The 288,358-nt window shown below is 39.5% G+C and overlaps 3 long non-coding RNA genes across 9 annotated transcripts; 2 read left to right on the forward strand and 1 right to left on the reverse strand.

Annotated features, from left to right (window-relative positions):
- Positions 1 to 63,334: 63,334 nt before the first annotated feature.
- LOC147343602 (uncharacterized) lies at positions 63,335 to 65,685 on the reverse strand. 2 transcript variants are annotated; one of them, XR_015156157.1, is made up of 3 exons: positions 65,549 to 65,685; positions 64,361 to 64,741; positions 63,335 to 64,234 (listed from the first exon to the last, which is right to left on the reverse strand). It is a non-coding gene; the product is annotated as an uncharacterized LOC147343602 (long non-coding RNA). The 2 variants fall into 2 exon arrangements; XR_015156158.1 differs by having other exon boundaries at positions 64,361 to 64,738; positions 65,549 to 65,564.
- LOC147343603 (uncharacterized) lies at positions 65,633 to 196,758 on the forward strand. Of its 6 annotated transcripts, none has more exons than XR_015156161.1 (4): positions 65,633 to 65,771; positions 125,922 to 126,140; positions 171,659 to 171,787; positions 195,997 to 196,758. It is a non-coding gene; the product is annotated as an uncharacterized LOC147343603 (long non-coding RNA). The 6 variants fall into 6 exon arrangements; XR_015156163.1 differs by lacking the exon at positions 195,997 to 196,758 and adding an exon at positions 176,141 to 176,256; XR_015156160.1 differs by lacking the exons at positions 171,659 to 171,787; positions 195,997 to 196,758 and adding exons at positions 126,867 to 127,118; positions 136,310 to 138,164.
- Positions 196,759 to 234,336: 37,578 nt separating this feature from the next.
- Positions 234,337 to 260,148, forward strand: LOC147343604 (uncharacterized). Its single transcript, XR_015156165.1, has 3 exons — positions 234,337 to 234,392; positions 247,544 to 247,648; positions 259,729 to 260,148. It is a non-coding gene; the product is annotated as an uncharacterized LOC147343604 (long non-coding RNA).
- The last annotated feature ends 28,210 nt before the right edge of the window (positions 260,149 to 288,358 follow it).

Raw genomic sequence — 288,358 nt, forward strand, 5'->3', positions numbered from 1 at the left:
AAATAAAATTGTAGGGACTTCCCGGTGGTCCAGTGGCTAAGAATCCACTTTCTAACAAGCGGGACATGGATTCCACCTCTGGTCAGGGAACTAAGACCCCATCTGCTACGGGCGGCTAAGCCTACACGCCGCAACTAGAGAAAGCCCACTGTGGCACAGAGCCTGTCTAATAAATAAGTAAATAAATAAGATTGTAGGTGGGAAATAGCTACTAAGGAAGGCTTCACTAAGGGAATCGCTCTGTCTTGAGAGAGCTTACTCTTACTCCTCATAGCTCTTCATAAACACGTTTTTTCCCTGGTTCTCGCTTGTCAACTACACTGGGCTCTTTCTGTCACCTTTTAGGACTCCTCTGCCCACATGTTATAGGCTGGTGCTGCTGGGGTTCTTTCACCCTCTACTGTTCTTCTCCTTTCAACACTCTCCCTAGGGACCCCATCCACGTTTGTGGTTCCAAATCCTCATCCCGCATCTTTCTCCTGGGCTTCACATTCATATCTAACTCCATTCTGACAGTCTTCATGCAGTGGACAAGATGTTTTCATCTCCCTCAAATTCAGATGCTGGAATCCTAATCCCCAGGGTGATACTAGGGGGTGGGGCCTTTGGGAGGTGGTTAGGGCCTAATCCTGGTGAGTAGAATTACTGCCTCTATAAAAGGTGCTGAGATCCCCTCCCTTCTGCCACGTGAGGTTACAGTGAACAGGCCTCGCCTGTGAATAGGAAATGGGTTCTCACCAGATGCTGGACCAGTCAGTATCTTTCCAGGCAATATTCTTGCCTGGAAAATCCCATGGATGGAGAAGCCTGGTAGGCTGCAGTCCATGGGGTCGCAAAGAGTCAGACACTACTGAGCGACTTTACTTACTTACATGGTCACATGAAAGAAAGAAAAAAAAAAAACAACACAACTGATTGAGAATTGGGTTTCAATTTGACTTTCAGATGAGCCAGGGCTCTTGGGCAAAGCCAGACATGGGAGGAGCACAGGGGGAGAACTCTTGGAGTTTTGGGTTTCTGGTTTCAGTTTCTGCTTCAAAGTTGTGGAGGATGATTCTCTGTCTGAGCAGCTCTCTAAAATGACTATAGAGACCTGCAGTGGTAGAAAGCAAGGGAGTTTCATGTTTGTGGTGTGGGAGGTATATCAGTTAAGAATAGCAGTTAGAAATGTACCTTTGTTCTGACTTTTCCAAGTCTCCCGTAAATGTGTTATCATACTTTCATAATTTAAAAAAGAAGAATAGTAGTTAGTTGCTAGTAAAGACATCTGAAATAACAATAGCTTAGACAAGAAAGAGGTTCACTTTCTCTCCAGGCAGAGCCAAATATATGTGACCCAGGGTTGGTATGGTGGTAACATGATGACTTTAATGCCCCAGGCTGTTCTATTTTTAATTCCTCCATCCTTAGCTTTTAGTGCTCATCCTCAAGGGCCACAGAAAAGGCTGCTGATGCTCAAGCCATTGGATCCACATTTCATTTAGGAAAGAAGGGAGAGGAACACAGGAAATTACCTACAACCTCATCCCATGCGTTTTCCTGGCATCTCGTTAGCTATCCCTACCAGGAAGGGAGGCTGCAGAAATTTTTTGCACTAACTGAAGGACAGGTTCTCTTAGTTAAGAAGACGGCTTAATAGCTAGTAAGTAGGAAACTAGCAGTCTCTGATATATGAGGAATTTTGAAAATACGCTTGAGCTTAAAGAAGTTTAAATGTTTGTTCCCTCTAGAATCATGTCACTGGGCAAAGCCCCTCCAGAGTTTTCCAGAAGTTTTCTTTGATTCTAATATCTCCTCGCCCACTGAACCTAATGCATATCCAAGATCTCTAAATTTTAATTCCATGAATATAACTTGGATCCATCTCCTTCTCCTCATTTCTGCCACCACTCCCCTAGTTCAGGCCCTTCCCAGCTGGATTATGGCAACCACCTCCTGATTCTGTACTCTTAGTCAAGGCAGAGTGATTAACAACAGCAGTTCTGCACCTGGAATCCTGGCTTTCCTGGGAAGATTAAATAAGATAATACACGTATAGCACTTGCGTAGTGCCTGGCCCATGGTAAATGTTCATTAAATTTTTGCAATTATTTCTCTCTCTCTTGTAAAAAATTGTGGTTTCCAAGTTGTACTGGAACAATTTGCCGAAATTGGTGACTTTTTTCACTCGTAGATGCCTAAGGGCAAGGACCAGGCTTATTTATCTCTTATTCTCCAGCACTTAACACAGTGGTGCTCTAGCACATGGTTGGGTCCAGGATGAATGAACGCAGTAGTACGTCTGGAGGACTGATGTACTGCAGGCAATGGGGCAGACAGACTCCATGGAGCGGCACGGATCACACGTACAGGGCACTGCCCATTATTTCTACTTGTTCGTCCGGCTGGCAGCCAACCAAGTGTCTTTATTTCACATATTATTTTTCTAATCTCAGTTTTTATTCCCATTTTAGTCTTGATTCTTCCCTTTTGAATTTTTTCCTGATCCTTGGGGAGTTTCTTTCTCTTTTTTATATATACTATATATATAAAGAAATGTTAATATATTATATAATTTTATGGTATTATATAAACTATACATTGTATAATTTATGTGTATTATATATTTTTAAGGAGTGGCATTTTGCCTAATATATGTAAATAATACCTATTTATATTTCTTAGTATATATTATAAATACATTGTATGTATATATTGTATGTATAATACGGGGCTTTTCTGGTGGCTCAGACAGTAAAGAATCCACCTGCAACACAAGAGATTTTTGATCCCTGGTTCGGAAAGATACCCTGGAGGAGGAAATGGCAACCCACTCTAGTATTCTTGCTTGGGAAATCCCATGGACAGAGGAGCCTAGCAGACTACAGTCCATAGGGTTGGAGAGTCAGACACGACTGAGCAATTGAGCGCGCGCACACACACACACACACACACACACACACACGTATAGTATATATTGTTATACAAAAATGCCACATCTGGAAAATAGTAGTAGTAATAATGATGATGAGTTAATATTTTATCACTTTTGTGGCGCTAGGGATTTCTCAAAAATGCTTTTTATAAATCAATGCATGTACCTCTTACAACTCTATGAGGTAGTCCAATTTTTAATCCCTGTTTTCTAGATAAGAAAATTGAGGGACAGCGAAATGAGATAATCATACCAAGGTCTTGGGCTCATAAGTGGGAGGGTCAGTGTCCACTGGATATTATTTGAATCTGTCTCCCTATTTTTCTTCTTCATGACTTTGATTTGTTCCCCCTGTATTTCTCAATATTTTAAACTGTCAATCATACATGATTTAATATATAAATCATTTCACATACCTGGTCTCATTTGATCTTCCTAACAACTTTCTGAGGTGGGTAAAGGTCAATTGTGTTACCTCTACTAGATGAATGAGAAAAATGATGTTCACAGGCTTAGTTATTTAGAGTCTTATTTCTGGAAGTGTATTAAAGAATTTCTTGCCCAACCTGGTCATTTTGAGGAAAAAGAAACATTTTTCCCTAGTTCCCACAGCTAGTTGTCTTACTAATAGTCTGTCTTCGCAGCTGGGTGCTATGAAGGTTATATTGACTTTGGAACCAATTATTCAATTTTTCTGAACTATAGTTTACTCACTTATAAAATGGGAATATCACTGTTTACCTCATAAGACTGTTGTGAAAGACAAAATTATTATGTAACAGGCCTACCACAATCCAGATACCTGTTACGTAGTCAATAGATATCAGGTATCTCCTTTGTCCTCCCTTCATCCTTTCTAAGGTTATTGCGAGCATATAATAAGATAGACTTTTTTTTTCCAAGTCTTGTGTTATTTTCCATACCATGGAGCTATGAAACGGAAAACCGCCATGACCTCCCTTCTGATTTTGTAGGAGACTGCCTTTCCCTCTAGCTCACACCACCTTTTCACTCCCCGTCATCCTCTTTGGCTGCAGGAAACGCTCCAGGCGCCATCAATCAGGTAGCTTCTACCTTTCCTGGGTTTCATTTCCAGCCTACACTGTGCCTCCATCACTTCAATCACTCTCTTGGCACTATTTTTTCTGAGTCTCTCGCCCTCTTGGCTCAGCAAAGCTCCGGACTCCACTCCACCCAAGCCCTTGATCTCTCTGCGCCTACTCGCCTCAGAGGAGTGGTGCGTCTCCAGTCGCCACACGTTCTCGGTCTCACCTCAGCTGGGCCCTCCCTTTCCCACAGCAGTTGTTTGCAGTGTTAGTCCCATTCCCTCAGCGACTCTTCACAGTTTTCATCTCATTCCTGAAACTCCCAGCCTCACCATCTCACCCATCTCTTTCAGCAAAAGACTGCTTTTTACTCTTCTGAGAAAATGTCATCAGTTGAGTGCTTACTATATGCCAGGCACCGTGCTAAGTCCTTGATTTGCATCACCTCAGCTAATCTTCACCAGCTCTTCATAAGCTGGCTACGGTTATTATTGCTCCATTTTAGAGCAGAAGCACCAGAGGTTAAGAGAGGTTGGGTAATCCACCCAAGAGGTCCCAGCTGGGAGATGACAGGCATGCTCCAAACCTCCATGCATTATCTCTAGAGTCAACATTTCAGCATCAGTAAATTCTTCAGGTTTCTTTCCTGTCAACAACAAACATCTTCATTTGTTTTTAAAAAATTAGCTTTAACATTTTTTTCAGAGTTATTCATGCACATAATTCAAAGAGACAAATAGGTTTGAAGAAACAGCAGTCCCTGACTTCGAATCCATTTGTCTTTTCCAGAACCAACCGTTTTAGCAGACTCTGGGTCCTTACAGTCATATTTCTAAATATGGTGTGTATGTTGCTATTTACTTATCTGTCCATTTTATCTACTTTCCGTTGACTTCCTACCATGCAGGGTGAGGATTAGCTAGGTTACGCAGCAAGACCTCCTCCTTCTCAATGCATGCACCACATTTTCTTTCCCCATTTCCTGCAGGTTACATTTATTTATTATAAAGTGTAGATGCTATTCACAGCCAAGCCATAGGTGTGTTATAATTACTTTTTCTTTTCTGGACACTATGTAGTAAGGCCTAAAATTAAGACCCAATATGATGTGCGTCCTTAATACCTGGAGAAACCAGGAGACCCTCATTAATCTACCTACCAAATTTCCTCTCCCGACTCCTCACATGGTTTACATCCCCCAGCCAAGTGGCCCTCCTTTCCAAGGGGACCTTGGACAGGCCTTCCTGCCTGTCTCTGAGTAATGAATTTCCGTCCCCTGCTAGCACGTGGCATTATGCACACAAGCCAGCCACATCCTTGCACAGGACGCAGGGGTCACCTCAACGCCTTGATGCTACAAAGCCTGCCTCCCCAAGGCCCTGCTGGTTCCCTCTGTTCCTGAGAGCAACCTCTGTGTGGTCCTGCCGTGGTGTCCTCCTCCCGAGGTTGTATTTGTTATTAATAAACTGCTGAGATCCCATCTGCCCAGTGTTAGGACTTGTGTGTTCAGCAAGCCCATAGCCCTAGGCTGGGAATTCCCCCCTCACCAAAGGCATGAAGAGGAGGCGGTTAAAACACACATTGTGTGTGTGTGTGTGTTTTGGATTAATAATAATCTGCTTGGTTTTCCCTTATCCTTTTCCCAGTTGTGTAAATCTCCTCTCGATCCCTGCAACCCTTAACGTTAATTTCCTCTTCTTGGAACCGGCTATCTTGGAGCCTCTGACCTGCTGTGGGCTGGCTTGTTGATGACCATGCCTGCCCTGCAGCTGTCCCTTTTTAGAGATCTCGCGTGTCTGAAAATGTTATTCTCTCACTTACTTGATTGCCTGGCCAGGTTTAGCATTCTTGGCTGCGAATGATTTTTCCTCAGAATTTTGAACCCATTTTCCACATCGTTTTGTTTCCAACACTGCTGTTGAGAAGTCCAAAATCATTTAAATCCCTAATCTTTCATATGCAACTTGTTTTTCCTTTGCTCTGTGGGGAAAGAAAAAAATAAAAATTGCTCCTCCCTCCCCTCCACCCCCCTCCCCTCCGCCACTTCTTTTAATTTACCAGCAAAATTTACTGGTGTGGTTCTGTTTCCATTCATTGAATTTGGCACTTGGTGGATTTTTCTGACCTGGAAACTCATATCCTTCAGCTCTGGGGAAATTCTCATGTCTTATTTGGTGATTTTTTAAAATCCGTTTTCCTTTCTTATTCTCTCATTCTGGAACTCTTAACTATATGGATGTTGGCTTGCTTGAATAGTCCTCTAATTTTCTTTCTTTCTTTTTTATTTTTATTCCCTATTTTCTCGATTTTCTAGATGTTTTTCTGATTTCTGGATTTCTTCACCTTAACTTGCAACTTTTCTATTGGGCTTTCATTTTTATTAATATATTTTAAATTTCAAGACTGTTTCACAGTAGTCTTTTCTGGGTAACTCTATGCTGTTGGTGGGATTTGATGATGAGCTTCATGGTAGAATAGAGTGGGTTGGCTGGCTATTTTCTTGCAGAATCTCCAATGTCAGTATCTTTGCTTTTTTTCCTGGTAGGGGGCACAGATTCCCCTGCGAAGGCCCTTCCTAACTCTTGCCTAGTGGGGTACCCCACACTGCCAGCATTCTGTGAGAGATGTCCCCCCATCCCCAAGTCTCCTGCAGATGGAGAGATGTGCATCGAGTTGCTCTTTAGCTTTTTTCCACTCCTAACTTTCTCAGATCTGCTAAATCAGCTACTACACATCCATCTGCTTTTCAGCTTTTGAAATTATATCACTGATGTTTTCATTACTTTTGGATTTTTGTACTTTCGTATATTAATAGCTTGACTGTTATCTGCATGAGATTCGGGAAAGAGTTGAGGCTAATGCATGTGTTTAATTTTTGTCTCTTTATTTCTCTACCCATAGTTTCCTCCTTTCCTCTTATTCCTTCACTTGACATTCAGATTCAATGGCCTCCTGTCTCTTTTGAGATGCTGCTGCAGTAGTCATCCCTTCCCTGCTTTGTACTTCTGCTTCTGTATTGGCTTTTTCCTGTTGCCTTGAAACACACTGAGATAATTCCAATTGTAGATGTTCCTTTGAACTAGTATCTTACTTGTGCTCAGTCACCTCTTTTCCAGGCTGCCGCTCATATTTCTGCTTCCTTTTGTAGTCAAACTTTTTGAAAGCATTGCCTGTGCTTGCTATCTCTACTTCCTCTGAGCCCGTTTACAACTCTATCCATGGAAAGGGACTTCCAGTAAAATTCCCAAATGATTTCCATATTGTCAAACCAGAAGACACTTTCCTCAGCATTTCCTCTATTGCTCGATGGTGCTCTAGGCCACATTGACATTTCTCTTTTTCTTACTAGTTTTTATTTTAGTATTAAAAGGAAGTTTATCCACAATAAAAGTAATGCATAGTCACTATGTAAATTTGAAAGATAAAATGTATGTCTATAGAAAGGAAACTCCATCTTTAAATCTATACCAGAGATAACTCTCATTAAATTTAGGATGTATTTTCTTCCCAACTTTTTTCTGAGTATGTAATCCATATTCATATGGAATTGCAAATTCTGATTTTCTGAAAAGCTCCACATCTCTATGTCCAATTGTCTTGAGACTATATGTACAGAAACCTCAAATCTAACATTTTAAAATAGATTTTTCAGAAAATTGGTTACTTTTAATTTCTTATCTCAATGAGTACCATCACTACTCAGCCATTGATAAAGCCAGACACCTGTGTGACATCCCCTTCTTGTCTCTCCTTCACCTCTTATACTTAATGAGTCATAGAATCGTTTGAATTCTACCTTTTCAGACATTTTCATTTAGCTGCTTTATTTCTACCCTAGCATCATCCCTTTGGGTTAGGATTTCACCTTTTTACCTGAATTATTGCATTAACCACCTAATTAAAATTCTTGCCTCTCTTTAAAACTATTATTCAGAATGCTGTCAGAACAGTTGCTATAAAATACTTGTCCAATCATGTCATTAACTCATTCAGGAATCCTTCCACATCTCTGCATAGCTTGATGAATAAAGTTCAGATTCCTTGCCTAGGACTTAAAGCTTTCGTGAGTCTTTCAGAAGTGTCTGGCTTCTTTCCCTAACTTTATTTGTTCTAGTTTTCCCGTGTCTATTTAGTATGGAAAAATGGCTCATGTTGTTTCTTTTCTTTAAAACCACCTTCATTCTTTTCTCTTTCGTGTCTAATTTCTACACATGCTTCAAAAGTAAGGGCATAACTTCTTCTGAGATGCTCTCCTTTGTGTGCTCATCTAATTTCTTTCTTTCTCACTTTATTAGTGATTTATTTCTTGGCTGCTCTGAGTCTCTGTTGCTGCCCTGGGCTTTCTCTAGTTGCAGAGAGCAGGGGCTACTCTCTGGTTGCGGTGTGGGGGCTTCTCGTTGCAGTGGTTCCTCTTGCTGCAGAGCACAGGTTCTCTGGCATGCTGGCTTCACTAGTTGTGGCTTCAGAGCTTAGTTGCTTGCAACATGTGGGATCTTCCTGAACTAGGGATCAAACCGGGGTCCTTGCATTGCTAGCCTAATTCTTAACCACTGGACCACCAGGGAAGCCCCGCATCTAATTTAGAAATGTCTCCTGAATGCTTCCATAGTACCCTCTGAAGACACTTATCCTGTGGCTGGAATCTTGCAGTTTCTTCTACTAAAACATATACATCTTCAGAGTCAAGACTATTTATTGCTTGACTTTGTATTCTTAATGCCTAGTCAAGTGCTTGACAAAAGACAGACTCTCAGTGTTTATTCAAGAAATAGTTCCCCGTTTGGCTTTTTAAATGCATGTTCTGTTTTCAAAGGGAGCCCTTTTTGACTTTACAGTTCCTTTATGAATATGTGAAGAGAGATGGCTGTGTGGGTGTGAGGGGGGAGAAAAAGGAATCTAGAAGTTCACATAGATCATCACAAAGCATTATTCCAAATTATCCTTTTGGGTGTGTCCTTCTTGTTTTTAGGATAGGGCTGGAACTGAACCTGAGTCCTGGAGCTAGTTAGTGACGGAGTCCGCCCAGGACTTCTCTCTTCTGCTCCTGGTAAAGCCCTTTTCCTGCTCCTTGTGCTTCTTTCCTGATCTGCTCTCAAAAACACGTCTTCCGCTCTGAAGACTCTGGAGGATTCCTTAGCCTGACACTTAAGACCAAGCAGCTCTAAAACCGCCCAACAGCATCATTCTGTTGAGAAAACTGTCCTGCGTCTCCTACCCTTACTCTATTTCCAAAAGGCTTCCAGGACACTGACCAACTGGTGAAAGCTTCAGAGAATTATTTCTCCAAGTGAGTGAGTGAGTGAAAGTTGCTCAGTTGTGTCCAACTCTTTGTGACCCTATGGACTGTAGCCCGCCAGGCTCCTCTGTCCATGGGATTCTCCAGGCAAGAATACTGGAGTGGGTTGCCACTGCCCTCCTGTAGGTGTTCTTCCCGACCCAGGGATTGAACCCAGTCTGCATTGGCAGGCGGATTCTTTTCTGAGCCACCAGGGAAGCCCAAATTTCTTCAAAGTAGAATAAATTATGAGAGCAGGGGCTAGAGAAGGATCTGAAATAATTCTTATTTTCCATTATACCTTTGAGTCTAGGGAGGCCTTCAAAGAAGGGGTAAATCCACCTTTAAAGGAATCTGCAGCTCCGTTTGTCCAAATGCAGTTTGAGAATTAGCTGAGTGGTCCTCCCTGCCAACTAAGTAACCTCTAGGCTGCAAATCACCGTTTGCCACCAGGTGACAGAAAATATAAACCATGATTCTGAGAGCTGACATAGCTCAGCATGGATGTAGCATTATTGTTCTGGAAGGCACACATTCCTTGTGGGAAAGAAAGGAGTACTTTGCATTATGGGCATAATTTACCCGCACTGTAGTCTCGCTCCCAGAGGAAGCATCTTGGGCTTGGATGTTCTTTTTGGCAAGGAGTAGGCCTAGAACTTTCCAAGTGTGCCAGCTGTACTTCTCTTTCCTCTTTCAAATGCTGTCGCAAGTAAGGAAAAATACTGAATCACAAATGTTCTGGCTAGAAGAGAAACATTAAACCAAACCCCAAACCTCATTCAAACATTTCTGAACCCAACGGTGGGAGTGGTAAATATGATTACGGATTATAGGCAGCCTCCATCTCTCTCTGGAAGCAGGAGGTACATAACTGAAGAAAAATATGCTGGGAAAAGCACACCCTTGTCAAAGGAGGAGGCAGAAGGGAAGTAGACACGGGAAAGCCAAGCGGTCAGACTGCATTCAGCCTGTGATAAAAAGCACTCAGGATTGGCTTGGTCAAATGCCACAAATAAAAGCTCGAGGGTGAATAGGGAGTGTGGGCTGGGCTAGGCTGAAAGACACAGCTGCATTTTATGTCATTACTGGAAAAAGCAGAAGGCATACTTCACACTGAACACTTCTCTCCACCCCCAGTACACACACACCCACATGTGCGTGTGCACATGTAGATACACAATATAAAAAGTCTTTATTTACCATGCGTGTGTGTGTGCTCAGTCATCTCTGACTCTTTGCGACTCCATGGACTAAAGCCCACCAGTCTCCTCTGTCCATGAAATTTTCCAGACAAGAATACTGGAGTGGGTTGCTGTTTCCTCTTCCAGGGGATCTTCCCAGGGATCAAACTTGTGTCTCAGGCACCTCCTGCATTGTGGGTGAATTCTTGGACAACTGTGCCAACCAAGAAGGCAAAATGTCTTTACTTTGGGCTAAATAGATGGGGAAACAGTGGCTGACTTTATTTTTTTGGCTCCAAAATCACTGCAGATGGTGACTGCAGCCATGAAATTAAAAGACACTTACTCCTTGGAAGAAAAGTTATGACCAACCTAGATAGCATATTCAAAAGCAGAGACATTACTTTGCCAACAAAGGTCCGTCTAGTCAAGGCTATGGTTTTTCCAGTGGTCATGTATGGATGTGAGAGTTGGACTGTGAAGAAAGCTGAGCGCCGAAGAATTGATGCTTTTAAACTGTGGTGTTGGAGAAGACTGTTGAGAGTCCCTTGGACTGCAAGGAGATCCAACCAGTCCATTCTAAAGGAGATCAGCCCTGGGTGTTCTTTGGAAGGAATGATGCTAAAGCTGAAACTCCAGTACTTTGGCCACCTCATGCGAAGAGTTGACTCATTGGAAAAGACTCTGATGCTGGGAGGGATTGGGGGCAGGAGGAAAAGGGGACGACAGAGGATGAGATGGCTGGATGGCATCGCTGACTCTATGGACGTGAGTTTGAGTGAACTCCGGGAGATGGTGATGGACAGGGAGGCCTGGCGTGCTGCCGTTCATGGGGTCGCAAAGAGTCGGACACGACTGAGCAACTGAACTGAACTGAACTGAAAGAGTAACAAACCAACATGTGATTTCAGAGCAGGGAAGTTCTAGATTTTGCTCTAGCGATCTAGGAAAACAACAGATGGTGGAAAGTTTGCTTATCCTGCTTACCAACCACAGCAAAGGTGGCAAAGCTGTCATTTGATTTTAGGAGTTTGGTTTTGAACAACTTGGATTGAATTCAAATGGTATTTCAAGTTGTGTGATGCATTTGAGGGTGTATTACTGGCCTTTCCCTCATTATTTCAGTATCACGATAGGCAGCTCTTCAGTTCCTTGGAATGATTATGTCTGAAATTATGAAGCAGTCAAGACTGTGAAGTGACATCTGTTGACCTTACCTGCTGTCCCTCTTCCCCACCTTTCAGGTTTGATAAAAGCCCCTTGGCTCTCCTCGTGCTGACTCTCAAAATTTCTCCCTCACCATCACCATGCCAGAATATCATTTCCAAATTTGCTGCACAGAAAGAAGAATGACTTGGGTTCAGCATTTTCCCCTCCAAATTTAACATCCACATCATCTGAGCTTTCTAGAGAGCAAGGCTTTTCTGTACTTGCTGCTGCTGCTGCTAAGTTGCTTCAGTCGTGTCCGACTCTGTGCGAGCCCATAGACGGCAGCCCACGAGGCTCCCCCGTCCCTGGGATTCTCCAGGCAAAAGCACTGGAGTGGGTTGCCATTTCCTTCTCCAATGCATGAAAGTGAAAAGTGAAAGTGAAGTCGCTCAGTCGTATCTGACTCTTCGAAACCCCATGGACTGCAGCCTACCAGGCTCCTCTGCCAATGGGATTTTCCAGGCTAGAGTACTGGAGTGGGGTGCCATTGCCTTCTCCATTTCTGTACTTAACAGCCTTCAATGACTCTTCGTAATTTGGAAAATAAAATCAAAGTCTGATCCAGCCTCTGATAGTCCCATTACCTATCACCTCCTTGTCCTGGTATCGTCAGAGCTCATCTCAACACACTCTCTTGGCTGGGTCTTTCTTTGCTTCTTCTACTTCTGATTTAGAAAACTCACTTTCCCATTTTGTTTGGAAGTCCTGCCCACACAATAGACTTTTGCCACTCTAGTGTCTTCCCAGAGGACTTCCCTTATCTCTCAATATGTAATGAGCCTCTCTCTTCCCTGTTCTCCTATTTAACATGTTAATAACTTCACTACAGCACTTTCTGTGTTATACTTTTTTGTACATATCTCTGTTACTCCCTCTGTACTGTGAGCTCTTTGAAAAGGTCAGAGAGAGAAGGATATTATCAGAGGATAAATGGGAATATGAGTGGATCAAGAGTGGGAGTGGGCAAGATTACAGTAAAACAAAGAGATCTCTCACATACCACTACTTTGGTATCTAGTGGTGGTTACAACTTGTTTTACCTAGGTAAGTAAGTGTTAATCACTCAGTCGTGTCCAACTCTTTGTGACCCCATGGACTGTAGCCCACTAGGCTTCCCTGTCCATGGAATTCTCCAGGCAAGAATACTGGAGTGGGTTGCCATTGCCTTCTCCAGGGAATCTTCCTGACCCAAGGATCAAACCCGGGTCTACTGCATTGTAGGCAGATTCTTTACTGTCTAAGCCACCAGGGAAGCCCATTTTACATATAAAATCCCACACTTATAAAACTTAAATGAGCTTACATCTGCAAGTGGTAGGGAGTCTGCCTGCCAGTATAGGAGATGCAGGTTTGATCCCTGGATTGGGAAGATTTCCTGGAGAAGGAAATGGCAAGCCCCTCCAATATTCTTGCTTGGGAAATCTCACAGACAGAGGAGCCTGGCAGGCTACAGTTCATGGGGTTGCAAAAGAGTCAGACAGGACTTAACAATTAAACAATAACAAACAGCATCTGCAAGCAAATGTTTCATGACGAGTGAAAATATGCAATGCTCGGCTATAAATAGAGCACGTCCATGAAATATCATCAGATATGATCCTAAATAGAGATATAAAAAGTTAGATTCATTAAAAATACCCAGGAAATCCTCCAAAGAATTCTATGCAATCGTAACTGCATGTTTAGAAAAAGAATGGGAGAACATAAAGTCAGGTCAAATTTAGTACCATGGACTTTAGCTTCCAGAGGTGCAGAATTACTTGTCACCTGCTTAAGTTCCTCTGTTCAAACACAAGAGAAATTTGTACTCACTACTTCTCAATATTTATTTATGCCGATGAAACATGAGTCACAAGGAAGTAGAGATGAATCCTGATTTATGACAACATCAAGAAAGCGGCTAAAAATAAGTGTGTCTCAGGATGATTCAAAGTGTAATAAGGGAATTTCCAGTGATTTGATAACAAATGTAGCAGCCCAACTCCATTTATTTTTTCCAGCAAATATTCCCAATGAGCATGAAAAATGACAGCTGCATAATCTGAACAGTTAATTTTTTCATGTTAGTTGATTCAACCTTTTGTATCAAAAAAAAGAGATTAAAGGAAAAACAAGAGAGGGTGGATGTAATAGATCAAAATTTGTACATAAACAACTTCAGAGATAAAATCTCCAAAATTCTACCAATAGCCAAATATTAATATTCTGGTCATTAAGCCTAATTGCAGAAGAGCAGAACCCTAGAGCTGAAAAGAATTCTGAGATATCAGTAAATGCAGCTTCCTACTTTGAGCAAGAATTGCCTACAAAATACTAATCTCAGAAACAGAACTTGACCTGTTAAACACTTATAACAATGGGAGGGGGGGGTTCACTGCCTCTGTCTAGTTTCCTAGAGCTAATAACAAATTATACAAATGCAATAAACTGTGGAAAATTCTGAAAGAGATGGGAATACCAGACCGCCTGACCTGCCTCTTGAGAAACCTATATGCAGGTCAGGAAGCAACAGTTAGAACTGGACATGGAACAAAGACTGTTTCCAAATAGGAAAAGGAGTACGTCAAGGCTGTATATTGTCACCCTGCTTATTTAACTTCTATGCAGAATGCATCACGAAAATGCTAAGCTAGATGAAGCACAAGCTGAAATCAAGATTGCTGGGAGAAATATCAATAACCTCAGATATGCAGGTGACACCACCCTTATGGCAGAAAGTGAAGAGGAACTAAAAAGTGATGATGAAAGTGAAAATGGAGAGTGAAAAAGTTGGCTTAAAGCTCAACATTCAGAAAACGAAGATCATGGCATCTGGTCCCATCACTTCATGGGAAATAGATGGGGAATCAGTGGAAACAGTGGCTGACTTTATTTTTTTGGTTCCAAAATCACTGCAGATGGTGATTGCAAACCACGAAACTAAAAGATGCTTACTCCTTGGAAGGAAAGTTATGACCAACCTAGACAGCATATTAAAAAGCAGAGACATTACTTTGCCGACAAAGGTCTGTCTAGTCAAGGCTATGGTTTTTCCAGTGGTCATGTATGAATGTGAGAGTTGGACTGTGAAGAAAGCTGAGTGCCGAAGAATTGATGCTTTTGAACTGTGGTGTTGGAGAAGACTCTTGAGTCCCTTGGACTGCAAGGAGATCCAACCAGTCCATCATAAAGGAGATCAGTCCTGAATATTCATTGGAAAGGACTGATGTTGAAGCTGAAACTCTGACCCTGATTCTGCGAAAGATTGAGGGCAGGAGGAGAAGGGGATGACAGAGGATGAGATGGCTGGATGGCATCACCGACTCAATGACATGAGTTTGGGTAGGCTCTGGGAGTTGGTGATGGACAGGGAGGCCTGGCGTGCTGCAGTTCATGGGGTCGCAAAGAGTCAGACATGACTGAGCGACTGAACTGAACTGAACTGAACTGAATACATTACTATTTGGAAGTAATTCCTCAACAGATGAGAAGTAAGACTTTGACTCCTACTCTTAAGATGAGATGGGATGTTTCTCTCTCGTTAAATCCTCTACAGCATGAACACATGACATAAGCTGAGCCAATTAGATACCATCACTGGGCCTGGGACTCTCGAAGGTCTATAGCCAAGTTCAAAGTCAGAGACTATTTGTGGCTGCTGTTTGCACATTTTCAGTATGGTCTTTGTCCAAGGCCAATGGCAGTGAATTCTGCCTATGACAGGGACTTTTTTCTGGGTCTTTTTTCCATTTCCCCACACAAGCTTGGCTCTCTGGTCTTCCCATGGATGCTGTAAGCTATCCCTTTAAATACATCACTTTTGCCACGTACATTACCAGAGTTATTTTGTGTTGTTTACAGTCAAGAACCCTAATATACTCACATGATGTGAAAATCTCTTTCTAGATTTTGGTCACCTAAATGTATGAATTATTTCATCAAAGTTGTACAGAATATACCTACATAATTTCACATGGAAAACCCATAAACAAATTCATATGATCCAGGGATGGAGTGGATCCTAAAAATTGTGTTCTTAAATGTGGCACTTTCTAGATGTTACACCATGCGTCAACATGGTCAAGTGAGTAGTCATGCAGACAGGTCAGAGCTGGCAGAATGAGTCTGGAATCTTAGTCTAGGGCACTTTCTCTTCACCATGCTTCCAACCCAAAAGGTACATCATACTCTCTCCCCTCCTCAAACTTTTGTTGTTCAGTTGCTCAGTTGTGTTCGACTCTTTGTGACACTATGGACTGCAGCATGCCAGGCTTCCCTGTCCTTCACAATCTCCCAGAATTTGCTCAAACTCATGTCCATTGAGTCTGTGATGCCATCCAACCATCTGATCCTCTGTTGTTGCCTTCTCCTCATGCTTTGCCTTTATACCTTTCTTTCAAGCCAAACATTTCTAAATCTGTCATCACTCCTATTATCACTGTTATATTTTCTTTGTAAAGCTTTATTTAATTATCATGAACAAGTTTCTGTAGGAATTATCAGTCATTTTCGAATCATGAAGCTACCCTCTGAAACCTACTGCAAGGAAGATCTTGTCTAGAAATATGTTTAAGACTCATTCCTGAAGGTCCACGTTCTGTGTTCCTGCCAACTATCTTCATCCATGACCCCTTCCTTCATGTGCACCATGGTGTCTCCCACTTCTAGGTGGCAACTCTTTTGAACCCCACCTTTAGAGCACCCTTCTCTCTTCTTTGGACCTGTAAGTCATGCATTATCATGTCACTTGCTGCTGCTGCTCTTGCTGCTGCTGCTAAGTGGCTTCAGTCGTGTCCAACTCTGTGCGACCCCATAGACGGCAGCCCACCAGGCTCCCCCGTCCCTGGGATTCTCCAGGCAAGAACACTGGAGTGGGTTGCCATTTCCTTCTCCAATGCATGAAACTGAAAAGTGAAAGTGAAGTCGCTCAGTTGTGTCCGACTCTTCATGACCCCGAGGACTGCAGCCTATGATGCTGCTCTGTCCATGGGATTTTCCAGGCAAGAGTACTGGAGTGGGTTGCCATTGCCTTCTCCATATCAGGTCGCTTACTGCTCCCCAAATATTGATCCTTCCTTTCAGACACTTGCAACCATCACTTTTTGCATTTTGACCATATGCACTTGATTGCAGTTAATTTAGAACTTAACAGTAGTCTGTCTCAGGTTTTCCCCCTGCTAAACTGATTTATTTTCAAGCTTTGTCTTCCCAAGAAAATTGTAGATTCCCAGAGGGTAGACGTATGGTCTTATTTCTTTGATATGTAATGGTTCAGAGCTCTTTAATGGGCACAACAGACACTTAGTTTTTCCTATTTATGAGCAGTGGGATAGGACATGACTTATAAACATTTGTAATTTTGCTGAAGCAGAACTTTAACAATTATAAAAATTTTATAAGTTCTTGAAAAATAAAAGTTCCCTGAACGATTCCATTTTTCAATCCCCCTTGACTTCACCTTTACCAAATTTAAGGGTTTCATATGTATTCTTCGAGGAATTTTCTTTCCAAATACAAGTATATTGCCTCCTTAAATAAACACATAAATTTATGTGCATTCAAAAGGTTTTGTTGTTGTTTGTTTTCCCTTATTAGTATTGACAAATTATCCCTTGAAAAGTTTGTGGGAGTTAAGAATTTGGATTTTTAAAGGCTGTAAGGTTGGTAGGCAGAGGTGAATTACTTAACTAAAGAAATGAAGCAACTCAGCTTCCATATCTCAGTTAGGCTTGTGATCCTCTGCATCTTTATAATCACACACCGTATCAGTCAGTTCAGTTCAGTTCAGTTCAGTCCCTCAGTCGTGTCTGACTCTTTGCGACCCCATGAATCACAGCATGCCAGGCCTCCCTGTCCATCACCAACTCCCAGAGTTTACCCAAACTCATGTCTGTTGAGTCGGTGATGCCATCCAGCCATCTCATCCTCTGTCGTCCCCTACTCCTCCCGCCTTCAATTTTTCCAAGCATCAGGGTTTTTTTTCAATCAGTCAGTTCTTCGCATCAGGTGGCCAAAGTATTGGAGTTTCAGCTTCAACATCAGTCCTTCCAATGAATATTCAGGACTGATTTCCTTTAGGATGGACTGGTTGGATCTCCTTGCAGTCCAAGGGACTCTCAAGAGTCTTCTCCAACACCACAGTTCAAAAGCACCATATAGGATACATTTATTTAACTCTTTGAGTAGACTTTTTAAAACAGTTATTGCTTACTTCATGATAATTGTTGTTAAAAATTAGACAACATTGAAATATGTAACAAATAAATGTAGAGTCCTCTGATTTCTCACCTGAGAAAATAATACTAACATCTTGGTGTTTCTGGATTTTGTGACATGCTTATAATCTCATAGAATATTTATCTATTTTTTAATCTAGAACTTTTTTGAAATTTTTTTTAAGTAGCAGAAGCTCACTTAGCTCTTCAATGTCCTGGAAATTTTTAGGGGACAGAAGGATGCAAAAGGGGGTCTGGAAGATGTAAAGACCAGGAACAGAGCCGAGAAGGAGGTGGGTTGAAGGTTGTTTTTTTCTGAAGCTTGTATAAAAAAGAAAAGATGGCATTGGGACTGAGGGTAAACTGAAAGCAACAGAAAAAAATACATTTTTTCCTCTTTTTTTGCTGACTTGGTTCATAGTGCTTTTTTTTTTTTGGTACTTTATTTTTTTTTCAATTAATTACTGTATTTTACTTTACAATATTGCATTGGTTTTGCCAGATTCCCACCGCAGGCTGTTCTCCCCACCCTGTGCTCCACTGTCTCTCCACCCCCACCCATCAGAACTCCTCCCCCCCCACCCCGTGCTGAAATACTTTAAACCTTCAGGCCTTCCCTTTGGGCTGTTCTCTTAGCCCAGCCGGTCCTTCTGCCTCTGTTGAACCTGAAGCTCAACTTTATTTTTTTAAATATAAATTTATTTATTTTAATTGGAGGCTAATTACTTTACAACATTGTATTGGTTTTGCCATACATCAACATAAATCCGTCACGGGTGTACACGTGTTCCCTATCCTGAACTCCCCTCCCACCTCCCTCCCCATACCATCCCTCTGGGTCATCCCAGTGCACCAGCCCCAAGCATTCTGTGTCATGCATTGAACTTGGGCTGGTGTTTCATTTCACATATGCAATTATACATGTTTCAATGACATTCTCCCAAATCATCCCACCTCGCCCTCTCCCACAGAGTCCAAAGACTGCTCTATACATCTGTGTCTCTTTTTGCTGTCTAGCATACAGGGTTATCGTTACCATCTTTCTAAATTCCATATATATGCGTTAGTATACTGAGCAACTGAACTGAACTGAACTGATACTGTATTGGTGTTTTTCTTTCTGGCTTACTTCACTCTGTATAATAGGCTCCAGTTTCATCCACCTCATTAGAACTGATTCAAATGTATTCTTTTTAATGGCTGAATAATACTCCATTGCTTATATGTACCACAGCTTTCTTATCCATTCATCTGCTGATGGACATCTAGGTTGCTTCCATGTCCTGGCTATTATAAACAGTGCTGCGATGAATATTGGGGTACACGTGTCTCTTTCCCTTCTGGTTTCCTCAGTGTGTATGCCCAGCAGTGGGATTGCTGGGTCATATGGCAGTTCTATTTCCAGTTTTTTAAGGAATCTCCACACTGTTCTCCATAGTGGCTGAACTAGTTTGCATTCCCACCAACAGTGTAAGAGGGTTCCCTTTTCTCCACATCCTCTCCAGCATTTATTGCTTGTAGACTTTTGGATAGCAGCCATTCTGACTGGCGTGAAATGGTACCTCATAGTGGTTTTGATTTGCATTTCTCTGATAATGAGTGATGTTGAGCATCTTTTCATGTGTTTGTTAGCCATCTGTATGTCTTCTTTGGAGAAATGTCTGTTTAGTTCTTTGGCCCACTTTTTGATTGGGTCCTTTTATTTTCTGGAATTGACTGATGCAGGATCAATCCCTAGTCAGGGGAACTAAGATTCCGCAAGTCAAGCAGTGATGTGGGAAAGGGGAGGGAAGACTGAGTCATTCAACGTTGTATTTTCCCAGGGGCAGATTTTACTCTTCTTCTTTGTTTTTTTTCTTTGAGGGTGCTGGTGGTGCTGGTGAGGGGAGGCTGTTAATAATGTGTGTGATTATGATGCGATTATAATGTGTTATAATGTGTGCAATTATAATGTGTCCAAGGACCCTTAATCCAGATGCCCGCAGTATGAGGATGCCACATCCTACAGATGAGAGGCTTGTGAGGGACTCGGAGACTTATTTTGTAAATTGTTCCATGTAGAAATTTGCCTGTCCTGGCATCATGCCCTGGATGGAAGCCAGAGAGAGGGTTTCAAAAAAGAGATTAAGGTGTCAGTTTTAGAGGCAGGAAGAAGACAGTGGGCAATGCATTTGCCTGATTATACCACATACCTGATTTCCACCCAGCTTGTGAATACCTCAGAAGAGGTAAAATGTCAATAGCTGTTCCAGTAACATGGACGAATTTTGAGTGATTCCTCTCCTGTGTTTTTCAAGTTTTATGTAATGTTATTGTTTTTAAAATAAATATTTTTGCATTTTTTCCTGTAAGACTTATGCAGGCACTGTTAGCATAAAATACTCAGTATAATGTTATATATAGAAACAGATGAGTATCCTTTGAGGTTAACTAGTAATACTGATATAAACAGTATTGCCATTCATTGTTAGAAGTTATTTTAACAATGTTGCTGTTCAGTTGCTCAGTCATGTTTGACTCTTTTGTGACCTCAGGGACTATAGCCTGCCAGGCTCCTCGGTCCATGGGATTTTCCAGGCAAGAATACTGGAGCCAGTTGCCATTTCCTCCTCCAGAGGATCTTCATGAACCAGGGATCGAACTCAAGTCTCCTGCTTTAGCAGGCTAATTCTTTACCACTGAGCTGCCAGGGACGCCCTATTTTAACAAGACAGACCTTTAAAATGTATCCATATCCATACATGTAGCTTATACAACAAATCTAAATAATACCTATAATACAATCAATTTTATTAGAAGACTGATTCAGTGTTAAGAAATAAAGTTTGTTTCTAATTCTCTACAGATTATGCAATGATTATGTAAAAAGGTATTAACAACAAAGAGTATTAAGTTTAAACAAACAATGAGTATTAATTTAAAAATTATTCTAACATAAGGTAAAGGTTTCCCAAGTTTATTTTGATGGGTATCTCATCTTATACTTGTTTCAGCAAAATAATTAAAGAACTAAAGTTTAAAAGTTTTCAGTGTTAGCTATTTTAACACTTAAGAAAAAAGTTTGAGTATTTCAAAGATTAAACTTTGTCTTTGCAAAGGTAATAAATATTATAAGAAAACCTTGATCAAATAAGGAAGAATAAATGAGAATACCAAGACATTCCAAGCCTATGTAGATTCCAAGGACTTCATGGAACTTATATAAATATGTAGTTGCCAGAAAACAAAGCAGTGAAATACAGACTCTGTTTTACTGCTTTGGTGGGAGGGTGCCTCCTCCCCCTACCCCCTCCCTCTTCCCCCACCCCCTCCCTCCTCCCCCAAACCCCCTCCCTCCTCTTTCCTTTCTATTCCTCCCTCCCTCCTTCCCTCCCTCTCCTCTTTTCTCCAACACTCTTCTCTGCCTAGCCCACCCATGAACCCTCCATTCTCTCACTGTTTAGCTGCTAGTCATCATTCAGGTTGTGGTTATAGGTTCGTATCTCTGGAAAGTGTTCCCTGGTACTTCATATCAGGCTTGCATGGCTTCCTGCCTGCTCCCTCCAAATGAGCGCTATTGCAGGATGCTGTAATTGCCTCTTTTCTCTTCTGTGTAGCCCACACATTTGTGTCTGTGTCTGCCTGTTTGTTCCACTCTTACATTTGTAGGGTCCAGCATTGCATTTATGACTGCTGCTGCTCCTTAGTGACTCAGTGGCATCCGACTCTGCGGCCTCATAGACCGTAGCCCTCCAGGCTCCTCCATCCCTGGGATTCTCCAGGCAAGAATACTGGAGTGGGTTGCCATTTCCTTCTCCAGTGGATCTTCCCGACCCAGAGATTGAACCCAGATCTTCTATGTTGTAGGCAGATTCTTGACTAATAGGAGCTGAACATTATTTTTCAAATGAATATCAAATAAATAATAAATAAAAAGCCAAAATAATTTTTTAACTTAGGAAAGCTACTCATTAAATGTTTATTAAGTGTGTGATTATTATCTAAATATTTCCATTAAGAATTAGGTAAGATAGTATTGAAGAGAAGGAAACTCTATACTTAGGAATATGATTATTTTTTCCTGTATTACAACTTAACTCACTTTGTTTTTTTATTGCTCAAGCCATGACTGTAAAATGCATAGAATATTTTACTGTTTTATTCATTTTATATTTTATGCTTTTTAAAAAATTTTATGACACAATATTTTAACTTGGCCACTGACAATGGGTAGTGGCTGATATTTCTAAAGAACTTTTGGCCTTATCTAAGCTGATTATATCCTCAGGTGAATGATTATAAAATGTATGTCCAGAGAGACATGACTCATATTGACATGGGTGGTAACTTGGGCTAATAAATGTGGGAGGTAGGCAGAAAGGAAAGCAATGCTGTAGGTATTTTCTTCTTGATGTGTGAGTACGAAAGTGTTTACTGCCAAGATCCTGATGATTAGTGAGTTTAAAGGGAAATGTACAAAGTTGTAAAAACACTGTGCTGAAAAAAATTCAGTGGTGTTTCTTTACTGTCTTTATTCAATTTCATGACAACTGATTTATTGTAGCTGGTAAAATAGCATTTTCACATTAGTAAGAGGTTTGTAGACAATAAATACATTCACTATAAGAATGAAAATGTTAAAGACTTTTCTCTTTAGCTAGTAAATAAAACCAGAAGTGTGGCCTCAATGGTCTATTTTGCCATTCAGATTTCTGCATAGTTTATTGCATAGTTAATGAGACTAAAAGCAATTTACAAGTGATTTTCTGTATAATACCCAAGCCTGAAAAAGGCACATGAAACTCTTTGAAATGAATTATTCAGTGCTTTTATCTTAAATGGTGTATGACTTTAGGAACAGATACCTAAGGAGAGTTAGAAATAGCAATGCTACAAAATGCCTGTGGAATCCTTATCTATGCAAGGCAATCAAGGACAAGATACAAGTTTATTTCACAAAATGATTTCATGTACTGCAGGACGTGGGGTGTTAAGTTTCTATCAGCTGGGTTTAACCAAACAAAACATCTCAATCAAAATATCACCAAATTGCTCATCTGATGTTTTCTTCTAAATTTAAGAAAAATAATGATAAAATTATTTGTGTTTAAAACCAATACAATATTGTCAAGTTTAAAAATAAAATAAAATTAAAAAAATTATTTGTGTTTATCTATGGAAAAAGGATGGGAGAACAAATATCTGCAATTCAGACCTCAAAACCAGTCTTTAGCTGAAATACTCACAAGGCAAAGTATTTTGTTTCAAAGAAAATCCTAGAACATGTCATCAGTTTTCAAGTTCGTGTGCTCTGCGTAAGACTTTATGCAAAGAACATCATATGAAAAGGAATGGTTTGGGTGTTTCATGTGAACTATATGTTATGGCCACAGAATGACCCTCACATGTCATATTGCTACTTTTTCACTGTTTATTCTTGATTACTGCTTTCATCGGGTGACATTGTCTGAACAACAGTCCTGTCTTACTGCATGTGCTTCCTAAGAAGTCCATTTTCATCTTTTGTGAAAATGCTGATAAATTGTTTCCTTCAAATATTTTTGTTATTTTTCTTCTAATTTGGACCCTAAATATGTTGGCAGTTGTTTTCATAAACTGGAGGCACTGCAGTGCTTTTCTTTTCCTGTGAACGAAGGCAAACACATGAGCACAGAAACATAAAGATAAAAGTAGGAGGTTCAGGACACAGGTTCTGAACATCAGGTTCAGATGTTGTAGTTTACATCTATGATGTATCAAACGCTAAGGAAGTGGCTGAAGGGTTGATTTGAAAGGTTTGAATTTAATGGGCACAAGATGGAACTGTGTTTATAAATTAAGAAGGTGTCTTTTCTCTAATGGATAGTATACCATGCATATGTCATAATAGTTAAGTCTCCACTAGTATCTGTAGTGGAAACTGATATGGTTGACTGAATCTCCCTAAGATTTAACGTCTGAATTTATCCATCCACAAACTGGGAGTAGTAACAGTAACTTCACAGTATCATGGCAAGAAATTAATGGGATACAAGACAGAAACACCTAATAAAGCAGGTGATAGTTTATACTTCCTAAATGACAGCTATTTTAAAAATAACAATTTCTAATTATTAAGCCCTCTAACTTACACTACATTGGCATTTCAGGCATATTTCCCTGACATTAGAAGTATCTGGAAGTTGTTGAGAAATGACACCTAATTTGGGGAGATGGAGAGAGTAGTACTTGGCAATGAGTTATATTCACGCTGTCAGTCTGAGACAGATCTGAGGTTCTCTTGCTGGGTGGGACATGTTTACTAGGATTGCAAATGCTCTTGCAAATGCTGAGCTTACCTGCCATAGTTATCCCTCTGCTGCCTTTTAATTCTGCTGGTAGAAACTGGCGTTTGATTTATCTTATTGACCACTCGAAGAGTCTTCGTGTTGGACCTTACCAGACAGGAATTACTCGGTGTGTTTCTGCTCTGTGCTCACATCTCTGGTCATCGTCAGTAAACGCCATTTGAACTTCATTGTTACATGACCTTTTGTTCCAGATGACTTTGATCTGTCTTGCTTGCTATATGCAGTCAGGAAAATCTGGCATTTTTTATTTAGTTCATGTAGTTATGGCAATGACCCTGTTGAGAACATCTGCCTCTTGATTTAAAGAGTGTCCAAGAGTGATTTAAGGAAATCTATAGGAACTGGAGAAACAGTGTCTACTGTTTTAATTCGGAGGTTCTTTACATGGGATTTTTGGATCTTTCTTAGAGGTATTCTTTGGGATCTGTGAGTTCTCCACAAGCATTTTTAAATTTTTTTTTTAATTTTTACAATAACATTAAAATCAATAAACTATAGCATGTTCTGCATAATCTTGATGATCTCATTATAACTGAATTTTATTTCCATGCTTGCTTATGGATTTGTTAGTTTATTAGGGCTGTTAAAACAAAGAACTGCAGCCTGGGTGGCTTAAACAACAGACTTCTGTCATCTTATGGTTCTAGAGGGTTAAAGTCCAAAATCAAGGTGTTGGCTTCTTCTCTGGACTATGAGGGAAGGATCTGCTCCAGATCTCTCTGGCTTGTAGACAAATGTCTTCTCCCTGAGTCTGTTCGAATCATCTTCCTTCTAGGAGTGTCTGTCTCCATGTCTGAACTTTCAGTTTTAATCAGGGCATCAGGCACATTGGACTAGGGCCTACCTGAGTAATTCTATCTCAACTTGATGAACTCTCTAGAGACCCTATCCCCAAATAAGGTCACATTCTGAGGCAGTAAGGGTTAGGACTCCAAAGTATGAATTTTGGAGGAACACAGTTAAATCCATAATAAGCAAGTCTATAGGAACTGGATTCAGTGTTTCTCAAAGGGGAATTTTTGGATCTTTTATGGATGTGTTATTTGAGATGGGTGAGTTCCCTATGAGCATTTTAAAATAGTGTTTTTGATTTTGATAATAATGTAAAAAAATTAACAGAAGTATAGTCTGCGTTATCCACATGGCCACTTTATAACTGAATCCAATCTCTACGTGTGCTTCTGGGCTTGTGTTTAGAACCAGATCTGGTACCTAAAGCAAAAGCATCTAACTTTTGTTTTGTGGGGCTGCATGTCAGCGGAACAAAATGACAATGACCATTGTGTTTATGGGGAATTCTTTTTTTAGTTGAAGAGGCAAAAGTAATTTCCCATTGGGGTTAAAATTGGCAACTGGAAGTACTTTAAACTAATACAATTATGTAAAGTTTAAAAATAAAATTAAAAAATTAAAAAAAACAAAAAAAAATTCTTTAATGGGCTAACAAGAAAATAGAAGTTGACCAAAATATAAAAGATGGTATTACATGAGGTTTTCCAAATTGAAGACAAAGCATAGGCAATGTTAAAAAACTTATCTTATGGTCAAATGATCTTGGTATTGAAATGGATGAATAATTCATAACATTTATTTGTTTCTATCACTGGTTTGGTGGTGAAGTTTATGTTGAAACTGGAATTTCTTTTCAATGTCTGTGAAAATTGAAAACTAATTTTCAGATTGTTTTTGTTTTAAATAAATTTGAACAATAATTGGATTGCCTTCACATTTCATGCAGATTTCAATAATTCCATGGTTTTCCTTATATTTATTAAAAGAAAGTATAAGTTAATCCTGAGAAAATTTTCCTTTAAAAATTTCCAGCACACTGCTGAAGTTTGAGGAGCCTTGCTCGTGTCAAGATAGGAATAAGCTAGTTGTTTAAGGGGATCCTTCTATCCCTTATCTAATTTTGTGATCTTAATATAGCTGGACCTTTGGAATTCTCTCTTGTATATGTCTATATGTCATATCTTTACTGCATCGAATCATCTCTGTGATATAAATTTACTTTCTTAAAATAAAGACTTCCATGATGATGAAAGCATGAGAAGGTAGTTCATATGCTTTGGGGGAGGGATTTAGAGGATTAACCTCAGACATTTGGGGATAAATTGAATATCTGACCTCAGAATAAGACCCATTTCCTAGCAACTGTGAGCTGGGAAGAAGCCTGTCCAGGATCTTCTCACCTCCTGAAATAGCCGATGATCAGAGATACCCACCTGTGGCTTTATATCATAATGTAATAACTGCTGATAGCAAAGCTAGAGTTAGCCTGCCTGCAATTTAATCATAGCTATCAGACTCTCTCATTACTAATACTGTAAGTTTTACTGTTATCTTGTATTTTAAGTTAACCCAGAAGTAATCTATGCCTAATAGCATAATTTTAATGTAATCAATTGCATGAGAATTTTCAAACATTGCTGAACAACTTATAGTTGTTTTAATGTGTGACACTTTTTATGCCCTTATATTTTACAGTAAATAAAATACTCAGATGTCTATGAAAACATATGTTCTATGTAAGAAAAGTGGTCTTTTACTTTGTGTTATGGTGGAATTCTTAAAAGCTTTGTTGATACAACAAATTTGAGAACCATGTTATAGTAGACACTCATGATTTGGTTGGAATATAGTTTTCTAAATTTTAACCTTAGACTCTTAATCTTGCCAATGATTAAGATTCTAAGTGATGGTGAAGAGTTGCTTGGGAAGAAGAAAGTAACTTTATGTCATAACAAGTTATGTTTGTTGATAAAGCGTAGTAGCGCTCAAAGGGAAGGCTTTTATGGAATTCTGGCTCTAGCACTTTTTGTCAAAATAAATCAGCTAACACAGAAAAGTTGCAAAGTTCCTCTGTGTAGTGTACTTTTCTGGATTGTTTACTTTGCTTTTCTTTTTTCAACTTTTCTATGGATTTTTGTTTTTTAGTCTGTAAGTGCTGTATTTTAGATACACTTATGAATAATTTAGCCTCTCTCTATAGAAGACAGAAGACTCTCATCCATTCAAAACATATTTATCTTATATCTCCTGTATGGGATCCACATATTAGAGGCTAGAGACATCAAGTAAAGGATCCAGACTTGATAGCCCCTGCCTTCAAGGAACTCAGTGTTTTGTGACAGAGATAGGAAGATCACTATATCAATCCATTACATAGGACATTTACATGGCAGCTCAGAGCTTTGGTTACAGTATTATAGAGGCACGAGGGTACTACTTCTCACTGTGCCTTGGGAAACGAGGGGAGGCTTGATAGTGGATACTGCATTTGACCTAGCTTTCTAGGATAAATAAGAATTTAGCAAACAGCAGCGATCATGGTGAATTCCCTCCAAGTAGAGGCCAAAGTATATGAAAAACCATGTGTGATTGAAAGTCTATGATATGACCATGGAACCGAAATGGCACAGTGTTGTTCTGTCCTTTTCTCTACGAGAAAGAGAGGAGACCAAGAGGAAAGACAAGAATAAGCATGGAGGCATAGAATGCATTCTTTGACTAATTCAGGGGGAAGAGGAGGAGATTAGAATGAGTGAGATATTTTATTTCAATCAACTATAAGTTTTGACCTATATTGATACCTAGAAAACAAAGGTGACTGATAAATACAGTAGAAACAAAAACCTTTTATTATCAAATAGTAGTAATGACTAAGATTTGTTGAATACTTGCTATGTGGTATTCTCGTTGCCTTTTAATAAGTACCACTCAGTTAAGAGGCATTATTATTCCTTTTTATGAAAAGACATTTGTGGAACAGGGAGATTAAGCAGCTTGCCCAAGTTTATGTATTTATGAAGAGGCAGATGCAGGATTTTAATTCAGTCTTTCTCATCTCAGAGTCCTGAAGCTTTAACCACAACACAAACTGCTTCTCCTACTCACATGTTTAACTAAGATGATCTTATAAGAGGCAGACTCAGAATTTCTGTAGCTACAGATGATATAGAGGGGCAAAGCTTGATATACTGAACAAATACACTACAAAACAAAGGAAATGAACAATATCAACAATAAGCCTTCCATAGCAGAGTTTGGCCATGATTGTTCAAATTGAGCTGGTTGAAGTAGTTATAAGGTGATAGAATGAAGTCCGGAGAAGGCAATGACACCCAACTCCAGTACTCTTGCCTGGAAAATCCCATGGATGGAGGGCCTGGTGGGCTGTAGTCCATGGGGTCGCTAAAAGTCGGACAGGACTGAGCAACTTCACTTTTACTTTTCACTTTCATGCATTGGAGAAGGAAATGGCAACCCACTCCAGTGTTCTTGCCTGGAGAATCCCAGGGACGGCGGAGCCTCGTGGGCTGCCGTCTATGGAGTCGCACAGAGTCAGACATGACTGAAGCGACTTAGCAGCAGAATGAAGTCAAAATAAAATAAGTTGTTCTACCCTTAAGGTTTTGGTCAGAGATGAAAAGGAGCATAAGAATTTTATCGTGATGGATGCTTAATAGAAAATTGTTCTATAGTTGATCGTGCTATTGAAAATGATTTATGATCAGAATTGGAGGAAATAAATGCAAATGTATGCACAGTCCACGCATTGTCACCTTTTGGGTGTTGCTAGTCTCTTTCTTAACGGCACCCCACTCCAGTACTCTTGCCTGAAAAATCCCATGGACGGAGGAGCCTGGTGGGCTGCAGTCCATGGGGTTGCTACGAGTCGGACATGACTGAGCGACTTCACTTTTTTCTTTTCATTTTCGTGCATTGGAGAAGGAAATGGCAACCCACTCCAGTGTTCTTGTCTGGAGAATCCCAGGGACAGAAGAGCCTGGTGGGCTGCCGTCTATGGGGTCGCACAGAGTCGGATACGACTGAAGCAACTTAGCAGCAGCAGCAGCAGCAGTCTCTTTCTTACCTTTTACCAATTTTATTCTAAAAACTGTTTATTCTTTCAGTCGTGCCTGGAGCTCTTTGTTTATTCTCTTTCAAGGCCATCTTTTGTTTATTTTTCCTTGGTAAGCAGTATGTACTAAGAACATATTGCTTCAGTCGCACTTCCAAGGTCTGCAGGGTTACAGAATGCTACGGGGAACTATATGTAGGGCAGTAATTATGTTACTATGTATGTACTCCTGGGTGATGAAGATGTCCAGGGAATTAATCAGAGGTGAGTGGCTTCTTCTCTACGAAAGAGGAGAACAGAGAGGTAGCCAGATGACTGGAAACCTTGGGAGGCTCTCTCTCCCTTGCCTTAGGAATTATAATGTGTTTCCTTAGTTCAAAAGATGTTTCCTGTCAGTTGAGGCAGAACATTACTTGCATTCTACATCAGTCAGGAAGCCCAATTCAAAATGCAGGTTTGGGATGTTGCATAGCCACAGGGCAGAGTGCACGGAAGTCCATCAGTCCTTGTGGGCACATGCTATGCAGTTTTAGAGATTCAGAATCCCCGTTTTGTCAGTGAGAGGATGTGACAGTGGGGACCGCTCTGCCTGGCTCCATCCCATTACTGCACTTGGTCCAGGGTGGTTTGATGCGAGGGAGGGACAGGCAGCCACGTGGATGTTGGTCATGAATCACAAATGAATACTCTCTCTCCAAAAAGATACCATCAACTTAAAAAATAGTCACAGTCTAAAAGTTGAGAGTTATGTTTTATTCAGCGGAAATTTTTCGCACTTAAGTCTGAGAGGCAGCATCTCAAGTAGCCCTGAGGGATGAGGAGACAGTGGGTAGGGGTCAGGTTATATAGACGTTTGCAACAAAAGGGCAGGTGGTCTGAACATCAGAAGGATTTTTGTGAATTAAAGAAAACCAGATATCTCAAGGTAAGGAATTTAGTGCTTTTCTATTATGGGAAGATGCAAGAGTAGGGACTCACTGAAATCATTCTTTTCCTATCTCAGCTCTCTGGGGCCAGTAACCTGTGTTTTTCACATCTTGAGTTCCTCAGAACTCACCGTAGGGAGTGGTTCAGCCTAATGGCGGCTAGATCAGAGGTATTTTTCTCTTTCCTGAATGCCCTTAGGGCTCAGGAATTCACATAACATCTTTGTTTACTGATACGGCAGGAAATACTCCATTTCTCAATACCATGCAGAGAAATCGTAAGTCTTTAGGCATGAAGATGTCGGAGAGGAAGAAGAGAGGGATTTGAAAATAGAAACGACAAAGTTCAGATCCCATGAAGAATGTAATACAGCAAGAGTACAGTCAAGCAGGGCATACGGTGTAATACTACATACAGATATGCCCACCATGGTAATCTTAAACATTGTTAAAGATGAACTATGATGCTCTCTCAGATTCCTGGTGGTCCAAACGAAAAGGTTAAACAGAACAAGTTACAGTTTTTACTATTTATAAGGAGGAAGCTCACCAGGACATCAAATGTCAGTCACTTTTCATCACAGTTCAAATGGAAACAAACCAGAGAAGGGATCAGAAATGGCTCAGAGAGGGACAGTTAGCCAGCATAGGACCTTAATGACACCCTTCTTTTACTGTTATTTCAGAAAGAAATCCTCAAAAGTTATTTTTCTCAGTCTTTAAAAACATAACTATATTCCCAAGAATTCTAATAGATTTACTTTAAAAAATACTCAGAAACGTTTAAAGTTTCCTAACAACCACATTCTGTATATACTGTCAACTAGACTCTGACATTTTGGTTACATTAAAGATTCACCCACAATAAAAATATACTGGGGATAACAGATTTATAACCATGTGCTTTCTATTTGTTAGTATTAGTGGGCTGAACAAGTGCAGAACAGATAAGGAAAATATACATTTGTCAGGGGAGAATTCCTTCCACACTACCTGTCACAATCTGAAATGGAATGTAGCTCATTTCTCTCTCAGTTTAGTAAGTTCGTCTTCTTAGAATCTATTCTCTGAGTTAATTTTAAGGAACTAGGTCTGATTAAGTATTGAAGGAGCTCAAAACAGAACCATGACTAAAATAATGAAAAATTATATCCTCAAAGGGGAAAAAAAAACACCTGAAAATTGAAAATAACAATAATAAAGTACTATGTATTACTGAGAAAATGTAGACTCATGACTGTTTAATAATTAAATGATCTAAGTGAAGGAAGAGTACCCAGAGGACATGCCCGGGCAAAGGGCTTTTCCTTTTACAATTCAAACAGAAAGAGCCATCATGAGATCCTATAAAGCAGCTCTGGTTTCATTTGGACCAAGATGTAGTGACTGCTAAAATTATATTGCTCTTCACAATGAGATGCAAAATAAAGGAAGGAAGGCATGATTTGTGGGTCTTTGAAAACAGATTTCAAATAGATGTTCATTGGAAGGTTTTAAAACCTTACAAAAAGATTTAAATACTTTTGAGATATATTAGAAAGCTGATGGTAAAATTAATCCAGATTTATGTTGATATAGTTCATCTCATCAAGCAGTCATAGGGATTATTTACATTTTGAATAGAAAATAATAGGATAGACAAAACAATATATCCCTTTTTATTGTTCTATATAACTCTCCTTCATAAAACTCAATTTGTTGAGATATCAATCAATCCAGCAATTGCTTTTTTGTCATGGGCTCCCATGTGGATCACTGGGGATTTCAGACTGTGAGCAATGAACAGGAAACAAGATGAGCTGTGTTACATAAGCCACTGAGTTTTTTTTGTGTGTGTGTGTGTCCCAGATGAATTCAGGTAAACTTACATAATTTAGATCACACAAATTGGTCTTAATCCATTTTTAGAAGGCTAATCGGCTTGGGTTTATTGGTTCAAAATATTCACCTATGTGCAACATGTGCAGAAATCAAACAGGTTAAGCCTTACTGCTGCTAGGAGTTTGATAAGACACCATCAAGCTTCTCAAGCCATGGCATTCCTGCAAATGGAAGAAATCATAAAATGCCAAGTTGTTGTAAACATGAAGATTAATCTATTAAGAAAGATTAATAATAAGTTTTCCTTTCTTTTATTATAAAATCAAGGAAAATGACACGCATCTTTAATATTTCCAGCAAGAGACACATTTGGGGCATAAATAGAATAAGTAACTTTCTTTCAAAAATAAATGTTGCTTTCATTTTGAACCTTTGATTGTTAAAAAATATTGGTGAAAGAGTATGTATATTTTGCTTCCAAGATGTATTTATAGGCACACAGACTAACCATTAATGTGAAAATTGTATCTTGCCAGATTTTTATACACTTGCAAACAAATTTATGGGCAAAGTTGTTTTTTCTGCTAGTACTTCTGAGAACAGAAAAGCAGTAGAAGATTCTGGGAGTTTCTGATCAATAGGAACTTTTCTTGTGTATTTGCTCACGCTTTAGTATCATAATGATTTCAAATCAGATTATTAATTTTTCTTTTTCACAAAATTATTTTCTGGATAATCTTTTAAAGACCCTAAGTCTTATTTTTACTATGATAGTTTTTTTCCCCCAAGGAATTTAATGTTCAAAAATACTTTGCAATTCAATTTGGACTAGGATAGAAGTTGCAAGCCATAAAGAAATGTCCAGTTCCTTTTACTGTCTTTCCTGTTGCCACATTTCACAGTTTTTACACAGCCCAGCAAGCATTACAAGTCTCCTGGCATAACTACCAGTTTCTATGAGCCCAGGACACAATCAATTTTCCTGTACTGAGGAGGGTATAACTCAGTCAAAATCATTCAACCACCGAGGAGCTTCAAGATGAAATGATATTCCATATGCCAAGTCTTAGGGTGAAATACAAAGCTGGAGATGAAAGGACAAATCAAAACGTCCATCCTTTCACATTGATTTTATTCTATTCCTCACTAATGTTAATCTCCACTCCCTGTTCCCAAGAGCAGGGGGCGGGAAACTATCCATGTCTTTTTGAAAGTGTTCTAAGGGAAAATTCCTTTCTGATTTCAAATGCTAGCAGCCCGTTAAATGCAGGAACATGATTCACCAGAAGCAAGCATATAATTCCATTTAAAGTCTGAAATCTCAAGTGTGTAATAAAGGAAGTCACATGTTTGAAAATGATGTCCTATTACTTCCTGCTAGGGAAATGCTGGACTTCAGAATGAAAAAACAGTTTTAAGAATCACTTGCTTAGTAATTTTTACCCTATATTGTATTTCTACACTTCATGACACTGTATAATAGACTCCAGGAATTTTTTATTTAATTTTGTTTTCCAAGGACAATACTTTCTTTGGAGGTAAGATACTGGTGTTATGAAGATGGGATTTTCAAGTTTGATATAATTACATCCTATAGGTTGTGCAATTTTTATCTGTTTTTTTAGGATTGCTTTAGCATATAATATATGGCAAAACAGCCAGCAGAGTGCCATGTAGTTTTGAATAATAATAGATTTAACTGTTTGTCCTCCATAGTCTGTTATAGTATACACCAACTCATGCATCCATGAATTACGTTGATTTCAAAACATAAAATAGGTCTCTGTTCTTTCTTATTGCTGTGGAGAGTCACCACACTAAGGTTTTAATTTTAGAGGAAGACCATGTCTGGCATAATAAAATTGGTTTTGAAGTTAGCTTAATTCTTTCCATATTAGGTGGTTAAAAGAAGAGGGGTTATTTAATAGCATTTTAGTACATTAAAGGCAATTGATTTCAGTCAGTGAACTCTTATTATGATTGAATTTCCTTCACAATTCTTCACAAGAAGTTATTTACTTATTAGAGGAAGGAATGAACAAAGTGGTGTTTAAGAGAAACTTACCAGGAATTGAGTAAGATTAACAAACAAAACAGAACAAAACCAAAAAACTTTTTAGTTAAAACAGTATTATCCAATTTTATGAAAATAAAGCTTGAATATTAAGAATAAAATCTAAAGACAATACAAAAGCTTCCCTTTTATTATGTATTTTAAAGTATTTTATCCCATTTCAAGTTTTATATTTTTCATAGTACTCTCTTCAGAGGTGTCAGAATTATTACTACTGTTGTTTTTCTTATTTTTCATGAGTTAGATTACATCTGGTAGAACTGGACATCTCCTAAATAGGATTACTTAGCTTTGATTCTACCTGAAGAAGTTGCCACAGTCTGAGGCTGTGCGGGTGTGTGTGTCCTGAGAGCCTGTGTGGACAGAGGGTTTCTTTGCTTAATTGTTGTACAGTTAGTGAGAAGAATCCTGGTTGAGAAGGGAAACCCAAGTTTAAAGCAGCTCCAAGGCTTGATGGAAAAGCTAGAGATAGAGAATTCATGAGGTCAAAGATTACAATGCTCTGAAACAGGAAAGAATCAATAGGTAGAATAAAATGAGTCAACAAGGTGGTTTAGAGCTAAAGTCAAGAATGTGTCAAAGACCAATGGTTATAGAGGCAGATACATAAGGCAAAGCTGTCTATAAGTTTGGAAGGTAGTCTTGTCCCTGAATAGTGTCCCTGCCAGGGTGACCAGCTGCCCAAAAGTGAGAGAATGGCACAGCTTCCAGGCATCCCATCTCATACCAGACATGAGTCCCCCTTTTAAAACAAGAGAATGAAATTTAAAGTTGTCAAAAACCCAGTTATTGTTTTCAGTTTTTTCAGAGTTAATTAGAATCTATGCTATTATTATTAGTGTGGTTAATATAAATAACCAATTTTTTTCCAGTTATCACTGTGAATGGAATACCTGGAGAAGGGACAGTTGACTTTGGCTAGAAGGCTTTGAATTTCTTTGTGCAGTAAATGGAAGTGGTTTGGGGCCTTTGAGATAGAGATAAAAAAAAAAATAATAATAGCAGCATTCGAAGAGAGGGATAGAACATCCTAGTCAAAGGGTTGGAGGTGGAAGCATGCTCTTATACCTGCACTCTGAGAAAGGAGGAAAAGGACATAGAATTAACCTGGGGGAGGAGGGAAGGACCCTGGCTTGTCTGACCCACACCCAATTTCCAAGCTCCCTAGCTGGACTTGGTCTCTTGGTGAGGGTGAAAGAGGAGAGTGAAAAAGCTGGCTTAAAACTTGTATACCTGTGATGGATTCATTTTGATATTTGGCAAAACTAATACAATTATATAAAGTTTAAAAATAAAATAAAATTAAAAAAAAATTAAGATCATGGTATCTGATCCCATTACTTCAGAGCAAATAGATGGGGAAAAAGTGGAAACAGTGGCAGATATTTTCTTGGGCTCCAAAATCACTGCAGATGATGACTGTAGCCACAAAATCAAAAGACACTTGCTCCTTGGAAGGAAAGTTATGACCAACCTAGGTAGCTTACTAAAAAACAGAGACATTACTTTGCCAACAAAGATCCGTTGAGTCAAAGCTATGGTTTTTCCAGTAGTCATGTATGGATGTGAGAGTTGGGCTGTGAAGAAAGCTCAGCACTGAAGAATTGATGCTTTTGAACTGTGGTGCTGGAGAAGACTTGAGAATCCCTTGGACTGCAAGGAGAGCCAACCAGTCAATCCTAAAGAAAATCAGTCCTGTATATTCATTGGAAGGACTGATGCTGAAGCTCCAGTTCTTTGGCCACCTCATGTGAAGAGCCAACTCATTGGGAAAGACCCTGATGCTGGGAAAGACTGAGGGCAGTAGGACAAGGGGGCCACAGAGGATGAGATGGCTGGATGATATCACTGACTCAATGAACATGTGTTTGAGCAAACTCCCGAGAGATGGTGAAGGACAGGCAAGCCTGGTGTGCTGCAGTCCATGGGCTCACAAAGACCCGGACATGACTTAGAGACTAAACAACAAGCTAGACTTGGAGGTTTAGCCCAACTCAGGTTCTGGCCTCATTTTGGTTCACAGAACTGAGGACATTCAATTAGCATTTGACCAAAAGAAATCATTGCAAGGCTGTTTTGCTGCTGGCTCTGGTATTTCCTTGCTCTGTCTCATGGAGTTTCCCATATGTGACTTCTCTGGGATAGCTGTGTCTGTGTTATTTCTCAGTCTGTCCTATGTAAACCCTACCTGGTTTTTTGGAGCTGTGGGCTGAGCCTCAGTATCTCCTGTTTGGGTTTTAGATAGCTGTTTTATAGGCACAAGTGATAACCATAGGATGTTAGCTGAACACTGAGGGTACTTTGACCCAGATACAAAAAACTTGTGGAATAGTTGAGTCATCTCTTCCTGTTGCTGCTCCTGCTGCTAAGTCACTTCAGTCGTGTCCAACTCTGTGCAACCCCATAGACGGCAGCCCACCAGGCTCCCCCGTCCCTGGGATTCTCCAGGCAAGAACACTGGAGTGGGTTCCCATTTCCTTCTCCAATGCATGAAAGTGAAAAGTGAAAGTGAAGTCGCTCAGTTGTGTCTGACTCTTCATGACCCCGAGGACTGCAGCCTACGAGGCTGCTCTGTCCATGGGATTTTCCAGGCAAGAGTACTGGAGTGGGTTGCCATTGCCTTCTCCACATCTCTTCCTAGAATGGTTCAAAAGTTGCAGCAGTCCTGGGTAATGAAGACAAGTCTTTAAAAAAGTGATTTTCCTGTTAAGATTCTTCTTAACAAACAACACTCTAGACATAAAATTGTAAACATTAAAGCTTGAAAAAATATCTCCCAGCATCCCATTTTCTTAATAAATCAACTTTATTTACTTTTCCTTTCTCCTTTTTAGGTTTTACTTAAACGAACATATCGTTGTTGTAAGCATAGTAGAGATCCAGATTACTAGGCCAGATCTACTCTAAAGAGAACATGTAAAGGTTTATATTTTACTCCCTTCTCTGAAGAGTTGTCTCATTGGAAAAGACTCTGATGCTGGGAGGGATTGGGGGCAGGAGGAGAAGGGGACGACAGAGGATGAGATGGCTAGATGGCACCACCGACTCGATGGACGTGAGTCTGAGTGAACTCCGAGAGTTGGTGATGGACAGGGAGGCCTGATGTGCTGCGATTCATGGGGTCACAAAGAGTCGGACACGACTGAGAGACTGAACTGAACTGAACTGATCTGAATGTTAGTGAGCACCCCAAATTCACGTGTTGAAATCTGAACCCCCACTGTGATGGTTTTAGGAGGTGAAATCTTGGGAAGGGACCCCCATGAATGGGATTAGTGCCCTTTTAAGAGGTGCAGAGAGGTCCTTAACCCCTTCCGCCCTGTGAGTGTGAGAAATATGTGACCTAGAGGAGAACACTCACCTGACCACAGTGTCATCCTGATCTCAGACTTCCCAACCACCAAAATGGTGAGTGATGAATCTCTGTGGTTCATAAACTATAGTCAATGGCATTTTGTTATAGCTTCTTAGACGTAAGAGATGCTGCTTCAATCCCTGGGTCAGGAAGATCCCCTGGAGAAGGAAATGGCAACCTACTCTAATATTCTTGCCTGAAGAATCCCATGGACAGAGGAGCCTGGCAGGCTATAATCCATGGGGTTGCAAGAGTCGGACACGACTTGGCAATTAAATCACCAAAGACACTGCCCAACACATTGAAACAAAAGTGGTTTAGCAAAGTTATACTAACACCTACTGGGATAGCAAGTGGGTATTCATATAATTTTTTAGTTTTGTAAGCAGAACTGGACTTTGTGAGAAAAAGATCATTTGACCATCACTCATTGAAAAAAATCTTGAGAAGCGTTGCTCTATGCATTGCAAACATATTTTACCTGCTGTATTTGTTGCAAACATTCTTAAAGTTTGTATTTTTTTTTTTTTAGCATCCAAAATCTTTTTAATAACAAGGTAGGATCTGGGATTAAAACTTGTCTTAATATTAACTCCCTGAGGTTTTATTTGCTAGTCTTCTCCCCTTCCAGTCAGCATTTTGAGAGATAAGAAAAAACAGTTTTTCAGTGAAGAAAACACAGCAACGAAACACAGTCTGGGCTGTTAGGGAAGGGTTATTTAACACTGGAGAGAGGCACTGCTGTGGTTGTCAGTTTTCAGGGTATTTCTCGCTGAAGTTACATTATTTGAATTTGATGATCAGGTAACACAACTTTGAAAGATGCCCCAAAATCATTCTAAACTATGGAAGAAAAATATTTTGGTGGTAGAGGTCACAGTCTGTAGGGTAGGAAGTGGGGCTTGTTTAGACAAATTGGTAAATTTGGTGAAACTTGTCTTTGAATCACCTTGCCCACTTTTTTCCTTCTGCTGTTTCTCCTTTTTCCTCATACTTGCTGATATCATGTATTCCAAAACTTATACAGAGATCTTCTTGATGGGTTAATTAACACAGAGGCCTTAGTGGCTTAATTACTACCTGTCTAGAAGGATATAAATTTTGTAAGGAGAACCTCAGGGAGTAATATTTAACTTAAGACTGTGGTTCTTCAATAGCAGAATTGCAAGAGCTGCATTCTTGGAAGGGGAGGTATTTGCTGGACTAAATGCTTCTTGACCGGTAATTATATCATATTAGAACATAACTACTTACTATGTGTAAAGATGCCCCCAAAAATGTTCAGGATATTTGGAAAGGAAATTGGGTAGATAATCTCAAGATTTAGAGAAGCATGGGGAACAGAAAATTTCGAATCCTTTTTCTTGAAAGGATGGACAGTTGTTGCGTGGTGCTTGCCCTATGCCTATAGTCAGTGATTATTAGCATGCCTCAGGGTTTATAATTAAGTGAAGCCACTTCTTTGAACACTTCTGAAATATTAGGGCTTATTTGTCCTCTGGAGAAGGCAATGGCACCCCACTCCAGTACTCTTGCCTGGAAAATCCATGGATGGAGGAGCCTGGTAGGTAGGCTGCAGTCCATGGGGTCGCTAAGAGTTGGACACGACTGAGTGACTTCACTTTCACTTTTCTCTTTTATGCATTGGAGAAAGAAACGGCAACCCACTCCAGTATTCTTGCCTGGAGAATCCCAGGGACGGCGGAGCCTGGTGGGCTGCCGTCTATGGGGTTGCACAGAGTCGGACACGACTGAAGCGACTTAGCTTAGCTTATTTGTCCTCTTAACATCATTTTATTTTTCAGTGCTTGTTTCAGCAGCTCTCTTAAAATTCTGCTTAATAACATCCAAAATCCTGTTCTGGTAACTAATACTAAGTTAGGTTGAAATCATTGGCACCATCCCTCAGAAGTTGTAAACTTTTCTGGGGTATTTCTGTACCCTAGGATGGCCATGTCATTCCTTTGTCCTCTGGGGTCTTTGGGTCATGGGACATGGTTAAGGACTTGGTGATTTGGGACGTATAAAGAAACAAACAAAAAAAATCTGCAGTTGTTTCTATGATTGCTTGATATTTCCTAACATAGTTCATGTCTACTAGAATCAAATTTGAAGATATGCTAGATAAAAAGTAATGTTTATTTACTTTAAGTGCATTTATTGATCTGTATTAATTGGAATTACATGTAAATGTCACTAGACTCCACAAGCCAATACTTAAAGTTCTTATTCATTCCTTTTCTATGAAGTACGTTGACATAAATAAAACCATTTTGAAAAGTTACTTATATATTCAATTAATTAGGACCTTTTTCTCTCACTAATTTTGTTTTAAGAAGGAAGCTAATTTATGTTACTATAGCAGTTTAAGTCACAGCAAATTAAAATAAGAAATGTCTACTTGCAGAAGTTTTTCTTTTATGATCTGAAACTGCCATCATTATAGGGGATCCATCTAGTGCATTATTACTTAAAAATTCATACTATTATATTTGGCCAAATAAAAAAAAATTAACTTAGGTTATATTGAGAGCTAATGGTCAAACTTATCCATTGACATCTAACGCTGCATTGTTAAACATGTGTGGTCTTGTTTTTATTTGCCCTCAAAAGTAAAATGCTTTGTTCTTTAAGACTTTCAGACACAGAATAAATCAGGGATTAGCTGTCACTCAGTTAAATTCATGGCAAACCTGATGAGGAGTAATTCTTGACCAGAATTTGCAGTTGTTCAAGACCGGTTCAAATGATTTTTCTTTCTTTCTATATTCTGCAGTTATGTTCTTATCCAAAGACCCTAACCCTTGGGAAATAATCATTAGTTTATTTTCAAGGGTGAGAAACCCATAAAATTATGATTAAAGATGTGGAAATCAAACATGTGCAACAGGTAATGCTGCCTTTTGGTGACACTCCATGGCTGAAGAGTGTTTGTTTTTATTTTCTCTATTCAAACCGTAAAGTCAGCTTAATGCATCAGTGTGGTGACTTGATGACAATTGCGTGACCTGAGTGAGAGGTCTGGTTAGAAATTCTCTTTGTTCTTTGTGGCTCTGTCTGTAACATTCTGCTGTTTCCTTTCAAGTGGAGGTTGGCATAATGGACTGTAGAGAGGATGACCTGATGTAACCTGACCTACAGAAATGCAGGTCTTTATTCCATTGGAACCTTTGACATACCTTTTATGCTAATATTATATTGGAATGGAAGAATTTGATCACTTTGGGAATCAATGGCTACCCTAGACTTTTTGGAAACATGTTAAGCAAATGAACTTGCTACTTTTCCCTCCCTGGTTTTTTAAGACACATGACTCTATTAAGGGAAATTTAATCCGTATGTTTCTGATTCCTTTACACTTAACTCATCAAAATGTTGTTTTGTAAGAGCCCTTTGAAGTCAAGGAAGCCTTTTAAGTCATTTTTTATGAGACTTTTTCAAGCCTCTTTTCTTAGGAACAGGAAGTGGCATTTAGCCAACAGTTAACAAACTCAAACGCCAAAAGGTTCAACTCGGATTTGAGTCTCTGAACCCACAAGTGTTTGAATGGATTCTTGACATGACCCATCTTTGCTGTGTATGCAGTGCCAATAGCCATCATAACAGTCCTAATTACCGAGATGACTCCAGGATCCTAACTGCCTGCCAACTCACAAGTGTTTCTCTAATCAATCTACTTCATGCTAAATTATGACTCATTTAACTTTAAAGGAACTACTTTATTACCCAATCGGCCTGGTGTTTTTGTGACTTTTGTGAGAGCTACTTAAATTGTCACTCTCACAAAGCTTGCTAGATAGAACTCTTAAATCCAGTCACCAGTAAAATCACCCAAGAGTTCAAGTTCACAGGACAAGTGAACATTGATGGACCACAAGGTCGTCTACCCACAAAGACAGAGCTTATTTCAACCACTCAGTTTCTGAGTAAAGAAGCTAACATGGACCCTGCCATCCTTTAGAAAAGAAAATACACGTTAGAATAACAAATGAAGCATCTGGCTTCAAAAGTTCTCCTTTGATTTATAGTCAACAGTTGTTGTAAGTATAAACTAGCTTCCCTTTCTCAAGAAATTTATAGCCCAAGTGAGCACAGTACTGCCACGGTAGTTCCTACTGCCTACTGCTTTTGGAGTGATACTGTCCACTAGGCTTTGGAATCATCCTGCTGAGCACTAATTCTGCAACTTGCAAATTATGCGACAGTGAACATGCCAGATAGCAACAGCTGATCTACATGGTGAATGCTTTAAAGTAATCTCAAAGGTAACCCAGAGAAGGGTAGAAAGAAAGAATTCTAGAAAAAGGAGAGTTTCAGTAATTAACATTGCTGTGAAGAGAGCTTGGAAAGAATGCCATATCTCTTCTTTAGAAGGTGTTGTAACTCAGTGCGCTGTAGACAGTGTTTATGATCCAAACTACAGAGCCCGGGGATATGGTGCAGACTACATCCTTACAGATATATTGGATAGCATAGTGGCTACGTGCCTCGGGGCTCTGGAATCAGACAGCCAAGTTCAAAACCTGACACCATCCATCACTGCATCTGTGATTCTGGGAAAGGGGGGATAATAGAGCCTATCTCATTGGGCTGTTGTGAGGATTAAAGATGACAAAGGTAAAGCATATGGTAGATGCTCCATAAACTGTGATGAGGTTATTGATGATAATGATGAAGAGGAGGAGGATGTTGTATAGAACCAAGGAAGAGGTATAAGGAGGAAGCAATAAAAAAAATTTTAAATAAAGAAAAAAGAGGAAGCAGTCGCTCAGGTATAAGTCACACACTGAGAGTACTGAGCTCCTCATTTGTTTTGTGTGTGCTGAGTCACTTCAATCATGTCTGACTCTGTCACTACAGTCATGGACTGTACAGTCTCCTCTTCTTGTGAGATTCTCCAGAAAAGAATATGGAGTGGGTTGCCATTTCCTCCTCCAGGGCATCTACCCGACCCAGGGATTGAACCTGCATCTCTTAATGTTTCCTGCATCGGCAGGTAGGTTCTTTACTGCTAGCACCACCTGGGAAGCCCTCATTTGCTTTAATCTTCCTAAAAATTTGCATCTATGTCATGGCTTTAAGTGACAGTGGTGTATTGCGGCTTCTAAAATCATTGTCCTTCCTCTTGGCCTCTTTCAGAACAAGGCTGTCATCAGCCTAATCTTCAGCTTCTCTTGCTGAACTTTGGGCCTTTTCTCCAACTTGCATGTTCTCTTCAGATGCTGCAACTGGACACGGTGCTCCCTCCAGCTTTAATGCCCTCACTTCTTACCTGTCTGGCAAATCGCTCGTCATCCTTCAGTGCTCAAGCATCATGTCCCATGTATAAGCTGAGGACTCCTTTATGCTGCTTTAGGTGTTTTTTTCCTGCTTTTGGCTGCACCTCACTCAGATTATTCCACTGTAGCACTCAGCCTGTTGTGCTGGGAATCACTTGTATGTTTCTCTCTACCCTCCCCATGAGCACGGTGGGGGTGGGGACCGCATCTTACATCTCTGGGTGCATACCTAACACAGCACCTTGAATATGGTGAGATTCAACAGAGACTGGGTGGGGGAATGAAATGCGTCTAGAGAAATAACAGAAAGGTAAGGTGGGTGGTCTTATCACTTCCATTTTTACCCTGGTAGACTCTAGACTCCATAGTTCAGTCCTCCTAGGAGTCACATCTAGCAAATTTGAGTGTCTGGGAAGTAGTTTACATGTACAGGTAAGTTTTATCTTTCTCTTTGAAAGATATTCAACAGTGATCAATAGGACAAAGAGTCCATGTTGTATTTCCCATGTTATACGTTGAATATCATAGACCAGATTTCAAAGCAACTTGACCAGGACAGAGGTTTTCCTTGTTTCATTGTATTTCCCATGTTATACGTTGAATATCATAGACCAGATTCCAAAGCAGCTTGACCAGGACAGAGGTTTTCCTTGTTTCCTCTTCTATGCAGGCACTAAGTCAATGAAATAAAAACCCCAAGTTCTTGGAGTCTATTTTGGTAATTGCTTCAGTTCCTTTGAGTGATTCTCCAGTCTTCAGAGTGACTCATGATGTTTAGTATCAACCCTATTAAATGCCAATGTCAGAGTCTTTCCTCTTCAACTTAATAATACCTTCACAACATCTTCATGACGGTGGGACTTGCTGAGAAACTTGTATACAACCCTCAAAACCCAACTGCATGTGTGCTAGGAAAATTGCAAGTCACTGTGAGTGATTGAGGCATATGTCTAAGACATGGCTTACAGCTCAGCCGATGCCTTACTGCAAAGAACTGTGTATTTTGCCTGACTTCAGAGCCATTATGTGAATTTTTATCCAGAAATCTTCAGTCTAGAGTCCAGTCAATGCCTGAGAGTAGCTTGAAACACTGCACCCTCAGAGATCCACTGCCTAAGGGAAGTGATCGCAGGTCTAAGTTTCTCTCCTTGACCATTTCACCACCCTCATGCTTAGCTTAGAATTTTTTTAAACTACAAGTCCTAACCCACTAATTGGTCATGAAATGAGTAGAACATACCAGTATATTTTGCATAGTAAGAGTAAATATTGTTCCATGAAACTTTTGTTTTCTTTATTAAATTTTACCTGTGTGTGTGTGTGGAGTGGTGTGATGTGTGTGTTAGGTCTTGATATAAAATTTCTTTCTTAACTCTGGGTTGCAGTAAAAACACTTTGAAGGCTACTGTCTTAGAAACTCTAAAGCAACGTGGGGTTTGGATGTTGATCAAGGAATCCCAACCACCTTGTAACACCAAGCAGCCAAACTAGAACATTGCTTGGCACAAACTCATGCATGTCATGTGGCTTTTTACCAGGGCCAGGTCTCAATTATTCATAGAAATGAAAGACAGGATATCTTAGGTAATTTACAAATTTTGGATTTCTTATGTCTAATTTTACTCATTTTCTCCCTTAATTTGAGAAACATCTACTGAGTATTATATGTCCAGAACTATTCTAGGTGCTAGGGGGACAACAATGTGAAAGTCATCCCTGACCTCATGGAACTTAAGATCTCGCCAAAGAAAATATCTTACAGTTCTCAGTTACAAAATTAATTGTTTTATTTTCTTCTTCTTTTGCTTTAGTGGTTGACTTTTTCTGATGAAAAGGCTAATAAATAGGAACTGGTCAAATAGGTAAACAGCCAGAATTAAAAATTAGGGGAAGATGAGCCTGAAAACCCCCATGATTAGCCCCCTTGGTACTCCGAGCAATGGGAGGAATGTTTGACGTCTGAAGTTGGCCAAGACCCAATAATCTTTGGTTGTTCCTATGAGTCTGGAATGTCTGAATTGTTGTCCTTGTGGTCACAGTTATCGGACATCCTGAAAGGACTGAGAAGGCCCCACCCTCTAATTCTGATGCAGACTTCGAATTCTTCTCTGGGAGCAAAGCTAGGTAGCAAGTTATTTTTCCTTTGTTGTTTATGTTTCTCTGTTTCTGGTTGCTCCGTGCTGCCTTGTAACACGTAGGGATCACTGAGTAAAATCCCTTCAGCGTAATCAGTCGTAAATACGTTTCTTCAACCATCAAAGTAAGGAAAACAACAGACTTGCCTTTTAAAGAGGAAAAACAAAGGCCGTGTACCATGGCCTCGAAAAGATTTTCCCATTTTTGTTTACATGGAATTTCAAAAGCTGACAGTGTCTTTCCTTCCTTCCTGCCTCTTGAAGTCATGAAAAGCTTCCCATGGAAGTTTGATCATTCTAGTTTAAAATATTTATACAGTCTCTCATGTACTCAAGTACTCGTCCACAGTAGAATTCTATAGCATAAGGGCTTGATATCTTCTAAAGTCCTATTTTGTTTTTTCCCTCAACAAACTTGTCTTAACTATCATATAATTTAACTTTAGGATCCATTCCACATTTCTGCAGGAAGTCTTCTTTTAAACATGATTATATACTTCAAGAATGGAGCTGCTAATTTTTTACTGTGCTGGATTTTTTACGGTTGCTCTCCTACTTCCTGGAAGCATATTTTGGATGATACATCCATAGCAACGGTAGTTTTATTTATAAGTAAACTGAAGAAGAAACATGGACTTTGGCCCGTCTGGGTGTGCAAAGCACATCCAAATTGTTATCGTAATTATGTCCACTGGTGGTGATATGGTCCAGGGTTTATCAAGATTTCCTAAGAAATCTGTTCTGTGGGAGGAAATCTACCAGCCATCACCACACAAACTGAGACAAACTGATGTGGGAATTTCTATTTTTTTGTTGAAACATATTTTAAATCTAGTCTTTAAAAATGAGTATAAGTTAGCAATATGGTTGAACTAATGAACAATCTGAGTCTACTCACTAAGAGGTTGAACAAACATATATCAAGTACTTATTATGTTAGACATTGTGGGGACTGCAGAGAGAAATAGAATGTCATCTTCAGCTTGAGGAAAGGATTCTTACAGAGTAGATTATGCGTGGATACCAAGATCTGAGGCAATGTGTTTTAAAGTCTGGAATAAGTTACATTAAGGTCAAATGAGCTCAAAGGAATGACAAGTGCCTGTCTCTAGACTAGGGTATTGAGGTGTGTATGCAAGAGAGGATGAGCCTTGAAGGAGAGGTAAGATTTAACCTAATCATTGGGCTATAGGGAAATGGAGAAAATTCCAGACTAGGTGAGCAGATGAGTAAATGTTGGTTTTCCATTTTGACTTGAGAATGTAGGGAGTGGGCCAAAAAAAGGCAAGTTGGGGCTGCAATTTGCATGCTCTTGAATGCTGCATGATAAGAGTTTATATACATTACCTTCTGTAGGAAGAAAATTTCACAATGATTTTAAACAAGAACGTGACATGCTTTTGTTATTTTGGTCTTATTTTTGACTGCTATTTGTTTTGTTTTCTTTCTAAAATTTTCGTTGTTTTGTTTTTTTGCCATTTTGATTTAATTTTTTGTTTGTGTGAGGATGATAAGCCGTAAGTAGTTAAGTTATTAGAAGAATTTGGGGAGAATGGCATTGAAACATGTCTAATATCATGTATGAAATGAGTTGCCAGTCCAGGTTCGATGCACGATACTGGATGCTTGGGGCTGGTGCACTGGGACGACCCAGAGGGAGGGTATGGGGAGGGAGGAGGGAGGAGGGTTTAGGATGGGGAACACAGGTATACCTGTGGCGGATTCATTTCGATATTTGGCAAAACTAATACAATATTGTAAAGTTTAAAAATAAAATAAAATTTAAAAAAAGAAGAAAGAAAAGTGCTAACTAACTGCTCTGTTGGCATGATGAGTTATACTGATACAACTTTATGACTTTGCAATATCTTTACATTACTGGGATAAACTCTTGGTATATTAGTTATTAAAAGTATATTGTAATTTGCAAAAAAAAAAAAAAAGAAAGAGAGGCTGGAGGGAGCGTGTCCAGTTTAGATGTGATCATAATAGTCTCCAGGAAGGGAAACTCAGTTTATAAGCAGGAAGGCAAAGCCAGAGCAGAAGGAGAGGTGCTGGCAGTCAAATGGACCAGATGGGTAACTGATGGACTTGTAGTGGAGGGCAGGTGAGGCAGAAGCACATGATGAGGATGATGCCAAAGACTTTGGCTTTTGTGATGCATTGATGGTAAAATCAAAATAGACAAATGAATGGCTCACTAGGAAAAAAAAAAAAGGGTGTTCTGCAGTACTTCTGGGGAAGAACAGGTAAAGTGATTGTTTTTGCTTTGGCCAAGGTAGATGGAAATACATATTTACAGCAGGGCTTCTCAGGTTTTCATGGACATACAGATGATGGGGGTGCTTGTTAAAATGCAGATACTGACTCAGTAGGTGAAGTCTAAAATTCCTATTTCCCCTACCCCAGCTTCCAGCAAATGTCAGTTCTGATGATGGGTTTATGCAGCAAAACCCTAGAGGCTGGGAGAGAAGTTAGAGTGATTTAGAGGCCATTTTAATAGAGGTCTTAATTAAAGTCATGGGACCAGCGGCACTGACATTACAGAGGATGGAATAAAAAGAGAAGTGGGAGGGGGACAGGAAATGTGCCCAAACAACAGTGTCAGGTGGGGAACACAAGCCAGCAAGAGGATTTGGAAGGAATAGCCAGAGATGTCTTAAGAAAACGTGGGGTACTTATAATCATGGAGGAGCTTGAAAAAATAAGGCAGTTCCTAGAGTCAAATGCAAAATCATTCCAAAAGAATGCAGATCGAGGTCAGGACTGGGGATTAAAAAATTTTAAGATGGTGCTTTCCGTAAAAAGATAAAAACATGGATAGGTTTTATCTGAGTGATAGACTTGAATAGAAGGTAAAGAGGAAACAAAACTGGGTGTATATTATAAATATAATTTTTGATAATTGTTATATGGAAGCATGCACATAGTTTCTCGAGAGTATTGCTGTTCAAAAAGGGGCTTTTTTTTGCAGGGGAAGGTGGGGGGTAAGACTGCAGAACATTATAAGCAAGTGAAGGAGCCAGTAGAGAAACATGGAGATAACTACTAAGGAAGACAGTGATCTCAACAGGACAGAAGAAGCAAGGCTCAGTAAAGAAGAGAGACGTTTATATCTATTTCAGTTATTCACTGCTGTGTTCACCAAACCACCTCGAAACTTCGTAGCATAAAGCAACCTCACTGTATTATTTCCCACCTGAGATGGTTCTTCTCCCCTCCATGTCATTTTAGCTGGGCCCACCTGAAGTTGCCACAGTTGGCACCAGAATGACTAAAATGTTAGGCTTGTTCCTCTCACTCCTTAGCCTGTTTGGCAGAAATGCTAAGGGCTCTCTTTTATCTTCTGGGCCCTCTCTTTCATTTTGTCTCTCCAGTAAGGTAACCTGGAGTTTTTTTTTTTTTTTTTTTTTAATATGATGACTCAGGGAAGAGAAAGCTGCAAGACCTCTAAAGGCCTAGGCACTGACATCCACCCAGCATCACTGCAGTCCTGTTCTTTAGGTCAAAGGAAAGTGCTCTGTAGGTCACAGAGCAGCTGAGAATCCAGGCGGGAGAGGATGGGACAAGGGCAAAAATACAGAGATGCGCGAGACCTGGGGACCGATTATAATAACTTACCACACTGCTTCTAAGACAAAAGAAAAAAGAGGATTAGCCAAGATAAAGAACAGTTTGAAGTGAGGAGGGAATTTGAAGTAGTTCAGGTTGAATGATTTCACTCAACATAGACTGAAACCAGCTCATCTCTTAAAGGAGAAGTAGTTGTGAAGGGGTTTCTGTGAATCAGGGTAATTCCTTTTTTCTTTTTATATAGGCTAAACCACTCTGGAATTCTGAAATACAGCTGATGTTAGGGGATACAGCGTGATACAGACTTCATTCAAATAGAAATTTCCATTTTTGTTTTAGTAAAGTATTTTTGAAATGCATATATCATTTGTGCCTTCATATATAATTTTTCATTATATGTGATTTTATTAAAAATGATATCAGGAACCGTGAAGGGTCTGAGGTTTACTGAGATTGCAAGCTAAAGAGTTAGCTTGTCACAGTTTCATGGATGCTGATGGAAGTCAGGAGACTCCAGTGTTACAGTAAAGGACTTTCTCATCCAGAATACCTGCATTTTCCTGGGCTGGTTAGCTCGGCCCTCAGCTCCAGTGAGAAGGCCATGTGACATCTGAGCACACAGTGGGTTGCATTAGAGGACAGAAGTCTGACCTTAGGGGACTTGACTCTTTTATAATGGGCAGTAGGCATGCTTATTCTTTTTAAGAGGGAAATATCATATTTATTATATAGTACAATGATTGTCCCATGTCATGGGAGGAAATATCATCTGTATTTTCCAAGGCTGTAAGCAAGCTTATCCTTTGCTCCAGTGAAAGATGCTATTTCTATCTTCCAGTACCATTTATTACACAAAGCATCTTTGAAAACATAGTCCAGAGCAAAGACAGCCAGTGCCTCTGTTTACAGGATTTGTAGAAATGCAGGAGTCCTGTGGGGAATTGTCTCCCAACTAATTCTGAAATATTACTTCATTGTGCAAGAAATGGTCAAAATAAAATCCAAATGAATTTCTACCACGAAAAAATATTTCATAGTAACCTTCAGCACACAGTTGTTTAAAAATATTTTTAAAAATTTAAATTTATGGTGTGTTTATTTATATGTCAGATTAAATATCAACACATTTTTCATGTAGGCAATGTAAGCACAAATAAGGCTCTCTTATTAGGATTCATACTGGAGTCTGGGTGATGTATTAGGATTTTTAAAATAAAAGTTTAAGCTGCAGTTAGAGGTACATCAGTTATCACCATGGTAGGATTTCCATAGAATGCATTAGTAGAAAATATGGGATAATTGGTAAACACATTTGAAGCTGTGCTGTATTGAAGAAGGAATAAATAAATTCACTGTATACAGTTAAGCAGGCGATAAGTATGAGAATGTTATAATAGAAGCTGTTATCTATTTAGAACACTGATTTCAGTATTTAGCAGCTTGAGTCTTCGGGGAAATCACAGTCACCAGGATATTGCTGGGCTTATCTTGCAGTGACCACCAATGACCTCCCTAGAATGGCCCTGTGCAGGTGGCCCTGGCTTTATTACCTGAACTCCAGCTCATCTTAATCCCAGTACTGCATATAGGGCAGCTAGAGTCAGTTAGGGACAGGGCATATCCAGGCTCCAAGGGATTTGTTCCAGCCCAGGGTATGGGGAGGGCACATCAGGACTTGATGTGAATTTACCTTTTGAATAAAGCATGGCATGATATGAGTCTGATGCAGTCCTGGGTGTAATAGAACCCAGGGACCAGTTCAAAGCAAGAGAGGAAATTTATCAGAGTGTCCATGGGATGCATGCAATTGTTGGTGAAGTTTGAGTATCATCTTTGTTAATCATCATGTAGGTTTTACATTTTTCTATTAATAATAACTTTAAAGACACCAAATATGTTTTAATCTATAAACAGATATATATATCCTACTGTATATTTAATTCAGTAGATCATGATGGGGGAAGATTATTAATTCTGAATCACAGGTAAATAAGTGTGTGAATGAAGATCAGACTCGTAGGAGTGAAGGCAGGACATGAAACAGAATTCAGAATGTTCACTTTCTTACTTCAGGCTCAGAACATAAATATTCATTAAGTTTCTTGTTGTTTTCTCTTAGATTTATATTTGCATTTCTTTTCATTGATTTACTTTAGTTCAAAATATACAATTTCATTTCAAGGAAGGGACACTAAATCAATTATTTATCTTCTTAATGTTCCAGTTGTGTCTGGTAACTTGATGAAATACACAAGTGGTTTGGAACGTAGCGTTAGTCAATATAGCCAAAGAGAATAAGGAAAGAAATAAATGGGACGAATACACATACCAATATCCACTTCTTTTCCAGCCTTCAACATGCTTTCTTGTTTCTCCTGTGATGTCTTAACTCCCTCCTAAATACTGGCTGTCTAGACATAGTACTATTTTCATGTCATTTTACTTTGGTAAACATTTACTTCCTTATTAGTGTCTGTTCCTTATTAACATTCATTTCCTTTGCTTTTCTATTTGCTGCTGTTGCTGCTGCGTCGCTTCAGTCATGTCCGACTCTGTGTGACCCCATAGACTGCAGCCCACCAGGCTTCTCGTTGCTGGGATTCTCCAGGCAAGAACACTGGAGTGGGTTGCCATTTCCTTCTCCAATGCATGAAAGTGAAAAATGAAAGTGAAGTCGCTCAGTCATGTCCGACTCTAGAGACCCCATGGACTGCAGCCTACCAGGCTCCTCCATCCATGGGATTTTCTAGGCAAAAGTACTGGAGTGGGGTGCCATTGCCTTCTCTGGCTTTTCTATCTACTGTCTCTCTCTTTTTACCCCTTCATATATATTTTTTGAATACCAATTTTTACCACTGGGCATTTAACCCCTTCCAGAGTCAGAGAATTGCTACTAGAATGACAATGAAATGGCTTTAGAGGAATTAATACAATGTTAGCTCTGTGGAAAAACTCATACTTAATGTTAGAAGATTTCGATTTCCAGATGGAGATCTTTATCATCTAGACCACTCTTAGGCTTTCCCTGGTGGCTCAGATGGTAAAAGAAAGTGCCTGCAATGCCGGAGACCCAGGTTTGATCCCCGGGACAGGAAGATCCCCTGGAGAAAGAAATGGAAACCCACTCCAGTATTCTAGCCTGGAGAATTCAATGGACAGAGGAGCCTGGTGGGCTACAGTCCATAGGGTGGCAAAGAGTCGGACATGACTTAGCAACTAACACTTTCACTTTCACATACTGTCCGGACTAACTCTATGGGGAGATCATCAGAAGGAGCGCTGGGGCCCAGATCCAGATCCCAGGTCCATAGTGGTACATATATTCTCCCCACTCAGTTCTTCCCTAATTCTCTTAGGCTACATTGACAACTGCTACATTCCAAACCATTGGAGTCTTTCATCAAGTTACCAGATACTATGAGAACATTAAGAAGATACATACTTGATTTAGCATCCCTTCCTTAAAATGAAATTGGACTTTGAACGAAACTAAATCAACGATCATGTTCTGAGCCTGGAGTACTGGACATCCCCAAGCAAATGGCGACAGTGACGTTAAAGTTAGAGGTAAGACCCTCCTTAATAAAACTGAAGGCTACTTGAACGGTGTTCCTGATCTCTTTTAAAAAGCGTAGCAATTGCTTGGAAAGAGCACCTGGCATTCAGACATGCTGACAAACATCAGAAAAGCTTTCTGCTGGGCTGACCACGCCAGGGTAAGGACTGGGGAGTATCAGCAGAGGGAGCTGAAATAGTAGAATTATAAGCAGAGGAAAAGCTTTAGGAAAGAACAAACCTAATTCAAATGTCATCACAGTACAGTGAATTGCAGGGAAAGGATGGATGGTAGGCTGCAGTCCATGGGGTCACTAAGAGTCAGGCATGACTGAGCGACTTCACTTTCACTTTTCACTTTCATGCATTGGAAAAGGAAACGGCAACCCACTCCAGTACTCTTGCCTGGAAAATCCCGTGGGTGGAGGAGCCTGGTAGGCTGCAGTCCATGGGGTCGCTAAGAATTGGGCATGACTGAGCGACTTCACTTTCATTTTTCACTTTCATGCATTGGAGAAGGAAATGGCAACCCACTCCAGTGTTCTTGCCTGGAGAATCCCAGGGACAGAGGAGCCTGGTGGGCTGCCGTCTATGGGGTCGCACAGAGTCGGACACAACTGAAGCGACTTAGCAGCAGCAGCAGCAGTAGCAGTTATTGTGAGAGACTATCCTGGGAGCGCAAAAATCACACGTGGCCTTTTGAACCAGGAGGACCCCTGACTGCTGGTGTCACGCTGTATCTATCTCAAGCAGTTATCACTGTTACCTTTTTCTTAGGTTGGAAGGACTTTGGGTCATACAATTATCTTTCCTTGAACACATGTGCCTGTTGGACACCTGGGCAGTGAAAAAATGCTCTATTATGATAGGAAGCCATAGCTAGGAGAGCAGGAAGAAGGTTCAGAACCTGAAGGTCTGGATACAATTGGCAAGAAATAACAAAACCGATACCATTTATTGATTGATTGCTACTGGCCAGGCTTCATGCCAGGATGTGGAGAATTTAGTCAAGGAGAATTTAGTCTCTGTCCTCAAGCTTATAAGTCTGATGAAAATTTGCCAGAAACCAGGGAATTCACAGACCCTGAAGGTAACCCTGTTGCTTCAAGATCCCAGACAAGATAGGACAAAATGCTGGAAAAGAAAGCAGCAGAAGTTTTACTATAGAGATCTTGAAAGAAAGATGCAGACATCAATCATGGGACATGTCAGGGCCTTGCATAAGTGAGCAAGGAGGACATAGAGGGACAAGGACAGCGGGCTGATCTGGCTAGAGTAGAGAGGGCAGGACCAATAGCAATGCTGGCCCAGAAATGCAGGTCATCATTCACTCACTAGTTGGCTTTTGACAGACAAGCCTTCCCTCCAAAGAGGGCACACTGTGGATGCAAGCCTGGTTAGGGCTTGCTCCTGAAAATAAGAGGGAAGAGTACAGCTTTACTACCCCTTCCCTTAAGCCTCTCCAGTTCTCTTCTCATCCCTTATTTCCCCCTAAAGGTTGAGGCTCATCGTATTTCAGGAACATGCTTGCCACCAAAACAATTACAAACCTGTACTTTACCATTAAGAAGGTCATTCTCTGTTAAGAAGAGAGATAGGAACCAAAGATGACAATTATTGTTATTCATTCACTCATGTCTGTTTGCAACCCCATGGACTATACCTCGGCAGGCTCCTCTGTCCTCCACTATCTCCCAGAGTTTGCTCAAATCCATGTCCTATAGAGTTGGTGATGCCATCTAACCATTTCATCTTCTGCCACCCTCTTCTCCTCCTGCCCTCAATCTTTCCCAGCATCAGGGTCTTTTCAATGGGTTGGCTCTTTGCATCATGTGGCCAAAGTATTGGAGCTTCAGCTGAAGATGACAATACAGGGCATTTTAGTGTTAATGGGAGGTATATTCAAGTTATGATGGGATCTGAAGATGAAATATCTAATTCCAAGGGAGAAATTTTAGGGAACATTCAAAGAGGAGGTGGCACTTATGCAGGATTTTGAAGGACAATGAATAGTTTCCCAATTGCATAGTTCCAGGGGTTTGCAGGTCAGTTTGGAGAAGGGAAAGATATACCAGGCAGATACGTACCACCAGGATGCAAAAAGGGGTGAAAATGTGTAAGAAATTTGGGACGTTACAGAAGTCTTGTGTAGGAAAGAAGAGCTAGAAGCAGGAGTGAGGCTTAATAGGCAGGCATAGGGCAGTAAGAAAAGGTTTTATGTGTTGAGTTTACTTACATCTGGGGAAACCTGTCCAGTTCATGCCTTTCTATGGGACCTGCTCATTATTCACAACCTTGCTGAAGGTGTGAGTCAAGGTAACCTGTTTGTCCCTGGCTGTCACTGGCCACAACACTTGAGTAAAAGGTGATTGCATGGGCCCAGAGGAGCTAAACCATAGAGTAGGCTGAGCCCATCAAATGACAACTGTTCAACTAGGGATCATATGGGTGTGTGGTGGCTACCTGAGCAGACATCACCAAAGGCTGGGCTTTGGCAGCCTTTCTCCACCATGTGCTTCCTGAAGTAGAGCTCACAGGTCTGCAGAGAGAAACAAGATGATAGAACACGTGCTCAGAGAGAAGCAGAGACATGATAGCACCTGGCTTGTGAGCAAGGTTCTTCAGGTGTGCTTCCTGCCTCTGTGTGCCATGTGTTACCACTTGGTAACTTTTAATAAATACTCTTTCTTTTTGGGGGGAGTCAACTTATGTTCTTTGCAAACAACACAAAGACGCATGCCACTCTAAAGAGTTTGGACTTTTATCGTCAGTATGGAGAAAACATGAGAAGTAGTAGCAAGGGATAAGACAATTAGATTCATTCAGTTTTCATAAAATAACTTGGCTGCAGTGTGGAGAATGGTTCAGAGAGGATCAGCAGGACAGAAGGACAAAAGATATCAGAAGGACAGGAAAAATGCTAGGGAGCCACGGAAATGATCTGGGCACTATCTGAGGAATCCCTGAACTAAGGAGAGCACACTGGGAAGAGAATATAGAGCTAAGAGATATTTCGAAAGCCCTGATAAAAGGACTCGGGGAATGACTCTTGTCAAGGATCAAGGATACAGAATGGGTGATGAATCAGCTCAGTTCAGTTCAGTCACTCAGTCGTGTCCGATTCTTTGCGACCCCATGGACTGCAGCATGTCAGGCATCCCTGTCCTTCACCAACTCCTGGAGTCTGCTCAAACTCATGTCTATCGAGTTGGTGATGCCATCCAACCATCTCATCTTCTGTCATCCCCTTATCCTCCTGCCCTCAATCTTTCCCAGCATCAGGGTCTTCTCAAATGAGTCAGTCTTTCACATCAGGTGGCCAAAGTATTGGAGTTTCAGCTTCAGCATCAGTCCTTCCAATGAATACTCAGGACTGACTTCCTTTAGGACTGACTGGTTGGATCTCCTTGCAGTCCAAGGGACTCTCCAGAGTCTTCTCCAACACCACAGTTCAAAAGCATCAATTCTTCATCCCTCAGCTTTCTTTAGAGTCCAACTCTCACATCCATACATGACTACTGGAAAAGCCGAAGCTTTGTCTATATGAACCTTTGTCTATATGATGAGTTAGCCTGTGTGAATAGCAAATTTGTAGTCATGGTAAGGACTTCAGGAGCAGCTAGATTTGTAAGTGAAAAAACAAAGAAAAAAGAGATTAGTTTCAGAGACATTGAGGAAAGTGTAAGACATTCCCATAGAATTGTAAGTTCCAAGGAACATTTCGGGCTTCCAGTTACAGAAAGTAGCTGAAACAGTGGTAGTGAAAGTGATTGGCAGTAGTGTCGATTGAATAAGGAGTATAAGAAATCTAAAGCTAAACTAAAAAAAGCAGCAGTATTCAAGGGACAGACTGAAAAGTAAACGGAGAAAAAGTTTGGGAATGAGTGACTTTTCATTCATTTCATAGGAATGAAAAGCCAGGAGAGCAGTGGTAAGAGAAAAAATTTGTACAGTTAAAAAAAAAAAAAAGTGTCAGATGATGCAGTGAAGTCACTGAACCTAAGACTTGAATATAGACATGTCAAGGGCCGTGGTGGACTCCATCACAGACCATGCTGAAATCCAAGGAACAGACTGATGGGCTGGCCCGTGACTGGTTTGAGGAGTCAGAGGGCAGAGGGGTATCTACAGGGGTGAGCAGGGATCCACAGGGCCAGGTCAGAAGCAGACTTGCTGTCCATGAAAGTCTGTTAAGGATCCATTGAACACTATACAACATTGCAAATCTGGGATTCTTTTCAAACCATAGGCTTCTTTAACTCTGAAGTTTAATGACTAAACTATCCAGGAGCATTTAAGAATTGCATTCTTCCCAGGCTTATGAAATGTAAAAGGGCAAACCTCCCACTTCGCTAATGAGAGAATCCAATTACTGTCTAACCAAAGTGATTTAATGGCTAAGTAAGATAATTTGAAGAATCTGGAAGAATCATACATGCAAATAAGTAATTTTCTAGAATGTTTATCTACCCCTCCCAGCTGAAGTCACTGCAGATCTAGCTCTAGTCAGTCCTGATGGACCCATGCCCCGATGACCTGCTAAGCGGAGTTTGCAGCCCTGGATCTGGGGTGCAATATGGCTGTGGGGTGAGTCTTGGCCACTCTGAATCTCAGCCTCCTGCAGGTGCTCCCCAGCTTCGTCTGACCCATATCCCTTAGAATCTAAATCCTCAGTGGATTTTCCTCTCTTCCTTTGTAGACTTGAAGATCATTTGCTGCCTGTCACCTAATAAGAACTTACTGGACCCTGACCTTGACCTGAACCAGGCCTGAAGTCAGCCTGAGTTTCCCCATCACTCTGGGTCTTCAGCAGGGAACCAGCTGCCACTGCCTCCCCGCTGGGCTGTATTCCCAAAGGCTCAGCCTGCTGATCCCCACTCATTAAAGTGCATGATTTTTAAATCACAGATAAATAGCTACTGTCACAGAAAAGCATTCAGTCTGCTTCTGTATTTTTCCAGAGGCAAAACTGAAGTTGAATTAAGGGAAAGGAGTATTATACTCAAGTCAGATCAGTGGATGCTTCTCTTGAAAACAGGACCCAAATGTCCATATTAGGTCAGTGATGGGGGAGAGCAAAGGAGAGGAGATTTTTTATTGGAAATGTGCTGCTTTGTAGTGAAGACAGTTTTGCGAGGATGTCTGTGAAAGTCTTGCTTTAGCAATAAGAGTCCAAATGAATGTTTCAGGAAGTGGCTAAGAAAAATTTCAGATGTGACTGATATCCTGTTGTAATTTGGTTGACAGATAATCTTGTCTTTACAGCATTTTCTTTTTCTAAAACAGAATTTGGCATTTTTCCTCTTGTAAAAACAGATACGTCAAATTAAAGAAAGACAAATTGTATTGTCTTGTAAAGTTTTTACATTTGAGATGAGAGAATCAGATGGAAGTATATTATGGTGAAAAAAAAAAGCTATACAAGTTTAAAATATATTGTTCTGCTGATACGTGTCATTGTAATACAGCTCCAGAACTGATTCTATCCTGGGTATAATTTTATCCTTCTCTACTTCCTCCATCCTTAAAAAAAAAACCCAAAACTAAATAAAGAATTGGTCCATAGTTTAATTGGCCTTGAGAACATGTTTGGCTTTAATACTTAAATTTTAGAGTTTTGATTATTTTAAAAATAATAATCATTGATCATTTTATTTTAAGATTTTTGTGACCATTAACTGATTTTAATATGCCTTAAAAAAAACCTGTTGCACTAATATTTTAGGGTGCCAGAAGTATTTTCTACTCTGATGAAATATTTAGGTGGTTTCTGGCCAGAGAAGATCAATAAAATAGGGCCGAACCCTTTGTCAATAATGTTGAGATTCTTTTTATTCCCAGATCACAAATGGACAGGAGAAGCTTTGCTCTTCAGAAGCAAGTATTTAACCACTAAAAATAGCTCATAGAATGTGAAGTCACTCAGAAGACCTCGTGAGCATGGGAAAATGAGAGCCCTTGGTTCACTTTCTGTGATAAGAAAATTTCAAAGTACACCAGGGACTGGGATGGGACATCAGGCTGGACTCTCATTCTTCCCCAGAGGCGCTTATTTCGGGAATGCTTACAGATGATGAAAGCGTGTTTGTACAGTAAACACCCAGAAAGAAATCCAGTGTGTCAGTGGCAGTACAGACAAAGTCAGGGCTGCATTAGTGGAGAAATCAGATTAGAAACTTCATTAGACTTTCAGATGCCTGGCGGTGGGGCCTGACTGCCTGAGGTTTGGGGAGGTGGGGGACAGTGAGAAAACCAACAGCTGCAGAAATGAGTGTTAATCAAGTGGTTGTGTCTGGTGGGAGATTCAAGCAGTTGGAAAGACTTCAGAATGTACTTTCTCCTTTTCCGATCTCCCATTAAGCCCTTGCCTATCCCAGAATGGGACGTGCCCACTTGGAAATTATTTTAAGGCTAATTGCTCTTAGGGGACATGTGGCTGTGGCCAAGTTTCTTTAGCCCTCCCCCTTCACACTGACATCACCCTTTCCTCTGGTGTCCATAAAGCACCCGCCCCCCACCCCCTGAGACAGAGATAGAGGTCAGGCCTGGAGCCGTGTGTGAGCAGACTTACAGCAGGGAGGGGCCGGCGCTCACCTCCCTGTCCTCCCATCTCAGACCACAGGTGGGCAGCGGAGCCCAGCACTAAGTGAGACAAGATGGGGTGGGCGAGGATCAGCGCTGATTTCTTCAGTCTCAGGTGTCTCCATCAGGATGCGCATTCACTTCCTTCCTCACACTCTTGACCTCAGCAGACAGGACCTGTAGTAGGCATTCAGACTGTCTCCGGCTCTTAGCACAGGGCCCTGAATGGGTCTAAAATATTACTGCTGCTGGTGTGGGGACAACAGAATCAGAGAGCCCATGAGCTCTAGCACTGGAAGACCTCTGCTCTGCTAACCAGAAAACCAAAAACTCCATTTGACGTAATTCTGGGGAGAGAGAGGGAGTGTACTGGGACTTCCCAGGTGACTCAGTGATAAAGAATCTGCCTGCAATGCAGGAGACACAGATAATGTACGTTTGATCCCTGGATTGCGAAGGTACCCTGGGGGAGGAAATGGCAACCCACTCCAGTACTCTTGCCTGGAAAATCGCATGGACAGAGGAGCCTGGCGGGCTACAGTCCATGGGGTCGCATGACTCAACAAACACAGTTCAGTTCAGTCGCCCAGTTGTGTCCGACTCTTTGTGACCCCACGGACTGCAGCACGCCAGGCCTTCCTGTCCTTCACCAACTCCTGGAGATTGCTCACACTCATGTCCATTGAGTCGGTGATGCCATCCAACCATCTCATCCTCTGTTGTCCCCTTCTCCTCCGACCTTCAATCTTTCCCAGCATCGGTCATTTCCAATCTATCAGCTCTTCGCATCAGGTGGCCAAAGTATTGGAGTTTCAGCTTCAATATCAGTTCTTCCAATGAATATTCAACACTGATTTCCTTTAGGATGGACTGGGTTGGATCTCCTTGCAGTCCAAGGAACTCTCAAGAGTTTTCTCCAACACCACGGTTCAAAAGTATCAATTCTTCAGAACTCAGCTTTCCTTATAGTCTAACTCTCACATCCATACATGACTACTGGGAAAACAATAACTTTGACTAGACACACCTTTGTCAGCAAAGTAATGTCTCTGCTTTTTAATACGCTGTCTATGTTGGTCATAGCTTTTCTTTCAAGGAGCAAGTGTCTTTTAATTTCATGGCTGCAGTCACCATCTGCAGTGATTTTGGAGCCCCCCCAAATAAAGTCTGTTCCTATTTCCATTGTTTCCCCTTCTATTTGCCATGAAGTGATGGGACTGGATGCCATAATCTTCGTTTTCTGAATATTGAGCTTTAAGCCACCTTTTTCACTCTCCTCTTTCACTTTCCTCTAGAGGCTCTTCAATTCTTCTTCACTTTCTGCCATAAGGGTGGTGTTATCTGCATGTCTGAGATTATTGATATTTCTCCCGGCAATCTTGATTCTAGCTTGTGCTTCATCCAGCCTGGCATTTTGCATGATGTACTCTACATATAAGTTAAATAAGCAGGGTGACAAAATACAGCCTTGATATACTCCTTTCCCAATTTGGAACCAGTCTGTTGTTCCATGTCCAGTTTTAACTGTTGCTTCTTGACCTGCATACAAATTTCTCAGGAGGCAGGCAAGGTGGTCTGGTGTTCCCATCTCTTTAAGAATTTTCCACAGTTTGTTGTGATTCACACAAATACTTTGGCATAGACAATAAAGCAGAAGTAAATATTTTTCTGGAGCTTTATTCTTGCTTTTTTGATGATCCAGCAGATGTTGGCAATTTGATCTCTGATTCCTCTACCTTTTTAAAATCCAGCTTGAACATCTGGAAGTTCTTGGTTTATATACTGTTGAAGCCTCACTTGGAGAATTTTGAGCATTACTTTGCTAGCGTGTGAGATGAGTGCAATTGTGTAGTAGTTTGAATATTTTTGGCATTGCCTTTCTTTGGGATTGGAATGAAAACTGACTTTTCCAGTCCTGTGGCCACTGCTGAGTTTTCCGAATTTGCTGGCATATTGACTTCAGCACTTTCACAGCATCATCTTTCAGGACTTGAAATAGCTCAGCTGGAATTGTATCACTTCCACTAGCTTTGTTCGTAGTGATGCTTCCTAAGGCCCACTTGACTTCACATTCCAGGATGTCTGGCTTTAGGTGAGTGATCACACCATTGCGATTATCTGGGTCATGAAGATCTTTTTTGTACAGTTCTTCTGTGTATTCTTGTCAGCTCTTCTTAGTATCTTGTGCTTCTGTTAGGTCCATACCATTTCTGTCCTTTACTGTGCTCATCTTTGCATGAAATGTTCCCTTGGTATCTCTAATTTTCTTGAAGAGAGCTCTAGTCTTTCCCATTCTATTTTTCTCTATTTCTTTCCACTGATCACTGAGGAAAGCTTTCTTATCTCTCCTTGCTATTCTTTGTAACTCTGCATTCAAATGGGCATATCTTTCCTTTTCTCCTTTTCCTTTAGCTTCCTTTCTTTTCTCAGCTATTTGTAAGGCCTTCTCAGACACCCATTTTCCCTTTTTGCATTTCTTTTTCTTGGGGATGATCTTGATCTGTGGGGAGCACACACAGGGAGTTATTAAATATGAGTTTCAATTTTCATGTAAACATCCGATTAGTTTTAGTCCCCTGTAGTTGTAGCCTACAGAAAATCAAGTGTGGCTTTATTCAATGATTATACTTCTAAAGAAGGACAGTTCTAGCAAGGAAATATTCCCTGCTGGCACCTCTTGTCCAGAATGTATTAATAGTGCTTTGGGCCCTTAGGACATACATAACTGTAGATATAACCTTGTTTCATTCCTCACAGCAACAATATGATCTGATGGCTTATACCTTTATAGAAAGAGTGGGTCAGCCCTGGTTTGAGATCCTGCCACTTCTACTTCTAAGATATTGGTCCTTGGACAGTCAACAGCTGTGAGCTTCATTGCCCCTCTCTGTAAGAAGAGGAGTAGTAACCCACTCAGAAATTTTACTGGAAATAATATAATGTGCATATTATATCTACCACCTTGATTAATAAGTGGTATGTATAATTAATTATTACTAATTAAAATTTCAGATACTCGTATTTTATGTACTCCTGGTCATCATTAAAGAGGCAGCTTGCATTGCCCTCGTTCCTGATCTTTTTATATCCTCCCTCAGGATACCTCATCAACCACTGAATTTATTTTTTTGTTTAAGATTTTTGGCTGCACTGCAGGGCATGGAGGATCTTAGTTCCCCAACTGGGGATTAAACCCATGCCCTCTGCGTTGGAAACGTGGACTCTTAACCACTGGATCGCCAGGGAAATCCCCCACAACTGAATTTGAATCTCTAAACTTGTGGTTCTTAATCTTTTACTACTGAGGAATCACCTGGAAAATTTGTTAAAATGCAGAGTGCTTTGCTCCAACTATAGAGGTGATAATTCTGTAGGTTTGCAATGAGGTCCACACGTGTATTGTTAAAGGCATCACAGGTGTTTTTGATCCAGGTAATCAGACTGACCACAGCTTGAAAACCAAGTCCTTGTGTATGAGATGCCCTGTAGCCATCTCAGTCTTTGGCCTCTCATGCTGCTGTTTGCCTATTGCTTCTCAAGTAGCTATGTGTTCAAAGCATTATGCTAGGAACTGTACACATGTTATTTTATCTTAATAGTAATGCTACAGTAATTAGCATCCTGGTTTTATATGGAGAAATCTGAAACTGGAATAGTCTAGATAGCCCGTTCACTCACATGTCTGGTCTCTGGGCTGAGATGACTGGAAAAGCTGCGGGCTAACTACTGCTCACTCTTTATTTTGTGTCAATCATTCTTTTGTATATATATACACACAGACACACAAAAATGCTCACACAAATAAATCTTTTGTATACACATACACAGATGTTGTTGTTGCTAAGTTGTGTGCGACTCTGTGACTCCATGGACTGCAACAGGCCAGGCTTCCCTGTCCTTCACTATCCCCTGGAATTTGCTCAAAATCATGTCCATTGAGTTGGTGATGCCATCCAACTGTCTCATTCTTTGTCATCCACTTCTCCTCCTTCCTTCAATCTTCCCGAGCATCAGAATCTTTTCCAATGAGTCAGTTCTTCGCATCAGGTGGCCAAAGTATTGAAGCTTCAGCATCAGTCCTTCCATTGAATATTCAGGGTTGATTTCCTTTAGGATGGACTGGTTTGCTGCCCTTACTGTCCAAAGGACTCTCCAGAGTCTTCTCCAGCACCACAGTTCGAAAGCATCAATTCTTTTGTGCTCAGCCTTCTTTATGGTCCAACTCTCACATCCATACATGACTATTGGAAAAACCATAGCTTTGACTATATGGACCTTTGTTGACAAAGTGATGTTTCTGCTTTTTAATACACAGTCTAGGTTTGTTGTAGCTTTTCTCCCAAGGAACAGGCATCTTTTCATTTCATGGCTGCAGTCACCATCTGCAGTGATTTTGGAGCCCAATAAAATAAAATCTTTAGCCCCACCTCAGACTTCCCAACCTGAGGGATCCAGCAAAGGGACTGGGAATACTCAGGGAAAGAAAAATATATGTATATTCATATCTGTATATATATGTGTGTGTCCTTAAGCAACATAGTATTATATTTGTAAGATAAGCTCTATCAGTATAGGTTCTATAGTGTACTTATTTATGCTGCTATGCAATACTCAATTAAATAAATATAACAGATGTTGAAGAACAATCCAGGATGAAGAAAAATGTACGTTGAGTCTGAATTTAATTTTTAGAGCAGCATTATTCTGGCATCAATTTAGTCTTTCTGAAGCTCATTCCAAACAACATAGGATTCTGAAAGGCATTTTTTGATTGAGTACAGCAGGGAATGCAGCAGCATCTCTTGGTATGGAGCATTATCGTGGCCTGATGGCTTTTGAGTGGGTGTAAAACCTGGTCCAGTTCTCTGCAAGATCTAGGATGAGTCATAGAAGGCTCAAGCAGGCCTTTGGGTCAGGCAGCGGTCAAATCTGTTGGCACAAGTACAGGACTGGACAGAGATTTCTTTGAAAACACGAAGAAAACACCATATACAGGGATTATCTTTTCCCTGTCAATGGCTGTTTGTGTTGTTTTCTGGGTTTTGCTGTTAAAAATAAAACTGCTGTGAACATTTTGGATGTGTGTCGTGGTGCACACGGGGGACTTTCTCAAAGAAATATACCCAGAAGTAGAAGGTTGGAGTCACAGAGTGTGTGCATCATCACTTTATTAGGTAATGGTAATTTTTTTTCCCCAAGGGCTTTGTATAGTTTATGCTCCCACAGCAGTGTGTAAGACCTGTGGCTGTAATTCCCATAACACTTGCTGCTTTTGGCATCTGATGAATGGACACATCTCTTGCTGGCCAATTTGGGAAATGATAGGAGAGTTGAATCAAAGCAACATTATGGGAGCTGTACAGAATCAGCATTAGAGGTCTTCAGGCAAAGAGTTTGGTTTATCTATTTTTAAAAAATTAATGGAAATGTCTTGCAGAGTGTTGGCACTTGGAGGTTTAGCATATTCATGTTCACTTGATTGTAAAATTCTAGCCCCTGAATTGCTTTTCTATCTGGCTTGCATATTTTAAAAATCATTTGAAAGCCTGTATGTGTTGTATCTGCTTGAAATAGGCATAATTCCTATCGTGTAGGATCTTTGTGTGGGTTTGTAATAATGGGTTTAATGGCTGAAAGCATACGTAATGTTCATACAAGCGATGAGGTTGATACATCAAAACAGAAGTGGAGGGATGCTTAGAGGCCAAGTTAACAAGAGAAGACATAAACACAAGAAATCTTTAAATGCTTTTAAGTACAGCAGAATTTCGGAGATGTAATTATTTAGGGTGAGACTGGACGCAGAGCAGCTGTGTCTTCCTAGTGTAGCAGGTGCTGGATCTTCAGCCAATCTCTGTAGTCGTTGCAGATTAAGTTCACTGGGAAAGGCAGCTCTTGCTGTTCCTGTCGCTTTCTAACCATCTGAAAAATGATGCAACATTTTTCAGCAGGAAGCCTAATAAACCTTCAACAAATCACAGAAGGGGCTGGAGAACCCTGGAAGACCAAGGGGCATTGGAACACTAGGAAGAAAATCTTGGAACTTACCCTCTTCGCTACTAAATTTCCAGAAAGAATCCTGCTCAGGTTGGTCGTGGCTCTGAGTGGATATCTCAGGGCCCGCTCAGTCTGTGAAATTATCTGGTGACTCAGCCCTGCCTGTGAGAGACAGGTGTCCACTCCAGAAAGCTACCAACCTACTCAGCAGCCCTCAGCATAATGGTAATCAGTGACTGAGTAGTCAGCATCTGAGTCAATTGCAGGAAGGCATCTCTGGGACACAGCCAACTTCCCTTTAGAAACAAAATTCAGTTCAACCCAAGAAATTCATACCGCATTCCTATTTGCGTTCATGACAGTGAACAGTACGTTGCAGAAAGAGAGACAAGGAGCTTGCTTCAAGGAGCTTGCAATCAGACATGTTCTCTGCTTAAAAAGGGAAGAGAGGCAAGAGGGAAAAGAAGTCACACCTGTTGTCAGAGCTAAAATAAGCCTTCACCCTAGCTAGCCTGCAAGTCTGTAATTTGCAAACTTAACATCAGTGATTTTTCAGGAAAAGTTAGGGAGCATACATAAAGGACCTGGTATTTTCTTAGGTATGTTTTCACTAGTGAAAAGAGACAAAAGGCGTAGAACAGAAATCCTCTGAAAATGGAGCTCTGGGGAGAGGTCAGGCCTCTCCCAGCAAAGAGATAACCATCTTTGGAAATGCGTCTGCTTCTGTGTGTTTGATACCGCTGCAGGGTGAACCAGACCAATGTCAGCCCAGAAAAATTGGAACGGCCTGAGCATATCTGGAAACAGATACTCCACAGATGGAGAGAGAAGTGGGAGGTTAACTCAGACCACTTGATTTTAATTAAATAGCCTTCTGCAGGGGGAAACAAGATGGCGGAGGAGTAGGTGGAAGTGGAGTACATCCCTCTCTACAGACACAGCACGAGTACATCTTCAGGGGCAGAGGGTCTTCCAGAGCCCCAGCTGAGAGCTTGCAGGAGTCTGACCACCCGAAAGGAAATACTTGGATGCACGCAAAACTCGAGTCTGGCCTGAGCCTCTGGGGTGGGAGTGCTAAGTCCAGGACGCTAGACCGCCAGAGAGCTCCAGACTTAAGGGAATATTAATCAGCAAGAACTCCCACCAAGGTCTCCAGCTATATCCTGGCACCACCCAACTGCCTGCAGCACCCAGCGCAGGATGCCTCACCCAAACAACAAGCAGGACAAGAATACAAACCCAGTCATCAGCAGACAGGCTTCTCATGGACACCCCGCAAAAAACTGCCTCACACGGCCCTGCCCGTCAGAGGGGAGAAACTCCTCTCCCCTCACCAGAATGCAGGCACAAGTCCCTCCCAGCATGAAGCCTACAGAAGCCACTGGATCAACCTCACCCAACCGGGGAGCAGAGACCAAAAGCAAGAGGAACTACGCCATAGGGAAAGGAGACCTCAAACACAGTAAGTTAATTAAACAGCTTTCCGTTTTGTGAACCTGGAAAAGAAAAGGCAAGCGGAGCTGGTAAAGTTCATATGACATCGACTGTCTTTATAACGCCCAGAGAGGAAGTCTCTGAGCCCTAACCCCAGGACTCGTCTCAGTTTCCCTTCCTAAGCGGGGTAGTGTTCTTACGACTGGGGTTAAGTGTGAAGTGTTTGAGAAGCACACAGTCACAGAAGGCGGCTTTAATCACCTTGGCGTGTATCCGAAGAAAGGGTGGATGTAGCTGTGACATTTGCTATTTAGGGATGTTTGACAGAACACCTTTGAGGGAGGGAACATGAATTCATGGTTAGCAGAACAGATGGACGGAAGGGCAGCCCAACCCTGCTTCCACAGTGGGCTCCAACGCTCTTGGTCACATTGAGGACGCAGCCATCCAGAAACATCGAGGCCAGATGCAGGAAACTTGCCAGGGTCCAGGTGTACACAAAGTTGGGGGTGAACTCGTTTTCTGCTTATAACTGAAGCTGACTCCGGTTCTCTTTCTGCTGCAGGATTTATAAGACCGTAGTGGAGAAAGGACAAGTGAAAGGAATCTATAGTTGCCTCTCTCACCTTCATTTTGCTCCAGATGTTATTAATGCCAAGCGTTTCCTCCCTCATCTCCTACATACTTTGCTTATTTACAATTAATTATCCAGAAAACATAGTAGCAGCCATTACTGATATTCTAATACTGAGCATACAATGCCTCGGTCAGTTGTCTTCAGCTGGGGGAGATGTCCTTGCAGGGTAATGGCTGGCAGTATCTGGAGCTGTTCTGGGTTGTTACAACTAGGGAGGAGATGCTAGTGGTATGTAGCAAGTAGGGGCAAGTGATGAAGCTAAAATATCCTACAGGGCACTGGATCCTAAATGTCAACACTGCTAAGGTTAAGAATCCCTGGTCTGTTAAGATCAGCTTTCTTGCAGAAAAAATCTTGGAAAGGTTCAGTGGGGTTGGATGAGCTGGTTTTTGGCTTTCCTTCATTGACCATTATGTATTATCAGGCAGTTTTCCTTTTTTAAAATTTTTATTTATTTATTTTTGGCTGTGCCGGATCTTCATTGCTGCACATGGGCTTTCTCTAATTGTCGCAAGTGGGGGCTGTTCTCCAGTTGCAGTCCTCGGGCTTCTCATTGCTGTGGCTTCTCTTGTGGAACATGGGATCTGGGATGCTGGGGCTCAGTAATCGCGGCACGTGGGCCCAGTAGTTGCAGCGCCTGGGTTCTAGAGCACAGGCTAGTAGTTGTGATGCATGGGTTTGTCCCATGGCATGTTGGATCTTCTGGATCAGGGATCAAACCCATGTCTCCTGCTTGGCAGGCAGATTCTTTACCACTGAGCCACCGGGGAAGTAGCAGGCCGTTTTTATGATGCCTTTGACATGAAGCTTCTTTGTATAAATTGGATCATCACTCTTGTTTTTGAGAAATGCTGTTGTTCAGTCACCCAGTCGTGTCTGACTCTTTGTGACCCCATGGATTGAAGCCCTCCAGGTCTCTCCCTCACCATTTCCCCAAATTTGCCCAAGTTCATGTCCACAATGCAGGGGACTTGAGGAATGTTGTAGGTCACAACGATTTGAATTTCATCTTTGCTCAGTTCATTGCTAACTTTGACGTAGAAGGGAGATTTCCTACTAAGCCCTCTAATCTATATTTTCTTATTGTGAGTAAGTGGGAAGATTCTCCTTGTCTACTGGTCTTTTTTTTTGCTCCTGAGGAAATTATATACTTATTGAGAATCAACAACATATTTTGGATGGTCATTGCTTGAATATTTATTCTCCCTTAATTTATTTAAATCCAATAACTTCTATTTATAGCTCCATTATTAATATCATTTGTTCAGGAGAGTGAATCAAGCAAAAGAGTGTACTGGAAACCTGCAGAAATGTCCTACACCTGGCTGTGTTTACACTTTCTTCATGATCTTTCAGAGTCATGGCTGCTTCTAGACGGTGTGGTGGTTCATTTTGCTGGGCTGAGCTCCACAACTTGGTATATGGCAGAGCTTTGGAGATCTAATGCAGATGCCCCAAAATTAGTTGCCCTTGAATAGAAAGCATTGTTAGAAGATTCTTAAATCTTTTCCCATTCTTGAACATATGAATATTTGGGGATATAGGTAAAATAATCAACTAAGTAACTAAAAGTATTTAAGTCTTCTGCATTGTGGACATGAACTTGGGCAAACTTCGGGAAATGGTGAGGGACAGAGAGGCCTGGAGTGCTTCTGTCCATGGGGTCGCAAACAGTTGGATGCAACTGGGCCACCGAACAACAACAATGACATTTCTTAAATTTGGTACTATCTACACATTTATTTATTTATTTATTTTAAATTTTATTTTTAAACTTTACAAAATTGTATTCGTTTTGCCAAATATCAAAATGAATCTACACATTTAAACTACCATTATTACACAGTAACTGAGCAAGATTCTTTCCACTGCTAATTTTTTTGTAAAACAATTTTGCTCAATTTGTCACATGTATCTTCAAACAGGTGGGTCTTCATCATCACCAGAGCAACTTGTTAGGCCCACTTGGATCTCATTTTCCCTGTCATATTCCATATATTTTTGAGAAGCACTACTTTTGAATTGGGCTTCTTAGGTGGCTCAGTGGTAGAGAATCCACCTGCAATGCAGGAGACGTGGGTTTGACCCCTGGGTAGGGAAGATCTCCTGGAGAAGGAAATAGTAACTCTCTCCAGTTTTCTTTCCTGGGAAATTCCATGGAGAGAGGAGTCTGGTGGCCTATAGTCCATGGGGTACAAAGAGTTGGATAGGACTTAGTGACTAAACACAACTTTTGAATTATATATGATGTTGCCATTAGAAATTTTTATCCTACACTGTAGGTGGTTGTTCATATAACATTGAATTATTCTTTTCATTCATCTTTTAAATGTATATTTACAATATTCACTTGTAACTGGTCGTATATCTGTAAGAATAATGATTATGTATGTTCAGAATATTTTACAGGTTCTGAAGATGGCTTCTGTAAGCATCCCAAACTAGCAGTGATAGGGGTCATTACAGTAGAACTTTTTGCCATAAACTATATTTTTTGTTCATAATAAAGTAATTGTAATGGCATCCTCTAAGGTGACTGATTCTTTAAGGTGACCCCCTCTTTTTAAGGTATAATTTATTGAAGTGGGGGAAAAAAATCTCTGACCTAAATATCTGACCATACAAAGCATGTAACTGTGAATTTTTCTGATTTGGATCATTCAGTGTTGTTATGAGACTTACACTTGGCTTTGCTTACCTGATAGCTCAGTTGGTAAAGAATCCATCTGCAATGCAGGTGACCCCGGTTCGATTCCTGGGTTGGGAAGATCCGCTGGAGAAGGGATAGGCTACCCACTCCAGTATTCTTGAGCTTCCCTGGTGGCTCAGCTGGTAAACAGTCTGCCTGCAATCCAGGAGACCTGGGTTCGATCCCTGGGTTGGGAAGATTCCCTGGAGAAGGGAAAGGCTACCCACTCCAGTATTCTAGCCTAGAGAATTCCATGGACTGTATAGTCTATGGGGTCACAAAGAGTCAGACATGACTGAGCAACTTTCACTTATACTTGATAATACAGAGAAGAATCTAATATAATATCTGGAAACTGGTTTAAGAAAAAATGCAATCTAAATTCAGTTAAATTTTGCTTAAATAATTCATTTAAAAGCTACTCCCTATAGGCTTTTCCTAGCCCCTGTTCCAAACCCTAAGCTGTAGAAAAGTCTCTTATTGCTTAAGGGGAGACTCTCTAAATAATGCCCACATGGGGGGGACTGCAGAGCCCAGGTGCTCCATTTGTATGACTTCATCCTGAAACTACCACATGTTTACCCCCAGAGAGGCCAGCAATATGTTTCTGAAATAATATGTAAATAAAAAAACTGTAAAGAAAGAAAATGAATAAAACATCAAACCAAAGTACATGGTTTCCAGGTGTACATCCAAGACAGCTTTTTGACAGATGTAAATATTTCCTGAGTAATTACCCTTATCTTCTGATGTGTAGCCTTAATGTCATTTAAACAACATAAATGCAAGTTAGGTAGTTAAAAACAGAATTCCACCTGGATTTCAACCTCGGTTCCAACATTTACTACCTGGGGACCAGTCACCACTTCTTTTCAACTTTCTTTAAGGATGCTTTTCAAGGTGACTACCAAAAACAGAGAAGATAATAAACTTGGAAATGCCTGGCACATAAAAAAACAGTTGAAAAGTGAAAAAACAAAAGTGTCAGTCACTCAGTAGTGTCTGACTCTCTGTGACCTCATGGACTATGGCCTGCCAGGCTCATCTGTCCATGGTATTTTTCAGGCAAGAACACTGAAGTGGGTTGCCATTCCCTTCTCCAGGGGATCTTCCTGACCCAGAGATTGAACCCGGGTCTCCTACATTGCAGGCAGATTCTTTACTGTCTGAACCACTAGGAAAGCCCCAAAAAACAGTTGAAACTGATTAATAAAAGTATAAAATGTTGCTGATAATTTAGTGGTTATTATGTCTTTCATCAACAATTATTTATTTCTACCATTTTGATTGTAAGAGTATAAGCTTATTTTGAGGAACTAACAATATTCTATATTTATATTTTTAGAAAAAATATAAATAATTTTGCTTTCAAAATCTGAAGTAACAGAAGCTAGGAATGGATAAGCCATTTTAGGCTTTTCTTTTTCTCCCCCCAAGTGAGGTTTTTCCCTGGTCCAGTTTTCAATAGAAATGGGATATAGAATTTTTCTGCCAAGTGTTCCTGGAAAGTTTTCACATGAAGGAATCACTTGTTCTTTGTTTATTTGGTCCTATGGCCATGTCTGAATCAGGTCAGAGTATAAACTTTGATCAAGAAACAGACCTGTGGACAAGACGGCAAACTAGCACAGGAGACCGGCCTGTGTAAGCTCAACCTGGAAACGCTACACCAGCAACACGGAGGGCGATAGCAACCGCAGTGAGCTCTAGTGATCACCAAGGGTGTCAGGGGCGTTCTCCGGGAGGTGAGCAGCTGTCCTGACCTGAAGAGAACCAGATGCTGCGAGCTAGGGGCTGCTGTGAGCAGGAGCTTTCTAACCTCGTCTCTTCAGCCAGCATCGCCCTGGCTGCATCATTGTGTTCTCCATTGCGCTGTAGTGAGGGGACGCCGCAGCCCCGTGCCAGCACCGGTGGAGGAGCCAGATAACAGTGAAAGGGTGGGGCGGGAACCCGGATCGTTACCATCTCAAGTGGGGAGGCTGGTACCCTTTCCTTGTTTAATGCACAAGATAATTACAACAGAGGGAACTGGACTCTAGGAACAGCAGTGTCTGGGCAAAAGAAATGGGAGTTCAGTGAAAGGCAGGATTGAGGCTTGGAGTAGATGTGCTGTTGTTATTTAGTCACTAAGTGGTGTCCAACTCTTGTGACCCCATGGACAGTAGCCCACCAGTCTCCTCTGTCCATGGGATTTCCCAGGCAAGTATACTGGAGTAGTTGCCATTTCCTTCTCCAGGGGATCCTCCTGACCCAGGGATTGAACAAGAGTCTTCTGCTTTGGCAGGTGGATTCTCTACCACTGAGCCACCAGGGAAGCTCTGGAGTAGACACAGAGGCTTCCAAATGTGCAATAATAGAGGTTCTTCTCTCTAAGTCATTTCCATAACCTCCCAAAGGTACCAGGAGAGGAATATGTGCTAGGTCTAAGTTTTACTCTCTGCTCCAATTAAGTGCTCCCAGATAAGGTAATCAGTAGTCCTAGCAGAATTTAAGTTCATAGGAAGAGGAAAGAAAAAAGGTTTTTAAAAAAATTAAAGGTAATTGAGGAGGTATACTAATTCTTTTTTTGAGGTGTATTACCTCTGAAAAGAAAAATAGATACTGAAGACTCTTATCAGAGCAAGCTGAATTAATGGCCCAGATAAAGCAAGGATTAAAAATCAATGGCTATCTTCAGCAAGAAGGGCAAAATACTACAAATATGGATCAGGGAAATCAGTGAAGAATCAAATAAAGATAGGAATAAACTACATAACAGAAGAATTGATGTAGCCAAAGGATGAATCAGTGAGATCAAGGACCTAGCTACAGAATTTTCCTAGAAGTTGCAATAAAGGGATAGAGAGATGGAAAATATCCAAGAATAAGTAAAATATAGAAAGAAGATAGAAAGGTCCACTTTGATCTATTAGATAAACTGAATGGAGCCCAGCATTCTTGTTGTTGGAATAATGGCTAAGAATTAAAGACAGAAGAACCAGATCAAAAGGGCCCATAGAGCAAGAGCCAACATCGATAAGGGAAACCCCAAATCTTGGCACAAGGCGTTTCATTTAAAACATCAAAGACAAATTCTAAAAGTGTCTAGAAAAAACTTCTTTCTATAAATTAATTAACATCAAAAATCTCAATGGCAACTGTAGAATGTTAAAGTAATATTTTTAAAATACTGAAGGAAAATAATCTCATTTAAACTTGCATATACAAGTAAATTATCATTTAAACATGAGATTGATTAAAAGCATTCTGAGATATACGTACAAGTCATATAAAACATTAACTCTATAGAAAACATTCTACAGAAAGTCCTATGCAGAGAAAACACATGGTTTCAAAAGAAAGAAATAATGGCAAAAAGTGTGTATAATTATTTGTATATATCTATAACAGAGCTATCCAGTAGACCTTTATTTTTGATGGAAATGTTCTATTTTTGCTGTCCAATCTGATAGTCCTTAGCCATATATAGCTATTATTATGTAAAGTGTGGCTAATGTGGCAAAAAACCCTGAGCTTTAAATTGTATTTAATTTTAAGGAATTTATATTTGAATCATCATCTGTGGTTTGTGGGTTACTACATTGTATGGTATAGTTTTATAATAATCTAAGTAAAAGTTGTAGATCATACTAATATATGGTGAGAAGTAAGGAACAAGGAGAGATAGGGAGATTTTGATGGAAAACCGAGGTCCTTTTGTTCAAGGGGAAGAAATAGATATTAATGGGCTCTAAGAAAGTAAAGTATAAAGTTTAATACATTAGCAACAAAAATATAGAGGTTGAATTTTAATTTTCAGGCCAGATAGAAAAAATTGATCTAGTCAAAGAAAGGCAGAAGGTGAGGAAAAAATTAAATAAGAATAAAGGATAATTACATGAAAAATTAAATAGAAGTAAATCATGACAGTAATTAAAGTAAATGTAAAGAAATTAAACATGCACACCCAATCAGTGAGACACTCAGTGGAAATAAGATGCCACAATACATTGTCTACAGGATAAATTTAAGATGAAAAGAAACAGAAAAATTGAAAATAAATAGTTAAAAATATGGAAAACTGATCAATTTAAGTAACAGATAAAATGCAATTTAAGCTGTTAAATAATATAAGTAAAAATATAAATGTTATTTATATTACAAAAATAAAGATTAAAATGTAAATGATGGAAAAATACTTGTATTATGAATGAATACTTGCATGAATACTTGTATTATGAAAAAAGACGTTATGAGTATAAAGTAGGTAGATCCACAACTGTAATTAGTGTTGTTAACAGATGTCTGAGAAGAAAAACTGATCAAGAAGACAAAAGTGAAAAAAGGAAGGATTTAGATTATTTGAGGGAAAAAACCTTAGGATTAGTAAACTAAATTGGTAGATGTAAACAGAATTTTATACTCTGAAGCATAGGATACACATTCTTTTTGCATGTACATGAATATTTATAAATGAAAACTCAAATTTTATAGAGGCAAAAGCATAAAATTAGAGATCAATAACAAAAAGATAGTTTTAAAAGACCTGCAGATAACCTCATATAATATAGAGATCAAAGTATTATGAGTTTATCATGAACAACAGAATGGCTAAAAATTTGAAAACTGAGATTAAATTAATGAACTTTTGGAGCTATATATAATACAAAATTGTTACAGAATTAGATAAAAAAAAACTTGGATATGATATTTATCAGGGAAGAAATTAAAATATAATCAAATACCAATTTGCCCCAAATAGCTCCAATACCAACTTGTTTTAAATATGCATTCTACTTAACTCAAGGAACAGGTAATTTCTATCTTACATAAAAAGCTTCAAAACTCAATTACCTCTAATAACATTTAAAACATACATAATAATTGAATATATTTTTTCCCAAAGAAAATTATATTTCAATACCAGATGTTCTATTAAAGTATATAACCTCCAGCAATAGTCATAACCATTGAAAAAGCTGTAGTTATATAACCTTTAAAAATGGAGAAAAGAAAAGTGATTTTTCCCAATTGCTACAAATGTTTGACATAATACTGAAAATCTTAGTTAATGCAAGAGAATAAGAAAAATAAATTGGGTGCATAAGAATCAAAGGGGAGCAACAAGTCTCATTTATTTACAGATGATGGGACCTTTAAAAACAAACAAACAAAATCAATGAAGAAACTTAGAATTTATAAAACTGAGCAAAGTTATTTAATACAGGTGTTGCTAGTGGTAAAGAAACTGTCAATACAGGAGACATAAGAGCTGTGGGCTTGATTCCTGGATCCAGAAGATGCCCTGGAGAAAGAAATGGCAACCTACTCCAGTATTCTTGTCTGGACAATCCCATGGACAGAGGAGCCTTGTGGGCTATAATCCCTAGAGTGATAAAGAGTCAGCCACCACAGGCGACTAAGTACCACAGCAGCACAGACATCTCAAATCAATAGCACTTTTTATTTTATTTTATTTAAATTTTATTTTATTTTTAAACTTTACAATATTGTATTAGTTTTGCCCAACATCGAAATACCAAACTTGAAAATATAAAATATAAGACATTATTGATAGTAATAACATTTCTAAATGAATTCACAAATTAACATAATAAAGAATCCAATCTTTTATGTAGTTTAGGAATTAGAAGAGGGTCTAAGGTGAATCTGGTTAGTAGCTTTCCAAAGAATTATTTAATCGAAATTTACGCTTAGAATTTAAGAAAATATTTTCCTTAAACTAGTTTCCAACTGTAATACCAAATTCTTCTCAGTGTTTCCAAGATATAATCAAGTTATATGAGTTACTCAGATTAGAGAACAAGTCTCATAATAACATCCAATCAGTTGCCTATTTACATAGACGATGTACGTAATGTTGGTAACCTCTAAACTGCCTCTTCAATGAATCCTGCCTCCTGGTTTCATGTGTGTGTGTGCTTAGTCACTCGGTCATCTCCAGCTCTCCTGGTGTCATGCCTTTGTGCAATTCTCTTACCTTGAATGTGGGTTGGATCTGGTGCCCATCTTCCAGTACACAGAATGTGGAAAAGGATATGAGATATCACAGCTGAGATGAGGTTGTGAAGAAGCTGTGGTTTCTGTCTTGCTCTCCTTTTCTTTCTACCTTCCTCTTAGAGAAGCTAGATACCTGCTGTCAGTGACACTTTAAGGAAAGGCCACGTGGCAGGGAACCAAAGGAGGTCTTTGCTGTAACCAGAGAGAAACTGATTTGATCAAAAATGCCGTGAATGAACTTAAAGCCAACTTCCCCCAGTTGATCCATTAGAGCAGGGGTCCCCAACCTCCAGTCCATGGATTGGTATCTGTGGTCAGATCAACGGCAGCATCAGATTAGAAATAAAGTGCACAATGAATGGAATGCACTTGAATCATCCTGAAACCACCCTTCCCACCTCTGGTCCGTGGAAAAATTGTCTTCCACAAAATTGGCCCCCGTGCCAAAAAGATTGGGGACCACCTTTGCTTTAGATGAGACTGCATCCCCTGCTGACAAACACTGACTGTGGCCTTTTGAGAGGCCTAGCACAAAAGATATCCTATGAAGCCACACCCAGATTCCCGACTCACAGAAACAGTGAGACAATATGTGTTAGCTGTTGTGAGCTGCTACCTTTTGCTGTAATGTGTTATTCAGCACTAGATAAGTAATGCAGACAGTTGCCCAAATAAAATAGACTATTAGCTAAAGAGAAATGTGAATGATGTGTACTTTAAAATCAGGACGAATCTCTACTTAATATACTTGTGGACTAAGTAATAACGCAAACCAAAGATTTCATCGTATTTCCATGAAGGCCTTAGAATCACTGAATCTGCTCAATCAAAACTAGGTCATGAGACATGGCTGATACTGTAAATTTGTGCTGATTCATTTAGTCCTCATTTGAACTACTTCATCCTTTACCTCCTTGTACCATGGAGCTAGAAAGCAACTATTGAACTTCCAAGTTTTCTAGATCAGGAGCATAGCTCTGTGCAATAATAGGAAGTCAGAAGTTCCTCAGGAGAGAGTTTGATTTTTTCAGATGAAAAAACTAATTTTTTCCTGGGAGAAGGATTTGCCTTAACCCCCGTGTGTTCTTTCTGCTTTGAACATAAAAGTGACATTTAGATGTCCAAGACATCTTGCAACAATGACCATCAGGAGGAAAAACCACCTGCTAGAAATGGAGGCGCAGAGAGTTGGAAGGTTTCTGAGTTGCTGATGGCATTGCTGAGAAGGGCTAGTCTAGACTCCTTGTTAATGTATCAAATACACTGTTTCTTAGTCAAACCTCATGATAGGATTTTCTGCTATTCACAGCTGAGTGTATTTCTAACTGCAATAGGACAATAATTTTAGTATTTTGTATCAAGATTTCCTAGCTTACGTAAAGTGAAGTGAAAGTGTTAGTCGCTCAGTTGTGTCCTGTTCTTTGCAACCCCATGTAGCCCTCCAGGCTCCTCTGTCCATGGGATTCTCCAGGCAAGAATACTGGAGTGGGTTGCCATTCCCTTCTCCAGGTGATTTTCCTGATCCTGGGATTGAACCCACATCTCCTGCATTACAGACAGATTCTTTACCATCTCAGTCACCAGGGAAGCCCCACGGTATGTAAAACTAATTTAAAATTGAATTCTTTGGTGGAGGAATAAATTCTCTCAGGTTATATTACTAAATAATAGATGAAATGAGGAAAATTAATCAGAGTACCAAAGACCTAAGTCTTCTTTTGGTATCAGCTTACTTATGGAAGAGCCAGTGAATTTGGACTGAACGGTTTCCAATTCCAGAAAAGTGTCTAATTCAACCCAGGTATATAATAGTTTGAAAGAAAGTGAAAGTGTTAGTCACTCAGTCGTGTCTGACGCTTTGTGACCCCATGAACTGTAGCCCACCAGGCTCCTCTGTCCGTGAGATTCTCCAGGCAAGGATCCTGGAGTAGGTAGCCTTTCCCTTCTCCAGGGGATCTTCCCAACCCAGGGGTCAAACCCAGGTCTCCTGCATTGCAGACAGATTCTTTACCATCTGAGCCACCAGGGAAGACCAATAGCTCAAAAAAATACCTCTTTCATTACTATTTTTTTAAACTTCAGGGTTATTAAGTGGAATTCCTATGATGACCTGAAGTCTGGTGTTAGAATGAGAGCCATCTATCCAGTATAATGAGTCCAATTCTATTTTACCAGTTTCTCTTGGTTCCTGAGAAATATGTGTAAGTTATAAATTTAGGGCACCATCCAGGAAATAGTACACTAATGTAATGGTCTCAGAGTCCAATAAATCTCCTTGCTTTATTCAGGGCACTTTGTGGCTAGAAATAGAAACCAACTCTGGCTGGTTTAAAGCAGAAAGAATTTTACTGAAAGGATGTTGGTTAATTCACAGAATTGTCAGAATAGCTGAAGAATCAGACTTGGGAAATAGGCAGGCACTAAGGGAGGTGACTCAGTGGACATGAATTTGAGCAAACTCCAGGAGATAGAGAAGGACAGGGAAGCCTGGCGTGCTACGAAGAGTCAGACACAACTTAGCGACTGAACAACAAGAAGGGAGGTGACTGATGACAACCTCGGCCTAAACTTCCGTGTAGGACAGCCTGGTGGGGAGATTGCTCTTGTTGTGAAGGGACAACAGAGGTCAGTGCTGGTTCTGCACCAGGTATCATCTCTAGTCACCATTTTTGGCTCTAGTATCTTGGAAAGAGAAAATGTTCCTTTCTTTTGGAACAGAATTCTCCTGTCTGTCTGAATTTAGCAATAAGATTAAATAAAAATGTAAAGAAATGAAATGTGGACAAAACTTAATACTTACTATGTTCCAAAATTATTTCTAGCTTACTTCCTTACCCCCTCCCAAAAATATTTTATTAAATAAGAGATGATATAAGAATGGGGAAAACAAAATGCTTAAGAAAAATATGAAAAATGATTGAGTGTCAGATAATTAAATGAAATAGCCGAAGAATGACAAAGATTTTATTGTATGCGTATAAGAAGAATCTAGGGAACTTCCCTGGTAGTTGAGTGGTTGAGACTTTGTGTTCCAATGCAAGGGATGCAGGTTTGATCCTTGGTAGGGGAGATAAGATCCCACATGCCTTGTGGCCCAAAATCCAAAGCATAAAACAGAAGTGATATTGTAACAAATTCAACAAAGACTTTAAAAATAGTATGCATCAAAAAAAAAAAAAATCTAAAATGAGACTCTGGTACACATGTTGGAATGATTTGGCTCCAAGTGTATTGCTGAGGTAGGGAAAGTAAATAAGTAACTTTCTTCTCCACTCTGCTTCAGGCAACTTCATCAGATGATTTTAAAATTCCCCTATTGATTGGATACCCAGACAGGCTTTTTTTTTTTTTCTTTTAGTACAATTAGGTTAAATAATTTAGAAACTGGTGCTCAACTTATAACCAATACCTTTGAACCATTATACAGTTTAGTGTCTTTGGCAAATTACTTGTTCTTTTAGTTTCATTTCCTCAAGACATTTTTCCTTCCTTTTTGTTAATTTCAATTTACTTCATGTAGTTTACATCACCTCATTTAACTGAGTTCACATGATGTTCTGAGTAATAACTTACTGTTGTAATTGTCATCCGGGAATAATCCTGTTTGTGATGAAGAGTTAGGAAAGTTCTTACCAGAGAAGATATAATACTTGACCGAGTCTGCATTATTCATGAGTAAAGCAAATTCGCAAATGTGAAGAGTTGGAAAGAGAGAAAACCAAGAATTTGGTCTAATGGTTTTTCTTTAGAACCGAGAAAGACAGATAGTCTGGAAGATTTTTGGTGTCAGATCTGAACTCTAATCAGTCAGGGAGATATTTGCAGGACTGGGTGGTCAAAATGGCATGCTAGGAATTCTCAGTCTTGCATTTTTGAACAGGAGAGCCTAAGAGACAGTTCAAAGCAATTCTCACCCTCAAGCATTTTTATGCAAAATAATGAAATTTAGAGGAAAATTGGAAACAGCCAGTTTCAGAGAATTATACACAATGAACTAACTGTGATGTGATCATTATTTGTGTTAATATTATTCAGTGTTTTGGAGAATTTGATTAGTTTGATTAAAACCAGGATTCTTTCTTTTCCCGAATGATTAGGTACTATTGATGTACATTCCCTCAATACTCCATTGTGCTAATCACATTTACAATTTCTCTCTTGTCTGCCTTCCCCATTAGTTTTTGAGCTTGAGTGGGCAGGAATTGGGTCTAATTTTTTCCTCTGTGTTTCTTTCACCTAGCAAATATATGCCTGACACACAGCAAATCCTTCATTATTTCTCAACTGATTGGCAAATGGAAGAAAATTGATTATATTTAGAAAATTTAATCCTGAAGATAGCCACTGATAGTAAAAAGGCAAAAGTTCTTGTTAGCTCAGCCTCATTTCTTGACTCCTTAAGTCTCTTGCTAGTTTTGACTCAGTTCCAAGATTCCATGTCTGGTTTGTGATTGTTCATTGCAAATCCTTGGAGAGGACTAATCCCGTGTTCAGCAGACTTTCCATAAATATTTATTGTTTGGACGTTGTTCATTGTTGACTGATCTGGGGGTCTTGGCTGCAAAATTTTAAGTAGAGCTTCGTATGAATCTAATTGACTGTGGAGTCTAGAGTTATCTTCAGCAGATGTTAAGCCTAGAATTGGTTCTAACATATGTGCGCATACATTTTAACACATTAGATATAGGTGGTTCTAATATATCTCTATTATATAATACATATACATCTAGTGTATAATATATATAATAGAGCAGACCCCTGTCCTATGGCTGCTGTGTTGTCACTCAGTCTCTCAGCTGTGTCCGACTCTTGGAGACCCCGTGGACTGTAGCCTGCCAGGCTCCCTGTCCATGGGATTCTCCAGGCAAGAATACTGGAGTAGGTTACCATTGGCTGCTCTAGGATAACCCAATCTTTAACAGCAGGAATATGAAGGTCTTCAATAATATATTTCTTGGGCAATAGGGATTATAACTTATATAATTCCTATAAAGTCCAACTGAGTGATAGTTATCACTGATAACAGTGAAATATTTTAAAGTATTATGTAACAATACTTATAATCCTTTGATAGTTTCCATTATCCTCATGCCAAAACCTGGTCTTCTTAATTTGGTTTATCATGACTCTGACTCTGCTTCGGATTACTCCTTGCACACTATACTTCCACTAGTCCAAGTTTCTGATTATGCCATTATTGGGGAACTATCTGTAGAATCCTTTTGAGAAAGACTCTAGAGGTTATTGTGCTTGTGGTTATGTGCTCAGTCGTGTCTGACTCTTGTGACCCATGGTCTGTAGCCTGCCAGGCTCCTCTGTCCATGGGATTCTCCCGGCAATGATACTGAAGGGGCTTGCCATTTCCTTATGCAGGGGAATCTTCCCGATCAACCACCTACAACCTTGTGGTAGTCCTTGTTGAATACATTTCAATGTGAGCCCTTTAGAGAATAGTTGAAGAAATGATCTGTTAGAATAAAGATTCAGTGCCACGAAGAGGAGAGACGAAGACCCAAATATCTAAAGATTCCTGTGAAGCAGTTTATATCTAATTAGAATAAGTGTCAAGTATAAAGAAAAAAATGAAACTGTGCTTAATATGTTTTTATGTATATATATATAATATGAGATGTTGCTCAGTATGCTAAATATATTTGAAGTGCTTTAAGTAGTTTCATTGTCAAATTATATGGTAGGGTAGGAAAAAAGACACCTAGACTTCATTTTCATTTACAGATTGAAAGGAAAAATGAGGAATAATTCTAAAGTTTCGAATTGTTTGGAAATGGATAACTACTTTAAGAAAAACTTTAAGTTGATTGAAAAGTGATATTATTCCCTCTACTTTTCCTGATGTATGTAAAAAGGCTGCTGCTACTAAGTCACTTCAGTCGTGTCGGACTCTGTGCGACCCCATAGACGGCAGCCTACCAGGCACCCCCGTCCCTGGGATTCTCCAGGCAAGAACACTGGAGTGGGTTGCCATTTCCTTCTCCAATGCATGAAAGTGAAGTCACTCAGTCGTGTCTGACCCTCAGCGACCGCATGGACTGAGCCTACCAGGCTACTCCATCCATGGGATTTTCCAGGCAAAAGTACTGGAGTGGGGTGCCATTGCCTTCTCCTGTAAAAAGGCTATAGGGTAAAAAAAAAAAAAAAAAATCTTGAAGTGACATGGAGAACTTTTTCTGATCTGTCAGTTAGATAAACATAAAGAATTCTGGGAATAAAAAAGTTGATTATATTTAATATAATTTATAAAGGAAGTTTTTCTCTAAAGTTCTTTGGTAAGTTGCTATTTATGTCACAAAAGTTGTTTAATATCAGAAAGCATAACCCTTAGCTTTCAAGACTTCTGCTTAAACTTAGATATGCAAAATATTCTTCCTTGCAGATATTATAATATTTTCTCTATATAATTAGGAAACAATTTGGAATATTATTTTTATAATTTAGTATTCATCAATTTAATTTTCCATAGAATTTACTTGTAGAATCATGAATGTTTCTCATCATTTGATTTCACAGTCATTCTCCTGTATACTTTACCTTTGAAACCGCTTTAAAATGTAATCCACATCACAAATGTTACAAATCCTGTTATAGCAGTTTGCTCAAGATTCTGCACACATTTTTTCCAGCGTGCAATGAAGCAAAGATAACTGAAATACTATACAGTGGGTGGATTTGGCATGAAAATCAACCCAAAGACCTGTTTGGGTATAGCCAGGCTTCAGACTGGGTCAAATAGACATTCACAATATTTCAACAGAGTAAAGAGAAATTCCATATAGACAGTTTTCCCCCCTCCACATATAGTAAATGTTTAATGTGAATCTCTGGAATGATGGTATTAGCAGTATATAGTATCAAATAGTCTAGTGGGGATTAATTGTTCCTAAATATGATATGAAGAAATTTCCTTAGAGCTTCTTCTGTTTTCTAAAGATAGCTATAATACATGCTGTGCTTGATTACAAGGATACAAAATGACTTTCCCATATTCAGCTTCTTAGGCACTCAAAATTTAACCATAATGGACTCCATTAACTAGAAAGTGATTGCGTATGAACTGGATACAATAAATGTTTCCACCTATTCTAATCAGAGATTAGTAGACTGTAAGGTGACCACCGAAGTAATTTGATTGACTTTTTTACTTAATAAAATATTTGAGATATTAAATAGCCTTGTACAGTAACTCCTAAGGGCAGCATCTCCATCACCTCTGTGTATTCCCTCTACATTCCCTGTTTCTCGTCCTCTCTTTCCCATCCAGTGCCTTGATTTGCACCATTTGAAACCGGTTCTCCATAAACACATCTGAGATGGAGAGGAAAACACAAAAAAGCAGGAGCTCCTTGAGATTTTGAAGGAGTTTTTTGGGTTATTTTGAGGGTCTGACTGAGATAAAACTGTTACTAAACTTGCATTTTCCTTGTGGTTGAGTTTCTTGTTGGAGTGTCCCTTACCTAGAAAGTCAATACGGAGACCACATTGAGGATCCTAGAAGAATGTGGCTGAAGGTTTGTTTATCTGTCTCAGTGGTTCTAAAATTGTGATCCTTTGAGGGTTGTTTGAGGGTAGCTTTCAGGGGATCTGTGAGTCAGAACAGTTTTCATGGTAATATTAAAACATTACTTGCCTTTTCCACTATTTATATTAGTACTAATTGCACAAAGACAATAGTAAAACTGCTGTCATCTTAGCAGTGATCAAGGTCATGGCACCAATATATGGTGGTATTTATTGTATTCTTCATTGCCATACACCCACATTAAACACACACACACACGTTTCACTTAATATTCTTGATGAAGCAGTAAAAACTAATTCTGTCAATCTCAATCTCTGAGCACATACCTTTTCAATATGTGAAGTCAAGTGTGCCTTAGGAAGCATCACTACGAACAAAGCTAGTGGAGGTGATGGAATCCCAGTTGAGCTATTTCAAATCCTAAAAGATGATGCTGTGAACATGATGCACTCAATATGGCAGCTAATTTGGAAAACTCAGCAGTGGCCACAGGACTGGAAAAGGTCAGTTTTCATCCCAAACCCAAAGAAAGGCAATGCCAAAGAATGCTCAAACTACCGCACAATTGCACTCATCTCACACACTAACAAGGTAATGCTCAAAATTCTCCCAGCCAGGCTTCAACAGTACATGAACTGTGAACTTCCAGATGTTCAAGCTGGATTTAGAAAAGGCAGAGGAACCAGAGATCAAATTCCCAACATTTGTTGGATCATAGAAAAAGCAAGAGAATTCCAGTAAAACATCTACTTTGCTTTATTGATTACGCCAAAGCCTTTGACTGTGTGGATCACAACAAACTGTGGAAAATTCTTAAATATTCTACTAGACCACCTTAACTGCTTCCTGAAAAATCTGTACGCAGGTCAAGAAGCAACAGTTAGAACTGGACATGGAACAACAGACTGGTTCCAAATTGGGAAAGGAGTATGTCAAGGCTGTGTATTGTCACACTGCTTATTTAACTTATATGCAGAGTACATCATGAGAAATGCTGGGCTGGATGAAGCACAAACTGGAATCAAGATTGCCGGGAGAAATATCAATAACCTCAGATATGCAGATAATACCACCCATATGGCAGAAAGTGAAGAGGATCTAAAGAGCCTCTTGATGAAAGTAAAAGAGGAGAGTGAAAAAGTGGCTTAAAATTCAACATTCAAAAAACAAAGGTCATGGCATCTGGTCCCATCACTTCATGGCAAATAGATGGGAAAACAAAGAAAACAGTGGGCTATTTTATTTTCTTGGGCTCCAAAATTACTGCAGATGGTGCAGCCATGAAATTAAAAGATGTTTGCTCCTTGGAAGAAAAGCTTTGATCAACCTAGGCAGAATATTAAAAAGCAGAGACATTACTTTGCCAACAAAGGTCCATCTAGTCAAAGCTATGGTTTTTCCAGTAGTCATGTATGGTGTGAGAGTTGGACTATAAGGAAAGCTGAGCCCCAAAGAATTGATGCTCTTGAACTGTGGTGTTGGAGAAGACTCTTGAGAGTCCCTTGGACTGCAAGGAACTCAAACCAGTCAATCCTAAAGGAAATCAGTCCTGAATATTCATTGGAAGGACTGATGCTGAAGTTGAAACTCCAATATTTCGCCCACCTGATGCAAAGACTGACTTATTGGAAAAGACCCTGATGCTGGGAAAGATTGAAGGTGGGAGAAGAAGGGGACAACAGAGGATGAGATGGTTGGATGGCATCACCGACACAATGGACATGAGTTTGAGCAAACTCCGGGAGTTGGTGATGGACAGGTGTGCTGAGGGTGCACAGCCTGGTGTGCTGAGTCCATGCGGTCGCAAAGAGTCAGACATGAATGACGACTGAATTGAATAGGAAGAAGTGGAAAATATACATAAAGCTTTTCTGCTGCTTACTGAATTATAACAGTTGTCCTGGGGAAGAGTCCTTGAGCACTTGTTTGAATTTCTGGATGAACTAGCCACTTTCTTCAGGAACACTGTTTATTTGAGAGCCTAACTGACAGATAAACTATGGCTATTCAAAGTTGAGTATTGGGTAGTTTTTTAATAAATGATTGAATTGTCATCTTGAGGAAAAGGACTAATCGTGTTTATTGCCAGTGAAAATTAGAATTGGGAAAAACTTACCTGCTCCCATGAACTTAGCTGCTTCCTAATACTCAAAGACTTTTCTGATAAGATCAGAAGTATTAAACATACTCAATAGAATTTTTAAAATATTGAATAGTGGAATGTGGTAATATTTGGCAAATCTCCAGTAAATCAGTATTTTCCACATGGCAATGCCTGATATTACAAAACCATACTTAGGCTAAAAAAATCTATTGAAGTTTAAGATAGTGCAAGAGATTTTAATATAGCAGAGCATACAGCTTTCATTGCTATGGTTTCAGATTCTATTTGGCATCTATTATTTAAAAACTACTAATTATCAAGTTTTGGACTACTAATAAAGAATACTATCCACAATTACCTGAAAAGATTATTAAAATACTCTTCCTTTTCCTCACACATATCTGTGTGAGAATGATTTTGCTGATATACTTTAACCAAAACAATTTTTTGGCTTTTCTATTAAGTCAGACACAAAAGAGATTTGCAAACTGCAAAACAATGTCACTCTTTCCACTCTGTTTTTAAAATATATATCTTAATATGTAATAAGTTGTTATGGTTAGATTTACATAACAAATATTTTAAATTTTCTCAGCATTAATTTCTAACACAGTAAACATAGGTATACCTAATCCATATAAACAAAAGCTTTCTTCTTTCTCAATACTTTTTAATAATTAAAGGAGAGGTCCTGAGACTACAAAGTTTAAGAACTATTGTTTTTTTCTAAGTACTTCTGGAAAAAATTCCAGAACTAAGTAGAGGGGAAAAAAAAACTCTCACTCTGATATTCCATAATGTTTTCAAATCTAAGGTAAGAGCAAAGTAATTCTGCAGCTTTTTCATTTTTTTCATAAAATTTTATAAGTAATTTGCCATACAATGAAAATAACATACCTTCCTGTTTAGTTCCAAAAGATTCTTATATTTATCTTTAAAAGATAATATATAACTGCATAGATTCTAATGAGAAAGATGTTATAACTGATGGACAAATCAAATTGTCCTTAAAATTTCTCACTGAATGTTCTAATGTCTGTCATTTTTCTTTTATAAATGTATGTATATTACCAGACAACAGTTTGCATTCCAGGATGTGGCTCTTTATTTCCAATCCCCATCTTTTTATTTAAGGTACAGCACTGGATAAAATGTCAAAAAGGCAATAGCTTTCATTTGCACAATTTTATGGGGCCATTCTCAGCACTGAGGACATTCACACCTTTTAGTAGAAAACCATTGTGCTATGGGTAGTTTAGGAAATAACTGCATTAGCTATCTTTCTATTCTGGTTTAAATAAAAATGAATACTTTGAAGTATTATGATACAGTTAATTTTCAAAGAAGAAAGCATTAAGAAAAATCAGTTAAATAATAAGCTTTTGCCTTTGACTTTGAATGGCTCATGCTGAGTGCTATGTGTTCATCATGAAAATCACGGACTTTTCATTTCTTATACATGTTTGTGGGAATCTTGGTTGCATCCATATATTTTTTTTTTTTCTTTAACTCATTCTGAAACAGTGATAGGTCTTACTGCCTGTTTTCTATTTGTCTAAAGGAATTTTCAGACTCTTTGAAAAGGAAGTAGTTCTTGTTGTTTTTTCTTTTTCTCTATCAAAAATCTTTTGTCTTCACTCTTTTCTATCCCCAAATCTGGGAGCAAAATTACCTTTTGATTTTCTGGTTCATGAATGTTTTTACACACGAACTATCCCTCTTTTATAGTGAAAGACAAATTGGCAATAGACCTTTTGATTTAGGTGTTTCTCTTTTGTTCTCTGTCTCTATTATCTCTCCTGGCCCAAGTTCAACCATCTCCTCTAGCATCTACTTCTGTGATTGTGTACTGTTGTTGCAAGTAAGAACTCTGGGTGTCTGGTCTTATGCCAAATAGTCTCACCAGATGTAGAACTGGCCCCATAAATTCCTTTGATTCTCTTCTTAAAGAAGTTCATCTTCAACTTCTCTGGTGTACTATGGATTGCATATTGTAAGGGTTTGGGGTAATGGATAAAGCATGGATATGTTCTAATATACTCACTGAGAACTGAATGGTGGTTGCATTTTTTTTTCCCGGTAGAAATGATGGGACATTTCTCAGTCATGTTTTTCAGTGAATTTGAAAAGTGAACTCAGTAAATACAAATGAAGTCATGGTCTATTTCGTTGCTTTGAAATGTCTTTTAAACACAGATTTGCAGCTTAAAATGTTGATGATGAAATATTTGCCCCCTTAATCTCTAAGTAGAATGTGTTTCATAGCACTTTTCTAGTTCACAATTCAGAAATGGTATAAAACTAGATTACAGACCATTGCATTTTCTGTATTAATTTAAGTGTACATCAATGATACAAGTCTTACCTATAATAGGTCAGGCTCCTACCTGTGGTTTGTATAGTAACGTGTAAATTATAGGTGTTGGCCAGGGTTAGAATGAAATTTCTGAGAAGAGAAACACTTTTGTAACTCAAACAGTATGTCTTTATGGGAATTGTTGTACATTATGCTGTATTAGAAATAATGCATGTTTCATATTGATGATTAGCTTAAGTTTTAGAAAGAGACTGCCTTTAGCATATTTTACATTATTTTGTCTTTCATAATCTTTCGTAAACAAACTCTACTATGTAAAGATTAGGTGATTTTAAAGTCGAGGCATGGCCATCTTTTTTAGTGAATGTTTTAAGAAAATCCGTGTTCTTCCAGTAGCCTGTGGGTATAGGTATTGTTTCTTTCAAAATTTCTTCCTGTTTCCCCTCCTGCTGAACCCCAGTTTGTTGTTGCTGCTCCTCCAAGAGTCAGAGACACATGATGGATGGTTGCTCGGCTTCTTATAAATGCAGCATGTTTCAGTGCCTTTTCATACTTGACTTTCATTGCTGGTGTTGATTGATGATATGTTACTTACCAGACATTGAAGAGCTACTAGTTATAATATTCAAGGTAAAACACTTGGAGCAATATGCAATGTGGAGAGTTCCTTCTACTTCATATGTTTTGCAGCCAAGATCTACTTGTGGGGTAATTTTCATACCCTTCTGATGAGTAAGTGAATGGATTTTCATCTTTTAATTGCCCTCAGTTTTTTTAGGAGGGGGATTTGGGCTGACGGGCTTTTAACAGTCTACTTGCTGAAACTACCCATAGAAAAACTTGTATTTAGGAACCAGATTACTCCTTTCCTATTTCTGTTTTGGCAGTATCATTGCACATCAATATCTACCTAGTGTTTGTATAGGGGCAAATATAAATTGGGGGTTTGCACTGCACAGATAGAGGTTGAATCTTATTTCATTTATGTTCCCCAGATTACTTAATATAATATTGGTTACACAGTGAGAACACAGCTTCCTTTGTGGCTCAGCTGGTAAAACAGTCTACCTGCAATGTGGCAGATCTGGGTTCGATACCTGGGTTGGGAAGATCCCCTGGAGAAGGGAAAGGCTACCCACTCCAGTATTCTGGCCGGGAGAATTCCAGGGACTGTGTAGTCTCTGGGGTTGCAAAGAGTTGGACACAACTGAGTGACTTTCACTTCACTTTAGTGAGAACACAACACCTACAACAAACTTTGTGGCTACGTTTGTGATAATGAGTGACCTAAGATCTAATTTATCCAACTCACTTATCTTTCTCTTTTGAGAAAATGAGAAAAGGCATTAAACATTGGGTTAAAAATATGACTTTCAGATGCTGGATTTAGCTTTATAAGTTGTCTGTCTTTGGTTATTCCTTGGTTATGCTGTAGATGACAGAGAAACGATTGTGAATCAAAATAGGGAAAAATAGAAAATACATGCATGTAGCTTGAAGTAATAGTCTATATTTTGATGGGATAAATGTTGCAAAAAATAGTTCCATTAAGCTCTAGTTTGCTAATCTAGCACTTTGAGTTTTTTTATAGTTTGTTTTCAGGTTATATTTTAATTTTATGTTTCTTACAATAACAAATCAGTTGAACATTTAAAATATAAAAACTTTTTGGATAATATAGAATTCTAAGCAGTAAAATGTTAGGCTTTTGAAAGCACAGTAGTGCAAATAAACTAGAATTTCCATAAGATTGACATAAATGAGTGAAATATTTAACTTCTGGGGAGAAGACCCTTTTCTGTGCAGGCTGGAAGGAGCATTTGCTGGTGTTTCTAAGTGGATAAAACTGAATGGAATGCATATTCAATGTGCTATTTAACAAGCTTGTAGAGATTTAGAAGTTGGAAAAATACTGAGACAATGTAAACATAAATTTATCATCAATTTCATGAAATAAAACTGAAGAAAGTAATTTTCATTCTGTTTTATGGAAATCCAATGATAACATAATGAACTATGCAGCATTAAATCAGCATTTTGGAAACAAATTGTCAGGTAGGTAGTTATAGGTTCAAAGAATGACTAAAGACTGTGGAACTTTCTTATGGTATGTAGGAATTTATTACAAGTTCTAACAGTGTTGTTAACTGATTAAAAATACCTAATAAGGTTGCAGGATTCATTAATGGGTACTTTTAAAGAAAAATTGGCAATAAAACAATAGCATTTGTTTAAACAGAAAAAAAATTCCCCTGCATTCCTTCTTTTGAAAGGAAACAGCCACATTATGGGTGTTCTCATAGTTTTTTGTTGAAACAAGGCACCTTTTCAAAAACTGTCAAGTTGAGTGTTTCAAAGACATGCTTAAGAACTAAGACAGTGGGTGTGTAAATAAATGTGCTGATTGCATCAAAACTATTCGTAGTTTTGCTTCGTGATTTCAGAACTTCTGAAAGGGTATTATTTTAAAGATTAAATATCTAAGTCAATAATTTTCCTTTAGTAATACTGTATGTAACAAATGACCTTAAAAATTTCCTTTGTCTAAGTAAGAATGCTGCTCAGTTCAGGACACTGTAATGTATCAATCCCTATTCTTTACTTTTCTGAACAGAAGTGCAAAAGCATTTCCAAGATTTTTCCATTGATGTAAAAGATTCTAATTTAAATTCAGGTGTTTTCAAAGTAGAAGAAACCAAGGTGGTTTTTAAAACATTAACTCTGTTTCCAGCATGACGTAAGTGAACTGCACAGAAGTAAAAGATACTTTTGCTTTCACTTAAATAGCTTGTACTTTAGTTGGTAAAATTAGATTAGTGTACAAAATCATTAGAGAAATGGTCTTGTTACCAATCGTAAGTTTTCAGCTTTTCATCACTGAATATGTATGAGATCATTTTCACAAATGCCCTTTATCAGGTTGAGGAAATTTCCTTCTATTCCCTGTTTTTGTGTTTTTGAATGTTGCTACTGCATCACTTTAGGCAATCGTGTGATTATTAGCCTTCCCGCCCCGTGTTGTATTAGTGTGATGCATTCCATTCATTTCTTTCTTTTTGTATATTGAACCACCCTTGCATTCACAGGATAAATTCCACCTAATCATGACTTATAATCTTATTGTTATTCTGCTGGGTTCTCTTTTAGACTCATCATTTTTCTGAGATGTCAAGGTAATATTATATATATGTAATATATACATATCTATATGAATATGTAAAAGTTGGTTATTCAGATATACAATTATCTAGATACTAATTAGATTTGAAAAGATTAAGCCATGATTTATATGTCACATGTAGATCTCCTAGATATCAATATTGACATCACGATCATCATAAATTTTAGTTCCAGAAAGTGTAGATCAGATAATGTATTCGGAAAGACACATGGAGTGTAATGTCTTTCAAGTTTTTGAGTAATGATGAATAGCGAAGAGAATAATAGAGTTGAATGTCAATTTGTTTTTGAGTGAGCAGAAATGAGATTAATGTTTAGGTGGTTCCCGTAAGCACTGAAGAGATGGATGCCCATAGACCAATCTCAAGAGGCAGGAAATTGATAATTTCACTACCTCTTGAAATAAATATACCTTACAAAAAGCGTTATTTGCCTGCTTGAAACTTCAGAAATGTAAACACTCTGAATTGGTATAATGTTCGGGTTATTGGTAGACTTCTCAGAGGGAAAAAATGTATAGCTAGATTCTGGGTGAATCATAACAGTTTTTCTCAAGATAAGAAGTGTGTATTACAAGGATTGACTCTTAAATGTTTTACATGGCTTTCTATTGTTAGAGCAGCTCTAGAAGTCTTCTGAACATTCATCTCAGGGTATACCTGGTAGTAACATATGTCAACCCCTGGACTTTAAGCTGCTTATAGGCTGAATTCACATATTATTTTGAATGCATGGCACATGTACAGCAGGAGTTCAAAGAATACTTACTGGATGTATAATCTTATAGAAAAGAAGCAGCATGAGCTGGGAAGAATGTAGTCTTCCAATTCTGAAAGTTTAGGGTCATGCTACAAACTATGACCATTTGATCTGCAATCTTAACTTTCCTAGGCTAAAGTTTTTTTTCAATTAAGGAGTTGGTCTAATGTGTCTCTGAAGTCACTTCTAGGTCTGAAATGTTATGGGTTCAAGACTAGATTTGTGGATAACATGATATAACAACTTAGATTAAATCTTCTAAGAAGTAAGCCATTGAGTGGTATTATTACAGCACATGAATTTTTTTCTTTACCTGAATTGCTATAAATGTAGTTGGAATTAATTAGCACCTACACACACACACACACACACACACACAGAGGCACTATCTATACTCAGATGTTTTCTAAGTATAACACATGCTCTGCACTCTCAAGGAGCATAAAATCTCATGTAGAAAAAAAGAAATATAAAATGATGAAACTAACACAAGGAAATATAGGATGAGATGGGCAGGAATTTTATAATTTCTTTGTGGTGAGTCTAGATTTAGTTGAAACTTTAAGTATATGTAACTATGAAGAAGGAAATAGAAGCTTTAGGGAAAAAAAACAACAACCTAAGTGAGGAAGAGTAAGGAGTCTTGCATTTTAAGGAGCATTGTTTGTTGTTTTCCAGTTGCTAAGTTGTGTCCAACTCTCTGCGATCCCATGGACGGCAGCATGCCAGGCTTTCCTGTGCTCCACCATCTCCCAGAGTTTGCTATGGGAGAGCATATCCACTACTCTCTTGAAGTTATGGCTCCAAAGAGCTAAATTGCTCTGAATTTTCTTGTTAAGGCTTTCTCTGCAGAACTTACTTCCTTTTGAGAACTGTTTGTTTTCAAACTCTAGATTTAGACTGCCATTGTATTTTCATTATTGCTTGTTCTTAGAAGTCTGTGTGGGGGTTCTCTCAGTAATGCTGTAAACCATTATTCCCTGGAGGTTGGAGCCAAGGAAGGGCTGTACATCCACGGAGTTACCTGGAGGTGGTCCAGGAGCTGTGCAGAGAGAGAAAGGGAAATGGTGCTATGGCTCTGTGCAGTCTTTGTAAGCTCTTCTGTGGGTTACTTGCCCCATGATTGTGGAAACTTCTGCAGGCCTCTTTATAAATAACAGCTCCTCATCTGTTGTGCTGTGGAAGATCAAAGCGAAAGAGCCAGATCAGAGTGGCAAGAGTCCATGTGAAAGCCATTCCCTCAGCAAAATGGCAGTGGGTGCATTTGAAGAACTGAATGTTTGTGTCTTCCCCAAATTTGTTTGTTGAAATCTCAACCCCCGTTTATATGGTATTAGGAAGTGAAGCTTTGGAGAGTTATTAAGATAATGAGGGTGGGCGCTCCTGAATAGGATTAGTATCTTTATAAGAAAAAACACTAGAGCACTGGCTTCCTATCTGTGCTCTCTGCCTTGTGAGGAACAATTCTTGGGCATATCATTATATACTTAACAGGTCCTAACTTGGTTTTACTTTGTATAATTTATCTATGAACACACTCTGAACTCTTTAAAACTTGTTAGAAGAGTCATCAGTCCCTGATCACCCTCGTTTTCATTTTTCTTTCCCTAGAAACAACTACATTTCAAGTCTTAACTGACACTTTTTTTTGTTATTTACAGATGTGTCTCTAATGAATAGCTGTATATTGCTAAATCTTGATATTCAACAGTATTTTTGCTACTTCTTGGGCACTTTTTGTCTGTTTTAGGTATTAACTACTGATTTCTCAAAATGGGAGCTGAGAATTTAGCTCTTTGTAATCTCTTCCCCATCTTTCTCTCCTAATTCCTGCCCTTTCAACCCAATGGAAAGTAATATTAGATGATTTTGGTTAGATCAATATCAATACTCAGACTAACAGGATTAGGATCATATAAACACACTTAAGATTTGAGCCGTGTAATATGCAAAATTAAAAAAAAAAATTCCTGCATATTTTTTAAGCCACTGAAACTAGTGATTGTCTGCTTTTCCCCCTGATTTATTTATTCCCACAATCGCCCACTATTCCTTTTCTTAGCATATTTTCTTGTTGCATGGATTCTACACTTTTTTCCATCCAGGTGAGCAAAACACTGAGGTAATCTGGCTAGACTCCTTCTCTGGAAACCCCTAACATCTTATTCTTAGATCTCTTTTCTAAGACTCCTCAGAAAAAGTCTCTTCCATTTCCTTGCCTGTAGTATATAAACCTCTCACATAAAAAGTTTTATATTATTTAAGATCAATTTGTTGATTTTTTCTATTGTTAAAAAAGTGGCAACTTTCAGTAAAAATAAAATTTAGAAACACAACAAATAGAAAGGTATGCAGATGTAAAATTTTAATTGCATCAGTAAGATAAAATAATTGTTTTTTTCCCAACTTGTTTTCTTTGTTTAGCATTGAACAAAGGTGGCACTAGAGTAGACACTCAAAATTTTTTGATAGAGCATAAATACAAAATTCAATGTTACATCAACATACATAAACAATGGCCAATATTTATGTGTATGAAATAAATAGTACATCTTAACCATGAATTTTTAAATAAATTGATGTGCACACTTAAATTTGTTTTGCAAAGTGACTGTTCCAATGGAAGGCAAAGCATGGGAAGGTAAATCCCGTGACAGATATATGTTCCACAGAAGTGATATGAAATAGAAATTTATCAGGGATGCTGAAGGTGGACCTAGTTAACTTTGGTTGGTGGTTGGAGAGGATTTATTAAGCACTACTGCAGATGTGAAACTTTTTAAGTAGCAGGGGAAATTCTTTCAGATAACCCTCCATCTGGAGGGTCTTTTCTTTCTTCCAAAGTCTAAGATACTGAAATATCCTACAGGTAGGGAAGATGTTTTGTGGACAGTATCAGAGAAAACTATCCCCTGTGCTTCCAGCAGTTGAAGGGATCTCGACATTGCTATTAGAAAGAAAAAGAGTCTTGAGCTATTGGCAAATCATTGGTTATGGAGTCTGAATATTTAGAATAAGTTTACCTGCTTTCAGTATTCACTAAAGCAATGCTTCAAAGCCCAGTGTAAGGAAGGGATTGGCTGGTACACAAAGCTGTTGGTCATTGAATTACCCTAGGGTGAGAGCAGGATGAAATACACGGAAGGGCAACGAACGCTGCCAAATTAAATAGAACAAAAAATGAAATGAATGCAAACCTGAGCAAAATCATTTTCCAGCCTGCTCCTAGCCAAGGGTTTAGAAGAAAGCTTTTTAAAAAACATTAAAAAAAAAATTAAGACCTTAAATGCTAATTGTTTCAGATTCTTCATAATTTGTAATATGTGAATATATTTGTGCATATGTATATCATATATGCTTCCCTGGTGGCTCAGATGGTAAAGAATCTGCTTGTAATGCAGAAGACCCAGATTCGATCCCTGGGTTGGGGAGATTCCCTGGAGGAGGAAATGGCAACCTACTCTAGTATTCTTGCCTGGAGAATTCCGTGGACAGAGGAGCCTGGGGGGTTGCAGCCCGTGGAGTCATAAGAGTCAACTCTCAGTAAATTATTCATTGGATAATAATAGTGGTTCAGCTGATTTTATCTCAGTATTTTTTTTCTGGTTTTCTTTTTTCCCCCAGCTTTACTGAGATAGAGTTAACACATGCATGCTCAGTTGCTTAGTCATGTCCAACTCTTCCATGGGCAGAAGAGCCTGGTGGGCTACAGTCCATGGGATCTCAAGAGTCAGACATGACTTAGCTACTGAACAACAACAACAACATATATATTATCCTGTTAACAACTGAGAGGTCTAGGCTGTTATGTGCAACCTGGGGACACATGTCAGACTCTTTTCTATTATGATGGAAAATGTGCAACATGGAAAGGAGGTTTACTTTGGAATGGACTTATCTTAATCTAAATTGCAGAGTTTTTGTGAAGGTTACTGAACTGATGTTTTCAAAATTCTTTGACATCTTCAGACAAAAGTATAAATGATTAGTTTCACTATATTGATGGTATTATATTAAACAAATTTGCTTAGGTATTTTTAAGTTTCAATCCCTACTGCCTCCAATTGAGCAGCTGTGGTTAAAATGACACATCTTTCTTTGGTTGTGAGGTTATGAGAATATTTTGAAATATTGAAGATTTTAAAATATCAATTATACATGCATATAACGCCTAGTTAAATTTTAAATGTACTTCATAATTTGGAAGGGAGGGTAGAGTAAATACTTAATTCTGCCACTTTCTCTGTGGTTCAACAAAGCATTTTCTTGGCCATTGTCCTAATTGAATCTGAGCTGGGATGTTCCATAACATTGAACTTATTATAATTCTGAAATGAGAATTCCAATAGAATGGAATTGTTCCATTCTATTGCCCTTCTAACCACTCCAAGGTTTCTTGATGTATCTGGCTCATGATAGTAAAGAGGGAAAAAGCTACTCAAAAAGCCAAAAGGCGACTTTAGACAATTATGTACATTTTATCGTTTAAAGTCTTTCAACCTTTGGAGTTGAGAAAAATTGTTTTTTTGTGTGTTTCAAGATTGTGTTAAATAGTCACCTTGACTCACTCAGTAGACCTGGAACACATTATGCTGAGATAAGTCAGACAGAAAAAGACAAGTACTTTGTGATAGCATTTATATGTGAAATCTAAAAAAGAAAACAGAAAGCCAAATGGTGGCTACTGCAGAATGGGGGATAGGGAGATAGGAAACGTGTTTGAAGGGACAAATTTGCAACAAGCAGTAAACAGGTCCTAGAGATTTAATGTGCAATAGACAATGATATTGTATTATAATTATCAAACTTGCTAAAAGACTAAAATTTAATGTTTCCCACCACTAGAAACAAAGGATCATTATGTAATGTGAAAGATGTGATCGCTACAGTGGTAATCATATTACAATATATAATGTATTGAATTAACATGTACACCTTAAATTTATGTTATATGTCAAATATATTTCAATAAGAACACAGAAAAAGCAAAAGTGAAGCAACTGAAAGAAAGCAAAACAAATCCCTCATGTAAGAGATACAGGAGAAACTTCAAAGAAAATTATGAATGTCTAGTACAACCAATGGCAACCCAGTCCAGTACTCTTGCCTGGAAAATCCCATGGACGGAGGAGCCTGGTAGGCTGCAGTCCATGGGGTCGCTAAGAGTCGGACATGACTGAGCGCCTTCATTTTCACTTTTCACTTTCATGCATTGGAGAAGGAAATGGCAACCCACTCCAGTGTTCTTGCCTGGAGAATCCCAGGGATGGCGGAGCCTGATGGGCTGCTGTCTATGGGGTCGCACAGAGTCGGACACAACTGAAGCGACTTAGCAGCAGCAGCAGTACAACCATATGCTAAAGTGAGAGGTAGGCTCTCTTGCAAACAGTGGACCAGAACTTTTTTTGCTGGCATTATCCCATGACCCAGCTCAAGATATAAAATAGTTTAGTTGGAAAAGAAATAGTCACTTCTTTTTGCTCTCAATTTTCATTGATATGGATGTACCTCCTAGAAGAATCTGGCATATTACCTACCCTGTGGGAGTTTATGATTTTGCTGTCAAGAAAATAGTTACATACATGAATATGTTACTAAATATTAAGACACCGTATCATATGAAATAGGCTATCTTTATAAAATATTATCCCGGCATTCTAACTCTAAATGGGACAAGATTTCAGAGAAAGATGTGTTCAAAAAGAGGTTTCTTAGAGATGATAGTATTGTTCATGCCACAGTTTTGAAACTGATACAGAAGCATTGGGAATAGATCATCCCGGATGTGATGTGAACTGATCTGAACTGAACCTGAACTGATGTGTCTGAAAATTTTAAACATTATTAATTTTATATTTTCATCTCAGCGGAAAGACTTGACTTTTTTAATGGAAAAAATACTGTTTTATAGAAAGTTTTTGAAGGTTATAAGCACTTTATAGAATCAGAGCCTGTGGCCAAATTATTAACACTGAAGATGCTGATTCAGTTGAGAGAGGTTTAATGAGGTCTTATTAGATACAGAGCAATGTGTTAGACTTTTGCAGTATATAAAAACACCTGCTTGTACAATCAGATAACCTAGAAGTTAATATAGGTTGCTAATGACACAACAAATTAAGCTTATGATCCGTGCAAATGAGGGATCATAGACATGGTAAGGAATTTGGCCGAGATATCTACCAAGATCCAGCCAACGTTCTGAGAGCTGCAGTACCTTGGGACCTGATTTGATTCTGAAAATCGACCACATTAACTGTCCTTGTGAACTTTAAAAGCTATGTTTATAAATGCACCTCGGGCCCTGGGAATAAAAACTCAGAACTTTGTTAGCTCCTCACAGTGACAGGAAACATGTAAGTCCTTAGGATAATGGGTTTTATTTCACACCACTACAGAATTGTTCATGATCTCAAGTCCTGTGGCAGGTAGACGAAAGACTCTTTTTTTTTTCGGATAAAAATAGTTGATTCCAGCTGGATTTCCCCTTTTAAGTAGCTTGTCCTGAGGGATACGTGCTTGTTGTGACGGGCACAATTTACTAATGCTGGGTAGTATCTGACTAGAGAAACTCATTCTAAAGACAAGTAATGGGGGCTTTGGTGCTTTGTGGGAGACACTGTGTTTTGAGACATACTGACACACAGCATCCACTCCCATTGCTTCCAGCTTCCATTGCCTCAGAGCCAAGAAGAGCCCCTGACTTTGAGATGTTCCTGCTGGGCAGACAAGGAAAGGAAAAGCAGCTGAAATTCACTGTTTGGGTGGGAAATATATATGTAACTGTCAAAGTAGTAAATGAGGATATCTTAACAATAGAACCCAATCCAGTAGAAAAAAATATTTTACAAATCAAGTTTGAAAAGCTTATTTTTGGCTAGTTTTTGCGGCTGTGGGATCTTAATGCCCTGACCAAGGGTGAAACCTGTGCTCCCTGCAGTGGAGGTGCAGAGTCCTAACCACTGGGACTACCAGGGAAGTCCCTAAAAGACTGGACTATAATGAAGAATAAATTAGAAACATCTCAACTTCTCTCGTACATAGACTGTACCTAAATAAGCTTGATTATTCACCAAACTTTCTGTGTATATATTAAGAATTTTTTTTTTTTTTGCTATATAGAGAAAAGGCATACACAACCTTTTGCAAATATCTAAAAGGTGATTTTAGAAGAAATATGATAATTAAATATAGAATGAAATACATAGCTAATTCTCAAAGCATCAATTCTGCTTAACATAATGCTTTTTGCATTCAGTCAGTCTAAGGGAGAAGGATAACTAGCCTGATACATTCTCAGTAAAGGTTTGACTGTAGATTGTATGAATCAATAAATCTTCTCTCTCTTTATGGTATATATACAAACACTTGATTGGCCAGTGATTGACAGATCCGAGACTTCAAAAGAGGAGCACATGGACGTATGTTACTCAAGAACCATATTTTCTTCTTATTGCCAAAATTACTCTTCAGATGTAATTGAGGCGCTTGGATATTTGCATCTTGTTCAGTCTGGTTACCATTTTCCACTCTACTAGAGCAATGCTTTCCAGCACTAAGAAGAAAAAAAAAATGTGTTTTTGAAAAGGATTAGCTTGTGATCAGATCAAAGCTTGGAAAGTTTGAGTTCAAAATCCATTGTTGTCATACTCAGACGCAAGAGGTGAAATGTCAGGCCCTTAGGTGTCGGTCTGTGGTGGTGTGGCTTATCTGCCTTTGCCCCCTAGATGCACTCTCCACCCTTCTCCACCCTACTCTCGGCTTTGTTGTTTAGTCGCTAAGTCATGTGTGACTCTTCTCGACCCCATGAACTATAGCCCACCAGGCTCTTCTTCCATAGAATTTCCCAGGCAAGAATACTAGAGTGGGTTGCCATTTCCTTCTCCAGGGGATCTTCCTGATTCAGGGATCGAACCCATGTCTCCTGCACTGGCAGTCATATTCGTTAACACCGAGTTATCAGGAAAGCCCAGAAAGAGACTGACTGAAGACTGAGCTTCAAACTGAGGGTAGGGTCAACACCACAGCTGACCAGAGTAGGTTGTATACTCCCAGCTTTAGAGTTGACCCACAGGCTTTACATAGTGAAACTCTTGTCCTCAGGGTTTGTGTTGGGTCCTCTCTATAGGCAGACTGGAAGGAATAGGCTAAGCTGGTTTTCTCTACAAAGCTCACCTCCTTCTCCATCATTCCTATCTCCAGAATACTGCTCTTACCCTCACAGTTTTCAATAATCCTGGCCTCCCTTTATAAATACTCCTTTTATTATACTTTTGGCAAATGTATTACCTCCCCACCAACTACCTGATACAGGCTTCAATCACAAAACACATACTGTTTGGCCGATGAGTTGATAACATTTGTTGGACATCCATTGACTTTGAGGCACTACTCATTTGCAAGATAATCAAAAAACTTATCCCTCCTGTGAGATAGAGGAAGGAAAACAGTTGTTCAAAAGAATGTAATTTGGGCATGGTTTTAAAAAATTCAATGTTTTCGACACAAACATAGGCTTATGGTCTTACTATTTGTTTCCAATTCTAAAAGCATCTTGAACATACCTATATTTCATGGTTCAGTTGAGTTCAGGAAAAGCAAATATTTATATGACAGAACAACCTGAATCAAAGAAGCAGATAGGTGGTTCTGGGGAAAGGGAAATTAATCTCTCTCTGAAACTATAAACTTTTTCCATCCATCTATTCTATAATTGTCATATGGAGACATTAAACTTATAGTCAAAGTAATTCTACATAAAGTGATTATCATTCTTCACTTTTACATTGATCTGGAAAAGATGATGAGAAATAGGGCTATACTTAAGCACACCAGATATATTTCTAGAGTTTTGGAGTTTGCTAAAAACCTAGAAAATATTATACAGTGAGTTGGTTTGACGTGATGTTCCATACAAAGTAGTTAGTTTTGTTATGTTTGAAATAAGACAAACTTTTGGACACTGCTCAACTGACAGTCTTGAATTTTTACTGAATGCTGATTAAATTATATAACACTGAACTATAGATTTTAAAAATATATGAGTATGACATACATAATGTATTTCTTCTTTAGAACCTAATGAATGGGAACATGGTCTTAGTCTAGTTTTCACTATATTTTTGTCATAGGAAAAAAATTGACACAGCTGTCTCTGTGTGTTCATAGTACTGTTGCTTTTCAGTCAGCAAATGAAAATTTAACTTCTCATGTCTTCCTTTATGGAGGAAATTCAGCTACATTTTCTTTTGAAAATGGAACTAGAATGGAAGCAAATCTTTTTCTTTTACCATATATCACAATGAGGACTGATATTGTCTAGAGCTAAAATAAGTAGTAATGATTTGCTCTAGGGTATGTAACTTTACACATTCTGAAGTTTTCTTTTATCAGTGGTATGGAAATAAAAGATATGTATGTCTTTTATTGCCAACATCTACTCTCTAGATGAAAACAGCTTTCGAAAGGGCTACATTTGAACCCACTACAGAACTGCCCTGTGCAAACATTCTTCCCTTGCCTGGACTCTCCCATTCTCTCATACCATTACACGACCAGCTCCAGCATCTCAGTCTGCCCTGTGCTGTGCTTAGCTGCTCAGTCGTGTCCAACTCTTTGCAACCCCGTGGACTGCAGCCCCCAGGCCTCTCTGTCTCTGGGGATTCTCCAGGGAAGAATACAAGAATGCTGGAGTGGGTCGCCATCCCCTCCTCCAAGGGATCTTCCCAACTTGGGGATCAAACCCAGGTCTCCCGCATTGCCAGCAAATTCTTTACTGACTGAGCCACCAGGGAAGCCGGAGGCAGACCTAACCTGATGCCCCTGCTGACAGAATTTGTCTTTTGCTGCTTTGCCTCTGTATGAGCCACCTATTTCTGTGGACATGTATCACTCTGCATATTATATGTTATTTCCAGACCACAGTGCAAATTCATTTTGGCCACCGAATCTTGTCTTTGATGATTAGCAGATCTTAAGAAACTCATTAGCAGGCAATCAGGCTGAACCTAGTCAATACTATTCTGCTACTCATTTATTTGCAGAGAAAATAGAATAAAATAACTTTTACTGGGTTTGTGAGAACCAGCAATTTAACTTGAGCATAGTTCTCAGATATTAACTAAAGGAAAGAAACTGTCTTGTTTGTGATTGTATCCCCAGACGACTGTATGTCCATTAAGATCAGTAAGTATTGGTTAATGAAATTAGGAAATAACAAATAAACACCAAACCTTTACTATATAGTTTGCTTCGTTCTGTAACAGCCATCAACTTATCCACTGTCCTCCCCCACCAGTTTTTAGCCATTTGCTGACTTGCTCTTTCATTCAAGCTTGTGTCCCTAAAGACAGGCCCATTTTTCTTTCAATATATTTCTTCTTTTGTATTGGAAAAAAGGAAAGCTCGGTGTGTGTGTGTGAGTGTGTGTGTACACATGTAGTTTATCAGAAAGGAAAAGCCTTCTTCTTTGATCAGACTGAGTTCACCGCACAGCCCTGACAGTGGCTTAATTTACATCTGTTTCATAGAAGAGAAAAGGTGAGCAGGGTTGTCCAGGTGCCTTCCAGCACATTCTCTCTGCTCTGCAGAGAAGAGACAGAATCCCTGGATTCCTGCTGCCCTTCCAGCAGGAGACCTGCCTTTCTGTCCAGTTGAAATATTTCCTTGGTGAAGGCCTCAGGGTTGAAAGATTGGGGAGTGGAGGAGAGAGTTTGTTCTTGAATTTATGAACTGTGTGTGAGAAACTTAAGCGGCACGGTTCTCCCATCGACATTACAGATATGAGCAAAATAATAATCCTTTTTATCATCCTACAGTCCATAAAACCAATGCCTTTTAATGGTGTGGGCATAATGAAAGGAAATATTAAGTTAATTGCACAGGCACCAGTGTAAGGTCTCAGTAGTAACTTCCATGCATTGCTTTAACTCTCTCAGCTCAACTCCCAAATATATTCTTGGCGAATGTGAGTTCATTCTTTCCTTTCTTTCCTTTTTAAAGTTCATCACCTCCGCGGGGCTTTAACAATCACATTATAAATGCTATTTTGTGTTTTCACATACTTTTTCCTTCACTGAAAAAAATGTTTGCTTTTCTTCTTCAAGGTTGCAACACTTGAAACCAGAACCAAGGACTATGGCTACTAAATTCCAAGTCTTGTTTTATGTACTTGCTTCAAAACAGACTTATATTTTTCTTAGTGTCTTTTACGAGTATATCAGTCACCAATAAAAGAGAAGAGGGTAATCCTGGCCAAATTAATAGCCATTTTTCATGGCACATCTGATAATACCCTTTATAGATAAAAGAGTAGTATGCACTTAAAATAATCTCTTAAAAATCTTCACAAACATTTTTTTGGGGTCAGGTCTTTCATTGTTTTTCCTCTCTAAGTGTCTAGAGTGTGTATAATAGAGAGCATCAATTCTCTTTCCAGTGACTGCTATATTCACGCCTCTGTATTTTATTCATTCTGTTTTATGGATTTTGCAAACTTGACTTTCAGTTAACCTTTTGCCCCCCAAGGCTAAACTTTTGATTTAAAATTATTTGAAGCTTTGGACTCTCAGAATTTTTTCTGGGTAGAGATCCATCTAAGGCTTTAGGCGACTCAGAGCCAGGAAGCACATCTTTCAGAGTTGTGCCAGGGACCATCTGTTGGTGCCAGAGAGCACAAAGGCTGTAGCACTAGATGGCTGGGAATGTGACAGTGTTCCCTGAAACTCAGTGATGCTGCCAGAGCATTCCTCTTTCAGGGTCAAGTGATGCTATCGACTCAGTTCTAGTAGCATGAAGCCCAAGTAGGCCCCTTGAGCATTTGGCTAAGCCATTCATCAGAGACCTCACCACTTAGCCCAGCCTCCCTGTGTTCACACTACCTTGTTCAGTCGCTCAGTCGTGTCCAGCTCTTTGCGACCCCATGGACTACAGCACGCCGGGCTTCCCATCCCCTTCATCATCTCCTGGAGTCTGCTCAAACTCATGTCCATTGAGTCGGTGAGGCCATTCAGCCATCCCGTCCTCTGTTGCCCTCTTCTCCTCCTGCCCTCTGTCTTTCCCAGCATTAGCATCTTCTAGTGAGTCGGTTCTTTGGATCAGCTAGCCAAAGTATTAGAACTTCATCTTCAGCATCAGTCCTTCCAATGAATATAAAGAGTTGATTTCCTTTAGGATTGCTACTTGGTGGGGTGTTAATGTGTCTGGGTGTCATGCCCTGCCTGCTCTTCACACTCTAACTGTTCTACAACCATGCTTCCCTCTTTCCATTTCCCTCAACCCACTGGGCTCCTTAGAGCTTCTCTCCCAGGCTTTGTTTCTTTAATCAGAATAGTTCTCACCAACACCATAGACTGCTTTTTTCTCTTAACTTTTCATCAATTGTTTTTTTGGGGGTGCTCACTAGTAATTGCTTTATTTGATAGATATAATTTAACATCACACAGCAGTTGTAGCATTTACATTAAAAACTTTTTTATTGAATGAAAGACTCTTTAAATTCTTTGGTCTTTCCAGTTTTCAAAAGTACATGATTCCATATAATCCCATAATAACCCTTTTCTTCGCAAAATAACTCTCTTCTTCCCCCTACCCCTCCAAGGCCTCTCCCGGCTTCCCTCTCCCCACTGGTGAGCCCTAGTTTACTGAGTCAGTTAAGTAATATCCCACTTCACCTCCCCATCAATCCTCTTTGTTGTTATACCAGGCTTGAGAACTTTCCAGAACTATGTGAATTGATTGGGCCCAGTAGCTCTGTCTCCCTCTCTAAGTAAGTAATGTGTTACCATACTTCACTGTAGAGACTAATAAGATCTCTGGAAACTCTGTTTTCCTAACTTGTCCTGAAATCTATATCTCTAGGTTTTAATTTTTTTCTGAGTTTTATCCCTGTTACTAAATAAATGATACTCTGCTGATGTTCTGCTATCAGTTTACACTCAGACTCAAGTGTAAATTATCTTCCCTTTTACCACGGTGTGTTTATAGCACAATACAGAGGTAGGAGGAGTCCATAATTTGAAGCCACAACACTTAAGTTTGTGCAGGCAGCTTCTTTCAAATTTATGTACGTCCTTGAAGTATGAATAGCATTACCAGTATTACATGTGTTACCTTAATACTTTTACAATGCATTTTTCTTCCTTTTTATTCTTCCTATGAGTGCCCTAGCTCATCTGCTCACAGAAATATCAGACATCTCTGTAAAATACTTAGTAAACTATTTGCCCAAAGTCAAACTCTTTGGTGTGATGCTTTAGAACTACCTTATACTTGTTCAAATATATGTTTTCTGATCTTCATTTTCCTAGAAATTCTCAGCTCTCACCAGCCTTGTTATCTCCTGAAGACAACAGAGCACTGTGTTAACTCCTCAGTCCCACCTCCGCTACCCTTCTCTTTGCCTTTTTTTTCCAACTTGTTCTTGAAGCCCCATCTCACCTTGATTTTCTGGGTATTAACCTATTAACTCCATTTAATACCTAAAGGAAACAACCACACTACCTAACATTTGCCTTGTTCATGGTCTACTGGCCTGACTTGTATTATTATGATGATGTTAATTACTCTGTAGACCCTGATTATTGCTTAACAATTCATACCTAAGAAAGTATTTTCTTGGCCTTGGTTTTCTGACAAAAGGAGGAACATTATATTTTCTCTTCATAGGTCTTTATGAGATTTTATAGGTTAATTAAAACATTATGAAAAGCTTCTTGAATTAAGATTAATAAAGTTATATATCTTTATGCCTGGCTGTCAGTTCTATTTTTCTGTATATTACTGCTATTGATAGCAAGCTATTTTTGAAAAATTTACTTTTTCTTAGCCTTTAAAAAACAGTTCTTAAAGTTCAAACTGTGACCAGTGGCTGTTGTTGTGTAGATGGATAAAACAAAGCAAGATATGCTGTGTAATTCCCTCCCACACAGGTATTTATGTGCACTTCTTAAATAGAGAAGAAAAAAAGAGGGAATAAAGAAAAAATAAAGAAAACAAGAAAAGGAAGGAAAGAAAACAGGAAATGTTGTACAGTAAATGACCGAAAATTTCCTAGCAAGTTTTTACGCAGTTCATTTACTCAAACTTTGATTTAAAGATGGAATATTTTGTAATGGAACCATATCTGAGTCAGAAATCTAATTGCATCCTTAATTTTGGAAGCAAGTGGATACAGTGTTATGTCTTTTTAAATGTGGTCTTGAGCGAAAGAGTAATTTGTAGCCAAGTAACAGCATCCAGTTTTTAAACCCTTGTTTTCTTCCCCTGGGATGAAGATTTTTTGTGTGTCTGCCAACCAGTTTTTTCTTTTTTAATCTGGTGACCAATGAAGAAACTTGACAGTTTTCATAAACTGAAAAGTTATGGGAAGATATAAACTTCCAATTAAAGGACTTGAAATGTGATTAGGTTTCTTTGAGTGAAAACAGCTTCCCTTTTCTGGGTTCCTCTATTCAAGCCCTTGCATTGATTTAACTAATGGATATCAAGTGTGATCTCTTTATCTTTGCGGTCTCTGGTTCCTTCTGGAGATAAAGTTCTGTGATTCTATGCAAAAATGATTCTCAGTTTGGTTGGGTGATCAATATTTGTAAAACTCTGATAGAAGCTATAAATTATCTCCCCAGTAAAAAGTACAGATTCCTGAAAGATATGTACAGTTTACCCTAGAACACTATGGGTTTGAACTGCATGGGTCCCTTTAGACACAGACTTTTTCCACTAAACAGGCACTGCAATACTACACAATTTGCACTTAGATACGGGAGGACTTCGAAAACAGAGAAACAACAGTAAATTTACAGATGAACGTTGGACTGCATGAGCGTTGCTGCCCCATGCCCCTAACTCCTGCATTGCTCAAGGGTTGACTGTATATGTACATAATTATATTTATATGGCTTCCTTGGTGGCACAGATGGTAAAGAATCTGCCTGCAATGCAGGAGACCCAGATTTGATCCCTGGGTTGGGAAGCTCCCCTGGAGAAGGGCATGGCAACCCACTCCAGTATTCTTGCCTGGAGAATCCCATGGACAGAGGAGCCTGGTGGGCTATAGTTGCAAATATATGGGGTTTGCATGGGGTTGCAAATAGTCAGATACGACTGAGTAGCTAACACTTTTTTCATGAAATACATGTATATACATATATATGTATGTGTTTATGTGTGTGTGTGTATATATATATATATATAGTTTTCTTTTTTCTTAAATTGCCCAGAGTTAGCTGTTAGGTATGCGGCCATTGTGCACGTTTTCATAACAACCAAGTCCCCCCAGTAGTATGGACCCCAGAATCTGCAGAGGCCCATTGCAGTCTCTGAGATGGCAGATAGAAGGCTGGCACATGGCCTGAGGTCTTGCCAATTGAATCATCCTGTCTACTCCTGGGTCTTTGAGTTTAGATCTAATGTTACAAAGAAACAGTGATCCCTGTGTATTTATTCTGGAGGCACAAGTGGGTTCAGTGCTCCAGACCAGCAAGAGCTGTGTTTCCAGCAGTGAAATACTATGTCTGCTAGCAGTGGGGTCCTAACCAGTCTCTTCTTGTGTGATTTTCACTATTATTGCCTAGCTTCCTTTGGTTTCGTAACTGATTTCTAGGTTCTACAGTATCTTTCAAGTAAATTTGTCAAACTAGCCAATATCCTTTCAGTGAATTCACTTTCCGTTTAAGGTCACCAGAATGGGTTTCTGTTGTTTGTAAACAAGAGCCCTAATACACGTAAGAGTAAGAAAACAGTTTCAGTATTTTATTATAATGAGTCCATAAGTCCATCCACGGATCAGTTCAGTTCAGTCGCTCAGTCGTGTTTGACTCTTTGTGACCCCATGAATTGCAGCACGCCAGGCCTCCCTGTCCATCACCAGCTCCCAGAGTCTACCCAAACTCATGTCCATCGAGTCAGTGATACCATCCAACCATCTCATCCTCTGTTGTCCCCTTCTCCTCCTGCCCCAATCCCTCCCAGCGTCAGGGTCTCTGCCTCTCAATCTGGTGGTTTGGTATTTTGGGGGAATTGGTGGTTGGTGCTGCTGGTTGTTGTGCAGTCGCTAAGTCATGTCTGACTCTTTGTGACCATGGACTGCAGCACGCCAGGCTTCCAAGTCCTTCACTATCTCCCGGAGTTTGCTCAAACTTATGTCCATTGAGTCAGTGAAGCCATCCAACCATCTCATCTTCTGTCACCCACTTCTCCTCTGGCCCTCAGTCTTTCCTAGCATCAGGGTCTTTTCCAAAGGGTTGCCTCTTCGCATCAGGTGGCCAAAGCACTGGAACTTCAGCGTCTGTCCTTCCAATGAATATTCAGGACTGATCTCCTTTAGGATTGACTGGTTTGATCTCCTTGGAGTCCAAGGGACTCTCAAGAGTCTTCTCCAGCACCACAATTCGAAAGCATCAATTCTTCAGTGTTCAGCTTTCTTTATGGTCCAACTCTCACATCTGTACTTGATGACTGGAAAAACCATAGCTTTGACTACATGGAACTTTGCCAGCAAAGTAATGTCTCTGCTTTTTAATATGCTGTCTAGGTTTGTCATAGCTTTTCTTCCAAGGAGCAAGCATGGTGGTGGTTAGGATGGGGAAGTAGCATAAAGGGATGGTTAAGGACATCTGCTGTAAAGAACATCAAGTTAATTGTTAAAAAAATATTACAGGTTTGAAAACCTCAACTTTCTCACAGTATTAGTATGAGGTAAAAAGTCATGAATTTATGCTTATCATTTCTAGAAAGTCAAGTTTATTTTAAAAGGGTACATTTATAATCTCAGTTATTTACTTTAGGTCTTGGTACCTCTTATTTTTAAGCTGAGGGGTAAGTTAGATCTCTATCCTCTGACCAAAGTAAATTAAATAAGGCTCCTCATAAATTCGTCTGCTGTAATGTGTGCCGAAGAGGCTTTTTTAGTGAAGGAAATAAAACAAAAGGGCTTATATCTGGGTTATAAGTGGGCTCACATTCATCTGACCCAGCAATTCTCTCACACTGAGTCTTTTCATAAAAAATTTCAGAGCAGAAATATAGGAGGCTGGTCTATGTAAGTTAGTCTACCTAGTATATTCTGCAAAGACAAATTTTAAAAATTAACCTCAGAATGTTTACAGAGTAACAGATGGCCTGCAATTGAATGTCTAAGTTAATATATAATGCGCCTACTACATGTTTAAATGGCCTGTATGTATAGATTTTGTTAAAGTATAAATGATTGACACCTAAGCTATGACGATTAAAGCTGTGAAGTGTGTGTACATGTGTGAAATCTCTTTTCCAAGGTAATCAAGTTCTCTTAGTAGAATTTATCACTTGTGAGGCAATTAATACTAAAATTTTAAATATAAGGAAACTAGAAAGTATGAGATCCAGAGAATAAGTGAGCTGAGCAGGTCACGTGACTTTAGAAAATGAAGAAAGCAAATCCGTTTTCTCCAATCCTTTGTGCTTTCTTTTGATTTGATTGTGATCCCCTTCTAGACTGTCAAAGAGAAGTTTAAAAGTAGGCTTTCCCTCTTTAGAGGTCAATTTCCTTTGAAACACAGAGACGAAATGTTTATTATATAGTTTATTAAAATCCATTGTTTTCCCTCTTCTTGTAGCTAAGTCAGGATTATCTTCGGTATTTATTGTAGTCGTTGCCTTCAGCCAGCAAATTAACATCAGCACAGGCAGCCAGAGAATGCTTCTTATGTGAAAATCAGCACTCTTCTTGGTAGACGAAATTTATCTTCAGTGCTTATACAAGTCTCCAAATAGCATCTTTTCCCCTGGTAGGCTTTACATACAGCAGAGCAGACCTATCCTACTCAGGCTGGAACTGAAGGATCATCTTCACAAGAAAACACTTCTTAAGAATTGAATCTCTGGTTTCTCAGCTACCACGGCAGTACTTTATGGTTATTACATATATTATATGTATAATCACACCATATATTAATATATATAGTAACACCTTATGTATAAGGACTTGTGGTTTAGTCGCTAAGTCGTGTCTGACTCTTTTGTGACCCTATGTCCAACTCTTTTGTGACCCCCATGGACTCTAGCCCCGCCAGGTTCCCCTGTCCATGGGATTTCTCAGGCAAGTGTACCGGAGTGGGTTTCCTTCTCCAGGGCATCTTCCCTACCCAAGGATTGAACCCTCATCTGCACTAGCAAGTGGATTCTTTATCGTCTGAGCCACCAGGGAAGCTTATTCAAATAAGGACACCTGTTTGCTAATAACTACACTGAGGGTACCAAAACACAGGGTATTAAAAAGCAAAAACAGCATGGGAATACAGTGCAGATCGCACATATACACAAATAAGTCCTTGTTCTTGGTAGCTTAACAGACCATAGCTTTTTCTAAGTGGCTAAATTGGCTTACAGATTTTCTAGCATTTATTGCATTTCATTTTAATAAGCAATTATTATAGTTAAATAACTAATTACTTTATAGCAGGTGAAACAAATATCATGAGGTGTCATCATTAAAATGCTTTATCGCTGGTTTTTCAGTGTCACAAAGTAATAATCAAAGGCAGAGCTTAAAAGAAGTAAAATGAGTTCCATTAGAGAAGCAAATTAAGATTTCATTTTCAGGGAGACTCCGTATGCTTGAATGCTATATGAGTAAATTAGCGTAGGCTAGAGACAATAGGTCTATTGAAATGATTTGTGTTGAATGAGTGACTAGACGGAATATCCTGAGTCCATTCGAGGGTGTATTCCTCCTGCAGGAGCCAGGTGATTAGGATCCTTTTGTCTTTTCTGGTTGACAGGCTGCATAGAGAAGGAGAAGGCATTTTTCAGTCTTAATTTGTGACTGTGCTACACAAGACGTGACTGAGAAGAGAAATTAAAAAAACAGGAAACTTCTCATTCTTCTATGGGTCTATATGGGGGTAATGTTTAAAATTGAAGACTAAGATCAAGATGTGAAGGTATTGATTTTTATAATGTCGGTAGCTAGGGATGTTGATTCATCTGTTTTTCAGATCAGGAAGTCAAACTGTAATAGGAGTTCACTAGTTCTCCAGGGATATCACTAAATGTACTGTTGATATAAAACATCAAAAGTTGAAGTAACTAAGCAATCAAAGGATTTACTCCCAAATTACAAATCCTCTCTTTGATTATATATATATGTAGTCATATATATTTGTATATAGAATCATATATATCTGAATGCATATGTATCTTTGAATATATATAATCTTAGAAGTGGTTGACAGAATCATGGAATATTTGAAATATTAGAATTAATAGAAGATTTAACTGTTATGTTGTTTATCCCTCTATTTTTGTAATAAAAACCTGAGGCCAGAGAGTTGAACTGACTTATTCAGTTTCCATAGTTAATGGTCAGAATAACACTTCCTTAAAGTAAAATAATATTTGCATATAAATAATGATCTTTTGATGCCTTTACTTTAAAATTTCAATGTAACTCACTGGGAGAAAAAAAGGATTTTGGTCTGGCCTGAAATTTCATCTTTTTATTTACCAGTACAGAGGATATCTGCATTATTATGTAGAGTAATCTGCATTGCTTTTGAAAGTCATTTGCTACTCAGTATAAATATCTTGAACTTCATTATCTTGCAAGTAAAAATGCGATCAGTTTAACATCCACACCCCAATCTAGTTAGCTCCAAATCCCGATCTGCCCAAGCAGGACCTCAGGGCTAGTCCCTTTCCAAGTGATCTCAGGATTTCTGAGGGAACATGACTCACTCAGTAGTACAGCTCTTAAAGTTTTCTTCCAGATTCAGATTCTTGATGGTCTGCTCTCCCTGGGTCCTAAGCCTCTGATTTAAGATGCTGCTGTTGTGCTTGGTGCAGAATCAGGGAGACGATTTGTGGCTACTTGGTATCCAGTGCGCTAGTAAAGAATCCGCCTTCAATGCAGGAGACCCTGGTTTGATACCTGGGTCAGTAAGATCCCAGGAATTGAACCCTGGAGAAGAGATAGGCTACCCACTCCAGTATTCATGGTCTTCCCTGAAGGCTCAGACAGTAAAGAATGTGGCTCAGACAGTAAAGCCTGCAATGTGGGAGACCTGGGTTGGGAAGATCCCCTGGAGGAGGGTATGGCCGCCCACTCCTGTATTCTTGCCTGGAGAATTCCATGGACAGAGTAGCCTGCTGGGCTACAGTCCACGGGATGGTGAAGAGTCAGACATGACTGAGCGACTGAGCACAGCACAGCTGTCCAGTGCAGAACTTCAGGGCCCCAGAACATATTCATACACTGCTACTGAATCCTTGAGCTTCAGTACTCAGGCATCATCCATTTTTCCACTTCTTCTCTATACTCTCCCCTAGCCTGCCAAAGTCTCTTCCTTTTCCAGAAAATATTAATAATATAAGGCAAAAGGAAACTTCCAGAGTGCTGTTCATGTCACTTTTGAAAAAAACATTTATGTTCATCTTCATCCAGCCAAGATAACATTTTAAGAAGATTTTGAGATACATTTTACTCTCTGAGAACTGGCACGAATGATGGGTCATCATTACTCTAATTAATCACTTCTTGTAAGGATGATGAAGATTTGTGTGGTTTGGCCAAAATACTGAGCCTCCATTAAGAAACAGTTTCTCAATTATTCAACTAAAAACCCATCTCTGGAACAACTTCACAAAGGATAACTTCATTTTAATCTGTACATCTAGTGCCTTACTTTCTATGAGGTCCAAATGGATCTCAAGTCTTTTTCTGGGCCATTGACATGGAAAATGATAGTTGGCAGTCAACGGTCATTAAAAAACATTCTTAGGTTGATGCTCTAGCATTGGGTAGCCATTACTGTCATGTTATGAGTGAAAAAGGTAGAATCATAGTATTTTAAAAATGGAAGGGAACTTAGAAATAATTTTTTTTCAACTTCCTTGTCTTATAGATAAAAGCTATCATATAACAATTTGTCATTTTATACCCAATTCAGAAGTTTTCAATATTCTTCTATAAAAAGAAGACATACAATCAAATAAGGTACTATTCCTTGCAGAGACAGTTTATTTGAGCATCTCGTTTCTATTCCATTTAACCATTGCACTGGTGTATCCGGTGGTAATTCTCTTCCTTGATTTATAACGATCCCAGGTGCATTTTATACTCCATCCATGAAATGACTGAAACACCTAAAAAATAATTCACATTTTAGTAAAGAATTCCACAGAAATTCTTTCTCAGATGGGAATATTTTGCAATAAAATGAAATTAGGTAGATAAAGCAATTTCTAAAGTAGTGGGATTCTTAGAGCACTGATAAAATTAGTTGAAGCCTGAATGAGTATCTTGAATGGCTGAGGAGGAGGGGCTCAAAGATAAGAAATTTAACTTTATGTTTTTTTGGATAAATGCAGTAACATTTAAGTTTCTGAAAACTCAATCAAAATGTTCAAATGTACTTCCTACTGATTGCCCTGTTTCTCTTGTATCATGTTAAACCAGCCTTGGATCTTCACGACTCCCCAGTGATTTCCAGTTCTTTGCCCTTCCTAAGAGCCGTCTGTCGTATTGCCGTTCCCACTAGATCTGACATAAACATTTATGTGTGAGTTCATCTCCAGCGGAGACTGTGCCTAGTAAATTCCTGGAACTCTGTACCTCTCAACACTTAGTTACTAAGTGTATTTTTTCTCAAGGTATCTTCCCTGAGAAAGGTTATATTGCGGAGCTAATTTTAACTGAAGCTAGCACACAAACTTTTTCTAATTAATTAAGACCTTGGTGATAAAGGTGTTGGTGGTCACTGAGCGCCAAGGATGGGAAGGGCTCTTTTCACAGGTGTTGAAAATCTTCATCTAAACAAACAAAATGGTCATAAGAATTGAAAATATTTATTCAATATTCTTCCCATGAGTCAAATTCAGATAATGGAGATCTACCAAAGGGATTGTATTGACATAGTTTGTTTAAGGGCCGTCAAGGTACCATTGACTAGAAGCAAATTGGTTATAATTCACTTGAGAATGTTGTGGTGCCTGTGTTCATCATCTTCTGAAGCTGACATAAAATCAAACCAGCGTCCTCCTGGACATATTTAATAATGCATTCAAGCAGGCATTTTGCCAAATCCCTTTGAGACAGTATTAAATTGAAAGATATTTTAAACATTCATTTTGATGAATGTCACGTAGGTAACGACCTTGTCCAATTCGCAGAGCCTAGTACACAATGAAGCATTGACTAACAGTTTATTAGAGGAAAATGGGATTAATTTTTCTACATTGGATATTTATTTCCCTCGGTGTGTTATTTCAATTTTATAGAGTTTTTTGTTTTGCTTAAGAAATTAATACATGTTCACTGTAGAAAGTTAGAAAAATGCAAAAGAAATGGGGAATAATTTAAAAAATTATCTTGATTCAGAAAAATGACCACTATTTCTATTTCAGTCTCAATCTTTCAAAATGAAATGTATAAATACATATTTATTTTTATATTTTTTCATTTTTTATAATTTTTAAATTTAATCTTATTTAAAATTTTGTATCATTATAAAATTAAACAGTACATATTGTTGCATAATTTAATATTTTTATACAATGCATTAAATGGAAATATAATGTATGAAGTATTAATTATATGTAAGCAATATAATTTATTTCTCTTTCTATAATTGGGCACTTGTGTAATTTCTCTTTGTTGCTATTATGAGTGATTCTTTGAACATTTGTGTTCTTAAATCCTGGTCTTTTTGTAATTATACAAAATTTAAGCATAACATTGTCTCTCATGCAAAATTCCTAGAAGCAGACATTTGGATAAAAGGAGGGGAGAGCTGTTAACTACTCTTGCCTTGCAGTGTCAAATTGCTCTCCACAAAATTTGGTACAATTCTTTCTTCACATTATCAATTTAGGAGAATCTGTTTCCTCCTCCTTAATTAATGTTATCAGTTTCTATAATATATTATCAGTTTATAAGCCATGTGTTTCTATGAGAGAAAAATATTTGCTCATGATATTATAATGTCTAAAACATTTTAATAAGCCTTTTACTTTCCTGAAGTAGTATTTGTATGTATAATTTATAGGAAACTGTGATAGTTCCTACTTTTCTTTCTCATCTCATATTGGAATAATTTAACATCAAATATTTACTGAATGGCTACTATGTATAATGCCTCACTAGAATAATAATGAAGAGAAATGCCAGATTCACGGAAAATTGGAAAAGGTGTGTATAATTAGGTATCAGGTTTGGCCCATCGTCGGGAAGGCAGACCTCTGGATATAGACTGGGGACAGTAGGTGGTCCTCCTGTTAGCAGAAGTGGTATTTTATGATACACCTAAGACAGCACAGGTGTGGACCAATCAGAAGGGACGAGATTTGTTAGATAGTCAACTGGGGGATTGGGCTTCCCTGGTGGCTCAGTGATAAAGGAATCCACCTGCCAATGCAGAAGACACGAATTCGACCCCTGGGAAGATCCCCTGGAGAAGGAAATGGCAATCCACTCTAATATTCTCGCCTAGGAAATCCCATGGACAGAGGAGCCTGGCAGGGCTACAGTCCAGGGGGTCACAAAGTGTCAGACATGACTGAGTGACTGAAGAACAACAACAAAGCTTGGGGATTGCAGGGCAGAGGCCTGAGGATGCTCAGTGAGCTACATCCTTGAGAAATCTCTGCATCCTTGAGAAACACCTACATCTTGCCTAGAGAAATAACAGCCCTATTTTTCAGGGTCAATGTTCAAATTCTCATTGTTATTAATTTTTCTTATTTTAGAAAATGCCATTGGATAGTCTGCTCACAAAAAACATTAAAGCACTATGTATGTATTAAATATAAATATCTTTAATACTACTTTAATACGGTTACTACTCTTCAGATCCCTTTTATACATAACAAAATAGCCAACTTTGGTATCCTTTATCTTAGCCACTTTGGCATTATAATCATCTTCATTGTTCTGAAGCTAATTTTATTTCTAGATGTTGGAATTTCTTTATATGATGAAGTACTAATAGTAACTTTACCATCATGGAAAGTATAGAGAATTCCTCTGGGGCTCCAAAAGAGTTTTTCTATTTTAACCTTTAACTTTATAGACACCTAAACTACTTTAAAGTACCAAAATATATAAAATTAACAATGCATTTATTTGTAAATAGGCAAGAGTGCATGGTGGGCCCTTCAAGATAACATCTTTATTTTCTGTAGCAATTCACAAATCACTTGGCATACAATATTTCACATAGTTATGGCAAAATAATTCACAATTTATATATAAGGAAACTGAGGCTCAGAGAAGTCAAACTATTTGTCATAAGTACACAGCCTATAAGTAGCATGAAAGTGAAAGTGAAGTCGCTCAGTCTGACTCTTTGGGACCCCATAGACTGTAGCCTACCAGGCTCCTCCATCCATGGGATTTTCCAGGCAAGAGTACTGGAGTGGGGTGCCATTGCCTTCTCCAGGGGATCTTCCCGACCCAGGGATCGAACTCTGGTCTCCTGCATTGTAGGCAGACGCTTTAACCTCTGTGCCACCAGGGGAGCCTATGTAAGTAGCATAATCACAGCCAAATACACACTGCTACGTATAAAATAGATGACTAATGAAAACCTACTGTATAGCAAGGAGAACTCTCCTCCTTGTTCGGTGGTGACCTAAGCAGGAAAGAAATCCAAAAAAGAGAGGCTTCCCTGGCAGCTCAGGTGATAAAAATCTGCCTGCAGTGCGGGAGACCCGGGTTCAGTCCCTGGAGTGGGAAGATCCTCTGGAGAAGGGAATGGCTACCCACTCCGGCATTCTTGCCTAGAGAATTCTGTGGACAGAGGAGCAAAGAGTCAGACACAACTGAGCGACTAACACCAACACAGGGAACTCTACTCATTGCTCTGTGGGGACCTAAATAGGAGAGAAATCCACAAAACTGGAGCTAGGTATACAAATAGTTGATTTACAGACACTAATACAGCACTGTAAAGCATCTGTAGTGAGAGTTGCTCAGTCTGGTCAGACTCCTTGAGACCCCATGGACTGTATCCTGCCAGGCTCCTCTGTCCATGGGATTATACAGGCCGGAATACTGGAGCAGAAACTCCAGTTTGAAAAAAAAAATCCTCTTTCTAGGTGTATGATTATAAGGTATTCAAAATATCAATATGTATATTAAATATATAATATAAATATTACATATTCATAAAAATAGATGTATAATTTATGAAATTTTATATTAGTATATTTGTATATCATATGATTATGATATCTAATACATATGTAATATATATCTAGAAAGAGCTTTAATATAAGGTATTAATGTATTTTGCCTGGAGAATCCCACAGACGGGGGAGCCTGGTGCGCTGCCGTCTATGGGGTCGCACAGAGTCGGACACGACTGGAGTGACTTAGCAGCAGCATTAATGTATTTTAAATGGTATTATGGATAAAATTATATCTATATCTATATTCTGTTGGTTATGTTTCTTAGAGAACCCTGTCTCGTATAACCATAAACATCCTTATTTTCTGGTTGTGCTGGATGGAATGATGATCCTTCCACCAATATTCACATTTTAATCCTAGAAGCCTGTCAGTGACCTTATCAGGAAGGAGACTTTGCCAGAATGATAAATTTATGTGTCTCTATATGGGGAGATTATCCTGGTAGTCCCTAAATGTAATCACAAGGTTCTATATAGGAGAGAGAGGGAGGGAGATTTGATTACAGGAGAAGATGATACTGTGATGACAGAAGCCAGACACCAGGCGCTGGTTTTGACGATGGAGGAGGGCCCCCCTGACAAGGAATGTAGCTGGCCTCTAGAAGAGGCGAAAGGCAAGGAAATGGATTTCCCCCTTGAGTCTCTAGAAGGAACCAGCCCTGCCTTCAGCCTGCCTTCAGTCCAGTGAGACTGATTTTGGACTTTTGACTTCCAGAACTGTAAGAGAATAAACTTGTTTTGTTTGAAGCTATTGAGTTTGTGGCAATTTGTTACAATAGTAATAGGGGAAAAAATTGTAGGAAAACAGGAAATAATAGGAAAGTAATTCCTATTACAATAGTAATAGGAAATAATAAGTGATGAAAACTATTCTGGATTTAGTTTTCTTCTCTCCTGATAAAATTCCTCTACTCTGTGTCTCTCAGGCACTTCACAAGATGCATTTGCTTCTGGACATCCCATCCCAATAATTTTGAGAGGTCATTCTTTACAGAGAGTCATGTGGATAGGGCCAGGTGTGAGTCCCGGGGCTTGACGAAAGTCTTACTCAAAGCTTCTGGAATGGTTCCAGGGAAAGGCAGTTAAGGATCTGTGGGTCTGGTTGGGCTCCAGACAAGTTTGCCTGTGCACACTTAACACAGTGTTCCTCTCACTACACAGTGGTCAGTGGTCAGTCCTTAGGAGGGAATGAGACAGCCTGAATCTTGGCACTTGGTCCCCTGCCCACTCACACATCTGTATACATAAGCTGATGATGGACAAACCACAAGAGCAAGCCATAGTCTCTGAAATATCCCTACAAAGTGCAGCAAATTTCCAGAATCATATGATCAAAAGAGAGACATCTAAAATGATGAAACCCAGAAATTGTCCAGGGAACAAATTTAGCATAATTTAAGTTCTTTGGTTCATTTTTAACAGACCAGAGGTTAAAAAAAAAAAGTCTAACACCTAAAGCTTCGGAATGTATGCTTTATTCCCCCTGGGTGGCATCCCTAGGCTTTTCTCAAGTCAGAACTGACAAGAGAATGCTGACCATGAGCCAGCTGCTCTTTCCCGGCAGGTGGGCTGGCCACAATGAGGCAGACATATCAGTGAGGAAATACCAACTCTCTCTTCTTTTTTGCTGGCTTAAGACTTGTTAGTTGCTTGATCAGCTAAAAAATCTAAATTGCAAAGCACAGAGTCTATACTTCTGGATAATAACCTGTTTACCTCTGGGAGCCCTGTCCTTTGCTTGACTCATATGCTGCTCTGCCTTGCCCTTCTTTGAGTCACAATCTACTTGAGATGACATAGCCTCTTTAAAAAATTTTTTTTAATTTATGTATTTATTATTTTTGGCTGTGCTGGGTCTTGGTTGCTGCGTGGGCTTTTCTCTAGTTGCAGTGAGTAGGGGCTACTCTCTCGTGGAGCATGGGCTTCTCATTGTGGTGGCTTCTCTTGTTGCAGAGCACAGGCTCTAGGGTGTGCAGGCTTCAGCAGTTGTGGCTCGTGGGCTCAGTAGTTGTGGCATATGGGCTTAGTTGCTCTATGGCATGTAGGATCTTCCTGGATCAGGGATCAAACCCATGTCTCCTGCATTGGCAGCCAGATTCTTTATCACTGAGCCGCCAGGGAAGCCTGACATAGCCTCTTGAAGTGACTTTTCTGTGTTGCTCTGACTTGCAGAGATTTCAGGATACAGAATTTTACCTTGGACTCACAGGTCTCCATTTTCCTTTGAACACAGACTAGGAGCAAACCTAATGATTACAGTAGTCAATGATTACTCATTTTGAATCTCCTAAGAATTGTGGTCAGTCAGCTTATAAGTTGTAGGATGAGTTCTTTCTTGGAAGTCTCCTTAGAACGAGATTGAAATAGGCCCAGAAAGGCAGTTCTGGGCATCTTCTATGGTTGAGATAAAGTATTTGAATCCTGCATAATTGGTTTATTTTCCCAGAAGATTATCTGCTGAATGGCTATAGACTTCTATTGGGCTCTGCTATTAGTTTATCAGGTTTGATCAGAAATAGACATGGAGGGGACATAGTCTATGCTCGGGCTAGATTCTGATGACATGTGGAAGAAGAGTAGGTCACAGAAAGGAACTGAGGCTGCAGTGTCTGCAGTGAGTACTGGGTTTCGCCTGTGACAGGGCAGCTGGAGAGCGTGAGGTCCTGTGGACACCTGGGAGGAGAGCTTTGAAGGAGGAGGTCAACACCTCTATTTGATCTGTACTGGCTTTTTACTCAGTGCCCTGATTTTTGGCTCTTTCTGCATCTCTGTCTCTTATCACTGTCTCTTGCTCCTTGGTATCAGAGGGGACAGGCAGGTGAGAGAAAGCACAGGAAAAAGGGGAATGAGAATGTGCAGATAAGGCTGACCTCTGGGAAATTTTCCTGTGACCAACTAATGTGTAGATAACTCAGGTTGTGCACACAGTGGTGAGGGCAACAACCCAAGTGGATTCCCAGACATTCCTATTCTCAGCTCCCTGAGACATTTGGAATTATTGCCAATGGTTATCAATTGATACGTGCCATGAACATTGCCATTGTTCATCAGTTCAGTTCAGTTGCTCAGTCGTGTCCCACTCTTTGCGACCCCATGAATTGCAGCACGCCAGGCCTCCCTGTCCATCACCAACTCTTGGTGTTCACCCAAACTCATGTCCATTGAGTCGGTGATGCCATCCAGTCATCTCACCCTCTGTCGTCCCCTTTTCTTCCTGCCCCCAATCCCTCCCAGCATCAGAATCTTTTCCAACAAGTCAACTCTTTGTGTGAGGTGCCCAAAGTATTGGAGTTTCAGCCTCAGCATCAGTCCTTCCAATGAACACCCAGGACTGGTCTCCTTCAGAATGGACTGGTTGGATCTCCTTGCGGTCCAAGGGACTCTCAAGAGTCTTCTCCAACACCACAGTTCAAAAGCATCAATTCTTCAGCACTCAGCTTTCTTCACAGTCCAACTCTTACGTCCATACATGACCAGTGGAAATACCATAGCCTTGACTAGACGGACCTTTGATGGCAAAGTAATATCTCTGCTTTTTAATATGCTATCTAGGTTGGTCATTGGAGAAGGAAATGGCAACCCACTCCAGTATTCTTGCCTGGAGAATCCCAGGGACAGAGGAGCCTAGTGGGTTGCTGTCTATGGGGTCGCACAGAGTTGGACACGACTGAAGCAACTTAGCAGCAGCAGGTTGGTCATAGACTGAATAAATAATGCTATTTACTGGTGTTATGTTTCAAATATAACAGAATATAAATTTACTTTTAAATGCTAGTAAGTTTACATGAACTATTTTTTATTCTTCATTTGTTCCCCAGTTTACCATAGTAAAATAATAGTACCATTATGTGGACATCTGGAAAACAAAAAAATTTTTTTCTTCAAATTTTATAAAAAATCAGTTCAGTTGCTCAGTCATGTCTGACTGTTTGTGACCCCATGGACTGCAGCGTGCCAGGCCTCCCTGTCCATCACCAACTCCCGGAGTTTACTCAAACTCATGTCCAATTGAGTTGGTGATGCCATCCAACCATCTCATCCTCTGTCATCCCCTTCTCCTCCTGCTTCAATCTTTCCCAGCATCAATGTCTTTTCAAATGAGTCAGCTCTTCACATCAGGTGGCCAAAATATTGGAGTTTCAGCTTCAACATCAGTCCTTCCAATAAACATTCAGGACTGATTTCCTTTAGGATGGACTGGTTGGATCTCCTTGTGGGCCAAAGGATTCTCAAGAGTCTTCTCCAACACTACAGTTCAAAAGCATCAATTCTTCAGTGCTCAGCTTTCTCTAGAGTCCAACTCTCACATCCATACATGACTACATGACTATTCCAAAGCCTTTGACTGTGTGGATCACAAGAAACTGTGGAAAATTCTGAAAGAGATGGGAATACCAGACCACCTGACCTGCCTCTTGAGAAACCTGTATGAAGGTCAGGAAGCAACCATTAGAAAGACTGGTTCCAAATAGGAAAAGGAGTATGTCAAGGCTGTATATTGTCACTGTGCTTATTTAACTTATATGCAGAGTACATCATGAGAAACGCTGGGGTGGATGAAGCACAAGCTGGAATCAAGATTGTGGGGAGAAATATCAATAACCTCACATATGCAGATGACACCACCCTTATGGCAGAAAGTGAAGAACTAAAGAGCCTCTTGATGAAAGTGAAAGAGGAGAGTGAAAAAGTTGGCTTAATGGTCAATATTCAGAAAACAAAGATCATGGCATCCAGTCCCATCACTTCATGGCATATAGATGGAGAAACAGTGGAAACAGTGACAGACTTTATTTTTGGGGGGCTCCAAAATCACTGCAGATGGTGACTGCAGCCATGAGTAGACAAATTCTGATACCTTCAAAGGACCAAGTGTTTTGTTGGATAAACAGAGCCATAACTTTCCCCAATACAGTAGATATTCTGTCCACATAATATCATTGTCATTGGAGATGTTGGGGAAGTGTGTAATTTCCTCAGTTCTGTCTTGCCACAGCAAAGATTTGAAATGATGGAACAGTGTTATAGTTGGGTTACAGCTCAGAGTTTTGTTTGGCAAGCAAAGGTTAGTACACCCTTGAGGCGTGAGGGCTGGCAACCCCAAAGGTGGGGCCTCAATCTGTTTTGGCTTCCTTATTTCGTTCATTTATCTCCTCCCCGCTGAGCCTGCCCTAAGCAAACTGGGCTAGGCAAGAAGGGGGTGTGTTTGTTTCACCTGAAGTTCTCACTCTGGTCTGCGGGTTTTCTTTTGTTCTGTTTTCCTGGGCTTTCCCTTTCTTTGTCTTTTAGGTACTGCCATTTTGGACTCCTTTTTCCTATTCTAACTACCTAACATTCCCCCCTTAGGAGTGGGAGGCCCAGTTCTTTGGGAGTAGGGTCGTTGAGGTCTCTCTGGCTACTTCCTGCTGAGCTGGGGTGGTGAGGGGCATTAGGCCTCCCCCTCTTGCTAGTCTCAAGCCTCAGAGTCCTTATAGCAGTGTCCATCTAAGGGTGAGTGGTATTTCCTGTGGTCAGGTGTAGTTTTATATATCCTTGTTGAACTGGCACTGCATGTTGTAGCTTGTTGACCTGGGAGGAGACAAAATGGGTTAGACAATTGATAATACATGGAGCGATCATAAGCAGCATCAATATAGTGATAATAGGGATTAGTAGGGGCATAAGCCAACTCCAATGGAGAAGGCGATGGCACCCCACTCCAGTGTTTTCCTTGCCTGGAAAATCCCATGGATGGAGGAGCCTGGTGGGCTGAAGTCCATGGGGTCATGAAGAGTCGGACACAACTGAACGACTTCACTTTCACTTCTCACTTTCATGCATTGGAGAAGGAAATGGCAACCCACTCCAGTGTTCTTGCCTGGAGAATCCCAGGGATGGTGGAGCCTAGTGAGCTGCCGTCTATGCGGTCGCAGAGTCGGACACGACTGAAGCGACTTAGCAGCAACATTAGCCAACTCCAAATTCCCCTTCGCTAAGAGAAGGATCCCCCGAAGAGAGATTGTAGCCACCCAGAGAACTCTCCAGCTCGTTCTTTGAGATCCTATAGGATCTGAATATTTTTTTTTTCCTATTCTAACTACCTAACAGATGTGTTTTGTTCTTTCATTAAAATGTGCATTTGAGAGTTCACCTATTAACTTTCAAATTCAGTGGTTTGTCATCAGGTAATTGTGTCATTTATAATTAAAATATAAACAAAATTTTTCTCTTTATAAAAAAAGCATAGACTGAAAAGGGGGAAATTCTTCACTATTCTGCCACTCAGGATATTTACTATTAATCTCTGGGTGTGTATCCTTCTATAACTTTTAAAATATCCGTGCTTATATATATTATTTTTTAAAAGAGATTTTTTTCCAGGTTCTATATATAGCTTTTTGTCTTTTTTTCCTTGATTTACCAATTTAGGATTAACGTCTTTCTATGAGAAGACATCTTGTTAAAATTTGGAATTCCCTATTAATTCATTTGCAAAAGAATCTGTGATTGAGGTAAATCCAAGTTTCTAGAGAGCAGAAAGAAATTCTTGTTTTCCTTTGAAAGCATGCCTGGAAGGTATGACAAGATGATGGTACAGATTTTTTTCTAACATGTCTTTCTTCCAACTAAATAATTATGATTTCTTTCTTGCCGCATGTTCTTTTATGCTTTTATTCTCAGTCTGTGATTAAAACCTCTTTAATTAGGAACTGGAGAAATCACTCTAATTTAGGATTCATTTAAAATTTACTGGCCTGCACTTAATTCTAATCTTTCACTGCTTGTGTCCATTTACTAGGGTGATTTTAGCATTACATATCTTCCTCTCCTAAAAATAAAAGTTTTTTTCCAAAGCCTGTTTAAAAGGCCCTCAGGATTGCATAGATATCAAACAGCACATTAGTATTTCACATTTTAGTTTAAATGAGATAGAAACTTGCAAAGCAAATTTCCTTTAAGAAAAACACAAGCTTGAAAATTACAGACTCTATAATTTAGGAAACTCTATTTCCCTGGCTATAACCTCAGGAAGGGCAAAATGCATCTTCATAGGATAAATGTTAGACTATAAGAATAATAAAATGAGTTCAGAGGAGAATAACAGAATAATTAAAGGCTTAGACAATAATATCTGTAGAGCAAATAACAGAATTATATTTATTGCCTTGGTAAAATGGCTGTTAGTGATTATAAACAGAGTTTACAATGGCAAATTGAATATTGACCACTGTTCACCAATGTGAAGGATGAAACAAGAACTAGAAGCCTTAAAGGTCTAAGTCATATCCCTCTAAAAGATTTTTTTTTAAGAACAAAAATGTCATTTATTAGAAAGATAGCAAATTTGATGAACAGTGTATTGGACCAGCAGTGAGGAGATATGAGTTCTGTCTGAGGACTGCCTCCGACTCATCAGGCAATCCTTCATACATCCTATTATCTCCCTGGATGAGCATTTACCATCTTTTAAGTAAAAAGATGGATCTAAGATATTGATAATATTCCATCAGCCCTGACCTGCTCCAATCAGGGTAATATCATTCTTGTCCAGTGTGGCAGAGACCATCAGTTACCTTTCCCACCATCTGTCTTCCCCTTCCACCTCAGAAACAAATCCTAATCATTTTAGCTGGCATAATTTTTCCTAGAATAAAAAGCTATATGTCTTCGTTTCCCGGTGGTGCCGTGTGGCTATGCAACTAAGGACTATAATAGTAAGTGCAGTAGAATCAGATGAGTTGCATGGGACCATGGGAAGGTAGATTTAAGGGAGTTAACCTGGCTTCAAGGGGTCTCTTTTTTTTTGGGCTTCTCCTTTAGACACAAGACTCAGATGAGCTGGCTTAAACTTCAGAAACCATCTCAGACCATTAGGTAATCTTGAGAATGGAAGCAATTGTCTAGCTAATGGAACAAAGATCACATCCTGGGTCTCCTTAATGACACCATGGAGTCACCGTACATGTCCTGGTCTCTGTTCTGTGCTTTTTTACATGCGACAGAAGTTTTATCTATCTTTGTTAGGCACTGCTAATTGTTTCCCTCTTAAAGCAGCTATATCAAATTCTAACTGATGCAGTCAATAAAATGTGATTATTGTTGATTTAAAATAGCTACAGCTAGCAATTATTTTGCACTTAGTAGATGCCAAGCATTGTGCTAAAGGTTTTATGGACATTGCCTGATTTGATCTGTTCAATACAAATACTTATGAGTTGGGTATTATTATCTATAATTTACAGCTAAGAAAATGGAAACTTAGAAAGATTAAATAGTAGCTACATGATCATCACGGAGCTCAAAAATGACCCAGCCTGGATTCTAAACCAGTTTGGGATGATTCCAAGGCTTGTTCTCTCAATCATTGGCATTAGATTCATGCAGCCATTCTTCTCTGTGAGTAAAAGATGTACAAGCAGCACCATGTTAGCTGATATTTTGAGAGAGCCTTATAGAATTATCTATATGTAGACGACATGACATTCAATCTATTTCCTGAACAAAAGTAGGAAACAAAGATCCATTATGCCTGCAGTAATACAGGTAATAACTATCCCCAAACCTTACTTAGACAAACATTTTACCTTTATCAGAGATTTTTATAAATGGAGATAACATTCCTTGATATCAAAGATTATGTTGGGGATTAAATACAATGAAATACATACAGTTCATAGCGGAACACCAGGTACACAATAGGTGCTCAATAAATGACACCTGACACCATTATTATTTACTGAGTCCACAGCGATGATGTGAAAATCTAAGGGAATCAGAAATATTAGGTGCAGATGTAACCTCTGCAACTTGGTAATTACATGAATGCAGTTTAGTCGTTTAACCTTGAGGCATTTAATTTTCTAAGGAATGGGTAACTTATTTTACAGAATTGTAATTAGAGGTAATGTTTTTCAAGTGCCCATTCCAATGCTTGACATGTCCTAGAATCCCAGCAAATGGAAGTATTCATATTAGCATGATTATGATTCTCAAAGGACTCTAATAAACTCATTTGCCAACAGTAATTTTCTCATAGGTTTATCAGCTCACATGGAAGAGTGTTTGCTCTGGGGTGTGGCTGAGCGACAGCAGCGTGTGTCTGTAGTTCAGAGGCTGCTGTGGGGAGGCTTCTATCAGAGCAGACAGTTGAACTGCGTGCCGCGGCAGACAGTGCACCAGGCCATCCCGCTGTCCCTGCCAAAGTGCTGTGGAATTCAAGTTTGTCTCCCCCGATTATTGTTTCTGTGCATGCCTTGATCTCTTTTCTGCCTTTGCCCTGTAGCCAAGGTCATCCCAATCTCAGTAGGCCAAAAGGAGACCGGTGCTTGCTGGAAACACAGGGCATAAGTATCATGGGAGGGATGCACCCCCCGAGCTAGATGAGACTTTACAGAGTGGGTGTTCTCCGTGAGAACATTTTCATGTATTTCTATTTATCATTCTTTTGGCAAATGCTCATTCTTTTGAAAAGTTTGTCTCATAAGAATCAAATAATAGAAGAGCATAGAATGCAAAAAAGGTTTTCTTATAAAAATATTACTTATTTAATTCTTTCCAACATTAACAGTGCATTTAGAACTCTATCGGAAGGTTGTCCCCAGCTATTTAGAGTGCATGACTCTCCAAGCCTCACACAAAGTCCTGAACTAGGAGAAATGTTTCTCCATCACTCCTGATTCCTTTCCCCTCCCTGTCAAGTTTTATCTGAGATTAAAATATTTACATACCTTTTCTTTTTTTCATTTAAAAATTTCCAAATTTTACCACATCCTGCATGGAAAAAAAATGTGACTCTAAACTCTCGCTTCTAGGCTGCCCGTGATGAAGAATCCACTGGAAGCTCTGGAGGACAGGTGCTTGTCGTCTAAAGTTACAGAGCTCTCCTCTCAACTTACCGCCCCAGGAAAGGAATTTTCGCCAGAGCGGGAGGGAGCTGAGGAAGTCTGCGCAATCCATGAAAAACCATCTGAAATCATTTTTGCAGGCAGCGGAATAAACACCTAGCCAGACGTTACGTGCTTTTCAGAGAGGTGAGTCCTTTCCTGCTTCCTAACTGCCATCTAGAAAACTCTAAACAAAAGTTAAGCTGTTGATATATGCATGAAACCTTTAAGCAAGAAATAGTTTTTTTTTTTTTTAAAGGAAGCCATTTTTGGGGGTGGGGGGAGTGGAGAGGGGGTACGTCTGAGTGAGTCATTAAATTGTTTTGAAAACAAGGTCAGTTTTCTTTGATGATAAAGTATGTATAAACCAGAAAGGCTGAGATTACTACAAAAGAAAAAAAAATGTGTAGAGGATTGAGTGGTTTAATTGTGCTTACGTTCTTTTTTATAACTGCATTCTTTGAAGGCAAATGTCAAGTTCTGTTTAGATTTTGTAGAGAAAACTTTCAGAAAACCTAGCTTACTTGAAGTATTTCTCTCCCTCTGCTTTTTCTGTTACTGTTACTCCTGCCACCCCTGCAAGGATGACATTAAAAACAGCAATGGTGTTAGCTTAAGGGCTGCTAGACTACAGGGCCCTGGGAGTGCAAACTATGCTTCCGGCATTCAGTTCAACACCTGCCATTATTTCCAAGGGTGTTATTGTCATGTCTCTGATTGCTTCTTCCTTTGGGCTCTCATAGCAATTTGTGTGTAATACTATTGTATGTAACACTATCAAATCACTATTTAACTAGCTGTTTATGTGTCTTCCGTACACATGATTTTTTTTTTATCAGACAGCACTATTTCAGCAGAATTTTTTGTTTCCAGGGACTGGACTAATGCTTGGTACATGTGTGTATACTAAGTCACGTCAGTCATGTTTGACTCTTTGCAACTCTATGGACTGAAGCCCACCAGGCTCCTCTGTCCATGGGATTCTCCAGGCAAGAATGCTGGAGTGGATTGCCATGCCCTCTAGGATCTTCCTGACCAAGGGATGGAACCCTTACATCTCCTGCTTTGGTGGATGAGTTCTTTACCTCTAGCGCCACCTGGGAAACCCAACTTGGTACATAGTAGGTGTGTATTAAATTTTTTATTGATTGAATGAAAACTCTCTAGGCCATGCTCTTCACTTGTAGACAGAGAACCTTAGGGTGTAATTGGATTTAACATTTGATCTTTGGAAAACACTTAGTGAAAGTGTTCCAACAACACTTTTTAATAGAATAAATTTAGCATGACATGTAAGAATGTATTTAACCCCGAAATTAGCTTCCTAATCCATGATGAGCTATCACAGCAGGTTGTGTCTGGATGTGCTATATTGGCTCACTCTGGGTGTGATATCAAACCATTTCCCTCCATTTCTCCCCTTCTCAGATGTTCAGGGCCAAAAGGAGGGCTGGGCACAGTGTTGCACTTCCACAGAGAATCTATATTTTGAGCAGAGACCGTAACCTTCATCAGGTCCACCAACCTATACCATTAAATCCTTGCTGGTGATTTTCTCTGTTTGCACTTCTGGCTTTTTAATAAATACAGCACTTCATGTGCAGCTCTGCTTCTTGGAGCTAGTGAGTCCGGGTGAGTTAGGGTTGCTCCTGCCACTGCCAGTAGGCTGACCTCCCAGAGGGAGTCTACTACTTGCTGGATTAGCCATGTCTGCTGAGTCAAGCTGGTGTCAGCCGATGCACTGAAGGCCTGCGTATGTGGCAGTTGAGTGCTGTGTACCCACGAAACTTCCCTGATATCTCAGTTGGTAAAGAATCTGCCTGCAATGCAGGAGACCCCAGTTCAATTCCTGGGTTGGGAAGATCTGCTGGAGAAGGGAAAGGCTATCCACTCCAATATTCTGGTCTGGAGAACTCCATGGGCTGTATAGTTCATGGGGTGGCAAAGAGTCAGACATGACTGAGTAACTTTCACTTTCTTGGGCTTCCCTGGTAGTTCAGATGGTAAAGCATCTGCCTACAACGTGGGAGACCTGGGTTCGATCTCTGGGTCGGGAAGATCCCCTGGAGAAGGAAATGGCAACCCACTCCAGTATTCATGCTTGGAAAATCCCATGGACCAAGGAGTCCGGTGGGCTACAGTCCATGGGGTCACAAAGAGTCAGACGCAACTGAGTGACTTCACTTCACTACACTACCCACGAACAGAAGCATTTATTCTACCAACTTCTGGGAATGTTGGCAACTGAAGGGTTTGCAAGCAGTTGTTAAAACTGCATCACAGTTGAACTCTTTCACCCACTCAATCCTACTTCCTTCAATTCTCCCTGGGGTATTGGTCCCATAAACTCTCTGAGTGCAAATCTCCATCTCAGATAGGTTTCCCAGAGAACCTCACCTAAGACAGGTAGAAACTCAAACCTACATACCTATTGAGACTTCACGGTGGATGCAGGGAATAAACGTGGGAGAAAGGGAATGAAGTCAGTACCTTATAGACACATGACAATTAGTTCTGCAGGCTCGTGTTCATCTGGGTCCTTGAATTCTCCCAGGCTCCAGTGGGAAAGCTCTGACATCAGCTATGATCAAAGTCCCAGCCTTTCATGGGCTGAGAGCCTGTAATCATTACCACAGGGGACGTCCCGAGCTGAGAGTCTTCAGGCATTCATAAAAATCCATCTTTGGAAATCACAATAGGGAAATAAAAAAGCAAAATTCTTAACCTCAAGTAAAACTTGAGCTCAAATCTTTACTCTTGTAATCCCGAGGTCAATAATTCTAGGTTATTTATTTCACCATTCTAAGTTTCAGGGTTTTGTTAGATGGTGGTGCTGATGATCATAATAAAAATGGGCTTCCCAGGTGGTACTAATGGTAAAGAATCTGCCTGCGAATGCATTAAGAGATGTAGGTTTGATCCCTGGTTCAGGAAGATTCCCTGGAGGAGGAAATGGCACTCCACTCCAGTATGCTTGCCTGAAGAATCCCATGGACAGAGGAGTCTGGCAGGTTACAGTCCATGGGGTGGCAAAGAGTTGGACATGACTGAGCATACTATTACTACTACTACTACTAAAGACCATTTGAAATAATTCTTGTGATGTTTAAAACAGAAAGCTCATGCAAAGCATACAATTCCTGACATATTGAAGGCACATGGGATTTTTAATTAAGATTTTCTAATTCTAGGCTTGAATGTACCATTTCAGTCAGTTCAGTCGCTCAGGCATGTCGACTGTACCGTTTATTCTCTGCCTGAATGTAGTATTTATTCTCTGTGTAAAGACTTTGTGGGAAGACTTCCCTGATGGTCCAATGGCTGAGACTCTGTGCTCCCAATGCAGGGAGCCTGGTTCGATCCCTGGTCGGGGAACTAGACCCAACGTGCTTCACCTGAGATCCTGCATGCCACAACTAAGAACTGACACAGCCAAATTAATTAATTAACTAAATATTTTTTAAAAGACTTTGTACGATGGGCTTAATAGTCATCATCTCAAGATAAAGTTTCACAACTTTTGTTGTAGAAATCTCTTCTTTACAACAGACCCAGAATCTTCTGCAGCAGTTTATCTTCCCTTCTGCTTATGGCTATCCATGTTTTATATCAATGTTCTAGCTTGTTGCATATTTTCCTTAACCTAAAGTTATGAAAATTTATTCAGATCCTCAGTGAGTTAACCAAACTTCAAAGAGAATATTTTCATCTCTGTTCAATAGGTTCTCTGTAAAGTAGTGGGCGGGGGGGTCGGGGTGGGGGGAGCCTTATCATGAAACCCATGAAAACTAATGTTTATCTCAGGCTTTCCTCAGCTTTGAATGTTGTGCTACTTCTAAGGCAATCAAAGGTTTCCAAGCAAGTTTATACCCACACTGGTTTAGAACTCTGAAATTTCCTGTGTGGCATCTTTAGACTGGCCTGAGTACATAGTTTTTGTGCCACGCAGAGGGCATATGGTTGGATGGCATCACCAACTCCATGGGCATGAGTCTGAGCAAGCTCCGGGAGTTGGTGATGGACAGAGAGGCCTGGCGTGCTGCAGTCTATGGGGTCACAAAGAGTCGGACATTACTGAGCCACTGAACTGAACTGAAAGGGCATATGAGCACCCAGATCCTCGATGGCACATGCTTCTCATTTCATGCGAACCTCCACCCAGTCCTGGGCAGATCCTCAGCTCCTGGCATTCCAAGCCAGCAGATGGCACCTGCTCTCTCTTTGCTCTTGGGCAGTAAGTGGTGTGGTCACTGCCTCCTCACTGGGGCCACCTTTTCCTGTCAGGACCCCATCCTCTGTTTTCCTCATTCCTTCTTAGAGGTGGGTTTATCTGGGTTTCTTCTTGATTTAAGCGTTACGAAGCAGAAGCCGTCGGCTTCGTCTCAAAGCTCTGGGCAGGCCCTTGCCAACCAGCTTAGCTCCACAGACCCACTGATGTCTGCCATTCCCAGCATACTCCTCCTCCTCTTAAAAACACCATATACATGACTTACCAGGAAGTAAAATGATTAATATGTATGGGAATATCTTTTGAGTGTGATGGCAAATATGAGCAAGATAAAGGTTAAATATTTAAAAATTCTAGACAGCACTCGACTTTGGAATTTTCATACTCTGATGTATAATGGGCAGGCGGAGGTGAGGGAAAGGAAGTGAGGGAGTGGTGATGAAGAGAGCAAAGCAGGAAACTCCTGCAGGTCTGGCTCCTGCAGGTGCTCGTGACCCAGAGCTGGGCAGAGCTGGGCAGCAACCTAGGTCTTCATTCAGACAGGCTGTATCGTGGTTGGTTCTCTGCTCTTGCCCTTCCATTAGGTATGCATGGAGTAAGCTTTTTCTCTGGTGCCCTGGGCATTTAGCAAGCTGGTTCAACCTCCACACCACCCCTCTGCCCTTCCCCCATTTGGTTGTTTGTCTTTTTTAAGCACGAACTGAAATGTAGAGAGATATTCCTTTTTTTTTGGAAGTGAGTTCTTTTCACAAGGTCAGTTTTTACCCATTACCCACTGAGAGGAGGACAATTTGAGCAAATGATCACCCTTAAGTAGGAAAAGAATGAAGCTCATAATGACAATGGGCAATTTGAGTAATTAAAATTATTTTAGCAAAACATTGATTTCTTTTAAATTAAAATGTGCCCAGAAGCTTATTTGTATTTTGTATATATTCAAATGACTTTTTGGTTATTCACTTTTTCTCATTTTAAACCACTTGTGAGCTGACTTTTCCATTTATGCTGGAGGATGTTCGATATCTCAGAATAATAATTGAGAATGACCCATAAATACTTTAAATTTATGAACCTATCTCTTACTAGCTAAACCACAATTTCTTCAGTATAATAGCTGGGGAAAAACATAGTAGAAATCTAGAGAAAACAGTTCTTGGCTTACATTCTTATGTTCAGCAGCCTTATTATTGTCGAGAGTCCCCAAAATTAAAATGCAAAACTAAGCTTCTTGGCTCGGCTCGCTTACTTAACCTTAACAAAATAGAAGGGTCTGTTTCATTAATCAGAAGAACACCAGACATAGTGCATGAATTTTATCTTCCACTTTGTCCTCTGTATTTCAGAATGATGATGATAATAATAAAAGTCCTTGCATTTTGCAGCCAGACAATCATATTCTTTTTGTTTCTATCATGTTCCTATGTAAAATGAATTTCTCAGACAGACTAAATGCCTAAGGGGCAAAAATTCCTATGATCCTCTCCCCAGGAAATCTTTAAAAATAGAATAAACTTTCATTTGTCTGGGTGTGGTTTTTTAAGCACACTGTGTCTTTGGCAGAGGGCTAGTTGAGCTGACCTATGGATGTTGCCTGGAGCTGCATGATCACTTAGGTGGAGAATTTTCCCTTAATCCTTGCCAGGTTTAATTTATCACAACAACGCATGTGCTTATAAATGCTGTAAAACAAAAATGGGGTGCAATCTTCTTTTCCATTGTAAAGTAATGAAACAGCTTATTTCTCAAATTTGGGAAAGTAAGAGTACATCAGGGAAAAGTATGATTTTTTTTTCCTCTTGAAACCTCTCCTGAAAGATAGTGAAATATGATAAATAGCATGCTACTTATGACAATGTGTTTTCAAACAACTGGACCAAATCAGCAAAATGGAACCATATGCTCCATCAAGACCACCTTCACGTTCCTCACTTGAATCTGACGCTGGGTGTCTGGACAGACAGAGGGGCCTGACCGTGTTCAGGTGTGCTGATGGGCGCTGACAGGGTGGGTACTGGGTGAGGGCCAGAGAAAGCGATTTCACAGATACGGTTACAACCTGTTATGCTTACATCATCTGTCCTCCTGCTGGCCTCCTAGACACGTTGCGGGCAGCCACAAGTTCCCTGCTGTCCAATCTCCCCTGCTGGGAGTGATTATGCTATGAAAGTTTTCACTTTAGCATAACTCCAAAAGAAAAGAATAATATTATCATTTCAGTATGTTGATCATTAACTCACATATACACGCATACACAGAAGATGACAGTTGGTCAATTTTTAAAAACTATATTTTGTCTACGGGCAAATTCCAAATCACATTTATTCTCATATTTACCAGTTCCCTTTTTTCCTCTCTTTCAAGAGGAAGTCCAAAGTTAGTCTGTTTTTTTTAACAGCCAAGCTTTTTTAAGGTATTAGTTACATTATGTGAAAGTGCAGGCATGCGTGCAAATTGATTTTTTTTTAGTGGATTTATAGAACAGTGTAATTATCACTACATCCCAGTTTAAAAATGTTTTAAAAATCACTCCAGTAAGTTCCCTGTGCCCATTTGCTGTCAATCTTATCTCCCACCTCTAGCCCAAGGCAAGCACTGATTACTTTCTGCCCCATAGATTCACTTACCCTCTTTTTTTTAAACTTATTTTTTATTGAAGGATAATTGCTTTACAAAATTTTGTTGTTTTCTGTCAAACCTCAACATGAATCAGCCATATGTATACATATATCCCCTCCCTTTTGAACCTCCTCCCTTCTCCCTTCCCACCCCATCCCTCTAGGTTGATACAGAGCCCCTGTTTGAGTTTCCTGAGCCATACAGCAAATTCCCGTTGGCTGTCTATTTTATATATGGTAATGTAAGTTTCCATGTTACTCTCTCCATGCATCTCACCCTCTCCTCCCCTCTCTCCATATCCATAAGTCTGTTCTCTGTGTCTTTTTCTCCACTGCTGCCCTGTAAATAAATTCTTCAGTACCATTTTTCTAGATTCTGTATATATGCATTAGAATAAGATATTTGTCTTTCTCTTTCTGACTGACTTCACTCTGTATAATAGGTTCTACGTTCATCCACCTCATTAGAACTTACTCAAATGTGTTCCTTTTTATGGCTGAGTAATACTCCATTGTGTATATGCACCACAACTTCTTTATCCATTCATCTGTTGATGAATATCTAGGTTGCTTCCATATTCTAGTTACTGTAAATAGTGCTTCAGTGAACAATGGGATACATGTGTCTTTTTCAATTTTGGTTTCTTCAGGGTATATGCCTAGGAGTGGGATTGCTGGGTCATGAGGTGGTTTTATTCCTAGTTTTTTAAGGAATCTCCATACTGTCTTCCATAGTGGCTGTATCAATTTGTATTCCCACCAACAGTGCAGCAGCATTCCCTTTTCTCCCAGCATTTATTGTTTGTAGACTTTTTGATGATGGCCATTCTGACTGGGAGGCCTGGCATGTTGCAGTCGCAACATGGGGTCGCAAAGAGTCAGACACAACTGAGCGACTGAACTGAACTGATTCTGACTGATGTGAGGTGATATCTCATTGTAGTTTTGATTTGCATTTCTCTAATAATGAGTGATGTTGAGCATCTTTTCTTGTGTTTGTCAGCCATCTGTATGTCTTCTTTGGAGAAATGTCTTAGGTCTTTGCCCCACTTTTTGTTTGTTTTTCTGGTATTGAGTTGTATGAGCTGCTTGTATATTTTGGAAATTAATCCTTTGTCAGTTGTTTCATTTGCTATTATTTTCTCCCATTCTGAGGGTTGTCTTTTCACCTTGCTTATAGTATCTTTTGCTGTGCAAAAGCTTTTAAGTTTAATCAGGTCCCACTTGTTTACTTTCATTTTTATTTCCGTTACTCTAGGAGGTGGATCATAGAGAATCTTGCTTTGATTTATGTCATTGAGTGTTCTGCCTATGATTTCCTTTAAGAGTTTTATGGTTTCCAGTCTTATATGGAGGCCTTTAATCCATTTTGAGTTTATCTTTGTGTATGGTGTTAGGAAGTGTTCTAAGTTCATTCTTTTACATGTGGCTGTCCAGTTTTCCCAGCACCATTTATTGAAGAGGCTGTCCTTGCCCCTTTGTATATTCTTGCCTCCTTTGTCAAAAATAAGGTACCCATAGGCCCATGGGTTTATTTCTGGGCTTTCTATCTTGTCCCATTGGTCTATATTTCTGTTTTTGTGCCAGTACTATACTGTTTCAATGATAATAGCTTTGTAGTATCATCTGAAGTCAGGAAAATTGATTCTTCCAGCTGCATTCTTCTTTCTCAAGCCTGCTTTGGCTATTCGGGGTCTTTTGTGTTTCTATATGAATTGTGAAATTTTTTGTTCTAGTTCTGTGAAAAATGTCATTGGCAATTTGATAGGGATCACATTGAATCTGTAGATTGTGTTTGGTAGTATAGTCATTTTCACAATATTGATTTTTCCCTCTCAGGAACGTGGAATATCTCTCCATCTATTTACGTTGTCTTTGATTTCTTTCATTCGTGTCTTATAATTTTCTGTGTACAGTTCTTTTGTCTCCTTAGGTAAGTTTATTCCTAGATATTTAATTCTTTCTGTTGCAATGGTGAAGGGGATTGATTTCTCTTTCTGATTTTTCATTGTTGGGATATAGAAATGCAAGTGATTTCTGTGTATTGATTTTGTATCCTGCAACTTTTCTAAATCCACTGATTAGCTCTAGTAATTTTATGATACTATCTTTAAGGTTTTCTATGTATGGTATCATGTCATCTGCAAACAGTGAGAGCTTTACTTTTTCTTTTCCAATCTGGATTCCTTTTATTTCTTTTTCTCTTCTGATTGCTGTAGCTAGGACTTCCAGAACTATGTTGATAGTGGTGAAAGTGGACACCTTTGTCTTGTTCCTGATTTTAGGGGGAATGCTTTCAGATTTTCACCATTGAGAATAATGTTTGCCATAGGTTTATCATATATGGCCTTTACTATGTTGAGGTAGGTTCCTTCTATGCCCATTTTTTGAAGAGTTTTAATCATAATTGAGTGCTGAGTTTTGTCAAAGGCTTTTTCTGCATCTATTGAGATGATCATATGGTTTTTATCTTTCAATTTGTTAATATGGTGTATCACATTGATTGATTTGCATATATTGAAGAATCCTTGCGTCCCTGGAATAAACCCGACTTGATCATGGTGTATGAACATTTTGATGTGTTGTTGAATTCTGTTTGCTAAAATTTTGTTGAGGATTTTTGCATCTATGTTCATTGGTGATATTGGCCTGTAGTTTTCTTTTTTGTGTTGTCTTTATCTGCTTTTGATATCAGGTTGATGGTGGCCTCATAGAATGAGTTTGGAAGTATTCCTTCCTCTGCAATTTTTTGAAAGAGTTTTAGAAGGATAGGCATTCTCTTCTCTAATGTTTGATAGAATTCTCCTGTGAAGCCATCTGGTCCTGGGTTTTTGTTTTTTGGGAGATTTTTCATTACAGCCTCAATTTCAGTGCTTGTGATTGGGTAGTTCATAATTTCTATTTCTTCCTGTTTCAGTCTTGGAAGATTGAACTTTTCTAAAAATCTGTCCATTCCTTCCAGGTTGTCTATTTTATTGCCATAGAGTTGTTCATAATAGTCTCTTATAATCCTTTGTATTTGTGCATTTTCTGTTGTAACCTCTCTATTTCATTTCTAATTTTGTTGATTTGATTCTTCTCTCCCTTTATTTTTTTGATGAGTCTGGCTAAAGGTTTGTCAATTCTGTTTATATTCTCAAAGAACCAGCTTTTAGTTTTATTAATTTTTACTATTGTTTCTTTCACTTCTTTTTCATTTATTTCTGCTCAAATCTTTATGATTTCTTTCCTTCTACTAATTTGGGGGGTTTTTGTTCTTCTTTATCCAGTTGTCTTAGGCGTAAAGTTAGCTCGTCTATTTGATGTTTTTCTTGTTTTTTGAGGTAGAATTGTATTGCTATAAACTTCCCTCTTACAACTGCTTTTGCTGCATCCCATAGGTTTTGAATTGTGTTTTCATTGTCATTTGTTTCTAGAAATTTTTTGATTTCCCTTTTGCTTTCTTTAGTAACCTCACTTTTCCTCTTGATAAGGGTGAAAGAGAAGAGTGAAAAAGCTGGCTTAAGACTCAGCATTAAAAAAACTAAGATCCTGTCATCTTGTCCCCTCACTTCATGGCAAATAGAAGGAGAAAAAGTGGAAACAGTGACAGATTTAATTTTCTTGGGCTCCAAAATCACTGCTGAAAATTAAAAAGACACTTGCTCGTTGGAAGAAAGGATATGACATCCTAGGCTGTATTAAAAAGCAGAGTCATCACTCTGTGGGTGGTATAGGTCTGTACAGTCAAAGCTATGGTTTTTCCAGTTGTCATATACAGATGTGAGAATTGGATCATAGAGAAGGCTAATTACAAAAGAAATGATGCTTTTGAATTGTGGTGCTAGAGAAGACTCCTTGAAGAGTCCCTTTGGCTGCAAGAGATCAAACCAGTCAGTCCTAAAGGAAATCAACCCTGAATATTCATTGGAAGGACTGATGATGAAGCTCCAATACTTTGGCCATCTGATGTGAAGAGTTGACTAATTGGAAAAGATCCTGATGATGGGAAAGATTGAAGGCAAAAGAAGAAAGGGGTGGCAGAGGTTGAGGTAGTTGGATGGCACCACTGACTCAATGGACATGAGTTTGAGCCAGCTCTGGGAGATGGTGAAGGACAGGAAAGCCTGGCATCTGCAATTCACGGGGCTGCAAAGAGTTGGACGTGACTGAGTGACCGAACAACAACAAAAAAGAAATGTATAGATAGCATATAAGAGAATACAATATGATTTTTGAAATGCTTCTTCTACTTAACACATTATTTTTGAGGTTTACCTGTAGTGTTGTACCAGTAGCTTGTGTTTTTTTAATTATTATTATTGGTGAATACTATTCCAGTGTATGGGTATACCACATTTTTTTTTCAATCAGTTTACCAGCTGATAGACATTCAGATTGCTCACAATTTGGGACTGTTGTGAATGTGCTGCTTGTATGAATGAATGTCAGTTTTTGTATGAATGTCAGTTTTTTGTATGAATCTTTGTATGAATGTCAGTTTTCATTTGGACGAATGGCCAATATTCATTGGGTGGATAAACAGTACAGGAATTTTTGTGTCATACGTTTGCATTTAACCTTTTTTAAGAAAGAAAAATAGTTTTCCAAAGTGATTGCATTATTTTTCATTTGCTTCAGCAATGGGCAGGGGGATCCATATTTTCATCAGTAGTACTTTTTATTGTCTGGATTTTGATTATGGCCATCCTAGGGTGTGTGAAGTGGTATCTGTGATTTTGATCTGCATTTATCTAATGATTTATGATGTTGAGCATCTTTTCAAATGCTTGTTGGTCATTTAGATTTATTTTTTGGACAAATGTCTATTTAGATCTTTTCCTTATTTTTCAACTGGAGGTTTTTGTTATTGAGCTGTAGAAGCTCTTTATAGATTCAGGATACAAGTCTTTCTGAGATATATGATTTGCATTATTTTCTGTCAATCTGTGACTTGTATTTAATTTTAAAATTTAGAAAACAAAAGTTTTGAAATTTTGATGAAGTCCAATTCATCAATTTTCCTTTTATATATAATAATTTTAATGTCATAGCTAATAAATCTTTGCCTAACCTATTTCAAATATGCTTTTCTCTCATGTTTTAATTAGAAATCTTAAAAATTTTTCTTTTACATCTAGGTCTATGATCCATTTTAAGTTGATTTTTGTTGGCATCTCATAAAGAGCTAAGATAATGATTACTATTGCTATTTTTTTTACATATGGTTATCCAATAATTTCAGCACCATTTGTTGAAAAAAAAAAAGTATCCTTTCCCCCTAAATTTCTTTGGCTCTTTGTCAAAAATCAGTTGACCATAAATAAAAGGATTTATTTCTGAACTTTCTATTCTGTTCCATTGATCTATGTGTCAGTCCTTACGCTAATCACACTGCCTTGATTATTGTAGCTTTATAGGAAGTTTTGAGATTGAATAAAGTCCTCCTACTTTGCTCTTTTTTTCTAAGTGGAGCGAAATCTTATCTTAGTAATACTCCTTCCACCATAGGAAATAGTTTCATTTCTAGTCCTAAAAGAATTATAAAAAATCATGAAAAAGTGCTTTCATGTAAATTGGTCTTTGCAACAAAACAAGCCATCTCAAAACTAGTGGCTTAAAAAACAATCATTTGTTTGGCTTACAATTCTGAGTCAGCAATCTGAGATGTGCTTAACAGAACAGTTTTTCCCCTGATCTCGGTCATGTGTCTGTGGTCAGCTGCCAGTCACCATGACTGTTCTGCTTCTGGAGGCTAACTGGGTGGCAGCTGGGGCAGTGTGGGTAACTGGGCCATGTGTTTCTCATCATACATCTGACTAGACTGAGCTTGTTCCCATGGCAGCAGGGTACCCACAACAGCGAGAGGAAAGACTTCTGAAATCTCTGTTCACATCACTTTTGCTAATGTCTGATTAGTTAAGCAAGTGACAAAGCCAAGACCAGCATCCTCTGTGAGGGATCTACCAAAGGAGAATAGAAGATTATATAGGAACTAGTTGAAGGCATTACTGGGGTCCATCCAGTTTTTAGCAACCTGGAGGAAAAAAAAATGCTTTGAATGTGAAGAGAATCATGTTTCTGGATATGCCAAACCAGTTATTTCAAAGCAACCATTTTTTGTCGTTGGAACTGACTCTAACACAGATTCCTAATCCATTGAGACCCACGTATCATCTGGTAGCTAATCCTAGAGAAGAATACAGAAAAATAAAATGATTCCTTATAATCTTCCTTCAGATCAAAAAGCTTTGAGAAAACCCAAAGAAACAAAAATATTTCCTCAATAAGAACAATTAGGAATTTCCAATTCCATTCTTTCTTAACTTAATATGATTTACTTTTAGAGCTATGTAGTTTCAAGAGATCCTGCTGCTGCTGCTGCTAAGTTGCTTCAGTTGTGTCTGACTCTGTGTGACCCCACCAGGCTCCCCCGTCCCTGGGATTCTCCAGGCAAAAACACTGGAGTGAGTTGTCATTTCCTTCTCCAATGCATGAAAGTGAAAAGTGAAAGTGAAGTCGCTCAGTCGTGTCCGACTCTTCGCAACCCCATGGACTGCAGCCTATCAGCTCCTCCGTCCATGGGATTGTCTAGGCGAGAGTACTGGAGTGGGCTGCCATTGCCTTCTCTGTCAAGAGATCCTAGTGGTCATTGCTGAGGCTTCCCTTGTGGCTCTGACAGTAAAGAATCTGCTGCAATGTGGGAGACCTGGATTTGATCCCTGGGTTGGCAAGATCCCCTGAAGGAGGATGTGGCAACCCACTCCAGTATTCTTGCCTGGAGAATTCCATGGACAGAGGAGCCTGGTGGGCTACAGTCCATGGGGCCACAAAGAGTCAAACATGACTGAGTGACTAGGCACAGCACAATGGTCATTGTTGTTCAGCTGCTAAGTCAGGTCTGACTCTTTGAGACCCCATGGACTGCAGCATGCCAAGCTCTCCTGTCCTTAACTACCTCCTGCAGTTTGCTCAGATTCATGTCCATTGAGTGGGTGATGTCATCCAACCATCCCATCCTCTGTCGTCCCCTTCTCCTCCTGCCTTCAATCTTTCCCAGCGTCAGGGTTTTTTCCAATGAGTCAGCTCTTTGCATCAGGGGGCCTAGTGGTCATATAGACCCAAATCCGAAGGTTGTACCTTACAGCTCCATCAACAAGATAGACATCCTGACATTAGGATCCACTACTTTTGCATAAATAACCAAGTCATACAATATTTTCCTGTACTTTTCTGGGAAACAATTACAAGCAGCTACCAGTATTTTGGTGGGAAGACAGAGCTTTATTTCCAAATTCACATTAGTCTAAATTAATTCATTATTGTTTCTTTCTTTATATGCTATGGATCGACCATTGGCTTTAGTATTTCTGCTGACACTGCTTTTATGAAAACACTTGAAATGTTTTAGCAAAGGGAGGCTTGAAAGTAGATGAGAAGAAGGAAACTGAGTAGTCTGGACATAGCCCGTCAAGTAGAGCTGTGTGGCTTCAATGAGTAGTTTTATTATGTTAGGAACAGTAGTTATGGATGAAATATACTCTTTGAGCCAACCAGGAAAACCAACTAGCAATGGCGTTTATATTGGAAAAAAATAATTGAGCAAATTATTTTACAAAACTGATCCATTTGTAAATTAAGGTCATCCTGAGGTGTGTTTATTTCAGAATATATAGATAACAGCTGGATTTATATGAGAAGTTGGATAGACTTTTTAGCTAATCTAACCAATTATTTCAATTCCACATGGGCAATTCAAACACAGCTCCTTGATTTCATTTTTATCTGACAAGTTTGTTGATTAAAATGATTACTTAAGTGTATTATGTTGGGATTGTGAATATGGAATTGGATCAAAACGTTTAAGCTATTATAAGGTTACATCACTCGAGGTACTTAGTGAGAGACTAGTTTCTTAGTGTTGATGGTCATGGCTATCATTATTTAAAGGAGTTTATGAAGAAATGTGGTCCAATGGAGAAGGGAATGGCAAACCACTTCAGTATTCTTGCCTTGAGAACCCCATGAACAGAATGAAAAGGCAAAAAGATAGGACACTGAAAGATGAACTCCCCAGGTCGATAGGTGCCCAATATGCTACTGGAGATCAGTGGAGGAATAACTCCAGAAAGAATGAAGGGATGGAGCTAAAGCGAAAACACCACCCAGTTGTGGATGGTACTGGTGATGGAAGGAAGGTCTGATGCTGTGAAGAGCAATATTGCATCGGAACCTGGAATGTCAGGTCCATGAATCAAGGCAAATTGGAAGTGGTCAAACAGGAGATGGCAAGAGTGAACGTCGACATTCTAGGAATCGGTGAACTAAAATGGACTGGAATGGGTGAATTTAACTCAGATGACCATTACACCTACTACTGTGGGCAGGAATCCCTTAGAAGAAATGGAGTGGCCATCATGGTCAACAGAAGAGTCCGAAATGCAGTTGGATGCAGTCTCAAAAATGACATAATGATCTCTGTTCGTTTCCAAGGCAAACCATTCAATATCACGGTAACCTAAGTCTATGCCCCAACCAGTAACGCTGAAGAAGCTGAAGTTGAGTGGTTCTATGAAGACCTACAAGACCTTTTAGAACTAACACCTAAAAAAGATGTCCTTTTTATAATAGGGGGCTGGAATGCAAAAGTAGGAAGTCAAGAAACACCTGGAGTAACAGGCAAATTTGGCCTTGGTGTACAGAATAAAGCAGGGCAAATGTTAACAGAGTTTTGCTAAGAGAAGGCACTGGTCATAGCAAACACCTTCTTCCAACAACACAAGAGAAGACTCTACACATGGACATCACCAGATGGCCAACATTGAAATCAAATTGATTATATTCTTTGCAGCCAAATATGGAGAAGCTCTATACAGTCAGCAAAAACAAGACCAGGAGCTGACTGTGGCTCAGATCATGAACTCCTTATTGCCAAATTCAGACATAAATTGAAGAAAGTGGGGTAAGCCATTAAACCATTCAGGTATGACCTAAATCAAATCCCTTATGATTATATAGTGGAAGTGGCAAATAGATTTAAGGGACTAGATCTGATAGAGTGCCTGATGAACTATGGACATTGTACAGGAGACAGGGATCAAGACCATCCCCAAGAAAAGGAAATGCAAAGGAGCAAAATGGCTGTCTGAGGAGGTCTTACAAATAGCTGTGAAAAGAAGAAAAGTGAAAAGGAAAGACATATCCATTTGAATGCAGAGTTCCAAAGAATAGCAAGGAGAGATAAAAAAGCCTCCCTCAGCCATCAGTGCAAAGAAATAGAGGAAAACAATAGAGTGGGAAAGACTAGATATCTCTTCAAGAAAATTAGAGATACCAAAGGAACATTTCATGCAAAGATGAGCTCAATAAAGGACAGAAATGGTATGGACCTGACAGAAACAGAAGATATTAAGAAGAGGTAGCAAGAATACACAGCAGAACTGTACAAAAAAGATCTTCACGACCCAGATAATCATGAAGGTATGATCATCGACCTAGAGCCAGACATCCTGGAATGTGAAGTCAAGTGGGCCTTATGAACAAAGCTATTGGAGGTGATGAAATCCCAGTTGAGCTATTTCAAATCCTAAAAGATGATGCTATGAAAGTGCTGCACTCAATATGCCAGCAAATTTGGAAAACTCAGCAGTGGCCACAGGACTGGAAAAAGTCAGTTTTTATTCCAATCCCAAAGAAAGGCAATGCCAAAGAATGCTCAAACTACTGCACAATTGGATCTCACACGCTAGCAAAGTAATGCTCAAAATTCTCCAAGCCAGGCTTCAGCAATACATGAACCGTGAACTTCCAGATGTTCAAGCTGGTTTTAGAAAAGGCAGAGGAACCAGAGATCAAATTGCCAACATCCACTGGATCATGGAAAAAGCAAGAGAGTTCCAGAAAAACATCTATTTCTGCTTTATTGCCTATGCCAAAGCCTTTGTATGGATCACAATAAATTGTGGAAAATTCTGAAAGAGATGGGAATATCTGACCACCTGACCTGCCTCTTGAGAAACCTGTATGCAGGTCAGGAAGCAATAGCTAGAACTGGACATTTAACAGCAGACTGGTTCCAAATAGGAAAAGGAGTATGTCAAGGCTGTATATTGTCACCCTGCTTATTTAACTTAAATGCAGAGTACATCAAATGGCACCCCATCTCAGTACTCTTGCCTGGAAAATCCCATGGATGGAGGACCCTGGTGGGCCACAGTCCGTGGGGTTGCTAAGAGTCGGACACGACTAAGCGACTTCACTTTCACTTTTCACTTTTCTGCACTGGAGAAAGAAATGGCAACCTACTTCAGTGTTCTTGCCTGGAGAATCCAAGGGACGGGGGAGCCTGGTGGGCGGCCGTCTATAGGGTTGCACAGAGTCGGACACGACTGAAGCGATGCAGCAGCAGCAGCAGAGTACGTCATGAGAAACACTGGGCTGGAAGAAGCACAAGCTGGAATCAAGATTGCTGGGAGAAATATCAATAACCTCAGATATGCAGATGACACCACCCTTATGGCAGAAAGTGAAGAGGAACTAAAGAGCCTCTTGATGAAAGTGAAAGAGGAGAGTGAAAAAGTTGGCTTAAGGCTCAACATTCAGAAAACGAAGTTCATGGCATCTGGTCCCATCACTTCATGGCAAATAGATGGTGAAACAGTGGAAACAGTGGCTGACTTTATTTTTTTTTTGGCTCCCAAATCACTGCAGATGGTGATTGCAGCCATGAAATTAAAAGACACTTACTCCTTGGAAGGAAAGTTATGACCAACCTAGATAGCATATTCAAAAGCAGAGACATTACTTTGCTGACAAAGGTCTGTCTAGTCAAGGCTATGGTTTTTCCAGTAGTCATATATGGATGTGAGAGTTGAACTATAAAGAAAGCTGAGTGCTGAAAAATTGATGCTTTTGAACTGTGGTGTTGGAGAAGACTCTTGAGAATCCCTTGGACTACAAGGAGATCCAACCAGTCCAACCTAAAGGAGCTCAGTCCTGGGTGTTCATTGGAAGGACTGATGTTCGAGCTGAAATTCCAATACTTTGGCCACCTGATGCGAAGAGCTGACTCATTTGAAAAGACCCTGATTCTGGGAAAGATTGAAGGTAGGAGAAGGGGACAACAGAGGATTAGATGGTCGGATGGCATCACCGACTCAATGGACATGAGTTTGTGCAGGCTCCGGGAGTTGGTGATGGACAGGGAGTTCTGGCATGCTGCAGTTTCATGGGGTTGCAAAGAGTCAGACACGAGTGAGTGACTGAACTGAAATGATGAAGAAATGGAGGCGTTCCCTTGGTCCGAGATAGGCGTTGTTGCTGCTGTCTACGGTGATGATCGATTAAATCACCTGCGGACTTCAGGCTCTGTTTAAATATGTGGATGAAGCAAGAAAGATGATGTCTGTCAATGATGAGTTCCTTCATTAATTAAATTAACAGCACATTTTACTAGCTCTAATTAGTAGAAAATAAGCCACAGAAATATAGTGATTAAAGCATACTAATCTGATTAGCATCACAATATTGTTATAGGATACTTGATAATAGAGAATCACCAGACTAAGACTGGAAAGATGCAGGATCTGTTTGAAAGTACAGTGTGTGTATTCAGTTGTTTCAGTCAAGTCCGACTCTTTGCAACTCTGTGGACTGTAGCCTGCCATGTTTCTCTGTCCACGGGATTCTCCAGGCAAGAATACTGGAGTGGGTTGCCATGCTCTTCTCCAGGGTATCTTACCAACCCATGTATCAAACCAGTGTCTCCTGAATTGCAGGCAGATTCTTTACTGCTGAGCCACCGAGGAGCACCCCTGAAAGAAGAGGGTAGTTGCAAATGATAACTAAACCTGGAGCTGCTGTTGGATTGCCAGAATGTTTGAAGGAATATGCCTGAAAAACAGCCTGAAAATCATGAGATATTGTTGAATTGATAAAAAGCCTTCTTTCTAGAAGGAGGGCTGTAAAATACAGGACCAACTGCAATAAAAGGAGCTAAATGTTAAGTTCAGCGCTTTCACTAGCTGAGCAAGATTTTAGCAAGTAGAGGCCAAGCCTCTCAAAATTTCAAATTTATGCAGTCTGTAGAGTAGAAGGGTTATGAGCTGCCTGTGCTTTGCTTTATCCAAACCTACACAATGAAGGCAGTGTCCATTTGAGACATTTAGAAAAAGGTATCCAAGTATATTGTGGTTTGGGAAAAATGCAGTTTTGTTCAATTCAGTGCAGTACAAATCATACCATTATATTATCATGTGTGTCCTCTCCAGTGTTCTGTTTCTTGGTCTCACTTTGTATAGAACTAACTTTAGTTTATGGATGTAGATAGATGGAAATTGTCCATTTTCTTTCCACCAGTTTCCAGCCCTCCCTCTCCCCCATTTTCTGGTTTGTAAAGATTCCAATCACCTCAAAAACTGAATTCTATACTAGGTCATCTGTCTCCAGTATTTTCTATATGTATATATGGTGCATTGTTTATGAGGCTTTCGTAATATTTAGATAACCATAAACCAGCAGAAACCATAACAAAGGTTCACTATTAAAACAAATCATAGTTGAAGTTTTTAGAAGGTATTCAATTATAAATTAAATAAAAAATGGTATAGTTTATATTGACTTAGTCTTCTAATATCTGGCATCGACTATTTTAAATTTTTATTTTCAGTATGGGCTTATTATAAGAATAGATTTTCCTTCAGTTTGGCAAATGCTGAGACATAAGAAAATCATTTTAAGGGGCCAGTATTATAACAGAAGGTTATGGCTATTTCAAATCAAATCATTTTTTAAAAAATAGACATTTTATTGTCAAGTCAATGTCTTAGATTTTAGCCACACTTGTGTCACCCTGCCTATTGAAATGATTTAGTTCAAAATAAAACAACATACTCAGTATAGATTTTTTATTAAAATTTTCTATAAAGAGAAAAGAATTGTTTTTGGTGCTCATGGCTAGAAAACAAAATGATGCAATGAACAATTTCTGGGATAGTCTCCAGTTAAATTTGTTAACCTACTTCCTTCTATGTATTTAATTCATTAATTGTTATTCACAATATATAATTTATAGCTCTCACAATCTATGATGTGAAATTCGATTTCAATTGAACTATTACGTATTTGGCAAAGGAAATATATGTGTTTTTAGCCAATGAATATTTGTTGAGAACCCCATAAGATGCATTATTCTGTGCTGTGCATTTGGTATCTTTTTCCAGGAATAAATATGATATGGTGAATAGATAGGATACTTGTCTTAGATTTTTAATGAAGATATGCTGATGTGTGTTCCTCACAGACACTTAATGACTCAAACAGTAATCAAGGAGAACACTGACTGTTTGAGTTCAAAGTCTGTTCTTCCTTATTTCTTTCCTTCTCTGTCCGGAAGCTTTTAGACAGGGCTGAGCGAGGCGTGCGCCTGTAAGGGGGGAGGGGCTGTAATGCAGTAAAGACGTTATTGCTTGAGCAAGTTGCACATGGTATCTGTGCCCTTGGAGGTGACGTTTTAAAACTCAGTTGGCTGAGTGGGTTTCTGCACAGGAAGTGGTAGGTGGGAGCTTGTGGGAAACCCAGTGAAGGGTGCCGGAGTTAGATCAAGTGAAGAAGGTCTCCTTGAAAGAAAACAGAGGTTTTGGCAGTGATGGGTGTAAAAGGCCAACTGAAGGAAAAGGAGAAAGTCCACGTGAGAAGTGTGGGGGAGCTAAAGTCCTATTTATCCATTTTTCTGTTATAGATCACAGCTTTAGTGTTCCATCTAAAAAAAAGTCTTTTGCCTAACCCAGTTTCAAAAATATTTTCTCTCATGTTTACATTAGAATATTTATAGTTTTCTATCTTACATTCAGGTCATGATCCATCTTGAGTTGGTTTTTTTGTGTTATAAAGAGCTAAAATGGTGATTACTATCGTGATTTTTTGCATGGATATCCATTTTTTCCAGCACCATTTGTTGAAAAGAATTATCCTCTCCCCACTAAATTTCTTTGGCTCTTTTTCAAAAGTAAATTGACTATATACATATCAATATAAAGGTTTATTTCTGAACTTTCTATTCTGTTCCATTGATCTATATGTCAGTCGTTATGCTTGTCACACTGCTTTGTTTACTGTGGCTTTATCGTAAGCTTTAAAATTGAGAGGTGAAAGTCCTCCTACTTTTGGGGGAGAGGTGGTGCTTCAGAGGGTCCAAAGGGCATGTGGATAGTATGACAATAAGCATCAGAGCCCAAAAGAGAGGAGGAGGTTGCCTCCGTGTGGGTGTTGACGATGAAACCCACCATGGGTCGTGAAGGCTGAGGTCAAGGTGCTGAGAGCATCCTGGTGGGAGATAGAGGTAATGACAGCAACATCCACGTATAAGTGTTGGAGCCCAAGCTGTGTGTGCGGGGCACCTGTGCACTCATTGTGGCTGGGGGCAGGGTGGGGAATAGGACATCGGCAGGAAGATTGGTGATAGGGCTGGTTTGATGAGGAATTGGTTACCTTCTGGGGGACTGAGTGAATAAATAAGTATAGTAAAGATAGAAACAGGTTTCTCATTGTAGGAAATAAGGAAAAAGAAAACACCAGAATAAGCTCTGTGGTGTTAGTTTGGAATTGAGGTATGGGTTTGAACTCATGGTTTTCAATGTATAGATAGATATGCATGTGTGTATGAAGCTGACACTCCAGTATTTTGGTCATCTGATGTGAACAGATGACTCATTGGAAAAGTCCCTGATGCTGGGAAAGATTGAGGGCAGAAGGAGAAGAGGGCATTAGGGGATGAGATGGCTGGACGGCATCACCAATGTAATGAACATGAACTTGGGCAAACTCGAGGAGATGGTGAGGGACAGGGAGGCCTGGCGTGCTGCAGTCCATGTGGTCACAAAGTCGGACATGACTGGGTGACTGAACAACAACATATAATATAATGTATAGTATGTGTATGCACATACATGCATATATTAACTAGCTTTGTCCAATGAGAGGACTTGAGAACAGGGACACACCAGTGCCATCCTGATGTTGCCATGTGAAATCCACCCGGTCAAAGAACCAGGACTCCCCAGAGAAATGGCTGATGTAGGGTGGGATTAGGGAAGTTTTAAAATAAATGTAAGGCATCTCATTATACTGGAAAATAAGAAAATACTGAAAGAACAATCAGGACATTTCAAAAGGACATAGAAGCCAGGCAGCCAAATAAGGGACAATTTTAGCATCAGAATAAAAAAAATGATAGTTGACCTTCTCCTAACAGTAGACTATTGACTGATTACTGTTTAAAAAAGAAGAGCGTCATTTGGCAGCCATCATAGTAACAATGCAGGCCAGAAACACTATTCATTAGTGGTAGAAACTTTGATGAGGAATGGATTATTGTCTTAAAGTACCTTCACAGAGGGACAAAGAGCGATTTTATAGTGAAGAAGCCTGGCGGACTACAACTTAGTCAAGGGGTTAAGGTGAACATTACCAAATGAGACAAAGCAAAATGATAAAGCACTGATAGACTGCACTGAGAACACAGCATCTCATTTGAAATTCCCACCAAAAATATATAGGGCTTTCTTGGTGGCTCAAATGGTAAAGAATCTGCCTATAATGTGGGAGACTTGGGTTCAATCCCTGGGTCAGGAAGATCCCCTGGAGGAGGGCATGGCAACCCACTCCAGTATTCTTGCCTAGAGAATTCCGTGGACAGAGGAGCCTGGGGGGCTACAGTCCATGGGGTTGCAAAGGGTCTGATAAATAATCCTGAGGAAGCATCAAACAGCCAGAGTGAAGAGCATCTTCTAAATAATTGGTCTGTAATCTTCCAATGTCTCAATGTCTGTCGTGATAGCCAGGGAAACCTTGAGAAACCGTTTGAGATTGAAGGACATTAAAAGACATGGTCACCAAATAGAGTTTTAGATTGGAACCTTTTGCTGAAACACAAATTCTGGCCAACTGGAGAAATTTGAACATGGATGAGATGGTTGAGGGCTTCCCCAGTAGCTCAGCTGGGAAAGAATCTGCCTGCAATGTGGGAGACCTGGGTTCAATCCCTGGGTTGGGAAAATCCCCTGGAGGAGGGCATGGCAACCCACTCCAGTATTCTTGCCTGGAGAATCCCCATGGACAGAGGAGCCTGGTGGGCTACAGTCCATGGGGTCGCAGAGTCAGACACGACTGAGCGACTAGGCACAGCACGTAGATGGCTGAAATATATTAACACTAAATTATCTGTTTTAATTACTGTATCAGAGATTTGTAGGAAAAGATATTACTTGTAGGAAACACATTCTACAGTAATTGAGGGTAACAGGGCATCAAGGCAGCAAAACTGTTGAAATTTGAAACCATTTAGAAAGGAAAAAAAAAAAAGAAAAAACATCAGGAATCTGAAACTATCTGTTTTCTGGAGCAGGCTGTACAGTGACCTGAGTCTTTGCAGGAGAACAAATCACTTCATCCCCTTATGTTTCCATTTCTTTATCTCTTAAATGAAGGAGTTGGACTTGCTTGTCTTAAATTCCCTATAGATCCAACGCTTAAGTTTCTGTAGTTCAAGAGCACTGCAGTTAGGGGTTAGATGTGACCGGGATAAGGAGTCAGAAGGTCTAGAAGAAGAAACACTGGCTGTGTTTGTGAGAGGTGAGCGTCTCTGTGAGGCCAGGCAGAGGGTGAGGACGTCGGAGAAAGAAGCCTGCAAACAGGATTTGAAGGAAGTTGCACAACTGGTAGAGACAAGCTTTTATTTTTCATTGGGAGGTTTCTTGATTCCTTTCTCTTCCTCTTCCCTCCCTCTCTTTCTTCTTCCCCCTCTTCCTTCTTTGCTTTCTTTCTCCAGCAAACATTTATTAAGCATTTCTCACATTCAAGGCGCTGAGTGAGACACTGTGCGGAGAACAGGCAAAAAAAGATAGTTTCTGTTCTCAGGTTGTTTACAGTCTAGTAGACGAGAAACTCAGACAACACACACACACACACACACACACACAGCCCTCTGCTGAAACTTCTTTGTGTTTCTCCCATTCTGATGGTCAGAGCTGAATTAGCCTCTTGATCTTGATGTCTTGAGGGATTCCTTCCTCTCTCCCCTCCCCCGAGACACTGCTTCCCCTTTATTTGATTTCTCTATAGACGAGGTGACATGGCCCTTTCTTTCATTGATGGCTGCAAATTTTATCAGAGAAAGAAAATATCTTAGTCAAGTGAGCAATATTCCAGAGACTTTATCCACCTAATGACTCCAGGGATAAAATGGAAGTTATCGCTTTGATTTTTAAATCTCAGAGAAACTTGACTTTCCCTTTCCTATCACAGAGAAAACTGCAATTTAACAATATATGTATAGAATGGATAACTTTATTAGGGTGAAACTGTGAAATACAACATGAATGAGGTTCCTCTTAAGGAGGTAAACCATGTTCTGAGCAGGTAAAATGATAGCACGTATCAAGACTCTTGAGAGTCCCTTGGACTGCAAGGAGATCCAACCAGTCCATTCTGAAGGAGATCAGTCCTGGGATTTCTTTGGAAGGAATGATGCTAAAGCTGAAACTCTAGTACTTTGGCCACCTCATGCGAAGGGTTGACTCATTGGAAAAGACTCTGATGCTGGGAGGGATTGGGGGCAGGAGGAGAAGGGGACAACAGAGGATGAGATGGCTGGATGGCATCACTGACTCGATGGACTTGAGTCTGAGTGAACTCTGGGAGTTGGTGATGGACAGGGAGGCCTGGTGTGCTGCGATTCATGGGGTCGCAAAGAGTTGGACATGACTGAGCGACTGATCTGATCTGATCTGATTGTTATATTATGATATTATACTATAATGTTGGAGAATTTTATATGTATGCCAGTGAAAATCAGTAAGAGAGTTCATCCTTAAAAATCCATATTATTTTCTTTATGTGTAGTTTTGGAAGAGATATGGAAAATGATATGGTTTGAATAAAATATGTTTTTAATGAATTTCCAAATAAATTTTCCCCTAATGTTCATCCTTGTTCATTAAGCCTACATAAAAGAGACTGAAGCAGGCATTAAGTAGTGGTTCAATGGCTCTCTGTTTAAAGTGTGTGCTACTGTTCCAACCAATAATGTGTCTATTGTCTTGGAAAATGCTAATTGCTAAATTGATTGTGATATTCATGTTCCAACACTCCAGTCCAACACTGAACAATGTCCCACATGATGATGGAAAATAGCTGTTGTTTGATGCACAGTGATAGCAGGTCCACATCTATCACAGTCGTGAAAGGTGGTTTCTGTACCCTGATTGCTTTTCTAAATGAGAATGGCTCAGATTAGAGAAGGGTAGTTCAAGATATTAAACTATGCTTATTCTTCTCATTGGTGAAGTTGCCCAAGATTAATAGATGCTGAGCAAGGAAACAACATTTTACATATCCATGCTTGATTCTGCGAGTGCCTGAGAAAGCTAGCATGGCATGACAGAGTGCATGACGCTCTAGAGAGTTCGAAACGCGACTCGAGTTCTGCTCTGACCCTCCCAGTTGCGTAATGTTAGTAAGTGACTCTTTGCGATCTCATCAAAGAAATAAGGGCTTGGATGAAATAACTTCTGAGTCCCACTTTCTAAACGAAAAATATCACTATCAAATTTTTGGCTTAGTACTTAATATGGGAAAAACTGACAAGTAGCTTCCAACAAGCCTTTCATAAAATAGTTACCAAGTCTCTTTATGTGGGAGAACTGTGCTTATGCCGAAAGTACAAAGATGAAAATAAATATTAAAATACAGTATGTGTCATCAAGAGTTTATAATCTAGCTTAATACTGGGAGACTAGTGATAAAATTAGTAAAGCAATGTAACAATAAATAAAATATCACCAAATGTAAAGCAAGGTCCTGGATTGGATAGCGAATCAGGAAAAAAGTTGCTGTAATGAGCATGGTTGGGAAAATGTATTGAATGAGTATCAAACTTATAGAATGTGGTAACTGTATTGTGGTTTTTAAGAATATTCTTATTCTTAGGAGATGTGTTAAAGTATTTCGGGTCATGAAATGTGCAGCTTAATCTCAAATGATTCAGCAAACACACACACATATACATACACACACCATGTATATATACATATATATGTGTGAGAGAGAGAATGTAGCAAAATGTTTACAGTTGGTGAAAGTGGTATATGGGTTATTTCTTTATGGCTTTTACAACTTAAAGTTTGCATTTTTTCAAATTAAAATAGAATAAATAATGTGTGATACAGTGCTACAGGAATGCAAGATAAGTACATTGAAAATAATTACAACAGCGAGTCCATTGAAACAGGATGTTGAATTATCTCATTTTGTGTCTGAGCCCCCAAAGATGACATACACGGGTGGAAAGTGTCCCGTGATTCTGAAGAGTAGCCCTAGGCACATACCTCCGTAGGTAAGAGATGGCCCACACCGAGCAAGGCCATCAGTCTCTCCCTGCTCATAGCAGAGAAGAGGCACAGTGTTTAAATAACTTGCTCAAGGTCACACAGTAGCGAGTCGAGTCGAGGAATCAAAGTTGCCCGTTTGCCCAGCACTTTCCCTGCCTTACCTCTCCTCTATACTGCTTCCGATAACAGCGTTGATCTCACTGTGGATGTTAGGCTGTTTGTATTTATTTATTTTTCTCTCTGCACTTTCATCTTTAGTTTGGAATGAAAACTTCCCAAAGAGCCCAAATTACAGTTGCATGATTATTACTGAATTAGTCAAATGAAACTTTGCTGATTTGATTCCTTCCACAGCCCTAATTAATGTGATTTGTCCTGTCTTAACGATTATATGTGATTATAAATGGTTTGTCCAGACATTGATTTTGAAGACTTTCAGAGTAATCAACTCCACTATGCTGCAACTTGGGTCTTTAAAAATATTATATGTTTTAATACATGTATCTAAAGGGAAGCACTTACTATCCAATTCTTGATTAGTAGGACTGAGCTTAAAATATGATGAAAGTGTTATTGAGCAAATTTTCTCAAGTTCTCATCCAAGGTGCTCTTAGGGGAATAATGTGGCACAAGAAAAACACTAGATCAACTTGAGAGTAGATGAGACATTTTGAATTTAGGGGAATAGAAGTATTTCAGAAGATATTCAGGACCACAATCATGAAAATGTTTAAATTTCAAAAAAAAAAAAAAAAAAAGGTACAGTGACCTGCTTAGACAAAGATATTTTGGAAAGACAATTATGAATAGTAACGCCTTTAGAATAATTCTCTAACTTGTTGTGAAGTCACTCAGTCGTGTCCGACTCTTTGTGACCCCATGGACTGTAGCCCACCAGGCGCTTCCATCCATGGAATTTTCTAGGCAAGAGTACTGGAGTGGATTGCCATTTCCTTCTCCAGGGAATTCTCTAAAACAGTAGAAAAAAACGGAGACAGCATAGGGGGAAAGAGGCTAGTCTTTTTACTGAAAGTAATAGTAATCATTGGATTCTGCAATTTGGGGTAAAGTAGTCTTACATTTTATACCTCTGAAGTTTGTTTCTTTTCACTGTGAAGATTCAACCTTCGAAGCAAAACCTAATGGGATGTGCTTTGTTAATCTAGCTTTCTGGGAAACTGTCTTCAGTTGAATAATAGCCACACGTCTGTGAGTTCATTCACATTTCAACCAAGTGGCAGCTGCAAACTTAAAAGAGCCATACTGAAGTGCTTCCCGTAAATAACCTCAACTCGAGTTTTGAATAATGTTACTTTTAGGTGTTTTTAAAAGCTTTAGTATGTTCATCATGAAGTCTAATGGAAGGTATTTTTGCACTTTGAGAGGAATTATAGTGTGAATATTTTCCAGAATCTAAATTGTTTAAATGGTAATTTAATATTTAAATGGTAATCCAAAGAAGTTCCATCTCAGAGGTAACATCATTTTACACATGCCATGGATGAGGAGTCATGGTGCATCATTGCAATCGGGAATGGTCCACAGTGCTAGTGTAGATAGAGAAGTTATGCAATTACTTACATGTAATTTGTTCCTTTTCCTGGTATCTGATATTATTTTTAATAGTATTTCTGTAAATTCTCTTGGAATAACAGTTTCCCTACATTAAGAAAATTTTTATATTATGTGCATAATTTATACCTCTTTTTTTTTACTTTTGCTCTCTTTATATTTTTACTTTTTTCAGTTTTGTTGTGATATAATTGACATACAGCACTGTAGAAGTTTGCATACAGCATAATGATTTATGTATCGTCTGAAATGATTACTGCAATAAGTTTAGTAGACATCTATCATCTTGTATAAAAACACAAAAATGTTTTTTCCCCCTTGTGATGAGAACTTTTAGGATTTACTGTCTTAACAACTTTCAAGTATAGCATACAACAGCGTTAACTATAGCCATCATGCTGCACATCTCAATACTTATTTATTTTATATCTAGAAGTATGCACCTTTTGACCACCTCTCCCCATTTCTACCACTTACTACCCCTTGCCTGTAGTAACCACCAATCTGATCTCTTTGTCTATGAATCTGGTTTTGTTTTTTTTAAATTCCACATGTAAATGTAATCATAGAGTATTTGCCTTTCTCTGTCTAACTTACTTCGCTTAACATAATACTCTGCAGGTCCCTCCATGTTGTCACAAATAGCAAGATTTCCTCCTTTTATGATGGAATAATAATCCATTATCCACTCATCCATTAATAGACTTTTGCCTAGAAAATCCCATGGATGGAGGACCCTGGTAGGCTGCAGTCCATGGGATCGCTAGAGTCGGACACGACTGGGCGACTTCACTTTCACTTTTCACTTTCATGCATTGGAGAAGGAAATGGCAACACACTCCGGTGTTCTTGCCTGGAGAATCCCAGGGACGGGGGAGCCTGGTGGGCTGCCATCTATGGGGTTGCACAGAGTCGGACATGACTGAAGCAACTTAGCAGCAGCAGCAGGTTGTTTTCATGTCCTGGCAATTGTGAATACTGATGAAATTAAATATGTTCCATTTGATGTTCTCCTTTGACATTTGAGGGCTGTACTGTATGAATAATAATAATAAACTGTGGAAAATTCTGAAAGAGATGGGCATACCAGACTACCTGATCTGCCTCTTGAGAAACCTGTATGCAGGTCAGGAAGCAACAGATAGAATTGGACATGGAACAACAGACTGGTTCCAAATAGGAAAAGGAAGGAGTACGTCAAGGCTGTATATTGTCACCCTGCTTATTTAACTTATATGCAGAGTACATCATGAGAAATGCTGGGCTGGAGAAAGCAAAAGCTGGAATCAAGATTGCTGGGAGAAATATCAATAACCCAGATATGCAGATGACACCACCCTTATGGCAGAAAGTAAAGAACTAAAAAGCCTCTTGATGAAAGTGAAAGAGGAGAGTGAAGAAGTTGGCTTAAAGCTCAACATTCAGGAAACGAAGATCATGGCATCTGGTCCCACCATTTCATGGCAGATAGATGGGGAAACAGTGGGAAAAGTGGCTGACTTTATTTTTCTGGGCTCCAAAATCACTGCAGATGGTGATTGTAGCCATGAAATTAAAAGATGCTTACTCCTGGGAAAGAAAGTTATGACCAACCTAGATAGCATATTAAAAAGCAGAGACATTACTTTGCCAACAAAGGTCTGTCTAGTCAAGGCTATGGTTTTTCCAGTGGTCATATGTGGATGTGAGAGTTGGACTATGAAGAAAGCTGAGAGCCGAAGAATTGATGCTTTTGAACTGTGGTGTTGGAGAAGACTCTTGAGAGTCCATTGGACTGCAAGGAGATCCAACCAGTCCATCCTAAAGGAGACCAGTCCTGGGTGTTCATTGGAAGGACTGATGTTGAAGCTGAAACTCCAATACTTTGGCCACCTGATGCAAATAGCTGACTCATTGGAAAAGACCCCGATGCTGGGAAAGATTGAGGGCAGGAGGAGAAAGGGACGACAGAGGATGAGATAGCTGGATGGCATCACCGAGTTGATGGACATGGGTTTGGGTGGACTCTGGGAGTTGGTGATGGACAGGGAGGCCTGGTGTGCTGTGGTTCATGCGGTCGCAAAGAGTCGGACATGACTGAGTGACTGAACTGAACTGTATGAATTCGTCTTCAATTGTATTTACTTGATCAAGTATCATAAAATCTTTGCTTTACATTCTGTTTCATTGTATTGTTTCTTTTCAGTTGTGAGACATGCAGGGACCTTCACAGAGATGGAGAGGAAAAATAAAATAGAATCAGGCTAGTGGGTACCCCTTGTAGGTACCCCATGTGGTACACGGGGAAGGCTGGTGTTATATTTAACAGTTTCTGAGGAACAGTGGTGACTCTGATGATAGGCAGCATTGGCTTTCTATTCCAGAGGTCCCCGATCTGTTGTCTAGGACAGTGAAGTAGGAAGTTACTAGACAGGGTTAAGGAGGCTGCGAGGGGAATGCTATCACCTAAGCTTTAGGGTGTTCTAGGTTTTTTTGGTCTTAAATCTATATTTTAAAAATTGAAGTATAGTTGATTTGCAAACTTATATAAGTTTCAGGTGCACAGCAAAGTGTTTCAGTCATGTGTACACACACAGACACACACACACACACACACATATATGTTCTTTTTCATATCCTTTTTCATTATGGTTTATTACAGGAGTGTTTTTCTAGCTTTAACTAAGGCCCCACCTGGCAATAATTATCAATCATTATCAAACAATGTATACCTCAAGTCATGAAAAGTTACCAACTTTTATCTCTATCATTTTCTTTTTAGATGATAGTATGCTAACTAACATACTCTGAAAACCCAAATTAATTTTATTTAAAATCATATTTTATATGATAACATAGCCAGTAATCAGCCATGTTTAAGCTTTTCTTTGAAAGAGATATTAAAATGGTCATAATTATCATTTGAGTTGAATTCAAGTTTATATCTTTAATTATGCCTCAGGGGCTTGTATGGCCTTAAGGTTTTATAATTTACTCTTATAAAGATAAGAAACAATTAGTTGAAAGTAAGTGATGGGATTTCCCTGGTGGTTCAGGGTTTAAGACTCCGTGCTCCCAGTGCAGGGGCACAGGTTCAATCCCTGGTGGGGGAACTAAGATCTCACATGCTGACCAGCACAGCCAAAAGAGAAAAAGTAATTGAACTTGTACGTATATGAAACAATATTTAGCTTATTAAATATTCATCATATATATAAAATAACATAAATATTACATATTTAATTGATCTAACTATCTGTATCAGTTAAGTTCAGTTCAGTCGCTCAGTTGTGTCCGACTCTCTGTGACCCCATGAATCACAGCACGCCAGGCCTCCCTGTCCATCACCAACTCCCGGAGTTCACTCAGACTCATGTCCATCGAGTCAGTGATGCCATCCAGCCATCTCGTCCTCCGTCGTCCCCTTCTCCTCCTGCCCCCAATCCCTCCCAGCATCAGAATCTTTTCCAATGAGTCAACTCTTCGCATGAGGTGGCCAAAGTACTGGAGTTTCAGCTTTAGCATCATTCCTTCCAAAGAAATCCCAGGGCTGATCTCCTTCAGAATGGACTGGTTGGATCTCCTTGCAGTCCAAGGGACTCTCAAGAGTCTTCTCCAACACCACAGTTCAAAAGCATCTATTCTTCGGCACTCAGCCTTCTTCCCAGTCCAACTCTCACATCCATACATGACCACAGGAATAACCATAGGCTTGACTAGACGGACCTTTGTTGGCAAATGTCTCTGCTTTTGAATATGCTATCTAGGTTGGTCATAACTTTTCTTCCAAGGAGTAAGCGTCTTTTAATTTCATGGCTGCAGTCACCATCTGCAGTGATTTTGGAGCCCCCAAAAATAAAGTCTGACACTGTTTCCACTGTTTCCCCATCTATTTGCCATGAAGTGATGGGACCGGATGCCATGAACTTCGTTTTCTGAATGTTGAGCTTTAAGCCAACTTTTTCACTCTCCACTTTCACCTTCACCAAGAGGCTTTTCAGTTCCTCTTCACTTTCTGCCATAAGGGTGGTGTCATCTGCATATCTGAGGTTATTGATATTTCTCCCAGCAATCTTGATTCCAGCTTGTGCTTCTTCCAGTCCAGCGTTTCTCATGATGTACTCTGCATATAAGTTAAATAAGCAGGGTGACAATATACAGCCTTCACGTACTCCTTCCTTTTCCTATTTGGAACCAGTCTGTTGTTCCATGTCCAGTTCTAACTGTTGCTTCCTGACCTGCATACTGATTTCTCAAGAGGCAGGTCAGGTGGTCTGGTATTCCCATCTCTTGAAGAATTTTCCGCACTTTATTGTGATCCACACAGTCAAAGGCTTTGGCGTAGTCAATAAAGCAGAAATAAATGTTTTTCTGGAACTCTATGCTTTTTCCATGATCCAGCGGATGTTGGCAATTTGATCTCTGGTTCCTCTGCCTTTTCTAAAACCAGCTTGAACATCAGGAAATTCACAGTTCACATATTGCTGAAGCCTGGCTTGGAGAATTTTGAGCATTACTTTACTAGCATGTGAGATGAGTGCAATTGTGTGGTAGTTTGAGCATTCTTTGGCATTGCCTTTCTTTGGGATTGGAATGAAAACTGACCTTTTCCAGTCCTGTGACCACTGCTGAGTTTTCCAAATTTGCTGGCATATTGAGTGCAGCACTTTCACAGCATCATCCTCATTTACATATACACACTCTTATTCATGTATTCAACACATTTAACAGGAACTTACCTGATTCCAGGCATGTTGTTAGGACAGGAAATATAACCTGAACAGGACAAGCATGAAGGTATCTGCCCTCATAGATCCTGCCTGGCACAGGGATGTCCCTATCTTCTACTCCTGCTCCCTTTGCAGGCATCACTAGTCAATAAAGACATTCTCACCCTAGAGCCTAGATCTCCTCTATTCAGTGCTCCATTACTGAATCAGAGCCGGCATGGGAGTTGAAATTGATTTGCCATCCCTGGCTCTATGTTAATGACCAGGCAGACTATTAAATTGGAAGATGAAAATGATTAAATAAAGTTCAAACTTTTTATTTGCTAACCAGTTACATGATTTTGAGTCTCTTTCCAGCGACTCTTCACCAAGATAAAATTTGAAAGGTTGAATAAGATTGGGGCAGGATTTTGTCAAGTAACGATTGGAAAAATTTCTGTGTTGAGAAGGCATCAGGAACCACACTCCCCTTAAGAAGTCACATTCCCTTCGTTCAAGGTTATTAAGGGATATTTTCAGGGACAACTTGATGAGTTGGTGGTTAAAAGGCCATAGCCCCACAATCATGCTCGAGAAAGTCAAAGAGGTTTGTGTGGAAAAGAAGAACTGTATCTGGGAAGAAAATGAATCCCCATCAGTGCAAGTCAACAGAGGTGTGGCTACTTGGCCAGAGGATGTCATGATGATGCCATTTCAAAACAAATCTTGCCCGAGGGCTTTTCCTACCAGGGACCCAAGTGGCTGAAAGGCGTACCCCATGGACAGAAGCTGATGTGTGATTTTCAAAGCTGAAGACTCAAGGAAAGACACTGCCCAAAAAAAAAAAAAAAAAAGACACTGCCCATGTCACAGGAGTGGCAAGTGAAGGGGCCCAGCAGAGGAATCATCAGAGAACACACACAAGCACTTGCACAAGGAAGTCAGCCTTAAAACATGTGCAAGGGCTGAAAAGCATGAGGCAGGCCTGTGACAGCAGCGGTCATGTAAAGAGCATGAGTATTCCTGTCACTTTTATATCCAACCTTCTCCAACCCGTCTGGTAAAAACAGGAAAGGAATTTCACTTCCACTGCTAGCTACAGGCTGCAGTTGAGGGAGGAACTGAAATTTAACTTGAATCAGCTCAGAATTTTTCAATATTACCTAGGAAAGGAAATTTACATTCCTTGAGATTGTACTCATTACTTAAAGTTTTCACGGGCCTTTCAATTATCTATATCACCATACGAGTTGTACAAATGTCCTTGTTCTGCCAAGGGCAGGGTGTGGACTGTAAGTACCAACTAGGTTTAATGGGACAGTTGGAAACAGAAGTAAAATTGCTTCTGGAGTTTATTCTTTCATTCACTCATCCCTCCATTCATCCAGAATGTACTGATATATTGTTGTTCAGTCGCTAAATTGTGTCTGACTCTTTGTGACCCCATGGACTGTAGCACACCAGGGTTCCCTGTCCTTCACCATCTCCTGGAGTTTGCTTAAACTCATTTCCATCGACTCAGTGATGCCATCCAACCATCTCATCCACTATTGACCCCTTTTCCTCTTGCCCTCAATCCCAGCATCAGGGTCTTTTCCAGTGAGTCAGCTCTTCACACCATGTGGGCAAAGTATTGGAGCTTCAGCATCAGTGCTTCTAATAAATATTCAGGGTTAATTTCCTTTAGGATTGACTGGTTTGATCTCCTTGCAGTCCAAGGGACTCTCAAGAGTCTTCTCCAGCACCACAGTTCAAATGCATTAATTCTTTGGCACTCAGCCTTCTTTATAGTGATATATTTTACCACTTCTACTTATGATAATTAACCTCTTACCCACTGGTTTAAGTTAGTTTAGCAAGAACATTATTGCTTTCATACTCTGCGCCAGACGTAGTCCCAGTTTCTATGTCAGATAAAATAGACTCGCTGTCTTTGAGGAGCTTATCATATCATCTAAAGAGCTGTGAAAAAAGAGACATGGAAATTTGTGATTTAAACTTTTATAATGCCTAGAATATGAATTTATAATTTCAGTGAAATACATCAAGAGCTCTGGTAAAGATACACATTATTGCCTCTTTCTTTTTAATTTCTAATTCCTGCATACTTTCTAATAATAACACAGCATTTGACATGAGACAACTTTTTAATTTGTTTATTTTTGTGTATGTTAGATCTTCTGGAGAAGGCAGTGGCACCCTACTCCAGTACTCTTGCCTGGAGAATCCCAGGGACGGGGGAGCCTGGTGGGCTCCCATCTATGGGGTCACACAGAGTCGGAATCGACTGAAGCGACTTAGCAGCAGCAGCAGGTTGGATCTTCACTGACGTGCGGGCCTTACTCTGCCTGTGGCGAGCGGGGGCTCCTCCCTAGTTGCAGTGCACTGGCTTCTCACTGTGGTGGCTTCTCGTTGTGGAAAATGAACTCCAGGGCGTGAGCGCTTCAGTAGTTGTGGGCACATGGGCTCAGTGGTTGCAACTCCTGGGTCTCGAGCACAGCCTTAATAGTGGCAGCACGTGGGCTGAGTTGCTCCAGGGCACGTGGGATCTTCCCGGATCAGGGATCGAACCCACGACTCCTGCACTGGCAGCTGGATTCTTTACCACTGAACCACAGGGGAAGCCTGAGACAAGAGCTTTTTAGTAAAGGTTACACATAATATTAACAGTGGGGTACCAGACAGATTGTAAATGCTGTTGTTGTATGCGTTAATTGCAAAATATGGACGTTAATCCTGAAGAAATATGTGTTAATAATGTATATTGAATATACTGATTAAAATTGTCTGATTAATCCAACAGTAAGTGCTCTGGAGGCATTTTATTGAGCTTTTAAAGAATTATTATCTACTAGAGTCTTTTTAATTTCTCAAATGCTCCTAATATATTATTTACCACTTGCTAATTTTTAAAATCATGAGACTAATGTCATTTGGATGCTGAAAAATATATAACTAAAGTGATAAAATAATAAATCTTTCTTCCTCCAATAATCTACCTTACCTTTCTAACCCTACTTTGTAGTTAGCTGTTATACACAAATAAATCCCTGGAGACATTGTAATACTACAAGGCTTGGTTTCAAAGTGTACATTCATACAGAATTTCCTTTGCTTAGCACTTAGAGTTGGAATTATGAGCATAATATATACATATTAAAACCTAATTCAGGAAAGGAGATTAGGTCAGCCCTCTATTGTAGAAGATAAATAGAATTCAAGTGCTCAAAGCTAGAGCATTCAAGGAAATAGACACTTATTTGTTATGGGGCAAGAAGAATTAGACCTCAGCAGGACATGAACCTAGAATTTCCAGATGTACAAGCTGAATTCAGAAAAAGCACAGGAAACAGAGATCAAATTGCCAACATCCACTGGACCATAAAGAAAGCAAGGAAATTTCAGAAAATGTCTACTTCTGCTTCACAGAGTATGCTAAAGCCTTTGATGGTGTGGATCACAACAAATTGGAAAATTCTTAAAGAGATGGAAATACAAGACCACCTTACTTGTCTCCTGAGAAACCTGTATGCAGATCAAGAAGCAACAGTTAGAACCTTACATGGAACAACTGACTGGTTCAAAATTGAGACAGGAGTACAGCAAGATTGCACATTATCACTCTTGTTTATTTAACTGCTATGTAGAGTACATCATGTGAAATCCTGGGCTGGATAAATCTCAAGCTGGAATCAAGATTGCTGGGAGAAATATTAATAACCTCAGATATGCAGATGATACCACTCCAATGGCAGAAAGCAAAGAGGAACTAAAGAGCTTCTTGGTGAGGCTGAAAGAAAGTGAAAAAGCTGGCTTGGAACTCAACATTCACAAAATTAATATCATGGCATCCAGTCCCATCACTTCATGGCAAATAGAAGAGGAAATAGTAGAAACTGACCAATTTTATTTTCTTGGGCTCCAAAATCACTGCAGATGGTGATGTAGCCATGAAATTAAAAGATGCTTGCTCCTTGGAAGAAAAGCTATGACCAACCCAGACAGTGTATTAAAAAGCAGAAAAATCACTTTGCTGACAAAGGTCCCTACAGTCAAAGCTATGGTTTTTCCAGTAGTCATGTACAGACATGAGAGTTGGACCATAAAGAAGGCTGAGTGCCAAAGAATTGATGCCTTTGAATTGTGGTGCTGGAGAAGACTCTTGAGAGTCCCCCTGGACAGCAAGGAAATCAAACCAGTCAATCCTAAAGGAATCAACCCTGAATATTTATTGGAAGGACTGATGCTGAAGTAGAAGCTCCAATGCTTTGGCCATCTGATGCAAAGAGCCAACTCATTGGGAAAAAACCCCTGATGCTGGGAAAGATTGAGGGCAAAAGAAGAAGGGGGTGGCAGAGGATGAAATGGTTGCATAGTATCACTGACTCAATGAACATGAGTTTGAGCAAACTCTGGGAGATAGTAAAGGATAGGGAAGCCTGGCATGCTGCGGTTTATGGGGTCACAAAGAGTGAGACCTGACCTAGTGACTGAACAACAGCAAGGAGAATTAAGAAGATAAGATATTCACAGAACTTGGCTTCCACTAAACAACAAGCATTTTATAGAATACAATAATGCATGTTATCAGTTTCATGTGTAAAATTAAGAGATTTTAGATAGAACGAGCCCACAGGAATTAAACATCACACACAGACTTTTGAAGACCAAGATGACTCTACTCACAGAGCATATGCAACAGGGGGTTTGCAGTTGCTGTGTATGAGATGCTGTGCGGCTGTGTTTCAGTGTCAATAACACTGGGTGGTGCATAGTACAATATATCTACTGCATATTGACATATCTTTGTCCTTTGTCACTTTCCATTTTTCATTCCTTTCATTCCCCCAAGGAAATAATCTAGAACCGGGGACTCTCAAAGATAATTGTATATCTCAGCTTGGCATGAGGAATACAGAGAAGGAAGTGAAGCATAAGAATGGACATTAGAGCAAGTAGGATCCTAGTGTAAACTATAGGAAAGCGGGATCATACTCTTTTTAAAATTTTTTATGTATTTTTGGCTGTGCTCGGTCTTCATTGCTGCGCATGGGCTTTCTCTAGTTGCGGCAAGCAGTGGCTTCTCTCTAGTTGCGATGTGCGGGCTTCTCACTGTGGTGGCTTCTCCCGTTGCAGAGCATGTTCTCTAGGCTGTGCACAGGCTTAAGTAGCTGCGGCTGTGGGCTTAGTTGCTCCGCAGTGTCTGGAATCTTCCCAGACCAGGTACTGACCCTGTGTCCCCTGCATTGGCAGGCGAATTCTTAACCACTGGGCCACCAGGGAAGTTCGAATCATAGTCTTTATAGACATGTTTCAGGGAAATTCTGAGGTTCTGTTTTTAGGAGCTCTTGTGGATTTCTCAGGTCTGACCAAACTTGGGTCCTCTGGACCAAGAGGCAACTCTTCCGAGGGATGGTCTTTGTATGGCTTTTGTGTGCGTGTGAACTTTCTTTCTTATGCAGAGATTTCTGAAAGCGCTGGTTTGTTGACAACCTGGATCTTACAGTCACTGTTGTCATTTTCCTAGCGATGGAGGAAAATATGACTTCACTTGACCCCTGTTATCCAGACCTTCATGCATCCTCTTTCTATGAGATATTTCCTAACACAGCTTATGAATTGAAAGCTGAACGAACATTAAGTGGCTCCTAAATGGTTTTTAGGTAAAGTGGATCATAAAAATTCAATTCCACTCTTCCTCACCTGACCCTAAAATACTTGGTTTTTGTTTATTTTTGTCAATAGTTTCTTATTCTATACAATATTTAAGCAAAGGACTTAAAAAGAAATGTAGAATTAGTTGTAGAGATAAAGACCATTGCTGTAGTATCTTAGTGGGTTGGGAATTTGGGTGTTAAGGGCTAATCCGATAGGTAGAATTTTGTTGTTGTTATTTAGTCACTAAGTCGTGTCTGACTCTTGGCGACCCCATGGATTGTAGCCCACCAGGCTCCTCTGTTCATGGGATTTCCTAGGCAAGAATATTCGAGTGGGTTGCCATGTCCTCTTAGAATTTTGTTAGATGGTATCAAATATATTACAAATATGAACCTATCCCTAGAAATGCCAGTTTTATATAGAAAAGTGGCTAATTTTTGTTGAGATTCAGTTCTGTCTCTAATTTTGGTGCATTTCAACAATGAATCTTTTGTTATATGTGCATACATAAACTTGTTATCTGAATAGCATTCCAATACTAAGGCTGTGGAAATATGCTTAGACGTATTTTTAGAGAAAGTGTTCATTCTCCCTATCTGTTTAAATCATTCATTTGAAAGCATTTTGTAGATTTTCTGAGTATGAAGGATGTTAGCTAGAAATCTAATTTCATACACCATCATCACTGCAAAAGAGGTAATTCTTGTTACCTCATTCATAACTCTGTCATATAAATTTTAAAGTTTCACGAATCGGACATGACGGCTAATATACTATTAACATGGCTACACATCTCTGCGGTTAGTTTACATGCTTAATTAACCACATTTCATTTTCTTTCTGGCTTTCATAGCAGCTTCTCTTAATTTTAAATCAAGATTTATAAAAGAGAATCTTTGCTGAAGACTCTCCAATTCTCCTATCTTTAAAGAGATTCCTTCTCACAGGACCCCAATTAGTCAACGTTGAAGCCAAGAGGAGGAAAAGCCGCCCCTGACGTAGAAGGTAAATGCTGATGGGGACTCAAACGCAAAACTTTTGAAGTATGCTTCTGTCACTGACCGTGTGGCCTGTGGGACTGTACTTCATCTTTCCTGCCTTCATTTCACTTGTCAGTTAAAAAGGGCATAATATTTATATCCACAGTGTCTTGCAAGTCATTCATTTTTCAATTTGCCTAATGAACACTTTGTTCATATTGAAGCGAGCCTGTACTGTGAACAAATGATAGGCCACAATGAAAAACTCCCTTCCTTCGTGAGAGCCCCAGGGACAGCTCCATTTCCTATTCAGCGTCACACCTTCGCAGATGGATGAGCCCTGCACTGCTGCCTAAAGGTCAGTGTGCAAAGTATTTGCTGACTCAGCTGAAAGGATAAAGACTGAAGTTTCAATCTACCTGTGTTAAATACCTACTCTCTAGTACTTGTGTGTGTGTGCTCAGTCATGTCCGACTCTTTGCCGCCCCATGGACTGTAGCCTGGCAGGCTCCTCTGCCCATGGAATTTTCCAGGCAAGAATACTAGCGTGGGGTGCCATTTCCTACTCCAGGGAATCTTCCCAACCCAGGGGTCAAACCTGTGTCTTTAGCATCTCTTGCATTGGCAGGTGGATTCTTTACCACTAGTGCTGCCTGGGAAGTCCCCTCTAGTACCTACTAGAATAAAATCTGGGAACACTTGGGGAAGAATAAAATCTTGTTTTTACTGAAAGCCAAAAGTTTTATGTTCCAGGACACTATTGTTCCATACCCATACCAGCTTGGGTGTAACTCACTTGGCTTTCAAATGTTCTTAGAACCACACGTGAACAGCCTTTGGCCAGGCCACATCTCTTGGGCTACACTCCTCTGAACAGACCTTGCCAAGCGAACGCATGCCAGAGCAGCACTTGGCTGAATGGTCCTCACCAGCAGAGGAGAGACCTGGTTACCAGAAGGGCTCCACTGTGGCTCCCAGTTAGTGAGGAGTGATGGGGCTGGAGGCACTGGCCTAGCCGCTGCTAGCTGGTTTTCAACATTTTCCTCATATTGTGCCATGTCAGCTAAACCTGTGAGGGTACATAACATAGCCTCAAGCATACCTGTTTCTTAATTTGGTTTTAGAAGGGAAACACGGTGCAGTGGTATTTCTCATTAGGAAATAGTGTAACACTTAGCAATTTGATTGAGAAAATGGGATTGTTTTATAGTCCAGTGGGCTCCAAATTCTCCTCAGATCTTTATTGCTTGGTCCTTATTAATTCAATAAGCAACCTGTATCATTAATATAGAAGACAAATAGGTTTCATAAGTGAAGTTCAAAAAAACTGAAGTGATAATATAACTGAGAACAGAATTTCATTTATTTTTTATCAGCGGCAGATTGTTTTTTTTTGGTAACTTCCATGCAAACAAACCAATATGGTCTTCTTCTGAAGGTGGTAATTGAGATGACAAAATTGTGGTATCTCCATTGACTGTGCTACCATGGAAACACATATGTGTGTGTGTGGGTGGGTGGGTGGGTGGGTGTTTAGTCACTAAGTCACGTCTGACTCTTTGTGACCTCATGGGCTGTAGCCCACCAGGCTTCTCTGTCCATGGGATTTCCCAGGCAAGCATACTGGAGTGGTTTGCCATTTCCTCCTCCAGGGAATCTTCCTGATGCACAGATCAAATTGAGGGCCAGAGTAGTTTAATTATACCAAGAGTTACTATTGGAGTAAGCAAGCACAGACACGAAGAACCTTCTGCAGTACTTCTCACCACACCCTTTGCCCCCAAACACTGCTTCCGCTTTGGGAAAAAAAAATCACTTTTCTACAATAGCAGTTAATTAAATAACATCTGTCCCATTAAACAACTGTACATTGAATAAAAACTACATTAACAGAAAAAAGCCTCTGAAGAATAACTCTTTGGCATCTTTTTCTTTGCCAAGGACTCTGGGAGCCATGCCAGGAAAATACAATAAAATTTCCTAGCCTTAAAGTTGTGTCCTTCCTTCCCTACTCTGTGTCTCCATTGTCTATGCCATTAAAAAAAAAAAACAACAAAACTTTATTATCTTACTAGAAATTTGAGGGCCTTTCTTTAGTTTCTTTGAAACTTGCCTTGTATTTTCAGTGTTGTGGTTCTGTTTCAGTGGGACGATATTATAACCTCTTCATAAGACCATCATCTCTCTTTGTAGCGGATTTCCCACATTTTCAGTGATCTGTGTTTTCCAGATACGGATGCAAAGGCTTCATCGCTGTACTTCACGGGGCTCTTAATACCAGCCTTGCTACACTTCGCATGGTCTCTTCCTTGCTCTGAATCTCAAAGCACAGGGAGGCAGGGCCATTTCTAAAATCAATTCCTGGCAGAAGAGAAAGGCCCTCCATGCATCAGGAAACCATTTCAAAGGTTAACAGCATATCCAAGGGCATTAATTAAACTTCTTTCTTAAGTGAAGGCTCAGTGCTGTCAAAAGGTGGAGCGCATGAGGAGATGAGTCCAAAGCTATAGCTTCCTTCAGAAAAAAGAAATGAAACTTTTCACAAAGCCTATTAAGCACGTTCACCTCCCGATTGTTAGATGTAACAAATAAGAGGGAGAGAGACTGCGGAACGGCCCTTAACTCAGGGAACAGAGGGAGCCTTCTATGTTCTCTGTCACACTATTGTCTTGTCTCTAATTCAAAAAGCCCTGAAGATGGTGATAATTAAGCAAATGATTGATACCAAACCAGAGATGAACTTTTAGGTGCATTTAACGTCAGTTTTCTTCAGGGAGAGTATCTGTTTATTCCGTTTAGCATTGATCCCCGCATAGGAGATTAAAAATGACATAGCCTTTGTTAAACAGTTTAAAAGAATTGGAGAATTTTCTTTCTGAGGCTTTGACTGATGAGATCCTTTGCCAACTTATGAACGGAGAAAAATGGGGAAAAATTACAGAATAACTATCACAGTCACTTTAGTTTGGGCATTTTCATATTTACATCTGCTATCAGCATTTGACAAAATGATGTCAAGGGCAAGGAAATAAACAGCCTGACTTTTGTTGTCACATGGGTACTAAGCCATATCAAGATGAAGTGCAGGCATTAGAAAATCATAAGGGAACTTTGGGCACACAGACAGCCAGAGAGGCTTATCCAGTTACCAGGCAGTACAGTATTTCATATTTCTTAGATGTGAGTGAGTGGCATGTCAGAGATTAGGTAGAAAGTACATGATGCAGAACGAAAAATCCGCTTAAAATATGTCAGAAAATTTCAAAAGATTGTTTCATTCAAAATTTTCCTTTTTGTATTAAAATGATTCAACCTACTTTTAAGTAGAGACATACCATGCTCAGATGCTCAGTCGTGTCCGACTTTTTTGCAGCCCCGTGGATCCTTCTCCAGGGGATCTTCCTGACTCAGGAATGGAACCCATGTCTCTGGCATTGGCAGGGTTCTTTACCACTGAGCTACCTGGGATGCCCAGTAGAGATATGATAGCTGCTAATGTTCCATGAGAAGACTGACATGAGAGGACAGTCGATCCCAAGTCTCAGGCTTTTATTTTCAGTGTCAGGAGAATACTTTTCAAGCACCCATTCCCAGTGCCTGTCCATTTCCCTTTTTTCCTCTGGACTCATCTTGTCTCTGTCTCAGTGGCTCACACCCCCTTACAAACACAAAAAGTTGGGGGGAAAAATAGAGGAAGAGAATGGAGTGGGCTATTTTCAAGGTTGAGGGTGTCAGGGGTGGCCAAACCTGGATGATAGCTAAGTAGATGAAGGCCAGAAGGAAGCACGGGAGGGTCTGAGCCTTGGCCAGGCGCAGGTGATAGCATCGTGGAGAATTCAAAGCTCCAGAGGCCAGGCTACCGTGTGAGGGGCAGACAAGTCGGGAGAAGATGGAAAGTAGCTCCCGAGACTCAGAGACTTGCTTGGTTCCATCCTGAGTGTGTTTTCTGACTGAGACGGGATTGGCTTAGAGCATATTCCTGAAGTAGTGGGAAGTGTCTGATCCAAAATGAATCAGGGAAATCCTAGCCCAAGGAGAAAGAGAGATGGAGGACCATGCAGGATACTGGTGTTCATAATCCAGAGGAGAGACTAGAATTGTGGAATATACTGTAGAAACACGAAAGTCAGATGAGGGATCCAAGAATCCAGAATTGGAATACATGAAAATAAAAATCCCACAAAGGAGATCAGGAGAAGGAAGAGACACATAAATAACACTATGAGTGAAAAGAGGTCCCTCCTCTAAAGATAAATTAAAAAGATAATAGCAACACTAGCAACAACTATATTCTTATGATTCTGAAATCTGAGTTGAAATGGCCAAATTCCTGAGAAAATGTGTAGAAGAGATCTAAAGAGAATTAAAAGCTTGAATAATTCTGTAAGTATTAAAATAATTAAATTAGTCTTCAAAAAACAGATAAGTAATAAAAATCTTCATTTAAAACTGCAGAATCAGGTGATTATATAGGTGATTTCTACCAAATGTTCAAAATGTAGAGTATCCTTAATTTTTAATTTAACAAACTCTTCTTAATTGTCAGAAAAAGAGGGAATATCCAACTCATTTTATATCAAAAACCAAAAAAGCCATGTAAAAGGAAAATGTGCAGATCAATTTTACTTTATAATATAGGTGTAAAAATTCTAAAAATAATTTATATTCAAACACTAGAAAATCAAATCCAACGTATATTAAAAAAAGAAAATGTACCCAGACGAGACTGGGTTTATTTACAGCCAGCAAAGAGGATTTATATTAAAAAAAATATAATTCCCATTAATAAACATTTAGATGGTAAATAAAATTAACATTGAGCTTTAACATATTAGAGGCTCAGAGAAATCTTTCCATAGAAAAAACCTATTTAAATTTGTTCAACTAGGATTTTTTTCAGATTTTCCTTGAACACTTAATTATCGTTCTCCTTGTTCATTCACTAAGTCGTGTCTGACTCTTAGCGACCCTATGAACTGCAGCATGCCACGCTTCCCTGTCCTTCATTATCTCCCTGTGTTTGCTTAAACTCATGTCCATTTTGAGTCAGTGATGCTCTCCAATCTTCTCATCCTCTGCCATCCCCTTCTCCTCTCGCCCTCAATCTTTCCCAGCATTAATTAGGGTCTTTTCCAATGAATCGGCTCTTTGCATCAGGTGGCCAAAGTATTGGAACTTCAGCTTCAGCATCAGTCCTTCCAATGAATATTCAGGACATGAATTACTTAAGCATTTGTTACTGAATATTTAAGCTGTAAATATAGAAAAAATGTTTGAGTCTCTCCAGATAGATTCTATATATGTAATTTTTCTTTTAGAACATCAGGGTGTGATGCATTAGAAGTCACTTGGGGCAAGAGGCATGAGGAAGGAAACTGTGACCCTTTCGTTACTAAATGAGCTAAGGACTCTTTGACTTGTTTGCATCCCATCTTTCTAAAATACAAAATTATAATCTTTATCATTTATTTCACCTCCCTAGAGTTTTGAGCTCTCTAGATTAGAAACATATATTTGTTTAACACTGAACAATTCATGCACATTTTGTATTTGTGGTACTTTAATAAAACTCACCAACTAAAATTTCTTCTATCACTTTTGATAAATTGTGTAGTACCCATTGTCTAATAAAAAAAAGTTTCAAGAATTGACGCCTCTAACTTCCATAATCAAGAGCCCACAAGGAACCACAAGGCCCTCCCTTCTGAGCGTGTGGCATTTTGATGTGGTCATTCCATCATGCTTGCCCTGACATGGGCATGTTCACTTGAGAATTATTCGGACACTGCATTTTTTGCATGGAGCACATGATATTTATGCAGATGTCATAATGAAAAATAGAAAACCACTAAACTTTTCACTACAAAGCATTATCAAATTTTGTGTGAAACCTACAGGCTCCTCCAATCTCTGATTCTCAACTAGAACCTAAGCTCCAACTTCTCCCTGAGTGATACTCTATCTTAGAGAATCAAAATGCCTTATGGCCGGAAGGGTACCTGAAAAATAGTGGGCACTGGTTGATGACTTTTAAAGGACTGAATGGATGATAACTAGAATTTTTACTTTCCATACTGACTCCCCACACCCACTCTGGAAGGCAGGACTTTTTTCTTCCTTTTTAAAAATGATGGTATGCCTACTTCTCAAAACAGATCTACATCTAATGGATGGATTAATAATTATTGCAGTTGTTAAAGTGAATGACTGAGGCTGTTCAGTCTAACACTGTAGACATTTATTGAAGACATATCACATGTTCATATGATATGTGTTTGCCTTTTAAGGAAGGTTATTAAGTATGCATAGTACAAAGAATAAAAATAATGAGGACTAAGGCAAAGGGGAAATCTGTATAAAAAAATAAAAATAATAGCCTCTGCATTGGCCCCCAAGGACCACACCTCTTCGTCTCCATGCTTTTGTGCAATTCCATCCCTTCGAATGTAAGCTGGACCTGGTGGCTTCCTTTTAATTGAATAGAATGTACCAGAAGTGATCACTTCTGAGATTAGGTTCCAAAAAGGCAGTAACTTACATCTTCTCTGTTGCTTTCTCAGTCTGCCATGTGAGCTGACCTGTGATCAAGGCACTTCAGCAAGGAACTGAGTGAGTCCTCTGACCAACGATGAGAAACTAAGGACTTCAGTCCAACATCCTGTGAAAAGTCACATCCTATCAGCAACCAGGTAAGTGATTCCAAGAAAGCAGATGCTCCTTTCCTTAAGCCCTTAGTCAAGAAGACAGCCCTGGCCAAAATTTGATCACAGACATGTATGAGACCTTGGAACCGAGACACTCAGCTAAGCTGCACCCACAGAAACTATCAGGTAATACATGTTTATTGCTTTCTAAGCCCTAAGGTTTTAGATAATTTATTATGCAGCAATAAGAAACTAATACATTTAGGAATAAAATTAACACATCAGTACATATATTGTATTGTGTAAGTTGATGGAGAGCCAAAGCAGAGAGGGACACCACTATTTACAAGAAATAATATCCAGACAATAAATACGACTCAATTGTTTATAAGAATCATTGCTTTCCTACATGTTGCAGTCAGAAGAAATATTTCCCATTAGTCCTTTTTAGGTGATCCCTGGTGATATCTTTAATATGATCACTACAATGAATAAATAGTGATCCATAGGTTTACTCTCAGTAGATAACATCTCTAAGTGTATGTCAATGGCAGAGTGCTGAAGCTTTGTTTGTGAGTATTTTTCTAAGAGGCAACAAAAATAGTGTAAAATACATATTATTTTGATGGTCAGGGTTGATCTTAGAAAACTTAGAATATGCAGATATATGTATGAATTCTAGCTCTTTCCTTAGTAAGAATTGGAGAGTGTAAGCTTTAAGGTTGTAATCAAAGCAAGAACCAAAAGTAAAGATATTTTGTCTTGCAATTTTAATGGTTTTTTAAAAATTTATTTTATTGAAGTATAGTTGATTGACAGTGTTGTGTTAGTTTCTGGTGTACGGCAAAGTGATTCAGCTTCATGTATATATTTTTTTTCTTTTTTTTCATTATGGTTTATTACAGGATATTGAGTATAGTTCCCTGTGCTAAACAGTAGGACCTTGTTGTTTATCTGTCCGATGTATAATAATTTGTATCTGCTAACTCCAAACTCCCAATCCCTCCCGCCCTCACCTGCCTGCCACCAGCCACCACAAGTCTCTATGCCTGTGATTCTGTTACTGTTTCATAGATAAGTTCTTTTGTGTCATATTTCAGCGACATCACATGGTATTTATCTTTCTCTTTATGACTTACTTCACTTAGTGTGATCATCACTAGATTCATCCATGTCGTGTTGCAATTTTAAAAGATCCAAAACATTTTTAAAAATCAATAGGGTAGAGGGTAGAATCAAGGTCCTTTTAATAAAATGAAGTACAATGGTTAAAACTTTTGTAGTAAAATGTAGTCAAGCTACATTAGAAAAAAGTTGTTGAAAGTGAGGGTAAGACAAGTTGTCTCCTCCTCCAGCAGCTGTTCAGGCCAAAGTCAACGACCAGTTACAAGGCATAAGCTTGTCTGTGAAACAGCCCATGATGGTGACCAGAGCCTTCTGGTCCTCAGAGTCTCAGTGTACGAAGTTCCTCTCTGTGCACCTGCTCACTTTATCCTGAGCTAGGATATAACTCTACAAGGTGTCAGAAATGAAGAGCATCTGTTTTCCTTTGCTCACTGGTAGCATGTATTCTCTCAGAAGGACAATCTATGCCGTTTCAAACAAACAGGATCCTGTATTCCACGTGTTATTAATGACTAGGTCATAATTTTTTTGATTAAGAAGTTTTATTGACTTGATTCTTTTTCCTTTTAATCCCCTTTAATTTTCTACAAATATTATTTCTGTCATATTTATATCCTTGATATAATTGTTCTCCTGCAGACCTTTAAAAACACACTTTCCACTTATGCAGCCTTCTAACCAAGCAAAAATCTCATTTTCTGCTCTGTCTTTCCCCCAATTTGATCAAAAGGAACACGAAATTATGGGGATGTATGCAGGGAGATTTGTCAGTCTTTTATTATTTACTTCAACTGTGAGGTATAAATTGAATTTGGGGCCCTCTCTTCAAGAATACACTATTTACTATCAAATAAGTTGATGTTAGTGGATCAGATATGGGTAAGGTTTTCAATGATAACCTTGTAAGGTGGGTTGGAGTGCTTCGGGGTTCTGGAATAATGGCTTGCTTTCTTTCATGTGTAAACTTGGCTTTTGTTTCTATCTCCTTTGAACACCCTTGGTCTGCTGGAGAGACAGTATACTTTTTATGTAAAACTGAATGATCTGAGGACAGCTGAATCACTTATTACTGCCATTTTAACAGACACAGCAGATGATCACATATTGGCTCAGTGATTGTGATCATTATTGATTGTGAAGATAGACTACAAGAAGCAGTTAATCCTGTTATGCCTGCTTCTTGGTTGAACTCACATGACTTTACTCATTGGTAATTGTGGCTTGCCCAAGTTTGAGGCGTGATTAAAACTTGGAAACTGAGATGATAATGAAAACCATTTTAAAATAGGAATGTGGCATATGTTAATGTAAATCAGCCATCCAAATTTCTTAATGAACTCATTCAGTACTTAGATAATTATTCAGATATGGAAATGGTGGAGCCATCCGATAATACCTCAAATGCATTAGAGCATCCATATATGTGGAATAGATTATTATCCAAAATAATTAAAATTCAGCTGCAATTATAGAATGAACATATTACCTCCTATATCTCAGCACTGTTACATTTCTTTTTTAAAGTGGGACTTATTTATTTAGTGATTACTCTGTGATATTCAATTATTTGCTGTGGGGCTCCTCATCATTGCTATGAATTAACGAAACGGCTCTGTTGTCCTTAGTAATCAGCTGAGTAGGAAGTGAGGAAAAGACAACGCATTCTGAGGGCTGTTCAGCACTACCTTTATCTGTCTTTAGTATTTGTTAGCTAAATATGGAATTTTAATTCCCTCCCTAATTATCAAGGACTCTTTTGCTTGATGGGCATGCCCCTCAGGCACCTTTGTTACTTGCACTCTATCTTTTCACCTTACTCTTTTGAGATGTGTTATTTATAAACTGGCACAATAGTCTGCAAGCATTTCTGTGGAAAAACAGAAAAAAAAAAAAAGCTTCACCAATATTAAATAGCATCTGAGAGTTTTGAGCCTTCTCCTGGGCATCTTCTGGGCTTCCCTGATTGCTCAGAGGGTAAAGAGTCTGCCTGCAATGCGGGAGACTTGGGTTCGATCCCTGGGTCAGGCAGATGCCCTGGAGAAGGAAATGGGCATCTTCAATGATATTGTCTCATTTGATCCTCCGGGAAGCACTTCAGAAATAGCTAGAAGGGAGTGTGCTTTTTAAGGAGGAAATAGACTCAGTGGAGCATCCTATGTGGAGGTGGGTAAACTGAGATCAAACTTAGGTCTGGTTGTAAAGCCCACAGTTGTGACAAAGCAGCACGTTCTTTCATTTATCCTGCATTGGCTTAGATTTGGACATCTCATCAGCATTTCTCTTCCGTTTTACTACTCGGTAAGTGACACTTAGAATTTTTCCGACCTTTACCTTGTCATGGAAGATCAGAGAAGTTCAAGTGTATGTGCCTCTATTTTCCCTAGACTTTGTGAATATTATGTAAGCTAATTCTGTGGTAAACAAAATTCTTATGTTAATATCAATGGGCATTTTCAACCCAAGTACAAACATTGGAAATTTGAGCTACAATTAACCCTGCTGTGCTTCCCTGGTGGCTTGGATGGTAAAAATATGCCTGCAGTGTGGGAAACCTGGATTCAGTCCCTGAGTTGGGAAGATCCCCTGGAAGAGGGAATGGCAACCCACTCCAGTATTCTTGCCTGGAGAATCCCATGGATAGAGGAGCCTGGCAGGCTATAATCCATGGGGTTGCAAAGAGTCAGACACTATTGAATGACTAAGCACAGCATGTGTCTACAATCCAAAATATACTACCAAGCTAGATAAAGACTTGTCATTTTGGTCAATTTCTCCATTGCCAATGTAATATTAATAATACCAACAGTGACTGCAATAATGCTTTACTGATTGTGAAATATAGTCTAGGCTTTCATCTACACAGAAACATTGCTAAGTAGGTTATGATTATCCAAGTTTTTCAAATGAGAGGCAATATACTATGTCATGGTTAAGAGATTCACCCAAAGTCTTACAGCTAGTAAGCGGCTGTGTTAAACTAATATTTTAAAACTTGCCCACCCCCGGTTAACATTATATATTTCCCTATTAGTTTTCTTCTAAAAACCTGCCCTTGGTATTACGTTTATTGCATTTGAGTTTTGTTTTACCAAGAGTTATCATGGTGACTACTGAAATGATTTTGAAATCAGTAGTAATTACTTATACAAAGAGGATTTTGAAAATACACAATTCTTCACCAAACATCTCATTGAGAAATTAAAGATCTCACTCCTGCTTTTCACATGAGGTGAGAACAGAGCCTTATGCATTATAATCTGCCTTTCCCTGTAGGTTCCCAACTGTGTACCTTGAGAGAGTTACCTGTGGATGCCAAGACAAGTATTGTTCAGAAAATGCTTTACAGGTAGGGCTGTGTCTTCCACAAATCCCACTGATTAGCAGATTGTGGTGCTACACACACGGATAAGTGAGAATGATGAATTCAGATTAAAACAAATGAAAATGCCATCTGCTGCGTGGTTAACATTATTAACCTCACTATGATCAATAATCAGATATGGGGATCTATCTATAGCTTTCAAAAAAGACCTTGGTTAAGCCCATGTATTAATTATGACAAGTCTGTAAATAGCCAAAACTTAAGCCAAACTGAAAATTACCATTCAAAAATCTTGAAAAGAGAACATTATAAGAGGTCTTATTTGACATGGGTAAAAATGGGAAAGATTGAAGGTGGGAGGAGAAGGGGACGACAGAGGATGAGATGGTTGGAAGGTATCACTAACTCAATGGAGATGAGTTTGGGTAAACTCTGGGAGTTGGTGATGGACAGGGAGGCCTGGTGTGCTGCAGTCCATGGGGTCACAAAGAGTCAGACATGACTGACCAACTGAACTGAACTGAAAAAATAGTATTTTAGGTACAGAAGATACTGTTATCTAGAGGTCTTCTAAAACTTCAATTGCCTAATGCCTATATATATATATATATATATTTACACATTACACATTTACATAATACATATTCGTTTCCCTGGTCGTTCAGACAGTAAAGCATCTGCCTGCAATACAGAAGACTTGGGTCTGATCCCCGGGTTGGGAAGATCCCCTGGAGAAGAGAATGACAACGTACTCCAGGATTCTTGCTGGAGAATTCCATGGACAGAAGAACCTGGTGGGCTCCAGTCCATGGAATCACAAAGAGTTGGACATGACTGAGCAACGAACACTTTCACTTTTCATGATGCATGCACAAAAGTAGAAAGTATGAGTTATAAGATAAAATATATTCCTTCTGCCCTTGTAATGGGTTGTAAAAACTGTAAAACTCCTGGAATTCTACATTGCATCATGGAGCCTAATCCAAACTTTCACCCCCATAAATCAGTTCATATAGTCAGCTATAATTTGGCCTACTCTTACCCTGTTAGGTAACCCACATGTTTTTCTAGCAAAGTTACAAACAGTAGATAAGTCTCTCATTTTATACATTCTCTAAACCATGATGTGAACGTTATTGGAGAAGAACATTCCTATTAATACCCTGTTTCACCCATACAACCCCTGTTGGCTGTGTATTTTGCCCTTCACAAAGAGATGATACAGTCACAAACTGGAAGAAAGAAAGGCATTTGAATAGTATTTCTTTGTCAATTCATATTCACCACTTCTAAATCACATCTTCTTATTTTTTGCTACGAGGATATAGACAGAGAGATACATGTAGGAAACAAGGAAACTCAAAAATGGAAAGGAAAGGGACAGAAGAGAGTGGGATGAAAACAGATCAGGCCATTTGTGAGGATGTTATCTACTCGGGTGGGGCACCTGCTGCTGCTGCTGCTAAGTCGCTTCAGTCGTGTCCGACTCTGTGCGACTCCATAGACGGCAGCCCACCAGGCTCCCCCGTCCCTGGGATTCTCCAGGCAAGAACACTGGAGTGGGTTGCCATTTCCTTCTCCAGTGCGTGAAAGAGAAAAGTGAAATTGAAGTTGCTCTCATGTCCGACTCTTTGCAACCCCATGGACTGCAGCCTACCAGACTCCTCCACCCATGGGATTTTCCAGGCAAGAGGACTGGAGTCGGGTGCCAATGCCTTCTCCGAGTGAAGCCACTTTTTGTCGCTATTCTGTCTCTTAATCGTGTCCAACTCTATGCAACCTCATGGACTGCAGCATGCCAGGCTTCACTGTCCTTCACCATCTCCCAGAGTTTGCTCAAACTCATGTCCATTGAGTCGGTGTTGCCATCCAACCATCTCATCCTCTGCCATCCCCTTCTCTTTTTACCTTCAATTTTTCCCAGCATCAGAGTCTTTTCTGATGAGCCAGCTCTTCTCATCAGGTGGCCAAAGTATTGGAGCTTCAGCATCAGTCCTTCCAATGAATATTCAGGATTGATTTCCTTTAGGATGGACTGGTTTGATCTCCTTGCAGTCCACAGGACTCTGGAGTCTTCTTCAGCACCACAATTCAAAAGCATCGATTCTTCGGTTCTCAGCCTTCTTTATAATGAGCTCTTGTGTCTGTACATGACTACTGGAAAAACCATAGCTTTGACTATACGGACCTTTGTCAGCAAAGCAGATGCCTCTGCTTTTTAATATGCTGTCTCAGTTTGTCATAGCTTTCCTTCCAATGAGCTAATGTCTTTTAACTTCATGACTGCAGTCACCATCCTCAGTGATTTTGGAGCCCAAGAAAATAAAGTCTGTCACTGTTTCCACCTTCTCGCCTTCTATTTGCCATGAAGTGATGGGACCAGATGCCAGCCAATTAGGTTACCTAAAGATCCACCTTCCCTTTAGCAACCCTCAAAGAGATGATGGCTTTTTTCCAGCTGAGTGGGGAAGCCGGTTGTGTAAATTGCCCAAAGTGCTATTGAAATCCATCTCCTGGAGGATTCTGGAACATGTCTCTATTTGAAGAGTCTCATAATTGTGACGATGACAAGTATCACCTGCAGGACATTGAGTGATGATAGAAAACCGAAATTCAGGGTTTTGTGATTCACATACTGCAGAATACATGCCTCCTGGTTTTTCTTTCCTTCCAAGAGGCTGCAAAATCGGAAAGTGTGGCTTGTCTTGTTTTTGTTTTGATTTGGTTTCCCTAAAGAGAAATGATCCATAGATTCTTGTGGGGATAGAAAGTTGTCAGGTGAAGTGTGGATGTTCCTGTAAATCATCAGGCCCTTAATATTATTGGCATGTCTGACACTTCAGTGATATGTAGATTCCAAGGAGGGTTTACTCTTTTGTTTGGTCCAAGCTTCAGAAGGACAAAAATTACCAGGAAGTGGTGATAATAAACTTCACTGTCTTTTTAAGATTCTTGTTTCTCTTAAAGACAAATAAAGCTCATGAAAATAATCCACATATTGATGTTCCTTACATCTTCATCATCTTCACTTAGCTATTTTGTGAGGCAGATTTATCTATGTATAATCATAGATATATTCCTCTTTGTTATTCTTAGTCCTTTTGTGTTATGTAGGATGAGAAGTTTTTAAATTAAATTTTATTTGTTTATGTATTTATATCTGGCTGTGCTTGTCTTTGTGCTTTGCGTAGGCTTTCTCTAGTTGCGAGTGTGGGTTACTCCCTAGCTGTGGTATGTAGGCTGCTCATTACGGTCGCTCCTCTTGGTGTGGAGCACAGGCTCTGGGGTGCGTGGGCTTCAGTAGTTGAGGCACATGGACTCAGCAGTTGCAGCTCCCAGGTTGTAGAGCACAAGCTCAGTTGTCGTGGCACACGGGCTTAGTTGCCCCGTAGTATGGATCAGGGATTGAACCCGCGTCTCCTGCACTGGCAGGCAGGTTCTTCACCACTGAACCACCACAGGAACCCTGTTAATCCTTTTGTTAATGATTGGAAAAAGGTCAACAAATAGGATTTTTGTTTTGTTTACTTAAATGCAGTTTTTAATGCAGCATAAATATATTTGACAAATACTACATTCATGTACGTGATTTTTTGCATGAATATCATCTTTAATAGCTGTTTTTAAATGTCCGTTGTTTCAATGAGATCTAAATGAGAAAATAAACCCCCCAAAATTGAGAATAGCGATGTTAAGACAAGTATTTACAGCCACTGAAATCATTATCTACGTGAGGAATTGGACAGAAAGGAGCAGAAGCCACTGAATGTGAAATAAGAGATTTCTGCAGTGGTTACATTTTATAATTTCCCTTTGACACCTGTCTAATTCCTAGAGCAAAGTAATTTTTGACTCATCACTGGCTAATTTGAATGTATTTTGTGGTCTACATGAAGTAAAGTCGCCTAGGAATTTATAATCCAGAAAGCATTCTTGGTACTTTGAAATCTCTTTGGAGTGATGTATGGTTATTTCATCCAAGATTACCCTCTTAACAGGAGAATGTTACCAAGTTAACTGTGCCAGAAAGAAAATGAGAGCTAATTCAGCCAAGTGATAAGAAACTTGGAATAAATAATTTTATTTTAATCTCAGGTCTTCTAAAATATTTTTAGAAAGACCTTGGAAAAAGTCATTTAGCATGCTTTCACCTACTCATGAAATAGACTGCAATCATGACTTCCCAGGTGGCACAGTGGTAAAAAATCCTCCTGCTTATGCAGGAGATGCAAGAGACCTGGGTTTGATCCCTGGGTCTGGAAGATCCCCTGTAGGAGGAAATGGCAAACCACTCCAGTAATCTTGCCCAGAAAATCCCATGGGCGTCTCAAAAGAGTCGGACACTTCTGAGTGACTAAACAACAATAATGCTTTATTTACGGCATAGAATTTTGGGAGATCCAGAAATATTGTTCATAGAAATCAGGATGAAAATAAAAACTGGTGCATGTCTTATACCTTACAAAGTTAGACTTTGTTGAAAACTAAGTAGGAAATTAATTTTAAGTTTCCCCCCTTTGTATTACATGTGGATTTGTGGTTATGAAACAGTCATAAACTTTTAGAGCTGGAAAGATCTTAGGAATAATCTGTTTTACACATGAGAGAATTAAGATCAAAACAAGTAAAATGGCACACCCAAATCCCCACATAGTTGAAACATATTCTAAGTAAGGTTGTTAACTTTCTGCTAATTCATTCTTTTTCCCACTTAAATAAGACTGAAAATGATGATCACACACTATCATGTCTTCTCTGAACATTTTCCTCTCCAGCCTTACGGTCTGGAGTTTAATGTGACAGAAGCTTTTGTGTTCTTATGTGACAATGCTTCCCCGATGGTAGTCAGTTGGTCTAGGGATGATGATGATGGTGATGCTAAAAATAGCCATCACTTGTTCATGGCTTGCCACAAGCCATACACTCTTTGAGGCCCTTAAAATGCATAATTTTTTTCAATCCCCATAACACTTTGGGATGGCTATCTTTTCCAGATTTTCTAAATGGAGAGACTGAAATAGAGGTTAAGTAGTTTATCAAAGATCACACATCTGGCAAGGGGCAGTGTGGTTCTGGAATCTGCACTAAATAGAAGGCGCTAAGGGTGGTCACCACATGAGATTGCATAGAGGGTGCACCTCAGAGCAGTATTGCAAAAATACATCTTTTGCTTTCATTTATTTAACCAGTATTCACAACCACCTCCTCTGTGCCAGGCTCTAGACTCTTAGGCTTACAGTGAAGTGAAAGGTGCTCAGTCGTATCCGACTCTTTGCGACCCCATGGACTGTACAGTCCAAGGAATTCTCCAGGCCAGAATACTGGAGTGGGTAGCCGTTCCCTTCTCCGGGGATCTTCCCAACCCAGGGATTGAACGCAGGTCTCCTGCATTGCAGGCGGATTCTTTACCAGCTGAGCCACAAGGGAAGATGTACTGAGGATTACAAGTAGGGAACAAAAAATTAAATATAGGTCCCATCCAGAGAGGATGTACATTCTTGTGGAGAGAAGCAGAAAGTAGAAAAACAAATAAGTATGATAGTCCTAAGTGCTCTGTGTTGTGGTGTGCAGTGCCACAGAGCTGGTCTTTGGGAGAAGATGTGGAGATTGAAGCTTGGATGGTGAGACAAACCAGCCACTTGAAGATTTAGGGCAGAGTGTTCTTGGCCTGTGGCCAAGGCAGAGGGCAGAAAGGCACTTGTTGCATTGGAGGGACAGAAAGCAGACCCCAGTAGCTGTGGATAAAGCAGACCCCACTAGCTGGAAGGAGAGTTGGGGGCAGTGAGCGTGGAGAGGGTTGGCTGGGCTAACAGATTTGGATTGCACTCCAGGTTCACGTGACCACCTGCTATTTGACATTGCCATCTCGATGTCTAAGAGCGAGCTCAAATCTAGCATGGGAAACTCACTGATTCTTTTATCCACAAGTTTATTTCTTCTCCTATCTTTTCATCCACACAGTTGCTCAAGACCAAAGCCTATAAATTATTCTTGGTATTTCTTTTGCCCTCAGTTTCCACACTCAATCCAGCACAGAGTTTTGTAAATTTTATCTCCACAATTATCTGGTATTGATCCACTTTTCACCTTTACTGAGATCTTTGTGTTTCTCATCACCATCATTACAGTATGGGATGCAAAGACCTTCTAATTGGTGTTCTGGTTTCTACTTTTGCCCCAATTAGTAATTTTTAACAAGTAAGACGGCATGATTTTTCAGTAACCAGCAAATCACATTTTATTCCTGATCAAAAATCTTTCAGTGACTTCTATTACCAATAGGTTCAAATGAATCAAATTAAAATCCTTCACCATAACCTGCAAGGCACCTGTTTTCTCCCCATCTTCATCTCTGTTTTGCTCCTTCTCATTCACTGCGTTCTAGCCAACAGGTACTGACTATCTTATGCCATTGTCTGATCACATTCTTGCCAAGGCCTCTTCATGACACCCAGTCTAAAGTAATTCATTCCTAGGCACTTTTTAAAGCATTATTACCTTGTCTTGTTTTCCTAGAAATCTTTGATCATACTTGAAATTATTTTGTTTACACAAGAGGGGGCACCTGTTTAGTTTCAGCACTGTATCCTAGCACCTAGAACTCTCAGCACAATGTAGAGACTCAGTAAATATTTGTTCAATATATGATCCCTTGCCTCTTCAATTCTTCAACCCTGTGTTTCTTATTATACTGTTAGCCTGACAATGAAGTCCCAGGAATTGGTCAGGCAAAGACTGATATGTCCTCTAAGGCAGAAGATAAGAATAGCCTATGATTATATTAATACTGTATGCCAGTAATTAATAATAAACCCTTTTTGAGTTTTCTGATGTGCTTTGGTGTATCATCCAATTTAACCTGCCAGCCACCTTGGAATGTGTATTATAATAATGTTTTTTATAATGTTGTTTGCCTGTCTGTCATCTCCTCCTTATGGGAGCAGCCTTTCCTTATTCTGCAGTTACTCCGCAGAAATCTTGTGATTGGGTGGAATTGATCTGCTCCCCAGGACCAAATGCTGGCTGAACCCATGGCCTGGATGATCATAATTACTTTTCTTCTTGAAACCACAATTGGTTCAGGGCTGGTCACATGGCCCAAGCATGACTAATTACGCTGCTCTGGGAAAGTTGCTATTTTTTTGTTTCTCTGTCAGTTCCAGAATTACATAAGTCCTCTCCACTCATGGTACAAAAAAAAAAGACAAAACAGAAAGAATGAGCCAGCAACTTTCCCACCACATATATAGGCACCAGCTCCTGGCTGGGAATGAAGCCAACGTAAGAAAACAGTCACTAGCGATGGAGAGAGAGAGAAAGAACCATTATTTGAGCTAATGGACACCGCTCAAGTAAGTTAGCACTTAGCATCTTAACACTCTGGGTAACCTGCCATAATAAATTCCTTTCTGCACTGAAACTAACTTGAATTGCATTTCTAAAGCTTGCATCCTATGAAATCTTAACTAAGTCAATTATTTTTCTCATTTTACAATGTGATATAGCTCAGAGAGAAATGAAGAAATTTGCCAGAAAGAAAAACTTTGAGGAAGCCTCTCTCACTTCAGGTCCTGTGCTCTTACTTATCAGTAGATCAGCACCCTCAGGAAATCTTCATGGATTATTCCATGAAGTTTCATCTTCATGAAATACTCCTTTCAAAATTTTACTCTAATGGCAAATAGAATAGGTCTGATATGGACTAACATGACAATTGTTTTGATGATTTTTTTTTCCTCCTGTAAATAAAATATTTCGGCATTTTCTTTCTTTGGTGTATATCCAAGTTTCCACATAGGGAAAAAACACATTACATTAGCATAATGCTTTGAATTTTATTTTTGTTCTGGTTTTCTAAAAACTTATTTTTTACTAACTGGAATGAAGCTCAGCTAAGTGATGGAATTGAAAGCAATTGAAAATTATGTAGAATTATATAGATGTCAAGGGAAAGGTTCATAACACTCGGAAATTGATACAATTAAAGTAAATGTGTAAAACTGATTACCAAGAGAGTGAACCATCTTTTATGAAAGTAAAACATAAAAAAATTATCCTCTCCTATATTGGTTGCATTTTGAATTACACAGAATGGACATGAAAGGCTAATGGACTAATGGGTAGAAAAAAAGAAAGATATGTTCTCATTTCACACTGTTGGTATTTCAGAATGCATAAATAGTCAAACTTCACGTTCGCAAATGCAGAAATGAGAAGGAACAAACTCAACTATTCTTTGACTTATAGGAAAGATTGACTGAATCCAAAGGTTATGAATGCTGAATTGCACATTAGCAGCCTCCTCATATATCATTTTGCTTTTTTATAGACGGTTACACTATTCCATTAATCAAATCAGAAAATTTAATCATCTTAGATTCTTTCCTCTTTTCAGTTCACTTTTCCTGTCATTACCATTTCAACTTACTTGTGTCTTATACATTGCTTTTATCAGCTTTATTGAGATATAACTGACAATATTTAAGGTATTTAAGTGTGCTATGTGATGATTTTATATACTTACACATTGTGAAAGGATTCCCCCCGTTAAGTTAACACAGTCATCACCTCACTTATTTGCTTACCCTCTTTCCCCATTTTTGCTGAGAACATTTCATCTCCACCTTTTTAGCAAATTTCAATTATGAAATAGAGTGTTACCAGCTGAAATCCTCATATTTTATATATTAGGTCCTTCAGTTCAGTTCAGTGGCTCAGTCGTGTCTGACTCTTAGATCTTTTTCATCTTATAAATGAAAGTTTGTAGCCTTTAACCAACAGGTCTGTATTTCCCTCATCCTCTAGTGGTTCTTAACTGGTCACTGCTCCTAGTTCAGTATCTCTTGCTCCATCACTGTCTCATCCTCTTATTAGGCTTAATAGGCTCTGTCTGTTACAATCCAGCCTCCATATAGCAAAGAGATTATTTAAAAGCACAGAATTGACTATGTCACAGTTAATTCCTATTAAGTATCCTGAATGCCTATTATTTAAAACATAAAGTTTAAAAATAAGGTTGCCCAAAAGTATCTGTTAGGCACCCTACTTGGAGATGGAATACAAAGTAGAATAAGATGGGAGCCTTCTCCTAAAGGAATATGAATATGGATATATGATTGGGGAGGTAGAAAGTCAGCCAAAAGCAGATCATTTCAATATAACATGGAATGTGTTATAGAGGGAACCCAGAGTGTCATGGGGCTCAATGGAGGAAGACTTAACATAGCCTAAGTTATCAGGGAAGTTTCCTGGTGGGATTATCCCTGAGTTGAGGCTTAATAGATCATGCAGGCTTAGAGGGAAGGGAAGCATAGGTGATTATCCAGACAGATATAGGAGCAGGAGAAAATGTATCGAAGGGTTTTTGTTGTTCAGTCACCAAGTTGCGTCTGATTCTTCACAACCCCATGGACTGTAGCATGCCAGGCTTCCTATCCCTCACCATCTCCTGGAGTTTATCCAAGTTCATGTCCACTGCATTGATGATGCCATCCAACCATCTCGTCCTCTGTTGCCCTTTTCTGCTTCTACATACCCTCTAATAGGGTGTGACATGGCACTTCTCAATAACTGTGAGGTAGGAAATAGAGGTTCAGAAGGCTGGAAAAGAAGATAAGAAAGAGGTGTCATGAGTATACAACTTACAACCATTCAAGAACATTGACTGAGTGCCTTTCTGACCACCAGGCACTCTGTGGATACAGAGTAAATCTGAGAAAAGCTGTCTCAGCTCTCTTGGGGCTCACATTGTACACATTAGGAGTCAAAAAAAAAAAAAAAATACGAAAGCAAGTGTAAGTTCTGATGGGTGCTCTGAAGGAAAACACAAATGGCTGACAGAAAAAAGTGAGAGAGCAGACATATTCAGACTTTCTGATCAGGTTCCACTTAAATATGAAAAGGAACTAACACTTACAAAGTTGGAGGAAAGAGTCTCATTGCAAAGGACCTGAAGTAGGAAAGAGCTTGGCTTCTTTGAAGAACTTAAAAGAAGACCAACATGGTTATAGCAAGCAAGGGTGGCCCGGTGGCTAACAATGAGATTGGCGAGATAGGGAGGGACCCCCTTGGCAAAGCCCTCTGTGTCTCGGTGAATTATATGATTTTTATTTTAAGTCTAATGGGAAACCTTTAGATGGTCTAAAACAAGCAAGAATATAGCATGAGTTGGAGTTTGGCTGCATTTCTTGAGTAATGGGTAACTGATAGTAGGTTCTAATTAGGAAAACTTATAGTTCTGTTAAAGGTGAGTCATTTTAGTGTTGGATAAAGAGTGGAATAAATGTGAAAAATGATGGAGGGAAAAGATCTTGACTGGAAGGATATTGTAGTCATGAAAGCCACAGATGATGAGGCTGGTATTTGTATACAGGAAAGAAAAACTTTAAGATATACATAGGAATAAAACCCCCAGACTATTGTAAGGGAGGGTATAATAGTGGAGATGAAGTAGTCTAGCATGATATGGTGACTATGAGCTGATACTGGAGAATACAAACAATAGGGAAGGTTTGGAGGAGGTCCTTCTATTATTTCTTGGATTTTTAGAGTCTGATATACTGTAGGATGGCCAAGTGAAAGTTGGCTAAATAAAGAAATCTAAAACAAAGGAAGACCAAGCCAGAGAGACCAATTTCAGAGTCTTTATCGGATGGATATTTATCATTTCAAACCATGCGTGAATGTGAAATTACTCATGAACAGTGTGAAGAATGAGAAGAAAATAGGATAAAGGCTGAATCCTGAAGAATATCAACATTAAATGGTAGAGAGAGAAATATCCTACGATAGAGAATGAATGGTTAAAAAAAAAGAACTCAGGTGATGCCAAGATACTAAAAAGCATAGAGTACATGTATGACATTAACAAATGCAGCAGAAGACCTCACTGAAGTAATTTTAAAATGTCCCCTAGAGTTGACAACAACAGGGTCAGCAATGATGTTTATCTTGACACAGGAGGTGTTCACTGGTGGAGCAGAATCCCAGTTACAGTGGTATTAGGAGTAATGCAATTATACGGATCAATCTTCAGAAGTAAAGAGTAGGAAAGAGAGCTTGGTGGCTGGTGAAGATCATTCAGATGTTTTATTTTTTTAGTTATGCAAAATACATGAGGCTGTTCAAACACTAAAGAGAAAATACAAGAAAAAGGAGAGATTGATGCCGAAGGAGTCAGTTCATTAAGCATGACCCAGGGAAGAGGTAAAGAACTGAGATGAATGTCTCTAGGTGGAACGGCAGAGGAGTCTGATCTGGAGGTAGAAGTTAATCAGAGAGCAGCATCAAGGGGATAGCCGTCCGAACTCCTCAACGTGGATCCAAGAACCTTTACAAGCTGTCCTGGGACTACCTTCAAGTATCACTTTTCACCACTCTGTCTTCTGAAAAATTTACCCCTTTCCTTATCTTCACAATCTGCTTTAACCACCAGAGAACTCAGACTCCAGAAAATATCATGCCTTCATTATGCTGTATTCTTCTCCTCGTTTCTACTAACTGCCCCGACCCCTATTTCTACTTGTCCTGTGTGCTGTGCTTAGTCTCTCAGTCATGTCTGACTCTTTGAGACCCCATGGACTGTATTCCAGGCTCCTCTATCCCATGGGGATTCTCCAGGCAAGAATACTGGAGTGAGTTGCCTGCCCTCCTCCAGGGGATCTTCCCAAACCAGGGATTGAACCCAGGTTTCCAGCGCTGCAGGTGGATTCTTTACCATCTGAGCCACGAAGGAAGCTCTACTTACCCTAGCTTTGCCTATTACCCATTTTTTCCCACCCAAAGTTCACATGAAGAAATATCCCAATCAAGCTTCAAATCTCATAAAAATACCCCCCAAATTGCTCACCTAGACACATATAGAAAATTGATACTTCCTTTCCCACATTCTCAAATATTTGTAGACTATGCTTTCTCATGCTGCATACCTGGGTAAAATGGAATTTCCATGAGACAGAGAGTTATTCCTTCTTTATCTCTGATCCCTTGATGTCTAATGGAATCCCCGGGACATAGTGCTCCTGACATTTTGTTGAATGGCTGGATGAATATCCGCAGCATCCATGTTAAGGATAGAAGCCTCCATATCTCCTCTTAAAATTATTCCTCTAATTATTTAGACATATTCTATAGCTTGAAACTTTAAGACAGTCTTACTAATATTCATGTCCCCTTGGAAGTCTTGATGATGCTCTTTTGTATCTTCTCATATTACTTCATGACTTGGAGCTGAATAACAACAGCCATGTATGTGTAATTAATAAAATATGCAAATAGTTTATATCATTATCTTTCAGCCTACAAACAAGAATGAATAATTGTTACATTTAATGTGTTTGGTTGCATATCTTTCTTCAAATGACTCTTTGCCTCCAAATTAATTATATATCTCATTACTCCATTCATTCATCAAACATTTTTAGCCAGACATACACATATCAGGAAGAACAGACCTTCCTTGTTAGGCATTAAATCCTCAGGCCTAAAAAATAAATAAATAAAATAAAATAAATCCTCAGGCCTTATTCATCTTATAGATGAAAGTTTCTACCCTTTTCTAACCTTCTCCTATTTTCCCTACACCCCCTTCCCATGACAATCAGTTTTCTATTGTCATGTTTTATGTTTGACATTTTTCCTTAGATTCTACATATAAGTGATCCCATGCAGTATTTGTCTTTCTCTATCTGGCTAATTTCACTTAGCGTAATGGCCTCAAGGCTCATCCATGTTGTCACAAATATCAGGATTTCCTTCTGTTCTCATGGCTGAATAATAGCCTGCTGTATGTATATACCACATGTTTTGTCTATTTATCTGTCCATGGACACATGGTGACGGTAGCTGATAACTCTGTATTGTATAATTGAAAAGAACATGCAGTCCAGTAGACAGCACTAGGGAAGAAGGTTGAAGTTGTTCTGCTTAGTAGAACGTTTGCTCACCGAGTAAAGGATTCCAACCTTAGATCATTGGCCTGAAATTTCTTTTTTGGGGCAGCTTCCCCAGATGATTGGGAGTTCTGCCTGGAGTTTCCTGATTCCCGGTTTAGTTGTTGTGGAGAAGGCCTGTGAAACTTGGGCTATGGCAGGATATCCTGGAGAGGAGTTGATATTTCTATGTGGTTTTGCAGAGTACAGCTAGCCCTCCGTATCTGAGGGTTCTACATTCAGCTAACTGTAGATCAAAAATGTTTGAAAAAAAATTCCAGAAAATTCCGAAGGGCGAAACTTGAATTTGCTACATGCTAGCAACTGTCTGTGGCTTCTCAGGTGGCTCAGTTGTAAAAAATCTGCACGTACTGCAAGAGACATGGGTTCAGTCCTTGGGTCAGAAAGATCCCCTGGAGGAGGAAATGGCAACCTACTCCAGTATTCTTGCCTGGCAAATCCCATGGACAGAGGAGCCTGGTGGGCTACAGCCCGTGGGGTCCCAAAAGAGTCAGACAGGACTTAGGGACTAAGCAACAATAACAGCAACTCTTTACATAGCATTTGCATTGTATTAGGTATTATAAGTAATCTACAGATGATTCAAAGAACGTGTATAGGTTATATGCAAATATATGTCATTTTATATAAGGGACTTGAGTAGCTCAGATTTTGGTATTCCCCAGAGTCCTGGAACCAATTCCTTGCAGATATTGAGAGAGGATTGTATCCTACTTACAGGGAAGAGAATAGGCCTGAATTCAACACTCTAAGTCCTGCAAGAGAGGAGTTAAGGTTCCTGCCCCTCTACCCATCACCCTTTTTTGTTCTTTGTCAAGTGGATTAAATACAAATCTGATTGGCCACATTTATTTATTATTTGCTTTGAAAAGTGAAAGTGTTAGTCACTCAGTTGTGTGCTATCTTTGTGACCCCGTGAACTGTAGCTGAACAGCCTTCTCTGTCCCTGGTTAATTCTCCAGGCAAGAATATTGGAGTGGGTTGCCATTTTCTACTGCAAGGGATCTTCCCGACCCAGGGATCGAACTCAGGTCTCCTGTGCTGCAGGCAGATTCTTTACTGTCTGAGCCACTAGGGAAGGCTGGTTTATTAGCTTCCTGTTTCTTAGAGTTGGCTGGATAAGAAAGCCAGCAGACATTAATATCTTTTCTCTTTTTTGAATGTTTTATTTTTATTTATTTATTTGACTGTGCCGGCTCTTAGTTGTGGCACACAAGGTCTTCGGTCTTTCTTGCAGCACATGGGGCCTTTAGCTGTGACATGTGAACTCCCAGTTGGGGCATATGGGATCCAGCCCCCCATCAGGGATGGAACCCCAGGCCCCCGCACGAGGAGCACAGAGTCTTAACCACTGGGTCATCAGGGAAGTCCGTCTCTCCTTTTCTTTGTATGTAAACACTGGTTGCTTTAGTTTTTTGTGGCCATCCGGTGGTGAGAGCCATTCTTGGGAGGCAAAGAGATTCCACTTGGGTCTAGTTTGAACCATCTGGTCAGTTCACTTTACCAAATAATAACTGGGTTTTCTAGTTTAGCCTAGTTAATAACTAAATAATCTTTTGACTTCCTTTTCATATCTGCCACTTAGATACCCCATTGGAGAAGGGCTGGTTGGGTCATGACAAGACTCAGGTGTCCTTTGAAACTCTGGACAAAATCGTATCTTATTGCCCTTAAAAGAATCTCTATAGCCGTATATGCTCCTCAATCAATAGGAAATAAGAAAATGATTCTCGGTTATAGATCTACGCACAATGATATAATTGCATAATCAGAACAACTAGACACATTCTACTTTTCATTTTTCAAATTGTTTCATGTTACTTGTGACTGATTTGATCATAATTTGCAATTTATATAGATTCTTCCCCTTTCTCTACTGCAGCAGGCTTATAGACACGATCCATTCGAACTGCATGGAGACCAGGCCATGGTCCCAGAGATCTCCTTGCTTGTCAGAAGATAGAAACATTCATCTGAAAGCCTTTTAAGGCTTTTAAAGAATGAAAATCAATTATTTCTCTTCAGGGAGGAACTGGTAAAATTGGAGCAACTATTTTATTATATATAACAAAAGCTCTTGAATAGAGCTATTGTCAGACTGTAGGAATAATTACCAGGGGAAATGCTAAGCTTCCTTCATTAAAGACGTGTAGGAATTATCTTGGTTAGACAGAGTTCTTTCTGAAATAAACAGCATTACTTATATGTAATGCTGTGTGTTGCCTTTCAAAATACTATGCCACGTTAATTCTTCTATGATTATATTTGATTACTACATTTACCATAAAAACGATAACTTTAAAAACCTGTTTTTCTCCAATACATACAGTGATGGGAGTTTGTAACCTATGTATTCCGTTCCTAGTAGAGTTAATGATGACACCATTACCCGAAATGCTCAATAAACCAACTGTTTCATTATACTCATTACTCGATCAACTAAACTCCTAGCTTCACAAAATGTAAAGGTTTGTACATAAATGGAAAGAGACTATGGTTTCTAGATGTTTTAGCCTCTTTACCTCAATTAAGAAAAATCCTCAGAGCCCCATACATTTCCTGAGAAAAAACTCTGTGTGCGTGTGTGTGTGTGTGTGTGTGTGTGTGTGTTTGAGGGAAGGGGGAGAAGAAGGGCACAAAAGGATGACAGTCACTAACTTCTACAAATAATTTTTACTGTTTCAAAAATAAGAGGTCAGTTTGTTTCTGTAATAAAAATATACAAAACACACACTTCTGTTTTATCTTTATTTTCTTGGAAAAGAATATGCCTACCTTAATTTTCCTTTCATCTTTGAAATCCCTTTTTTTTCAGATAGTTGATCACATGGTACGATTGTGTGGTGGCTTTGCAAATTTGCAGGTGGTTATTACAAATTGTGTACTTTATTTCAGTTCCAAACCTCAAATGATACATAATTTCTTGGGTTATTATTATTGGGCAACTTAGCATTTTCTAAAGAGTTGCTGCTTAACAACTATTTGGGTACATACTATGATAAAACATTTTCAGTAAGTTAGATAAGAATATAAATAACGTTAACACAACAAGTTGCTCTCTGAACCTCTGCTGATTTTATGAGGTCCTTTGGTGTTCATAAGTAAAACACTATAGTGCCTATCAAAGATTCACTTGACTTTTTCCAACTTTCTTTTGCAAAAACTAAAACACTATTCATTGAAAGTATACTTTTACTTAATGTAATATTTGCCCAAATATAAAGTTTTTAAGCTTCAAATGTTGTATTACAACTGATATGACTGATAAATAAATATAAGTAATTCATGTGTATGCATTTATATGTATACATATGATAAACTTACAAAACAATATTAAAAATATGAAGATTTTTGGTGCCCATCTGATGAGTAGGCATAGAGAGAAAAATGATTTCAGATAATATCTATGCTAACACACTAAAGATTCAAACATGTACCCAAATCAAAATCAAGTATTTAGAATGTTGGAAGGAAAAACAGTCATTTGTTTTCTTACACTTGTACTCTATCCAGTTCAAGATTGGAAGCAAAAATTATAAACTACGGGGAAATTGCTATGTTGGGTCATGGCGTCTAACCCCAAATTACAGACCATCTTTATCCTAATCATCATCTCTTATTTACTAACTAAATTACTTCCAGAAGTCAAATCATTCTTCAGTAGTAAAGGAGACACTTAGGAAGATGCATATAGTGTTTAGAACCCCGGAAAGAACCCCAGGCCCTGGGCGGGGGTGTTTTACTCTGCTTTGCTGCTCTCTGGGGCTTCACAGACATCTTGGATATGTCTACCCAACCGGAAGAGCTGCCATAGCCACGCTTCTGAATATACTCAGTGATGGGGTCTCTCCACTTTCTAGTTCCGCAGTGCTGGGAGAATCTTAGTAGTCTTGGGTATAGTCTCGACTTTGTGCTCTGTATCTTTACAGTAGTAGCAAGACTGTCTCTTATGACCACATAATGATGTTAAACCAGTTCTGCAGCCTGGGTCTCTAAAAGTAAACTATGAGATAACATATTTTCTGAAGAGGAAGCATGGTTTTTGTGCTGCAGAGATTTTCTCAAAATATACTTTTAGGTAACTGTACAAATGCCGTGTATTTGGATTGAAATAAGAAATATTCAATTGACAAATTCCAGGTGCTTATTTGCAGTCATGTCAATCTCTCCAAAAGTGAGGTTTTAATAAGAAAGACAGTTTTGAGGAATCATCTTCCTTTTTCTACCCTATATTTCTCTGTATAGTAAAGTTTCATGAGTTTTTAGATGGAGATATATGGAGAATTCTACAAAGATTTTGACTGTGATGTCATATGATAACATATTTTTACTTTCAAATATTATATTTTGATTGAAAAGTTACAGTCTAACATCCTTGTAGCTTGGCTTTTTCCTTTGTTTCTTTCTAATTCCCACCTTCCATCAACTTGAAACATACCCAAAGGAGAGAAAATTGACATTAAGGTTTTCATTTTGTTCCAAGAATACCTTTCCTCTTTTTTTCTTTCCTCCCTTTCCTCCTTCCCTGGCTCCTTCCTTCCCTTCCTCCCTCCTTTTCTCTTTTCCCCTTTATCTTCTGTTTATTTTAATGTTCACAGGAGTAGAAATCAAGCTCTCATGTCTGTATAAAGAATTCACATTTTCTGATGTTATGCTTGGGAAATAAATGAACTTCTAAGGGTTAGACAGAGCTAAGGCTGAGCCTTTAAAACATGTGAAAATGAGAGTGCTAATTAATTCCGTTCAGATGTGTGTGTGTGTAGAAAATGGCTTTATAGAGTTCAGCCTATTTGCTGGGCTTTCTGATTGAGGTTTTTTTTTTTTTCCTTGCACATCAGGATGATAGTTTCAAAAGTTCTTTTGCAGCAATCAGTAACAGGCCACCACAGTAAAATGAACCTTGGGTTTGCTTCACCTGACCGCCCCGTTAGCCTTCCCTCAGATGCCATCAACATGAAAACTGAAACACAGCCAACTCTGGGTCAAAACACACAGAATAATTCCTGTAACGAAAGGAAACATTCCCGTGCGCAGCTTGACTCTCTGACTTCTGATTTCTCTGGATCCACTCTAGCATTTTCTAGTGGTGAAAAGGCGGTTCTTGTTAGGTTCTTATCACCGGTGCCTGCGGAGTTAAGAGGCGAGGAAGAGGAATGCACTTTATGAGCCTCTCGAGTCCTGCAGTCGTGGAGGAAGGTTGCAGGTTGCCAAGAGGCTGAGTTCAACACCTTGCTTTACCCTTTTCAAAAAATGCTGTCTTTATGTAGCGTGACTGCCCAGCCCTCAGGGCAGTCAGCTGGTGCACCCTGGTTGAGCAAAGGTCATGAAGGGGTGAATGGAGGATAGGAAAACCTTTTAAAACATAGTTTATATACTTCAGATCACTAATCGGAGCTCTACAAATATATCAACGTGAATATCTACCCCTGGGGCTATAATTCTGTTACTGAGTTTTCTGGTAAAAGCGGGAATCAAAAAATTAAGACTTTTTTAAAAATATACACCTGACTGATAGAAAAATGCATACGTGTGGCACATTGGTTTTGTATTTTAAGCTAAACAAAGAAAAATAAACTTGGTTCCGTGTATGTCATCAAAAGAATAAATAAATTATCAAGAAAGTAAAAAAGCAACAGAGAAAAGAAATAGTCCAAGAAGGAAAGAAATGCTATATATACATACAACCTACCCTTAACTTTATATTTGTGGCACATGTGGCTTCTTATAACATTATTTTGAAACTGTTCAGGTTATGTCAAAGCTGTCGTATTTAAATAAAAGTTTTAAATTCCCTAATGTGACCACTTTTTAAAAAGCCCAAGGATATTCTGATGCTTCAGTAAAATTCCAATACTTTAATATGTCCCTCCATTTATGTAATTACTATATATTGTCTTGCTGGGGAATTCTTGTCAGTTTCCATTTTATATAAGAGAAAGTTACGTCTCACAGAGGTTTTAGCCTTTGGTCCTGGTTAATAGTCTTAGTAAAGAGTAGGCCCAGGGCTGAGGTAGTTATCTTCGTATCTCTGAAACTCCTTTGTATGTTTGGAATTTATTTTTTATTTTATTACAAACATTTTTTTCTTACAGTTTTATTGAGATTTAATAGCCATACATCACTGTATAAGTTTAAGGAATATAGCATAATGATATGACTTATCTACATCTTGAACAATGACCACAGTGAGTTTGGTGAACATCCCTCATCTCATATAGATACAAAAGAGAGGAAAAAGAAAAAAAAATTCCCTCCTGATGAGAACTCTTAGGGTTTACTCCTTTAACTTTTATATATAACCTACAGTATATATGTAACATATGAAAGTTATTCAATGGACATGAGTTTGAGCAAATTCCAGGAGATAGTGAAGGATAGGGAAGCCTGGTGAGCTGCAGTTCATGGGATCGCAGAGTTGGACATGACTTAGCAACTGGACAATAACATAACATACAGCAGTGTTGTTAAATAATACATTTAAAGATTTGAAATGATTTATATTTATCTTTATTAAAGATCGAGTATATTCATCATGTTGTACATTACATCCCTAGAGCTTATTTGTCTTATAACTGGAAGTTTGTACCTTTTGATGGCCTTCCTCCATTTCCCCATCCCTACCTCCGCCCACTTCTTTACCTTCTCTCCAACCCCCTGTCCCCCTCTGGCAACACTTGTTTGTTCTCTGACACTGTTTCCGTTTTGTTACTTTGTTCATTTGTTTTGTTTTGTTTAGATTTCCACATATAGTGAAATCATGAGCTCTTTGGCTTTGACATATTTTACTTAGTCCATGTTTAGAATTTGTTGATGAATACAACTGTCCTTTCTTTCTTTTCATTGTAACATTGCCACAGTGGCCACAAAAGAAGCAAATTGACTCAGAGCTCTTTAAGACTTTCTCCTTGACCACTGACCTGTGTGTCTCTGAGCTCCAGCAGAGACAGTCAGCTTCAGCAGCTCAACGAAATTGGAAGGATTATAAAGGGCTGTATCAGACATGGAGCAAGGAATCCACGGAGCATCAATTAGCTGCAACATGCCAATAAAGAGGGATCCAGTGCTTCTCTGACTCTGCCAGCATCTGCAGCCTCCCGTGCCCATGAGAGGTGTGTTAGACACATTGAACTTGGCTCAGCCTTTCTGCTCAGCTGGAAGCAAATTGTAACAGAGAGATACATACTGTGAGATGCATGACCTTCTACAGCAAGATGGTAAAGGTAAAAGGAGAGAAGTACTCTAGGCAGCTCATGCCTTTCAAATGAATGCAAACTTTCTTTCAAATGAGAAGATGCTTGTATGTAGTAGCATTAAAAAAAAAAAACAACAGGTGTGCACAGGTGTACAACAATACAGGGGAAAAAAACAAGCAAAACCAACGTAAACTTTGGTATTTAATTCAAATTCACCCACTGACTCTAGTAAAAAAAAAAATATAACTGAATTGGTAATGGAGCAGAAATTAAAACTCATGACTTATGTTTTGTGCATTTTGCCAAGTTCACCAAATATCAGTGACTCTTTGGATTGAACCATTTTGTCCCTTCTGCTGCAAATTCTTGCATTTTGATTCTATGTAGGCATACCAGAATAGAGGCAAAAATGAAAGAAAACAAAAATAATCACAAATTCAAAGGTACTAATATCGTCATCAAACGGAATTTCAAAACATAGAAGCAAAAGAGAAATTCCTCTTCATTGTGTTCATATCTGTGCATAATATTCTACTTGAAACAAATTAAAACTGACAAACTATTTTTAAGAAGAATGAGATGGAAACAACACGGTGAGTGGTTTAAAGAAAATGAGAAGACTTGTGCTCAAGTAAAACCATCCTTACTTGAGAGGTAAAGCTGTTATAATGCAGGCAGTCAACAAGATTTCCCATGCGTTGTAAATACTGCTGCAGTGAATATTGGGGTGCAGTGTGTTTTTGAATTATGGTTTTCGCTCAATATATGGCCGCCACACCAACTTACATTCCCACCAACAGGGTAGGAGGGTAGTGTTTTCTCCACACCCTCTCCAGCATTTATTGTCTGTAGGTTTTTTGATGATAACCATTCTGACCAGTGGGACATAATACCTCATTGTAGGTTTGATTTGCATTTCCAGTTATAAAAATAAAAGACTGTCTATGCCTTGGGATCTATAAACTTTGCCCTTTTCTAAGTGACGTGGGGGCAAAGTCGCTAAAATCTTTTTAAAATTAGTTTTTACTGCAGTATAGTTGTCTTACAATGTTGTGTTAGTTTCAACTGCCCAGCAAAGTGAATCAGCTCTATGTATACAAATAAACTTCTTTGAACCTTGTTTTCAATATAAATTAAAAAGGCGGGAAATATTACACGTGCGAGTACACAGACTGGGAGGCAGGTTACTGGTGTGTGGTTCTATTATTATTGTTTATCAATAGATATCTGCACTCCATATCCCAGTGACTAAAAAACCTAAAGACACTGAAGCACTGGCATCATGGTTATTAGTATTTTTAGACAACTAGCTATAGTATTCTTGCCCTCTAACATCGCAGTTTCTTGCTCTATTTCTGCAGCTCAGTGACAGAAGTTCAGAATTATTCCTGGCACCTTCTTGGAAGTAGTTCTGAGTATTAAAAAGCAGAGATATCACATTGCTGACAAAGGTCCATCTAATCAAAGCTATGGTTTTTCCAGTAGTTATGTACAGATATGAGAGCTGGACCATAAAGGCTCAGCACTGGAGAATTGATGCTTCTGAACTGTGGTTTTGGAGAAGACTCTTGAGAGTCCCTTGTACTGCAAGGAGATCCAACCAGTCTATCCTAAAGGAGATCAGTCCTGGGTGTTCATTGGAGGGAGTGATGTTGAAGCTGAAACTCCAATACTTTGGCCACCTGATGTGAAGAGCTTACTCATTTGAAAAGACCCTGATGCTGGGAAAGATTGAAAGCGGGAGGAGAAGGGGATGACAGAGGATGAGATGGTTGGATGGCATCACTGATTCAATGGACATGAGTTTGAGCAAACTTCAAGAGACAGTGAAGGATAGGGAAGCTTGGTGTGCTGCAGTCCATGGGATCGCAAGGAGTCAGACACAACCGAGCCACTGAACCACAGTGAGTGGAAAACGCTCTAAGAAACTGCCCATCCTCACCCCATAAGCCTTTTCTAGGGGAGCAGTAAGTGCCTACAGCTTTCTCATACTCACAATCTCCCAACCACACTTACTACCTCTGTGGCCCCTTGGGAAGGCTTTGCTTCCTGGACCATGGTAGATCCCTGCCCCATTATTCACTTCACTCTTCGGCATACTATGGGATTCTGATGTAGCTTTTTTCTACAATCCAGATTCCAGAAAATAGAGATTTCCCAAGGGCCATTTCTCTTAGCTCTTATTGCTGTGCATATTCCAAATAGCAAAATTATCTCTGTACAAATATCAGACATCTTTCTATGTGTGTATAGCATCTTAGAAATGCAAAAAGTGAATGGTCAGAGTTTTTAAAAGAGCAACTAAAATGAAAACAATTTATTAAGTCTGGTTGGAATTATGAAAGAGACCTGCAGAGGAAATTCTATTTCAAGGGGCTGCTGAGCCTCCATTCTTAGAGCCCTGGAAATGCACGTGTTTTCTGATTCCTCTGAATACATCTGCTCTGCCCCCTACCTGCACCCCACACTCTGAGCTGGATGGGCAGCTGCTGACTCAGTCCTCAACTGGCTGCACGTGGTGGGAGGAATGTTAATTATTGCCTGTAATCTACACATTATCCTGGAGAAAATAACAAGGTAACTACCTGTGTTTAAGAAATACATTTATGGAGGTGAGTGCTGCAGTCAAGGGAATGGGCGTTTTGCAGGCAAGTATTTAGGCAGGAATGTGAACCCTTTTCTCTCACCCCCTACACAGGCACCCGAGACAGAGATTCATCAAGCCAGATAGTGTCAAGGCCATGTTCTCATGCTGAAGGGATCTTAGCAAGTATCTGTTCCTTTCCCAGGTAAGGAATCTGAGGCTTGAAAAGACTTAAGTTTAGCAGCAATAGTAAAAGTTTAATGGAGGAGCAAAAGAAAAGAAAAAAAGCTCTGAAATTACTTTAAGGAGAGTTCTTCCTTAACATTATTAATTAGTTTTAATACTCCATTGACATTAACTTATATTTGTCTTTTTCTCCCGTTTCTTTGGGATGTGACACAGGAGAAGATTCCATTCCCTGTATCTCGTAGGTGCTGAAATACAGCTCCCTGTGCTCATTCTCCATTCTCAGGGATAGCTGATCCTATCCTTGTAGTCCTGAACTTTTTAGCTTTCCTTACCACTCCAGTGTTCTTGCCTGGAGAATCCCAGGGATGGTGGAGCCTGGTGGGCTGCCGTCTGTGGGGTCGCACAGAGCCAAACACGACTGAAGCAACTTAGCAGCTGCAGCAGCAAGACATGGTAAATTAGGGGACAAAAGGAACTCCTTCTATTTGACAGCAGCACTTTGGGGAGGCTGAACCTGTACCTCTGACTCAAGGCTGAGTTATTATAAGAAAAACAGAAAGGGAAAGAAGAAGGTTTGCATTTCCCAGTGTTGAAGAGTTTGTCAGGATGAGAGGCAGACGCAGCAACATGTAGCGACTTGCTCTTCTGTTTGACGATGGAGAGGGCGAGGGCTTACCCATGCTGTCCTCAAGGCATGACCTGGCATACAGAGTGACCCGGTGTTTCTGGAATGCAATTCTATCTCAAAGGCCAAGAAAAGATGATAGGTTTTACAAGGCACATTTGGGTGTTCTCAGCCTCTCCTTCTATAACCCCAATGGAGATGTTCCTGAAAAGCTGTCTACAGAGATAAAGAAATCTCGTTAAAATTCCATTATGTTTTTCTCTAGCCGGCACTCTATAATTGGAGATGTCTTCAGAACAGAAACAGATCGTTGCTTTGTGTGGGGGAAGGAAAAAGCACACATCACATTGCGGAGAATAGAAACGGAGAACCTTGCCCCTCCCCAGTTAAGGAATACGTCACTCTCACCTGCAGAGTTCCCGCTGCCTGTGCCTCCTTCATCAAGTCAGTTCTTCTGTTTTGCTGCCACCAGAGACATCTTCCTAAATTGATCTGATCTTGCATCTATTCTCAAAATCTTTTGGGTTGCTTTTTTCTTATTAGAAAATTCAAATTTAGTTCTGTTATCTCATCTCCCTTCCCTTTCTATTGTCAAAATCTCTTTTCCCTAGTAAGTCTCATTAAAAACAAACAAACAAACAAACAAAAAACTAGTTTTAATTCCATGGAGTGGGGGAGGGGAGGTGCAACACAATTTTTTTCTTTTGTCCAGACCGTTCTATCCATTCTTCAAAGTTCTTTCCATCCTCCAAGGTCTAGTTGATCCGCTAGATCTCTCAACAAATAGATCTCTAATTTTCTTGCCTGAAATGAATGTGCCCATCCAGTCTGGATCCACCTCTTAGGTGTGGGACACACACAGTCACACATGGCCCCAAGCTCAGAAGTGGCCAGTGCTAGCTTCATACTCTGCTCTTGAAATTTGAACAAGGGCCTCTGCGTTCTCATTTTGCTCTGGACTTGAAAGTTATACAACCAGCCTTCTTCCTGAACTCCTGAAGTTAATTTAACAATGCTGTGTTTCTGCTCTAACAGTTATCATCCACACTGTTGTTCTGAGCTGCTTCTATGCATATTTACCCCCACTAGAGAAGGAGCTCTGGAGAGTCAAAGATCTCCTTTGCTGTGTTTCCACAATACCTGGAAGAACAGTTTCCACAGAGTGAAGACATTGATGAAAAAAAGGCAAGAAGACTGCTCAGAGCTCTTCAGGAAAGAATGAATCAAACCAACTTCTACGGAGAATAAAGGTAAAAAGTTTTGCAAACTTAAATGCACCAATCACTTGTGCTTTGTACTGTTATAAGGAAATCCAATCTGATCCTTACAACATGAAGAACAGGTACTACTAGGTGTGATTTCTCCAGATGAGGAAACAGGGGCTTAAAGAGGGAATGAGGCAGAGGTCACATCAGAAGTGACAGAGGGACTTCCCTGGTGGTTAAGACTCCACACTTCCACCACAGGGGACATGGGTTCCATCCCTGGTCAGAGATCTAAGATCTCACATGCTATCTGGTATGGTAAAACAAACAAACAAACAAACAAACAAACATGGCAAGATCAGGAGAGTCAGGTCCGGCTCATATAAAGTCAACGAGCCTATGTTCTTAACTCCTAGAGGACTGTGAAAATTTCAAGCAATTAAAAAAGAAAAAACAAAAAACTAAGTAATTCTTTCTAGAATCAAGGCCAAAGCAACAAAATTGGTCTCTCTAGTAGTCCCAGCCCTGAGTTTATAAAATCTGCCTACAGACACACAGATTTAAGTTGTTGAACGAGTTTCTTGTAAGAAAGCATTTTTTAGTTTACACAAACATTTTGCTATCTGCAGCCCCTCAGGTAATTCCTTCAACAAACATACTGTCTTTGTACTTTAACGTCGTTCTTGTGTTAGTTGCTCAGTTGTGTCAGACTCTGCAACCCCATGAACTGTAGCCTACCAGGTTCGTTTAGTCCATGGAATTCTCCAGGCAAGAATACTGGAGTGGTTGGCCATTTTCTTCTCAGGGAATCTTCCCAAACCGGGGATCGAACCCAGGTCTCTTGCATTGCAGGCAGATTCTTTACTGTCTGAGCTACCAGGGAAGCCCACTTACCTTTTGATAATAAAAGTCTATATGTAAAGAGAAAAAGTGTTTCAGAACATGAATACAGAAAATCTAAGGAGAAATGAATATTACCAAATCAACTGAGCAAGCAAATACAGCGAGAAGTCAAACTCGTGTCAGCTATCATACCAAGGAAGGCCATGGTTTTCCAACATTCACAGGCATAACAAATTCAGGGAAACTGACTACTGAGAGTTAGTGTAAAAAGACGTTTTACTGAGTTGAGTCAATTAGCAGTTTTAACTCACTGATTATTAAATTATGTTTCATATAATACACAAACTAGGCCTTCTGTTTTGCCCCTTAATCCAAATTTAAACCATGGATGAGATGCATACAGGGCCTTGAGTGTATTACTTTAGGTAATATATTGTGGTAAAGAATGGTAAAGAATCTGCCTGCCAAGCAGGAGACCTGGTTTGATCCCTGGATCAGGAAGATTCCTTGGAGAAGGAAATGGCAGCCCCCTCCATTATTCTTGCCTTGGATATCCCATGGACAGAGGAGCCTGGTGGGCTACAGTCCATGGGGGTTGTAAAAGAGCTGGACATGACCTAGTGACCAAACTTATCCTGATGTGTTTAAGAATTTGCATTAAACACATCAGGATATTTCCAAACACAATATGCATATGCCATAGCTCTGGATATGTATTAATTTCTTTAGCACAAGGTTTTCAGTAAAAACCTCATAGCATTTGTCTTCCCATTTTTAAGTCACTAAAATCTCATTGTTTTTACAGCCGTTGTCCACCCCAATCTTTTTCAATAAAAGATACAGATTTTGCTGCCTCATTCTGGAGGTACAATTATTACCATGTCCTTGAGCTCCCTGGGGCTTTGTTTTCAAAATTATTGTTTTAATTCTTAAGTAAATTGGTTTTCTCCTCCCGGTCTCCAGAAGGCATAATATAAAGAAATAGAAGTTTGGCTTCTACTTGAATAGGAGTAAATACTATGCTAATATAGCATGTGTCCACCTTCATAATGCTGCTTTAAGCTATCTAGAGGCATCTTTATTTCTCAATCCATGAATATCAAAGTTTGTTTTACAAAGTAATTTCTAAGTAACTCTAGAAACACATGTATCATGTTCCCATTTGGTCCTTGTTGGATATCTTTTTAATCCTAGTTTTGGAAACTTAAAATCATGTGTGAAGTGAAGTGAAGTTGCCCAGTCGTGTCTGACTCTTTGCAACCCCATGGACCATAGCCTACCAGGCTTCTCAGTCCATGGAATTTTTCAGGCAAGAATACTGGAGTGGGTTGCTATTTCCTTCTCCAGGGGATCTTCCTGACCCAGGGATAAAACCCGGGTCTTCCGCATTGCAGGCAGACGCTTTACCATCGGAGCCACCAGGGAAGCCAAGGGCTGATAATGGGTTGACATGTTTCTTTCGTCATATAAATGCTGGTTTTGTTTGCAGTGGAGAATTTACAAGTAGTATCAGATCTCTTTCTCACCCAAGTCTTGAGTTAGGATGTTTATCATTTTTCTAGCCAACTAATCATTTAGAAATAAAGCTTTTTAAACCACAAAAATGAAATTTACTGGACTTTCACCCACGATAGTGAACAGGTCACAGGGCACCAGTGAAAACTGCCATAGAAAGAACAACTGTAAGTGTTGCATATATTTTGATTAATGCCAAAGCAGTTGTGATCCAACCTATATTCACGTTTTAAGATGACAATAAAATGTTCAGAGATCTATTTCTCAATCAGTCACTGGGTAACTCATCTGTAACCCAGCCAATACGGGATATGAAGGAAATCTGTTGTAGCAAATGAGAATAATACCTGAGATTATTTAGACCCAGAAATGAAGAAACAATAACAACAATTGTACATATATTGTAAAAACCATTCCAAGAAAGAAGAGAACTCACATTTTACTCAACATTCACCTAATATTCTTCTAGGTGCTGCAGATGTTAAATAATTTAACCTTCACAGAACTAACGAGCAGGAATTCTTTGTTTTCTCAGCAGATAAAAAAACTGAGGACAGTAAGTCTGTTTTATCTAATTCTAAAACTTAACTTTGTTTCACCACACAATGGCAAGGATCATTTTGATCTTAAAATTGCTTCAAGATTTTTGGCATGTTGATCTTTACCTTCCTAAGTAAATGGAAAAATCTGATATTCTGTACATGTTCATCCCCACATAGCAGATAATAAAAGGTTTTAATTTGTCTATGAATTCCTTAATGGCAACACTTATAATAATAGTCTGGACGTAAGGAGGGATAACTCTTTTCAGCTCTCCGTGCAAAAATCCAGACAACGATTTCTCTTCCGTTTCTAATTCTTCATCTGTATGTGATATTTAAATTGAAGTCATCAGCAGATCATAGTGGAAATCAGTTTGTGCCACAAGGCAAAATCAATTGACCGTATTAGAAGAAAGGTTAAGTCACCTTCACAAACCGCAGCTTTGGTACCAGGTTTATTATCACCCTTGAAATAGAACCGGCATGATCAATTTCAAATATCAGAACATAACACACACTCTACGGGGAACCCATAAAAGAAAGCAGAGGAGGCAATAGCTCCACAGTTAGGAAAAACCACAGTTTTGATCGTGCATGGAAAACATCAAATTAAACCTGGAACTTGCTTTGACTCAGCATACCAGCTTCTCCCAGTGTTCCAGCTGAAGTTTAATCTTGGGCTAACTACCCAAAGTGAGGCCTCTGCTCCTGTGGCACCCTTGCTGGCAGTACAGAATTAAACAGGTGCCAGCTTCAGGGGAGGCTTATGATTAGTTTCTTCAAATGTGCAAAAATAATGCATATAGGAGAGCACTCATCAACAGCTTATCATCCAAAACAAAATCAAGGAGAATGAGGTTTTCAAGATTTCTCCTTTTCCTATGATTTGATCTCAGATTTGGTGAAAAGTTTGTTTTAGAAAGATTTTTTTTTTTCCTCTGCTCCCAGCTTGGTCTTCAGTCCTCTGTCAAAGTCTTGTACTCATCCACTTCCTTATCCCTTTTATTTCTGCACAGCTCTGTTTACTGAGGCCACAGAGGTCTGCTTTCATGACATCTAGACTGAGGCCGTGATAGACTTCTCTTTGTGTGCAGAGAGGCTGGAAGCAGAGAAGGTAATGTTGAAAGGGTCAAAGTGATCAGGGTGAGCTAGAGAAGGTGGCCAACTTACTTACGGCTGCCAGACCTCAGGTGTACCCTGGAAATCCAGGAGATAATATCATTGCACAGATGCCAAGAAATAGTGCATTCTCATACCATCGAGGGTCATTACTTCACCTTGTGGATGGTGTCAAGAATGTTTATTTTAGGTGAATAAGGTTGACACGTTCTACAGTATTTGAGGAAGGCAGACTTGTTGAATGAATGGATAAGAAAGACAGTGAATTCCGCAGATAAAGGCAGATGTCTACAGAAAGCACTGAGAGAGAATCTTCGATCACTAAATACATATTAAAAAAAAAAAAGCTCAGCGAAACCTGAGCAACCAAACAGAGCTGATATTTCCTAATAACTGTATACTTGGCACCATGCCATGTACTTGACATGTCTGATTTATTTAAATGCCAGCCACCATCCTGGTAAATATCTTCTGGTGGCCAGACTTGAAGATGATTCCCCCGTGATCCTCGCCTCCCGGTATTGGTGTCTCTGTGCAGTCTTGTCTTACAGTGAACAGGGCTGACCTGTGTAACTGGTAGGATACTGCAGAAAGGATGGTGTGTGGCTTTTGAGGCTAGGTGACACAAGCCACGTGGCTTCTGCCTTGCCCACTCTTGGGTCACTCTGAAGGAAGCCAGCTCCATGTCATTAGGACACTCCAGGCAGTTCTGTGAAAAGGACCACAAACTGAGGAACTGAGGCTTCCGATCAACAACCTGCATTATTTGCCCACAATGCAGAAATAAGCCCAGAAATAAAGCTTCAACCCTAGTTAAGCCTCCGATGAATGCAGCTCTAGCCAATTTCCTAAGTGCAACCTCATGAGAGCCTTTGGCTAGTAGACCCTGGTGCTACGAACCCAGCAAAGCCAATTCCAGATTCCTGGCACCTAAAAATTATATGAAATAATACACTTTTATTGTTTTTTATGGTTATATGCCACTAAATTGGGGGGTCATTTATTATACAGCAGTAGATAGCCAGTAAAAGCTTTTTTACTCTCAATTTACAGATGAAGAAATGAAAACTAAGAGAGCTACAGTTACAAAATGCTACTTCTCTTTTTTCAGTATATGCCAATACAGACAGATCATAGGGACTGCATAAAGTATGACATGGGAGCTGAGGAGGAGAGTAATCAGGAATGGACCAAGAGGCAAAGTTCAGTTATTTATTTATTCATTCATTCAACAAATAAATTCTTGAGAATCTACTATCTGCCAGACACTGTTCTGAGCCATGAAGATTCTGCTATGACCAACATCAAGGATATCCCCTGCCTGCTGTCTTGAAGCTTACGTTCTAGTGATGAGTGAGTATGTAAAACAATACACCAAAAGGTAAATTACAATAGGAATGGAAAGAGAAGCAGGTCTAGGGAAGAACAAGACCATGAGAAAGGCAGTCTGCCATTGTTTCCTTCCTGCGTTGTGGCTTCTTATGACAAAGTCCTGTATTTCCCAACCCAGGGATCGAACCCAGGTCTCCCGCATTGCAGGTGGGTTCTTTACTGTCTGAGCCACCAGGGAAGCCCCTTATCTGAGGTGGCCTGAGTGTGCTGCTCTGCTCTGTGACATGACACATGTTAGACGTGGGTCATTTTTCTCTTTTGTATACTCATGTATCCCATGTGCCTAGAGCTGAGCCTGGCTGTTAATAGGTGTTTAGTAAATATTTATTGCAATGATTTAATGTCTTAGAAGAATAAAAGTTTTAGGGAATTTAGTTGCCTAATAAGCTGTTCTAGGTTGAGCATGTTACTTAAGACAGAGTGAATTCTGCCAGTGTAACTCCTCTTCCATTTTCAATAGAACAAAATGCATTGTGTAATAAATATGATTTTCCTCTCAGTAGCCATGGCAATGGCACCCCACTCCAGTACTTTTGCCTGGAAAATCCTATGGATGGAGGAGCCTGGTGGGCTGCAGTCCATGAGATCGCTAAGAGTCGGACACGACTGAGCGACTTCACTTTCACTTTTCACTTTCATGCATTGGAGAAGGAAATGGCAACCCACTCCAGTGTTCTTTCCTGGAGAATCCCAGGGACGGGGGAGCCTGGTGGGCTGCCATCTATGGGGTCACACAGGGTTGGACACGACCGAAGCGACTTAGCAGCAGCAGCAGCAGCAGGCATGCCAGAAATTAATTTGAGTGCGCAAGATCTTACAATCTAACCCTAATGCCGTCAACACGCAGTCAGGATTCTAGGATCCTCCTAGAAATCAAAATACAATTCCTCAGAATGTGAGTCTACGCTTAGAGGTGAACCAGGATGTATGGTGTATGCCTACATTGCAAGGAGATGGGGGACTCAGACTTTGAATGCAGGTGTAACCATAGCCTTCTTAGAATTAGTCATCGTGGGATTAGAGTGGCTTCAGTCCTGGAAACATCATGGGAGTGGATTTCGCAACAGCCAACTGCAAGGTGAATCCTTGGAAATCAGGATGAAAAAGCTTTCCTTCCCTTAGACTGATTCAGAAACCTGATTAGGTGTGTGGATGTGTGCTCATAAGTGGGTTTGTATGTGTACATATGTGATTATATGCCTTTGTTTTTTGAAACAGAGGTGTGTGGTGAACACCTTATTAGAACAAGTAGGTGGATAAAGTATGACACAGCAGCCAAGGTAAAAACCAGGGAAGTGAAGCAGAAGAGCTTAGACTTAATTTTGTGCATTTAACACATGACTTGTTTTGTTTAGGAGTATTTATGAATTTGCCTGTACATTTATTATACAAAGTGGTAATTACTTGCATACATAGGTTATATAGTGCTCAAATATGCGTGGTTTATACATATTTAAATATGTCAAATCTTTGAGTGAAAATACTGGACTACTAAATATTTATACTTCTAATTGTATTAGAGTGGGGTATATCTGTGTCTGTGTGTGGTTGGCAGAACAATGGCCTCTTAGAAAAATGCCCTGACCTAATACTTGCAACCTTTGCATATGTTAAATTACTTGGTGAAAGAGGAGAGTGAAAAAGTTGGCTTAAAGCTCAACATTCAGAAAACTAGAATCATGGCATCTGGTCCCATCACTCCATGTCAAATAGGTGGGGAAACAGTGGCTGGCTTTATTTTTGGGGGCTCCAGAATCACTGCAGATGGTGATTTCAGCCATGAAATTAGAAGATGCTTACTCCTTAAGCATCTTACTCCTTAAGGAAAGTTATGACCAACCTAGACAGCATATTAAAAAGCAGAGACATTACTTTGTCATCAAAGGTCCATCTAGTCAAGGCTGTGGTTTTTCCAGTGGTCATGTCCGGATGTGAGAGTTGGACTATAAAGAAAGCTGAGTGCCGAAGAACTGATGGTTTTGAATTGTGGTGTTGGAGAAGACTCTTGAGAGTCCCTTGGACTGCAAGGAGATGCAACCAGTCCATCCTAAAGGAGATCAGTCCTGGGTGTTCATTGGAAGGACTGATGTTGAAGCTGAAACTCCAATACTTCAGCCACCTGATGCAAAGAGTTGACTCATTGGAAAAGACCCTGATGCTGGGAAGGATTGAGGGCAGGAGGAGAAAGGGACGACAGAGGATGAGATGGCTAGATGGCATCACTGACTTGATGGACATGGGTTTGGGTGGACTCCGGGAGTTGGTGATGGACAGGGAGGCTTGGCGTGCTGTGGTTCATGGGGTCGCAAAGAGTCAGTCATGACTGAGCGACTGAACTGAACTGAAATGGGAATTAAGGTAGCAGATGAAGTCATATTTGCTGATCTGCTGGTTTTGAGATAGATTATCCTGGATTGTCCATTTGGGGCCAGTGTAATCACCAAGGTCCATAATACAGAGGAAGGCAGAAGAGTCAGTGTCAGAGGAATAGGTTATGAGTGGACTGGCCATTGCTTGCTTTGTAGATGGAAGGGAGCCAAGCCATAAGGACAGCTTGCAGAAGCTAGAAAAGGCAAGGAGACAGATTCTCCTCCAGACCCTCCAGAGAGGAGCAAAATGCTTCCAACACTTTGTCTCTAGCCCAGAAAAACCATTTCAGACTTCTGACCTCCAGAACTCTTAATACATTAGTTGTATGCTGGGAACCACCAAGCTTGTGGTAACTTTCTATAGCAGCAATGGAAAAGTAACTCAATGCTATATGCATTTGTAAATTTTATGAAAACACACACGATTTCAAAAAGTGAAAGATTCAGGAGTTGCCTTGGCTTATAGACTGAAAAATTCCATCTGGAAGTCAGATCCCAGGAATAGTCCTTTTACTCTAACCAGTATCATAATCGATAATCCTTAACGTTATCTCGTGTGTACTTGTTGACGCCTTGCAAAGCTGCACACCACGCCATATATTTCCTAAACAGCAGCATTTAGAGCAATCGTTTCCATTTAAATGCTGCTTTCTACAACCATTTGTGTCTTTTTTCTTTCTTTAATGCATTTTAATTAAAGGTAAGAGAATAAAAAAGATGAGAGAACTAACACAGCTGCAGTGTGTAGGTGTAAGATATTGCCGCCCTAAGCCTTATGCTCAGTTTGAAGGTAGAAACACAGTGATTATAGATACATTTTTACATGAAATTCTACATAAATCCTTGCTTTGAACATGAGACTTTATGGAAGGCAAACCCACACTGCGTCTTTGTGAATGCACACTGATATTTTTTATGCCTAATTAATTCTAATGATGGAAATCTATATTGCAAGTACTCATTCAACAGAAAGGTATTTTTTGAAATATAAATAATTGCACAAATAATTGTTGGGTAAATTCTTGCAGTTACTGATAACTGTGCCAATTTCGAACATAGTATTTTAGCATACAGAATTACTTGCCCTTGCCAGGCAGTAAGAAAAATTGCAAAATCAAACAGTCAGTGTGAGAATTTAAAGCCATACAAAGGAGAGTTAATTTAAATATGGCTTCCTTCAGGGACTCTGCTGTATTTAGACCAGCTGAAATGTGCTTTAAAACAGGAAACTCGCTTTAACATTAGCATAAGTAAAACAAGTCTGCCTCAAAAACATTCTCCTGTGAAAGGTCTGTGGGTCACCCACTGTCTCCAGTAGATGGTGGTGTCTCTTATCACCATTTAGATGATCACAAGTGATACTGAAATCTGTTAAAATATATCACTAGTAAATGTAGAAGTCAATAGCAAAACTAGAATAAATAGTATCTTGTTTCCTACATCATTTAACTAACAGAAAAGACTTTGTAGGAATCTGCTGGTGTATTACTGTCATTCATTATTAATGGTAATAATTTTCTTGCCTTATAACTAGTAGCTGGTTTTGTCTTTTAAAACAAAGTAAGTCCCATGGCTCTCTATCTACTCGGTGTTCAACTCTACTATTTCCTTATGTTCTAGCCTCTTTCTTTTGTAAATTCTACTTAAGCCTTTCAGTATCTTTATGGAAATTAATATCTTACCAAATAGAGTTGAGGGAATTATTTTTATTTATCCCATAAATTTGTACACATACAAAGCTAAAACAAACATACTCATTTCAGTTAAATTATTTAACAGTCAAAGGGGACTTAATCCGTGAACTTGATATTAAGAATAAAACTATATCTAGCGAGAGAAACTTGAATTTCAATCCTGCTCCATTCCTATGTAGTCTTGTGGTCTATGACAAGTTACTTATTGTATTTGAAGCTCAGGGTTTTTGTTGCTGTTGTTAAAAAAATTAAAATCTTCCCCTACCTTGTTGTATTAAATATGTTCATCTAAATTAGGCACACTATATTGCCAATCTAAAATATCCTACCTCTGACCCCCTTCTTTCCCACCAAAACCCTGATTTGGTTCAGGTTACTTTGATCTTAGGGTACAGAGGTATGTTCAAGAAGTAGGTATAACCTCCACTGGACAATGAGATAAAACAGGAAGACTTCTAGGGCCTCCCTGCAAAGATAGAAGGGGGCGAGGAGACTCTTTCTTCCATGCTGTCACCTGCTGGGTACCTTTGCGCACTATTGCATGGAAATACGGTACTTAGGGTTGCTCCCCCATCTAGTGACGGACAAGTCCTCGTGGCTGCTGGACTGATGGGACAATCCAGAGCACCCCAGTGCCAGGATGAGCCCATACCATCTTACAGGCTAGCCTCACACTGACTAAGGCGCATCTCGTTTCTCTTAGAAATGAGAGACACACCAAGCACCTTTAGGCCCAGCAACAGAGCTAGGGAATGTAAGATCACGTGAGCTGTTGACTCCATCCTGTCCCCTGGCTGGCTCTGAACAAAACCAGAAATAGAAAAGACAGGACTTACTCACTGTCACATAGTATGTCATAATCATGTCATCGATTTGGGAACATTTCAACTCTGTCAGATTTTCCAAACGTTTATCTTTTTTGGGTTTTTCCCATCCACATTTTTAGAATTTTTCTATTTTTTGGTGGAAGTCTATTTTTGATAAAAGCACATCTTTGATTACCTTGGATAATTAGAAATAAAAATAACATTGAAAAGAAATTACAGTGTACCTAAGAATAGGCAAGGATTGTGGAAGTTGTTAAACATGATGATGATGGGTAGTATTATGATTTTGTTAGGTGATGTTATAAGGGAACAATATTAGATCCTATTATTTTGCAAATGGGAAATTTGCTCAGAGTTACAGATTAGTGAGAAGTGAAGTTAGGATATACCTTGGTTCTGCTCTTTTTTTCTGTATGGGCAACTCTGTATAGATCAGTACTTACCACATTGGGTGGAAGATAAAGTAAAAACAGAGAAAGGGGGAAAAAAAACCCTACAGTTTAAATCCAATCAAATATTTGATTTTTAATCAAAGAGATTCAAAAGAGGTCAAGAACAGAGGTATCACTGGATTGCTGCCAAAGTAACTGATCCTATTTTTTTATTCTTCTTAAGCCTGTGCATTTTAAACACCCAGTGAAAGAGAAGTTTAGTGATATACTGGCATGAAAATAGAAAATATTCAAGGTCTAATATATTTACCTTTAGATAGAAAATATGGACAACAATTACTGGCTTCATGTCTACTATGAACCAGGTATATTGTTAGACAAGAGGATGAACATATGGTGCTTGCCTTTACTTGAGTATATCATGTCCCTACATTGTGAAGTATAATTTTTCACAGTATTTTCAAACAGGTGAAATAGATATTAACACCAGAAAATATATATTTGGGATCAATTCTCACTTGGTAACACTGACAATTAAGGCATGAGATAATTAATGATTTTAGAAGAATAATCAATGTTTAGTTTTAAAGGATTTTCGAGTAAAGACTATTTTAGGCTTTAAAAATTATTGTTTAAATTTTTTAAATTAAATGTGAACAGTGTGCTTATGCTTGTAGTTTTAGGATTATATGATTTTTGAATAGCCCCAATAACCAAAAATCAATCTCAGTTGATTTTAAATATTTGGCATAGTTTTTAGAGCAGCCAGTCATTTCATGACTTCATAAAATGGAAGTCATAAGTTTTCAGTAGCATGGTTTCAGGTCTGCAGTGTACATCTAAATTGCATTCACCCATGATTTACTATTTAAGTTTGATTAACTTAAGTGTGTGGTACATTCTTTTTGCAAAAGTAAATGCAACAAATTAGTGTTCTAAATAGAAGGGGAAATAAAATTAGAGGAAGCAACCCAAATATCTGAGGTTATCTGGGCCGTTTTTAAATGCTTTTTTTCTTCTGTTTAAGTGAAATCTCGTTTCTGTAATTGAATTTAAAAAGCTTGTACCTAAATAATTAAGTTTCCCCCAGTTTGTATGTTCCTTTAGTAACATCTAAATGTTAGTGTTTTATATATACATACATACATATATATATATATATATATATATATATATATATATATATATAGTCAATGGGTGGTGTGAGAGTCTTTTAGAGCAAGTAAGATTTATGCTTTTAATCCCCTCCCTCATCCCATCAGATTTTGTTGCCATAATATAAAAGTAGAATTTCAGATTGCTCGAATTTTTTTATACTGTACTTTTTCTACTTCTGGAGGATGAACTTGCATCATTTTTCTTTGTTTTTTTTTTTATGAATTCTCTGAACATTTTAAACATAAAAATAAATAGATCCTTTAAAATCAGAAAAAAACTTCTTCGGTTTTGAAAACAATCATTTTATTATTAAAACTTATCAGAGTGATGTAGAACACTTATCCTTTTAATGTGGAGACACATTATTCATTGAGGATGACTTGTTAGGGAAGATTAAGTCCATTATCCTCTAGGGTTAACCACAGTGTTGTACTGGGTAGATCAGTGGATAAACTCTCACGCCCTGGCATGGATACTCTCAAGCTCTGCCACCTGTTATCTGTTTTACCTGGGGCAAAACAGATACTCAGTGCTTTTTCTCCTTAGCTTCCTCTTCTGTAAATGGTTATAAAAATAGTAGCTACTTGGTAGAGTCGGTGTGAGGATTCAGTGCATTAATCTATGCAAAGCCCATAGAACAAAACCTGACATTGTATCATGCTATATTCAATGTCATTAAGACCCTGATGCTGGGAAAGATTGAGGGCAGGAGGAGAAGGGGACGACAGAGGATGAGATGGTTGGATGGCATCACCAACTCGATGGACGTGGGTTTGGGTGAACTCCGGGAGTTGGTGATGGACAGGGAAGCCTGGCATGCTGCGGTTCATGGGTTCGCAAAGAGTCGGACACGACTAAGCGACTGAACTGAACTGATGCGCCATAATAGAGTATGAGGCTTCTTGGTGGTGCAGTGGTAAAGAATCCACCTGCAATGCAAGAAAAGAAAGAAAGAAAGTTGCTCAGTTGTGTCCGACTCTTTGTGATCCCATGGACTGTAGCTACCAGGCTCTTCCATCCATGGGATTTTCCAGGCAAGAATACTGGAGTGGGTTGCCATTTCCTTCTCCAATGCAATGCAAGAAACACAAGTTCAATTCCTGGTCAGGAAGACCCACTGGAGAAGAGAACGGCAACCTATTCCAGTACTCTTGCTTGGGAAATCCCTGAACAGAGGATCCAGGTGGGCTACAATCCATGGGGTTGCAAAAGAGTCAGACACAACTTAGTGACTAAACAACAACAACAGAGTATGAAACACTCTTGAAAAACTAAGTCCAAAAAAAGGTTATTCCGGAAATATTACGAATAATTGAAAACATTCTGTGGCATTTTCTCAGTCCCTCTTCTCTGTGGGATCACACAGCTCCAGAAGAGAGGGCAATTGAGTGTTTGCCCTAAGGATGAAGATGGATAATGCCAATGGATCCATGAACACCAGAAACATGCGGATAACTTAGAGGAAAGGAAATACAAATGGCCGATTAACAATGAAAAGTCTTCAACCTTAATAATAACCAAGGAACTGCAAATTAAAATAAGGACAAGATATGATTCACTTATCAAATTAGCAAAGATTATCAAATAACATCTAAAATCCAAGGTTTCAAGGGTCAGAAGCATATTTTTATACTCCATTGATGAGAGAAAAAGTTAATCAGCCCTTTGAGACCTATTTAGCAATATACTGCTAAATCGGCTTCCTTGGTGGCTCATATGGTAAAGAATCCACCTGCAATGAAGGAGACTTGGGTTCGATCCCTGTGTTGGGAAGATTCCCTGGAGAAGGGAATGATTACCCACTCCAGTATTCTTGCCTGATTCCAGGGACAGAGGAGCCTGGCTGGCTACAGCCCATGGGGTTGCATGGAGTTGAACAGGACTGAACAACTAACCCTAGGAATAGAGGAAACATTTAAATGCTCATAACCTGTGAATGACTTCCCTGGTGGCTCAGAGGGTAAAGTGTCTGCTTGCAATGTGGGAGACATGGGTTCAATCCCTGGGTCGGGAAGATCCCCTGGAGAAAGAAATGGCAACCCACTCCAGCACTCTTGCCTGAAAAATTCCACGGACAGAGAAGCCTGGTAGGCTACAGTCTATGGGGTCGCAAAGAGTCGGACACGACTGAGCAACTTCACTTTAACCTGTGAATTAACAGTGCTCTTTTTGGGGACTTATGCTAAGGAAATAAGAAAGATATTCACACCAGCAATACTTACAACACTAAAAACTTGAAATAATCTAAATTTCTAACAAGATGTGATTAGTTTAATAAGTTGGAGTACAACCACATGATGAATATGGTACAGTGATTATGGTGATTTTCATAAGTAGTTTGTAAAGGCTGAAATGAGACCAGGAGTGCTACTTAATCAATACTGATTAAGTTCCCTCTAGGTGCAGGGGACTCCATGGTTGTTGGCTCCTGGGTTTACTTGCCCTGTTCATTACCCATGCTGCTCCTAGTTACCTAGTAACTTGGAGTCATAAAACTGAGCATGATCTACTCAATCCTTTTTCCCTTTGGGTATCTGGCTGCTGGAAGACTTCTGTTTTCTTGTTTCTTCCCAGTAACAGAATCTTTCTCCAGAGTCCTGTTCTTTCCAGCTACATGAAAAAGCCTGTTTTATCCAGTACTGTCCAAGACAGGATTCTCCGTTTGCCTACCTCTGTGACTCAGTTGAAAGATTATGCAGCTATCATACCAAGCCACATACCAAAGCTTAGCTTTTATTAATAAAAAGGTATGTTGATTTCCCATCTCCCAGTCCTGTTTCCTATCTTTTTCAAAAACTTCGTGGGGAAGAAAAATGTTACTTTCCAGGGGACTCTCTACACTCTCCTATATTGAAATTTCATAACGACTTCCATCAAAATGTAGAAATTATTTTAAATCACAAACACTTTTTAATGTCATGGTTTCTGTGGATGAGGAAATTTAAAGTGAAAGTGAAGTAGCTCAGTCATGTCCAACTCTTCGTGACTGTAGCCCAGCAGGTTCCGCTGGCCATGGGATTTTCCAGGCAAGAATACTGGAGTGGGTTGCCATTTCCTTCTCCAGGGGATCTTCCCGACCCAGGGATTGAACCCAGATCTCCTGCATTGCAGGCAAATTACCGTCTGGGCTACCAGAGAATCCCTGTGGATGAGGAATCCAGGCACAGTTAATCTGAATGCCAATGCGACAAAGTCTCTCAAAAGGTTGCAATCCATTTGAACTGCATCTGTGGTCTTACGTGATGGTTCAACAGGTAAATTCATTTTCAAGCTCATTCATGTTGTCATCAGAATTCAGTATCTTGTTGGCTGTTGGCAAGAGGTCTCCCTCAGCTCCTTGCCACAAGGAACCTCACCTAACAGCTCACATGTGGCAGGCAGCTGGCTTGGCTCAGAGTTTAAGGAGAGAGCAAGAGTGTGGTCCCACACAGAAGCCACAGTCTCTTTGTAACCAGTTCTTGGAAGTAGCATCCCGATTACTTTTTGCTATATTCTTTTCTCTGGCAGTGAGTCACTAGTCACTTCTCTGGCATTGAGTCATGGTCCACACTCAAAGGTAGGAGATTACACAGGATGCAAATACCCGGAGGCTAGGATCACTGCAGACCATGTTAGAGGCTGTCCACGCCCCAAACTAACATTCACATACCACCAGCCAAGCGCATAGATTATCTCGCTTAATCTTTTTAACAGGCAGTTATGTGATTAGCCTATTTTTAAAATCAGGAAGCTGAGGCTCAAAGATGTTAAGTATGTGACTTAAGAGCTCACATTTCAGTAAGTGGCAGATCAGGGATTGGAACTGTGGCTGTCTGCTTTCAGATTGTATTCATTTAACTACTTAGAAACTATTAAGGAAAAACAAACTGCAGGCATAGGAGTTACATTTCATGCTCTTATTTATGTTAAAAAAAATACACAGAAAAGGGTGGAAGAAAACATGTTAAAATGTTTTTAAAAAACCATTTAACTTTTGGGTGAAGGGATTATGAATGGCTATTTTTAAATGTCAATATTTATTTTCCAATGCTTATACTGCCCTTAAATTTACCTAATGTAGGGGGAAAGCCATGAAAAAAAACCAAAAGCTATCTCTGTTCTAGTGGGGTTTGCATTGATGCACTAAGGGTGAAGCAGAGGGATCGTTCATCCTGAATGCAGGTAATAAAGGGTGCACTGTCTGTAGAGAATTAAAAAACAAACAAACCAACCACCAAAAGTCAATCATTTTTAATATCACTCAATTCTGAACAATTTCAGTGATACTCTTTCTTCCTGGAGCATACTGCCGCCACCATCACTTCCCTCTTACCCATTTTATTAGTCTGGGGATAAAGAAATAAACACACAATTAAGTTACACACAAGTAAGTCAGATAGAGGTAAGTTTTACAAAAAATAAAGCAGGGCCAAAGGGGAGAGCAGATAATGGGAAAGGGTACATTTTAGCATAGGCAGTCAATGAAGACCTTCTCCAAAGGTAATATATAGAGACCTGAATAAGTTGAGGGATGATGGCACCCCACTCCAGTACTCTTGCCTGGAAAATCCCATGGACGGAGGAGCCTGGTGGGCTGCAGTCCATGGGGTCGCGAAGAGTCAGACATGACTGAAAGACTTCACTTTCACTTTTCGCTTTCATGCATTGGAGAAGGAAATGGCAACCCACTCCAGTGTTCTTGCCTGGAGAATCCCAGGGACGGGGGAGCCTGGTGGGCTGCCGTCTATGGGGTCGCACAGAGTCGGACATGACTGAAGTGATTTAGCAGCAGCAGCAGCATTGTTTTTATAATCAGAGAAATAGAGAAAACACTGGCTGTTGTTCAGTTACTAGGTCGTGTCCAGCTCTTTGTGACTGCACCACGTCAGACATCCCCGTCCTTCGCTATCCCCTGGATTTTGCTCAGACTCACGTCCATGGAGTTGGTGATGCCATCCAGCCATCGTATTGTCTGTCACCCTCTTCTCCTCCTGCCTTCAGTCTTTCCCAGCATCGGGGTCTCTTCCAATGAGTAGGCTCTTTGCATCAGGTAGCCAAAGCATTGGAGCTTCAGCTTCAGTATCAGTCCTTCCAATGAATATCAGGGTTGATTTCCTTTAGGATTGATGTTGCTGTCCTACAATCTGTGGAAATTTTACCGTCCATTCATTTCTACACTCAGTCCCTTAATCATTTCAGTTAATCCATTTTTATGGAGTGCTTACTATGTGGCAAGAACTCTGCTAGACAAGGGGAGTTTAAGAATGAGTATAACAAATATGGTTTCTTCACCCACTAGTTTCGGAATAGAGTGGGGAGCACAGTTCATCAGTGGGTGACTGAGAAATATACACTGATGAATGAACACGAAAAAAAAAAAAAAAGATGTCCTTTTCATCATAGGGGACTGGAATGCAAAACTAGGAAGTCACGAGATACCTGGAGTAACAGGCAACTTTGGCCTTGGAGTGCAGAATGAAGCAGGGCAAAGGCTAAAAGAGTTTTGCAAGAGAATACACCAGTCATAGCAAACACCCTCTTCCAACAACACAAGAAAAGACTCTACACATGGACATCACCAGATGGTCAACACCAAAATCAGATTGATCATATTCTTTGCAGCCAAAGATGCAGAAGCTATATACAGTCAGCAAAAACAAGACTGGGAGATAACCCTGGCTCAAATCATGAACTCCTTATTGCCAAATTCAGACTTAAATTGAAGACAGTAGGGAAAATCACTAGACCATTCAGGTATGACCTAAATCAAATTCCTTATAATTATATACTGGAAGTGACAAATTCCACTGTGGAAGATTCAAGGGATTAGATCTGATAGACAGAGTGCCTAATGAACTATGGACAGAGGTTTGTGACATTGTACAGGAGGCAGTGATCAAGACCATCCCCAAGAAAAAGAAATGCAAAAAGGCGAAATGGTTGTCTGAGGGGGCTTTACAAACAACTGAGAAAAGAAGAGAAGCAAAAGGCAATGGAGAAAAGGAGAGATATACCCATCTGAATGCAGAGTTCCAAAGAATAGCAAAGAGAGATAAGAAAGCCTTCCTCAGTGATCAGTACAAAGAAATAGAGAGAAATGATAGAATGGGAAAGACTAGAGATCTCTTTAAGAAAATTAGAGACACCAAGGGAACATTTCATGCAAAAATGGGCACAATAAAGGACAGAAACAGTATGGACCTAACAGAAGCAGAAGACATTAAGAAGACGTGGCAAGAATATACAGAAGAACTGTACAAAGAAGATCTTTATGATCCAGATAATGACAGTGGTGCGATCACTCCCCTAGAGCCAGAGGTTCTGGAATGCGATGTCAAGTGGGTCTTAGTAAGCATCACTATAAACAAAGCTAGTGGAGGTTATGGAATTCCAGTTGAGCTATTTCAAATGCTAAAAGATGATGCTGTGAAAGTGCTGTACTCAATATGCCAGCAAATTTGGAAAATTCAGCAGTGGCCACAGGACTAGAAAAGATAAGTTTTCTTTCCAATCCCAAAGAAAAGCAATGCCAAAGAATGCTCAAACTGCTGCACAGTTGCACTCATCTCACACACTAGTAAAGTAATGCTCAAAATTCTTCCAGCCAGGCTTCAACAGTACGTGAACCGTGAACTTCCAGATGTTCAAACTGGTTTTAGCAAAGGTGGAGGAACCAGAGAGCAAATTGCCAACATCTGTTGGATCAAAGAGAAGGCAAGAGAGTTCCAGAAAAACATCTACTTCTGTTTTATTGACTATGCCGAAGTTTTTGACTGTGTGGATCACAACAGACTGTGGCAAATTCTTAAAGAGATGGGAATACTAGACCACCTGACCTGCCTCCTGAGAAATCTGTATGAGGGTTTAAAAGCAACAGTTAGAACCTGACATGGAGCAATGGACTGGTTCCAGATTGGGGAAGGAGTGCGTCAAGGCTGTATATTGTCACCCTGCTTATTTAACTTGTATGAAGAGTACATAATGCAAAATGCTGGGCTGGATGAAGCGCAAGCTGGAATCAAGACTTCCGGAAGAAATATAAAAGACCTCCTACATGCAAATGACATCACCCTTATGGCAGATGCGAAGAGGAACTGAAGAGCCTCTTGCTGAAGGTGAAAGAGGAGAGTGAAAAATCTGGCTTAAAACTCAACATTAAAAAAATGAAGATCATGGTATCTGGTCCCATCATTTCATGGCAAATAGATGGGGAAAAAATGGAAACAGTGAGATATTTTATTTGGGGGGACTCCAAAATCACTGCAGATGGTGACTGCAGCCATGAAATTAAAAGACACTTCTCCTTGGAAGAAAAGCTATGACCAACCTTGAAAGCATATTAAAAACCTTACCAACAAAAGTCTGCCTAGTCAAAGCTGTGGTTTTTCCAGGAGTCATGTATGGATTTGAGAGTTGGACCATAAAAAAATTGAGTGCTGAAGAATTAATGCTTTTGAACTGTGGTGTTAGAGAAGACTCTTGAGAGTCCCTTGGATTGCAAGGATATCAAACCTGTCAATCCTAAAGGAAATCAGTCCTGAATATTCATTGGAAGGACTGAGGCTGAAATTGAAACTCCAATACTTTGGCCACCTGATGCAAAGAGCCGACTCATTGGAAAAGACCCTGGTGCTGGGAAAGATTGAAAGCAGGAGGAGAAGGGGATGACAGAGGATGAGATGGTTGGATGGATGGTTGGATGACTTGATGGACATGAGTTTGAGTAGGCTCTGGGAGTTGGTGATGGACAGGGAAGCCTGGCGTGCTGAAGTACATGGGGTCACAAAGATTCGGACATGACCGAGCAACTAAACTGAGCCGAACCAGGTATTTCTTGACTTCCTATTTTTGCATTCCAGTCCCCTATAATTAAAAGGACATCTTTTTGGGGTGTTAGTTCTAGAAGGTCTTGAAGTTCTAGAAGGTCTAAGTTTTAAAAGCACTTTTATATGGTTTTATTATTTTTATCCCCATGACAAGCTGGTGAGGTTGTCAGAACATACGTCAATCAATTCCCGTGCTTTATCTATGGAAACACAGTGTCAGTCATGCTAATTCAGTTCAGTTCAGTTGCTGTGTTGTATCTGACTCTTTGCGACCCCATGGACTGCAACACACCAGGCTTCCCTGCCCATCACCAACCCCCGGAGCTTACCCAAACTCATGTCCATTGAGTCAGTGATGCCATCCAACCATCTCATCCTCTGTCATTCCCTTCTCCTCCTGCCCTCAATCTTTCCCAGCATCAGGGTCTTTTCAAATGAGTCAGTTCTTTGCATCAGGTGGCCAAAGTATTGGAGTTTCAGTTTCAGCATCAGTCCTTCCAGTGAATATTCAGGACTGATTTCCTTTAGGATGGACTGGTTGGATCTCCTTGCAGTCCAAGGGACTCTCAAAAGCCTTCTCCAACACCACAGTTCAAAAGCATCAGTTCTTCAGTGCTCAGCTTTCTTTATAGTTCAACTGTCACATCCATACATGACTACTGGAAAAACCATAGCTTTGACTCGATGAACCTTTGCTGGCAAAGTAATGTCTCTACTTTTTAATATGCTGTCTAGGTTGGTCATAGCTTTCCTTCTAAGGAGCAAGCATCTTTTAATTTCATGGCTGCAGTCACCATCTGCAGTGATTTTGGAGCCCCCCAAAATAAAGTCTGCCACTGTTTTCATTGTTTCCCCATCTATTTTCCATGAAGTGATGGGACTGGATGCCATGATCTTAGTTTTCTAAATGTTGAGTTTTAAACAAACTTTTTCACTCTCCTCTTTTACTTTCATCAAGAGGGTCTTTAGCTCTTCTTCGATTTCTGCCATCATGCTATGTAGAAAATATCAAGAGACCCAGATCTCTTGAGTATGGTGCCAGTGCATTTTTAATATCACACTATATCTCCCTAGTCTCCTAAATCCACTAGGTGTAATGATGGAGTTCATAGCTTTAAAAAGGGGTTGAAGACAGTGAAAATACACCAAGGGCAAGGTTTGGCTCTCTTACATCTTGAGGCCCGGTCAGATGTTTTCTTTACAGTCATGGAAAGGAAATTAAATATAATATACAAAGTATGCTTATAAAGTCCACTTGTAATGTCTTTTACGTGAATTGAAGAACACTGTAAATACCTGTCTGCTCTTAAACTTTTTTTCACTGGTCTGCCTTCTCAGTATAGTTCCCCTAAACCAGCTCTGTTCATGGAGTTCACTAGATAGCAAGGAGGTGAAACCAGTCAACCTAAAGGAAATCAGCACGAATATTCATTGGAAGGATTGATGCTGAAGCTGAAAGTCCAATACTTTGGCCACCTGATACGAAGAGTCAACTCACGGGAAAAAACTCTGATGCTGGGAAAGATTGAAGGCAAGAGGGAAAGGGGATGACGGAGGATGAGATGGTTGGATGGCATCACCAACTCGATGGACATGAGTTTGAGCAAACTCCTGGAGTTGGTGAGGGACAGGGAAGCCTGCCGTGCTACAGTCCATGGGGTTGCAAAGTCGGACACGACTGAGTGACTAAACAACGACAAACCAGCTCTGGATGTCAGAGCTTCTGGAATTCTGATACCCTCTGGCTCTGAATAGACCTCTGTGCCCCACCATGCATCTTGCTCAGTAAAATGAGCAGCACAGTTTAGACAGCATCTGCAGTTTGATGGGAAAAGGAAATGGCAACCCACTCCAGTGTTCTTGCCTGGAGAATCCCAGGGATGGGGGAGCCTGGTGGGCTGCCGTCTATGGGGTCGCAGAGTCGGACACGACTGAAGCGACTTAGCAGCAGCAGTTTGATGAGATTATGTATATTTTTACTAGATGAGTGTGTAAGAATATTCTGGAGAGAAAAGTGCCAAGCTATATGGAGGTAAGAACACAAGTGAAATTAAATAATATTAATGCTTAACAGGCTGAGATGGTGCCATCCCAGTGCTTTTGTTTTTTAATGTAGTCAAGAACACAGCACTGATTCTGTTATCAAACAAACACCATGGCTGTTCCATATGTGTAGATATGGATTTCCTTGGAAGAACTTTTTCCAGCAGATAACGAGGGTCCTAGAAGATAACTGCACTTGTTTCCAGCTCATCACTTTGCTCAAAGACACACTGAGAAGCCAGTCAGTCCTTCCCCATCCTCTTCTCCAGTCTTGCTGATCTGTGCCACCTTCTCTTTTCATTCTTGGTATTTGTAAATCCTTTTTGCTCTTCATGGAAATCACTTCCTCTCTGCTCCGAAACCCGTCTTGCCCTCCATTAATCTGCTTAACTCCAGTTTACCCCTGCTCTGACCACATTTCCTCCCAAATCCAAGGCGGCATGCAGAGTCTCCCATGCCTTTCCATAGGGCTCTCTGTCTTCCTTCCCCCACCTTAGCTGGGAGTCAAAGTACTAGGAAGTTCTTGAGGACAAAATTATTATCTCAGTCCGTGTTCAATGTCCAGGGCCTAGAACAGTACCATTTAGCCTTTGAATCCAGGACTGTCGTCGGGCCTTAGACGATTGTTTGTTCCATCTCACACTAACTGCATTTCCCTTTAAAACAAACAAATAGTATCTACTTTTGAAGGCCCTGTAAGAGTTAGATAGTGCTCATAAAACACCAACTTGTCATCATTTCATTTGGAAATTGTTTTACTTAAACCAGTGGTTCTCAACCAGGACAGGGGCCTTTTGGCTGTGCCTGGAGATGTTTCTGATGGTCATAATTGGGGGATATTAGTATCATGTGAGTGAAGGCCAGGATGCTATTAAATATCTCACAATGCATAGGACAATGGCTCACAGCAAAAGATGTTAATCATGACCCAAAGTGTTAATAGTGTAGAGTTTAAGGAACCCTGCTTTAAGACTATTTTCAGTCTTCCTTTTTAATGTGGGCCCATCATTTTTTCTTTGCCACAACTCACCAGCTCTTTATGGCATGCACTGGCCTTATTTCACATTGCACCTACAAGCCTTGCTAGGGTAACAGGCCAGGTGTGGTTGGCAGTGAGATTTAGTGCATAAGACTAATGCACTTTGAACTGGGCTATAGATTCAAGCTTTTTTTTTTATGGATGGAGTAACTGTTAAACATGAGTATTCTAAAATAATCACATACAAAATGTTGCTGAAATTGATTGAAATAAACAGATGTTCTGTAAGAGTTAAATTAATTCTTTTCACTTACCTTGGATTGGGTAGGAAACAGAAGCAGCAGAAATAATAAGATTCAGTTTACACCTTCTTTCTATGTAGGCTGTAGGGTGGGGATTTACTTCTGAATGCTGTTGCTGTGCTAAATTTTCCAAACAAGCATGAGGAGAGCTTCTCAAAGCACTTGAAAAATATATTTTATTTGACTTCCAGTCGTATAAGGAATGCTGCTAACCCTTGTGCGCTGGCGGATAGGTCACTCTGTAGTAGATATGTTTGAATCCTGCCTCAAAAAGGTTTGGCTCCTAATCATCTTGCAGTGATTTTATAGTTATTCTTGATTTTTTTTTTTTTCTGTTCTAATCTATGAATTGTACAGAAACCCCTTTTTTACAGAAGGCAGCATTCTGCCATTGAGGGTTGGTTATTCCATTTGCTACCATTTTTCTCTCCCCACCCTGATTCTTTTTTCTTCTATTAATGCAACTAATTGTCTTACAAGCAAATGCCTGGCAGTTCAAAGCAGGTTGAGTGTTTACCTGATGCCAAAACTACGGGTGGTTTGGTTAATTCCACCAGACCACTCTAGTGTCTGAGTGTTCTTATTACAATTAATTTCAGTGACTAGCCATATCAGTCAAAACAGCAGCTTTATTAGCCAGTGCATACAGAGGAATATATGAGATATAAATCTTGAAATCTGGATTATGTGCCCTATTTTCACATTTATAATGAATGGTTTTCAAATATAAATAATGAAAAGTAGGGAGAAGACTGGGATAAGGAAAAATTCAATTATAATAGAAAGCCTATATGAGACACAGCTATATTGATTCAGCAGCACACTGCTGTGTATGAAGGAACCGGTTCTTTCTACCTCTCCTCTTTGCCTTCTATTATGTTAGACTTGCATAAGACTGGCTGCCTCCATGACAGCAAAATGCTGAAGTCCCAGGCTTTTTCTGTACATTACAGACAGACTAGAAGAGGAAACATTTCTCTTGAAAGCTCTAAAAGAGTAAGATTTCTGTCTCAGAAATCCCAGCCAAACTCCCCGTGTGTCTTGTTGGCCCTATAATATATCCTGTGCCCTTTTCTAAAGCAAGGTCTGATCAGGGTAATGTCAGAACTTTTTGACTTAAACCTGGATAACAGAATCAGTTTTAAGAACAAGGTGATGGTATTACCCTGATTGACCCCATCAGTCAGTTCCCCTGGAAGTAGGGGTGTGTATCTTGATCTGTGTTCTATGACCATTGCCCATTTTGTGTCTCTATCTATCTAACTGAGTGTGAATTCATTAGATCAGGGCCCCTGACTCATTCCTCTTTATATTTCCAGATCGTAGTTCACATCCTTTTGCATCATAGACGTTCCAAAGGTTTGATCATTGTGAACAAACTAGCAGTTTCCAATGTAAACTGCTATTGGGTTTCTTTCCTCTCGTCGATTCCAAGATCATTCACTTGGCACCTACATGATACCAGGTGTATGGAGGTCCCCTGGGAATAAATAGATGATCAATGAATGACCCAGCCTCTGATCTTAAGGAACATACAGTCTTAAAGATAAAAAAAAAAAAAAAAAGATAAGTATATAAACAGTTTCAATTAAATGCAACTGTACCACTGCAGAGTGGAGCAGAGCTCACAGTCCAGGCTCCCTGGAGCTTACTAGGCTGCCCTGGAGCTGAGGAGGCGGCCCTGAGAAAGCCACATCTGAATCTTGATCTGGGATATTTATGGAATTTCTCCAGGAGAAGAGGGGCTGGAGGAGGTGCAGGAAGAAGGATGGTTCACTTTGAAAAAGGATATGACAAGACCTGTTACGATGCTTATGAACTTTACAAAACCTCCCTGGAGCTGGTGAAGTACTATCCATGTTAGATGGGAATGGCCAGTTGCTTTAATGAGGAGCTCGCACTTCAGGGTGTATCCAGTTGATGGGGAAGATCATTCTTCAGAAGCAGCTCCTACAAGTGTTTCAGCTTGGTTATTTCCCATCAACAGCTAAGGGGCTTGTTGTTGCTGTTCAGTCGCTAAGTCGTGTCTGACTTGTTGCCACCTCAAGAACTTCAGCACACCAGGCTCCTCTGTTCTCCACTACCTTCTGAGTTCAGTTCAGTCCCTTGGTCACATCTGATTCTTTGCAACCCCATGGACTGCAGCACGCCAGGCTTTCCTGTTCATCACCAATTCCTGGAGTTTACTCAAACTCATGTCCATTGAGTCGGTAATGCACTGTCTCTTGAAGTTTGCTCAAATTGATGTCCATTGAGTGATGGTAATGCCATCCAACCATCTCACTCTCTACCGCCCCCTTCTCCTTCTGCCCTCCATCTTTCCCAGCATCAGGGTCTTTTCCAATGAGTCAGCTCTTCGTATCAAGTGGCCAAGGTATTGGAACTTCAGCATCCACCCTTCCAGTGAATATTCAGGGCTGATCTTGCAGTCCATGGATGGGACCCTCAAGGGTCTTCTCCAGCACCACAATTTGAAAGCATCAATTCTTCAGCACTCAGCCTTCTTTATGGTTCAACTCTTACATCTGTACATGACTACTGGGGAAACCACAGCTAAGACTATATGGACATTTGTGGGCAAAGTGATGTCTCTGCTTTTCAATACACTGTCTAGGTTTGTCATAGCTTTTCTCCTAAGGAGCAAGCATCTTTTCATTTCATGGTTACAGTCACTATTATTTAGTATAATTAACCTTAGAAATGAGTTTTCATTGGTAAAATTTGAGATGTGCAGGATAACATAGTGGGTGTTAGAAACTTACATGGGTAACATTAGTGGTATTCAAGGAGTGAGTGGGCAGAAGTGTGCTGGAGACATTCCCACCCTTGTAAGAACACAGTGTAGCTGTGATTCAGTCCTGTTTACCTGTTCCTTTAGGGATGATGCTTGTGGCCTGACTCATTGATGGTTCTGTGTTGGACTATTATTTAATAGGATATGAACTTTAATATGAACTGGCTCTTACCTCTAACATAGAGTGACCTTTAAGTAGTCACTTTCCTGACAGTGAACATTTCATGAATAGTATAGTGACACCAAGCAGGACAGGAAGCTGGGAATTAGCTTATACAACACATAGTAAGGATGGTTTTGAACCTGTTATCTGTCACTCACCTAACTCTATCTATTGACAATAATTGTTATTAATAATAAGAGCCCCAGAATATTTTTTTGTGAGCCAGCTGACTTAGGACATTTTCAAGAAGCCTGGAGTCAAGGAAGAACATGACATTATCATTATCATAATGTCATGATAATGACATTTGTTTATTTGTTTTGTTTTTATTTGTTTATTTTGGGGTTTTTTTGGAATTTAATTGCTCTACAATGTTACATTAGTTTCTGCTGTACAACAACATCCATCAGCTATCTGTATACATACAGCCCCGCTCTCCTGGACCTTGCTCCCTGCACCCTCCATCTCAGCTCTCTAGGTCATCACAGAATACAGCCTGTGTTACACAGAAGCTTCCCACTAGCTAGCTATTTTACACATGGTAGTGTATATAGTATGTATATACACTGGCTTTTTAGAATAGGAAACACAGTATGTGAGGTTACAAGGAAAAGAGGATGGTGTGGCAGGGAACTCAAGCGGAGGGGGAATTACCAGGATGCAGGGTCAGATGCTGCAGAAAAGTTTGAAAATGTCAAGCCTGAAATATGCACATTAGATTTAGCAACTTGAGGACTGCTGATGACCTGAGCAGTGGAGGGCAGTGAAGTGAAGAGTAACAATAGTTCATCGTGCATAACTGATAATTGCTGTTTGCTATGTCCGGCACTTATCTAAGTGCTTTAGCTGTGTCAACCCCTTTATTAAGATAAGTAGGACTGTATTCCCCAGCTTTCAGATGAAGAAGCAGAGACACAGAGGGGTTGAGTCACTTGTCTAAGGTAGCAGACATAGTGAGAGGCAGACCCTGAACCTCACCCCCAGCTCTCTGGCTCCAGAGCTACTATTGCAGACACTATTACTATTACTGCTACTATTGCAGCTACTGTTGTCGGTGGGAGGTTCCCTTCAGAAAGCCTGGCATGGTCCTAAGCTCCAGAAAGACTATCATAGTAGGAGGGATGTAGGGGGCTAAGACATACTTTTTTCTAATTGGAGAAATTTGAGAATATTTACAAACTAATGAGAAGCTAGTATCAACACAGGAAAAAAAAAGAGATAATCGAACAGAAGTTTCTCAGGAGGCAGAAGAAGGTAAGATCCAGGTGAAAGGGGAAAATTTTGTACCAGGAAGGAAGAAGGAAAAATTAGAATGGAAGGATGTGGGGAAATTACAGGGTACGTATGGCAGGGTGGTGAGAGAATTGGCAGATGATGTAACTATTTTCTTTATGAAATGTGACCAGAGTGAAGGAAGGACTAGAGTAAGAAGTTTGAGGAGAATGGATATTTTGGAAAATAATTCATGGAGAATGGAGTGGAAGGTTGATGATGAAACTAAAAAGGATTATCTAGTAGAGAAGAGAGCCCAGGTGGGTATGGAGAGCAAAAAAGTGGCAGTCGTGTGTAGGTACATTGGCTCTTTGGGGAGAAATGAATGTCTTGATTTGTGGTATTTGTCAATTTCCCGACATGTGTGATGTCAATGGTTTAACAGTTCACTTGCAAAATTTCTGAATATTGCTTTTCGCTCAGTCGTGTCTGACTCTTTGGAACCCCCTGGAGTGCAGCACACCAGGCTTCCCTGTCCATCATCAACTCCTGGAGCCTACCCAAACTCATGTCCATTGAGTCAGTGATGCCATCCAACCATCTCATCCTCTGTTGTCCCCTTCTCCTCCTACCCTCAATCTTTCCCAGCATCAAGGTCTTTTCAAATGAGCCAGTTCTTCACATCAGGTGGCCAAAGTATTGGAGTTTCAGCTTCAGCATCAGTCCTTCCAATGAACACTCAGGACTTATTTCCCCTAGGATGAACTGCTTGGATCTCCTTGCAGTCCAAGGGACTCTCAAGAGTCTTCTCCAACACCACAGTTCAAAAGCATCAGTTCTTCGGTGCTCAGATTTCTTTATAGTCCAATTCCCACTTCCATACATGACTACTGGAAAAACCATAGCTTTGACTAGATGGACCTTTGTTGACAAAGTAATGTCTCTGCTTTTAATATGCTATCTAGGTTGGTCATAGCTTTTCTTCCAAGGAGCAAGCGTCTTTTAATTTCATGGCTGCAGTCACCATCTGCAGTGATTTTGGAGCCCTCAAAAATAAAGTTAGCCACTGTTTCCTCATCTATCTTCCGTGAAGTGATGGGACCAGATGCCATGATCTTAGTTTTCTGAATGTTGAGCTTTAAGCCAACTTTTTCACTCTCCTCTTTCACTTTCATCAAGAGGCTCTTTAATTCTTCTTCACTTTCCGCCATAAGGGTGGTGTCATCTGCATATCTGAGGTTATTGTTACTTCTCCCAGCAATCTTGATTCCAGCTTGTGCTTCATCCAGCCCAGTGTTTCTCATGATGTACTCTGCATATAAGTTAAATAAACAGGGTGACAATATACAGCCTTGACGTACTCCTTTTCCTATTTGGAACCAGTTGTTCCATGTCCAATTCTAACTGTTGCTTCCTAATCTGCATACAGATTTCTCAAGAGGCAGGTCAGGTAGTCTGGTATTCCCATCTCTTTCAGAATGTTCCACAGTTTATTGTGATCCACACAGTCAAAGGCTTTGGCATAGTCAATAAAGCAGAAATAGATGTTTTTCTGGAACTCTCTTGCTTTTTTGATGATCCAGTGGATGTTGGCAATTTGATCTCTCGTTCCTCTGTCTTTTCTAAATCCAGCTTGTATATCTGGAAGTTCACAGTTCACGTATTGCTGAAGCCTGGCTTGGAGAATTTTGAGCATTACTTTACTAGCGTATGAGATGAATGCAATTGTGCGGTAGTTTGAACATTCTTTGGCATTGCCTTTCTTTGGGAATTTAATCGCTAGCTCTCAGGAGAAGAATGATCTGCCTCGTGCTATTACTACACTGCATCTGTTTGCATGGCTTCCTCCCCAGCATGATGTGGGAACAGAAGGAAGGTTTCTGGGTTGGCCCAAGATTGTGGTTTGGTCCCGGTGAATGGTACAAAAGGAAAAAGGAACAAGAAAGGTAATATATTACTAAAAAGCGAATGTTTACTGTCATTTGATTATAGGGAATTTAGACTGGATAAAACAGCAGAGGTGCTAGAGACTAAATTTTTAATAAAATTGAGAAAGAAATGTACTAGGAATAGTGAAAGTGTTAGTCACTCAGTTGTATCCAACTGTTTGCGACCCCATGGACTGTAGCCCAGCAGTCTCCTCTGTCCATGGGTTTTTCCAGGTGAGAGTAGTGGAGTGGGTAGCATTTCCTTTCTCCAGGGTCTCTTCCCAACCCAGGGATGGAACTCGGGTCTCCTGCATGGCCGGCAGTCTCTACTGTCTGAGCCACCACTGGGTGTCGACAATGGGGGAAGGCGGTTACTTGTTTAAAGAATGAAAATAACCTTTAGGTGACCAAGATCAAGCATAAACCCTCCGCCCGCCCCCACCAGATCACCTAGTGTACTTCTTTAGATTTCGGACTTTTCGTTTTATAATTTCTTTGATAAATTCACTGCTTTAATTTTTTTCTGTTTTCTTTGTATCCCCGAATCTTGCTGTCTTTGTGCTTTTTAGTTTAAATTTCTTCCATTTGTTTTTTAAATCCTGTTGAGTCCTCTTCAGCTATTGTATTTAAACATCTCTTATTCTCCATTTTTATAGTATCTTGTTTCAAGGATGTATTATATTTTAAAATTTGTCTAAGAATAGGAATCCAGCTTTTATTTTTTTCTGGTGTCGTCTTGTCTAAATTAAGTCTCTCTACTCCAATGTGAGCTATTCTTTTTCACATTGTTTTTTTAAAATTTATTTTACCTTTGTGTATAAAAGTAAGAGTAATCTATGAGTCTCTTCATATATCTCTGTGAATGGGACAAATTTCATTCAGAAAAGTGAGACAGGAGGTAAGTGAACAGAGGAAATTAGAAGCTTACAAAACCATAGGAAGCACTGGAGGTGTGTTTTAGGTCCAGGAAGTTGGTCCTGGTCTTTAGAAAATCAGCACGTTTAGGGACCAGAGCACTGAGTGACTCGCAGGAGGACCCGTGAGCCAGGTTGGCAGACGCTCACTTCCGCCGTCTGCAGAAGCCATGCCTGTCTTCTTCTCCCCTGCCTTCCAGAGCTTGTGCAGGTGCCGCCTCTGAGTCAGTCTAGGAAATGTACTTTCCAGGCTTCCTGCCTGTGCATAAAGGGAAGCAGACACGTTTCTGAGAGGCTCACAAGCAGCTCACACAACTGCTGTTGAATTTGCATTCTAATCGGCAGGTGGGAATCTGGTGAGAACTTCACTTGCTGCTCTTTTCTAGCCTGGTCTCCCACCCGACTGAAAAACATGACCGGGGACCTATGAACAGAGGTGATGTCATGCTGATTAGTAAACCCTCTTTGCAGTGAATAGATAAGGAGCTAGCTGTCAAACTCCAAATCCCCCAGGAACAGAACAAAGAAAGATTTATTCTGGAATGTCAGCATCCATGCTGCGAGCAGTAGCTTTCCCCAGATACTTTCTGTTTGTCCAGAGAAGAACTAGGGTTTGACACTGGGGTAATAGCAGCTCTCAGCTGCTTTCCATATTGGATAAAGATGGAGGGAGGTAAGTGCTGATTCGATTCGTCTCTTTCTCTCTCTTTGGCTGCACCCCACGACCTAAGCCCTCAGCAGTCCCTGCAGACCCGAGCCTGGGACCTTTCAGAGCCTCATGGGTGGACAACCCTTCCCCTGGTCTCAGCCTCATCAGCACACAGCAGTAGAGTAGGCTGTGCACACCCTGCCCCTCAACAATTTCCACAAGTCTGTTGTGATCACTTTTTATGGCTGATGCCCAATTGCATTGTTGTTTTTCATAGTTTAAGTTTATTCCTTATTGTATTTCTGGACTTTTATATCATTGAGGCCCTAGAGTAACAGAGGGCAAATGCAAATGCCTAATCTGCCATTTATCTTAATAAGTTTTGCCCACTTTGGAAGGCGTATTTGGCTCCTTGATATGGACCTCTGTCTCATATTCGTAACCTGGTTTCCACAGCCATACAGCGCATATGCGAAGTCCCATGTCTCCAATAGAAACCGAATTGTCTTCTGAGCTGAGATGCTCACTTTTGACTGTTTCTTTGTAGACCTCAAAGACCATCCTCCCCACTGTCTTCTGTGTATGTGAACAGTCCATCAAGGCCACATGAAATCTAGTTTCCTTTCTCAAGGTGAATCCAGCTAATTGCAACTTTCTCCCTTTTTTGAATTTTAATTGGAGTATTATTACATGATAAAGACGTGTGTGTATACAGGACACATGTGTCTATATTACATTTAGTGCCACATCTATACAAGATGAAAAGTGAAAGTGAAAGTCGTTCCGTCCTGTCCGACTCTTTGCAACACCATGGACTATACAGGAATTCTCCAGGTCAGAATACTGGAGTGGGTAACCTTTCCCTGCTCCAGGGGATCTTCCCAACTCAAGGGTTGAACCCAGGTCTCCAACATTGCAGGCAGATTCTTTACCAGCTGAGCCACCTGGGAAGTCCAAAAATACGGCAGTAGGTAGCCTATGCCTTCTTCAGTGGATCTTCCTGATCCAGGAATCAAACCGGGGTCGTCGTCTTTGCATGTGGATTCTTTACCAACTGAGCTATGAGTGAAGCTCAATGCAAGATGATGTGGCACTAAATGTAACATACATTTTATGATATAATTATTCATGCTGCTAAGTCGTTTCAGTAGTGTCCGACTCTGTGCGACCCCAGAGACGGCAGCCCACCAGGCTCCGCCATCCCTGGGATTCTCCAGGCAAGAACACTGGAGTGGGTTGCCATTTCCTTCTCCAACGCATGAAAGTGAAAAGTGAAAGTGAAGTCGCTCAGTCGTGTCCGACTCTTAGCGACCCCATGGACTGCAGCCTACCAGGCTCCTCCGTCCATGGGATTTTCCAGGCAAGAGTACTGGAGTGGGGTGCCATTGCCTTCTCCGATAATTATTCATAGAGTCTGATTAATTAAGTAATGCCCTAGTTGATTCCAGAACTTATTTAGGGTAAACCATATAAAACTGCACTATAATTGGATTTAATGTGCTGAAATCAGTGCCTTTTTTTTAGGGCATAGCATGGTGCTGGAGATACAGTAAAATATCAGTATACATAAGGGGTATGTGTGTGTTCATTCACTCAATCATGTCTGACTCTGCGACCCCATAGACTGTAGCCTATCAGGCTCCTCTGTCCATGGGATTCTCCAGACAAGAATACTGGAGTGTATAGCCATTTCCTTCTCCAGGAGACCTTCCTGACCCAGGAATCAAACCCATGTCTCCTGCGTTGTAGGCGAATTCTTTACCACTGAGCCACCAGGGAAGCCCACACATATGATCAATTTAAATTCACCCTGTAACCAACTTATATCTCCCCTAAACATACTTTATTTTTAATTATCTTGCTCATCTTTTTTTTTCTTTTATGAATCTCCCAGGGAATATAGCTGAAGATGTCAAAGAAATCAGAAGACAGTGAGAAGAAAATGGAAACAATTTTAAAAGGTATTAATAATTGATACCCAGTTAGTCCTTCTCCTCTTCCTTATTACTTTCATAAATTACGTTTATCTTTCTTTGTATAACAATGAGCATTAGCCTTTTCCTATGGCAGTTTGGTGCAAGGTGGTTGAATGAGCATTCTTATAAGGCTGAAGCAATTTAATAGCCTGTACTGTTAAATTCACATAACTTTAGTGAGCTTTCCAACTTGAACATGTTCTGTGTCCTGTTTTTAATTTTTATAACAAAGAATTGTCCATTGAGAAACAGTGAAGTGAAACTTTTTGTTTCAATGACTGGGGAAAGAGTTGGGAGTAGCATTTCCAGTGTTAGAGAGAGTACATCTCTCTGGCCAGACACCAAATGACATTGCTGTGGGGTTTTGACAGACTTGTTACATTATTAAAGTCCATCTCTTTCCTAGGAGCACACACCATTACAACAATAATCTCTGTAGGAAAACCTTCTTCCTGTTTTTGGCTGGAGGCACCCCTGCATCTTTGACACGATTATTTTGGTTGTTACTCAGAAGTTCCCTGAAGAGCCAGCAGCTTTCCCTATGGTGTTTGAGCTTTGACCTTGAGCAATTTTTATGACATATTATTTAATGATCTTTAAAGGTGTGCTTTATTCATTTTCCTTATCTAATAGTCACATTGAAACTAAAACTTAGAAATGAATGACAAGAAGGGAAAATTTAAATGAGGGCCCAAATTTAGCTTTTTTACTCTGTTTAAATATTTTTCATTAGCAGAGGTGTTATTTTGTGTGAATTTTCTTAAGTTTTTCCTTCCTCTTTCCAGGTGTGGATTAAAACTTTATATAAAAATTAAAGTACAATGTGCATTAACAGATAATGGTAAGTCATTATTTAAAAAATAATACATAGAATTTTAAGACATGAATGCTACCATATAAGTATATTGTATCCTTATATCTGTCTAACATTCATCTATAACATGAATGATGTGACTGTATATAATGTTCACATATTATATATCTCATGTACCAGGAGATTTAGAATTAGACCTGGATATTCTCAGAAAGCCAGCTAAATCCCTAACTGAAATAAACACTCTAAGCAACTAAGGATTATCACTCCCTGTGATAGGAAGCATGCAAATGACTGAAATAAGTGGAAAAAGTAGATCCTTTATTTTCCCTTTTCTTTTGGCCTTTGTTTTAGAGTCTTAAAAATCTATTCTTTGCAATATGTAAGTAAGCCATAATCATATTCTTTTCAAATTTATTTTTTTAACTTTAAATTCTAAGTTTTAATGCTATAGGCCAGAACTCTCCAATGGAACTTTCTGCAATAATAGAAATCCTGTATAGCCACACTAATAAGGTAACCACTAGCCACATGTAGTTAGTGAACACCCCAGAAACGTGACTTCTGTGATTGAGGAACTGAATTTTCATCTCTATCAAGTTTTAATTCATTTAAATTTAGTAGCCACCATATTAGCATAGCTGTAGACTATTGGAGAAGAGAATGGCAACCCATTCCAGTATTCTTGCCTGGAGAATCCCATGGACAGAGGAGCTTGGTGGGCTACAGTCCATGGGGTCACAAAGAGTTGGACATGACTGAGCCATTAAACCACCACCACCACCAGACTATTGAAAGTATCAATTTTTCAGTGTTTAAGAGTGACTGCATGAAAGATGCTCAACATTGCTCATTATTAGAGAAATGCAAATAAAAACTACAATGCGATATCACCTCACACCAGTCAGAATGGCCATCATCAAAAAGTCTACAAACAATAAATGCTGGAGAGGGTGTGGGGAAAAGGGAACCCTCTTGCACTGTTGGTGGGAGTATAAACTGATAACAGCCACCATGGAAGACAGCATGGAGATTCCTTAAAAAATTAGAAATAAAACCACTGTATGACCCAGAAATCCCACTACTAGGCATATACCCTGAGGAAACAAAAATTGGAAACGACACATGTATCCCATGGTTCACTGCAGCACTACTTACAATAGCCAGAACATGGAAGCAACCTAGATGTCCATCAACAGATGAATGGATAAAGAAGTTGTGGTACATATACACAATGGAGTATTACTCAGCCATAAAAAGGAATGCATCTGAGTCAGTTCTAATGAGGTGGACGAACCTAGAACCTGTTATACAGAGTGAAGTAAGTCAGAAAGAGAAAGATAAATATCTTATTCTAATGCATATATATGGAATCTAGAAAAATGGTACTGAAGAATTTATTTATAGGGCAGTAGTAGAGAAACAGACATAGAGAATAGACTTATGGACTTGGGGAGAGGGGAGGAGAGGGTGAGATGTATGGAGAGAGGAACATGGAAACTTACATTACCATATGTAAAATAGATAGCCAACGGGAATTTGCTGTATGGCTCAGGAAACTCAAACAGGGGCTCTGTATCAACCTAGAGGGGTGGGATGGGGAGGGAGATGGGAGGAGTTTCAAAAGGGAGGGGAATATGTATACGTATGGCTGACTCATGTTGGGCTTTGACAGAAAACAACAAAATTCTGTAAAGCAATTATACTTCAATTAAAAAAAAAGAGTAGCTGAAGTGCAAGATGTTTCTTAATTATACAAGGATAATTTTTTGAAAAGATATTAAGAACTTTTTGTCATGCATATATTGAACTAATTTTAAAGCACTTTTAAAATAGAGTAGCATATATAAATATGTATTGAATATACATATTCATGCATATATATTTATATATAAACCAGAAAGAAATTTGCAAAGCTTGGTTATGTAGTAATATTACCCCAAAACTGAAGAAGTTGTATGGCTGAAAAAAACATGTTGTCAGTGAGTACTGGTACATATCTAGCAATGAAACACAAAAAATTTAATTTAAAAATAAATCCCACCATACATGCAATACCAAAAAGGACAGGTGGTACTGAATTTTAATGAACCTTGATAACTAAAAATGTAAGGCACTGTAAAATAAGTTTGATTGAATTCTTCTGAAGGTAACCATAATTCTTGAAGACAGTTCCCCAAGAAGAAGTGAACTATAAATCGAATAGTAATTTTGAAGAAAATTCAATGTCATGCTCTGGCATTCAGAAAAGTAAATATTGTATACCTACTAACAGGTGAATGAGAGTAATAACTTGCTGATCTAAATTGTTAATAAAATCACTCAAACTTTATCTCCGATCAGTCTTGTGAAATAAGATATACTGTTCAGTTTTAGGAAAACAGAATGACCAACAAGCTCTGAAATCTGTGTTTGTGGAGTGAGGGTACATGGTGCTTCTTGCCGTCACCAAGGATAGCATATCCCCCCTCACCTTTTATCTTTGATGCTGAGCCTTGCCTTGTCAGTATTTGCTCTGTAGATATATAATAATTTGGAGAGAAATAGGTCTTATTCACTGGGAAATACATAGATGTATAGATTTTTCACATACACCTAATGCTTCAGTCAAGGTCTAAGCATTACTGTAGGTTTGCATGTTATGTGGGTGAGGGGTACATTTGGGAAAAGGAAGGTAGAAGATGTTTTTATATATATATACTTTTACTTATTTTTGGCTGTGCTAGGGCTTCATTGCTGTGCTGGTTTTCTCTAGTTGTGGTGTGCAGGCTTCTCACTGCAGTGGCTTCTCTTGTGAAGTACAGGCTCTAGGGAGTGTGGATTTTAGTAGTTGGGGGTCTGTCTCTGGAGCACAGGCTCAGTAGTTGTGGGCCATGGGCTTAGTCGCTCTGCAGCACATGGGATCATCCTAGATCAGAAATCCAACCTGCATCTCTTGCATTGGCAGGTGGGTTCTTTACCACTGAGCTACCTAGGAAGTCCCGGAAGGTAGAAACTGTTTAATCTGTGAGAGTCACGAGTTAAATGATGCAGGTCTGAATCCCATTGCATGTGCTATTATGATAAGGAGCAAAATCCAAGACAATGTGATAGGTTGTATTTAAAAATTATTTATTGAACCAAGCCGAATCTTAATGTACATTTGGCACAGTAAGGCACTAGCTCCTGTAGCTCTGAATATATTTCTTCATTGCTGCTAAATCTATAACTGTAGTTTGACAGGATGATAAAGAATTATGTTTTTGTTCTTTCTACCATTTGTTTAAAATTTGTTTGCAAGTGTGTGCATTACAAAGAAACACAAATCAAGTAGTCAAGAGATTGTGTTATTCTTCTGACTCTTCCCCTTTATCTTTCTGTGATCTGCAACAAATAATGTTCTTGGATCTCAGAAAATTAGATAGATGTTCTCTATGATGCATTTAATTAAGAAATAATTCCCCGAGATGAAAGAGACAAAGCATTATACAAGCAGTACTGTTTCCAGAAGAGACATCTGTATTAGTTTGCTAGGGTTGATCTAACAAATTACCACCAACTAGATGGTTTAAACCAAAAAAACTTATTCGCTCATATATTGTATGTGTTCGTTGTTCAGTTGTGTCCAACTCTTTGTGATCCCATGGATATAGCCTGCCAGGCTCCTCTGTCTGTGAGATTTCCCAGGTAAGAATACTGGAGTGGGTAGCCATTTCCTTCTCCAGGAGATCTTCCTGATCCAGGGATCGAACCTGGGTCTCCTGCATTGCAGGCAGACTCTACTGTCTGAGCCACCAGGGAAGCCCTCTCGCATATACTGGCTTGGCCAAAAAGTTCATTCAAATTATCCATAAGATTTTATGGATAAATACAAATGAGCTTCTTGGCCAACCCAATAGTTCTGGGAATTGGAAATAGAGATATTGACAGGGCCATGCTGACTCCGAAGGCTTTAGGGGAAGATCCTTTCTCGCCTCACCCTAACTGCTGATATTGATGGTGATTCTTGTTGTTCTTTGGCTTATAGTTGCGTCATTCCCATCTCGGTCTCTGTCTTCTTGTAATCTTCTCCCTGGGTGTCAATGCCTCTGTGTCCACATTTCTCTCTTTTTATAAGGACACCATTCTAATCCCATATGACCTTATCTTACCTTGAGCACATCTGCAGAGAGACTATTTGTAAATAAGTTGCCTTCACAGCTCTTGGGGTCTAAGAATTGAATGCATCTTTTAGGAGACACAGCTGAACCCACAGGAACACCAGAAGGCACAGTCTATTTCTGTTGAAGGAGACACAAGTCTCAAATAAAGGAGTGATTAAATCCTGATATCTAGACACAGTGAGGGAGGAATAATGGACACATGATATGAATATATTTCATATCTATTAGTATAAAAGTATGTACACATACATAGATATAAACTGACCTTCATTGTGAATGCTAGAAATATGCAGTAAAACAAAAAAGCCTATTTTAGTTTGAATGAAATCAACTCATTTCCATGGAAAGACATGAAGGAGGTCGCAGCAGGGAGAAGTCAGCTGAGCCTACATGATCTGACCTTTAACTTGGACTCACCACAGGCCCATGACTGCCCTCAGTCTTGAATTCTTGGAGAATGGGATCTTAGTAGTATTTCCCAATTGTTGGGACTCCCTATGTGCAATCTTAGGTTAGTGTGGTTCAAGGAAAGTGAATATAGCAATGCAGTGTCCCATCCATTTACAGTAACACCCCTTAGAGCCAAGCTGAAAAAAAACTAACAGTACTTGATTCAGAAAAGTTCAGTCACTCAGTTGTGTCCAACTCCTTGCAACCCCAAGGACTGCAGCACGCCAGACCTCCCTGTCCACCACCAACTCCTGGAGTTTACCCAAACTCATGTCCCATCAAGTCGGTGATGCCATCCAACTATCTCATCTTCTATTGTCCCCTTCTCTTCCTGCTTTCAATCTTTCCCAGCATCAGGATCTTCTCCAGTGAGTCAGTTCTTCATATCAGGTGGCCAAATGTTGGAGCTTCAGCTTCAGCATTAGTCCTTCCAATGATTATTCAGGACTTATTTCCTTTAGGGTTGACTGGTTTGATCTCCTTGCAGTCCATGGGACTCTCAAGAGTCTTCTCCAACACCATAGTTCCAAAGCACCAATTCTTTGGTGCTCAGCTTTCTTTATATTCCAACTTTCACATCCATACATGACTACTGGAAAAACCATAGCTTTGACTAGATGGACCTTTGTCAGCAAAGTGATGTCTTTGCTTTTTAATATGCTGTCTAGGTTGGTCATAGATTTTCTTCCAAGGAGCAAGCATCTTTTAATTTCATGGCTGCAGTCACCATCTGCAGTGATTTTGGAACCCCAAAAAATAAAGTCAGCCACTGTTTCCACTGTTTCCCCATCTATTTCCCATGAAGTGATGGGACCAGATGCCATAATCTTAGTTTTCTGAATGTTGAGCTTTAAGTCAGCTTTTTCACTATGCTCTTTCACTTTCATCAAGAGGCTTTTTAGTTCTTCTTCACTTCTGCCATAAGGGTGGTGTCATCTGCATATCTGAGGTTATTGATATTTCTCCTGGCAATCTTGATTCCAGCTTGTGCTTCATCCAGTCTGCCATTTTGCATGTTGTATTCTGCATATAAGTTAAATAAGCAGGGTGACAATATACAGCCTTGACATTCTCAATTTGGATCCAATCTGTTGTTCCATGTCCAGTTCTAACTGTTGCTTCCTGACCTGCATGCAGATTACTCAGGAGGCAGGTCAGGTGATCTGGTATTCTCATCTCTTGAAGAATTTTCCACAGTTTGTTGTGATCCACAGAGTCAAATGCTTTGGCATAGTCAGTAAAGCAGAAGTAGACGTTTTTATGGAACTCTTGCTTTTCTTATGATCCAACAGATGTTGGCAATTTGATCTCTGGTTCCTCTGCCTTTTTTAAACCCACTTGAACAAGTTCTTCGTTCATGTACTGCTGAAGCCTGGCTTGGAGAATTTTGAGCATTACTTTGCTAGTGTGTGAGATGAGTGCAATTGTGTGGTAGTTTGAACATCCTTTCGCATTGCTTTTCTTTGGGATTAGAATGAAAACTTGACCCTCTCCAGTCTTGTGGCCACTGCAGAGTTTTCCAAATTTGCTGACATATTGAGTGCTGCACTTTCACAGCATCATCTTTCAGGATTTGAAATAACTCAGCTGTAATTCTATCACCTCCACTAACTTTGTTCGGAGTGATGCTTCCTAAGGCCCACTTGACTTCGCATTCCAGGATGTCTGACTCTAGGTGAGTGATCACAGCATCGTGCTTATTTGGGTCATAAAAATCTTTCTTCTATCGTTCTTCTGTGTATTCTTGCCATCTTGTCTTAATATTTTCTGCTTCTGTTAGGTCCATACCATTTCTATCCTTTATTGAGCCCATCTTTGCATGAAATTTTCCCCTGATATCTGTAAGTTTTTTGAAGAGATCTCTAGTCTTTCTCATTCTGTTGCTTTCCTCTATTGCTTTGCACTGATCACTGAGGAAGACTTTTCTTATCTCTCCTTGCTATTCTTTAGGACTCTGCATTCAGATGGGTGTATCTTTCCTCTTCTCCTTTGTCTCTCACTTCTCTCCTCCTGTACAATGTCATGAACCCCTGTCCATAGTTCTTCAGGCACTCTGTCTATCAGATCTAATCCCTTGAATCTCTTTGTCATTTCCACTGTATAATCCTAAGGGATTTGATTTAGGTCCTATCTGAATGGTCTAGTGGTTTTCCCCACTTTCTTCAATTTAAGTTTGAATTTTGCAATAAGAAGTTCGTGATCTGAGCCAGAGTCATCTCCCAGTTTTGTTTTTGCTGACTACATAGAGCTTCTCTATCTTCAGCTGCAAAAAATATAATCAATCTGATTTTGGTATTGACCATCTGGTGATGTCCACGTGTAAAGTCATGTCTTGTGTTGTTGGAAGACGGTGTTTGCTATGACCAGTGCGTTCTCTTGGCAAAACTCTGTTAGCCTTTGCCCTGCTTCATTTTGTACTCCAAGGCCAAATTTGCCCGTTACTCCAGGTACCTCTTGACTTCCTACTTTTTCATTCCAGTCCTCTATGATAAAAGGACATCTTTTGGGGTGTTAGTTCTAGAAGCTCTTGTAGGTCTTCATAGAACCATTTAACTTCAGCTTCTTCTGCATTAGTGATTGGGACATAGACTTGGATTATTGTGCTATTGAATGGTTTGCCTTGGAAATGACCAAAGATCATTCATGTTTTTGAGATTGCACCCAAGTACTGCATTTTGGACTCTTTTGTTGACTATGAGGGCTACTCCATTTCTTCTAAGGGATTCTTGCCCACAGTAGTAGATATAATGGTTATCTGAATTAAATTCACCCATTCCAGTCCATTTTAGTTCACTGATCCCTAAAATGTTGATGTTTATGCTTGCCAACTCCTGTTTGACCACTTCCAATTTACCTTGATTCATGGACCTAACATTCCTGGTTTCTATGCAATATCTTCTCTTGCTTGGTTAGTACATTTTTTAGAGAGGGTTGTCTCCTCCTGTCAGAAGCTACACTGGAGCCAGATGAAGTATCTGAGTCACCTGCTCAAGTGTTTGAGGACATTGGGTCTTGCTAGTAAGGTGCATCTATCTCCCCCGTAGACAGGTATTTATTTACTTGAGTCAATGTGACCTGTCTTCAGAAAAGTCAATGATTTGGATCAAATAACCACATAGAGTATAATTTCAGAATTAGAATGAACATCTTTTTCTCAATGCTTTCTGAAATGGTGCTTGTGGGTGAGAGAGGGTAAGTTAGTTCTCGGCGGGGAGGAGGAACCTAACTAAATTATATCAGAGTCCTTGATATGGAACAAAGACTAAGCACATACATATCATTCTCAGAGCGTATGTGTATCCAGTTCTTGCTCTCAGTGGATGTCAGAGAGAGAAGGATTTCTGAAGCAAAGTTGAAATACATATTTGCACAGTTCTCATTATCCATGGATTCAATTTTTTCAAATTTGCTTACTCACTAAAATGTATTTACGTGTGTGTTTTTAAATTATTATTTTTGGCTGAGCTGGGTCTTTGTTGTGATGTGTGGGCTTTCTCTAGTTGCCCATGGCATGTGGTTCCTGATCAGGGGTGGAACCTGTGTCCTGTGTTGGATAGCAGATTGTTAATCACTGGACCATAGGGAAGTCCCACTAAAATGTATTTGTAATCCCCACATCAATACATGTGGGGATTTCATGGTCGTTTGCAGAACCAGGCAGAGTAGCAAAACATTTCAGTCAGTCTGTGCACGAGTGCCCAAGTAAAGTGGAACAAGGTGACTCTCTGCCTTCATGTTTCTGCTCTTGTAACTGGACACAAGTGTCCTTTTCACAGTCCAATTAGTGCCACCTTTTCCTCATTTTTTATATTTTTCATTGGTGATTTTTCTGTTTAAAATCACCCCAAACATTGTGCTGAAGTGCGTTCTAGTGTTCCTAAGAGCAGGGCTTATATTATAGAGAAAATCAGTATGTTAGATAAGCTTCATTCAGCCATGAGTCACAGTGCTGTTGGCTCTGAGTTCAACATTAATAAATCAACAATGTACATTGAATAGGGTGTCTTTAAACAGAAACACACATAATACAAGATTATGTATTGATTAGTTGACAAAAATGTGACCACAGGCTCTCAGGAGACTAATCTTGTATTTCTCCTAGAGCAATGGCTCAGTATTCCCTAATTCAGTGTTTGTAATGACTGTGTAGAACAAAACTTCCATGAATAATGAGAATTGATGGCCTACACACACACACACACACACACACACACATATATCCATATGCAAAAAATGAAATTGAGCTCCTACCTTATATCATATACAGAAATTAACTCAAAATGCTTAAAAACTTAAATGGGAGAGCTGAAACTAAAAAACTTGGAATAAACCTTAGGGGAAAATCTTCATGACATTGGATTTGGCAGTGATTTCTTGTATATAGCACCAAAAGCACAGGTAACAAAATGAAAGATAATTGTGCTGTATGAAAAATTTAAAACTGCATCAAAGGACACCATTAAAAGGGTAAAAAAACAATGCATGGATTGGGAGAAAATATTTGCAAGTCATGTATTTAATAGGGGTTAGCCCCTGGTGGCTCAATTGGTAAAGAATCCATCTGCAATGCAGGAGACCTGGGTTCTATCCCTGAGTCGAGAAGATCCCCTGGAGAAAAAAATGGCAACACACCCTGCTTTCCTTGCCTGGGAAACCCCCTGGACAGAGGAGCCTAGCGGGCTATATTCCACGGGTTTGAAAGAGTTGGACACAACTGAAGCGACTGAGCATGCATCATACGATTCAGCGATTCTACTTCTTGGCGTAGACCTAAAGAAGTGAAAGCAGGATCCTAAAGAGACGTCTGCACACACGTGATTATACCACCATTACATACAATAGCTGAAGGAAGCCACCCAAGTGTCCCTCCACAAACGAGTGGATGCAATGTGACGTATACATACAACGAACTATTATTCAGCCTTAGGAAGAAAAGTCGGATGCATGCTGCAACATGAATGAAACTTGAGGACATTGTGCTAAGTGAAATAATCCATCACAAAAAGATAAATATTGTACAGTTCTACTTACATGAGGTACCTAGAGTAGGTCAAATTCATAGAGACAAATGGAATGGTAGTTTCTAGGGACTGGGGAGGGGGAAATGGGGCATTATTATTTAATACGTACAGTTTCAGTTTTGAAAAATAAAAGGTTCTAGAGATAGGTAGTGGTGATTAAGTACAATGTGAACGTAATTAGTGCTACTTAACTGTACACTCAAAAATGGTTAACAGGGCGAATTTTATGTCACAGGTATTTTGCCACAATTAAAAAACACATAGCTTACTATAGAGGAATTTAACGCTATAATACATTCTTTTTAAAAAATTTTTATTGGAGCAGAGTTGATTTACACTTGTTTTACTTTCTGCTATACAGCAAAGTGAGTCAGATATATATATATATATCTACTTTTTAAAATATTCATTTCCCATATAGGTCATTACAGGGTATTGATACATTCTTATTCTATCATTTTAACCAATACAGCTGCTCAGTCAGTTTCAATGGCATATAACTGATAAGAGTATGGAAAGCAAATTTTTAAAAATCTATAAAATGTAATGTTTTATACAAATGTTTTCCAGAGGCCAATAAAATTAAAGGGAAACACTTATGTTTGAAAGAAATGATACATTTCTTTTTAAGAAGAAATGACACTTTCTTACCTCACTTCTAGCACACTGGGTTCTGAGAATAAGGTTCAGTGTTTTAGGAAAGCTTAGGTGTTTGAGAAAAACATTTCTGCCACAATCTGCCATTTATAGAGAATTTTAAGAAAGGTAATACATTACTTTCAAAACACACACGTAAAATATTCACGTACCCATTAAGAGCAGCTGTGAAGTTCTTGGAGCTGAAGAGATAAAACATGAATGTCCTAACGCTTATTTTACAGTTCATGCCTGTGTGACCTCAATTTGCATTTGCAAAAGACTTGTTTTTGGAAAAACAGTTTGTGTGCTCAACTATTTATTTTGCATATTTCAACTGGTACAGGACATGCATAGCAGTCAGTGCATGGTACATGACTGTTACTCAGGAGCTGAATTTTGCAAGTCTTATCTGTTAGATGAACGTCCCTTTGGTCCACTGGTTTCCCCTCTGCTCAGTCGTGAAACTCTGGTAACAGTGAAGGGCTGACCTCTGTGGACTGAGTTAAAAGTGGCGTGGCATATGGAATGCTTTCTTATCTTCGGTGATTGCAGGTGAAATGCCTCTGGGAAGACATTTTCTCAGGTTACAGACTACACTTTAGTAGTTTGCGGAATGATCTGAGGTGAGGGAGAAAAAAGCCAGTCAGGGCCGCTATGACTGTATTTGTGTTAATGTATTACTTCACAGCTTCAGTATGAGGCCCTGGAGGCACGTTTTCAGGAACGCACAGTGCAGTGGAAAGAACCCGGGCTTTGATGACAGATAGCTCGGGGTTTGAATCTGGCTCCTTTAAAGACCCCGTGACCTTAGTTCAGTTAATTAACCTCACTGGGCTTCCCTGGTGGCTCAGATGGTTAAAAAAAAAAAAAAAATCTGCTTCCAATGTGTGAGACACGGGTTCAATCCCTGGGTCAGGAAGATCCCCTGAAAATGACTACCCACTCTAGTATTCTTGCCTGGGAAATCCCATGGACAGAGGAGCCTGGTGGGTTATAGTCCACGAGGTCGCAAAGCGTGGGACACGACTGAGCAACTAACATACATACATACATACTGATCTTCAGGCTCTTTAAGCTGGAAATAACAATACCTGTATGTGAAAGATTATGGTGTGGTAAGACAATATATGAAAGGAACATGATACATGAAAGATGATAATGATGTATAAAGAGAGATACTATATGAAAAGCGAGTGAAGTGTTTGGTATGTAGTATCTGCTCAATAAACGATGGCTGATATTGCCGTTTAGTTAGGTTCCTATTGCGTTTGAGAAGGGTTTCCAGGGAAGGTAAGATGTTCTTTGAGAGTTCAAAAAAGACCCCTCATCCTTGAGGGATGAGAGAATCACGAAGGGAACTTCAGCTCTTTACTTCCTATGGCAGTGAACCCCCAAATAGTGATTTGATTGATTCCCAGATTTTTAAAAACATTATCTCCATAAATGTTAATTGAATAAACATTTTCCACTGCTTGATTTTTGGCTTTGCTGGATCTTTGCTGTTGCTTGGGCTTTTCTCTAGTTGTGGCAAGTGGGGGCTACCCTTTGTTGCCATGTGCCAGCTTCTGGTTGCTGGGGCTTCCCTAGTTGCTGAGCATGGGCTCTAGCGAGCATGGGCTTCAGTAGTTACAAGCAGACTCCGTAGTTGCAGTTCCTGGGCTCTGGAGGACAGGCTTAACAACTAATCCTGTGGGGTACACAGGCTTAGGTGTTGCACAGCATGTGGAATCTTCCTGGATCAGGGATCAAACCCATGTCTCCTGCATTGGCAGACAGACTCTTTACCACTGAGCTACCAGGGAAGCCCTGATTTGGAGCTTTTATTTACAATCTGATAGTTTCAGAAGAATGCCAAAAATAAGATGGAAAATTTGAAAGACTACACTCTCTGACCCTAGGTTCATCTCAAAGATGAAACAGAAATTCCTGGAGGGCAGACTCAAGGCTGTTGGTATCATTATTATTTTTTATTCACAACTTTCTTTCCTATGTTGAGTAAAATATACCCTGTTAATTGAACAGGCTTGAATTCCCAGGGAAGACTCAGAATGAATTACTCATGTTTTTGCTACTAGAGTTGCATAGAGATGTAAACTTACTGCTTTACATGAAATCTGCTAGAGAGATTTAAAATTTATCAGTCCTCTTAGCTTTGCTGCTTTTAAGACCACAAAAAAATGACCTGTCTCGGAGAAACTTGCATATTACAATTCAGTTTTTAGACATGGCAGGAGCTCATTCACAGTGGAATTTATTTCACATTACATTTGGGGCATGCATGAGATTTAAAAGCAATGCTTTTTCTCTAAAGTACTCACTACAAAAGATATATCACACATACTCAGGCTATTTAAAACTCAGCAAGGGGAATATCAACAGATTTTTCTCCAAGAATGCTCTCTGATCAACCGGGGAAATAAAATCTTTCTTATGGAAAGCAAGGAATTGAAACAATTCTGGTGCATTAAAGCCTAGGGGTACCTATCCTGTTGGTTGGAATTTTCGGCAGCTTCAGATATAGAGATAGTATTTATATAGGGGTATGTGTATTGAATGCTATTTTTGCCTTTATGAATGGTTTTCTCACTTAGACACCTTCAGTGTTTTAAGGAATATTTATGTTCCCTGATAGCTCAGCTGGTAAAGAATCTGCCTGCAATGCAGGAGACCCCAGTTCGATTCCTGTGTTGGGAAGATGCCCCAGAGAAGGAATAGGCTACCCACTCCAGAATTCTTAGACTTCCCTCGTGACTCAGACAGTAAAGAATCTGCCTGCAGTGCGAGAGATCTGGGTTCAGAAGATCACTTGTGCTATTTTTCTATATAGAAATCGATAGGCTCTTCAATTGGGACATTCCAGGGATGACTAGCTTCAGATATGGTATGATCTGACTAAAAATTATCATCAAAAATGCCTTTTCTCCAGGGAATCCTTGAGCACTGTTGATGAGAATGTAAACTGCTGCAGCCGCTATGGAACACAGTATGGAGGGTCCTCAAAAGATGAAAAATAGAACTACCTTATGATCCAGTAAGTCATTCCTGGGTACACATCCAAAGAAAATGAAAACAGGATACCAAAAGATATCTGCACTCCCACGTTCATTGCAGAATTACTCACAACAGCTAAGGTATGGAAGCAACCTGAGTGTTTGTCAATGGGTGAGTAGATAAAGAAGACGTGGGATATGTAAATATATTCCATTGTGTGATATATCACAGAGTGGAATATTATTCAGCAGGAGGCAAGAAGGAAATCTTGATATTTGTAACAACATAGGCCTGGAAAATCCCATGGATGGAGGAGCCTGGGAGGCTGCAGTCCATGTTGCGAAGAGTCGGACACGACTGAGCGACTTCACTTTCACGCCTTGGAGAAGGAAATGGCAACCCACTCCAGTGTTCTTGCCTGGAGAATCCCAGGGATGGGGGAGCCTGGTGGGCTGCCATCTATGGGGTCACACAGAGTCGGACATGACTGAAGTGATTTAGCAGCAGCAGCAGGTGGGCCTTGAAGGCTAAGTGAAATAAGCCAGATAGAAAAAGACAAATACTACATGCGATCACTTACATGTAGAATCTGAAAAAGATTAAAAAAGTCAAATTCGTAGAAACAGAGAGTAGGAAAGTGGTTGCTTTTCTACTGGTTGGTAAAAGGAGGGAACAGAGGTTCAGCTATAAGAGAAATAAAACATTTGGAAACAGGTAAATATGTAAATAGGTGTGGTGATGAGTGTGGTGATGAGTGTGCTAATTAACTAGATGGGAGCAATGCTTTCATGATGTATCCTTTAAATATCTTACAATTTTTTGTGACAATTAAACCTCAGTAAAGTTGAACAAATACTTTTTCCCCTTCCACTCTGAATACATACATATATGTGTATGTATCTTACTGGTTTTGTTTCTCAGAACGGAGTCAGCAGTAGAGGGAAAAGAGCATTGTTTATTTTTCTGTATATGTTTTTACATATATTGAGAGAGAGAAAGGAGGGATTTGTTATATTCCCCAGGAAGCATGCGCAGTATTTCCTACTTTCCAAATGCTGCGTTGTTTCACTCTTTCTTTCTTTGCCTGAATCCAGTTCACTTTTGTGATTTTTTTCTACTGAGGGGCTCAGTCACAGAAAACTGCCTTGTTATAAAATCTTTTCTTAACTTGGCCTTCAGCATTATTTTTCCTTTTGGGGATAAATAAAATAAAATGGTAATAAATGAATAAAAACTATTATCTGAAGGCTGTAAATAATAAAACCTGAAAAAGTAGACTAATCACTTCCTTTAATTCAGTTTCTGAGCTGTGAGATTGGTCTAAACCAGCCATTGAATTGGCTACCAAGCTATAACTTCTGCCTCTAGATCTATGACACTCTAATTCTGTAGCACTAATTCAGTGTCCTGTATTATTACTATAACATCTTTTTCTCTTATTCAGGAGCACTTTCTCAATTATAGAGCAATGTATTTTTTTTGTTTTTAACGCCAGTTGTTTATGTGGTAGGTTTCCAAGAAATAATTTTAAAAATTGCTCTAACTGGTACATTTTAAAAATGAAGATATAATGAGTAGGCCCTTATGATAACAATTGTGAACAGCTTTTTATAATTTTTAGAAATCTAAGTATAATTTTCCAAAGACAGGATTTTTTTTTTTTTACTTTTCAAAAATTTGAAACATTAAAAAGGGATTGTGTCTACCGGTACAAGGTCTTTAAATACACCAATTTATTTAAACTTCCGTTTCCCTTCTCTAGAGACAAAAGTGATTCTCAGAACATCTGAAGACCCTTCCCTTAATCTCAGATCAAACTCAGGGGATTCAAACTCAGGTCTTCCCAGACTAAAAGCACTTGCTCTTTAGGAATAACAGTCCCATGTTCTACTATCATACACAGAAAATACTCTTAATTTGCCTTCAAAATTAATACTTCTGAATATTCATATTAAGAATTCTGAAATAAAGTACAAAAACATGTTGAGTGTTTAGAACATGGAGTTACTAAGCTCTGGGCAAGTCATTTAAACTTTTCTGAATTTCAGTCTATTATAAAAAGTTAAAAGTATATATATATATGTGTGTGTGTATATATATATAAAGCTTGCTTCACTAATTTGTGAAGATGAAATGAGATAAATAAAGTTAATTTCTTTGTTTCATTCTCTGTGGGAGTTTGGATGAATGGCACTCTGGTACCATAAAAGCCACCACTCAGACGTACCATCTCCATATATTACAAATTAGAATTCCTCCTGGGAACACAGGAAGTACTTCAGGATGTAAACATCCACCAGTTGGAAGGTTAAAGATCATTTTTCATATTCTCATGGGCAAATTATTAAAATCACATGAATATACATACTGGCATAGGATCTCTGAATGGAATGTTTTATAGTAAATAAGTAGAAGTGGATAGGAGTCTGGGTTCCTGGTTGGGGTGGGGATGACTGATTTCCTTGGGACTAATGTCTGGGTGTTTTGTGTTGTTGATCGTGGAGAGAAGAGAACATAAAAAGAGGATTTCATGGAGGAAGATGAACACGGCCAGAACAGAGCTCTGCCTACATTGCATTTGTGAAGGCCTGTGGGGGGCCGGTACCCTCAGAGCTGTGCATGCTGCCCTTAACCCCCCTCTCTGCACAGCAGTGACCTCCTGGTTGTAACGGCGGTGGAAAGGACACAGGGCTTTCTCTCAATCATGTCCTCTGTGCAAACTGGTCTAGGGGCCTGCTGTCCAGCCTCCCCACTTCAAGTCAGTGTTTGCCTGTCTCCTCTCCTTTCCCCTTGTAGAATATTTGGTCTTGGCCTGAACACCTCTAGATGCTTAGTTCATGCCAGTATGTATGATGGTGCTATCCAAAATGCCCCTAAGACATTTGATCCATTTACCTGATAAATTTGTTGTTGTTTAGTTACTCAGTCATGTCCAACTCTGCAACCCCATGGACTGCAGCATGCCAGACTTCCCTGTCCTTCACTCTCTTCTGGAGCTTGCTCAAACTCATGTCCATCGAGTCAGTGATGCCACCCCACCATCTCATCCTCTGTCGTCCCTTCTCCTCCTGCCTTCAATCTTTCCCAGCATCAGGGTTTTTCCAAGGAGTCATTGGAATGAGTCATTCCAATGAGTCTTTGAATCATGTGGCCAAAGTTTTGGAGCTTTGGCATCAGTCCTTCTGGTGACAATTCAGGGTTGATTTCCTTTAGGATTGACAGGTTTGATCTCCTTGCTGACCAAGGGACTCTCAAGAGTCTTCTCTAGCACCAAAGTTCAATGCTCAGCCTTCTTTATGGTCCAGCTCTCACATCTGTAGATGACTTCTGGAAAAACCATAGCTTTGCCTGATAAATAGTGGTACCCCAAACCTCATTTCTCACACACTATTTTAATTGTGGTTGTTTTGGCTGAAGCATTCTCATGAAGGAAACCAGACTCAATGTGATTAGAACATTTGTTTTGTCCTGTTCTCAGGACCACAGTGGTTACACCTGGAGGAGACCTCTGGTTCCTGTTTTACAGGAAAGGAAACTCTTCACCATGGAATGAAGTGAACAGTTCTGGACAGATTGGGGCCACAGTCCAGACGTGCTGGTCATTCCCATATGATGCTGCTATTTTGGTGGTGCTTCAGAACCAATAACCTGTCTGTCACGAAAAGGGCCAGGTTCGATATACTGAAATTTTATTTCAGTTTCCATTTGGCAAGAATTGTGAAGGTCTTAACTGAAACAGTACTATTAAACAAGGCTCCAACTCTCTCCATCCATCAAATCTGAAGCTATTTCATTAGGGCTACTACTGAACTTACTCAGGAAACCTCATCAGCAATAAAGAACCTGACTGATCAGTGGAATATGAATTTTACTGCTGTGTGGAGACATGGGTTTATGGTGCCATCAGGGAAAATCAGGTCTAATTGGGAAATGAGTGACTTATAGCCCTCCTTGCATCATTCCTCCTATCCATGCAGGCGCCACGCCAGAGACTGCTTCCTCTTAGACTCAATCTGATTTTTAAACTTTTCCTGGATTTCTTGTTTCTCTTAGATCCTACATCCGGCATAAATCTAATGCGTCTAGCATATTTTTTGGCTCCTTCACAGTTCCTGAGAAATCCTGTTCTTTTTTTTTTTTTTTTTTTTTGGCTGAAGGTTGTGAAAAGACCAAAATGGGCTGGGGAGAGACATTTAGACCATGTATAAACTGCAGTTCAGATTGTCCATACATGCAGAAGGAAGAAAGCAATCCATCAATACTTCAACACTAAACATGTAATCCTATTTCAATTATATGATTTTTTTTTTTTAATCCAGAGGAAATCTGGCTCCTAGATGAGGACTCCAACTTTCCCTGTCCTGAGAGAAGTTGTTGGTGAAGGCTCCACTGGAGTACATGGGATATTGCTGCTGCAGCCGTGAAAGGAGCCGGAGGAAACTGACCAGAGAACAGGTCCGTTTCCAACACTCTGTCTTCTGTGCTCACATCAGAGTGGGTCTCCTATCAAAGTGGATGTGCTCCTGAGCAGGGCAGCATTATCAAAATGTCCCTTTCCTCTGGCACGCTACATCTTCAGATGGCTTCTTTTGTGCCTCATCCAAGTCCAGTCCCTCTCACACCAGTGGGTCAGAAAATTAGGCTTATTTCTTTTGGAATCAGTTGTTTCCCACTGCGCAGACATATGGTACATGATATTACATTTTACAGTTTACTTTACATCAAGAAATTTCGATGCCCTGATTCATATGTTTTGTGTTGGAAAAGTATGATGGCTGCATTACGCTGATGGAAATCATTGCTAAGAGGCACAAAACCCGATTTCAAATTTTGGACAACAAATCTATCTAATTAACCTTGGTGGATGCAAAAATCTTTGGGTAAAACAGAAATGTTTTCCTCTGGTGTGGAGCAGCTGAACATGTTTTTAAATGAAGTGGGAACAAAAGAGAGATTTCCAAGTGCGTCCGGAAAAGAAGCAGACTTGTTTTACACAATCAGACTCCAAGGAGAACCTCTGAGAACAGACTTGGTCATCCCCAGAGATTTTGAAGTTACTGGCAGCAGTCAGGTGGAAACAGGACATCTTATTTGGGAAATGCACTTAAATATCTTCTAATGTAATAAACAGGCAGGGACATTTCTCCCAATTTGACATGTACCATTGGAAACTGCAAAGGGAACCCCTGCAAAATGCAGGTGACGGGAGTCAAATCCAAATGAAATACCAAGTCTGGGAAACCGAAGCCAAGCACCGAAATGTTTAATCAATGGAAAGTGCACATGCAGACCCTTCATGAGGTTAGAACTCACTGTTACTATTAGAGCTGAATGGAGATAAACCAAATGGTTTTCTAAGAACTTTGATATCATGCGATTTAAATATTTTTAAGTTTTTTTATATTACAGTATAAAAAGCAACAATAAAAGCAATAAAAGAACATTTCCCTCCTTCTGTAGAATCACACCAGATTTTAAAGCAAAAAAAGGTACTATCAAATTAAACTTCAAAACAAAGCAAACAGGATTGAGAAATACCATCCTGGTCAGACGTGCATGTTCAGCCATGTCTGACTCTCTGAGACTCCATGGGATTCTCCAGGCAGGAATACTGGAATGAGTTGCCATTTCCTCCTGCAGGGGATCTTTCTGACCCAGAGATCAAATCCCCGCTTCTTGTATCTCCTGTATTGGCGGGTGGATTCTTTACCACTGAGCCACCTGGGAAGCCCTAGGAAATAGAATTTTTAAGCTAGACATTAGTAGTATGAAAGTAAATTGAAAAATAAAGTCGTCTGGTGTTGAAAAGCTCTTTCAGGGGTTGGAGGAACTTAACTCCAGTTTCTGCTCTACTAAAGAAGTTATTCTTCGATCTTCATTATATCACTTAATCTTTTCAAGTCCAAGGTTCCCTATCTACAAAATTAGGGTATTAAGACCCAGTGCCTTCTGGCACTAGTATTTTCCTGATTTTTGAGATGTTATATCAAACAAATATTGGCTCAAATTTAAGGAATCTCATAGAACTTTTTATGAGAAGGGGGTAGGAAGGTTGGCCTAAATTATTCAGAAATCTGACTTCATATTACACATCATTTTGAAGGATAAATTAAAAACTCATGAAGAGAAAGAAATTGTTAGAAATTATTTAACTCATTTAATTTACATTAATTATGAATTCATTTGTTGTGTGCTGGTATGAATGTGGAACCATTGTACCAGTGGAACAAGTACCCCACATTTTATGAATATTAATTGATGGGGATATTTCTTCAAATAGACTAAAGAAGAATCGAAAGACCATCCAAAGCTATGTGGATACGGCTGTCTTTCTGCAGTCTCTTAGTACACAACCAAGGACTTATGGTGAGGAATGTGTCCTCAAAGATACCTAAATTTAGGGCACATTTTTACCACAGAGATGGAGGAAACACAAAGCAAGGCTTTTTTTTAAAGTATAATAGAAATATCCTAATGATTAACTTCTCTGATACTGATAGTATTTATGTCACCTCAAACCCTTGATTTTCATATGTGCTTGACTAGTACCTACCAAAACAGTGATATTAAATGATTTTCCACCTGAGGCTTTTTGTTTTCCTCTTCAGTGAACTGGTCTGTAAAAAAACATGGGAGCTGTTTTGCTAGCCTTTTGCTTCTTCCTTTAACTCAGCAAATAAAGTTTAACCTGGGGTGTGTCCTTACATATTTTTATCAAGCATGTGAAAAACTTCCTGTTACAGTTTTCTGACCAGGAGAAGTACTTTTTTTCAATTCTGATTTCCCACACACACAACCCCCACCCCCACCCCCACCCCCACCCCATTTGAAGGGAGATCCGTAGTTGTAGCTGTGCTGGACTTTCTCAACTGCCAGTGGAACAACTTATCTGATTGGTGAGTTTGGAGAAATCTAGAATTTTCTCTTAAAAGGAAGCCTGGCTATAGAAAGTATACATTTAACTCTGTTCCTTCAAACTTGCAGTGTTCTGAGGGTTGCCTGTACCTGAATAAGTGTTTCAAACTGGAATTCAATTATAGGAGGCCCACTTTCCTCCTGAGTTAAGTCATATCCTTCAGCCTAAACTTTGTCCACAATAAAGGCAAAAATTTGGTCTCCACCTGCTTTAATCTATTGTATTGTTTCTTAGTTGGCTAGGAAGACAGTATATTTTTAAAAATTGGATCCTCTTAATGATTCCTTAAAGTATCTATATACTCCTTCGTGAAAAATTGGAAAATAGAAAAGATGAAAAAGTCTTATTAGATTCCCAATTGTCTAATCTTTATGGCCATGCTGTGAATACAGACTAATCCTCCAAATGAATTATTAAATGACATGCTTTTAAGGAATAAGAAAGATGCCTAATTCTCTATGGATTGTCCTGGTTTAATGCAATTTGGCAAATAGGAACTATAGAATCAGCCAGACTTGAGTTTTAAATACTGATACTATAACTTAACAGCTGTACAGTGTTGGAGATGACTCTTGATCTGAACTTCAATTTTTTTCAACAGTAAAATGAGAAGAATACTAATGAGTCCATAATTAAATGGATGCATATGAGGAGATCAATAAGTGTTAGTCCAAACTTCTCTCATATATACTCCTTTTCATCAAAGAAATTGTACAAAATTTAATTATGAACTGTAGGATCATATTTTGGTAAACATTTTCTAAGGGAAGCATTCTTGAGAATGAGATATGACAAATATAAAAACAGGAAAATATTTACATGAAGGGTATATTACAGAGAATAGAAGTTTGTCTAACTGAAAGTGTTATTCTTTTTTTGTAAAATTTGCAAACAGCAAAAATAAAAGTCATCTCCAAACTTAATTCTTGCAGAACAAAGTTGATTGGAATAATGCTTTCAAGTGTACAGTTCTTTGATGTTCAAAGACTTCTTACCATTAAAGAGTGTCCTTTCTGTAACCAGTCTTGTTCATTAGAACATCTTGAATGATTTGAGTTCCCCTGAAAGGACTGCTGAGATGATCTGGAACAATCCCCTCAAATCTTTAGTCCGTCTACCCTTAGAAGAGCTAGTTAGTTTCCTGTGGGAAATTTAATCCCTTCTGTTCACCTAAATTCAGAGATGCTCAACTTTGCTGTTCATCTGAAACTTTTATGAATATTTTTTCAAAATATGTACCACCAGAGATTCTGATTCAGACATTCTGGGAAGGGCTATAAGTATAGATAATTTTTAAAAATTCTCAACAGACAAGTTTGAGAAATAAAGGTTCTTTATTTCACCATTGCTGCAAGTTTTTCAGTTTGTATTGGATGGATTCAAGGCCGTCCAAGAGAATCCCACAGTGATCATCAAGCAGCATCCTGAATTCTTGGCGGAACCCAGAACTAATCTTATTTGACAAATTTCTATAGGGTATATGCCAAGATTCACTGCCATTTCTGCAAATTAGGGGGTGTGCCAGGCTAGATTTTCCCTATGTGGTATCCGAGAGACTAATCCAGAACTAATTTTTTTCCCCTGGTTTGTAAAAAGTATTGTAGTTTTACGTGATTCACTTATTTGATTCCATCAGTCACCATTGCTTTTCTTTTTTTCCTGAAACTTCTCAGCAAAATGTTGAATAGAACTCAAGAATGCCATAAATATTCCTTGACCACTCACCAATAACACTGTGTTCTTTCAGTTACAGACAGAATTTAGTAAAGAGTACGCCTGCAATGCAGGAGACACGAGTTCAATCCCTCTGTCTGGAAGATCTCCTGGAGGAGGAAATGGCAACCCACTCCAGTACGGTTGCCTGGGAAATCCCATGGACGGAGGAGCTTGGCAGGCTACAGCCCATGGGGTTGCAAAAGAGTCAGACACAACTTAGCGACTACACAAATTCCCACCTGGTTTACTTTGCATGTGGATAAAATCTGGAGGTGGTGGAGGCTTATTCAAAGTCTTTCTCCAGATTTGACTTAAATCCTATAGGGTTTAGACCTACAAGGAATTCAGCAGGGTGGAGAAACAAGAGACAGCACATCTGGTGAGCTCACAAGATGGACCTGATATTGCCTGGCAGTCTGGATTGAGGGACAGTGAGGAGGGTTCGCTTTTCAAGGTAGGATGTGGTCGCTCCATCTTGCTGCTGAACACAGACACCCTTGGAGGTGGTGGCTCTTCAGGGAGGTATGATTAACTGAGCAAGATCGTTCTCTGTTGTGGTTTTGGAAGAACAACTGGGTATGATCACTGTGTTTAAAGAGCACATTTGTTTGGTCTAAATACCAGTGTCTGTCCATAACTACACCCACAGCTTAGATTAGTAATTCATTTCATTTCTGATTTAAATGCATTCTCTGACTCTTAGGAAAACTATGTCCGGGGAGGAGAAAATTACCAGGGCATCCACCCTCCCCCCAAAACCTTTCGGCAACAGAAGACTTTTACTTGCTTAGCACATGACTTTAGAGAAACACCCCCCCAAGCTTGAAAATACTAATTTTTTCATTAAAGTGCCAGAAAATTCAAACCAAGAGTTTTAAGCCGTGGTTTTCACATACTATTAAAAGCTCTATAATAAGCAACTTTTGGAATCAGGATGAAAGCTAATTATAGAAGTTCTTTGCTATGGCTGTTTCTATTTACATCTTCAAAACCACAGAAGCAAATATTGTAGACTTTCCTAACACATCAGCATCTTCTTGTCCTTAAATTTCTGACTTCTTTGAAGCTGCTCTTAAATCTTCCCCTTGAAATCCCATTGTGGTTGACTATTTCCAGTTGAAGGACAATTTCAGTTTATAGTTTGTAGTTCAAGTGAAATATTCTTTCCCTATAATACTGAATCTCGAGACAAACTCAAATCAGACAAAAGAGCAAAGCCATTGTGCCTACAATGCATGTTATCCAGGTCATTTCATGTGTGTTTAATCTTTCTGTGATCATTTGCTTCATCAGTAGCAGCAAAATACAGAAGAAATATAGTCAATAACATAAAATATCTGTTATGGTATGATCTTTGCCACTAGGAAAATGCAAAGGTAACATTTGGGTTGATTTTTAAGAAAAAGAAAATTTTGAAAGTGAAAGTAACTGTCCAGAGCAAAAAAATCTCAAGATATTGCAAAGTCTAGCTGAATTGGATGCTTTGGTTCCAGTCTTCAGAGGCTCTGTAGCCAGTTTACTTGGTGGCAAGTGACTCAGTTGGCTTGGAGAGTCAACTGATTATGAAAGTCTTTCTCTCCAGTGCCCAGCCCCACAGACACACCCAACTGACCCTGAATTAATCAGTACCCACCTACGCCATGATTCTCAGTCTTGCTTGCACATTCGAATCACCTAGGGAGCTCTTAACACTCCCTGTACCAGGTAATTAAATCAGACCAATTAAATTACCATCTCTGGGGGGCGTGGTCCGGTCATGAGCACCTTTTAAAATTTCCCAGGTGATTATAGTGGGCAGCCAAGATTGTAAAACCACAACTCTTTGTCTAGAGAGCATCCATCCATGAGACTCTGATTACTTTGGCATTTCTGTTTTTTCATTTTATGTAAAATGGGGTAATAGGCTGCCTAGCGGAGAAGGCAGTGGCACCCCACTCCAGTACACTTGCCTGGAGAATCCCAGGGACAGAGGGCCTGGTGGGCTATAGTCCATGGGGTCGCTAAGAGTCAGACACGACTGAGTGACTTCATTTTCACTTTTCACTTTCATGCATCGGAGAAGGAAATGGCAACCCACAGTGTTCTTGCCTGGAGAATCCCAGGGACGGGGGAGCCTGGTGGGCTGCCGTCTATGGGGTCGCACACGACTGAAGCGACTTAGCAGCAGCAGCAGGCTGCCTAGAACTCTGAGAAAGTGTTCCATTTAAAAAAAAAACTCTGACTTGGACAAACAGACTTACAGAAAATGAGCAAAAGACAAAACGTCTACCAAAGGTTTATAATTTCATAAATCTTGATTTTGTAATTGTACATTTTTCTAAAGGCAAAAATTGTATGTACCAATGATATGGCAATAATGATAAAGAATGTAATTCTCAATTCCTTTGGGATTGTAGGAAAAAAGGTATTTCTAAAAAAGTTTTCAACTGAGTAGAGTTGATTTACAATGTTGTGTTAGTTTCTGGTGTAAAGCAAAGTGATTCAGTTACATATATATTTCATATTCCTTTCATCATTAAAGGATATTGAATATTGTTCCTTGAGCTATAAAGCAGCACCTTGGTTTTTATCTATTTTGTATATAATAGTTTATATCTGCTAATCCAAAACTCCTAATTTATCTCCCCATCCCCTTTTCCTGTTTGGTAACCATAAGTTTGTTCTCTGTGTCTGAGTCTGTTTCTGTTTTGTAAACAAGTTTATTTGTATCATATTTTAGATTGCACATATAAGTGATATCATAGGATATCTCCTCACTTCACTTACTTCACACAAACAAAAATTTCTTTTCCTGATCCTTTTAAAAACACATGCAAGTATCTATTCTAGTGTCTGGCTTACTAGATACGCCAAAATATTACTATTGCTATTATCTGCTAGGAACTCTTCTTTTCCTAGGAAATACTTCCATGTGCTAAACTGGGAGATTCCATGTTCTTACAGGATCCAAACTGGCCAATTAAAATTCTTTTTCCTCTTCACTGGTATATGAATGGATATGTGATCCAAATCAAGCCAATTAAAAATCCTTTCTGGGTTTTTTGTTTGCTTGGATTTTGGGGGTTGTGTGTGTGTGTATTTTACTGAAACTGAATGATCCAGTCCCCTTTTAGTTTGGGAAGCTATGACACATAGAGTTTAGGAGATGTTAATGATCATAAGGCCAAGTGTCTATAAGAAAATAAGCTATTGTCATGTGAAAGAGACTGAAGCAGAAGCAACAGGTAAGGGATATTCTGGCCTAATTTTATCCTGTCCCTTCTTCTAACTTTTCATAAATGTATTCTTTGGATTCCACGAGCCAGTGAGGTATTTCAATTTGCAACCTTAACTCTAAATTCACAAAATTTTTTTCTAGCTTTTCCTGTTCTTATGTATAGTCATAAAGTTATGAGAATCAAGGACCCTAACATATGAACAGAATCTGATGAAACCCGATAGATACAAAGTGTTCTTCAGTCGTGATTTCTGTTTTCTTCTTTTCCCAGCCCACAGCAGAAGGGAAGGAGTTTTCAAAGATGCGCAGGACAACAGCAGCCAGAAATAAGAGCTCCAGTCTGATCAGAAGAGGCACAAACAGAAAAAGCAGCTCTAGCGGTCCTTGCTCACTGCTGAGGCTTTCAGTGGGTCCCAGAACCGGGAGAACGTGAATGCCTGGTACATTTCTCCCAAGTTGGTCAGACATGCTAGAGACTGTAGAACACACCTCCCCAAAATAAAGAAGATGAGGAGAATATGTTGGAGTAACTAGTAAGACTTGGCTCAGGTTAGAGAAAAGCCAAGGTGTTCACATGACAAGAAATGAATGTATTTGAAGGGCTCAAATTAAACTCCTTCCATGTATCAGAGCCAGCGATCTCTTTCAGTACAGGGCCAGATAGTAAATATTTTCAACTTTGTGAACCACATGAAGTCTTAGTCACATGTTTTTCTTTTGTGTGTGTGTTTTGCCACACTTTTAAAAATGTAGAAAACATTCTTAGCTCACGGACACCCAAAAGCAAGTCTTGGCCCACGGACCACAGTCTGCTGACTTTGAGCAATGGCGTACTGTAGGAGATGACAGTCAGGTGTCTTTTACAAAATTACATAAATTTACATAAATTAATGGGACAGGTGTATATGTCTGCATTTCAAGTCATCTCAGAACTACACTCCCTGTCATTTTAAATAATGCAATCATTGGGGATGATTCATGTAAATGTGCCTCTACTTATAAACTGGATTTCTCATGAACCAAAGTGGTAAGTGTGGAAAGTAGGACTCATACACACCTGAGAGAAAAGTAAAAGCATGTCACAAAATAAGAGCTGGTATTTATTGTGAAGTTACTATGTGCCAGATAGCGTATACGTAGTCACTCTGGACTGAATTGTCTTCTCCTAAAATTCATATGCCGAAGCCCTAAACCCTTCTATGACTGTATTTGGAGCAGGGCCACCTAGGAGTCCTGTATTTTTATAAATAGATCCTTACTGACTAGAAATATTTAAGAGAATGTTAGTCGCTCAGTCGTGTCCGACTCTTTGTGACCCCATGGACTGTAGCCTGACAGGCTTTTCTGTCCATGGAATTCTCAAGGCAAGAATAGAGGAATGGGTAGCCATTCTAGGGATTCACTATTCCAGGGATCGAACCTGGGTCTCCTGCATTGTAGGCAGATTCTTTACTATCTGAGCTACCAGGAAAGTAATAAGGTTACAACGGGCTCACAAGAATGGAGCTCTAGTTCATTAAGACTGGGGTCCTTCTAAGAAGGTACCCCAGGAGTGTATGTACACAAAGAAGAGGCTGGATGAGATTGCAACGAGAAGGCTGCTGTCTGCAAGCCAGGAAGAAAGTCCTCCCTGGAAACCAACTATGCTAACACATGGATCTTGGATTTCCAGCCTCCAGAATTGTAAGAAAATAAGTGTCTGTTGTTTAAGCTACATGGTCTGCAGTACTTTATTGCGGCTGCCTAAGCAGACGAATACAGCATTATTTAAAATAAGTTAAATCCTAAGATATCCCTGAAGGAAGGTGTTATTGTTATCCTTACAGAGAAAGGTTAAGTAACCTTTCAGTCTTGACTAGTCAGTCAGTGGCAGGGGTGGGATTTGAACCCAAGCAATGTAATCCAGGGCTTAGGTTCTTTCAACCAAAGTGAGCTGGCCACGCTGAGGCTCTTCTCTGTTTTGTATTTAGGATGGCTCCCCACTTAAAGAAACAAAACCCAGAGGAATAGCTAACTAACGTAGAACAGTGGTCCTTAAAGTACTCTAGCCCATGACCACCTGAGGACTTCTCTAAATCTTAATCGTACAAATTTCACTGCTTCCAAAAGGAGCAAAACAAAGTGGAGATCAAATAGCCTATTGCTTGGGGGAATGGTTTTTGGAGTCGTCCCAAAGGTAGAAATACAAAGCAGATTTTATTTTTCTCCTTATACATAATATATATGCACTTGTAATGTATACCATGGCAACTTTGGTATAGACATTTTTATATAAACCATTTTTTCCCCAAAATGTGATGTATACTAAAGATTGATTTTCCAAAATAAACTGGTCTTCCAGATTTTTATAGCTGTGAAGGGGATAAAGCAGACATACTCATGCAAGCCAACCTTTATTTTGGCAGTCCTTCCTTATGCTCCCCCTCTCTCCTCTGCTGGTCCTGATCTCTGAACTTAGAATCTAGCTTTGGCTAATCTTCAGCAGTGGTACACTAGAGAAATGCTCAGACTTCTAGATTAATTCTGAACTGAATTAAATTCTAACTGATTACACAGTTGAACATCATCGCAATGATGGGAAAACCATGGCTAACATGGGCAGGAATTATCACGATAGGATTCCCGTACTGTCAACACCTGTGCTCACCTGGCCTACAGTTGAATAATCAAACATATAGCCTCCATGGTCTCGAATGGGCTCATCTGAATATTCGGAATGAAAAATGCCAAACCAGAATGCCTCAGGAGTGTGTGCAAAGATTCCACATACCAAACCAGCCCTCTTTGGAGCAGTAATAGATAAAATGACATTCATTTCACTGAGTCCCCAAGAGCCTGCAATTTTCGTCATACAGAAATGGCTTTCTGAAATGTCTAAGTAGGCATTTTTTATTACTTTTCTATAAAACATGCCCTGAATACTGATGATAAATATCCATTTGGATTATAGTAGAAACAAAGCCTGAAACATAAATGTTAGGCTTTATCATTTATTAGAAAAGGAGAAATTTTTTGAGAAACCTTAATTATGTAAGCCTGACTAACCCAGTACAAAAATAATTATTTTTCTTTCATTCTTATAAGATTGATATTCAAAAATGTTAAATCTGTGATGGGAGTCCTTTGTTTGATGCTAAAAAGAAATGAAGCTGTGTGACTGTTGTGTATGTATGAAAAGACAAGTGTAGCTTGTGTTATTGATAGTATCAACAATAATAGCCAATAGTTTTTCATTCAATGACCAACCCTTAAGAAGTTCCAAAAATGTGTTGAGCTATTTAGCTAGCTACTTAACATATACCAGTAAATAAAGCAAAGAATTCTGCCCTTGGGGAGCTTACATTCTACAGATGGGAAATGAGCAGCGAGCATGACAAATAAGTAAATCCTATTGTATAGGAAGTTTTGGAGGAAGATTCTAAACAATTGAAAATGGCCCATGGCGGGGCTTGGTGTTTTGAGAAAATATAAAGTGGTTGGTCTGATGCTGGAGTGCAATGTGCAGGGGAAGTAGCAGGAAATGAAGCAGATGAGATGGAAGAGTTGGCAGGAAAGATGAGGCTGCACGTTGTCGGATGAGTTTCAGCATAGGATTTGATGGAAGGAAGCTATTAAAGAGTGCTCCATGATGAGGGATGGAATGTAACTCACATTTTAACTGTATCACTCTGACTTGTTTGTGAGGAAGACCTTAAACGAGCAATGGAGTGAAAAGCAGCACCTTTAGGGGGCTTTAGTGGGGTCTGGGGGACTGGAGGAGAGGTGGTTAATTTTGAGTATAGTTTGGAGAGAAGCCAACAGGATTTTCTAATATGTGAGGAGTAAAAGGAAGAAATACTACTCAGCCCTTAAAAAAAGAAAAAATCTTGACATTTGCAACCAGCAGGACAAACACAGTGATCATTTTGTAATGTATAAAAATACTGAATCACTACGTAGTCACTTGAACCTTACATACTATTATAGGTCAATTAATTTTAAAAATAATAAATTTTAATTTATTAAAAAATTAATAAAAAGGGAAAAAGATGAATTTATCTGTAATAAAATCACCTTCTCTTTGGCATAGGGAAGGGACATGGAGAGGAGAAATGTAGTTAGTCTTCTCACCCATGTTAATTATGACCACAAGCCCAGGGAACTACACACCCAAGAAGCATTTGGGCAGCATTTTAGTTTTATGCTATTTTTGAATTCACAAAGAAATGGACCGAAAAGGCAGGGTGAGTGGTAGCATTCAGTATTGCTTTTTCAAGGATAATAAGGTTTGCCCCCCTACTCCCAAAAAATGTGTTGATAGATGTGGGACTGGAGCCTATATTCAGGCTGTGAGCCCATGTTCTGTCAACAATGACATTATCCTAAATTATATTGACTTGAACACATGATGCCTTAGGAGAATGGAAAATAGACTTTTGCATTAGCCTAGCAGGGGAGGCTAGTTTCATCACACAGATGAAACTAGAAAGACCAGCTGGAAATTTTGCAACTATAAGACATAGAGTTTTAATGCCATGAATGCTAGATCACTGGAGGGTTTTAAACAGGAGACTAGTATAGAGAGATGTGCTTTCAAACAATCCCTCTACTGAAATGACAGATTACATTTTATACCGATGCTTTTCTTTCTAAACTTTCTTGTAAGTGATCTCCTATCTACCAGATGATGAACGACAACCAATTGCCTGCCAAAGGAGAGCTGCGTCACTATACCAGAAATGTAAAGAGAAAAAAAGTGAGTATTGGTGTTTTGTTTTCTCCAAAGTAGTTTCTTGAAGCTCACCCAGCTTCCCATCAATACTTTTGAAAGACAAAACAAGTTCCTTTGCAAAAGATGGATTTATGGAAAGAAGATAAGATTCCTGAGAATCAACAGCAGGACCTTAATAAAGAAAGAACTGAAGTTTATTTAAACACTTTAAACTGGGGAAAGAGCAGGCGCGCACAGTGAGGGTCACTTCTGATAAGATGAGGTATCCTGGGAGAGGAGACGTGGATGCACTGCTGTGTTGGAGGAGGGCAGGACCAAAACTTGCCCCTTGCACTGTGCTGTCTGGGCTTTTTCTTTCAGTAGGTTAACACACTCAGAGGCCCTTGGATGCAGAGTAGGAAAACCTTGAGGAATTAGTGGCAGCGAGGGCAGTGAGCCCTCCCCCAGCTCCAGCACCTCAACTATGGGTGAGTCAGGACCACAGTGTGAACCCAGCATCACTTCCTTCTGCAACCACTGGGCTCCCTTTTGGCTGCAGGGTTGAAGAGGAGAAAGAGAAAAGAAGGCCATACTGGGGAATCTGTTGAAGAGTCTGGTTACTGAAGGCTTAGACTGAGGCACTGGAGAGGCCGCATTTTCAGAAAAAATATATTTCAGGTTTGTAGTTTACCAATTTTGTCAATTTTATCTTGAAGATTTTAAAACCTAGGCTGTTTTCCCCTACTATCCATGTAATATGAAATAGCTTTTTCATTGGCATGGGAATTAAAAAGAAAATTAGTCTAAGCAAAACATAATTAGAAAGATAAACATACTTCCTTCTTAAGCATATGATATATGCAAAAGCCTAACAGAAAATAGTCTGCTGTCTTTGCTATTCAGTATTATCTGTGTCGCAGCTACCCATTCCCACCCCTCCCTCTGAGACCCATTACAGAAGATAATGAGTTGACTAGATACAGCGAAGTCAAATTAAGCAGTGATATAACCAGTAAGAGTTACATGAATTCTTTCCTTCCCACTCAGCAGATGATTCTCTCACAGGCTCTTCTGCAAGCTGGTGGTTGGACCAGTTTTGGAAATTAGTCAATTAATTGCTGTGAACCTAGGCAAGAGTGCAGCCTAAAGAGGGATCACCAATAGCCTTCTTCTCTCATCCTTTCCCTCTAACTTCCTCTCCTGGGAGTCTGGCAGGGCATAAAGATGGTTGGCATTCTGATTTAAGGTTTTATGTCTGAGATCTTCCGAAGGACCCATGTTGGATGGAGGATCTGCAGAGCTTCATTACAGAGCATCAGCATGCTCTTTCTGATCACCCAGCAGCATTCCAGGTGCATTCACAATAATTCACAATAACTGGCCCGTGTCAAACATTATTCTCTTTCCACTTACATAGGTATGCAGAGATTTCTCTTGGATATCTTCTTTTCTAGCATAAAAGTTGGAAAACGCATGAGCAAAATTCCCATCTAAGCTTTTTCTAATGTTCTTTTTTTTAAAAAAAGAATAATTTTAAGCATATTTAAGCCAATGTAAATTACATTTTTCCCTAAGCACATTTACATACCAAACTATTCTGTAGTCCATCAAGAAAAATGACACAGTCTACATTTAAAATTATTTTCTACGATTGGGAATGACTGCAAGTTGGTTCCACCCTTATTCTCTGCCAAATCCTGCTGGTTGCAAAGCTCTTGTTTCTGTAAGTCTGTGGGTTGAGAAAACGGGGGATGTTGCTGAAGACTTGAACAGAGAATTTCAGTTACGTTAGCATAACGTTTTGTCATAAGTTTTTGTCCAGTTGAACTTAATAGCTTCATCAGCAGTGCAACATGTATCATTTTTGTTCACTTAATAAAGAGTATAGTGAAGCATCTGAAACAACCTGAATGCCCAACAATGAATGGATTACCTGTTAAATGATGGCACATGAATTTAGCAGCATACTATACAATTATTATGTGAAAATTATAAAGTTCTACAGAAACATAAAAATGCTACAATGTAGGAAAAGGAAGCAGAATAAAAAATTCTATCATTCTGTGTTACAGGTATGAAAAATTATGGAAATGTTCATAGAAAAAGAGAAACTAGCTTATTCATTGAGATGGCACAATTGCTATTAAATTTCTTCTTTAAAATATTTCCATTTATGGGTCTCCTGATTTAATGGACTGAGAAGGGTACAACATCACTTATGGCAGTACCCTTCCATCAAATGCGTCAAAAGTCAAATGAAGTCACTCTGTCATGTCCAACTCTTTGCGACCCCATGGACTGCAGCCTCCCAGGCCCCTCCATCCATAGGATTTTCCAGGCAAGAGTACTGGAGTGGGGTGCCATTTCCTTCTCCAGGGGATCTTCCAGACTCGGGGATTGCAGCCTCCCAGGCCCCTCCGTCCATGGGATTTTCCAGGCAAGAGTACTGGAGTGGGGTGCCATTTCCTTCTCCAGGGGATCTTCCAGATTCAGGGATTGCAGCCTCCCAGGCCCCTCGGCCCATGGGATTTTCCAGGCAAGAGTACTGGAGTGGGGTGCCATTTCCTTCTCCAGGGGATCTTCCAGACTCGGGGATTGCAGCCTCCCAGGCCTCTCCGTCCATGGGATTTCCCAGGCAAGAGTACTGGAGTGGGTTGCCATTTCCTTCTCCAGGGGATCTTCCCGACTCAGGGATTGAACCCGGGTCTCCTGCATTGCAGGCAGACACTTTATCCTCTAAGCCACCAGGGAAGCTCAAGAAATGCATAAACTGACTCTAATCATGAGAAAACATTAGACACACTCAAAATGAGGGCCAGTATACAAAACAGCTGACCTATACTCTTCAGAAATACCAAAGCCATGAAAGACAAAGGAATGAAGCCCTATTCTAGATTGCAGAGACTAAAGGGACATTAAAAAAAAACTAAAAGCAGTGTGTGATCCTGGACCAGAAAAAAAAAAAATTATAACTGACTCTACTAGGACTGGTATACATTGGCTAATTTCAAAGAAAACTCATTTCTAAACAGAAATGATTGAAATTTTAGCTCACACTCACTTATAACAAAACATTTATGTAGAAAATAATTAATGATCAAATATTTTGTCATAAAAATTCAGTATTTAAGTATAATTTGTAAATAGTGATTATAATGGTAAAGTTTTACATTTCAGTATTTTTAACTATTATAAAAATTTTAATTTTATTCTAAGATTTTATTATATTTTTCCTTTGGGCTTTCTGGTCTTTTTACAGTCAAAATTGCCTGAAATAAGTTACCCTATATTGCTTTATATTTTTCAGAAAGTTTAATAATCTTTATAGCCCCTGTCAATATTCCAGGAAAAAAAGAGTAGTAGTATAACAATGGCAAATAATTGGTCAGATTATTGCTTTTTCTTGGCTTAGTGATACTAAATTTGTAGCATATTAAACTTTCAATGGCAGCAAGGATGTTCTTCGTTTGAGTAAAGTAACCAGAATTTAACATATTCATGCTACTTAATGAGAATGATCTAGTTGCAGTTGAGCTAAAAACAAAAGAAAAAACAGCAGCAGCAACAGGAACAAAAGCAAAGGAAATATACTGATATTATCATTTCAGTGTTCAGATCAGATGAGATCAGTCGCTCAGTCGTGTCTGACTCTTTGCGACCCCATGAATCGCCACACGCCAGGCCTCCCTGTCCATCACCAACTCCCGGAGGTCACTGAGACTCACATCCATCGAGTCAGTGATGCCATCCAGCCATGTCATCCTCTGTCGTCCCCTTCTCCTCCTGCCCCCAATCCCTCCCAGCATCAGAGTCTTTTCCAATGAGTCAACTCTTCGCATGAGGTGGCCAAAGTACTGGAGTTTCAGCTTCAGCATCATTCCTTCCAAAGAAATCCCAGGGCTGATCTCCTTCAGAATAGACTGGTTGGATCTCCTTGCAGTCCAAGGGACTCTCCAACACCACAGTTCAAAAGCATCAATTCTTCAGCGCTCAGCCTTCTTCACAGTCCAACTCTCACATCCATACATGACCACTGGAAAAACCATAGCCTTGACTAGACGGACCTTTATTGGCAAAGTAATGTCTCTGCTTTTGAATATGCTATCTAGGTTGGTCATAACTTTTCTTCCAAGGAGTAAGCGTCTTTTAATTTCATGGCTGCAATCACCATCTATAGTGATTTTGGAGCCCAAGAAAATAAAGTCTGACACTGTTTCCACTGTTTCCCCATCTATTTCCCATGAAGTGATGGGGCCGGATGCCATGATCTTTGTTTTCTGAATGTTGAGCTTTAAGCCAACTTTTTCACTTTCCACTTTCACTTTCATCAAGAGGCTTTTGAGTTCCTCTTCACTTTCTGCCATAAGGATGGTGTCATCTGCATATCTGAGGTTATTGATATTTCTCCTGGCAATCTTGATTCCAGCTTGTGTTTCTTCCAGTCCAGCGTTTCTCATGATGTACTCTGCATATAAGTTAAATAAGCAGGGTGACAATATACAGCCTTGACGTCCTCCTTTTCCTATTTGGAACCAGTCTGTTGTTCCATGTCCAGTTCTAACTTTTGCTTCCTGACCTGCATACAAATTTATCAAGAGGCAGGTCAGGTGGTCTGGTATTCCCATCTCTTGAAGAATTTTCCACAGTTTATTGTGATCCACACAGTCAAAGGCTTTGGCATAGTCAATAAAGCAGAAATAGATGCTTTTCTGGAACTCTCTCGCTTTTTCCATGATCCAGCGGACGTTGGCAATTTGATCTCTGGTTCCTCTGCCTTTTCTAAAACCAGCTTGAACATCAGGAAGTTCACGGTTCACATATTGCTGAAGCCTGGCTTGGAGAATTTTGAGCATTACTTTACTAGCGTGTGAGATGAGTGCAATTGTGCGGTAGTTTGAGCATTCTTTGGCATTGCCTTTCTTTAGGATTGGAATGAAAACTGACCTTTTCCAGTGTTACATGAAGGCAAAAGAGAAAAAGACTCATTATATTGTTACTCTTTTCTTGGATTGAAATTTTCTGTATACATTGGGCTTGGGGTTCAGTTTATTCATCTAAATTATTCTTTGTTTTCTAGTCAATAATGTAGCTGCCATTTTCATTTTGCATATGAAAACTGACTCAATTTTACTTACCCTAACAGCAAATTTAATGGGTTAGAAATTAGACTTTAACAAAGATGTCATTCTGCTCTGATAGATTATTTTCAGATCAGTGGTAACGAAGAAAAATCCTACCATAGTACCTTATTTAAAGGTTATTTAATGTTTTTTGTTTTGTTCTTTTGGATTAACGATGATTGCAGAAAAGTCTTTATAGCCCAGAATGACAATCATTACAGCTGTGATCGATTTGACAAGTTTAAAACTGCACACTGTTTTCATTCAGATCATCTTGAGACCACCAACTCAGATTTGTTGTTCAGAGTTAAGAGTTGGCCATGGTATAAAGTGGAGATAATTTGATCACCACAGGAATTCAGCTTCTGATTGGGGCCTTTGCTGTGTTCTAATGAACCAAACTAATGAACTATATACACCATACATTTATCTATTAGGAAGACTTGGATTTTCCCAGAGCCAGTGGTACTCAAGTTTGTCACTATTGTTCATATTTGATTATAAGAAAATCAAGTCTATTCATGCCCATATTAAAAAAAAGATCACTGATTCCATGTATATATATGCCTGTCATTTACTTGCTTGATGTAAATGGACCCCACAGAGTTATACAATATTAACCTCCTTCAACACATAAAGTGCAAAACTTTCCCTGGAATCCTTCCTCTCTTCAGTGACATTTTTTTACACCTAAACTTGCATTTGTTCATGGTGGCATGAAGAAATTGATTACAGCTAATATTTATATATAATTCTGTAAAAACATACAAACTATTACTAGTTTTCTGGCTTGAGAGTATTTGACTTTCCCTGGTGGCTCAAATGGTAAAGAATCTGCCTACAGTGCAGGAGGTTCGATCCCTGGGTTGGGAAGATCTCCTGGAGAAGGGAATGGCTACCCACTCCAGTATTCTTGCCTGGAGAACTCCATGGATAGAGGAGCCTGGTGGGTTAAAGTCCATGGGTCACAAAGAGTTGGACACGACTGAGTGACTAAAAAAACAACAAACTCAACAGCTCTTCGTTAAGAAGCTATTTTGTGCCAGGCATCATGTCATATACCAGAAGACAGGGAATGTGGAAATGGACAAAGGGGATGATTGCAGAGGAAAGGAGAATAACTTCATACTCAACATTTATATTATATCAATTTATATTGTAGATAGAGTTATGGATGTGGTAAAGCTATTACCCTCAGAAGACAACAAATAGATATAAACGTATATTCCTTGGTTTTATTAGTTAGCCCTTAATAAAGTATTGAAGCTTTTCCTTCTCTCTTGGTTCATAGAGACCACTCTGTGAGATGGATTGAAACTGTGACAAAGTACCAACTAATCCCTCCCCAACCGTAAGTACTACAAGAAACTCTAGCCCGTGGACTTAACTTATGTATATTTTTCCAGAGAACTAGAATTAGAAGGGATAGGAAATTGTGGTTAAATGAGGCTAGAAATAGAAGGTAGGGTAGATTTCAAAGTAGGAAGTGAGGTTTTCACATTAAGGTCTTGGAAGAGACTCTTATAGACAAAGCAGACAAAATCCTTGCTCTGGAAGATTTTACATTTGAGGTTTAATATTACAATCTGACTTTGCCATGAGACAGGGAGTAGTTTTGCAAGTTGTTAGATATTCAGTAATACAATGGAAAATAACAGAAAGCTTTTGCAAAGTGAAAGGGTTACCATAGTAAAAGATGCAATATTTTGTGCAGTCAATAAAAGTGATATGAAAGAACTGAGCAGATCACAACAGACCCAACGACAAATGAAAGCCCATCCGTCTATTCCAGCTAATAACTGAAGAACAGGAAAGGAAACAAAGTTGATGCATAATAGGTAAGTAAAACAGAATGACTTAATCATCAAATAATTTTAAAAGATCATGGGAAAAATTGATGAAAACTAAGAATTCTTTTAAAAAATAATAAATGGTTTAATTTTGCTTTTAAATAATAAATGAAGTATGAAATCTTATATCTCTATAACATAATATTATGAGAAAAAATAAAAGCCCAATTCATCTAACTAACATTTGATTAATTTGATTCTTAGAACTAACATATTATAATCTTATTTTTATTAAAAGTAAAATTAACTTATTTTATAATTTACAACTTTTTGACTTTTCATGAGAAAGTCTCAGTAAAACCATTCCCCAGCCCACTCCTCAGTATTAACTGTTACATCAGACTCTGTTATATGGATTTAAGTGGCTTTTATCAAATACCAGTGATCAAGAGCCTTCTTTTTGCATAAGTAGCCCTCTCTGCCTTCTAATTTTGAGGTCCACCTAGGATAGAATTAACTTCATTTTCATTTTGGATGAGCAATTTGCAGAATTACCTACATTTCCTATTATCATATTCATTTCACTGGATCCTAAGAATATCTTTTAATTTATGCTGCCTCTTTTGTAATTTATGCACAAAATTATTAGATAAAGTTAAATGTTTAGTATAAACATACTAATAGATCACTAGGACTAGAATAAAATATTTTTTTACATAAAAAGCTACGTTCACTAGAAATTTTCATATGTTATACTTTTTTTTTAGATTTAAGGAATAAGAAATACCCCCTACCATTCCAATTGTCCAGCATTTATTCCTCAACAGATCCCTGTCTGTCACCCACCGTCCTCCCAGCACTCTCCTAGACACTGAGGATTCCATTGGAACGAAAACAGACAACACAATCCAGTCCTCACAGAACTTACATTCTAACAAGAAGTAGAAAATCAAATAATTGTCTATATTTGAGTCTAACAGTGGGTAATAGTGTGTGCATGCTTAGTCGCTCAGTTGTATCTGACTCTCTGCGAGTCGATGGACTGTAGCCCTCCAGGCTCCTGTGTCCATGGGATTTCCCAGGTAAGAATACTGGAGGGGGTTGCCATTTCCTCCTCCAGGGGATCTTCCCGACCTAGGGGTCAAGCCTGCTTCTCCTGCATTGGCAGGTAGATTCTTTACCACTGTTCTACCTGGGAAGTCCAAGTAATGGCATTATGAAGAAAACCCAAGAAGGGGGTAAAAGAATCTTGGGTGGGAGTCACAAGCTTAAATAAATGGATAAAAAAGGTAATATTTGAACTAGGAGTTGAAATAGGTAAGGTGATGCTGGAGATTCTGGCCAATGCAAAAAATAACTTTTAAAAAGGGACCAAGAGACTTAAGGGTAGAAGTGAAGAGGTACAAACCCTTGTCAGAAGATGCTCTGGTCACTCACATAGAAAATCGACACAAAATAATTCATGTTAATAAGAATTCAGCAAATTTCCAAGAATTAAAGCAAGCTAAAAATCTTTAGCACCTCTTTACATCAGTAAAAACAAGTTAAAACACATAGAAAATTAAACAGCATTCATGTGAATATCTTGATTTTAACAGAGAATGCATAAGACTTATATGCACACATACATGCTTTAAAAGCTCTACTAAAGAACTTTAAAGAAGACCTAAATAAGTGGAAAACAGCATTGTTTTGTGTCAGTTCTCTCCAAATTAATGTAGATATTGATTAGTCAATATTGCTACAAAATTCTAATAAGATTTTACTGGGGAATTTGAAAAGCTGATTCTAAAAATTATATTGAAGATCAATGGCTCACAATTAGGCAGTTTTAATAATAGAAAGCTATTGTATAAGGCTTCCCTGGTGGCTCAGAGGTAAAGAATCTGCCTGCAGTGCAGGAGGCATGGGTTTGATTCCCTGAGGGAAGATCCCCAGAGAAGGAAACGGGAATCCACTTCAATATTCTCGCCTGGGAAATCCCATGGACAGAAGGAGCCTGGCAGGCTTCCATCCATGGGGTTGCAAAGAGTTGGACACAATGTAGTGACTAAACAACAACAAAGCTATTAAGACATCACAAAAGTATATTAAAAGAATATGGCACGGGCATAGAAATAGATATTGAATTAAGAATAGATTTGTTCAGCAAATCCTTATATATGTGAGGATTTGGTATACACTTAAGCTGGCATGAAAACTCAGTGGTAAAGGAAAGAATATTTGTTAAATCACATTGGAAAAACTACGTAGAGAAAAATGACTTTGAGACTACCTCAAAGCATATTACAAAATAAACTCCAAATGGTCTATAGAGCTAAATTTGAAGAGCAAATTTATAATTTTAATGAGAGATATGACTCTTTTATCAGTTTTTGTAAAAAGATTTCTAAAAATCATCAGTCAACTAATTTCAAAAGCATCCAAGCTGTGAATTGAAGCTCTCTGTTTTTCTACCTGTTTTTCTAGGTTTTTCTACCTATTATTTCTTGATAATGTTTATATTCAGGAGGTTAGATTTTCTAAGAGAGGGTGTCCAACTCTGTAAAAATAGGGAGAATTGGTTTAGAAGAGGCCAGTAGATTTGGTATTCAGGAACTTGTCTGAAACTTTAGCCAGCTGAGGACATAGCCTTACAGGGAGTTCAGCTCAGTGCTCCATTATGACCTAGGTGGGTGGGATGGGGGTAGGTGGGAAGGAGATTCAGGAGGGAGGGGATATATGTATACATATAGCTGATACATTTCATTGTACAGCATAAACTAACACAACATTGTAAAGCAATTATACTCCCCCCCCCCAAAAAAAAAGGAACCCAAAGCATTTTGGATGTTCTATAGGAGGGCTCAGCTTGACTAAGTATCTGGCAACAAACAAGCATTACTCAGCAAGCCTTGAGAAATACACAACTGTTGAGTTTATTTTTGTTTTATTTAGAGATGCAGACAAACTCCTGCAGCCAAAGCAAAACTTGGATCCACTTTGGATTTTGGTCTCTGAGTTGAGATTCACTCTTTTGTTTTTATGAAAGATTTGACGGTACTTTTGACAATCACTGGTTTTTCCCAGTGTCCTAACTGACATTATCTCCTTTCACAAAATAGGCTCTCAAAGCCAGGCTGTGGTAAATAATTCCTGAAAACACAATATTCATGCCACTCTTGCCTCCTCGATTACTACAATGTTATCTTTTAAACATCCTAGAGGGAAGGCTCTACAAACCCAAGATATCTGGTTCTATAAGAGAAGGGATCATAAAGAAAAGACGTTCATAAAGCCATTATTGTTTGTTTTGCCAAGGGAATTGATAGTATTCCTTTCTGTTCATGTATTCGTTCTTAATGGTAAGAGCTTTATTGTAGTAAGTATTTTTCAAGTCTTTGGAATTTAGGAGTAAGTACATAATATAATCCATCCAATGTTCCAAATCATGTGTCAGAGGGTAGGAAGCATTCTGTGTGTGTGTCACCCTGCAGAGAGAAAGCTGCTGTTAATTTACATAAGGAGAACAGAGTTTATCTCTAGCAAAAGAGGATGTTCTCACTGCGTGACTGCTTTTGGGAACAGAATTGTAGGGCAGAAGAAGATCAGGTTTCTAATGAACATGTAACAAGTAAATTTGTAATAGAGTTTTCAGAAGGAAAAACAGACTCTCTTTAAAAGTAGTGAGTCTCATGCAACTAGAGTAATCAGAAAAGAAAAGAAAAACTGTAAAAGCTTTCAGAGGGCCCGACTGCTTTCCCAAAGCATCAGTGGATTGGGTGTAAACTTCAGTTTAAGCAGACAGCTTTGGGCTGGGGGTAGCGGCGGGCACATGGAAGCTTCCACATTCTCCTTGGCTCCATAGGACCCTGTCAAGGTGGAGAACTAGAAGGAACAACATGAGAAATGAAAGGTGTAACCATCAAGGGGAGCAATACAGGTATGGGAAACTTTTGTTTTCTCTACATGAACACAGTCATGTTCATACCATTTATTGTTGAGTCCCTCTCCTCTGACCCCATCTCCACCTGTAAAATTCATCCAGTGTTCCTGTCCCAAATCAAATGGAACTTCCCCATAAAATAACTCCCTGATTCATAAAATTAATATAGTAATTCCCTGATGCAGGCGACCCATAGATCTTTTCATTTGTTCAGTTTTAGCACTTAACAGGGACTTCTCTTGCAGCCTGTAGCTTATTCTAAAAGTATCTTTTCTCACCTACTGAAATTTAAATTTTTGAAGACAGAGAATGTGTCTAGTAGATCCTTACACCTCAAATGTGTAATGACACTTCATTGTGTAACTCTCTACCTTGTAGCCAGTACATTTCAATAGACTGGGAGAATGAATAGAACGTTCTGAAGAGGAGGAAAATGTCCAAGTGGTTTCTTGGCAGCAGGGTGCTTCTGTCTCCCTTCCCTTTGATCGAACTTCTTTCTTTCATTTCAGACTTTGGGCTGGAAAATGACAGGATCAAGAAAACAGTAGGGATACAAAGTTGGGAGGTTTGTTGAGAGCATGTGCAACTCCATGAAATAGCAGTTTCAAAGATCAAGGTAAAACTTTTTCCCCCTTCAGGTAAGGAAAAAAGTGTGTGGTGAGTGGAATTAGAAAGAGGAAAAAGACCAAGTGAAATATCATCACTCATCATGAATGGTATTAAAATAGAACCACTGAGAAGATTATTGAGACAAAGACTTTCTTTCCAAAAGGGTAAACCCTGTCAACAGCAGGAGGTAAAACCCAGTCAACAGCACTGAGTGAAGGGTAAGAAGATTTCAGGCAACTTAAAGAAAAAGAAAAAAAATCTTTAAAGATATTAGTGACTCTTTTCCACATTTCCATGAAGGTTCTACCCATAAGGAAAATATTCCCCTGTATTCCACAGCAATATATCTTATTTTTTTTTAATGCAGCAACACCAGCCAACTGGTGAGGTGGAGACACTGAACAGCTACCTTGGCACTCAGTTCTTAATATCCATTCAGAGGGTTAACTGTTAGCAAAGCCAAAAAGGTGACAGCCAGATAAAACAGTCGCAGTCCTCAGGGTGGAAAATCATGTTGCCAGGCCAGCCAAAATATAATTTCTCGTATGTCTTTTCTCTCCAGGAAGTACTTCTGAAAAACACCTTTCCAGCACAATAGTCATCGAATCCAATTATATATTTTTAGACACCACTAAACATTCTTTTTTTATTTCTTCCATTTCAAGAAAACTCTCCACATCTGGAAAGAACAGCAATGAAGAACAGGAACTGGCACGTTCATGCTCAGCTCCTACCGGGCATGTTTCGTTTAATTTCCTCCGTTTTTATGACATTTTCCTATGCTGCTACTCCAGACGTTCAATAAAACACTTCGCCGCCGAGAAACCATAGGGGAAGGAAAATCTAAAGAAAATCTGACGGAAGATCTGAGGGTGAGATCACCTCAACCGCGAGCACAGGCAACAGGAGCCTGCGTTCCGGCTTCCAAGCACTGCTTCCCTGGGGTCTCGCCTTGGTCTGTGTGCATCAACGCTGCTGACCTGTGCGCTCTGCTCCACCGCCAGACGAACGGGTGCACTGTCCTCCTGGAGCTCGTATCAGAAAAACCACAAAAGGCTGTATTGTCTATTCAGTTTTCCAAACTTCAGCCATCCAGTCCACAATCAGTTTTCCCCCGGGGCAGTTGAGAAGTCATTTCTTTCTATCTTCTTGTTTATTAACAAGCAAGAACCAGCTACAAATACAATCTAGAGCAAGAGTATGGTCTAGCGTGGACAGGGTAGAACCAGATATGAGATAAACAGGTCAAAAACGGAGCCATGACCTCAACTTGAAGCATGATGGAGAAGCTGGGCAAACGTAGTGCCTAGGAAAGCCATCTGTTTATAAAAAAGATGTCAAGTAGGTAAAGAATACTTAGCACCTAGTCTCTGTGTCTTCATTATCTAAGGGAGAAAAAAAAACCTGGCTTTTGTTTATTTACAATATGTGAATGAGTTTCAGATCCTTGTCGAATAGGTTGGGAGAGTCCATGAGGGTGCGAGGTGTCCACAACATGTGAGACAGAAAAGCACAAAATGGGGAGTGTTGACCTTCGACTGCCAATTACTTCTCCAAAAAAACAAAAATGGGTTTTTATCAGAATCAGCAAGGAATTGCAATGGTAAGCCACTCAAGTCTACTCAGAGCAACCAGAAGTGAAGTGAAGTGAAGTCGCTCAGTTGTGTCTGACTCTTTGCAACCCCGTGTACTGCAGCCCATCAGGCTCCTCTGTCCATGGGATTCTCCAGTTGAGAGAGCTGTACTAAACAGAGTCTGTTGGAGGAATTCCGAGTTCTAAAGTATAATGGCTTTTCACCTGCTGAGCTGCCATGGTCTCTCATTGGCTGAGCTCTTGCCAGGCAAGAAGAGGAAGTCTTTCTTCTTCCTGTTGAGATCTGCAATCTTTTAGGCCAGAGGGCGCCCCCTTCTGGCTTCCTGACTCTATTTTAATTAAAGTGAAAGTGAAGTGGGTCAGTTGTGTCCGACTCTTGGCGACCCCATGGACTGCAGCCTCTCAGGCCCCTTCATCCATGGGATTTTCCAGGCAAAAGTACTGGAGTGGGGTGCCATTGCCTTCTCAGTCCTTGAGGCTAAATAACCTCAAAGCCTCAAATCTCACAAAGTGAGACAAAGTTTCTCTTTCTGTGTATTTGGGTAAGTTAACAATTCTTACTTATGGAGTCCAGTCAGCCTAACGCTGAACACGAATATTACTGAACACTTGCTGTGGGGCCAGAAACTGCCAGGAGCTGGGGTTAGAGACAAAGCAGGCCCAGGTCTCCAGCCACCCTCTCTGGCTGCTACCCAAGGCACCATACTCTGTCACCACCACCAAAACCTTAGGCCTTCCCAGGTGGCGCAGTGGTAAAGAATCCGCCTGTCAATGCTGGAGATGCAAGACACATGGTTTTGATCGCTGGGTTGGGAAGGTCCCCTAGAGAAGGAAATGGCAACCCCCTCCAGTATTCTTGCCTGGAGAATTCCATGGACAGAGGAGCCTGGGTGGGTTACAGACCATGGGGTTGGCAGAGTTGGACATGACTGAGCAACTGACTGCATACACACACACACACACACACACACACATCCACACACCCCAACCCCAAAACCTCAGGGACAGCTTCAAAGAAAGAGTTTGGGAAGAAGGTCTCAGGGTCCCACCTTTCCTCTTTCGGGTGGGAAATACCTGATAGATGGCTTTAAAATATATATGTATTGTGGTGAGTGAGGGCTCCTCCTTAGTTGCGGTGAGCAGGCTTCTCACTGCGGGGCTTCTCTCGTTGCAGGGCACAGGCTCAGGGCACAGGCTTCAGTACTTGTGGCGCACGGCTCGGTAGTCTGGGCCGCGAGACTCTAGAGCACAGGCTCAACAGCTGGGGCGCCCCAGCTTAGTTGCTCCACAGCATGTGGGATCTTCCTGGGTCAGGAATGGAACCTGTGTCTCCTGCACTGGCAGGAGACCACTGCTTGGTATTCAGAAACCAAGCAACTTGGGGAGTTTGTCTGCATCAGTGGTGAGGAGATGGGGAGGATAAAGAGGAGGGTGATGGTGGCTCTGATATGAGTTGAGTACTTAAGCAGGTAAATAATCAAATAGTTATTTATATTGAGAAAAGCTGAGTCTGATTTATTGCTGTTGGAAAAGGGAGTTACAGTATGGAAAAAGAGAAAATGAGAACAAACCCTGGAATGCTGGAAATATAGAAATATTAATGTGTTAAATATGGAAATATTCATGTGAATTTAATTTTCAATAGATTAGAAGGAAAAAAATGAAGGAAGGAACAAAGGAAGGAAGGGAGAATGTGGGGATAAATGATGTAATTCTATATAGTATAGTTCTTATATACCCTAGGTCTGTCTGAGAGAGCTTGGGAGCAGAGATACCCCAATAGCAATAGTGAGCATATCGTTCACTCAGATCTTCCTTTGTAAACACCATTCTCCACTAAAAGGAACCAGAGCTCCTTGGAGGAATTTCTGATTTCCTGGGCTGAAAAAGGGAAGAAACAAGTGAGTCAGGAACAGCTTGATGTGCCAGAAAATAAATGTTCCCCTAGTGACGGAACCATGTCAAAAGGACACACAAACTACTTTGAGATCCCCACTAGTCAAATCTGGAACAACCTGAGCATTAAAATAAGAAATCCTAGCAATATATTAGAATATTAGAATCGATGGAATAAAATGGAAATCTACAAGGTCATGCAGATATGAATGCATGAACAAATGAATGGAAGGGCTGAAAGGTTTTGAAAACAGAGGAATGCCAAGTAACAGAGAGCTGCAGAATAAGATGATGATTTGTCCATCATCAGAGTAATAAGTAACTCAGCCCAAAACATCAATGCATGTAAAATATTTTGGTGAGAGTTAAATGATGCACAAAATATTACTATTCAATATTAGATTCAAAGCACTTCTGCATGAAATACTGATCAATTACAAAGGTAAAAGAGAAAATCTTTACAACTGGGGAAACTGAAAGAAAATACCTTTTGACAAGCACTTATGTTTAATATCCCCAGTAATGGCATGCACTGAACTTACTTATAAGTTGATAGAATGCAATGAGAATAATTCAGTATTACTTTTCTGATACTTCTACCCAAAATACGTAATTTGAATCTAGTCATGAAGAAAAATCACACAAGCTCAAATTGAGGGACATACTATAAAATAACTTACCTACAATTTCTAAAAGTGTCAAGTCATGTAAGTCAAGATGGAGGAACAGATCCAATGTGAACGGAACTTAACAGATATGCCAACTAAACAGAACTGGATCCTTTCCTAGAAAGGAAATTATTGGAAAATGATGAAATGTGAATCAAGTCTGGAGATTAGATGGTAATAATGTATCCATGTTAAATTCCTGATTTTGATGGTAATTCTGTATATGTGAAACTGTCCTTGTTTGTTGGAAATTCATACTTAATATATTTGGGGCGTCAGGTTGGCAACTTAAAATTATTTAGGAAAAAGAAAAAATGTTCCTGCTATTATTCTTTTAGTTTTTTTTAAGTTTAAAGTTACTTTAAAATAAAAATTTAAACATGTATACACACTACCCACACATAGCAGTAGAAATAAACTGGGGGAATCTACACAAGACCTGTGTGTAGATTCCATCAGTGTTACATCCTGGCTGCGATACTGTACTGCAGCTTTGAAAAATGCTTCTACTGAGGGAAATGGGTTTAAAAGTAAGAAGAAACTTCTGTATCATTTTTTACAACTCCATGTGAATCCCCTATTATCTCAAATTTTTATAATTATAAAAAAGTTTCAGCAAGTTAGATTAAGGAAAATAATGTTTACTGAGCATAATGTCTCATTGAATCTTTTTAATCTTTATTTTTTATTGACTTTACAATATTATATTAGTTTTAGGTATACAACATACAATATCTTTACCAGTTATATTCCATTTAAAAGTATTATAAAATACTGACTATATTCCATGTGCTGTTCATTACATCTTTGTATCTTATTTATTTTCTCAAGATTTTTTAAAAATTTAAAACAATTTTTTATTGGAGTATAGTTAATTTACAATGTTGTATTGGTTTCTGCTATACAGCAAAGTGAATCAGTTATACTTATACATATATTCATTCTTTTTAAGATCCTTTTTCCATATAGGTCATTACAGAGTATTGAGTAGAGTTTCCTGTACTACACAGTAGGTCTTTACTAGTTAACTATTTTATATTCAGTTATTGCATCTTTATAATGGCCTATGACAGTGAGGCTTACTATTCAGATCAAGGAAGCCAGGTTTAAGTAATGTTGAAAATTTGACTGTTAGTAAATAGAAGAAATGGGGATTGGATTAGAATTTTGTTTTACAGCTAGAAAAAAAACATTACTAGAAAAAAAATCCAGAAAAAAGATTCTAAATGCACTGTATCACTGTTACTGTTGGAAACTTGTTAATAAATGTATACTTTTGTCAAATATAGAGTTAAAATATAAAAATTAATACCCACTAAATTTTATCGTCAGGCCATGGAGTAAATACTTTTGATTTTTAGGATTCCACAAAACTCAAAATTCATTATAAATCTACAAATAGTATTTTCACAGTTCAGCTACAAAGAGCGTCCTAAGATCCTAAATGGAGCCCAAAGTGCATGAGAAACGTCTGGTATTTTTGTGCCTGACATTACAATTTATAAACCAGACAGCTAACAGTAAATATGAGAGCACTCAAGAGCAGGATGAGAATACAGAAATTGAAATGAGACGTGAGAGTAAAAGTACTGGTTATCTGAGTAGAAGATTCTCTTCTTCAAAATTAGCACAGGTTTAGTGTTGGATGTATGCAATATGCTTTCTGAGGGGACTGATTCTTCTGTAGAAGATGGAACATCGCAAGGCGAATTAAATTGTTGCCACACTAGAATCCAGATACAGCCCTTTTAGAAATATCACTTTTTGGTAGAAACATTGTAAAAGAAGAATGGCTGTAAAATGGGGATGTATTTCATGTCAATATGTGGAAGCAAACTGGGAGACCAGTTACTGATACTATGTGGAAGTAATAAACAGTATTAAAAATATTAATTCGAGGGAGTAGATCTTTTTCCTATCACGGTGAGCACATTTTTGACTTTCTCTCTGGCCCCAACAATGAAAAAAATAGACTGTGACATCTGAGTCCATCTAGGGAAAGTTCACACATTTAATTAACTTTCTCCTCCAACCTAATATAGAGCTTAGAATATTCTTCACTGAAAGAATGCTTCAAAGATGAGGAATCATAGTCATAAAAGCCTATATTAGATGTGTGTGTGTGTGTGTTAGTCGCTTAGCTGTGTCCGACTCTGTGATCCCACAGACTGTAGCCCACCAGGCTCCTCTGTTCATGGGATTCTCCAGACAAGAATGCTCGAGTGGGCTGCCATTTCCTTCTCCTCTATCAGATGGGTTTCCCAACGTTTTCTGAAGTTACCAGCTGGCAAAACTGATCTAGCTGAAAATTTATAAAGACTTTGGATATATTTACACTAATACTTTAAAAATATTTTTATTTTGTAGGCTACAATGCAAGGATTTAAAAATTTTTTATCTTCTGGACATTACACTTCAAATGTCCATATTTATCCACCTGGTGTGTGGAGATAGCTAAGTCCTCATATTAACCTCTAGACTTCCTATAAGGGCGATTAACTGAGAGATTTAAACCAAAGTCCCTTTTCCACTCTTTTAAAACACGAAGAGTGCTTAACAGAGCTATATTTAGTGTCTATGAGAATTACTATCTAGTGCACTTAAATACAGTGAATTTAAATGAATAATATATAATTTAGGTCAGAATTTTTTTTTACAAAGTTAAGTGTATTAAATACATTTCCCTCTAATCTTCAATTATTATTCATGCTGATTTTTTTTTCTCATTCTTGAGTAAAATTAGCTCATTCCAAGTCTTTACTGGGTCCTCCTGATTTTATGGTAGTTGTCACTGGACTCTCAGCTGGGAATTAAAATACTTTATTTAAGTATCAAACATTTTATAGCCTTTTTCTCTCTCTTCCGTAGACCTCCACTTCCCTTATTATCCCTCTATTAAGAAAGACATAATTAATTTCCTCCTAGAAACAATCAATGAGAAGTCATAACTTACCTTTCAAGCTCCAAGCTTCCCTGTTCTTGTCCACTTCCTTATGTTCCAACAAAAATTGTGTAGTTGAGTGATATAATGGTTTGGGGAAAATGATAATTTTTAAAACTTCTTCATATAAATGTTATTTATAGATGTTCTTTACATTTTTTCTCTAAGTGCCCTTCCCAAGCAGATAATTCACAGATTGTGTTTATCTCCTCTTGCTACTCAAGTTGAAAAAATTTTTTCAGATAACTTGGAGTATGTTAAGCAACTTTGTAAGTCTTTTTAAACAATTTTTTTAAAGGAAGAAAGTAACAAACTTAAAAAAAATTAGAGATGCTGAGATCAGCAGACATTATTATGCAAATCTTTGGAAAATAATCTTCAGACTGGCAAACACTAATGATGCTTCTTCTCCCCACAGATCTATCTTCACTTGATTCGCCAGCCCTATTATTAGAATTTGCTGAGCTTCCCCCTGCCTCAGGACCTTTGAACTTGCTCTTTTTGTACCTGGAATGATCTTCTCTCAAGTTTGCACATGGCTCTCTGCTCTTGTTACTTGGTTTTCTTAATGAAAATAAGATCCTCAGAGGGTCCTTTCCTGACCACCCTAACGCAGGTAACTGCATTCTTCGAAATTACTAGTTATGGTTTCTTTACAAACTTCAGCTCCTAGAGCATTGTAAACAACTGCAAAACATCATTTGGTCCTAGTTCTTTATCTTAACAGAGGATTTTTCTGCACTTTTTCCTATCTTTAACTTAACTACTATGAATTTTTATGAATTTTTTCCTCTGATAATTAAAATCAGTGCAGATCCTTTATACTACCATAGCAGGTATTGTTTGAGCTTTTGGAGTAAAGAAGAGATAGGATACAGGCACTCTCAAATGGGCACATGTACTATGTACCAACATTGTCCTATGTGCCAGGAATGTAGCCGTGAACAAAACAGGCATTTTTAGGGGAAACATGAACTTAAGGACAACTTTCATATGACAGGATATTGAAAATGAAATAATAAGGGCAAACATAAAGATATGCTTCTGAGGAGTCATAACAGACAGCAGTAACAAGGAAAAGTGAGAGATACGGGGAGTTTACAAAGTAGGTCCAGATGAGTTCTCGAGGGTAGCCTTATACTATGGTAGATTTCTTTTGAAAATATGTGCAAAAATCTTGCTGCCACTGTTGCAGCACTTGAACCTAACATCTAATATATTTACAGGGCTATTCTCCTCCCGATACTGCCAGTGTGAGCTCTGGTCCCCTTTGGCGTGGGAGTGATGAAAGGATGCTGTAAGGTATGGAGAGATTTGTAGATTTCTCAGATTCCTCTCTCCAGAACAATGCAATTTCCTAAACACTGCAGCTTGTCATGTTCCAGCAAGACTTCAGTATTGCTCAGATGACAGATTTGTGTTCCCTTCTTAAGTGAGATGCTGAGTGTGATGTGGTTAGGCTGAAAGGGATTAATACAAAATAGGGTATGGGTTGGTTATAGAGCTGAGAGAAATTTGAGTTGGAATGTAGTTGGTGATTGTTGTGCAAATTTCTGTTCGATGGTTGAAGCAAAAAACATGGCAAGGGAGCCAGATTTGCCCCTTGGCATTAAAGTGATCCCTGGGAATTTGTCATCAAGTGGAGGATGGTTTTTAATTCTAATTTTACCTGTGTGAGAGTGGTCAGGACATGTTATTGTGCTCTTGACCAGGTGATGATATTTATAAGCCATGTCTACACATGATCCAGTCTCTCAAAATCATGTTGAAAGGAAACACTAATCTGACTCCAGAAGCTCTGAGGCATCATTTTTGCTTTTCACCTTCTTAACAAATCCAGCCAGGCCATTTCACTCTGTCTATGACATAGGAGGTTTTATCACAAATGCTTTCAAATATAATCTCCTCTTTCAATATTATACATTCATGAAAACCACACATCACAAAAGTAAAAATGTCCTGTTCCTTCATGCCACTTTGCTCCTCTGTTTCACTTGTTCCCCCCACCTCACACTCACTCACTCTCATGCACACTCACACTCTCATGCACCGTGTCCACCACACCTCAGTCACCAGACCCTCTGCCCTGTGACTCTTCAGCATTCTCTTGCTCTTGGTACAGCTACTGGGAAAGCGCAGTATCACAGGCGGCCTGCTGTTTGGATTGGAGCTACAGAGAAGAAGTCAAGAGATGGCCTTTCAAACAAGAATCTTTGGAATTCAGGAGAGAAAGGCTGTGAATACTGGCACAGTGATAATTTTTTTTTTCCTATTGCATTGTTATTATGGCAGTAACATTGTGCAGACAGCTTTGGGAACTGGAGGATGAAGCCAGAAGGTGGGGGGAATAGAGTGTTCCTGGTATATGTGGAAAGCGTGTGCTATTGTAAAATGCTCCAGTGAGTGACGGAGTAGCCTAGTTGATTTGTTCGTTGGTTATACAGCACCACGTTTTATTCAGGGGTTCACTTAAAATATTTAGTCTTCATCCTTTTTTTTTTTTTTTAAAGGATTTTTAAAATATGTATTTGTTTATGGATGCACCGGGTCTTTGTAGCTGCATGTGGGCTTTCTCTAGTTGCAGCCAGCGGGGCTTCTCTTCATGGAGGTGCCTGGCTTCACAGGGAAGTGGCTTGTCGTTGCAGAGCACAGGCTCTCGGTGCACAGGTTTCAGCAGCTGCAGCACATGGGCTTCAGCAGTAGTGATGCACAAGCTTAGTTGCTCTGCGGCACGAGGGGTCTTCCTGGACCAGGGATCAAACCTGTGTCCCCTGCATTGGCAGGCAGAGTCTCATCCACTGTACCACAAGGGAAGCCCTGGTCTTTATCTTATAAGGAGAGATAACAACATGAGGCATGAAATTTCGTTTGAAAAAGGACTGAAGGGAACATCCTAAAACTAGGTGAGTTAAGATATTCTGTGGTTAAATAGCCATAACTCAAAAGAGTTATTTCTGAAGGTCTGGTATGAAGAAGGTAATCTTTCAAATGACATTTATATTCACAGGAAGAATCTCATGGTCCAGGGATAGAAATTGATCAATGATGAAATCTGAGGATAAAGATGATCAGAGAGACAGAGAGATGCAGAGATAGAGAAAAGAACTAAGCATGGGGGAAAAGTGGCTTCTAGATTCCCAAATCTGTCCCAACAGCAACATATAATTTGACCATTAAAAAATAATTTAAAAAAAAGCTTAGGAAAAGCAGTGTGGACAAATGCAATTTTATAGAACATAATTTCGCTGAAAGCAATTTAGTTAAAAGCAAGTTGGTCAGCAGGTCATTTTGGCTGAAATGATGATGGGCTTTAAATGAGAATTCCTAGACACTGCTTTTATTTTTTTTTTTTTTTAGTATTAGTTATATTTGGTGCACCTTGGGACATTTTGCAGACCTTAATAAATCATTACATGTTCTTTTCCATTGATAGGTATTTTTCTACTTTTTTGTCTTTTAATATTTAATATCATTTCAGTCATGTTCTCTCATATTTAACCAATCAATTCACCTTAGTCTCAGTCTTTTTGTTTTCACATTTCAAATTCATAATAAAATTATTTCTGCACACTCTGTTTAAGTTATGAAGATGTTGGAATAAAGTAAATATCATTTGGTAAATTGCCTGAATAAATTATGGTAGGTTACAAAATAATGGTACGATCCCCATTTTGCTAACAACTGAGATACAAATATTTAAATAATATATAATAAACGTACTTTGTATTTAGAAAGCAATTTGTACAGATAATTAAAAGGTTAATAGATAGTTTGCATAGGTAAGATTATACAGCTTTGTGCTCCCTTTTATATTTTTCTATTTTAAAATGCTTAAAAACTTGTATTTTTGAAATAGAAAATTATGTTTTTCCATTTTAAATAAAATATACATTTCTCTTTAAATATGGAAAAATAGGAAAATAAGCCAATAATGAATCATTAATTTAAAAAAACTGAAATTTGAAGGATAGAATTTTTCTACTTTGAAAATAACAATTTAAAGGCAGTTATGCCTATTCTTCTTTTCACAGATATTTGTAAGGCCTCCCCAGACAGCCATTTTGCTTTTTTTGCATTTCTTTTCCATGGGGATGGTCTTGATCCCTGTCTCCTGTACAATGTCACGAACCTCAGTCCATAGTTCATCAGGTACTCTATCTATCAGATCTAGTCCCTTAAATCTATTTCTCACTTCCACTGTATAATCATAAGGGATTTGATTTAGGTCATACCTGAATGGTCTAGTGGTTTTCCCTACTTTCTTCAATTTAAGTCTGAATTTGGCAATAAGGAGTTATGATCTGAGCCACAGTCAGCTCCTGGTCTTGTTTTTGTTGACTGTATAGAGCTTCTCCATCTTTGGCTGCAAAGAATATAATCAATCTGATTTTGGTGTAGACCATCTGGTGATGTCCATGTGTAGAGTCTTCTCTTGTGTTGTTGGAAGAGGGTGTTTGTTATGACCAGTGTGTCAGACTTTAATTTTTTGGGCCCCAAAATCACTGCAGATGGTGACTGCAGCCATGAAATTAAAAGACGCTTACTCCTTGGAAGGAATTATGACCAACCTAGATAGCATATTGAAAAGCAGAGACATTACTTTGCCAACAGAGGTCCGTCTAGTCAAGGCTATGGTTTTTCCAGTGGTCATGTATGGATGTGAGAGTTGGACTGTGAAGAAGGCTAAGCGCCGAAGAATTGATGCTTTTGAACTGTGGTGTTGGAGAAGACTCTTGAGAGTCCCTTGGACTGCAAGGAGATCCCACCAGTCCATTCTGAAAGAGATCAGCCCTGGGATTTCTTTGGAAGGAATGATGCTAAAGCTGAAACTCCAGTACTTTGGCCACCTCATGTGAAGAGTTGACTCATTGGAAAAGACTCTGATGCTGGGAGGGATTGGGGGCAGGAGGAGAAGGGGATGACAGAGGATGAGATGGCTGGATGGCATCACTGACTCGATGGATGTGAGTCTGAGTAAACTCCGGGAGTTGGTGATGGACAGGGAGGCCTGGCATGTGGCAATTCATGGGGTCGCAAAGAGTTGGACACGACTGAGCGACTTAACTGAATGCCTATTCTGTTTATCTGACTCTATTTTCCTTTTTGTACAAGTGGAAAAAAAATTCAGCAGTTTCGTTTTTTTTAATGTAAGCCACTTTTGTTTGCTATATGAGTTAATCTAATGTCAGGCAATGGCACCCCACTCCAGCACTCTTGCCTGGAAAATCCCATGGACGGAGGAGCCTGGTAGGCTGCAGTCCATGGGGTCACTAAGAGTCGGACAAAACTGAGCGACTTCACTTTCTCTTTTCACCTTCATGCATGGAGAAGGAAATGGCAACCCACTCCAGTGTTCTTGCCTGGAGAATCCCTGGGACGGGGGAGCCTGGTGGGCTGCCGTCTATGGGGTCACACAGAGTGGGACACGACTGAAGTGACTTAGCATAGCAATGTCAGTAAAGAATCTGCCTGCCAGTGCAGGAGACATGAGTTCAATCCCTGGGTTGGGAAGATCCCCTGGAGGAGGAAATGGCAACCCATTCCAGTATTTTTGCTTGGGATATCCCATGGACAGAGGAGCCTGGTGGGCTACAGTGCATGGGGTCTCAAAAGATTCAGAGATGGCTGAGTGACTGAACAACAACGTTTCTCCATGAAAGCTGAAAGA

The sequence above is a fragment of the Bos grunniens genome, chromosome 27 (assembly GCF_055505025.1).
Source record: "Bos grunniens cultivar Pamir isolate PY7600 chromosome 27, Bosgru_T2T1.0, whole genome shotgun sequence".
Taxonomy (NCBI): domain Eukaryota; kingdom Metazoa; phylum Chordata; class Mammalia; order Artiodactyla; family Bovidae; genus Bos; species Bos grunniens.